The 281969-nt window shown below is 41.1% G+C and overlaps 2 protein-coding genes across 23 annotated transcripts; both read right to left on the reverse strand.

Moving 5' to 3' along the window:
* Positions 1–23572: 23572 nt before the first annotated feature.
* On the reverse strand, positions 23573–239146 carry Plch1 (phospholipase C, eta 1). 14 transcript variants are annotated; one of them, XM_063281799.1, is made up of 25 exons: positions 235847–235982; positions 209057–209175; positions 112689–112835; positions 110241–110486; positions 103261–103388; positions 99664–99834; positions 82220–82313; positions 80122–80325; positions 72093–72213; positions 67741–67912; positions 59965–60072; positions 50757–50918; positions 49159–49230; positions 47087–47181; positions 43101–43198; positions 39008–39187; positions 38804–38911; positions 37379–37503; positions 35495–35579; positions 31877–32023; positions 31459–31538; positions 29861–29920; positions 29080–29434; positions 27140–27162; positions 26650–26836 (listed from the first exon to the last, which is right to left on the reverse strand). In XM_063281799.1, the coding sequence occupies exons 2-25, from the start codon at positions 209133–209135 to the stop codon at positions 26798–26800; spliced, it is 3099 nt and encodes a 1032-aa protein (XP_063137869.1). In that variant the 5' UTR covers positions 209136–209175; positions 235847–235982; the 3' UTR covers positions 26650–26797. The 14 variants fall into 14 exon arrangements, with proteins under 14 accessions (XP_063137861.1, XP_063137862.1, XP_063137863.1 ...); XM_063281798.1 differs by having other exon boundaries at positions 26650–26839; XM_063281800.1 differs by having other exon boundaries at positions 26717–26836; positions 27140–27167.
* Positions 239147–247783: 8637 nt separating this feature from the next.
* Positions 247784–279033, reverse strand: C2h3orf33 (similar to human chromosome 3 open reading frame 33). Of its 9 annotated transcripts, XR_005500342.2 has the most exons (7): positions 278874–279032; positions 277374–277433; positions 275375–275522; positions 261142–261302; positions 256489–256981; positions 255847–256006; positions 247784–251801 (listed from the first exon to the last, which is right to left on the reverse strand). XR_005500342.2 is itself a non-coding variant. In XM_039102887.2 (5 exons), exons 1-5 carry the CDS (start codon positions 278985–278987, stop codon positions 251769–251771), a joined length of 516 nt encoding a protein of 171 aa, XP_038958815.1. In that variant the 5' UTR covers positions 278988–279032; the 3' UTR covers positions 247784–251768. The 9 variants fall into 9 exon arrangements, 7 of the variants coding, with proteins under 7 accessions (XP_038958815.1, XP_063138438.1, XP_038958816.1 ...); XR_010063643.1 differs by lacking the exon at positions 247784–251801 and having other exon boundaries at positions 255255–256006; positions 256238–256981; XM_039102887.2 differs by lacking the exons at positions 255847–256006; positions 256489–256981.
* Positions 279034–281969: the final 2936 nt, after the last annotated feature.

Genomic DNA, 281969 nt, shown 5'->3' on the forward strand with positions numbered 1-281969 from the left:
TTCTTCCTGCTTGTGTTTTAATTAACACCATTGTTACATGACTGAAACAGTATGTTTTCAGTTTCCATGAGGAAAGAGTCTGAGAGTGCCTCAAAACTGAATCTTCCTCTCAGCAGTTCTTTATGACCATATTGCATGTCATTTCATAAGTTATTTAGATTTCTTACATGTGCTAATTTATATTCTCAGTTATTGTTTAGTGTTGGATCACCTCTACTCTTTTGCTTTTGATATGATTGCTGTTACAATCGGGGGTGGGTCTTTTATAGTTTCTTTCATTTGCCTGTCTCAGAGAAGCAGGACAATTTTCATTTTAGGAGGAGGGGTGGCCATAAACACCCAAATGCTAAGGGAATCAGAGAATGATCTAGTTACAATGGTTCATTGCCAATGATGATTGGAAGAAATACTAGTTTCCCATTTGAGACTTGTGAGAATAAGGATATAATTGTTTTTATTTTCACTTGCCATTTTCACTAATTATTTGAGAATTTCATATAATGCACCCTGATCACATTGCCTTCCTCCCAGCTCTATCCTCCTACCCTTTTTTCCTTTCCCCTGAAAAAACCCACATCAAGTCCAATTTGTGTTACCCATATACTTACTGGAGCATGGTCAAACTCCCAATGGTCAGCCCTCAAAGAAAACTGAGTTCTTCCTCCCTCCATCAGAGGCTATCAACTGTGAAGTTATACTTCAATATTTAAGACTCTTAAATAGCTACTTGTATGGACTCTTTTTTTGTTTGTTCTTCTTTTTCCTTTCTTTTCTTTTTCCTTTTCTTCTTCTTCTTCTTCTTCTTCTTCTTCTTCTTCTTCTTCTTCTTCTTCTTCTTCTTCTTCTCCTTCTTCTTCTTCTTCCTCTTCTTTCTTTTTTTGGTAGGAATGATGGTGAAGGTTGTTGCAGAAGCCATCAATGTCTCTCATCTTAGTTACTAACTTGACAAAGAAGCTTCCCTGCCCACAGCAGCCAGCAATAGCAGGATCACAGACATTAATCTGATCCCACTGGTAGAAAGATCATAGACATCAACTTGTTCTCCAGAGGCTACATGGACTATGGACATCAGCATGGCCTACAGCAACAGCAGGGACCTGGAACACCAACATGGCTTCTGGCAGAAGCATGGACCACAGAAGTCTCCATGCCATAAAATGAACTGTTCATCATCTCAGACATCCTGCTATGCTCAGTGTGATGGTGATTCTGTGGCTGGGCAGCGTGTCCAGAAGCAGTACCCTAGCAAGCTCCAGGCATGCTGCACACTACCTGACAACAGGTCCCAGCTGCCCTCCTGGCACTTGTACAGCACCATTTTGTCTGTAGCCCTTGGGCAGCCCTGTAGCCCCCATGTTCCCCTACCCTATCCCAGCAAGGGGAGCAACACAAATGGTGTTGGCAGCAGCAGCTCCATGCCTCAGTTCTAGTAGCCAGAGATGGGTTGAGGCAGCTTATGGTGAACTGAGCCTTCTGGGGGCCAAGGACTGGGCCCACCTGGCAATGACATGTTCCTATATTTACTGCCCCCATCTTCCCATATTTCTAGTTCTCTCTGCCTCATGTGTTGCTCTATTGCCCCATCTTTCTCATCTCTCTGTCACACATTCACTTATTAAAGTGTCTTTGCGATCTGCAGTGTGTCACACAGTATATTACTTTGCTCAATCATCTTTACATGCAAATACTTAATTGCAATGAGTCGTTGAGCTGGCTCGAGCCTTCTGAAGCACCATAAGTACTGGAATACTGATGAGACTCAGCTCGGATATCTCACTGCTGCTCGAAGTCAGGGTGATGGTGCATCTGGGCAGCGTGATCATGAATCTCTCAACACAATTGTTTTATATGCCCTCTCTAGCCCCTGGCTCCTCAAGCTTTAGCTGAAGCAGATGGAAAAAAAAGCAGGGACATGCTGTTCATTCCTTCATTTTGTGGCTTTTTTAAGTCCTGTGTTTGATAGTTCACATATACAAGTGTTTTATGTTAATTCAATCTGGGAGTCACTGGCAACTGCAGCATCTGGCTTAGCTTCAGATCTCCATTTTACCTTTTCTTCATACTCTTCTGCTTTTTGTGTTGTAAAATCTTTTTTCTCTGCCCCATGTTTTTAAATTTTATTTTTTATTTCAAATGTTGTCCTTCTTCCCAGTTTCCCCTCCACAACCTCCCCATCTCATCGCCCCTCACCCCTGCTTCTATGAAGGTACTCCTGCCTCACTCTAGCATTCCCCCATGTTGGGGCATCGAGCCTTCACAGGACCAAGGGTCTCCCCTCCCATCAATGCCAGATAAGGCTATCCTCTGCTACATACATAGCTCAAGCTATGGATTCCCCCATGTGTATTCTTTGGTTAGTAGTTTAGTCCCTTCGAGCTCTGGGTGGGGGGTCTGTTTGGTTGATAATTGTTGTTCTTCCTATGGGTTGCCAACCCCTTCAGCTCCTTCAGTCCTTCCCCTAACTCCTCCATTGGGGACCCTGTACTCAGTTCAATGGTTAGCTGCCAGCATCCTATTCTGTATTGGTCAGGATCTAGCAGAACCTCTCAGAGGACAGCTATATCAGGCTCCTGTCAGCAAGCCCTTCTTGGCATCAGCAATAATGTCTAGAGATGGGATGGATCCCTAGGTGGGGTAGTCTCTGGATGGCTCTCTGCCCCATTTTTAAATCTTTCCCTTTGTAAATATCAAATGTTTTGTAGTATCAAATTTCTATGATTCGGTGAAGTTTACAGAATGAAGGGCACAAGCACATGTGCACATGCGTGTACTCTCACAATGTGTGTGCGTGCATGTGCATGCATACACCATCATTGGATGCCAAAGACCTTCATGGAAAACATTATGGTCCTTGCATATAACCTAAACATACCCTTCTGTGAACTTGAAATGGCCTCTGGGCTAACTGTTACCATCAGTACTCAAAAAGCTAATACTTTTTATTACTCAAAAAGCACAAGTGAACTGTTAGACAAAATTCTGTTTGAATATCTTATTTATTTTATGTATATGTGTATTTCCAACCCATTCAGGATTAGATTTACATATAATCTAAGTCCTGAAAGAATTAGAAATTCATGGAAACTTATATTTTCTAACACTCTTAGCAAGAGTTACTTAATATTGGGAAGTATAGGTAAACTGAGGCATGTTTGACAGGGTGATTATCTCTGTCCATACTTAGAGTTCCCACTGATCTATGATGAGAGCTTCTGGCAGCTGGCAAAAGCTCATTCTCTGATTTTGGGTTTGGCAGCTGAGAAGTTACAAGCACTAGACAGAGCAGGCTTGGTTACCTTTCTTTAGAGCTCAGGGGAGCTTTACAGTTACTGACAAACTGAGAGCAGGATGCTCCCAACCAGACCCCAGCTGACTGATGAGAAGGCCTTAGTACACTGCACTCCAGACAGTGGCTGTCATTCTCCTGGGCTATGTTTCTTGGCCATGGGTCAGAGTAGAAGTTGATGGAGGTTGGGATCTCTGGAATGGTCTGGAGAAACAGGGACCAGGGAAGGCTGCTGCTTCTGCTGCTTCTGCTGCTTCTGCTGCTTCTGCTGCTTCTGCTGCTTCTGCTGCTTCTGCTGCTTCTGCTGCTTCTGCTTCTTCTTCTTCTTCTTCTTCTTCTTCTTCTTCTTCTTCTTCTTCTTCTTCTTCTTCTTCTTCTTCTTCTTCTTCTCCTCCTCCTCCTCCTCCTCCTCCTCCTCCTTCTCCTCCTCCCCCTCCTCCCCCTCTTCCTCCTCCTCCTCATCTTTCTTCTTCTTCTTCTTCTTCTTCTTCTTCTTCTTCTTCTTCTTCTTCTTCTTCTTCTTCTTCTTCTTCTTCTTCTTCTTCTTCTTCATTGGTTATTTTATTTATTTACATTCAAATGTTATCCCCTTTCTCAGCTTCCCCTCCACAAACCCCCTAACCCATCCTCCCTCCCCCATGCTTCTATAAGGGAGCTCCCCCATCCACCCACCCACTCTTGCTTTACTGACCTAGCATTCTCCTGTGCTGGGGCATCCAGCCTTCACAGGTCTAAGGGCCTCCCCCAATTGAGGGCAGACAAGCCCATCTTCTGTTACATTTGCAGCTGGAGCTATGGGTCCCTCCACGTGTATTCTTTGATTGGTGGTTTAGTTCCTGAGAGCTCTGTGAGATAGAGACTGAAGGGAAGGCCATCTAGAGACTGCTCCACATGGGGATCCATCCCATATGTAGCTACCAAACCCAGACACTATTGCTGATGCCAAGAAGCACTTGCTGACAGGAGCCTGATACAGCTGTCTCCTGAGAGGCTCTACCAGAGCCTGTCCAATACAGATGTGGATTCATGCAGCCAACCATTCGTCTGAGCACAGCAACCCCAATGAAGGAGTTAGGGGAAGGACTGAAGGAACTGAAGGGGTTGGCAACTCCATAGGAAGAATAACATGGTAAAGGCTTCTCAGAGGAGCCACTATCCATTGTTTGGTTAGTGCAGACTGTGAATCCCAGAGGCAGGCAGAAACAAAGTGTGCTTTAATGCAACCTCCACTTCAGTAAAATAAAAGGAAAAAATTCCTCTCACTTCTGCTCCACTCACACTTCATAAGTTTCTCTCCTATCTATCATAATACTTTTAGGCTTTAGGTTTTGATTGCACTATAAACTTTTTCCCATTTGCTATGTCATAACTAATAGGGAGTCAATTAAAAGATTAATCATAGCCACCATCTTTTCTGTTTGTAAACTGTTATTAAAATAACCTATTTGATATATAGTGGAAGGTCATCTACTCTTTACTTATAAATTTAGAATCCAGAAGTCAAATTTTTGAAAAAAAATAGGCTAAGTTGTCCTTCATTTTTCAGGAAGGCAAACTTTTACCACCAAACTGGACTCACTTTCATATTTGTAGTCTACATGCATACATGTTCTGAAAAACTTTGTGTCCTGGAAACCTCTTTTAAATTATTCTGAATTTGAAAAGCCATGATTTTTATTTAATCAACCAAGTAGATAATCTGAGGTTGTTTTGATTTATGAAAATGAACATTCTTAGGAGTAGGATGCCATGGTTAAATACAACCATTCTGCCAGGTAGTATAGTTTAGAGTTCTACAAAGCAGGAATTCAGTGTGGCATGCTTCAGCAGTATGGCAGGCATACCACAATCTGTTGACTTGGAGCTCCTCTGCCACCCCTACATAGGTGATATGAATATATGTATTTTAACCCTTATATAAGCATGTGACAAAATCAAATTACTACTTTGTTATTATCACTTAAGAGAAATTTTTGTGTAGACGCTATAGTTATATGGAAACAACATGAGTTAAATTCTAACCTAAGAATACTGATTTCTGCCTATCTGGTGAAGGGTCTACCTCTTATCTTAGAAAGACAAACACTTACAGTCCTTAAAGGACACATTACTACAGCTCTGTGGACAAAAGGCGTACTAGATTAACTTGTCTGCTAAGAAAATAATCTTTTTATTGCTACCAGCAAAATAAATAAATAAATAAAAGTCCTCCAGCAAAATGTTTACCCTTGCAATTTCTATTCCTGTAAACATGTCAAATTATGACAAAATTCCTTTTAGTGAGCATGAGACTCAAAAAACACCTGTTACCTGACCTACAAAAGCTGTAAGAAATTGTAGTAGGCTACCACACCCTTCCAAAACATTAGCTTGGCTTCCTGTGGGAGTAAATAAAGAGCTGTTCTCCCATCTCTGCATGCACATTGCTTCTTTGCTGGTTGGGATTATGATAACTCCCTTACCTCTTTGAAGATTAAAGAACCTTATCTCTCATGAGTGAAGACAAAAATGCCCATGTGACCCAATTCTGGTAGTGGTGTATAATGGGAAATCTGGTGAGCGAGCCAGGGGAGAGAAGGAAGAAAGAAGGGCGGGGAGAGGAAAAGAAAGTCTTGTACCCAAAGCAACAGAGGGACCCCAATCTCCTCTTCTAGATTTTGGATACTGATTTAAGGGAAAGTGACACGGAAGGTGGTGTAGTCACTTTGTGACAAAGAGATGTTCCTGACAAATCTGAGATGCCAGATTGAGATGACAGTACAGGGTGGGAAGGGGTGATCCTCATCTTCCCCATCATAAGGATAACAGATAAAACTCCTGTAAATAAAAGACAGGTTAGCAAGGGAAAATCAAAGCACATTCATTTGATTTTAGTTTATGTGACACGGGGAAAAATACTTATTTTATGCTTAGGTTCAGTGAAACAGGTGCAGCCAACCATGAGGAATGTGACTGGACAAAAAGAATGCAATTTAATGCTAATAACCCAGCAAGGCCCTCCTGTCCAAATTCTTCTGGATTTTTTTGAGGGGCAGCAATTCTTCTCAGCTATGAGGCAGGACCCGTCAGAGACAGGGTCTTGTAACCTGTTATCAGGTAATGATGGGCACCATACATAACCTTCATTGTCCACTTGATAGTAGGTAGGCAAGGATGGGTGTCATACACAACCTTCATTGCCAGCGTGATGGTAGCTAGAGTCTCCAAAGAAATGATTCTCTTGGCAAGTCTGTGAGGCATTATGCAAACAAGTTAATTACAGTGTGAAGATCCACCCTAAATGCCAGCAGAACCATCCACAAGCTCGAGTACTGGACTAAGTGCATGCATACATGTCCTCTGCTTCCTATCTGTGACTGCAGTGTGACCAGCTGCCTTATGCTCTGCTGGAAGAGACTATGCTTGAACTACAAACCCAAATAAATCTTTCATCCTTTAAAATGCTTCTTGTCCGGTCTTTGACCAGAGCAACATGAAAAGTAATTGATACAGTAATTAATTCAGTAAGTAAGTAATCCAGTAGGCATGTCAGAGAATTTCCTTGGGGCCAAGGTTTAGAATGTTGAGGGATAATTATTATAATATTTTGTGACTGACTTTTGGGAAGGTTAGTTCTATATTTATAACTGTTTTCGAGAAGAGGAATTTTAGTTTCAGAGAAAGAATATTGACTCAGAGATGATTAGGAGCCAAAGATAGAACGGCAGGAGGGTAGAGAGGCCTTCAATCTAAGTCTGTTCCTGGAGTTTCTTAGGCTCCTTAATTCAGAGCACTAAGCATGGAAAGTTCTGTGCTTTGAGGCATATTTTCTTAGCTCTCAACCCTAGCGTCTGTGTCTTCAATAACTACTGAGCTACTGCAACCATGCTGGAAACACTGACCTTCAGGCTTTCAGGGTATTTACTACCTCTAGGTTACAATATTCTGTCCCTGGATAGGCAAAAGCATAGTATTTCATTCTCTGCAAAGTATGGCTACATGACTTAAAGCAAACAAAGGCTATGTTCAGCAAGAATTTTTACTGTTTTCCTCTGAAACAGTAATCACAGGAACTTGTGTCCACTGACTTTCATAAGTAAGAAACAAGATTCTGCTCTCGTTACTAAATAATGTAGCCCGTCAATGCTTGATTTGGTCTCTAGGATTTTAGCTCTTATGGCTTGATAGCTTCCTACTTGTAGCTGAAAGATACTGATTGATGCAGACCATGACAACTTGACATGCATGCAAGCAAGTGTTTTTGTAGAGTGAGAGCTGCCCTCCTCATGAAATGAGGATAATCTTTGCCTCCTCAGCCTCCATTCTCCTTGTTACCTTCAAAGTTTGCTCCAGAAAACACTGTCAGAGTCACCAAGATGGGTTAGCAGGTGGAAGACTCGCTGCCTAGCCTGACAACTGAGTTGCCTCTAAACACAGAGGCTGCTCACCCAAAACTCCCGTGATTCTTTTATGAAGACGTTTTGTCTGAGTGGGGTAGCACACTGATCTTACACAAAGCCAAGTGTCTTAGAGATAATGACCCAGAAGTCCTTTAAAAATCTTACGAAGAGATGTGGTTGGGAAACAGCCTAGCTTTCATACCTGTCTAATTTTGATGTATGTACTAGTCTGTCTACACTTAGCACTGTCATCTAGACTGGGAAACGCTTGGAGAAACACGTTGTTTTCCCTGTATGTCTTCCCCGAGGTCTTACTAAAGTTTCCAGATCGTCTCAGAATTCTATTTGTTGTGAAGCCACACCATGACCAAGACAACTCTTACAAAGGCAAACATTTAGTTGGGGCTGCCTTATTGTTTCAGAGGTTCAGTCCATTGTCTTCATGGTAGGAACATGGTATCGTTCAGGCAGGCATGGGGCTGGAAAACGAATTGAGCTTTCAACATCTGAAGGCAGCCAGAAGATTGTCCTCTGCAGATAGACAGGAGGAGGGCCTCTTCTGCACTGGAAGGAGCTTCAGCACAGGAGGAGACCTTGAAATCCACCCTCACAGTGACAGGCTTCTCTATCAAGGCTAAATCTTCTCCAATAAGGGCACACCTCCTAATAGTGCCATTTCCATTGGGTCAAGCATATTCAAACTTTCACAGAGCTGTTCACTCTTATTTACTCTTTTCTCCGGAGGAAATCCATTTGATCCTTTTTATTTGTTTTGTTTTGAGACAGGGTTTTTCTATGTAGTCCTAGCCATCCTGGAACTCACTATATAAACTAAGTGCATCATGAACTCATGGAGATCCTCCTGTCTCTGTCCCCTGAATACCTTGATTAAAGACATCTGCCACCACACTGGGTCATTTGATTCTGAATACTTGTTTAAGGAACTAGTTGCTATACCTCAAGCAACCTTTTCTCTCTCTCTCTCTCTCTCTCTCTCTCTCTCTCTCTCTCTCTCTCTCTCACTTTTTTTTTAAGGATCTGGTTATGTGTTGGTGTTCCTGCTTGGATGGAAAGGTATCTCTGGTACTCTGGAGCCCAGGAAGCACACAGCTCTGAGGAGAAGCCTCAGGAGAAGCATTGCGGCCCGGAAGGAGGATATCCCTGGCTGAACTTGAGTGCTACAGAGGAACAGCTCTGCTCTGTTGCTCCTGTTCTTGCAGCTCCCAAGTGAGGATATCCCCAGCTGAACTGGGGAGCTCAGGAGCCTCAGCCCTGCTCCACTTCTTCACAGCACATCTCATAGAAGAGAATTATTGGGGAAAACTGTAGGGAGCCGTATTGGCTTTGGGCCTGGCTGCTTTGTGACTGTATGGCTCAAAGTGGCTACGTGACTCTGGACTGTATGGCCACAGATACTCACCCCTAAGATGACTGCCATAAAGTCTTGAGATTGTTGGACAGAATCCTCTCCCATGAATTTACGGCACAAGAAGATAACAACCACGAACGCTTCAGCCCGAGCAAATACCAGATGTCTCCTGAGCAAACACGAGGTGTCTCCACCACATGACCTCTTCACCTCCTGCTATCAGAGTACCCTTGTCCCTCCTTCCTTTGTGTTTCACAAAGGTCACTCCCCCTACCTGAAAGCCTTAAAAGCTGTAACGCTCACCCCAATAAACGAGACCTTGACAACAGAACCTTGCTTGGTCTCCTTCTTTTCTCCCCCCACCTTGACACTCAGGTAGAGCCTCTTCTGGACCCTGAATAACTGAACCCACTGGACAGGTCAGAAAACAAATCCAGGGGCAGCTGCCTCTGTTCCCAGGAGAAAACAGCAGCAAACTGAACACAGGGCAGGGCTTATATAGGATTTCTTAGTGGGTGGAGCTACTCAGGATGACTTCGGATTGGTGGGCTCTTTGTGGCAAACTCAGATTGGTGGTATTTTGTTTAGACTGTTCACCTAAAATTAGCATAATCTGGGGAGTGTCCTATTGAGGAGCCGGAGATGACCTTTGTGACAGTTTCAGAGGCTAGAAATGCCTTTGACAGAGAAGTCTGGGGGATGGATAGGCTAGTAACTCATGTCTCATGGGGTTTATACAGACTTAAACTCTGAAGCAAAACAAAACAACTTTCCTCAAACTGTCAATTTATACTGGGGGATCAGATTACTGGTCCTAGTCCCTGTCTGACAGTGCCAGACCACGTAAAGCTCCTTGTCTGGGGGAGGAGGGATGGCTAGTTTTGAAGGTTGCTTTGGGTTGTGGCTTCTTTTGACATTGTTGCCACAGAGATGACTCTGGAGCTCACAAGACTGGCTTGAGTGGGACCTACCTCACCCTGAGTTCCCTGTCATCAGCAAGATCAATTGAGACCTCTCAGGCCTACTTCCTGGCTTCAGCATCTCAGTTTCTCTAGGCCACCGATAGGGTCCCAGGGCTGTGAAAGTTTAGCCTCAGCAGCTCTGGAGTCCTGAGGTGTTGCTGCCCGGAGTTGTAGTGAGACCAACAGCACAGACTGAAGTCCTACTGCCTCACTCAGGAACCAGAGCTAAAACTGGATTGAGGACGCCAGAGGAGGAAGGTCACCCAGGGGAGCTGAAGAGGAGGGCACAGGAATGGAGGGGGAGCTTCAGGGTGTACCTAGGTGCAAAACTTCAACCAACCTGGCCTGGCACAGCCAGACACTCTGCGGTCAGGTGGTGCAGCGCCAGGGCAGGAGCTGTGGCGAGGTATCTTCAAGTAAATCCAGTAGGTGACTGGTCAAGGGGGTGGGGTGTGTTGGTGGGGTGGTTACACTATGTAGTCCTCAACCCCCACGAAGGAAGCTTCGCTTTGAAATAGACCGGACCATTTTAGAAAACCACAACCAAGCCAAACATAGAGTCCTCAAACCTAGTCCGAATGAGTATATCTTAGAGTAGGTGTAGCCTTGTTGGAGGAAGTGCGTCACTGCGGAGGCAGGCTTTGAGGTCTCATATGCTCAGGATAAGCCTTGTGAGGCAGTCTACTGCTGTATGTAGAAAAATATGAAGAACTCTCAGCTCCTTCTCCAGCTCCATGTCTGCCTACATGCTGCCATGATGATATAATGGACTAAACCTCTTATTCTATAAGCTAGTCCCAATAAATATTTTCATTTATAAGTATTGCCATGATCACGGTGTCTTTTCACAGCAATAAAACCCTAAGACATCTCCACAGGAAAATTCTTGTCATACAACAATCATAGAAAATGAGCACATTATATTTAGAAATATATGTGTGTGTGTGTGTATATATATATATGTATACATATATATATATCAATAAATAGGCAATGAATTTAAAAGAGCAAGGCTAGGCAATGGGAGGGTTTGAAGGGAAAAATGAAAGGGGAAACTGATACAATTACATTATAATCTCAAAAAGAAAATGTACTGGCTTCAAAACTGCTAGTCTCCTGCTTCACCTTCCCAGCTGCTGGGATTATGAGCATACATATGTTCACTCTTGGTTTCTAAGAGGGCCTAATTTCTTTACAGCTGTCAATCAAGGTACACCACTTGCTTTGTCTTTGGTATTTGACTCTTGAAAGGAATCACACTGAGACTTTATAGAATTTTCTCATTAGCCCTTCCTTTCTGGATCGATGTAGACCCTTCTAATGGAAGGGTCTGAACCCTTCCATTAGAGGCTTTTCTGAACCAGATTTTTCAGTTGTTCACTGCATTCTGTGGGTTATCACACATCCATTCAATAAACTCATTTTGGAATGAGAAAACTAGAATTGCTTCCTGTGATTTGAAGTAAAAATAAAAGCAGTGAATATAGATGGTGTATTAATGCCTCGCTCAGCTAGCAAGGCTTGGTGATCAAAATGAACGAGTTATAAAAAAAAAAGATGAGCTTTAAGTGTTATGTATTTGTTATGCATAAAATCAGTCCATAGAAAGTACTTTAAAATATCAATAGTTTCCAATTTCTCCTTACCTTACTTTGAAATATCTTTTTTCTAAGTGGTGAGAATATCTTTAGGATGCGTCAACCTGAAGCCTAGGATCCATGTGGTTATTGACCTGAAGAACAAGTAACTAGTTGGTAAGAAAGGGTCACTGTGCTTAGTATTTTTAGATTTTTCTGGGTGTGTGTGGGGTGTCCTGTAATGGCCGTTAAATTATAATTACCCAGTGCAGTATCTTTAAGTAAACTTTTTAGAAATAAAATGATACAAGATTTCCATGAAAGGAAAGCTGTAATGTTGTAATCATGAAGATACCTTGCTTACTTATACTAACCTTATGTAAAAGAATATGACAATCCATGAAGAAAAATACAATTAAATTCAGACTCTCAGTACCAAACCTAGAACAGTTTGAGCAATACAACACATATGGTTATTAATCAAAATCCAGAAAATAGTTATTCATATCCATAATGATATAAATAATTAATAAATAAGATAATTGAATCCCAAATGAAGTATGGATGGAACTAAGTCATCATTCAGTGACAGAGTAATAATTGTCTCACTCAAGGATCATTAACAGGTGCTAAAATATATTAATGTCATGGAAAATAGAATATTTACATAGTCTCAACTATCTTATCACAAAATACTGACCAAATACTAGTATGTTATTACTGTTACAGTGGAGAACCATGGAAGACTGCCTTATAAAAGTGATTCATCTAAGTTAATATCATGTGCAATGAGATAAGAAGGCACTGTGTGCTTTCAGATTCAGGATGCTGAGGAAGTAGATGACAGATTTTATGTGTTGTTGACTGAACCATGGGGTGCTATCTTAGGGTTTTCATTGCCATGAAGAGACACCATGACCAAGGCAACTCTTATAAAGGACAACATTTAATTGGAACTGATTTACAGGTTCAGAGATTCATCCCATTGTTATCATGGTGACAGCATGGCAATGTCCAGGCAGATATGGCAGTGGAGGAACTGAGAATTCTACACCTTCATCCAAAGGAAGCTAGAAATAGACTGCCTTCCTGGAGAAGGGTCTCTAAGCTCAAGTCCACAATTGTACACCTTCTCCAACAAGGCCACTCCTCATAAGAGTGCCATTCCCTGGGCCAAGCATATTCAAACTGCCACAGGGGTCCAACGAGTTTATTAAGTCTTATCTATTGAGTGTTTCTGTGGTGGTTTAAAGGAGAATGTCCACATAGGTGCATATATTTGCATGGCTAGTCCCCAGTTAATGAATTGCTTGGAAAAATGAGAAGGTATGGAATTGTCAGAGAAAATATGGCCTTATTCAAAGAGACATAGCACTGGGGCATGGGTTTTGAGATTTCAAAAGCTCATGCCAGGCCCAATGTTCTGCTCTCTACCTGCTGCTTGTGGATCAGGATGTAAAGCTCTCAGCTACTGCTCCAGTGCCATGCTCCCTGCCACAATCACAGACTAACCCTATGAAACTGTAAGCCAGCCCCGATTAAATGCTTTCTTTATGAGAGTTGCCTAGGTCATGGTGTCTGTTTACAGCAATAGGAAGACAGTTTATTTGCAGATTTCTGGATAAGGTTAACACTTGCACTGACAGAATAAATAAAGCAGACAGTCCTTACCAATGTGGATGGCCTTCCATCTGTCAAAGTCTTAGGTGGAACAAAGGCTAAGAGAGAATTCTGCCTATCTTTGCTGTGGCTATAGTCATCTTCTGACTTGGCTCAAATTCACACTAGGACTAACATCATTAACTCATATGTATCTTAGGCCTTCAGACTCAGGCTAGAACAGTTACCACCAGCTCCTTATGGACAACTCAGCCTAATAACCACATAAGTCAATCATGTATAATGTATGTATGCATATATATATATATGTATATATATGTATATGTTTCTCTCTCCATCCCCCCTCCCTCTACACACACACACATACACACACACACACACACACACACACACACACACACACACACACAGAGCCGACTGGCCTGGCTATGGTTCTCTTGAGAAATGTGGCTAATAATTTTTAACCAAGTGTAATTGGTTCAGATGTTTCCTGGATTTTCTTGCCATCATATTTAAAGAGAATACTGATAGACTGTGCCACGTTCTGGTCATAGAGATATCATAAGTGTCACCACTGGATAGTCCTAGTCAAGCAGTGTAGGAAGCAAGGAGTTGGGTGATCACACCCATAATTTTGAACCGTTTGGAAGGTGATAAATACAGTGAAATTGTTTACTTGTTTCTTTTTTAAAAAGATTTTATTTATTTTATGTATGTGAGTACACTGTCAATCTCTTCAGACACACCAGAATAGGGCATCAATCTCATTACAGAAGGTTGTGAGCCACCATGTGGTTGCTGGGAATTGAACTCAGGACCTCTAGAAGAGCAGTCAGTGTTCTTAACTACCGAGCCATGTCTCCAGCCCTTGTTTACTCGTTTCTAATGTCACCAAGCACAGTGGGGAAAAAATAAAAGATCAGGGACACAAACTCCTACCTTGAGTGCCAGATGAATGATCTTAAGTCTAATATGTATGCCATGGGACAAATAGTCCAGAATATTGACAAATATTAATCCAGAATCTTTCATTCTATAATGAGTGCAGTTACAGTACAAACTGAATTCCAAAACTCATGGAAATGGAACTTAAAAGTTAGGGTATTAATTAGAAAGTAACTGGATTTTTAAAAAAAATCAGAATGCAGACATACAGGTGAAAGTGAGGATACTGAGCCACTGGAGAAGTACCTTTGCCAATGGGAAGCCCTCTGGACTCCAGTCGATGTGACATTGCATTATGTTTATGAGATTTTTGGCCCACAATGAACAGCTTGAATTTGACCATGAAGAAATAACTGAGGCAGTAGTTTTCAGAATTATCAAGGTCATGAAATGCAAGTAAAAGCTTCTAAATTTTCACAGAATAAGGAAAAGCAGGAAGACAAGTCAAGTAAGTACCACATGGAATTCTGTGTTAGAATCTGGTTTAGACAAAGAGCAATAGTGGGACAACTGATAAAATCTGAGAAGTAATAAGTGAGTTAACAGGATGGTTTCAGTCTTAGCTTTCTATCTCTGACTACTGTGCTACGATCATGTAGGATGTCAACATTTAGGGGAGACAGATGAAGGGGTACAGGAATTTGCTGTGCTTGTTTTAAACCATTATGCAATGAAAGCATTGAAAACAAGAGATAAGTTAAGAAGACTATTTACAGCAAATTATACAGGCTACAGGTTTTTGGTAGCATATACCTGTAATGCCAGCCATATGGATGCTGCGCCAGGAGAATGGTAAGCTTGAATCCAGTCCATGTAGCACAAGCAGCATAGCATGATCCTGTCAGTCACAAACCTGTGCTGAGATAGCAACTGAAAGTGGGAGATACATAGAAGAAGTAAATGTGGAAAATATTCTGGATACTGATTATGCCTTCTCTCATTACACTGTGTTCAGAGCGAGCCTTGCTTTGAAAAAAACTAAGCGTAAAGAAAAAGTGAGTTGTAAGAAAACAAATTGCAAGCCAGCGTGAAGAACAGTGTAAAATTATCATTTATTTCAAAACAACCTCAAGGTAAGGAAATGACTAAAGAGGAGGTTGGAAGTATTAAAAGAAAACATAAATGACACAAAACTTCCCACAAATGAGCCATTTTCCCCTGTTAATTTCTAATGATAAAGCATAATTATTATATTTGATACACATTCTATTTCTTCTAACAAGAATGATCTACCTGTAAAATTTAAGTAGGAATTTCTTTCTCTCCCTACAAACAGGAAAGGAAAGCTAAAGAAATTGTACGTAAATAGAAAATATCTACAGAAAAAAAATTGAGTTATACTTCGAAGGAAAGGAAACTGACTTTACATGCGTATACCAATTTCTCAAGAAGTTAGGGCTAGAATGTCACTTGTGCCCAGGCATTCATGGCCAGCCCAGGTAAAGCAGCAAGACTGACTCTTGAAACCAGGAAGAAACTGATGACTGGTTACACAGTAGCTAAGTGAAAAGAACCTTTTGTGGACCATAAAACAATAGTAATGATGATGGTGTGTAGGAGCAGAATTTGAGCATTCAGTATATGAAAACCAGCATTAAGAATTTCACAGGTGAATCTGTGTGATACTTACCACATATGAGGTAGTGGGCTATTTTCGTTGTATAGTTTGTGGGAAAATGAAAGTGTTAAAACACAATTTGAAGACAAGCAGTTTGGTGCAGAAGAGACGCTTTTAACCACAAGGTTGATACTGTGCCTCACATGTATAAGAAAATATGAATAAACAAACAAGGATTTTCCCCTTCTCCTGGGAGATGGTGCTTCTAATTTATAGGACTTTCACATCTTCATAAATGTAGTGCCTAAGGATTGAATGTTGCTGCCATGAGGAGGAAGAGTGCTAGGCAACGTGAAGCTCTCAGGGAGAAACTGGATATCAAGAGATGTGGAACATACATGCCCCTTGCCTCCTCACTGAAACTGAGTGTGGCTCCATGCAAACCAATGTTCTTAAAGACACTGCAGAATGATTGCTCCCTGCCACCTGCCACCACTTTGATCTTAGGAGGGACTCCATGGAAAATGCTTGGAAGGTGATCTATCAGGTAGAATTTGATACTCTGCTTCAGATTAGCCACCGAGAAGAGATTCTGTGGAAGATGGGGATGCAAATAAATACACCAAAGTATAAAGTTTAGATACTTTAAAACACCTCAGTTTCACAATCTGTGTTCAGAAAATATGGACACTGGCATTCAGAATTCACTGATATTAACTGAACACGCAGAATAGCATGTTAGAAACATTGGAAAAATTTATCCTGGAGAATAGAATTTGCAAATGCAAGTTGAATAGAGTTAACTAGAAAGTCTATAACAGCCAGAAAACGTGTGAATTGACCCTGAGTCAGGCTGTGGTCACTTGAAAGGCCTTTATTTCCTTATACTAAGGCCATAGAATCTTCTCAACTTCAACAGAGGCTCTCTCCAGTTCTGTTTGAAAATCATAGGCTATCTTTTATTTCCTACCTTTGATGGAGAGGTGTATGGACAAACAATGACATTCAATGATGTCAAATGGTACCCCCAAACCCTCTTAATAAGAAGCAGACAAGAATGAGAACCCTGAAAGCTGGAGAAGGTGCTTAGCAAGTGTTTTAGTCATTGTTCTATTGCCATGAAGGACACCGTGACCATGGCAATTCCTATAAAGAACAGAATTTAGTTTAGACTTGTTTGTAGGTTCAGAAGTTTAGTTCAATTAGTCTTCATGAAGAGAGCATGTTAGCATGCAAGCAACCATGGTGCTTGGTTACATTTCCTGGCAATTGTGATAATGTAGCTATAAACAACAAGTGTGTGAGTGTCTCTGTAGTATGTTAACACAGAGATTTTTGAAAATACACTCGATAGTAGTGTAATTGGGTCACATGCTAGTTCCCTATTTAGGTTTTTGTTACTATTGTTGAGGCATCTCCATGGTGACTGTCATAATTGTTGTAGCAATTTACACTCTCATCAGGATGAATGAATACAATGAGTCCACCGCCTGTGTCCATTTCCCTGGGGGACCCTTCACTAAAAAGGACATCAACAATGAAGATACGAGCAACAAAAGGAACTTATTGTTTAGTGTCTACACGAGCCAATGAATGGTAATGTATTAGCACTGGGATTCCTCATACTCATGGGGACATAGGAGTTCTAGCAAAGCAGAAGCTATTGACTACAATCACCACAGTGAACAGTCAAGGTGCCTTGTCCCTTGCTTATCACTTAAGGTGACTAAGAGACAATGCTTTCCCCAAAGATACTGCTAAGGTTTGACACACTGAACCAGGATTTTGCCTAATTTGAACCGTGAAAAATAACATCACTGATGAGAAGACTCCAATCACCACATTGAAAAACGCAACTTCCCATTACAAGATCTAAAGTAATTCACAAATCCAGAGCCCATTAATTGAAAGGGAAGCTTGGTCCAACAAGCCTGGTATATATTTCTCTACCATTTCTCTACCATTGCTCCACTTGCCATTAAGTATGCACTTTAAAGGAACTATCTAGAAGTTAGTCTGTTGTGTTTTGTGGGTCACACTACACATGAAGCAGTCAGAAGACAACCTTGGATATTGGCCCATGACCCTTTTGTGAAACTCCTCATACATCAGGATGACTGGTCCACAAGATTAGGGAAATTTTGCCTATGAGTTTCACCTCCCTGTTAGAATGCTGGGATCACAGACACATACACTACATATCTAGTCTTTGCATCGGTTCTGGGAATCTCCATGCATACATGGCAAGTGCTTTTTATGCTGAGTCACCCTCACCCCAAACCTTATGTCCCTGTTTGGTTTTCATACAGAAGCTCACTATGTAGCCTAGGCTGGCCCAGAGCCTGTAATTTTCCTGCCTCAGCCTCCTGAGTGATGAGTTCAGGACCCCTGCCTACTATCTAGAAGATAGTGAGAACAAGGTCACAGCTGACACAGTACTAGGGACCCCAAAGGATCACCATAACCCTCTAATTGGAAATTAACTCTAACATATTCCAGAGCATAAAAAAGTGTTAGGCTAAATAAAGTCTATCTCACAATGGATCCAATATATCAATCGGTCTACCCTGTGGTTATTTTTCTCATTTAGTTTCCCATACATAATAGGATAGATATATTTATATGGCTCTTGGTTTCCTGATACACAAAAAAATGATGTTATGATAGAAAAGTTTATTGTTAGCCTTTTAAAAAGTAATGCACTCTTCATCTACACCAAGGCAGTAAATCAGAAGCATTACTTCCTCCTAGGATACTCCAGAATTTAGTATCAAGAGAAACTCAAAAAAGTTCAGGGATATCAATTCCTTTCTCCCATGTCATTCATTTGTCTAACCTTTCCATATAAAATATATGGCTTCGGGTCTGTCTTAATTTAGAATTTTGCTATCAAAAGATACCATGACGAAGGCAACTCTTATAAAGGCAAATATTTAATTGGGGCTTGCTTAGTTTCAGATGTTTAGTCCATTATCTTCACGATTGGCTACGTGGTAGCATGCAAGCACACATGGTGCTGGAGGAGCCAAGGGTTCTGTATCTTGATCTGAAGGCAGCCAGGAGACTCTGATTCCACACTTGGCAGAGCTTGAGCACTAGAAGATCTTGTTGCCCAGCCCCACTGTGGAGTGACATACTTCCTTCAACAAGGCACATCTCCTAATAACTCCCCGTGGGCCAGGCATTCAAACACATGAGTCTATGGGGATCAAATCCATTCAAGCCACCACATGGTTGGTATCAATGAAGTACTGTGAACTCAACCAGAATACTCCAATACAACTTCTGTGCCAGATTAGAGCCTTATCGCAGCAAATAAACCCAGCAGCTGTCACTTAGCTTGTAGCTATTAATTTACCAAATTCTTTTGCCTGGCTCTTATCAGTTAAGAATATCAAGAGTAATATATCTTTACTTTTAAAAGGAGTGTAGTAATCCCCATTGCTGTGATGTCCAACAGTGTTGTTGTTGTTGTTGTTGTTGTTGTTGTTGTTGTTGTTGCTGCTGCTGCCTGGAAGAAGTCATTTGTAGTGAATACAGGCATCTTCAAGGTGCACGTTAGTTGTCTTCTATATCGACTGACATTTTTATAATTGGACTCAATACAGAGACTATGTCAAGTAGTCTCAAATGCCCAGATAAGACTGTCAGTAGGTAGGTAAGTAGTGCCTGATAATTAAGAGGATTGCAGCATCAGTGAAACTCACAGAGAGCTGTGGTCTCTATCATGCAGGGCCATGTCCTACAGAGTGGAGCCTGTAGCACTTCATGTACCTCTGCAACTATACCTGCCATGACAGATGTGGACCAATAGTAAATGGTTAAGCATAGGGTCTGGCAACTGGCTCAGCTGAGTAAGCACAATGCTTGCTATGTAAGTGTAAAGACCTCCATTCCCATTCCAAGGGCACATAGAAAGCTAACTACAGAGGTATGCGCCTATTGATTAAAAATAGTAGATTTACTGGGACTGGCTAGCCAGCCAGTCTGGCTAATGGGTGAGCCCTCGGTTCAGTGAAAGACCCTTTGTCAAACAATAAACTGTATTAGAAGAAGACATGCTGTGATGACCAATAGAACCCACTTCCCGGATGGTTCTTTCTTTCTCTAATTCCGTAGACTAGGGACCAAGCCTTTAATACGCAAGCTTGTAAGGAGCATACCCGATGGTTCTGTTAGAACTCATATACACCATGGATAAGGGACTGTGTCGAGCCATCAGATAACTAACTTAGGGGAGGAGGTAAAGCATTCAATGCAAGTGTGAGAAACTAAATAGGCGACAAGAGAAAAGCATCACCTATGGCTGTGACCGGCTGCAGCAGTGAGAATGACAGCTCAGTTTGCTCATCTTAAAGGATGAGACTGACCACTAAGCAGTGTGGAAGAACTGGCCATCTACCTCTTTCCTTGAAGGAGTGAAGGTCTCTTGTTCTTATATAAGATCTAGTACAAGGAAATCAGACTGACGAAAAGGGCACAATGAACCAGATCCAGGTATGATCACTCTAGCTCTTTTTACCCCATCCCTCTCAACATCAAGTGTTTGCATGGCTTTCGGTTAGTCAGCTGTCCCCACAGCTGTTGAGGCTAGACTACTGCAGCTGTGACTGTCATTGCCATCACTGAGCTGTCTCCATTTGCAGCACCAGCTGAGGTCCAGTCCAGTGCACCAAAGGGGCTCCAGCTCTTCGTGGATGCCTGGAGGGGCTGAGAAGCACCAGCTAGAATCATGCAAGTGAATGCCTCATAGGGTCTACTGAAAAGTGGATAAAGACATTGGGATATGAACTTCTCACCTTCCTTCCTGACTGTAAGTTCTTCTTAGGTGCAGCCTGTATGTGACTTCTTTAGAGACATCCTATACCCTCACAACTGGCTGATCACGTAACACTTTGGTTATCTTTTTTTTCCTTCCCTGACTAGCCCTGTTTTCTCCCTCATACTCACTTCCCTGGAAATGTTTCCTCAATCATGGGTTTGTAAGGTGGCTCAGAGGGTAAAGGTGATTTCTGTGTAAGCCAGGAAAGCTCTGTTGGATGTTTGAATCCCATAGGAGGAAGGGGAGAATTAATACACAACGTTGTCCTCTAACGTCTTCAAAGGCACTGTGGCTTGCACACAGAATTAAAATGGTTCTGATTCATACATAAAGAATGTATCTTTTCTCCCTATATCTTTAACTCCAGCACGTGTTGTCGCTAGTCGTAAAGAAATGAAGCAGCACCAACTCACTATATCACCTCAGCCATCTGGTGGCTCCTTAAAGAAAACCTTCACCCCTATAACAGGAGAGAGGCACCTGCCTGGAGTTGATTAAACCTACATGTTGATTAAAATTTCTTGAAAGGGCAATGTGTGAAGGGGAAGAGGACTGATGTAAGAAGAGATGGAATAGTCCTGCTCAGTTTCTTCATATGCCACTAAGACTTTAAGCTAATCACAAACGAGACTCGCTTCTCTGAGCCTATGAATGGGCATAACATCATCTCTTCACAAGTCTATTTTGACTACATAAGATGCTCCAAATGTAAAACTTCCTGTGCTGAAGAGTGCTGGATGATGTCAGCTACTTGACAGCAAGCATCTAAGTAGTCACTAAATTAAAAGGGGACAAAAAGATGGGCTGGATAGGAGCAGGAAAAGTAACCAACATGTAGAAAGATCAAGAGTGCAATCTTGTGAGAGTACAATCGGCAGATATCGGCATGCTATTTTCTTTCACATTTTACTTAAGCTTTTCATTCACCAATTTATCCAAAATTTACTGACTGCACATACATGCTGGGTTCTAAGTTAGAAAAAGGGCACAAGGTATGGTCACTGTCTTATGGCTAATGGGCAATGCAGAAGTGTGGACTTATCAAAATAGCACGGTGGAGTCTAAGTACATTGGAGGCTTGTAAAAATGGTCAAAATTCCATGTAAAGTTATAGAACCTTACTTTATTCAGATAAAGGATTTTAAGTGGAAAAGTTGCTCTATCAGAGTTACGTTAAGCAACTTTGCTTTTGTCCTCTGTGGATGTCTTAACTGTTACAAACAACTCTTCCAGCTACTTCACTGCTTGGGCTTGGAACATCAGTACAGTCTCTAAGGAAAAAACCACAAGGAAACTGAAATTCCACAGGGCTTGTCCTAAATCAGAGTTGCAGAGACTAGCAGCTCCCCACACATTCACCACTGCAAAGCCTGTTAACATCTTTGATTGAGACATCACTTGTATAATTTCCTTGGGACCGAGTCAGTTCCACATCTGTCCTTTGAACAGGAGAAATCTTAATGAGCGGGATCTGAACATCAAATGCTTTTTATTAAAATGAAGCTTTATTGCCTCTTGGTTAGTACAGAACTCTCAAATGACTATTGTGAAACTGCTTTCTCTTCTTTTCCTTGCTCTGTCTATTGGTAGAAGATTATAGTATGTGTATGACCCAAACCATGGACACCAACAGAACTCCTGTATTACCTAGCTCCTGTCTGTGAGCATTTACATTATGACTAGATACGTGATTTTTCTTTTTGCTTTTAGTTTTTGGAGTAAAGATTGCTTAAACCATGAAAAAGCAGCTAAAGTCTTGTTGTAGTGATTTAGTTTCTAAATCTCTGTGTTACATCAATGGTTTCTAAAATAAAAATGGTGACAGACGAACCAAAGTCTCAGGAGAGAACATTAGAGGCTCAAAGGCCCCAAGACAGGAAGACCTCAGGCTCCCTAAGAACATTTAAATGGGTGTTGGTTCCTTTCACCTTCTTATTCCTTCTTCCAACAAATTTCTAGGTTTATGAAAGACGACTCCCAGCATTGGAGAAAAGCTAAGAGTTGGGACTGAAAGAAGCAGGGACTGATGCCTAACGGCTCCCCTCCTCATGCCACATACACATGACAAACAGCATCTCACATACTTTCCCCCCTCACGACCTATTACAATCTCTACCACCAGACTAGTTGCCAAGAAAATCTCTCTCTCTCTCTCTCTCTCTCTCTCTCTCTCTCTCTCTCTCTCTCTCTCCCTCTCTCTCTCTTTCTTTCTTTCTTTCTTTCTTTCTTTCTTTCTTTCTTTCTTTCTTTCTTTCTTTCTTTCTTTCTTTCTTCTATTCCAAGTGCTGTTTCCCCTCCTGGTCTCCCCACTCACCATTCTTCACCCTATCTCCATCCTCTCTGCCTTTGAGAGGATGTTCTTCTCTCACCCACCACCCCCCCAACCCCCTAAACCTCCCATCCCCCTTCCATGTGGCATCAAGTCTCTAGAGGATTAGGTGCATCTTTCCCACTGGGGCCTGACAAGGCAGTCCTCTGTTGCATATGTCTTGGGGGCCACAGACCGCCATATATGCTGCCAAGAATATTTTTAAACTTGAAAATCCATACTAAATGCAGAAAATTATTCCATTTTATATATGTTTAAGGGTCTTGCCATTATAAGGACCTTCACTACAGTGATGGCCCTGGGTTGATGCTTCAGTGGTTAAGAGCAATCATTGCTCTTGCAAAGCAAACAGGCTCTACTCCCAGTGCCCACACAGGGCAGCTTACAACTGTTTGCAACGACCTCCTCACACACTAGGCACATACATGCTATACATACATGTAAGACATATGTGTGTATGTATATGTACACACACACAGCACATTTGTATATATAAATACCTAGATAAATTAAAGTCCAAAATGAGTATATTCTTCAAAATAATGAAAATATTTGGAGACATAAACTGCTATATAAAAGCATCCCTGACAATAAAAGTTCCCAATTTTGCTACAAGCACATAGAAAGGAAGTCAGAGCCAAGTTCTCTCAGTCTCTCATTCAACAGTTAACACACAAAACTCTGGCTGTGCTTTTGTTTCTGTTTTATAAACAAAAATCACCAAGTGTTCAAAAATCTCCTTTAATTATATTTTTATGAAGTCTGGGAAGAACATCATTGTAATTCATGGTACAAAAAGCAAATGACATCTGAACATGCAATAAAAAATGGATTCACAATGAAAATAATATATGTCAGTACTAAAATATAGTTACTTGGTTCCCTAAAGGGAAACGGTTTCTTTTAATTATCTAGCCACTTGGATTATGAGAAAATACTTTTTTTCTTGAGTGCTTTGGGGAAGTTTCTGTTTACACTACTTTGGGCTTTAAGTCTAATGTAAGTCTCTTGCTATCCTTTTGTTGTTGTCTTAAGACAGGGTCTTAGTATTTAGTTCTGACTGGCCTGGAGCTTACTATGTAGATCAGGCTAGCCTCGAACTTACCTGCCTCTGCTGGGATTAAAGTTGTGAGCCACCACACCCAGCTGAAAGTTTCTCATTCTGAAAGCCATTATTTTCAATCTATAATATTAGATAATCCAAAAGGATGACAGATAGCTTGGCAAATAGATTCTTGTTACATACAAAGCCTTTAGCAAAAAATATGTAACAAAATTTATTGCAAAACAAACTAATTTGTCCCTATATACAGAAGTTCACTTTCTTCCTCACGGCCTATTCTAAAAGGGACTTTGGGGGTTGGAGAGAGGCTGTCCATCTTTATGGAATTCCCACTTTGGTGGCATGTGGAACTCAGAAAGGGCAAGGTAACTACTTAAAACAATGGTCTTAAGTGGATTATAAAAGTGAATCTGTGTCTCTCAATTCAGAAGGAAAATGTAGCTCCCAACAAAGAAACCATCCCTTTATGGTTCTCAAAGTTTAAACTCAATCAGCTCAACACCTAGTGAGTAACGGCGACAGCCTCTGGGGCTGTGATCGGAGGACACGGGGAAAAACATTTCTGTGCAACATATGCACACTGTGACCCAAGCTGCTGAGAAGGTTCACATGGAGGTCATGCACACATTTTATACTGACACAGTTTACAATACCTCCGGGGAAAGGTCGTGGGTTCCGGGGACATGTCACAGAATCTATGTACAAATGCATGAGCAACAGGAGACCAAAATACAAGTTTAAAAGTACATTTGGAAATCATTTCCAAGCCCAGTATCATATTTACTGACAATGGAAAAAAAAACTAACATCTTAGAGAATATCATGTAAACAATGAAGATGTAGCTTTATATAGTTCAAAGCCTCAAAAGAAAATAAATTTCGGGTTTATCTTCACTGCTTGGCTCAGTCTGCAGAACTGAATTGTCTGAACAGAACTGGTCCATGTAGCCGTAGCGAAGGGCTGTGCATGCTCCCTCTGGGATGCCGCGACCTTCTAGGCCACTAGCTTTCATGTTCCTCAGGTAGCTTGCAATGTATGAGCCCGTGGAGTGACGGTTCACAGCCAGAGTAGGAGCTGGCGGTTTACTTCTAAGGACCACTCCTCCTCTGGGGTTCTGAGTCATAGCTTTTTGCTTGCCAGCTTCCTGCTTCTCCTTGGCACGACTAGCAATGTTGCGAACTCTGCTCTGACTTCTAGAGGACAACTTTCTGACTAAGGCCCTGGGACACTGATTGACATCCTGCTTTGAGTATAACCCTTGACAGCTGTCTTCTTGGTCAAAGGACACCAGCTTCCGGAGCTGTTCAGTTAGGGCATCTAGAGGCTCGAATGACTTTGTCTTCATAGTCACGCTCTTGTCTCTAATGCTGTTTGTCACGAAACTCCTACTAATACATTGGTATTTGCTTTCAAAATTGCAGGCAATGTCCTCTGATGTTAAGTCCCCCAGACTTTTGGATTTGCATGGGCTTGGCAGTTTCAAAGCAGCCAAAGGGGCATGTGTCGAGGGTGTGGGTGTAGGGACATGCATATCTGGAGCCCTAGGCTGCTGGGGCCCACAGATTTGGTTCGTTTTTGCATCTGAACTTGAGAAATGGTTATACACAAAGCCAGCACCCTGATAGGTTAGATGAGAAATACTCTGATTTTTGACACCTGGAATATTGTTGAATATTTCAGAAGGGAGGAGAGTCTCTTTACAGTAGCCATTGCTCAAGCCTTTCTGGATGTGTTCCACCGTCTCCTGGCTCTGCTGCAGTTTTAGTGGAGAAACAAGTTGACTCAGAGCTTCTTCCCCATAGTCACAGGCTGTTAGAGATAGGCTTTCAGAGTCTCCATCAATTTCCACAAGACTGCTCTCCTCAGAATTTATACAGAGAGCGGGGTCAGCTGTTGTATCTTCCATGGCCAACGGCATGGAGAGAGCAGGGCTGCTCATCACTTGCCTATGGTCCTCTCCGTGGGTGGGGCTTTGGGGAAACTGGCCAGGAAAAGCATCAGGGGAATCAGGCAGGTTGTCTTCCGTGACCCTTGTCTTGGCTTTATCAGAAGCGTCATCACCTGGCTTTGGTGTAGAGATGGGAGAGCCAATCACTCCACAGGCAACTGTGTTATTTGCCAGTTTGGTGGTTTCCGCACTAGAGGGCTTGTTCAACTCAGGAGATGAGCACAAGAAGGAGGCCTTGTGCTTCCCCTGGGAAAAGCCATTCTTGATGGGTGTTTGTAGGCCCAACGCGACTGGCAAAGCAACACCTTCTGATGTCCCACTGGTGCTAAGGAGACGAGAAACCACGGCAACGTTAGCCCGATGGTTGCTCTCTTCAAACTGGCCGATCAGTGCTGAGATGGAACTGCCCGACTCATTTGCATTTGTTAAAGTCACATCATTAATGAGATCGGAAATTTCAGTGTCCTGCAGAATGGCAGTTGAATGCAAATCAGGAATGTCAGAACAGAGTGCAGAGACATCGGAGAGAGAAAAGGACGTTGCAGCTCTGCCCTTGGCCTTGCTGCCTTCCAGATTCTCCACCTCCAGAGAACTTTGAGAAAGAACACTTTCGCTCTGCGTGCTTTTCCTTCCCACAAAGCCCTTGGCACGCTCCTGCTCCTTTTCATCAGTTCTCATTCCATGCAGATCTTGCAGTCCCTTGGTTGCGGGATCAAGTGCCAAATGCTTCCTTGGAGAGAGGAAGTTTTGGGGACTGCGGTTTTCCTGGCAATCATTTGTCATATGTGGTTTGATTCTCCCACTCTTTAAACCTAGTCCTCCACACTGTTCTGGGTTTGATACACTGGCTGTTGGCCCTTGGTTTTTGGCATCTTTGTGGAGGAGGGCACTGGAGGAGGAGGATAACTTTTTGTTGAAATTGGAAAAATGTGGGTCTTTTATAGTTGCTGGCCCCTTTCTTCCATCATCCTTGTCCTCTGCTAAAGAAAGCAAACAGCATTTTAGGTAAAGTGTATCACTTTATGTAGGCCCTGGGACAGTCATGTTTGTCTTGACACAGACAAATGGAGAATGTACATCTGTTTTACATTGTGACAGAATATAATTATGGATAAGCAGAAGTTTGCAACACAGTGTCTGTGTGATGGATAAATGGTAAATATATATTTACAGGAACTTCACTGAGCTTCCTTTTGGATGTCTATTACATCAGCTGAGGATGTAATATTCATTGTCCAGATAATGTCAATGAGTTACTATGCTTTCACGGTGAGGATTACCTTACGCTGCTTCTTATTCAGATCTGTACTACACAGAAGCATGGCAACAAAAAACAGAACAAGACAGCTCTGTTAAACAATGCGCTACGGTACCTGTAAACAAGACACTAGCAGCTTTCAAAGTTACACATGTATTAGCAACAGGCAAACCACAAAGATAGAATTTTTAAAAGACATTTTCGAAAACTGTTTATCTAACCAATTAATTTCTAACACAGTTGGAAGGTACAGTATGCACAAAACTATTCATAGCTATTGGCTTAAAGTGAAAGGATAATCAGTCATCAATTCCAAATCACTGCTGATATTTAATATTCTCTTGATAATATTTTTTTTACTTCGGCACAAAGATTTAAGTTGCATTCTTCCCCCTTCCCTTCCAAAGTGGTAGTAAGATATTAAATAAGGAAAATAGTAAACACAAATTCACAGCGATCTAGTCTACTGCCTTCTTTATGATGTGTATTGAGACAACACTCAACGTTCAATTATTTTTATCAGATTAATTGTCCTTTAACTCTTTCAAAGTCATAATATGTGGATAAAGAATTTTTCACAAAATACTTTCTCTTCACTAATATTTTATTCATCATCTAAAAAATTTAAGTTTCCCAAATTGTAAACCATTAAATACTCCATGACATCATTTTCAAAAGCAGCTACGTTTGTAGAGGCAGGTTACTTAGAACTCTGTATTCTGATTTTCTCCCAACTCCTGTTTTGGTAATGTATCTGGGCTGTCTGCAATGATTACGTACCATCCCATATTTGCTGTAAGTTTAATGCATGTGATGAGTTCTTATATCTTTTTAAATGTAGGAGAGCTCATGCTCTTGGCTTAGTGTCTCCTGCAGTTAGAAGACTAGTCAGTACAGATCCCGACTGAACATAACTTCACTTTGCTGAAAGGGCTTTTTAAAATAAATTTAAAGCCACATATATCCCCTCTTCTCTGACACTACGGTTAGCAGAATTTTGAACATTTCTCCAGTGCCAGTTAGACTCCGGGGCCATGCAAACTAGGAGATTTTCAAGCTTGACTTCTTCCCTTCTAATAAAGTATCCGAGAACTAGTTTTTCTTTTCTCACTGGTTCTGACAGTAAGAACCAATACAAGCAAAACAGCATCTGTAGAAAACAAGCCGCTGAAATTGTATCGTTAGGATAAAGACTAATTTTTCCAAAATGCAAAATACACTCTACTTGTTTGAGATTATTCCAGAGACAGTCAATAGACACGGTTTTGGAATAGAAAAAGGAGTCAGAGCAGCAAATTAAAGAGCTCTCTTTTGCTTTATAAAGTGTCATTGCTAATTATTACGTTGCTCAAATGAATCCATCATACTCCAAGCTAAGAAAAAAAAAAGATGGCTCCTAATTCCTAACCTTGGAGAGCCTACAAGCAAGCAATAGCCATGGGCATGCCTCCCCTGCCACTGTCCAGAGCAGGGAAGTGGGGTCACCGTGCCTCAATCACACCCTAAGAAAATCTAAGTAGGACAGATGATGACTAGCTTTTAACAGCGTCCGTTCACCATAACCATTTCCAAGCACAAAAGTTTTTATTAGTGAAAAGTAATGCAGCTGTATTAAGTGACAGAAGAGCCCACTCAGCCCTGAGCCAAACTCAGTACGATACCTTTTAAAGCCCCTTGTCCTTGTTTTAAATACGATACCACACAGAAAACAACACTATTTATATTTTGTAGGTTCCCCCTCCCTCTCAGATTGGCATGCTCTTCTAGGTCATTCTACCTGGTGTTCTCCTTCCCCACACATGGAAAATGTAAGGCCATTTTTCACTCCCTTACCCCAAAATTAAAATCTTCCTGCGTAGAATTAATATTATTTTTTCAGACATTTTAATTGCAGAATGGTAGCACTGTCATAATGGAAACAAGGGACAAAAATGCAGCTTAGAGAAACTGAAGGCACCTTACCCAGATAGTTTTCTTTTCCATCTGTGTTTTTTGCTGCTTCAGAGATAGGCAGTGACAAAGCCCCCAGAAGGTTCTTGTCAACAGGCATAGAGACAGGGCGCAGTTGCAGACTCCGTGTGGTCCTCCTCAGGACACCATCTTGATCTCTTGTAGCCTCACAGACAGAATCTTTTATCTCAACCATTTCTTGGAAGCCCACTTTGCTCTTTTTCCTGCCTTTGGCTGGAGCACTGGCTGTACGTCGCAGAATTCTATCTCCAATTGATCGCTTCCGAACATAATGGGAGTTATTTTCTGAAGAACCGTGCCTGGGATTCTTATTGAACAGTCCCTTCAAGCCTTGGAGCTGTCTGTTCTGAGGACACAAAAGGACCAACCACAAGTTAAGCCGACGCCATCATAAGAAAAACCAGTGTTTGAAATGAAAGCTCCATGAAGAATGATTATGAAGTGAAATTTTATAGCCACTGATTGAAGGATGTTTAAAATAAGAAAGTAGCTCACAGTGGGTCCATACATGCACACATCTCATCAACTTTATTATGGGAGGAAGGCAGTCTTTCAATTTCACGGCCAACCATTCCACAATGTTCCTACCCAAAGATGATAAAATGGTAGGGAAGTTTCCGCAGGTAACGAACGGACACGACTTCAGCAGCCTTGAAGCAGCAAATGTGTGTTTCATGGTAAGCAGAGGATGGGAAGATGTAAGGAGGCAAGCCACCACAGTTGTTTAAGAAGAATAAGTGATAGAGAGTGCAGGCCCATGCTGAGAAACTACCTTTGTAGCTCCTAGAAAGTGCAATATGGTATAACTGGGGTTGAGGATTAAAGGACTCCACTGCAGGCAAGAAAACAAAAACACAAGAGAACACAGTTTGGGCTCATTCAAATAGGGGTACCAGTAAACATAAAAGAAAGAGTGTGTACCTGTATAAATTCTTCCTCTCGCTTCTAATAATTTTCTTTTCTGTTCATTCCTTGTTCAATTCAATACCGCCACTTTATGGTATGAGCATTCCAACCCATACATACATTGAACATAATAAATGACTCAAAATTGGTCATTTATTTAGGAATGAAACAAAAATTATATAGAATACTTTATTTGTATTTTATTTCTGGGCTAAGTTCTAAAGAAATCCTGGTTTTCTGCTACCTTGATGAGAGTTAGAGATATATTATATAGCTAAGCTGGTCTTTTGAGAATCTAGGCATCGTCTTAAATCATTTATATATGCTTCTATTTAGGTTAACAGAAAGAGCCCAACAAGCTGCGTAAATAGGAACTCAAGTTTGAAAGGCCGTACCTTCAGCATATTCAGAAATAAAAACCATTAGTTCCCTTCTGCTGACTGATATAAGGCTAAACCTACCCTCCCCAGTCAAGTCCTAGTTGGTGGTCACAGTGATCCTGAAATTAGCCAACACTGCTCATTTACTCCATGCCAGGCAACGTTCAGAAAATAAGCTTATTTAAGCAGGTACTATTTTTACCTTACAGTTACACATGGAGAGCAAATTCAGAGAAAATGCCAATACTCTAGAGAAGCTCAAGGCAGCACAGACCATGGTACCAAGCAGTATGGGACAATGTGGGCACTGTTCTATTCTACAGCCCCTTCAAGCCACACCTAGTCCTGAAAATCCATAGTGGGGGCCCGAGTCTCTAGCACTTGGCATGACCAGAGGAGCATCTGCTGGTGTGCAAAGCACCATCTCCTTCTATAGTGAAGGGAGAAAGAGTTAGGCAGAACTAGACAGCTGTATGTGGTAAGTCTGTCTCCCTTCCTTCTGATTTCACTTTCCCTATCTCCTCCTTCCTCTCTCTTTCCACCTCCCCTATCTTCTTCTGTTCATCCTAACCTCCTTCTTTCTACCTCCTCTTTTCCTCTCTCGATTTCTTCTATGGATACTTTTAAATTCATTTACACTTTTTTTTTCGTGATTTTCAATTTACAGTTGTTCCATATGAATGCTTCCTGCCTAGACACGGTCAAGATCATAGCTAAATTAACATAGGCCATTCATCAAACCTCTGAGATACCGTATTTCCTTCTGTAGAAAGTGAGCCTTGTTTAGAATTACAATAAAACTCAAATTTTAAGGGTCTCATTCTTGTCATCAAAATGATTGCCCAAAAGTGTGACAGATTTCTCAATTCTATTAAATGGAGAGAGCACCCCTAGGAGGACGGAATGAACACACCCCTGAGTACACAGAGGAACAAAGGTGGACATGGCTGGAAGAAGACCTGAGCTCACTGAGCTCCTGACAGGCACCCACAAAGGAATACTTTGCCAAATGTACATTTCTTTTATGGAATCAGTAACTTTCTAGAGGTCCATATTGTTGTTGTATGCCTATGATCTTTCTCACCTTTCCAAAGATCTCATTGATTGTTATGTGAACGAAAATAGACGCTTCTGTGAGGCCTTCCAGGTAGACATGCCGGTAGCCTGCGGAAGCAAAGAGAGCTGGTTCCTTCGGTTGAATTTGTATTTGGCTTTCCAGAGAGAGCAAGAGAATTAAGTGTCTGTCTCAACTATCATCCTTCACATTTTATACAGCATGTTACAATACATCTGTCATAGAAGATACAATTTAATTTACATAATGCATTTGATAAATATCCTGCTTGCCCCAGGTCATGTATTAAATCTTCTAAAGAGAAAAGATTAACCTAGCATATGTTAGATCCTAGATACTCCTCCCCCACAGACAAGCAGACAGACAGACAGACAGACAGACAGACAGATTAGCCAATCTAGAGAATAAAAGGCTAGCTTGTACCTACCAGGCACGAGGCTGCTGAAGGTCACGGTCCGTTGTCCCACAAAGTCTCTTCCGATAGGATCATGATCCCACACAAGAAATCGAACCAAAGCTATTTCTGGCATGTGAACTGTAAAAGTTAGGGTTTCTTCCCACACAGGGTTAAATCCTTAGAGAAATGGGAAAAAGAAAAATTAGAAAAAGCAAAGGGCTTGGCTGGAAATTATTTAGCAGCAATGTCTGTAGAGCCGACAGTGAAAACTGCTTGCACTGTTTATTAAAGTCATGAAGACGCCTGAACTTCTCTAGGATGCCTTGCTGAAATAAAGCCTCTGAGTTTACCCCACTGCTAGAAAATAATTGGTAGGAAAATTGCCTGTAAATTATCACATCAAGTCTATTAATCTCTGAAGCCTCATTGTATCAGGAAGCTTCTTAATAGTCATTAAAATGTTTCAATAAGCTTAAAAGTTACAGTAATATTCTAACAATATTTTAGCAGAAATGTTACAGAAACTTGCCCCCGATAGGATCATATTTCTGAGCTACCAAAGGGTCTCCTCCTATTCATAAGGTGCCTTATAGCTTTCGATTCTCTGGAGTACATATAGTCCTATTTAATTCCTACAGAAACACTTTAAGAGTAGCAGGTCAAGGATTTGTGGGCTTCCTTTGTTTTGTTTTTTGAGACAGGGTTTAATTCAGTAGTCCAGGTTTGCTTTGAACTCACGATCCTCCTAGCTCCACCTCCCATCTACTGTGATTAGGCATAAGCCCTCACACCCAGCTTCTTTTTGTCTAAGTAAGAAAAGCATACATACCTTATCAAGATTCAAACTAACTTTTCAAATTTGTACAAGCAACACATGCTTATACTTTTAAAAGACCAAAAGTATATGTAACTCATTATACAGTTTGGAGAATTGCTGTTCAAAGAAGTGTGTCTAATGTCACTCAGTGAGCAAAAGGCCCAAATTAGACTAGGCACTGCACATTCTATGTGGCTTCCATGAAGCAAGAATTTTATTTCCACATGTATTGAAAATGAGCAAGAAGGCAAATGCCTTGGTTCAAAAAACTGCTAATGGTTTGCATGTTGTTTGTCCCCTAATAATTTTAAGTGGCAATCTTTGCACCCATTGTGACTATGTTATGGTGCAAAGCCAAGTGTAAGGTTGTGATTCTATGCCCAGAAAATGTTGATGATTCCTTACAGAATTGGTGAATTCTCACTAAAGCTGTTACAGAGCAAGCCTGTCTACCTCCAAGTTCCTCACGTTCCTCAGTTCCCATGTGATTTTTTTTTACACACAATCTTAATATGATATCACCTGCCATGTTTGGAATCAGTCAGGGTAACCCTAACAAAAGCCAGTGCCATGTTGGTTAGACTTTCTGTCTCCAAAATCATGGGCTATTTTTTTAAAAGCTATTTCCTTCATAATGACTCTACTCAAGTACCATTAAAATAATGGAAAATGCACTAAGGCTAAATACAAAAAAAAAGGCATTTATTTCTTGGTAAAATTTTCTTGGGCAAAATAATTACAAAATCTTGTAACAAGTCTATCACTCTGAAAGTTTCTTTTCTGAAAGAGGAAAGTAAGTTCTATCAAACACATGCACTCAGGAGGAGTCAACTACTTTGCTCTATAAAAAGCCTCAAGGTCATGAAAAAATGACAGACTGAACATCAGAGAGTCTCCTGGTGAACAAAGGAGATTTTCTTTTCTGTTGACTTTGTAATGAGCTCTCAGTGACTTCTGCAACTAAAAAAGGATAGAATGATTTCTTAAGCCCTGAGAAAATCCAACATATAGGAAGGACTTCTTAAAGAATGTTATATCCTAAGGCTGGAGAGATGGCTCAGAGGTTAAGAATACTGGTTGTTCTTCCAGAGGCCCTGAATTCAATTCCCAGTAACCATATGGTGGCTCACAACTATCTATAATGGGATCCGATGTCCTCTTCTGGTGTGCAAGTATATATGCAGGCAGAACTCTTCTTTTTTTTTTTTTTTTCCCGGAGCTGGGGACCGAACCCAGGGCCTTGCGCTTCCTAGGTAAGCGCTCTACCACTGAGCTAAATCCCCAGCCCCTTCTTTTCTTTTTTAAAAGAATGTTATTTCCTCACAGGTTTACCCTACTTTTGAACAACTAACATTTAGTCAAGGTCTCCCTATGAGCCACTGATTTCTCTAATGTTTTGATAACCATGACTTCCAATTATTTTAGAACATTCATTATTTTAAGAAAATATTATGAAATAATACCTGTCACATATAAAACACTCAAATATAATTTTATAAGATTATTCAAAAAATATGCTAGACTTAGGTAACGGTAATGTCTTCTTGTCACTGTTGAAATACCATATTTCAACAAATATGCTCTTCTAAACATTTGTTCCTGTCAGTGCAAACTGTAGATGCAACACACAACCTGGGGGCAGGGGTGGGGGGGCACACACTGCAGCACCCCTCCTCACAGGGCTGGGGGTGTGTGTACACTGCAGTGTACCTCCTCAGGGGTCACACTGCAACTGAAGCGCACCTCCTCCTTGGGGGTGCACACTGACTTACCATTGTCATCCACCACACGAGTTTGGTCCTTGCAACAGTCTACAGGAAGCCCAATAATTTCCTTTAAGAAATGAATGTGACAGAACATTCTGGCCCAATCTTAAGATATTTTTATGTTCATAGAGACAAACAAGGACAAGAACAAAAGCCAAGAGGAATTAATTAAACACATGGACTGCAGAAACGAAAGTTTTGAGGAGACTTATTTATGAGAACACACACATTATAAGTAATTCACTAGGAAATATTTCCATAGATGAGTTCTGAGCCCAGGTCTTTAAGATGTCATGCACACCTTTTATTATAAAGATAATAAGATATATAAAGATATGATCAAGACATTGATCATAATAATGTCATCAAAATAGATGTATCAATCCCAGTACATCAGTTGTTAAGTTCTGAGGCTTTTGTGCTTGTTGATATTTGATTTTTGTGTTTGTGTGTTTGTTTGGGCATAAAAATATCTAAAGATTTGGGCCAGAATGCCCTGGCACATTCATTACTTAAATATGGTGAGGGGCCAGCATTTCAGTGGTGGCGAGAAGGCATTACCTTTACGCAAGTCTAACGTATTTGTCCGGATAACCTTTCTTTCTTACTTGCAGAAGTCACTGAGAGCTCATTACAAAGTAAACAGAAAAGAGAAATCAATCCCCTTTGTTCACCAGGAGACTGATTTTCAGTCTGTCATCATTTCATGAACTTGAGGCTTTTTATAGAGCAAAGTGGTTGACTCCTCCTGAGTGCTTCGATAGCACTTACATTCCTTTTTCAGAGAGGAACCAGAAACTTAGAGAGCCTCTGACTTTTTATCAATGTGTTTAACATACATTCGGACGGCAGTTACAGCCCTCAGTCATCTTGCTCTTCTAAACATTTGTTCCTGTCAGTGCAAACTGTAGATGCAACACACAACCTGGGGGCAGGGGTGGGGGGGCACACACTGCAGCACCCCTCCTCACAGGGCTGGGGGTGTGTGTACACTGCAGTGTACCTCCTCAGGGGTCACACTGCAACTGAAGCGCACCTCCTCCTTGGGGGTGCACACTGACTTACCATTGTCATCCACCACACGAGTTTGGTCCTTGCAACAGTCTACAGGAAGCCCAATAATTTCAACTTCAACAAAAGGGTCAATGATCTGTATAAAAAGAGGAAGTGTCAGTGCCAGTGTTATGTGTACCCACGTATTAATTACTCAGAATAAACTAGCCAAATGCTCACATTTCAGTGACACTTGACTTTTACTACATGCTTACTAAATATATCATAGAGCCAGGTATGGCAGATTTACACATATGAGTGAAGGGTTAAAACATTAAATTAAGTCTCTTTGCCAATATTTGCTAATGCTACACAAATTTCCACTCAAAGAACCTACAATTTCAGTTCAGCGAGCATTCCCAACCAAAGTGAGAGGGTCAGCCATGCACAAAAGCTCAGAAAAGTCTCAATCACTATGGTCAAACACTAGAAGCAACTTAAACGTGTACCATGAGGAGGAGGGCTACTTTATACCGATGCCATAAAATCAACTTGATTTTAGAGGATTATTTTGTATCACAGAAGACTAAAGAAAAAGGAAAATAAAAAGTTGCATGTGATTCAGTTGAAAAAGAAAAAAAATAAGACAATTTAAGGATATTACGAAAAGATTGAATTATAGGTGTTATATGAGGCAATATTACATTTTGCTACAGTTTTATAGAAGAATGCTGTTGTTCTTAATCAACAAGCAATGAGGTAGTCACAAATAACTGCAAAGGGAAGCAAACATATATCCCCCAACAAACTTATAAGACATGTATATATGGGGGCACAGCACAGCATGTGTTATAAAATGCACTAATTGAATTAGTGAATAGAGGAGAAACGTTCATTGTATTATTCTTGTAACTTTATAGGGGCTAAGGACTTCTCAAAATGAAAAGCTTGAGAGATATAGGAAATGTATATTCCTTTCTTCAGACATAGAGTAAGCATAAACTTTCTGTTTTTACCAACTGACTATCCCTGTTGTTGAACACAGGTCAGAAAGTAAAAGCAGGAAACAGTAATGAGCCCATGGAAGATGGTGCAGCAGACATGGAGACAATGACCCTGTCTGATGCTTTCCTGTCTGAGAAGTAGGGCACTATGCTATCTGTTAATAAGTATAGAGAGGTTGGAGAGAGCCAATATGAAGAATGGGAATAGGCCAGGAAGGTGAAGTGTGTGTAAGACATAACCACATTGCAAATACTGCACATAGGTCAGATGAAGTATGCACAGTGGTATGAACATGCAGAGTTGTGTGGCCCCAACACACAATTCGGATGTGAAGTCGAGAAGGTTAGAGTGTAGAGAATGTGGAACAATGGGACAGCCCTGAGAGTAGCACATTGAGACACAGCTGACCATGGGGGGGGGGGGGGGGGACAAAAGGCTGCTGTATCTGCAACAAGGGGACATGACAGTGACATGTGGCCACAAAGCATGAAGCCAAGGAGCAGGCAGCAGTGAGGAAGGCTGCTAGACATGTGGGATTTAGAAGTATGCTTTTGGCCATGTTTCTGTCACTAATGGCCTTAGCCTTTGTTCTTTACATCCTGACTTTAGCATTGCACTAGGATCATGGCCTCAAGCCTACAAAACAGGCAATGTGTAGAGACAAGAACGCTGTGTGACTGACAGAAACCCAGCTTGGTCCTGATTACTGGAGGTCAGTGCTCACTTATAAACTCTCTCTCTCTCTCTCTCTCTCTCTCTCTCTCTCTCTCTCTCTTTCTCTCTCTCTCTCTCTCTCTCTCTCTCTCTCTCTCTCTCTCCTTTTCACTCTCTCATAAACATCTGTACCCCCAATACACAGAAGCACAATAACCCTAAAGACACTGAGATGATTGCATAAACACAATCTAATAATCTCGTACTTAACTAGTTGGGCGGTCAGGTGTAGCTTACCTCGCCTCGGTCTCCAAACATAGAGTCAGGGGGTTTGGGGAGTTGCTGTCCACTGATCACTTTCAGTATGAGCTGTTTTTTGGGGTTGGCAGGAAGTGGGTCACCAGACAAAGGGTTGAATGTTCCTAGGCCAAGTAAAAAAAGAGGTCAGTAACATAAGAACACATACCTACATATACACAGGCACACACATAACCATACAAGTACCCCCACACAGCTTAAATTTGTCAAACACAAGACCAACAGTGTCAGATAGAATGAAGAAATTCTCATGCAACCATCAATGCCACTTTCTGCAGCAGCAGCAGCAGCAGCAGCAGCAGCAGCAGCAGCAGCAGCAGCAGCAGCAGGCACTTCCAGAGTGTGGTTTCATTATTCTCTGTTCCCGAAAGCCAGGGGACAGGCTACTGTAAAGCACATGTCTGAATGCAACTGTGACGCAGATAATTTATCTGAATGCCTGTGGCATCAAGAAGAACAGTTGTATCAGATTCCAATAATTTACTAAGCTATCTTGGGTCTAGAGAAAAATACAAGGAACAGAAAGAAAACCTGAAATTAAGTAAAGAGAAACTTGATTGAAGTGGAAATTTCTAGTTCCTTTGGAGACTCAGTTGTATCATGTGATGCTTTTGTTGAAGTCTCGTGAGAAGGCATGCAGTGCTTTGCTGAGACAGACCCATGACAGGATGCTTTGCTGAAACTCGTGATGCTTGAGAGGGCAGGTGATGTTTGGAAAGGGTGTAAATGGAACCCCATAAACAGTGAGGGGATGCTCTTGCATTGCTGGGCTTTGTTGGGCTTCACTACCCATACAGTGCTTCGCTGGTTTTTGCTGGTTTTCACTTCATAGAGAGAAATGTGCCAAAGAACTTCTTGTGGTATTCTGGCTGATTCTTGCCACTTCTGCTGACTCTTGCCAATTTGGCAGAGCCTTGTGGTTTCTGCTGGATCAAGCCATTGCTACTGATTTGTGTTTGGTGTTTGCTATTGTACTGGACTGCTCGTATCCTGACAACAAATAGTGGAATCACCCCCAAAGAACTCTTCTCAACAGGTCCACAAACGCCTTTTCCTACTAACTTTCTTTCTCCCCTACCTCTGGTCAATGCGATAGAAGAGAGGTTGAAGCATTTAAGAATCCTAAATAAAATAGGTTTAGAAAAACCTAAGCCTACGCTTGATTTTCTAACTCAGTGGATAATGTCCTTGCCATGAAGCCTGATGACCTGAACCCATCCCTGGTACCCATAATGGTGGAAGGAGAAAAAAATGTGTCCTCTGACTTCTACTTACATACATATAAACATACATGCCAATAATAATAATAATAATAATAATAATAATAATAATAAAGTTAAACATGTACGTAGTGGAGCATCATCTGCTGTTTATCTCAGAAGCAACTGGAAAACTGGTACCTACCTTTGCACATTTGCTGGGGCTTGAGAATGTAGCCACAGTTGCCGTTTGCTTTGAATTTTGCTCGATTTATCTGCATCATTCGCCCTTCAGACTGGTAGTTCAGAGCCACTGTGAAAATTGAACGTTTGAGAGGATTAGAAACAACTGACAATTGGCGAGGTGGAGAGAGAAGGCAGAGAACCACTCCTCTCAGGTCATACACACCTAGCTGGCAGCCCGCATTCCAGTAGGGCAGAGGGTTGAAGTTACTGGAATCGATGCGGTAGGCAGAGGGGTAAATCCTCGTGAGCTGTTTTTGGTTGTAGATCATGAACTGCTCTGACTTCTGCTGAACCACTTGATGTGCTCTTGTTTCACTGAAGGACAACACATTCCCTGTGGTCCCTGGCAGTCAGAGAAATAGGGAATGTGGTAAATGCATCAAAGCCAACTCTCTCACAAGTTGGATAATGCCAGAGCCCACAGTCCAAAGAAGTGGGTCTAATCTGTTAAGTTCAAGACTTTGACATATTAAATCCACCAAAGACCATTCACAAATTAAACCACCCCAGACTCAGAATGGGTTCAGAGTGACTCACCTACTATGTGGCAAGTTATATGTAGAGCCACAGAAAGAAAGTGATGGGAAAAACAGAACTCAGAGGCACCCTGGCTGGTGGTAGCTCATGTACGCTGTCTGAACCCTCCCTAGGACAGGAGCCACTGTAACTGACTGAGACTCTGCTGCTTGTTGGAGCAAGAGGGTAAAGCATCTTTACCCATCAAGTTTTGCTGCAGCTGGCTAAAGACAGAAACTTTTAGGCCAAACTTAAATAGGTATGAACAAAATTTTAAACAAAATTTGCTATTTAAGAAACCACAATATAAGCAACTCCTAACCAAGAAAGACCCCAAGATTCCATTCTTAGGGCTCTGTTACCATTGCAAGCCATATAACAACTTCATTTGCTAAGGTGCCCCATTGTGAGATCCCATATTCTCCCAGAATTCAATTGTTTCATTGATTCATACCTGGTCGGTAGGAAGAGGCAGGATGAAAAGTCATTTTGTGCGTGATGTAAGCAATCTCTTTGGCAAAGACACAGATTGGCTGGGGAGCTGGCCCAGTGATTGCACACTTCCATGCAACTATGAGGACCTGAGTTCAGATACCTACAGCCCATACAAATGCTGAGTGAGTGTGACGGCCTGTCTGGATTCTAGCTTGAGAAGGGAGAGACAACGGAGCCCACAGTAATTTAATCAGCAAAGTAGCCTTAGTAATGGGCTCTGGGTTTGACTGAGAGACCCCACCTCAGTGAATGAAGCAGAAGAGCAAAGGAAGATGCTTCTAACGCAAACCTCAGGCCTCTCCATTCTTGGGACTTGGGGTTTCCTATGCATGCCCAGCAACACATGTACATACAAGCATGTACACATACATACACCCACATACACACATACAAGCAATACAGATGTATGAAAATGAAAAAGTATAAAAAGCATGTATGAAGTACATGTACTAGGTGACAACATTAGGGGTCTAAGGAAATGAAGGAAAAAAGGCATTTCAATTAAAAAACTTGAATTTTGAAGGCGATTTGATTATTCATGGAGCCAATCAAAACTTATTTGGAAGAGAGGCAGTCCCTGTGAAGTAGGCCTGTAAGGCCAGCAACTTGGGAGGCAAAGGGTAGATTCCAAGTTCAAGGATTTCCTGCACTAGCAACTGAGTTCAATATCATCCCAGGCAACCTAAATACTGTCCTAAAATCAGTACATATATGGCATACAAGGTCCTATTCTGATTCTCTAATACTATTAAATAAATAAATTTTTTAAAAAGTAATGTTTCAGAAACAAAGAAGACTGTCTATCCATCCAGACTTATAAAATACAAAATTGGACAGAGGTAAAGATGTATAGTGCTGGCACCTGTGTCTCTGCTTGGACTACAAAACACTGTCAGTCCAGAATCTCCGGATGAGGTTATGTCCGCAGCTAGACTTCATTCAGCCAATCCCTGTATTAATCTGAGAACCACAGGCGTCCTTGTTAGAAACCACTGCCTGCTAGTGGAGAGTCTGGAGATTTCTCTTATTCTCACAGATGGTATTCATTTAAATTTTGTAATAACAGTCATTGGTTTAAGAAGAAATCCAAACCCAGGTGGAAGAAAAGTCACGCAGAGTAAAACCTCAAACATTGAATATGCCCCATTTTGTCACTACCCACATCTTGAGCCATCTCTACAGTGCCACAGCTGCTATGATCCTGCACACTTTTACAAACCTCATATCCGGGGCTCGAAATGCTTACTCCCATGTCCACTGGACCTATAGCAAAAGGCCAGCTTGAATAAAGCGCAGGCTTGTACAGAGCCTCGTTCTCATTCAAACAAGGGGAGTGTCTGAATCCATGGAAACTAGGAATAGAATGTAGATTGCTGTGCTCAGACCATATGTCTTGCATGCTCATTAAAAATGTGGTTTGTCTGTTACCTATTGTCCTTGGGGGTACACTTCCTAGGTGTTAACAGCCAGCCATTGTGTCAGTGACACCCCACAACTGGAACTTGGATTAGTCAGAGCTCAGAAGAAGGAGATAGGAAGACTATAGTTCTGAACCTAGTGGTTTCTCTAGCATGGGCCCTTTCCTTGAAGATAATTATTAATATATATATATTATTGACAGAATGCATGAACAGAGTTTATACATCTCAACACTATAATTGAATGCATGCACAAGTTCTGATGGGGAATGCTTTGAATAGAGTCAAATGTACTTATAGACAATCCCAGTTGATGTGGAGCACCACTGTAATCAATATCTGAGTGATATTTTCTGACTCTCCACATAAGCAGATGCACCATGCTATCATTAAGATGAGCTTGCTTATTAAGCTCACATCAGTTAGTATTTTAATGGGTTTGAATTGTTTTGCATAATGATAAGCAACGTACTCATTAAGTATGGCTCATTTTGTGTCTTTAAAAAAGGAAAAACAAAACAAAACAAAAAATGATAGGTTTAAGAAGTAAACAGCACTCAATATTATGTTGCCAAAATTGCTAGCCTTGGTACTTATTAGTCAACATTGTCATTCGGTAAACCAGCTATACCTTCAACCCCAGTCCCTGTAATAATCTGACAGCCACAGGCAGCCATTATTAGAAAGCATCACTCGCTAGTTGAGAGAATGGAAGTTTTCTTATTCTCACACTGTTTATTTAAATTTTGTATAACGGTCATTGGTTTAAGAAGGAATCCAAACCCAGGTGGAAGAAAAGCCATCATTCAATGAATAGGAGATGTACTTATGGACTGTGGCTGATAAAAGAAGTGAGTGAAGAGTCCAAGGTCCATGAGGAGGAGCCTGTCCCACACTGTCTTTTTGCTGACACCACTGAGAGAGTGGACATTCTGATTTCCATTCCACTTCAACTAAAATTAGCATTGATTGAAGTACCACAGGACTGTGGTACCTCAATAAACACTTGGTAAAGGAATGAAATAGAAGACGAGGAAAGAAGAACTAGGAGACTCAAAGATGAGCATGCCTGAGGCTGGACCCTTTCAGCTTGATGGAGTTGAGGGAGTTGGAAACAGTGAGACGGGACTGGAGAGATGGCTGAGTTCAGAGCACTTGCCAAGGACCTGGGTTTGGTTCCCGGCATCCACATGGTGGCTAACAGTCACCTGTAACTTCACTTCCAAGGGATTTAATACACACTTCTGGACTCCAAGGCACCAAGCCTGCATGTGGTACATTATCTACATGTAGGCAAAACACTCATACACATATAATAAATCTTCTTTAAAAAAAGAAAAAAGGAAAATCTATGTGAACCAATGAACTATGTCTATACTTTTTATTAAAATGTCAGCCACTGAAATAAACCAATTTATACAAAGTCAAAATACTTAATGAGAAAATCCAATCCCTCCAGGGTAGCGTTGTAGCTAATTAATTTACTCTTTTTTCTGGTCATTCACATTTGAAATGGCTGGGCCATCTGTGACCTGGTTATGAAGGTGGGTCAGGTCGCCACAGTTCCAGTCCTGGAGTAAGACCTGGCTCTGATGCCTTTGCCTCTTCATAATAATAAAATCCTTTTCCACCCTGTAGGAAATTTCTGCAACCTCCAGGCAATCAGGCACCTACCAATAATCAACACAGGCCCACATGTGAGACTTCCTGTGAGCTTATGAGGTTATGCACTGTCCCAGACAGTCCCACAGACGAGGAATGACCTGATCAGTGAACACACAAACTAGCAATGACATAGTATGTGGACCAAGGTGAGAAATTCCTTACCATCATCCACAATATCCTGGGCTGCCACAGAGTTTGTGTACACCACCAAGTCCGAGAGCTCTCTGCAGAGTTTCATGGTTCTCCTTCGGCGGCCCAGCCTACAGAGCACACACTCAGGTTAGTGAGTCTAGAGATGGAAGGGCTGTGAGCTTCTAGTTACATCACCTTCTGTTTTAAAAGAATGAGTAGGTGACCCTTCCTGGGATTTAATGGAAGTGGGACGGGAACCAAGGTCTAACTCCTTATTCAGTACTTCCCCTACGTCTATAGCATTTGCTACTGCAATTTTATTCAGGCTCCATTGGAAATCAGCCTCTGTGAGTCCTCTTGTGAAAGGCATGGCTGCCCAGTTTGGGAGTCATCCCAGGAAACAGAGCTAGACTGAACCTGTATAGAAGCATGTGGGCCACAAAACCTAAATACCTAAGAGAAAATGAGCCAAATATTCCACAGTGGGTTTTTTATAGAAATGTAATTAGAAGTATTTTTAGATATTCTTTTACTGAAATATACATTGTATTCTGTGAAATATGTATTATGTGAAATATTCAGTTTTCCTAGGTAACTTTTAGGTTTTTCTCCCTCCAAAACATTCCTAGAATCTTAACTATATCTTTATAATCCAAACCCTACTCTTGAACCCAGTAAAATCACCACAGGCCACATCATTGCTGGCTCTCTCTCTCTGTCTCTCTCTCTGTCTCTCTCTCTGTCTCTCTCTCTGTCTCTCTCTCTGTCTCTCTCTCTGTCTCTCTCTCTGTCTCTCTGTCTCTGTCTCTGTCTCTGTCTCTCTCTCTCTCTCTCTCTCTCTCTCTCTCTCCAGGAAATTTAACTATCAAACTCATCAAAGCTCATCAACACTATTCGACAATAAGCACACAAGATGATGAACCGCATCATTACCAAATAGCAAATCACAAACAGGACAAGGAGGTCCACACGTCTTGTCTATTAGGATAGCTGTAACTAACAAAGCAGGTGCGTGAAAGCCTTATACACAACATATACATAGTGCAATTCCCTTGGCAGTTGGTCAAGAGAAGACTTCCATTGTTACTTAGCAATTCTCCATCAGTGTGAAATCCTGTACTTGCCCAACAGAGTAAAAGCTACTGAAAAGTTTTCCAACTACTGAATGAACACATAAAAGGTAGAATAGTCACATGGCTGGTAGTTGAGCAATAAAACTGAACAGAGTACACATACATGCTACAATGGAAGGGAAGCCTGAAAACACAAAACTGAAAGAAGCCAAATATTTTTAAATGTTCAAATATTGACAAGGATAAAGTCTACTCAGAGACAGGAGTATACTAGGGAGAGGAGAGGAGAGGAGAGGAGAGGAGAGGAGAGGAGAGGAGAGGAGAGGAGAGGAGAGGAGAGGAGAGGAGAGGAGAGTGACTGCTGTTAGATAAAGATTTTTCCCCTTGGGATGATGAAAATGTTTGAGAACTAGATATTAATGATAAAAACAACAAATCAGAGAGAAATCCTCACCTTGGTGGTGACATGACATATCCAATCAATCGGAGCACTATGGGCAAAACGTTTCATTTTGTCAAAGATACATGGATGCAGGCATGGATAATAACAGTTGAAAGAATGTTTGTGTATTCTTTATTATAGAATTAGGAGAACCTGTAGCCATTGGTGGACCTGTGAAAGGCTGATGATTATGAGGCTGTGTGAGATCATGCCTAAAATTCACAAGCAGAACCCCCCAAGACATGGGGGCATGGAGACATTCTAGATTGTCATCCCCTTCTACTTTTCACCCGGAGAGTGAATTGGATTAACCAAGTCCCAAGTCCCAAGGTGTCTATGTGAGATGCTCAGGTTCTCACAGACATTGTGGGAAAATTGCTAACTGTCTCAAGACCACTGATCTTGTGTAACACCTGTAATGGCATCTCATTGAATGCACGAAGAATAATGTGGCTTTTCAGTCACTTTCCCTTCCTTAGCTATGTGCCAGACACTTTAAAAATTGTTAGCAACGGTCTTCTGAAAGGTGTTCCTATCTCTCCTATGTCTTTACAGTAAAAGTAATATTCAAATTTTTTCTACATTTCTTAATTGCCCTTACTAGCCAGTGTATGATCATAATTTCTCTGTTCAGTAAAGAAACAAAGGGGTGTGTGTGTGTGTGTGTGTGTGTGTGTGTGTGTGTGTGTGTGTGTGTATGCTCTCGTGCCTGTCTGTCAGTATGTCCATCCACATCTACAGACCCACCCACTATATGGTTTATGTTCCTTTGTGACTCTGTCAGGGAGTCTGATCACACTATAGATCTAGGTTCTAAAAAAAGTCATCACGAAAACTGTTGGCAACAGCTTAAGAAGGGGGAGCAGTGTCTTTTTCACACCTAGTATCCCCCCTTTATTTTCAGATTGTGTGCTTAGTTTTTGTTTTAGTTCTAATTATTATTCCTCTGTCACATGAATAGCTGGCAAGGATTTTCTACAGAATCTCTTACTGAAGACACCATATACCCTGGTTGTAGGACAAAGAAAAATCAAAAAGGAACTGACTGGAAGCTTCCTTCCTGCTGAGTAGCTCCCATAGTGCTAGTAAATGCTCAGCAGGCCACTGTGAGAGAAGTGTCACTATTTTACCCAAGGAAGGAAGGACCACGTACTGGACAAGATGCTCACTGGTGCAGAAGTGGCTTTACTAAGTGTGGGTAACCAAGAGTGTCAGCTGTTTCCTAAGTGGGTTTGAAGACTACCATGAAAGGGAATATATGTTGGCACTATAAATATAATGAAAACAGGATAGCCGAGGAGGTCACAGACCTGACAGGGAAACTACCATTATTGTTCTGCTAACAGGACAAGTAGCCACATTGCTGACTATTCATGTTTCTAACTGTAGAATACTGCTGCTCCTGGGCTTGAGCAGAGAAGCTTCCTTATGTAATGGGCAGCAGTTAATAGAAAGACTTGCAACTCTAAGACCAGAGAATTAGTGACTGCTAAGTGTTCTGCTCCGAATAAAACATCTCTATCAGCCCCGTCCAAGGCTTAAGGAACATAATGGAAGGCAGGGAAGAAAGAATATGAGAATCAGAGGAGGAATGTCATGAAACACTGCCTTCTGGCTATGAGGTTGCCATTGGAATTATAAACACATAGCAGTTATGATTATCAGCATGAGACCCCCACTAGACCTTCAGCATTCCATCATGGATGAGGGAAGGGATCATGAGGTTCTACCGGCTCCTGAGGAGCAACTGGCAGTTAAATAGTTCTGGGAAGAACCCTTTGTTCAGTAGTGGACCGAGTGACAAGTCTCCCAAGATTTTGCAAATGATCCTGTACTCAAACTCATGTCAATAATTCTATTAATCTCAGTGGGTTTAAAAAAAAAAGATGTGAGAGTAGTAGGAGGCCATGTTGGGAGGAAGTGAGTGAGCAGGAGCCGGAAAGAGAAGAGAGAAGGCAATGATGGATAGATATTACCACAATACAGTGTATATTAGTATATAATTGTCAGTAATAATGAAGTAGTAGTTAATATATTTTACCGGTTCCTTAATGGTGTTGGAACCTGCCATGCTAATATCTAATTCCTTTAATGCTTTTGTGGCTTTAAGCTTTTTGTGATGGAAAACTTACCTTGTTTGGCATTAATGATGGTGAATGGAGGAGTGAAGAACTCAAGTCTGGCTCTAAGCACGCACTTGTAAGTAATCCTATTTTTCAACCCGTCTGCCAGGCCTCTGTACTTCTGCACAGGCCTCTTCTTCTCTGACGACGCCTTTCCCCTGACACCTACTGCAGCTAGCACTTGTTCTTACCTTCACCGCATTTGCCCCATATAGCACCTCTGTCTGCTTCTTCACATTTCCTTCCCATACCTTACCATGTATGTCCCATTCTCCAGGCACACACATACTAAACTAAACACACACAACTAAAAACAACCAGGGTAATGGAACGGAAGGCTGTGGGAGGCTGGCCATAAGCATGATGATGATTTCTTACCTGTACAGCTGGCCTCCCTCCTTGCCAGGATTCTGTAGTGTATCTTCCTCATCATCAGTACTATAGGATTTAGAACGTGATTTTGGAGTTTTCTGCTGGAAAAACAATCACAGAAAACTTACTAACTCACCACATTAGGCACATTTACAATATACAGAGACTGGACTGGATTTTTAAAGATACACACATGCTCACACACACGGACGCGTGCGCCCATGCGGACACACACACACACACACACACTCACACACACACACACACACACACAACACGGGTTGGATGGCATGGGGGCTGTGTATGCAGAAAGAATGACCAGCTACTTGTTCAACCACTAAATAAAAAACAAACAAACAAATCACATCTATAACATCCATAGAGGTCCTTATGCCAGCAATGCAAAATTTAGAATTTCATGCCCAGAAGCCAATTTCTAAGCCACATAAAATTGAGATCTTAGAAAAATTTTAGTTGTGTACTTTAAAGGTGTCCATATGAGAGAACGGAAATTAAAGTATCTATTTAAGTAATTATTAGGGAAAATGTCCTTTTGTATAGAAGCTTACTGTTGATAAGTGATAAAAGGCAAATTTGGTTCTTAAAACAGATTTGTATTAAGTTAAAAACAGAAGGAAAGCACATACTCAAATAGTCATCTAAATCAGATTGCTCCTTTTTGAGTTAGTGACTCATTTTCAGTTCTAATAATAAAGTAAAATTGCTACTCATAGAGCATGAGCCCTATATGAGCTCTAGAATTAATCTGCTGTCTCTGGACAGGGGTTTGAGGGGGACGTGGTTTCGTCTCCATACTGGAGACTGCTCATTATTTAGGTAGCCAAAAAAAAAAGCAACCAAACAAACACTGGAGACCCCAGCCATTGTGGGAAGCATTGGGAGCAAACATTTAGCTCTTACAAAGGCTATCCATCTGGAAAGTAGGCTTTGGACTTCTGAGGAGAATACTCTGAGTTGGTAATCTGGTAAGCCATCTTACTAGCCCAGTGACTGATTTCTTGTAAAACATTTTCACCTTTATTGATTGAGGTACCATATATATTTGTAAAAGTTTTGTACACAGTTTTAAGTGTACAAAAATCATGATTTCTACAATGTAGAACCACTCAAATAAGGAAGTGAAATCTTACCTACTCCCTGGAATCCTTCTGCTCTTCTCTCACTTTGGTCCTTACTTCCCCTCAAAGGTAACCACTGTCCTCAATCACTTCTACCCTATAGCATTTTTCATGTTTTGAATTATATATAGCATTAGTACGTTTTGAATTTCATACAAAGATGTTCAGAGTGCACGCAGCACTCTGGGCCTTACTTCTTTAGCTCAAATCATGTTTGGAAGATCAAATCATTGCACATAGAGATAACTGTGTCCTTTTCATGGCTGTTCAACAGTGCAAACGTGAATACACATTTTAACTCATCCTATAGTTAATGAGCATTTGGCCTGTTTCCTAGTTGTTCCATTACAAATGTATGTTCAACGGCTGCTCCCATCGTTGTCATACACCTAAGAGTGGAGCTGCTAGGGAGGAACACTGTGCCAGAGTGGTTTCTGTACCCCAGTAGAGTATGTACGTGTTGCACCATATCCTAACGCCTGGGTTCTGTGGTCTTTTTATGGTGATAGTCATAGTGTCCATGGAATCAAATAATAACTGCAATTTGCACTTCACAGATGCCTCCAAAGGGGAGTTTCTTTCCCTGCCATGTGTTACCTTCTTTTGTGATGGGTGCTTTTCAGCTTTTGACTTTGTTTTTTTTTTTTAGAAATATTTGCTGCCTGTCTTATTTATAGAAATTATTCAGGAATTCAGAATGTGGATCTTTTTGTTGGATATGTTTATTTCAAAGACTTCCAAAATGCACTTGAATTTTGATACTTTCGATTAATAGTAAATTTAACTATATTTTAAAGTTGTTTAAATTTCAAACTTTTCTCCTTCTGATGTCCTAAAGTCATCTTCAACCATTCCAAGGTCATCACAGTATGATGTTGCCCTACCCACAGGAGCTTCAAATTAACTTCATCACGCCCATTCACCATTCTTAGTCCATACCTTGTGTTTCCCAAAGTTGGCCATCAGGGATCGCCCATGGGACTTCTTTCCACTTTCCTTCACATCCAGGTTCTGCATAAATAAAGTAGAATGTAAAGGTCTCTATGACTCTTTGCTCTGCTTAGCTCTGGCAGATGGGGAGAACTCTCTCTTCTCTTTCCCTGTTTCATTTCTTCCTACTTCACACCTCGGATATCTCAAATATGGCTCTGTCTGATGCCAGAGGGAGACATTTTCATGAATGTCAGGACACAGCAGCTGTCTATGGCTTCCCAAAGCTGGAGTCAGGCTCTCAAAACAGCCAGCTGCGCCAGCCCCCCTCAGTTCCTATTTACCACATGCCTGAAATCAGAAAGTGGTATTTTGAACATCCTGTGTAGAGATAAATCATTTCCAGTTAAGAGGAGTTTTAATTTTGGAAAATAGCCAGAAGTAGGTATGAACCGCATCTACTAAATCCAGAAAAGCCTGGCAGTGAATGCTGCTGTTTGGGGTTTTAAAGTATTATAAATAAAACACAGTCATATCACTTTTATTCACTTAGGGAAATCACTGTGAAGCTTATCTGTGCACTGAAACCATTGCTCTGGTGCCAAGCATCAGGAAATAGAATTTTAGCCTTTGAAGACTTCTCACACGGGTGAATTTTCCAGGTAGAGATGGTGAGTGAATCACCTTTTGTGATAGCCCATGTATGGGGCTGGGCGAGAAATGCCCCTGTTGAAAGGATTAGGGTACTTTTTCAGTTGTTGTTCCTAAAATCCATTGTGTGGAAACCTGTAGACCTTACCCACCAAGGGCTCTGGCTAAGTGGAAAGAAATATGTGATTACAACAAGGGTGGGTGAGCAAGACCCAAAGAAGCTGCAAGAAGGGTCAGCTAAAGCCAAAGACGGAGATGACAAGTGTGATTCATGGGACAGCTGATAAAGAACTCAGGAGCCAGATGGTGGAAAAATCCATCCAAAAATTGATGAGGGGTAGGGCCTAGTGCTTACAGGGTTGTTGACTCAGCTTTGCCTAATTTATATGTGTGTGCTGCCTATGAAGACCTAGTAATACTGATCATTAACAGCTGAAACCCTATGAGTGAAGGTTGCTATATTGTTCATTGGTCATATGGTTGACACTACTCTCCCTAAGCTAGGAGAAATAGTACTGCCACCAAAGCCACTACCCTTCTCTTAGTCTCTGCTTTCTCATTTGATAAACAAAAGAATAATGAACCAATTAACCCATGAGTTCCTTGGTACTTCTCAGAGCCCATCTATTGGTAGGAGGACTATGTCACTTATTGTCCAAACTGGAATGATTTAAGAGTTAAATTGGGCACATTTAATAGGATGCCAGGCCAACAGTACGCAGCAGAGCTGTCTCATGCCATCTGAGATAGAAGCTGACTTGAGTTGGAATGACTATCCCCCTGGGAAGCAATAAGGTCCTGCATACATTCTCACTTATTCTGGACTAGGATTTTGTCTCTAAAACTTTATGAAGATACGTACAGAAGTTTGAGAAGCATTCCAGAAAGGAAAAATGCTCGGAAACCAAAGAAGAGGGTATGATTTGCTTTTCCTTGTTCAAGAGGAAATTGTCTACCTGCTTCAGGTGTGCATTTAAGCCTTCATGTGTAGCCTTGAGTAACGCCCTCACTGTGAAACTGTCTGGGTCTTCCTTGTCTCGAATCTGAGACTCCTTCAACAGTGAGTCCAGCTTTTTCCGTATGAAAGATTCTACCTGGTGCTCAGTGGTCCCGTTACTCTGCAAATAAGCAAATCATACAAAGAATCCCCTGAGAAACAGATTCACAATACTGAGTTTATAATCTCAGGATCTCTCAGTAACCTGTAAAAAATTAAGATGTTTGTTGTACAAGTTTGTTCCCCTTAAACACACACACACACACACACACACACACACACACACACACACACACAAACACACACAATCCTCCAAGATGATATCAAAAGCTCACCCTCCATCAGCTGCAGTTCATGTGGCTTCCCTGGTCCTCATGGCACATTCAACATTGCTCACACAAAGTTTTATTCTATTTCATTTCACTGATATAGAATCTGAAGCCTTGAGAAATTGCTTAAGTTTTACAGAGCTAGCCAGTAAGGCAAGAGTCTAAACCATTCCTCCCTAACACTTCAAGATCTCACCAGAAGGCAAGCCAGGGAAAACTTCTGGAAACTAAGCTTTCTAAACCTACCAAGTTACAATTGAGTAAAAACTGCCATTTTTTTAAAATGACTTCCTTCACTGAGAGGCAAAGAATGCTAAAAAGTTCCAAGGCTGCTGACAATTCTGAGACAAATTTTCTCTCTGGTTTCCAACTCCTTGATGTCATTAGAGGGCACATAATATTGACTGGTGCTGTGAACCATTATTATGATTACTTTTAAAATCACAACCAATTCCAAGGCTTTCAGAAGCAAAGCAATGCCAGCATCTCACATAGCTTTTAGATGATCAAGCACATCCTTCCCTGGAAGCCTCACGCAGCAGTGTCTAGCCTCTGTGTCTTTTCACAGACCAGTGGCCCCAGGCTCTGTGCACTACCTCTCTGCTCTTTAACTGCCTTTACCTCCCCTTTGTCCAGATCTGTTCCAGTTGACAAGCTGTTTATTCAACCAGTTCCAAAGAACATCCCACAGAAGCATTGGGGGTCTGGTACCATTCCAGAGGGACAAGTCCCACATTACTTATTACTAGGAGGCTGCTCTATCTGACCGCTGTGGAATAGATAGCGCTCTAATTCTGAATGTATTTCACAAAATCCTATTAGAACAAGGCAATATAAAGTCATAGGATTTTTTTTTAAAAAAAGAACACCTATGCCACCAGGGACTGCTACATTTCCCTGTACTTATATCACAGACATTAATGTGCTTAAGATATTCAATTAACAACGCATAACATCCATTATAGAATCAGACTTTGGAGGAGACAGAGAAATGAAAAAAAGCTTGCATTTGACCTCAGAAGCAAACACACACAGCTCACCAGGCACAGAGATGCTGGGAAGGACATATCGTTCCTGATGGATGTCAAAGGATGTTTTCGGGCACTGTGTATTCAAATGCTGATTTTTGTACCCAGAGGTCTGTTCGCAGTCTAAACTTTGGTCTTATCATTATTATGTAGCATCTTCTGACTGAGTATTCTGTAAACTTTGTTCTCCATCATTTTCTGATTGGTTAAATGATGAGCTAAACAGCCAATAGCTTGGCAGGAGAAGGGAGTCACCATTGGGACAGGGATGAAAAAGGAAGCCAGGGAGAGAATAAGATGGCAGATGATGGGCCATGTGACTAGGAAGTAGGCCAGGCCAGCATTGTCAGGTTAGAATAGCTCAAAATCTGCCCTGCTATAGTGCATGAAGCGTTTAATAAATATAAAAAGTCTCTACACTGTTATTTAGAGCAAGGGCAGGCATAGAAAGCCAAATTTGTAAAGCTGGGTGGTTGAGAAGGCCCCAGAGCACAAGTTGACCAGATAGGTAAGTGTTCAACAGTGAGGAAGAGAAGGACGCCCCTGTGATACACAGTCTGAACAAACGAGTCAATGGTGTACTAGGGCAGTTCTGAGGAGAGGGGAGGACTTTGGGGGCTGAAGGACTTGAAGGCCAGAAGAAGAGTCCCACATAAACAATGCTTTAGGAATAACCACAGTCTGGGAACATATACCAAAAGAGGACAGGGGTCTGCAGATGAAAATTCCAGACACACCAGTGGCCATGGCAGGCACTAAATAGTAGCCAGGCTACAGTTCTAAGGGATGGAATAAGGATCAGAGAGAGTTTTGAAGGAAATTCATTTTGATTGAAACAAACTTGTACTGAATTTCTGCCATAAACTAGGTGAAAATCACAGTAAGGACCAACACACAGTCACATTCCTTGGAGTCATAAAGAATTGCTCATACAGTATGAGTCAGGCATGTGGGTCCAGTGGAGCACAGGGGAGAGAAACCTCACCTGCTTTGGGAATTCAACTTCTTGGCATGAAAAAACATGAAACAAGATATTGTAAAAGAGGAAAACATTGGTTTCCTGTGATAGCTGTAACAAATAACTCCAACATAGTAACCGGAAACAACAAATTCATATTAACATACTCTGGAAGACACAAGTTTGGAGCAATGTAGGGCCACATCCCTTTGGAGCTCAATGTCCCTGTCCCTTGTCACTTTGAGCAGCTCCCTACATCCCCTGACTTGTGTGAGAGAAAGCATAGCAATAGGTAACCATGTCTTCACCTGTGTGTACCCATCTGTTGGTCTTCTCATCTTAAAACATTGCCACTGGATTTGGGCCCACTGAGTTACACCCAGGATATTCTCTTCTCAAGATCCTTAACTGAAGAGAGTTAGGATTTTGCCCTTGATTGGGCTTCAGCATACAGGAACTTTCTGGCTACGTATCTTTTATCCAGATCACTAAAGTTTTCTTCATTATCAGCAGCAAGTCTGCCTCACTTTCTTCCCATTTGTGTATTGACTGGAGTAGCACCTCGATTTCCTTCAACAACCTTTCCTCTGTATTTACAACTTGGCCAACTGCTTAGCATGGGAAGACTTGCTCTCAGTCTGTCTGTTTCTGTGTCTTTGTCCCTGAGATTCATCATTGCCACCTTTGATTTGGAGAGAGAGGCATACAACTCTTCCTTTTTCCTGAGCACTTGGGGGCTACCGGGAGGCCATGATTAACCTACTTTTGATAGTGCTGTGTATCAGGCGAAGGACAGCAAGCCCAGGCAGAAGAGAGTTGGGGAACAGGCAGTTAGTGAATAGTTCAGAATACACACATTAACAGGTTGGGTGAGTTTCTGATATCACTAAAACAATAAGAATACTAACATCAAATATCATGAATTGACACATATAATGATAACATAGCCATAAAGCTTAAAATACTGTGAAAATTACTGAAATGTGCCACAGAGACACCATGCGAGTCCATGCTTTGGGAAAAGCTGGGCTGATAAGCTTTTTTCACTGCAAAACTGCATGAAATTCACCTGTAAAAAATGGAGTATGTCAAATATAATAAATCGAGGCTCAAAATATAGACTGTCTGGAAAGCACAAGTATGACTCTGAACCAGAGTACCTTACAGAGCAATGTCCTTTAACAGCACATTATCCCAGCCACCTAAGGTAAGTACTAGGTCCTGGCAAGACCCACTCTAATGACACAGTCAAAGAAAAATCCAGAACTCAACCAAGCACAGCCCTATGACTGATGAGACTGGGCTAAGCCACAACACTTCTGAAGCAATGCAGCCCATTCTTTTTACACCATTGCAGAAAGAGATGAAATCTTGAGGTGAGTTGATGTTAAGTAGGCTCATATTTTAGATAACCACAATTCCTATTGTAAAACATGGGAAATAGTCTGAAATCCTCTGCAGAAAATGTTGAATAAGTTTCACTTAAGGCCACCAGTGAACCCAACAAAAGAGCTGTAACTCCTTGTATATTTGAATAAGTGCTCTTGAGCCTGGAGGGAAGGTTTGTAGAGACAGAAAGGGGAAGCTTGCAAATAAAAGCTTGCAAGAACACTTGGAATGCCTAGAGCCAGTCTCAGAGTGTTCCCATTCTCTTTCTTTCCTTGCTCAGGGCCTCACAGAAAGCTGGACACAGGAGGAGCTGAACTCTGGGCACGTCAGCAGAGCAGGACTAAAGCTACAAAGCCCAGGATGACCAGTGCTGGTGGAATAATGAACGGCTAACAGGAGAGCTATCATTATTCGCTTCACATCCTCTAATCCTGGGGATTTGCAGAAGGAATGAGAGACCTGCCTGGTGATCTTCCTTTCTTTCTCTGATTTTCATCACTACAAAATTTGCAGCCACAAGGAACAAAGAAATATGCAGCTGAGGTTTCATTACTGTATTATCATTCAGTCCTGGAACCCAGCAGCACCACTAAAAGAAAATTCAGGCAGATACCTGACCTCAGGACCTATCTGCCACTGTGCAGCTGTGGCAGAGACCAACACTGACAGCTATGTGTGCCTTGTTCTTTTCTTTCCCTGGGTCAGAAAAAGGATGCTGCAGTGACAAGAGGGAGAACAGTCATTTAATATGGTCAGGAATAGTTTCTCCCAGGGATATAACTAGGGTCCCAAAGTCAGTCTTCTGAGAGACCTAGGAATCCCCTTTATCCATCCATCCATCCATCCATCCGTCCATCCATCATCCATCCATCATCCATCCATCCATCCATCCATCCAACAACAACAACAACAACAACAACAACAACCAGCTTCTTATTGTCCCACAGCACTCCTTTTCTAAAGAGTCAGTTGGAAAGAAGAATTTGCCTCACACAAGACTAGAAAACAGCTGGAGAGAGCTTGAGCCAGAGAGTGCTGATGTCTCACTAAACATGGGAGTCGCTAGGACAGTGGGCAAGATTCCCAGGTGACACCCGGCCAGTATCAAAATCTTTGGGCTGGGACATAAGCACTAGCACCCCTGAAAGCCCCTTGCCATACCAATATGCATGTAAAATGGGGCCTTCTCTAAAAATAAAACCAGAAAACAAGATATCAGGCTATCTCAACATTCCCTAATGCCTGTTCTTCCAATGCCTGTTCTTCCGTTTAGTGCTGGACATTGGTAACACAAAGAAAGACATATCAGCTGCCCCTTCGACTGCCTTATAAGGCTTCATAGCCATTTCCTCGAAGCATGGGTTCAAGTACAGCTGCTTTTCAGCCATCTGAGTCTGCACTGACCTCCTCCTACCAGTTTCGTAACTTCCCATAAGACATGTTTTTCTTTTCACGGACATATCATATGAACAGAAAGAATTAGAATCATACAGGCACCCTTCTCTAGTCCTTGTAACTTGTTGCTAGCACATAACCATTTGCTATGGTAAACACAGGAGTAGCAAGATCTCAGAGCCCCAACAGGGGACTCATTCGTTGTGTGAATGCTGTTAGGTTGGAGACTAACAACAACGTTCATAAATCTTAAAATGCCTCAAAGGCAAGATGATGAAGTTGCAACTACAGTCATGGGGAAGGGGAGATGATTAAAATGTTCAGTGAGAGTCAGGGTGGATCGTGGTGTATAACAGAATACAATGGGTATTACATGTGACTGGAGCACTGGGGCTCAATTTGTGCTGAAAGGCTTGGTTTTGTGGGAAGAGCTTCACGCAAGAGATAGCTAATGTTTATGCTTAACAGCCTGTCTAAACACACATTCAGAGAGTTTTAAGAAAAATGCAAGTGAAAAACTCAACAGAAGAAGAAAAATAATCAATGAATGAAGTTGAAATTCAGGAGTGGGAAGTCTGCAAGACCCACGGGCACAGAGGGTCCCATAACTGTGAATAATAGTGAACTGGCTGTTGAATCAAATCTGCTCGATTATTGCACTGTGGCGGACAGGAAATTGCCCCTTGCATCTCTGAGCTGTGTGATTCTTGGGTCACTGAACACATTGGCTTTACCCTGTGGCTTACATAGTATGAGACAGATTTTCTCTATGGCTGAAGCTACAGAATAATACAAGGCAGACGCTTAGAGGAGTCAAGAACAGCAGAAAACATTTATTGAATAAGCAAAGAAAAAAAATGCAAGGGGCTTGAGCAGCTGACAGATTAGGAGAAAGCCTGTCTCCTGTTCAGCAGGTAACGTTGGGTGAGCCACTATACTTGCCCTATTCTTTGCCTTGCCTAGAACTTTTTCTCCTTATATTAACCTGACTAATTTTTTTCTAGATCTTTAGTTAGATATAACATCTAAGGAAACCCTTATGTAGACATCCCCTCTGAAAATTCAACACGTGCATGCACATACATGTACACACACCCACACAGCTTTTTTTCCTTAAGCACTTACATCTAACATACTATTTATTTCACTGATTTGCTTTGTTTCTTATCTGTCTCCTTCTTCTTTCATTAGTGTTTAAACCTCAGGAAGACAAGGACTTTCCACTATTTTATTCACCTGATAGCAACAATGGTAATGGCACATCTCCAACAGGAAATGCTCAGTAAAAATTGGTGACATCCATAAAATATCTTAATAAGCTCATAAAAGTTAACCTTCGGGGTCCATGAATTGTGCTCAAAGCTTTATGTGTTACAATGCTTTAGGGAGGTCTTATTAACATAACCATATACATTCAACATACAGCTGAGGTTGAGGGCTTCCTCTATAGGAATGGCTTTGTAAGTAACGGCTGATCCATACCAACACCCTACACTATACATTGTTTTGTAGAACAACCTGACTTGTAGAACTATGATCACATGTCTTTACTCTGCCATGTAGATATGATGCTGAGCTTCCTGTTGGCTACTGGAGTATAAACTGACTGGTTACAAAACTCTCAAATTCTAACTTTGGACATTCATTATTGTTCTCAAAAGAGCTCAAAGGGAGAGTACAAAGTTTGCATAAGAAATTTATATATTTCTACTAAAAATGTTGAGTGTGTGTGTGTGTGTTTACATGTGTGTTAGCATATTTTTTCCTCAATGTATAACATAGAGCCTCTGTAAAGCCTTGTAAATTGGGGTGCTCCCCAGCTGCACTCAGGTCAAATTAAAGGTCATGGTTATTTTTGTGGAACATAATTCTAAAGCATCTATTCACACCAAAGCCTAGAAAGCAGCCAGGAGATTTTGCGCATAAGCTAAGATCCCTGGAGTTTTCAGATGTAAATATTGATCTGTTTCCAAAGAACAAGAAAATTTCACAACCACAGATATTTAGTATATAAAGTTAAAAGTTTTGTCAAATATGATTGCCAGAGCCAATATCCCGCCTATTGCAGGAGGATCAGCAAGTTCAAGGCCAGCCTGGGCAACAAAGTGAGGCCGTGTCTCAAAATACAAAGTTAAAAGAAGGCTCAGTCAGAAAGAACTTAGCTAGGACCTGGATTCAACTCCAAGTAGCACAAAAAACCAGTCTCAGCAGGTTCTCAGAAAAACTGATACGGCCAAGAGGATCTAAGACCTAGATCAGATTCACTTGGATGCAGCAGCAGATACTGCATTGTTACAGTGACAGTAGTTAAAGACCCCACCTCCCATTTTCATAGAACAGCAGTCCCCACACAGGTGACATACAGGGGCTTCTGCTTCCTCTGTCACATGGTAGACTGTGCAGCTAGCAACTAGTGAGCTGGAGAATCAGAAAACCCTGGTTTACTGAATAAGATATTAAGTTAAATTATCCACAGCCAGAAGAAATCAGTTACACAGATAGCACACACCTTGAATTGCATAGAAGAAAAGCTTAACATAATAACTATGTTTTCGTTTATGAAACTAGGATTTTGTGACCTATTCGTTACGGTATTTAACTGAGTTAGTAAAAACAAGCAACAGGGAAGACATGAATTCAGTTCCCGAGTTTTGCCTTCTTTTCCACACTGAATCTCCTCTATTTCCCCACTTCAAAGTACTTTAAAGCCAAGAAAGAAATGTCCATGGAGACTTCAGCTGTCATTAAGCTTTTGTCTCCTTTGAAACTAATGTCAGTTCCCATTGTCACCTCTAAAGTGAAGCATCAGTTAGTGGAGCTCAGAAAAAAGTGTCTTATTGTAACAGCATAATCGTTAAATTCAGGGTAATGGTGTATATTAGATTATACAACGTATACTTGGAGACACAATAATGGTTCTGATCTCTAGGAAATATTACTTTTCTGCAGAAATGAAACTATACTGTAAGGTCTGCACTGTTTTGAGCTTGTCCTGTGGCACTGGATATCACGTGACTATTGATGGTAAAAGGGACAAAATTTCTTCAAACCTTACAATTCTGCAGGTTCAAATTGAACTCCCCTAGACCATATGGCAAAATGCACATGCAGACCCTTTATGTAAGCAAAGGACCAGATCCCAGGGGAGATGGCTAACTTCGAATGCCATTCTACTTAGGATGTGGCTGAGGGAACATCAGCCAAATGTCTCACTCTTGGAATGGCTTGGGAATTATATGGGTCAAGCTACATTCTCTTAGTGAGGAGTTAGACATTTTAAAAGCAGACCCAGGTATAGCTGGGGCCTGGAGCCAGTCTAAGGTACCACAATGGAAAGCCAGTATTTGGCAGGGGTCATGAGGGCCACCAATCATTTTTCTTAAGAAGACTTACCTTCAACCACAGTTTGACATCTAGCCTGATTAGACGGTGTGGCCATGTTGAAGAAACAATGTCACTGTGGTGGGCTTAGAGGTTTTAACTACTCAATCCAGGCCCAGTATTCCTCTCTTCCTGCTGACCCAGGTATAGAACTCTCAGCTACCTCTCTAGCACTATGTCTGACTGAATGTCACCTTGTTTCCTGCCATAATGTACTAAAACTCTGAACTATAAGCCAGTCCCAATTAAATCTTTCTCTTCTTAAGAGTTGCTATGGCATCAATGGGAGAAGAGGCCCTGGTTCTGTGAAGGCTCGATGCCCTAGTGTAGGGGAATGTCAGGGCAGTGAGGAGGGAGTGAGTGGGGGAGCATGGGGGAGCATGGGGGAAGAGGGATGGGTTAGGGGATTTGCTGAAGGGAGGGAAAGGGGATAACATTTGAAATGTAAATAAGATATCCAATAAAAAGACAAAAGGATTCATTGCTAAAATACCCCTCAGTTTTAAGGCATACAACTTCACCACTCATCTACCACAACTGCTGAGTGCCAGCACAGAGTAATTTTAAAATACCATCCTTTCCCGCTACAGACGCCATATGTGTGGAGAGTTTAACATACCACCATTGTGGCACCCTATTCTTCTACAGGATGTAAGGGATAGGAATGTTGGGGAGCCAGCAACTCACATAATGCAGCTTGAACTTGCATTCATCTTCAATTTCATCTGCACTGTCCTCATCGGACACTTCTCCTTCCTCTGCATCATCCCCAAGGTGATATGGCAACTTCTTGCCCTGAAATAGATCAAAATGTCCCATTTGAAGATGAAAATAAATTCACAACAGCCCAAAATAGAGGCAATCCAAGTGTCTGTTGGCAGATGAATGGACCCACAAAACATGCTCTTCTGTGGAATATTACTCAGCCATTAAAAAGAACAAATCCTGATACATATTATAAGATGGGTGAACCTTGAAGGCATTATTCGAGATGACACGAGCCATAGGCAAACCTAGCGTGACTCTACTCACACAAGGTATCCACACTGCAAAAACAGACACAGAACACAGAATGGTGACAGGGACAGGCATCATACAACAAACAGCTGCTGCTGAATAAATATGGAATTTTGTAGGGAGTTCCAGGTGAGCCTTGGCTGCAGAGGAAGACATGGGGCGGGGTGAAGGGAGAGAAGAAGGGAGGGAGATAATTAGCGAGGAAGCGAGGAAGCAGGAGGAGGGAAATAAAAGGAAAACAGAAAAGGAAAAAAAGAAAAGAAAAAAGGAGAATTCCAGAACACGGAGGTTGGGATTTCTGGCTGTTCTGTTGTTTTTAAGTTACCCAGACTAAGACTTTTTTTTGGTGGTCAGAAGACACTATGGCCTCTGAGAGCAGCCTGCTTTCCTCAGAATGTAGGGGAAAACTGTCCTTAGCAGTTGCTGACTGGTGCCCCTTTGCATCCAGCCCTTCTTTCACAGAACAACGATGCAGCTTAAACAACAGTCTTAGGACTACTAGGTAGGCCATTCTCGAGTCATTTCAGAAATCACAGACCTTGGATGTGGAAAATTCTCATAATGAAATGAGAAGGGATCTGAGTTACAACTTTACATTCATCCCCAATATCCCTGGGAGACTGGCTCTGGAACTCTTCTCAGACAGAAAATCCCAAAGATGCTCAAGTCCTTCCTACCAATTTGGTGTCTGTACACCATGGTGTACAACTTCTGGTTCATTTCAAATTACCTCTTGGCTATTTAATCATACATAATAACATAAGTGTTACGTAACCCAAGGGAAAGAAACCTGTGCAGGCTCAGTACAGACACAGGAGGTGGACTGTCTGAACCCAATACGACCTCAAAGATCTATAAAATCACTGGGGAGTAATTTGGAAGTAGATACAGTCAATTGTTAAGAACAAGCATCTAGGACTTCGGAGATGCTCAAAGGGTAAATAAACCACTTGCTTCACAAGCGTGAGGATGTGACTTTGGAGACTCAGAAACCGTGTAAAGCAGGGTGGTTGTAGCCTGTGTCTGTAATCTTAATGGCTTCTATAGCAAGAAGGGAGACAAGACAGGGGAATCCCAGGAAACCCATAGGTCTGACTCAAATAAGGTGGAAGGCAAGCACGGACATTTACAGCTGTCCTCAGACAACCTGTGCCCCTCTCCCTGCACCCCCACATATAAGTGTGTGCATACATGCACATGCAAACACACAAATGTGTTTTGCTGTTGTTTTGCTTTTTTAAGAGTAAGTACCTCTATGGGCTTTCCCCTCTCTTCTATATTTCCCAAGTTATATTCAGAAAAAGTTAAAAAAAAAAAAAAGCCAAGAGAAGGCAAGGTCTAGGGCCTGATAAGAGAGAGTTCTAAGGTAGGCTTCTGACTTGAGAGCAGAAAGGAATGTTAATAGGCCATTAAATTGGTCTCAGAATATGCTGTAGGGCAGAGATGGGCAGAACCAGGCTCTGAGGCAAGTGGCTGAGGCCGTTGCAGTGGGCAGCCTTCAAATGTTACCAGTGTCTCCTGTCTCTTATCTCTGTCCTTCTGTAATACTCTCTTCTGGAATGTGGGCTGGACCTAGTGACCACTTCTAAACATAACAGAGCAAAATGATAGGGTGTCTGTCCTTCCTGAACCTACCTTCTATCTTATTCTTCCACACCCATCCATCCTCCTGACCTCCACATCTCTCCTCTGTCTATCTCCATCCCACTGTACACACACATATGTGAGTTGTTCAGTGGAAAGAACCACATAGCAAAGGAGTAGGCATCTCTAGTTAAACAGTCTGCTAGAACATGGCCATCACTGCCACCAACTGACCCTAGAAATATAGCTTTCTCCTCCCAGTCCACCCCGGAGTACCTGGGTTTCCACCTGACTCCTTCACTGCAGCCTTTTAGAATGCTTTGAGCGGAAAACACAGCAGAGACTATGGGATGACACCTGCTACTTCAGGTTGCTAAATTTAGGTTCAATTTGATATGCAGCCACAGATGCCCAACATACAAATAGATTTGGGAGAGCCAGACCTAATCCAGTAAAAATGCCTTTTGCAAAACTAAGGAACAGAGATCATTGTTAACTTCATCATCCACATGGTAGCCTCGGCAACTGCTGGCAGAAAGGCCACCATTGGCTTCTTCCACCATCCCTCAGCAGATGGGCTCAGTTTGGACCTCTTGTTTCTTCTTCAATGCAAGAGGAAGGGACACCTGACTGGTAATTTGAAGGCAAGAAGCACCCAGCTTCTAGAAAGGTTGAAAAATCAAATATCTAACATTTTAAACTCAAAACAGAGATAAAAAGATTTTAAGTATGGATGAACTTGGCAACTGATTCTGCACAGGAATGTTTTGTTGCATTGTAAGAGGCCTCTCTTAGTGATGCCTTGCACCCTCCTATGCAGCCAAAGCCCCTGACACTGGGCTTTAGCATCGCGATAATTTCAAGGTGATTAGATAATCTACGTAATAAAAGTAAAATCTGCATTCAGATGAAGTGTTTAGGATTTAGAGACTTCAGACTTAAAGAATGGCATTTCTAAGACTGAAGTGGTCTTAGATTAGATTGTATTTGTGCCCTGATGTTTTAGACAGGGTCTTATAGATCCCAGGCTGGCCTTGAACTCACTTTGTAGTGGAGGATGGCCTTCAATTTCTGATCCTGCCACCTCCACTCCATAGTGTAGGAGTTACAGGCATACATCACCAAGCCCAGTGTAGGTGGTGCTGGGAATTAAATCCAGAGTTTACACACGATAGGCAAGCATTCCACTAGGAACAACACTCCCAGCTCCAATTTGTGTACTGTTAATGGCAGGCCTGCTCAGAACTACAATGTTCAAATACATATAAATACGATTTCAGGTATTGTCTATACAGAAAGCTCCCAGAAGATGAGTTCTTTTCCTTTAGAGAATATCTATAGAGCTACTCTGACGACATGGTGAGCAGTCACTTAAGCGGTAGGCTGATACACTCAGCAACCACAGACACAATGATTCCTGTATCTCTCATGCATTCATTACCAACCTAAATTACTCAGAGTCAACATTTTGTTGGGCACAATGACAGATACCAAAGTAGACCTGTGCACAGACATTTAAATACCCTGAAAGCAGCTTTCTCTTGTAAAATAGCCTCAAAACCAATCCATTAAAATAATGTTCAATGGAACAAAGCTAATAAATACAAAAGCACTCCCGAGTTAAGAACAGCTCTTCTCAAATGACGCTCAGGTTCCAGCTCCATGGAAGGAAGGGCACCATGGCAGGCGGCCATGAGGAGTGAAGGGGCACAGGCTTCATTTCCCCTTTGTTTCAGGGTGGCATGGGATGAAGGGATAAAAACAAAAGGTAGGCATCCTATAATATCCCCTAGCAGAGCTCATCATTCTCTTCCAAATGTATTTAAAAGAGGCTGCACACTGACTCCTGTATTTTTGGCCAGCGTTTACATATTCCTAGCTCACAAAGATACTTAATTCAGGCAGGAAGAAGAGCACCGCAGATCAACATTGCTGCTTTGGCTGTCTTTTTGAGACACAACCTTGCTCTCTGTAGCCCAGGCAGGTTTTGAACATCCAACCTTCCTGCCTCAGCCTCTCAAGTATTAGGATTACAAGCATGCAACACTGTGCCTGCCTAAAGGCATTGCTTGCCTTAACATGTTTTAGTAACAGAGTTACCCATGGGAAGAGCTAAAGAGTAAAATTAGGACCTTTCTGGATTGAACCTGCACAGGCCCAGTGAATGCTGCCCGTCTCTGTGAGGTGACATGTGCATCAGCCCTGCTGTGTCTGGAAGACAATTTGTGTACTGTTAATGGCAGTCTCTTTGGAGTCATCTATCACCTCTGACTCTTACAGTCTTTCCATCGCCTCTTCAACATGGATCCTTAGGCCCCGTGGGGAGAGGTGATGAACACATTCCATCTAAGGCTGAATGATCCAAACCTCTGTGCATTCTGTTCAAATATGGGTTTCTGTGTCAGTGTCCACCTATGCAAGAAGTTTCTCTGATGAACCAGGACCAAATGCTGAGAGGGAGAACTGGACACTGGCTCCCACCTCTCAGAAGTTATCTACAAGGAAACAAATTGTCCACCCTCTCCCCCCACCGCCAGTGGAGTCTTACTAGATGTATACTAACCACACTTGTGCATGGGTCCCATATTCAGGAGTAATTGGTCAGCACAAAGTGAACTCAAAGAATTTTGTAGACTTTCTGTTTAATATTGCTCTGTTCGGTTTTTTTATTTGTTTTTGTCTTTTTTGGCTTTTGCTTGTCTATTTTGTTTCCATTGTATGGTGCGTGTGTGTGGTATGTGCTATGTGTGTGTGGGTGTGTGTGTGTACTCACTGTGTGCACCAGGCTGGCCTTGAACTCACAGAGAGATTTGCCTACCTCTACCTCCAGAGTGTAGAGAATAAAAGTGTGCCGCCAGTGCCTTACCTTTTTATTTCCTAAGAAAGGGAGAATGGGTATAGAGCTGCACGGGTTAGAGATAGGAAAAATCTAGGAGGAGTTGGGAGTAGGTATTAGGGGTCACAGATACTGAACCGACAACCAGGAAGCCTTCATAGGACTGATCTATGGCCCCTGCATATTTATTACAGTTGTGGAGCTTGGTCTTCATGTGAGACTCCCAACAGTGGACAGCAAGGACTGTCTCTGACTCTTTTGCCATCTTTTGGGACCCCTTTCCTCCTCCTGAGCTGCCTTGTCCAGCCTTAATATGAGCAGAGGTGCCTAGTTTTACTGCAACTTGATATGCCATGTTTGGTGGATATCCATGGGAGGCCTGCTCTTTCCTGAAGAGAAAAGGAGGAGGGTCATCCGATAATAGGAGGGCAGAGGGGAGGTGGTAATGGTAGGGGAGGAACTAGGAGAAGAGGAAGAAGGGAAACTGAGGTCAAGACATAAAAATAATGATAATAATAATAGAATATGTTATGAAAAGTACAGTTATAAATATAAAAGCAAATGAAAACATAAAAGCAGATAAAGTAAGGTGAAATCTTGTGTGATGTAAACACTGTAGTCTGAGTACTCCTGTGAGCACTTTCTGGCCTGCAGACTACTTCAGTCATGCTCTAATCTTGGGTTAATTTGTTGTGGAATATGGAAACACTCCCGAATCCCTCTCAGCTCCACACTATCTGTGGCCCAGGGAAATAGTAACACTCCTGTGACCCCACCTGCAAAATGAGGAACCTCATGGGGCTGGAGGGATGGCTTAGCAGTTAAGAACATTGGCTGCTCTTCCAGAGGACCTGGGTTCGATTCCCAGCTGTCTGTAGCTCCACCTCCAAAGGACCCAGCACTCTCACATGGACATACATGTAAGCGAAACATCAGTGTGCACCAAACAAATAGATAACTCATTTAAAGGAATAGGAACCTGAGGGCACAGAATAACTGCTACTTTTAGCAACAGCAATTGGGGGTAAGCTGCTAAATATGTTATATTTAAAATACATTTTTAAATATATTTTATTATTTAAATATATTTTTATTTAATGCATCTGGGATATCAAAAGCAACTTTGTGTTCTTTTTCAGGAACACACACACACACACACACACACACACACACACACACACACACACTCCTTGTAGGTATAACGCTTTCTATTTGCCTAGTGGGTCAATGTGTTGACCTCCTGAATGGTAAGTAAGCTTTCCATGCCGCCTTTGGGATGGAGACTTTTTCTGCCAGAGCAGTGCTGCTTTTGCTTTGAATGGGAAAGTGCTGGAATACTTCAGGCAATCTTATTTTTTGTTTTACCTATTTATTTATTCGTTCCTTTTTTTTCCAGACAGAAGATAACACAGCTACCTTCAAAGTCACAGTCTTACTGCCTCTGCCTCCTGAGCGCTGGGATTACAGACAAGTCTTACCATGCACAGCTTTTCCCTGAACTTCTAAGAAACCTTACTGATACTGAACAGCTCTCTAATGCATCTGGGATAACCACAGCCCACACTGGTGCCGATCCTTCCAAAGACTGCCTCAGACCTCCCAGCTGTAGCATTCATTGAGGCGCCCTGGGACATTCTGTGCTATACAACCATGGTCTAGTGTTAGAGAAAGCATTCAGTAACTGCACACTGAATATCTGTCATAATCGCCACTATCCAAAAAGAAAAAGATAATTGAGACATGGCCTGGAACACACTGTTCAGACCAGACTGACCTCGAACTCACAGAAATCTGCCTACCTCTGCCTCGTGAGTGTATGCCACTGTGCCCAGTCAAAAGAAAAGATTATAATCAAACTGTCTGAGTCTACATCTAATTTCCTGACGGTGGGGTAAAGAAAATGGAGTATTTACAATATTACAAAGATAACACTTTAATGTTGGATGCAGAAACCAGTTTTTAGCACAGCAGTTACCTCTGGCCAGACTTGGGCAAGTTGACTTTAATATTACCTGTCATGTTATTAAGACCTCTTATTCAGCATGCATTTATAGGAGAGCCTGACAGCACCTCTCTGAGGATTCTATACTTATAATTTAATTGTTAGAAAAAGCAGGTTTGGGGGCTGGGGAATTTAGCTCAGTGGTAGAGCGCTTACCTAGGAAGCGCAAGGCCCTGGGTTCGGTCCCCAGCTCCGGGAAAAAAAAAAAGAAAAAAAGAAAAAGCAGGTTTGGACTGACTCTGAAGATTTCATTATCTTTCCTACAGTTTTACACTGTGGTGGACTCTTTCCCTGACTTTACCTGTCCTCTGCCATGAATATCCTTTTGAAGAAGACTGTCTACAGCTCTGTTCTTTGTCTAACCAAGATTTTATTCCAAAGAAAATGCTCACTGGAGATAAGCAAAATGACAAAGCCCAAGATCTCACGGAGCTGTCTCCCTGACCACCATTTGCATTAATGATATTCATTCACTGCAGCAAGTTTTCTCCCTCAGAACACCTGTGAGGAAGTGCCACTCGGCTCATCCCCTCTCCTCCTGAATCCACAAGTCCTGAGGGGCATTGTGTCTATGCCCATGTTTCTGTTTGAGGAGAGTGCTGCTCACACACATAACCAAGACCAATCAACCATGAAGACTTTTCCTCCTTTTGACAGACAGTTATTGGAGCTTGAAATAGAAGAAAAGAATCTGAACAGAATGCCTCATACGTGGAGTCAAAGAGCTTTCTCCTCTCTTGCACTCACATGCCCATGCACATCTCTCTGTGTGAATTCTCCCAGACTTCAAACAGCTTGCACAGCATGGACAGCCAGAAAAACAAATTCATAGCAGGCTGTCAGCGGTAACTTGCCTCTGAAGGTGTGTCTATATATTAACATAAGATGCGTGGACAGATACCCTTCACGCGTCTGGATTCTCATGATTCCCTTTTAAATGTTCTTTATGTTTTGCCAATAACGAGGAAGATGTAGTTGATCTTTACTATTTTAATATTTGGGCTGTAACTGCATAAGTAATTACCTTCACCAGGATTTTGCCTTTCAGACTCTGAGGGCTTGGAAGCTGCCTGCACTCTCCTGTGTCTACAGATGACAGGTCCAGTTTGTCCTGGAATATTCCTTTCAGGTACTGAGCAATCTTCCTCTGCTGCTGAATACTGCAGTGGTTCTCAATGGACAGTATAACGGGAAACCTGAGGAGACAGCAACAATACCAAGGGTGTTCAATGGCGCCAGCTCACAGCGATCTTGGAAACCTGGAAAGAGAAACTGTACTCATTGCATTCTTAAATTCTCGGCAACCAAATGAACAATACTAATAATGATTAAAATGATGCTAAAAGGAGACAGATGAAGCATGCACTGAAGAAAAGCTCTTTAAAGCAGATATACTTTGCCAGGCACACTAGCTATGCAGAATACTAGTTCTTGCAGGATGACTTAACTTAGTATCAAGCAAGAGTGAGTAATGTAATACGTGTGTGTGTGTGTGTGTGTGTGTGTGTGTGTGTGTGTGTGTGTGTATGTGTGTGTGTAGCCTAAGAAAAGAAAATCCATGAGGTTGATTTTTTTTCATATTTATTCACAAGTGTGAGCAAATCCAAGAGACTGCTGCCTATCATTAAAGGCAGTTGCTTACTCTAAAAATATACTAGTCTCAGCTTGAGAACTATGGGGAAAACTAAGGTAATACAGCTTTGGTTTAGTGGCATCAAGTGTCAGAAGTGCCAGGTCTCTGCCAGTAAAGGCAGCTGCTATCAAGCCTGATGACCTGGACCTGATCCCTGGCACCCACATGTGGAAGCAGAGAATGGACTCCTGCTGGTTGTCTTCCAACACCCACACGTGCAGTGTGGCATGTGAAGAGACCCCCCCCAACTTACCCACACACATAAATGTCTGAAAAAAAACAGCTATCCATTCTACAGCAACACACGTTTCAGTATAGAAAATGTAAGGTGGTTCCCCAAACCAACCACATGCTGAGAGGTTAGCCGCCAAAGCATGAAACAAACACCAAACCAAATCAAAACCAAAATCTCAGTTTTCTTTCACCTACCTATCTTTAGAAATAATATATGAAATCTTTTCAAAGTACACAAACCAATATTTGAATTACCTAATACATTAGTGTAAAGGAAAAACAAAAAAGATGTCTTTCAGCAAGCACAAACTCCACAAGAGGCCCATGACCTCTTGAAATTTACACTCGATGCTGAGGTCTCAGAGAGGTTCCTTCTACTGATGGTGTCTTGCCTTTCTGACTGTGGTCTGCCAGCTAGTTGGGCTCTCACATGGGTTTATCCAAGAGTGTCGGGAAGAGAAATTAACAAGTGAGTATCCCTGAGACACATGCAATCATGTAGGTTTCAACAAAAATAATTTCAAATTCTCAATTCCCATATAAAAAGCTCATGAGTGTCTGGTGTTGCCAAGCAGAAGGATGTTCTGAACAGGAGAGGGTATTGAGCCTCACCCACTAAGAAACATTGATCAATGTCGTAAGGCCTTTTGTGGTGGGCATGGTTTAGGGATTTTGCTAGCATCTGGTGAATGGAAGTTGGAGAGGCTACTAAATGCCCTACAATACACAAGATGGTTTCCTGCCACATATAATCTTGTCCCAAATGGTCACAGTGCCAGAGTTAAAAAGCCTTGCTAAAAAGAAGACATTAAAAATAGAAGAAAAATAAAAGGTCCAGAATTTGTTAATGCCATAAAAAAGTTATATAATATTCTCATTTAAAGTGTTTCCTATTTTTTCCATCTTTATTAAATTGGGTATTTCTTATTTACATTTCAAATGTTATTCCCTTTCCCGATTTCAAGTACAACATCCCCCATCCCCTCCCCTTCCCCTTCTATATGAGTGTTCCCCTCCCCATCTTCCCCCCATTACAGCCCTCCCCTAGCAATCCTGTTCACTGGGGGTCCAGCCTTGGCAGGACCAAGGGCTTCCCCTTTCCACTGGTGCTCTTACTAGGATATTCATTGCTACCTATGCAGTTGGAGCCCAGGGTCAGTCCATGTATAGTCTTTGGGTAGTGGCTTAGTCCCTGGAAGCTCTGGTTGGTTGGCATTGTTGTACCTATGGGGTCTCGAGCCCCTTCAAGCTCTTTCAGTCCTTTCTCTGATTCCTTCAACGGCGGTTTCATTCTCAGTTCAGTGGTTTGCTGCTGGCATTCGCCTCTGTATTTGCTGTATTCTGGCTGTGTCTCTCAGGAGAGATCTACATCAGGTTCCTGTCAGCCTGCACTTCTTTGTTTCATCCATCTTATCTAGTTTTGTGGCTGTATATGCATGGGCCACATGTGGGGCAGGCTCTGAATGGGCGTTCCTTCTGCCTCTGTTCTAAACTTTGCCTCCCTATTCCCTGCCAAGGGTATTCTTGTTCCCCTTTTAAAGAAGGAGTGAAGCATCTGCATTTTGGTCATCCTTCTTGAGTTTTATGTGTTCTGTGCATCTAGGGTAATTTGAACATTTGGGCTAATATCCATTTATCAATGAATGCATACCATGTGTGTTTTTCTATGATTGGGTTACCTCACAAGTGTTTCCTATTTTAAAGATGTATTTACCATTATTTTATGGGTTTGAGTGTTTCACCTGAATATGGGGTGCACTTCTGTTGCCCATAGAGACAAGGAGAGAGTGTCAGATGCCAGTGAATCTGGAATTAAAATTGGTTGGGAACCAAATGATATAGATTCTGGGAACCAAACCTAGGTCCTCTGCAGGGGTGCAGAGTGCTCTTAACCACCGATCAATCTCTCCAACCCCTATAGAGCATCTCTTCTAAAAGTATTTAAACATGAAGTCAGTATTGCAGGCACCAGATGATCCTCTGAGGTATGGGGTGGTACTATTTTATATAATGAGAAATACTGACAAGTAACACTCATAAAAATCAGGGTTTGGAAGGCTAAATTTACCACTAAATACTTCCATGTAAAAGATGCCAGAAACTAAATTTTCTATGCAGCAAGAATAGCTTATTTGAAGGGCATTTCAACCTCATGCTTAATTAACAAGCCCAAATATTAGAAAATTTAAAGGCTACTAGCTTCTAAAGTATTTTATGCAATCACAATTTTAGCTTGCTTCTTTAATTTAAAAATCCATTTTTGTATGCTCAGTACATTTATGGAACTGCTAAATAGAAATCAATGATTACTGAAGTACAGTTCCATGTTTTCAATAAGTTTACCATCACATATCTACATAAGAAGGCAAGTCACCAACCTTTTTTATTATGGTGTTATATGCCATGACAGATATATGTTCAGACAGTAAGTATAAAGAAAGGGGGAATTCGTCAGTTGTGGGTCAAGATACATTTCCCAGTGAGGCAATGCTACGTAATTTTGTTGTATAAAAATGAAGCAGGTGATTATCATGGTGGGAGGGGTATTTGGGGGAGATACTAGCACACATTAGGTTGGGAATTATAAAAGCTCCAGGCTCGTTGGATAAGGTTGAAGTGGAAGACAGTCATTGCTAACAGATGCTAGGTATCTTCGGAGCAATGACAGAAGAGGATGACACTGGAAGGGGAAGAAGGCACACATGAAGACATCTGGGTGCTGTAGATGCTTTAGAAAGAACACTAGGACAAGAATTACAGCAGCGGGGTTGGGGATTTAGTTCAGTGGTAGAGCGCTTGCCTAGGAAGCGCAAGGCCCTGGGTTCGGTCCCCAGCTCCAAAAAAAAGAAAAAAAAAATAATTACAGCAGCATTTGTGTTTCAGAATTAAGAGAACACAGTGAAGTCAAGGAAAGGATACATTCATGTGTTGGATGTCCTATGTACTCTGAAGTCTCTAATGTTCAGCGTTTTATTATATTATGCAGTATCATAAAACAGTTGTGGGGCGAGAGAGATGGCTCAGCAGATAAGAGCCCTGGGTGCTTTCCCAAAGGACTAGGGTTCAATTTTCAACACCTACAGGAAAGATGAGAATTGTCTATAATTACAGTCCCAGAAGATCTCAAGCCCTTTGTTACCTCCACAGGCACTGCATGAACATAACACACTGGCATACATTCAGATAAAACACTCACATGCGAAAAAAGAAAGTCTTGTAAGATCACAAACTATTATGTATAATAGCTTGTTTTCAAGCTTTATGAGTTTAGAAATTTAAAAGTCATTCTTCCAAAAGGTATTTTCAAAGAGGCAAGATGAGAGACAATGTGATTAAGAAATGAGTGGGTCACAAGAATCCATAAGTTGGAAGCCATTGTACTTGTTCCCAGTCATTACTGGGAGCTGGAAGAGAACCAGGACAGTGGGAATGAAGCTGGAGGGTGTAAGGAGGGTGTGGAACTCCCAGGCAAGGGACAGAGCATGGCTCCCAGGTGTTTCTATACTTACTCATTTTTAACAAATGCATGCTTGTTGATGGTCTCCACAACATCTTTGAAGAGAATTTTTGAAGTGAGAGTATAACCATGGTGGACCACTGGCTCTCCATCTGGGCCATCCCAACAGTCAACTGCCAAAAACAGAAGTTCACATCAACAACATAAGATGTCTGAAGTTCCTTAACATCTCGGGATGTACCAGAAACATTTATGATTACTAGAACTTATACATAGTATAATTCTGACAAAGATGTAAAGACAGATATTGAACATAACATCCTAGAATACTTTATGAGAATAAAGAGAGGAGATATAGGATTTGGAGGGTTTTTTTTGAGTGGTTATAGTTTATAAAAGTATCATGCTCACAAGTAGATCAACACATTTCAAAGTTTCTCTTGGCAATTTATCAAAATTAAACCAAATATACCTAAGAATATGATCTTTAAATCTTTTCTTTATTAACAAAAACATATTGAACTTCTCCATATAAATCTTTTTATCTGCAGGTTGCTTTTGGTCCCTGCAACAGATAGCAACTATGCCTGAGCCTGTTTTGAGATCAGACAACTGCAATATTGCCTTTAACCAAGGTCTCTGGCTAACGGCTAGTCACTCAACAGATTTCAGACTTGCTCAGCCCACAACTGTGTGAGCTGGCATCAAACTTCCAGAATTCGGCTTCCTCTGCTGTGAGAATTAAAGGGATGTACCATCATTCTCAGCCTGAAGTGGACATTTCTAATATCTTGTGGCATAGCAACTGTAGTGATCTCTTAGCTTCAGACCTTTCTCAAGTGTTAACGATATTGCCGGTGTTAACAACTGTTCTGTACAGTTGTTCAGTTGTACAGAAGTATAGCATGTGTAATTCTGTCTAGTGTCTAATAGTAGTGATAATGAATAATGATGTCACTGGTTCACTTTCTACTATACCATGCTTTTTTGAAAATCATTGTTTCAGAGTGTACTTTTATCAATTTATAAAAACATTTATTAGAAAGCAAAGGCTCTTTTTCCATAGGAATAGTTTCATACAGGTCACGTTTGCTGTGTCTCTTGATCACATTAAGAAGTGCACTTATTCACACCACTTAGGTTTGGGCAAGTACACTCTGATATTTGGCTAAATTGCCTGACACATTTGCTAGAATGTATCACTACCATCAGGCAGCCCATCACTGTGTGCAATTTCAACACCTCTTGCCCTGACCTACAATCCTATTTTTAAAGCAAAAGTGATATAGTAGATAATATATTAATATCTTTCAAAGGAATGATTCAAAATTTAAAAGGCATATCAATACATGATTTGTTCTTCACACCAACATATTTAACATCATCAGTCATGAAATAGTATACTTCTGCTAATATTTAAAACACAGGCAGACTATCCACAGCGGATATAGATAGTTTCTAATATTTTGTGTCTGAACTCATCAAGTTTCTGTTCATTGAGGATAACAACACACCAGAATAGCACTGAGGTTGGGACGGCCAGATTCAAGGCAAGATTCATGTAAAGGCTAACAGTGTGCTGGTGGTATTGGCAAAATCCAAACACTCTATCAATCCCTGTAAGACATAAGCCAGCCAGGCACCGCTGGCACTGATTTTCAACCAGATCACACAATGGAGGCCTCCACACACTCTGACAAAGAGTGAATCATTCTGAAGGCCAAGTGGCTAGTCCAAGAACTTTTGGAATAAGGGAATCTACAGATTTCCATCATGGTGGCTTTCAGGAAAAACAGAGAAAGCTGTAAGCCACTTTAACAGCATTATAGTCAGTCCATAATAACAAGTTTCCCCTATCATTAAGTAACTTAGGCTGGAAAGAAAGTGAATGAATGGCAGTATAGAAAAAGATCACAATCTGTTTGATTTTTCCAACAAACCCACTTAACCACAGTGGCTTGTCAGTCTCCCCCAGGACACCAAACATACCCTGAAGAACATCACATGCATCCAGTAATGGAGATAGAAAAGCAAATCATCAAAGTACAAGCTTGGAAGAAGACAGATCTGAAAGTCACAATACCACATAAAACAGTCCGTATATACATCATTCTCCATTTTAAACTTTCATCCCCAGAACAAGCTGTTTATGAAAACATCTGTGGGTCTAAGCATCTCTATCTATCACCTGTTACGTTCTATGGGACTGATGTTCTATAGGCCAGATGCAGGTGTGTAGATTGTTGTCTTCATGCAGGTGAGGGCATGGCAGGGCCTATGATTGGACAGTGAGAAAATGGGGCGGGGACAGAGTTTTAGTAAGAGGAGAGAGAGGAGAAAGAGAGGGGGAACCAAGATTGAGGCAGAGAAGGATGACCCAGATCCATGTGGCCTTAAATGGCCACAGGTGGTTAGGAATATTTCTTAAGGGATAGATTTTTATAGGTCAAGTTATCTTATCTAGGTGGGTGGTTTATATCACTATCAATTGGTTGTGAGTTTACTGTGTGGACGATTTGTGGAGTGTAAATTTATTGAGATAAAATTATGGAGATAAATCTGATTGCTAAATTATAAGCTTATTGAGGCATGATTTTAACAGGCTGGTGGGAGTTGTGACTGGAACCATTAGGGGGTGGATGCTGGGAAAGTGAGCAGAGTTTGGCTGCAGAGAGCCAGCAGGGAGAGGGCGACCACAGCATGGCACGTGGCTAGCAATAGGGGTGGAGAGACTGCCAGGGACAGAATAGCTGGGGTTACTGTGGCGTGGTGCCCTAGAACTGGCCACCGCTGAGATTATACCCCGCTAATGCCATATGGCTCGACGATGCTGGCTAGCGAGAGTGTGAGGATGTTTTTAATATTTACTGTGGCACAGGCATTTAAGAATAAAGCCATTTTCATCCAAGTCTAAGGCAGATGGGTGACTCTGGCACACAGACTTTGGTGTGTCCATGCCCAAGTTACAGATATGAACCAAGAACTTCATGTTACAGGGCACAAATTGTTGGGAAGCTGTAAGGGATCACGTGAGCAAATTTTAAGCCTTTAGAAACAAATACATATTGGATTACTAGGCTTAGTCATGAACAAAGCAAGCACTTCCTTTTAAAGCTAACCTTCCTCTTTTCAGTTCTAGGCTTCCAGTATGTCTCCTCATTCTCCTGTGGTCTGCTAGTCTTTATTTAGTCCTTCATAGGCTGTTCAGAAAGAGTAGCAGCTTCCTGGTTAATACTGGATCAACAGGGCTTGAATCGCCAACCTGCAAGCTATAGGAACTTCAGTCATTTACCTAAATCTGTGCTGACGTTTCCTCTTAGTAACTTACTCCATACCTCCCAGTGCTCTGGGGCTTAAATGAAAACAGGACCTGTCCACAACACAGAAGCAGACGCGTTTTTCTTACCACAGTTCATTGAAGTTCAAGGTGACAACCCAAGCTCCCAATATGAAAATGATAAAGTACGAAGCTGCCCAAGCTCATCAGGTAAGTATAAATGGTGTCTTTAGCAAAAACTTCCCAGAAAGAGTAATTGGACACTTACTCTTCAGTTACAGTTCATTTTAATGGGAAGAATTTCAAGTCAAATACCAGGAGAGGCATTTGCTGGCATAAGCTAGTAGTGAAAGACTTGGAAACACAGAACCGCACCACGAAGCCCAGTGTGGCTTGTAGTACACTGTCAAGGCTGAAGCAGAAAGAATGCAATGAACCTAAGGCCAGTCTGTCTACACAGTGAGTTCTTGAACAGCCTGGGCCACAGTGGAAGGCCCCTACCTCAATACCCACAAACAAAAAGGCAACGAATAAAACAACATCATCCTGTGCCGGGGCCCTACATATTCTCAGACTGTGTGAATATCTGGGCCACAGGTGACCTATAGTCTTGAAGGGTCTCTTTGGTGATTGCCAAACAGAAAGAAGGTAAAGAGAAAAGCATGGTGCTTAAAAGCTCCCACTCATCTGAAAGTGCTAATACAACTAAAACCATGCATCCCTTATCATAATTTGTCTTAGTGTAATGGCTTTCCTTTTTCATATCCAGCCATAGCTGGAGGATTAGAAGTTTGGGTTCAATATATGAAATCGAGTATGGGAACACAATCAGGTTCAAATAGTGTTTTTAAATGAGAATTTAAATGCCTACCCCCATAGGCTCATGAGTCTTGGCACATCGTTTGGTGGAACTGTTTGTGAAGGATTAGGAGGTGTGGACTTGTTTGAGGAGGGGAGTCACTGGGGTGGGGAATGCGCTTTGAGATTTTAAAATCTCATGCCACACCTAGTTGGCACCGCTCTGCCTGGTGACTGTGTCTCAAGACGGAAGCTGGCAGCTACTGCACTCAAATATCATGCCTTCCTGTCTACCTTCTGCCACGTTCCCTGACATGCTGGTCATGGACCCTAACTAACCCTCTGAAACCATACGTCCCAATACATTCCTCATTCTGTAAGTTGCTTCAATCTTGGTGTTGCAAGCAGGATATTGATCTCGGACAGATAAGCAAAAGAAGAGAAGACTTGCATCCAAGAGACAGGAAAAGTAAGAAACAGAACAAAGGAAGTCAGTGGCAAGCTGTAATGTCATCTAGAGGGGATAGCCACTTTATGAATCCACAGAATGCATTTGGCATTTAAATGAGAGGCCACCTTCAGTGTGACTTCAGTGAGGCTAGGTGCCCAGGGCATGCCTATACACATCACATCTGGAAATGTTTTGAGTGTTAAGTGATCAAGGAGCTGAATAATAGCCGAGAGCTTAACACCACCTCAAGACCTGTTACGTAGAAGTTTTCTTTCATGTTAGTACTTTGAGCATTTTTAGCATTCAGTTATTAAGTCATCTGACTTAAGTCTCATTGGTAATAGTCTGGAAACTGCCGCAAAAATATTGTTATAGAATAAAACATAAATCTACAAAACCACTTTGAAGATTGTTATTTTATATAAATAGTTGGTTTGCTTTTTAAGATTTATTTTTGTTTTATGCATATAGGTGTTTTGCCTGTACAGACATCTGTGTACCACATGTGTGTATGGTGCCCATGAAGCCAGAAGAGGGTATCAGATCCTTGGGAATTAGATTTGTGTAGGTTTGTGAGCTGCTATGTAGGTGTGGAGAATTGAACCCAGGCCCTGCTATAACTGAGCTTCACTGCTCCTGTGTCAAAGCGGTTGAGTTTTGCTGAGAACATAGGAGGAGGTAGGCATACAGATTTTGCATCACTAAAGATTGTTTATAAAATTAATTCCACCCTCCCTAACTTATCAGTTCCCATTTCCTGATGTTTTCAATGATTTGTTAATCTTCTTAGGCTCCCCAAACAATTTCCACGGGTTATACACAGGGGGAGGGTGACAGCCTTTCCTACATTAAAGTTCATATACTCTTCCTCTCATTGAAGACAACCAATATCATTTTCCTTTCTCTTAAGTCTCACCCCCAACACACAAGCACGCATGGGTGTGCACACCTCCACACACACAAACAACAACCACCCCACACACATATCATATCATAAGAAAGATATTCAGCTATTAGCTATTGCCTGATGGTGTAACTGCCATATCCATAGAGACTTATGAACCCTTCGTCTTTTCAGAATCATTCTATTTAGCATTTGGTCAGAGTGCTGAGAAAAGTGAGCATTACAGCCACGTAGTACCTCGAAGTGCACACAATGTAGTCAAACACTGATCGTGTGACAGACAGGCCTCTGGAACCAGTGTATGTTAAGAATGTCAAAGGGTTCAGAGGGTTTGTGTGTGAGAGAAACAATAGAGTGTTACTAATAGGCTGTTCTGGTGTAAGTTTGCAAGTGCAGGACACCGAAAGAAAGGCAGACAGTGGAAAACAAGAAATTTATCAGGAGCTATTCACAGTCTATGCTGGCAAGGAATCTGCCTGTGTCCTAAAACTTAAATGAAACTGGATCCAAAAATAATGGATTCATTTACTTGGCAAAGAAAATCTGAAGACGGTAACATTGAGAATGTACCACAGTTATCATTGTCCTTCACATTCGTCCAGATTTACAGTGAGACACAGGAGAACGTGGAGCGCAAAGATATGAAAGAAATGCAGTTCAGTGAGAAAGAGAGAGGAAAAAATGCTTTAAAAACTGCTAAAACTGAGTGCAGGGCAGGTGGGGACAAACTGGTTATAATTATTAAGGAAGTTAGTGCCTCTCGGCTGAGGCATAGTTCAAACGGTAGAGCACATTCTTAGCATCTTGAGACCCTGGGATCAAGCCCCAGCTATGAGGGGAGAGGCATTAAGAAAAACCCAGAGCTTTGCACTAGACAGTAACAGGTGATATGAGGGCAAGACACCCAGACATGGCACCGTCTGAAGCTCCAGAATGAAACCCATGTAAACTCGTTTGATAACCTTTTGTTTGACATGAGAGTTTCTTTAAAAAAAAAAAAGCCCCAGGACATCCTGCCTGAGCCAGGCCGTGGAAGGAAGTCTTTTCCCAGGCTCAGCCACAGAAGGACACAGAGGCCACTTCAGCGATGGTCCAACTGGGCCAGGCTACATTTCAAACAATAGCAGAACTTAGCACTAGTCACATAGCTGGTTTTGTGGGCATGCAAGACTCAAGAGTAAAGCTGTGGAGACTTGCACCAAGGTTCTAAACATCCTTGAGGTCAGGCAACGCGTAGCATGGTAGGATTCCCTAACTAGGGCTCCTGTGAGGGAGCCTAAGCTGCAATGATGATCAGAAATATTAAAAATACCAGGGATATAAGCTATTCACTGGGTAAAGCTACAGAGGATGATTGAGGAAAACAAGCTCAAGAGAGAAACCACAGAAGTAAAAGGCAACAGAGCTCACAGAAACGACTACTCAGTGTTGTTTACATCCAGATAAAGCCACCAAGAGCTCAAAATGCTGGACATAGTGGTGCAGGGTTGGTGTTCACCCTAGTGTTCCTTTGGTCAGATCTTTCAGGGCTAGGCCCCCATTTCTCCATTTTGGAATGGTTATGTTCTCTGTGCCACTGTGTTATTTTGAATTGACAGGAGGCTCCCAGTTCTGAGGTATCTGAGTCTCAGAAGAAACTGAACGTTAAATAGTGTTGATTATTAAGCCCTTGGAGACTCTTGGGAGACAAAACGCATTTTCTATTATGAGGTTAAAATACAGAGATGTAGCTGGGCATGGAGAACCCTCTTAAACATGGATAACACTGTCCATGAATGTGGAGCTCAGACAGAATAACAAAGGTGAGAATGAGATAGCCTGATGCCTAGCTAGTGCTCATCTCTCTCCACTTCCTGGCTGTGGATTCAGCATGAGTAGCCACCTTAACTCTCACTGCCTTGCCTTCCCCATAGATGTGATCTGGTCTATTCAAGCAGTAAGCCAAAATAATTCTCTTGGAGCAAAGATTCCTTCACTAGTCCCCCAAATCAAAATTTGAAACTGACCCAACTCTGTTTGATAACTTTTATTTTACCCCACACTCTACTGGCCTCGATGAACAAACCTATATCATGCCTGTTCCTCAAGCAATAGAAGTCTCTTACTAGCAGTTTTATGTACATGCTCCCTGATAATTTGCAAGCTCTTCAAAAAATAATATCACATCTTACTTATATCTCTTTCCTTATCACTGAAACTGACTAGCAATTTAATAAATATAGACCATGAAGTCTCTTATTATTATTATTATTATTTTGGTTCTTTTTTTCGGAGCTGGGGACCGAACCCAGGGCCTTGCGCTTCCTAGGCAAGCGCTCTACCACTGAGCTAAATCCCCAACCCCATGAAGTCTCTTAAAAATAAATAGCTCTCCTAAACTACTTTTGCTGTTGTTGTTTTTTAAATTATTTTAAAATATCTTTTCAGGAAGGTTATTTTTCTCAGATTTTTTTTTTGCATTTCAAGGTATGTTTCTCAAATGTTGGCACATTTTATTTCTCTGTCCCCTATGATTGAAAAACAAGAAAAGAGAGAATAATGACTTTATAATAGAGAAATATCTCTAATTAGTATAGAAAGAGCTTTTGAGCCTCTGTTATTCAAATGGCATATTAACCAATCACACTTGAGCTCAGACAAACTATACTTACCTTCCACGCATCGACATCCCTCTTGTAGCACCCGTGCATACATGTCCACTTTGGATTGAGAAAGGAGCTGGTCCCCAGTCAGGTATGTGTTATGAGAAGAAGCAATGTAGTAATTGCAGAGAGGCTGATCCATGTCTTGGTATACTTCATGGTGCAAAGGGTTAAATACATCACAAGCAGGGCTACGCATGAAGTTCGTGAAACCTTCAAAGGAGAGAGTGAAATGACACAGCTTTTACAGAGCACCTAAGTAACTGATGCCAACAGAGACAAAAAGGTCAAAGAATATTCATAATCAAATATCAGGACAATGCTCGTGACACCTGGGGCAATGAGAGATTTGCCTGTTGACAAATCAAAAAATATGACTTTGGGGGAGCAGCTATTTAAGAAAACTTAACCTGCATCCTTAAAATACATTTATTAACTATTAAACTCAAGTTATGCCTATGTAATGTGCCCTCAGAGATGATCAGTATCATATTATAGCCATATTAAACTTCAATCAACAAGCAGCTGGTAAGTTGTTACAATGTTCTGAACACCAGCACATGATAAAGTCTTAGGCCAAACTTTAAGTACCGACTCAATTCAGAGAGTGACTAATTATGAAACTTGTTTTGGAAAAAATACTTCCACATAAATAACTTTAAAATGATGCTTTGTTTGTATAGGAAATGGATGATTTTTCTGTAACTTTGCTTAAAGCCTAAGTAGCAGAGGCAGCCATCATTATGAAATTTATGAAGAAAAATATAAGTGACCAGAAGTGGTCATTATTACGGCAGGTTGTTTCATTTCTTTGAGAATCGTTTGGCAAAATCCAATCAGTCAATGTTCTCTGAGGCTTCATAGTTTCTTCCTGGTGACCTTTATGTTTATAACTAGAGACCACAATTAATCGCATCTTTTGGGGAAGCCTCAAGAAAAATATTCATATCTAGGCACAGTCTTAAGAGGCCCAAGTTAGTTTGTATCCTGTTTTTAAAATAGTTTTAATGATAGGAAATTTTAAATTACTCTTGTTCATTTTAATTCTCTTTCACCCCAGGAAATAAGTACTTGGCATTAAAGATTCCTTATCAAGACAGTTATGGTGATATGAGCCTGATTGCTACACACACACACACACACACACACACACACACACACGCATACACACACATGCATACACACATACTGGCACACACATGCACATATATATGCATGCACAGTATGCATACACACATGCACATGCACACACACATACACACTAATACACACATACACACACAAATGCATACACACACATGCACACACAAATGCATTCACACACATATGCACACACATGTACACAAACACTTGCACACACACACATACACATATGCACACACACACACACACACGCACACACACGCGCACACACATGCATGATGGGAGCAGGGAAATTCCAGAAGTTAACAGTCAATTGTGGCTTTGCATGTTCTTGGGGAAAATTGAGTTTTCCTGAAATCTGCATGAGAAATCCCATAGCCTATAATTTATATTTTAAAGGCACATAGCTTATACATACCATAGCTATATTTATAACATGTTTTTAATGTATAAATCTTAGGGGATAACTTTTTAGGGAATAATAATAAGTAGATTATTTAATTTCTTTTGGTCTTATTTCTCTTAGTTATTAAACAAAGTGGTAATATTGACAACACTTCTGTTTCTAATAGTTTCCTAAAACTCTACCAATTGGGAAAAACAAACCAATTCCTAACTCTTTGTCTTTTGAAAAAATGTTTATTTTCAAGTCTCTACTTTTGTAGATTAATCGTTTAGAGGCCAAATTTTCCTCCTGCAATCATCAATACATGACTACTTCCAAAATAATATTATCCATTTGAGCAAAGTCCAAATACTTCTTGGCATTTACTACACACAATGGTGCTGCAAAAATGAGAGAAAAGCAAAACTAGAGATCTGCTTTGCAGAAAAATATTTGCTTCCTGAACTTCATTTAATTGCCTAAAATTTTACGAATATTTCCCAATTTTGCTTCCTAAAAACAGTAATAAAATTTAAAGTAGCAGATAGGGGAGACAGAGAGATTAGGATCACTGGTTACCTTCTATACCGAGGACGTTTTTCACTTTGTTTTCTTCAGAAACTTCGAACTTCTTTATGACGTCCAGACAATAGTCCAGTGTGACATTACTCATCTAAAGAAAGCAGAATTGAAAGAAAGCACCTGCAACTTCATGAGCCATGTCCCTCTGTCTGCAGCACGATGTACGGACCAGCGCCCCCCACTTGATAGTTCAGAGGGCAGCAGGAAGCACTGTCTGGAGTCTTCAGGTTCCTTTTTCCTTTTATCTTTGGAGGATAATTATGATCTTACCCTGCCTAGGCATCCATCAGCTTTAGTTTGTGAACACACCCCTTCAACTCTTAGCCAAATGCTCTTTATGAAGGAATAGAAGAAAATTAATGCAAAACCATTGTTCAAAACCCACTCACAATATAGTAGCTATCGGCAAAATAAGTGAATTTTACATAAAAACTAAACTGTGATAATCACAAACATATGTGGAAAGAAGATTATGGTCTGTCAAAATAGGACGTCTTCTAAGTAGATTGAGCTGTGTGGGCATTCTTGAAGAGTCTTCTTCTGAGCAATCAGCTATGGAGATTCAGGAACAGGAAAGTGAGGAAAAACTGAACAAAGAAAAGCTAGCTGAGAGTGAGCATAACAAAGGACACAGCCACTAAGTGGCTTTCATTCAGATCAGCCAGTCCACAGAAACCAGGTGACTTCAAAAGCCACTCCCTTGGGCATTTCTACCAGCTGGGGCAGTACTGAGGGTCAGGGAATGCTGTGGGGGAACCTTCTGTAGCATCAACAAGGCAAGGCTGCACATGCTCTTATCCCAGTCAGCCTCAAGGCTGCTGCATGCATACATACACAAGAAGGGAGAGTAAACTCTTTAGAAATAATCTTTTTTTAAACAGCAACATAAAGGATGAGGGCAGGCTTGGAACTGTAGCTCAATCGAAGAGCACTTGCCTAACATTCAAAAATCTATGATCCCTAGAACACATACACAAAAAGGACATTAAAAAAAATCCATTTGCTCAGGATTCTAACAATGACCTTTTAAAATGCTGATAAGTAATGATGAGGGAAGCCAATCTTGCAAGCCAATATGAATACTAAAAACATTATATTTATTATATTATTGTTATATAGTATATTCATCAAAGATTCCACTGTCTTTTAGGTTCAATGGGCTTTTAGTAAAATCTAGAGTTTTTTTTATTAAATCATCTGTTTAATAGGACTTAAATAGAAATCTGGTTAAGTAAACAGAACTACAAAGCCCCCAAGGTACTCCAGAGACCTAGAAGGCTGTGAACAGCTTGTCTACTATGAGCTAGACAGATGTCCATATCTCATAATATAAAAAGAAGCACACTAGTAACTTTATGCACCATGGAAAGGCCTGAGTCCCCTTTGCAGTTATTCATGGCCTTTGTTCCATGGTTTACTCAGGTAAACCGCCAGCAGCCCATGAGATCTAGAGCAAGGTACTCACACCAAACTACACACTATTCTAGAGAAAAATTAAGGGGAGAAGAGCAGAGAATTCATTATCATAAGACCAAAACCAGAATTAGGTTTTATAGAAATCACACTTTAAAAATATTCACTATATTAATAAGCATATTAGTAAAGTCACCACAAAACTTTTCTTGAAATAACTTTCTGTCAACTACAGTTTGAAGTACTCCGTTAAGGACAGCTGAAGGTTGAGTGACTCCACTCTCATTCGGCCCCACGGCCTTCTCATGTAAGTACCATCTCGACAGCATGACACAATTTTACTCCTAGGCCTCTCTTTGCGATGCCTGCTAGACTTGCATATTTCTATCAAAGCAAGATAGCAATTACAATCACCTTTGTTTTTAAATGTGCACAGTGTACACAGGTGCCTGCTGTAGGAAGTGGACGAAGCCCCGAGCCTGTTAATGTGAGTCCTGAGTGGATTGTGTGCTGGCTGTTGAGAGAGGTACGTATTCTTAATCGCTAAGCCATCTCTCCAGCACCTACATTTGTCATCTACACATAATGCTTTCTACCTCAGCTTATAGATAACACAGTGGATGCAGAGAATAATTAAGGAGTATCACAAAAGTCCCAGAACTGTAAGAAGCAAGAACCAAGGTTCACATTTGGATCTCCTAGATTTTAAGTCTAAATGTTTTTCTTTCATGTAGATCTAATCAAGTGATGTTGTCTTCATTTCTACTAAATTATTTGAAAGCTGTTTGGTTTTTCAATATAGCTGAAATTTATGAATCGTTTGAAGCTGTTACAATTTTCAAACCAGTTATTGGATTCTGATTCGTTGCATGTTTAAGACTGGACTCATTCTTGTTCTGTTCACTACTGTATTTTAAAATCATCCAGAAAAGAAGTCCTCACATTAGAGGAAAACACACACAATGTAGAGGAGTTACAGGAAGCAGTAATCAGTTTGTAAAGGCACCCACATTCTGACCCTGCTTATCTTTAGACTTGGTCCTGTGGAGCTTGATGCCCCAGACAAGGAGGATGCTTAGAGGGGTGAGGTGGGAGTGGCTGGGTGGGGGAGCACCTCAAGGGCAAAGGGGAGGCAGAGGAGGTAGAGGGGTTTTTGGAGGGGAAACTGGGAAGGGGGATAATATTTGAATTTGAAATGTAAACCAATGAAATAATTAGTGTAAATAAATAAACAAATAAATAAGTCAAAAAAAAAAGAAAAGAAAAGAAAAAAGAAACACATTTCCAGGGAGAGAACCTTCCCAGAGTCAGCAGGGTAAATACAATATTTCTCATGGCCACAGCTGAAATAGAATTTGCAAATTTTAACATTGCTGAACTTATTTTTATCTGAATAACTCGGTCTACTATAGAGTAAGTCAAAGTTGTGGTATTAATGACTAAGTACAATTCTTTTTGATAAACCCAGACTCTTTCCTCCAGAGGCAACAAAGCTAATACTTACTGTTTGTTTTGGAAACAAATCATCACCTCCTTGTGTTTATGCTCCTTTCCATTTTATACATGTACCTGTTGACTTATTATGTTAAACGCTATGTAAGACCGTCATCTAACGTCATTTAATATAAGCTCTCTTGAGTCCCCAAGGCTTCCCACTTTGTCTATCATCCCACTGTGCATCTACCTAGCCCTATATAGAACTTACTAAATAATCTGGCCTTTACATTATTCCAACTATGCGAGCATTGCACACTGGTGGCTCTGCTGTGCAGTAAAATTTAATAGTCTGCCACAAATACTTCCCGTGATTCTAATGGCACCTTGGCATATTTTTCCCATAACAGAAAGGGAAGACGTGGCCCTGAGTTCCACTGTCCCCTTTAATAACAGTGCCTCTTCTAAGCTTGTCTGATTTAGAGCTCTGAGGTGCTTCGGCGCTGACTTCCGGAAGAGATGTCTAACAAAGTCAGATGGCTGCACTTTACCACTGTTCTGTACGTATTCAGTGACTTATCTTGCACACGCACCTTCTTTGACGGTTTATCGAGGCAGAAAACTCTAGGTTGGAATCACCACTCATGTGTTCCTCGGCTTCCAAGTGGTTTTGGGAAAGTCCTGATGTGGTGCTTATGCCAACCCTGCTTATTCATCCTGCTTTGGTTTAATTCAGTTAGCTTTATTTTTGTTTCGGTTTTTTTCACTTTAGATTTGCATCTGAGTGGTTCATCTTTCATCGTGTTGATGGTCCTCAACTGTCTTCTCTGGAGATTTGTCTCTTTTTAAGCTTATCACTTTTTATATTGCTTGATAATTTCCTCCCAGGTCCTCATCTGTTCTCCTCCCTCCGCTTCCTAAACCCTCTACTGTGCTTACCTCTCTGCTCTCAAACTTGAACTTGGAACTCCTTTATCCCCACTCAACCTTTTCTCATGGTGTCTCATTCTCAGGTTACGGCTATAACTGTCTCATTCTGATGACTTTACCAACCAGCTTCTGACATGTCCTTTTTCTGTGCTGCATCTATTCCACCTCTGCTAAGCTTCTTGTTTTGATTTGTTTGTTTACAGTTTTTTAATAGTACAGGATTTCCTCACTCACTGCTGGTTAACCTCAGCAGTCTTAGGGTTTGAGTGTAGAAGAAAAAAAGTCGAAAAGATTCACTCACAGAAGGGATAGATGACAAACAGCTCTAGAGAGGGCCCAGTAGAACACAGGTGAGAAGGGGAAGGGGATAAGCAGAGGGAGAATTTACTGGGGTAAAGGATAGGAAAAGAAGGGACCACAAATGACAGCAACGATGTTTAAAATTATTTAAGGACATTTAAAATCAAGTCAATATTTAGTTGGACAGAAGATCTGTATTCATGAGCACAGCTCATTCCTGGCTTTATTGCGAGACTCTTAGACCATGCTACTACTGTATTTGACTTCTGATATAAGTTACTTTCTTAGGATGGAACCCTCCCACACACAAACTTGGTTGTTACTTTAGGGCTATTATAACTATTATAGCCAACAAGCTACTGCCTTAAAGCAACACTTATTCTGCTGTGGTAATAAAACCAGAAGTCCAAAACCAAGATGTCAGCAGCATTAGCTTCCCTGGGGGCTCCAAGGGAGAACCTGTCAGCACCTCTCCTTGTAGCATAAAGTGGCGTTCATCTCTTGGCTTGAGGAATACTGGAGTCTCCACCTCCTCCAGAAGGCCTTCTTCCTGTGTACCTTTTTCCACTGTTATTTTATGAAAACTCTCACTTTGGGTTCTAATGTCTACCACAACACACAGACATTCAATTTAGCTCCAACACATTCACTGGTACTAAGAATCATCACTGAGATCTTTGGGTACGAATATTCAATTCACTATAACTGGTAATGCTACCATAAGTTAAATTTCTAATATTCTACCTGGTAAGGATGGACTTGGGTGAAACAAGAATCTATTTATTGGCCAGTATTTGATATCACAGAATATGTAATACCACCTGCAGCCAATAGTGCTATTTTCTATTGCAACTGAGCATATTTTATAAGGTGAAAAATCCCAGTGTTTATAAAAAACTTGTGTTTTAAAAAGATAATGGATCAGTGACACAGAGACCCAACTGCCTCAGGTTGTCCCATTGAAGAAGTTTCAAAACACAAATGCTATCAAGTTCTCTAACTGCACACTTTAGGTTGTCATCAATAATTTTTATTCATCCTAAAGAATGCTGAATGGCACAACTTTCCAAATTTTTCTGTATGTACTTAGCTATTTCTTTAAAATAAATGACTGCAGGTAAAATGGATCAAAGTTTGATAAATTCTGAAAAATTTCAGTCTTGTAAAAGTGCCATACTGAATAATTAGACCGTTTACAAGCTAAGTAGTTACTATGATCGTTAATGTTCACTAAATTAATGGGTCAAAATAATAAGCTTTTGGCTTACTTTTGCATTTTTGATGACTAGTAAGGGCAAACTGTTTATAGGTACACTTACCCATGAAAGCATTTTCCACACTATTGAAACTCAGTATTTCTTTTTTAGTGTGTTGCAAATCCTTCCCTATTTTGTGATTCAGTTAAATAGTGTTTGAAATAGGAGACTTTAAATTTTCTATACATTAAAATGTTCCAATGTGGTTTCTGTCCCCTGAAGTACAGTAATGTAGATAGATAGATAGATAGATAGATAGATAGATAGATAGATAGATAGATAGATAGAATCTTTCAAGCCCTACCCATGTGTAAATTAGCTTCAAGCTAATTTAGAAAATTAAACCAGATACAGATTCTCCAGGGCAGACTTCACACAGCACTGGCTTCCCCCCCCCTCCCCAATAAATTCCTGGCAGAACTTCAACAGGAGCAGAAGAGGTGAGGAAATGCACGCCCCTTAGCAAGCGATGTGCACCACTGCCCGTCCAATGGGTTGGAGTGAATCCACTAGCCTGAATGAAGTTAAGGCCACTAGAGGGTTGTATATTTTAATTTTAATTCTTCACTTTGCTGCACTTCTGAATATCTCAGTCACTTTCATCAAGATCAACCTTCCACTTGACATTGAGAGGCAAGAAAAGTAGGTACTGGATGCCCTTTATAAGAAAAGAAACCAAGGTCAAAAATCAAAACTAATGGGGATGAGCAGGTGAAGCACTACCTGGAGGTTAGGGGAACTCAAGCTGGATAGGCAGGATTCCTGCCGAAAGCCAACCAAGATGCTTAGACATCCGCAGGGCCTGGAGCAGGTGCCATGCTGAGGAACTTAGATGCTAAGGATGGCCCCAGGGCATTTTATTTGTGGAGCATCTATAATATAAGCATGAAGACACAGATTGATGACATCATTGCCCAAAGTTATTAATTTAATCCCCAGCTCCCTCTTTCTTCACAATGTCCAAAAGTGGAAATGGGAGGGAGCTCACAACCTCTCATCGCATGGATGAACTATTCTGAGGTCCAGCAAATTCAAATTTGAAGGGGACTGACTCACTGGAAGTAACAAAAGTTATCCAATCATTCAGGAAATCCTAAGGGTTTTAATGGTTCATAAACATTAGGGGACAAAAAGCACTTTATTATTATTATTATTATTATTATTATTATTATTAAATTTCATCATGGCAGATGTGAGAATGATGAGCCAAATGGGAACTAATACAGAAGAAAATTCCAGTTCTGTGTAAGTGATGACATTCACATTCAGGACTGGCTACCCTAACACACTGCACCTTGGAATGTAAAGAAATACCAAATGCAGGAAGGCGTCTCCTATCTACCTGCAGGCCTTTAAGCAGGTATGTACTCCTGGGAAGGACTCTGGATTTTTTCCAGGAGTGACAGTGTAATGCTCTCATTTAGAAGATGCCCTGCGTATACCTACAGAGAAGGAGCCAAAGACACAGAGATGACAGAAGATCTGAACAAGCAGCTCTTGCCAAGTTCTTCCTCTGCGCCTATTCAACTTCATGATCTCACAGCCCTTATCCGCCATTTATATTTGCCCAGTCTGCAAGTCTGTTCAGGAGTTGTTAGACCCGGTATTCAACATACACAGGCATTCCTACTTTCTGACATCCTCATTGCCTTACAGTGTCTCGTGGTGTTCTGAAAATTCATCGCAGAAATCTGTAGGGTTTTTTTTTTCCTTTTTAAAATAATTTTAAGATCTTCAAATTGTTCAAAAGGTAAAGAAAATTTTTATTCCCTATGGAATTGTAAAACCTCATGAGTACCTGCTCACTTGTAGTGCTACACAGGTTCCTTGGAAATGACAAATCTGTACAATAAAGTAAACACAACAATTTATCAAACAGTTAACATAGAAATGAACTAAAGTCAACGACTTCCATTTCCACACTAATCCTGCCAGGGCAGTATGGCTATCAAGAGAATTTTAAGACTCACAGACTTGTGAATGAGAGGCTGTGGTGGTTTGATTGAAAATATTGCTCTTCCCCCTTCCCGCTCACATGTTTGAATACTTGAGCCCCAGTTGGTGGAAATGTTTCAGAAGATTAGGAGGTATGGACTTGTTGAAGGAAGTCTGTTAATGGGGGCAGGCTTTGATGTTTCAAGTCTCCTTTTCAGTTTGCTCTCTCGACCTCCTGCTTGAGAGTCAAATGGTGAGCTCTCAGCTGTTCTTGCCTCTGTACCTTAGCTCATTCAGCATGGATTCTAATTCTCTGGAACCACATGCCCAATTATGGTCTTGGTGTTTTATCCTGGCAATAGAAAAGTATCTAATACAGAGGTGAATGTGATCTGAGTCAAAGAAGCAACATGTATGTCCAGATCTGATTAACTCTGTCCTACCAAATATACTCTAACAACAACAACAAACAAACAAACAAACAAACAAACAAACATAACAGCAACACTAATAAATTCCATTCACAACGAATAAAGTGCTAACTGGCTTGAATAGAGAATAGAAAAAGGAAACATCAGAAATCAGGTTGAATATATTTCACTTTAGAAAGAGATACCAAGAAAGGCATTGAAAGCAGTTGGTAGCTGAGTATAGCTGTCTTTGAAGTGAGAGCTAATGGATTGTGTTCAAGCTGGTTCTCTCACCACTGAAATGGGGTGGATCTCCCCAGTAATGGTCAAGGAACACGTCTGTCTGATGACTCCTTGTCAGTTTGTCTGTGTCTCTTCTTTATCTCTCTTACACATACACATACCCAAAATTAGCACAACAGCAAATTATGTGGGCAAGTTTTCTTTCTAATAGACGACTTTAAACAAAACTTAAAAAATGATGTAATTAAAAAGCAAAGCCATGATGACACTTCTGCAGCCCAATCCATTAGTGTGCAGCACTTAGATCCCTAACAAGCAAATACTTGAAAAATAGGCACGTCTACTGCAAAGAAGTGTCACTCAAGTAAACACTAAGGTGTCAGTCAGTCTGTAAGTCCATATCAACACAGAAATATCTAATGATTTACTTGCTGCTTTATTCATTGTAGGTGGAAAACAATCTTTTGTACAATATTATCAAGAAAGCTCAGGTCTAAGACTCAGTAATAAGTAAATTACAGAGAGAAAACACATGTGTGAACCGTTTGCCAGTTCCTTTTTGCTTTTCCTCATTCTCTCTAGAGCAAAAGGCTGAAGAATCTAATTAACCAATTCATCTGCCCATAAAATATAACTCAAAACTTGCATTTAGCTGTCATAAAAAATACCTGTCCAGCACCAAGGACAGAGAGCCGTTTCGCCACTTCCGAGCCTACAAGCAACACTAGCCCACACAGATGAAGGACATCAAACAAGTTTTGGGCCAGGACGAGGAAAACTGGGATCTTTTTGGTTTGAACAAGAGAAAATGGAAGGATGTTTCAAGGTTTAAAACACTGGAACAGAAATAAGTTCAACTCAGATACATAACCCCTCCCACACACAACTGAAAAAAAAATGTAGTTTTTTTTTTTTTTAAAGAAACCACTTCAAAACTTTAATTTAGGGTATATCACACTGGCTCTGTGGGTAAAGGTGCTTGCCATAGAAGCTTGTTGACTGACCAGAGTTCAACTTGACACAAGCTGAAGTCATCTAAGATTGAAGAACCTCAACTGAGAAAAGGCCTCCAGAAGATCTGGCTGTACGTAGGCAAGTCTGTAGTGCATTCTTTAAATTAGTGATTGATCGAGGAGGGCCCACCCACTGTGGGTAGGGAAACCCCTGGGCTGAGTCTAGGTTTTATTTTTTTTATTTTTTAAAAAATGGCAGGCTGAGCAAGCCACAAGGAGTAAACAGCACCACTCCATGACCTCTGCATCAATTTCTCCCTCCAGATTCCTGTTCTGCTTGCGTTTCCCACTCCAACTGCTTTTGATGACAATGACAATGATGAAGAAGAACGATTGTATGGAATTGTGAGTGAGATACACCCTTCCCTTTCCAAGTTGCTTTTTGGCCATGGTGTCTCATCACAGCAACAGTAACCCTAACTAAGATGTAGGGACACATGCACACCACAGTGCATAGGTGGTAGTCACAGGACAAGGTGTGGTAATAAGTTTTCTCCTTCCATCATGTGGGCTCTGGTGATTAAACTTGGGTCATGAGGGCTAGTAGCAAGCAACTTAACCTGTTGAACCAACCCACTTGACCACAAAAACACTCTTAAAAAGGATTATTGATGTGTATATGTGAGCCTCTGTGCACGTATGTGCCCATAAGTGTAAGTGCCCATGGAGGCTAGCCGAGGATTTTGGATACCCTGGGACTGATGTTATACTCAGTTGCAAGCCTTCTGATGTGGGGGCTAGGAACTGAACTCAGTTCCTCTGTAAGAGCAGGGCACTCCCTTAACAGCTAAGCATCCTCTCAGGCCCCTATTCAGGCATATCTTTTTTTAATTTTATGCATGTATGCTATGTGCATGTGAGTGCTGGAGCCCATGGGGACCACGGGTTTTGGATTCCCGAGAGCTGTATTACAGGTGGTGTGAGTCACCAGTGTAGGTGCTGAGAATCACGCTCTTCCTTTGGAAAAGCAGACAGTGTTCCTCATCAGATTCATCTCTCCAGCCCCTCAAAGAGATCATAAAGGAAGCAGCAATTCAGGAAAACAATACAAGAGCATTATTTAAAAAAAATCATAGTTTTATAAGCCTAAAAAGGAAAACCTTAAAAAAATATGTTGTTGGCTGAGTCAGTCTTCTGGGTGCTGTGAGAGGTGGTCAGAACGCCCGACATGCATCTAAAGAAATGAATTCGGCCAGAGACACCGCCGGACCCTGAAGGAAACAGACCAGATAAACAGTTCTCTGCACCCAAATCCCGTGGGAGGGAGAGCTAAACCTTCAGAGAGGCAGACAAGCCTGGGAAACCAGAAGAGACTGCTCCCTGCACACACATCTCGGACGCCAGAGGAAAAAGCCAAAGACCATCTGGAACCCTGGTGCACTGAAGCTCCCGGAAGGGGCGGCACAGGTCTTCCTGGTTGCTGCCGCTGCAGAGAGCCCCTGGGCAGCACCCCACGAGCGAACCTGAGCCTCGGGACCACAGGTAAGACCAAATTTTCTGCTGCAAGAAAGCTGCCTGGTGAACTCAAGACACAGGCCCACAGGAACAGCTGAAGACCTGTAGAGAGGAAAAACTACACGCCCGAAAGCAGAACACTCTGTCCCCATAACTGACTGAAAGAGAGGAAAACAGGTCTACAGCACTCCTGACACACAGGCTTATAGGACAGTCTAGCCACTGTCAGAAATAGCAGAACAAAGTAACACTAGAGATAATCTGATGGCGAGAGGCAAGCGCAGGAACCCAAGCAACAGAAACCAAGACTACATACCATCATCGGAGCCCAATTCTCCCACCAAAACAAACATGGAATATCCAAACACACCAGAAAAGCAAGATCTAGTTTCAAAATCATATTTGATCATGATGCTGGAGGACTTCAAGAAAGACATGAACACACTTAGGGAAGCACAGGAAAACATTAATAAACAAGTAAAAGCCTACAGAGAGGAATCGCAAAAATCGCTGAAAGAATTCCAGGAAAACACAATCAAACAGTTGAAGGAATTAAAAATGGAAATAGAAGCAATCAAGAAAGAACACATGGAAACAACCCTGGATATAGAAAACCAAAAGAAGAGACAAGGAGCTGTAGATACAAGCTTCACCAACAGAATACAAGAGATGGAAGAGAGAATCTCAGGAGCAGAAGATTCCATAGAAATCATTGACTCAACTGTCAAAGATAATGTAAAGCGGAAAAAGCTACTGGTCCAAAACATACAGGAAATCCAGGACTCAATGAGAAGATCAAACCTAAGGATAATAGGTATAGAAGAGAGTGAAGACTCCCAGCTCAAAGGACCAGTAAATATCTTCAACAAAATCATAGAAGAAAACTTCCCTAACCTAAAAAAAGAGATACCCTTAGACATACAAGAAGCCTACAGAACTCCAAACAGATTGGACCAGAAAAGAAACACCTCCCGTCACATAATTGTCAAAACACCAAACGCACAAAATAAAGAAAGAATATTAAAAGCAGTAAGGGAAAAAGGTCAAGTAACATATAAAGGGAGACCTATCAGAATCACACCAGACTTCTCACCAGAAACTATGAAGGCCAGAAGATCCTGGACTGATGTTATACAGACCCTAAGAGAACACAAATGCCAGCCCAGGTTACTGTATCCAGCAAAACTCTCAATTAACATTGATGGAGAAACCAAGATATTCCATGACAAAACCAAATTTACACAATATCTTTCTACAAATCCAGCACTACAAAGGATAATACATGGTAAAGCCCAACATAAGGAGGCAAGCTATACCCTAGAAGAAGCAAGAAACTAATCGTCTTGGCAACAAAACAAAGAGAATGAAAGCACACAAACATAACCTCACATCCAAATATGAATATAACGGGAAGCAATAATCACTATTCCTTAATATCTCTCAATATCAATGGCCTCAACTCCCCAATAAAAAGACATAGATTAACAAACTGGATACACAACGAGGACCCTGCATTCTGCTGCCTACAGGAAACACACCTCAGAGACAAAGACAGACACTACCTCAGAGTGAAAGGCTGGAAAACAACTTTCCAAGCAAATGGTCAGAAGAAGCAAGCTGGGGTAGCCATTCTAATATCAAATAAAATCAATTTCCACCTAAAAGTCATCAAAAAAGATAAGGAAGGACACTTCATATTCATCAAAGGAAAAATCAACCAAGATGAACTCTCAATCCTAAATATCTATGCCCCAAATACAAGGGCACCTACATACGTAAAAGAAACCTTACTAAAGCTCAAAACACACATTGCACCTCACACAATAATAGTGGGAGATTTCAACACCCCACTCTTATCAATGGACAGATCATGGAAACAGAAATTGAACAGTGATGTCGACAGACTAAGAGAAGTCATGAGCCAAATGGACTTAACGGATATTTTTAGAACATTCTATCCTAAAGCAAAAGGATATACCTTCTTCTCAGCTCCTCATGGTACTTTCTCCAAAATTGACCATATAATTGGTCAAAAAACGGGCCTCAACAGGTACAGAAAGATAGAAATAATCCCATGCGTGCTATCGGACCACCACGGCCTAAAACTGGTCTTCAATAACAATAAGGGAAGAATGCCCACATATACGTGGAAATTGAACAATGCTCTACTCAATGATAACCTGGTAAAGGAAGAAATAAAGAAAGAAATTAAAAACTTTTTAGAATTTAATGAAAATGAAGATACAACATACTCAAACTTATGGGACACAATGAAAGCTGTGCTAAGAGGAAAACTCATAGCGCTGAGTGCCTGCAGAAAGAAACAGGAAAGAGCATATGTCAGCAGCTTGACAGCACACCTAAAAGCTCTAGAACAAAAAGAAGCAAATACACCCAGGAGGAGTAGAAGGCAGGAAATAATCAAACTCAGAGCTGAAATCAACTAAGTAGAAACAAAAAGGACCATAGAAAGAATCAACAGAACCAAAAGTTGGTTCTTTGAGAAAATCAACAAGATAGATAAACCCTTAGCCAGACTAACGAGAGGACACAGAGAGTGTGTCCAAATTAACAAAATCAGAAATGAAAAGGGAGACATAACTACAGATTCGGAGGAAATTCAAGAAATCATCAGATCTTACTATAAAAACCTATATTCAACAAAATTTGAAAATCTTCAGGAAATGGACAATTTCCTAGACAGATACCAGGTATCGAGGTTAAATCAGGAACAGATAAACCAGTTAAACAACCCCATAACTCCTAAGGAAATAGAAGCAGTCATTAAAGGTCTCCCAACCAAAAAGAGCCCAGGTCCAGACGGGTTTAGTGCAGAATTCTATCAAACCTTCATAGAAGACCTCATACCAATATTATCCAAACAATTCCACAAAATTGAAACAGATGGAGCCCTACCGAATTCCTTCTACGAAGCCACAATTACTCTTATACCTAAACCACACAAAGACACAACAAAGAAAGAGAACTTCAGACCAATTTCCCTTATGAATATCGACGCAAAAATACTCAATAAAATTCTGGCAAACCGAATTCAAGAGCACATCAAAACAATCATCCACCATGATCAAGTAGGCTTTATCCCAGGCATGCAGGGATGGTTTAATATACGGAAAACCATCAACGTGATCCATCATATAAACAAACTGAAAGAACAGAACCACATGATCATTCCATTAGATGCTGAGAAAGCATTTGACAAAATTCAACACCCCTTCATGATAAAAGTCCTGGAAAGAATAGGAATTCAAGGCCCATACCTAAACATAGTAAAAGCCATATACAGCAAACCAGTTGCTAACATTAAACTAAATGGAGAGAAACTTGAAGCAATCCCACTAAAATCAGGTACTAGACAAGGCTGCCCACTCTCTCCCTACTTATTCAATATAGTTCTTGAAGTTCTAGCCAGAGCAATCAGACAACAAAAGGAGATCAAAGGGATACAGATCGGAAAAGAAGAGGTCAAAATATCACTATTTGCAGATGACATGATAGTATATTTAAGTGATCCCAAAAGTTCCACCAGAGAACTACTAAAGCTGATAAACAACTTCAGCAAAGTGGCTGGGTATAAAATTAACTCAAATAAATCAGTTGCCTTCCTCTATACAAAAGAGAAACAAGCCGAGAAAGAAATTAGGGAAACGACACCCTTCATAATAGACCCAAATAATATAAAGTACCTCGGTGTGACTTTAACCAAGCAAGTAAAAGATCTGTACAATAAGAACTTCAAGACACTGAGGAAAGAAATTGAAGAAGACCTCAGAAGATGGAAAGATCTCCCATGCTCATGGATTGGCAGGATTAATATAGTAAAAATGGCCATTTTACCAAAAGCAATCTACAGATTCAATGCAATCCCCATCAAAATACCAATCCAATTCTTCAAAGAGTTAGACAGAACAATTTGCAAATTCATCTGGAATAACAAAAAACCCAGGATAGCTAAAGCTATCCTCAACAATAAAAGGACTTCAGGGGGAATCACTATCCCTGAACTCAAGCAGTATTACAGAGCAATAGTGATAAAAACTGCATGGTATTGGTACAGAGACAGACAGATAGACCAATGGAATAGAATGGAAGACCCAGAAATGAACCCACACACCTATGGTCACTTGATTTTTGACAAAGGAGCCAAAACCATCCAATGGAAAAAAGATAGCATTTTCAGCAAATGGTGCTGGTTCAACTGGAGGGCAACATGTAGAAGAATGCAGATCGATCCATGCTTATCACCCTGTACAAAGCTTAAGTCCAAGTGGATCAAGGACCTCCACATCAAACCAGACACACTCAAACTAATAGAAGAAAAACTAGGGAAGCATCTGGAACACATGGGCACTGGAAAAAATTTCCTGAACAAAACACCAATGGCTCATGCTCTAAGATCAAGAATCGACAAATGGGATCTCATAAAACTGCAAAGCTTCTGTAAGGCAAAGGACACTGTGGTTAGGACAAAACGGCAACCAACAGATTGGGAAAAGATCTTTACCAATCCTACAACAGATAGAGGCCTTATATCCAAAATATACAAAGAACTCAAGAAGTTAGACCGCAGGGAAACAAATAACCCTATTAAAAAATGGGGTTCAGAGCTAAACAAAGAATTCACAGCTGAGGAATGCCGAATGGCTGAGAAACACCTAAAGAAATGTTCAACATCTTTAGTCATAAGGGAAATGCAAATCAAAACAACCCTGAGATTTCACCTCACACCAGTGCGATTGGCTAAGATCAAAAACTCAGGTGACAGCAGATGCTGGCGAGGATGTGGAGAAAGAGGAACACTCCTCCATTGTTGGTGGGATTGCAGACTGGTAAAACCATTCTGGAAATCAGTCTGGAGGTTCCTCAGAAAATTGGACATTGAACTGCCTGAGGATCCAGCTATACCTCTCTTGGGCATATACCCAAAAGATGCCTCAACATATAAAAGAGACACGTGCTGCACTATGTTCATCGCAGCCTTATTTATAATAGCCAGAAAATGGAAAGAACCCAGATGCCCTTCAACAGAGGAATGGATACAGAAAATGTGGTACATCTACACAATGGAATATTACTCAGCTATCAAAAACAACGAGTTTATGAAATTCGTAGGCAAATGGTTGGAACTGGAAAATATCATCCTGAGTGAGCTAACCCAATCACAGAAAGACATACATGGTATGCACTCATTGATAAGTGGCTATTAGCCCAAATGCTTGAATTACCCTAGATCCCTAGAACAAACGAAACTCAAGACGGATGATCAAAATGTGAATGCTTCACTCCTTCTTTAAATGAGGAAAAAGAATACCCTTGGCAGGGAAGGGAGAGGCAAAGATTAAAACAGAGACTGAAGGAACACCCATTCAGAGCCTGCCCCACATGTGGCCCATACATATACAGCCACCCAATTAGACAAGATGGATGAAGCAAAGAAGTGCAGACCGACAGGAGCCGGATGTAGATCGCTCCTGAGAGACACAGCCAGAATACAGCAAATATAGAGGCGAATGCCAGCAGCAAACCACTGAACTGAGAATAGGTCCCCTATTGAAGGAATCAGAGAAAGAACTGGAAGAGCTTGAAGGGGCTCGAGACCCCAAAAGTACAGCAATGCCAAGCAACCAGAGCTTCCAGGGACTAAGCCACTACCTAAAGACTATACATGGACTGACCCTGGACTCTGACCCCATAGGTAGCAATGAATATCCTAGTAAGAGCACCAGTGGAAGGGGAAGCCCTGGGTCCTGCTAAGACTGAACCCCCAGTGAACTAGTCTATGGGGGGAGGGCGGCAATGGGGGGAGGGTTGGGAGGGGAACACCCATAAGGAAGGGGAGGGGGGAGGGGGATGTTTGCCCGGAAACCGGGAAAGGGAATAACACTCGAAATGTATATAAGAAATACTCAAGTTAATAATAAAAAAAAAAATATGTTGTTTTGCTGTGTTTGTGGTATATGCCTATGTTCCCAGAGTTGAGAAACAGGAGTGACTGTGTGTGTGTGTATGTATGTATGTATGTATGTATGTATGTATGTATGTGTGTATGTATGTATGTATGTATGCATGAATGCTGTGGGGCAGGAGTAAACAGGAGTTCCAGGTGGCCTCAACCACATGAGAATCCTCTCTCAACAGGATCAAAAAATAGTGTGGTGCACTAATTCTCAGCACTCTGTCTACCTATCATAAACTCTGAAAATTATTAGTATCAAGAAATATCTCTTTATTTTGAGACACCTGAAGGTATATTTTGCACATTCCCAAAACTTAGCACAATGTCTTGAAAAATGTACTTTGTGTCCATATAAGGCAACGAGTTAACTTGAAATGTCACCTGCTGAGAGTTCTGTGATTCAGATTTATCCATAAAACCCCTTCATTTTTCCTCTGTACTGAGAAATAGAGTTTGAATAATTATAAGACAGCAATATAAAAGAGCATACTTGTTTATTTTAAAAAGCCTATTTTATATTAAAATTTAATGTTTTCCTTTAAGTCAATTTAATTCCTACTCTAGCCAAGGCCTACCCTAATTTACTAGCCTTTGCACATGACTTGATGCTAATTTCCAGTGTAAATTATCAGTGTCCACAGTGTGATCTAAGAATTCTGCTATAGTATAGAAAAACTAACTACCCTGTGAGTTTTATATCAATTCATATTTTGCTAATATTAATTTATACTAGCATAAATCAATACGAAGTTTAAATCTATTCCATTAATAGTAACTCCCAGTATAAACAAACATTACTAATGTATTTAAAATGAAATATGAGATAGCTTTCATTTCTTTGTAGGGAAATATGCAGAGCCAATTCCAAAATAGACAAGCTAAAATGATTTACGCTAAGTTTTGGGTTGCCGCTTTCCTTAAAAGCTGCTAGACAAATGTTTTAAATGATTCACTGGTATGATTTTTGATCAATTTTGCTATTTATTCATTGAACATATAGCTACACCCAGTACCCAAAAGATACCCACATCTCTCAAGTCCTTCTGAGCAAACAATGCACCCCACAGTCTAATCATACCTTTTGTTCCACCTTCAAGAACTGAGCTAGCTCCTCCACAGTAAGGTGGTCTTTCTTGTCACTGTAGCTCAAGAGCAGCAAATAGAGGTCTCGTCTCAATGACATCATTTTGTAAAAAACGCAGAACTCTTCAAATGTCAAGGTCCCCTGATTCTCATCTGTGTCCGCTTCCTGAACAACGTATAGGGGAGAAAGGTAAATTGAGAATAAAAAAGTAATATTCACTGTAGAATGGCCAACACTTAAATCACAAAAATACATCCTTAAGCACGCATAGAAGGATATAAAAGTTATAGGCAACGAAGAAAGTTTCAACAAATTATAGACAACTTTATACAGGCCAACTTCTCTGGCTATGATACATCTACAAATTAGCAGAAAACAATCTTTGAAGCGGAACACTAAAATAATGTTTCTAAGCAGAAAAGTAAAAACATCAAAGTGAACAACTCTAATTCAAGTTCCTAAGACACTGTGTTACCAACACAGCACAGCCACTCACAACCATTTGGAACTCCAGGTCCAGGGGATGCAATGCCCTCTCTGGCTGCCTTCAGTTCTGTATAGGTATGGTACCTTTACATGCATGCAGGCAAAACACAAATTAAAATAAACAAGTAAATAACAATGCTTACATCTCTTTGACAGCCCTGCTGAGAATCCCAGAATCAGAATAAAATTATAAACAAGCAAGCAGTAAACTGTCAAGAATACAGTTAAACCTTTAAAGTGGAACGTGAAGGCAAATGTGTTAGAAAATCTTGTTAGAAAACAAAACCTGGCATGAGACTGGCATAGATGGCTAGTTGGAGGCCTGCTTGGACTGCATAAAGAAAGTCTGTCTCAAAGATAAAACAAAACAAAACAAAACAAAACAAAACAAAACAAAACAAAACAACACTAGCAATCCAACTAAAAAGCTAAAAACCTAATTAAGCCAAAGAAAGCCAAGAAAACAAGAAACAAAATCAGAAAGCCTACCTTTAAAAGTAAGTGAGGAGATCAACAGCTGAGCTTTGGGTAAACAAGTCAAAAAGGTAACTTGAGCACAATACATGAGGGAGAAGAGGGGGGTGCTTTAATGCACAGCATAGACACTTGTTGTCTCTCCCTCGCTTCAGAACTGTAATAATTTAGGAGATGTCATTCTTCCCCCACAGTCATCTCTCTGATGCCTCATGGGTGGCCTCGGGCTTTGGACTCACTGCGGTACCACCCAGCTTTCCTCCCTAGGGAAAGTATGGAAGCTCACACAGAAAGATGCTTACTTTAAATTACTTGTGCGTAATCGTCACTGCACAGGAGCCGTTCAGCACGGATCGTGTGATAGGGTGAATTAGTCATTCAAATGCCAGGAAAGCATAATGAGCAAGCAGACCATTTACACGATCACCTTCATTTAAAGTGCACACCATCGTGATTGAACAACAGACAGGAAAGGAGAGGCATTTTAAAGCTGTTTTGGAAAAAACACTCAGCTGTTCAGTAGATTTAAATATAGCCTTAAAAGTCGAAATGCTCACGAAAATTTTCCTTACTGCTCATGCTTGCTTCAGTGGCACATAGGCTAGAACTGGGACAGCATAGAAGACTAACACGGCCTCCGAGCAAAGATGGCAAGCAGATTAGTGTGAAGTGTTTCAAAGGGTTAAGGAAATTTTTTGCTTAACGCTAACTTTAGGTTAAGAGCCCACAAAAAACATTTTTAAACCTTGGATACCTTCTCTATGATGCTGGTGGTTTCTCTTTGTCATTTCAAATGAGGGTGTAAAGTGGTTTGATATATGGGGCCTATAATGAAGTCTTTGCATCTAAGAAATTGAGTATACTGGCCACTTTACTATTACAACTTCAAATCAATGTGTTTTATGCTGCTGGGTGTGGTGACCTATACCCACCTTTCTCTCAGTATTCAGGAGGAAGACAAAGTCAACTCTACGTGAATTCAAGACCAGACTAGTAAATGGGTTCCAGGACGGCCAGAGCTATGTAGTAGAGACCCTGTCTTTAAGTGTGTGTGTGTGTGTGTGTGTGTGTGTGTGTGTGTGTGTGTGTGTGTGTGTGTATGTGTGTGTTAAAATATCCCAAACCCTGAAAAATAAAAAGTCTTAATACTCTTGGGTTCAAGAATTTCACATGAGTCTATTTAATGTGTGGCATCTTCTGAAGTTCTCATCCCTTTCTTTGCAGTCCTTGCTAGCCTCAGGAACCATGATGACTTACTTCACATATAGTGGCATACTTGTCCCATCACTTTTGGCTTAACACGTTTTAAAATGTAAGAGCACTGTCTCGCCACATATACAGTGAGTGGCCTTACTATCTGAGAGCCAGGGGCTGAGGCAGAAGGAGCTCTGCAAATTGAGCCAGCCTGTGCCAGAATGATATGGAAAGAGAAAAGAAGCTACTTAGGGGCACAAGGGTGTAAGTGTGGGATGGGGTAGGAGAGGAGAAGAGGATCTGCCCAACAAAGTAGGTATGCAGATGCCATAACAAAACCTGTAATAGTTGCTAATTTAAAACCATAACTGTTAAATAAATAAGATTGTCTAAAGTATTTACTCTGAGCCCATAAGACATAGGACATAAACATGAGTTTTCCCTGAATTTCAGTCCTTGCTTTTCCCCTTTTTTCAAGCATATTGTTCTCCACTACAATGGAACCAAATAGCCCGATATGCAACATCTCTAACAGGAGTATACTCTAAGCAGGATTATCTTAAGTGGCCAGAGAAGGGATCCGGCCTCTGTCTTTCAGTCACTATTGGAACACACGGTCCCTGTTGTTTATGCCCTAGCCACAGTAAGAGCAGAGCAGCAAGTGGTAAGAAAAAAAAGGCCTCAAGCATTAAACATTTTTCCTTTTTATGCTTATTATATGTCTAAGGTATTGACCTAGTCACATAAAATGAAAAGGTTTTATAAAACATGGATTGTGCATATGATTTATTTCCAAATAAATACCGTTTTGTAATTTATCTCCTCCTCATTACTAACTGTAATCTGACCTTTGCCCAACACTGCCCACTTCCAAGCACAATCCAGCTGCAAGCTGCAGAGTAAGTTCCAGTCCAGCACCTCCCTCACGGAGTGAGAGGAAAGAGTATCTTGTCTCACACACCGAGAGAGGGCTGAACTCTGACAGAAGCACTTCCGAGCCTCATGGGTTTTCAATCTCAAACGCTTCAGAAACAAAAGAGAGCTCTTGGGGCTTCTGACAGCGCTGTTTTTCTCCTGTTACTAGGTTTTCATTCTAACCCTCACAACAGCCTGTTGGTAGGAAAATGAAGATGAAGCATTTTCATCCTCTCAAAAGGACTTGATCAAGTTCATGCCACTGTTCAAGTGTCAGGAAATATGCTTATAATTAATTGCTCTTGAAAACAGCAACAGCAAACTATTCTAGGGGATGAAATGAGGTACTTAAGTTTATGAAGAATTTTCCCTTCATAAGACATAACGCCTTTCTTTATCAAGAAATAAAATAGCACAGAGCAGGTAAGACCAGCTCCTAACAAGACAGTAGATTTTAATGTGCTTAAGTACATCAGTAATTGCCGTGTTTTACAAAAGGACAAGAAAATTGTGAGCACATACCTGAAACATTTGCCTGACTTTTCTTCGAGGCAGATTGACATTTAGTTTATGCATCAGCTGGTGAATCTCTTCAATATTCAATAAGCCATCACCATTCTTATCAGCCTCCTCAAAGGTCTGCTTCACCCATGTGCAGAAAGGTCAAAGAAAAGTTTTCCTTAGAGTCAAAACTGCTCGCTCATTGAATGACACAATGACACTGAGGAGTCCCTGCAGTGCACAGGCTGCAAAGAGTGCCTGCTGATGACAACAGGAAAGGGCAAAGGGGAAAGGGGGCATGTGCAGGCATGGGTGGCACATGGGTCACAAAACCGGAGCTTTACTAGATGGCTGAAAGGTTTAATTCAAACACTCCAGCCAACCTTATCCAGACTAAGTGTTAAAACTACCGTTGGAAAGCACTGTGCTTCACCACCTCTAAGAAGGCTGCCCTGTGCTCTACTTACCCTGTATAGGACAGAACCTTTGCCCCAGTGACATTACTACACAAGTATTTCTATAGGACTTCACGTGCCATTCTTTTTCTCATGTCCCGACTTCATCTCCACGAGCAACCACGCTACCCTGAATTTTGTTCCTACACAAAGGGTTAGAGGTCTTCCACACCTTTGCTGTGTGTGTTGGAGACAGCATGAGCAGGCAGAGCCTGGCGTTAATGCTAACTCTTGGCTCACAGACCTCGCTATGAGGAAATTTCAAATTTAACAAATCTAGCCTCTGCCTTCTCCTATGCCCCCTCTCTTAGTATGCTTTTGTTTTTATCATCAGGATCTCAACTCTCTTTTCTGTGTCTTACTCTAATATTAAAACAAAAAAAGCAAAAACAAAAACAAACCCTAGACTATCTCATTGCTCCTCACTGTTGCTAGGAAAAAGAGAAAGATTTCAGTCAGAATAGGCAAGAGACTGAAGTGTCAACTCCACACTCTTACAAGCTGATCTAGAATCTCTACTGCCTGCACATGAGGCCTATTTCTACCCTGCATTGCTTCTTTAGCAGTAGATGTGGTAGTCCTTCCCCAACAATTACACACTTCTAATCACAGTCACTAAGCTCACACGTGGGACTCCAAGATGACAATGCAAAGCTGAGTTTAGATCCAAAGAAGTCATACTATGTGCATGGAGACTTACAAGATCCTCAGATACCATGTGCGTAGAGACTTACAAGATCCTCAAATAAATGAGAAAATTAAGTGGATGCATTGAAAAATACCAATTAACGTATAGCATTTTAATATAACATTTTAAAGGTTATGTATGCAAAGAATGTAAAATCGAGCTTCAATGTTTAAAGGATATTGGAAAAGAAAGGGATGAAAGCAATGAAATAGAGAAAGAAAGAAAGAAAGAAAGAAAGAAAGAAAGAAAGAAAGAAAGAAAGAGAGAGAGAAAGAAAGAGAAATAAAACAGAGGATTAGAGTCAGAGAAAAGCATGGGTTTAAATATCAAGAAATGGCAGGGCTGGAGAGAAGGTTCAGCACTTAAGAATGCTGGCTGCTCTTCCATTCATTCACCGGCACCCACAGGAGGCTCCTAACTATCTTAACTCCAGCTCCAAGGGCTCCAGTGTCCTTTCCTAGATACCACAGATCATAGGGACAGACACACACGCAGAAAGAAAAAGCCCATACACAAAATAAATAGAAATTACAATTGAAAAAAGAAAGCAATAAGTGGAGAACAGAAGTGACTCACAGCAGAGGGCCAGTGTGGATAATGTCACCTTAGCAAGCAGGCAACAGTTCTAAAAGATTGTTTTTCTCCCCAGCTCAAACTACCAACCAAGTTTCCAGTGATTACAAACCACCTTTACATTTCCTATGTGGGTCAAATTATGACTGGGGAAGGAAAAGTCTTAGAAAGTAAAAATTATATTATGTGATGAATGAATGAATGAATGCATGAATGAATGGATGCATGAATGAATGAATGCATGAATGAATGAATGAATGAATGCATGCATGAATGAATGAATGAATGCATGAATGAATGAATGCATGCATGCATGCATGAATGAATGAATGAATGAACACAAGGAAGCCATTAACTTACACAATGGATACACTGTGAAAACTTAACAACAGACAGAAGGTAAAATCCTTTCAGATACTTTATAACAAAATCAAGACAGAAGCCCAGCTCTTTGCTTCGTTTCTTATAAAGCTCAGGCAGGAGCTTACTGCATGTTTTACCTAGAGGCTAAAGGGAGAACAGAGAGAGACAAAAAAAAAATACGCAAAGAATTCAAAGGATGATCAGCTCCTACTAACGATTTTTTTTCTGTTTCCTGTACACACAGCACATACGTCTCCCCCTGGAGCTCCATCCTTTTTGATTGGACACTGTTCTGACCACAACATACTCAGCCATATGAGAAAGCAGTGAGTCATGTCCTACAGTGATCTACGAAACTCTTGGGAGGAGATAGGAACAGTCAGTCCTCAGCAGAAGCACATCCTGCAGATAAAAGCTCATTGGGATGGGGGCCGGGCTGCAAGGCTTTACACATATCCATTGCTGGCTTTGACAAGTGCTACAGAGGACAGGGATTGTCGAAGCACAAACAGAATGGAGTCAGAGCAAGAAAAAAACATCGGTCCCGAGTCTACTGATGACACAGCCCCATTACAGTGGGTCGCCAGTGTCACCTCTCAGTGCCCGTTTCTTCCTCTCCAGCATCAGGAAACACAACTAGATAACCATGAGCTCACCGGTAACTTTGACAACCTGTGAAAGGAAAACTCATTATTTCCAGTAAGGTTGCATGTAGAGAAACAGCTGAAAGGCTCCTGGATAAAGCTGTGCTTTGTAACCAAGATATCAGTGCCCAGAAAACCCCCGAACTGATGAATCACTACCGCACACAATATTATGAAGAACAAGTCATTCTACAATGGAAAAAAATCAGAAGAAAGAGGAAATAAATGCCATGGTTGGCGTTTTCCATAACAAAACCATAGGAGAATGCAATTACACCATATTCTTTCACATCACGGCTTCAGCAGGCAGACATTCTGGGAAATGGCTGACACTCAACCTTTTGCTCTTTGCAGACAGCTCATCTCAGGCACAGCTTTCTCCACTCATGGGGCAGCAGAACAAGACCTGCAGGAATGTGCACAGCTCTGGTCCAGTAACACTCTGCTCTCTGCTCGTGCACGGTGAAGCTCAAATGTTAAATAAAGTACATCATCTTTCTCTTAACGTTGCCAACCACTTCAACTCATGCTTAGCTCATAATCCTAGACAACTCAGGAGGTGAACAGCACTCCCCCGCATTCTAACTTATAGTACACATAAGGGGTCACCCTCAGGTGACAACTTCTTTCGCAGTGTCAGGACAAAGTGAGTGGAGAAAGAAACAGGGAACAGGCTGATGGAGTAAAAGGTGAGGTTATACACCGGCACCATTATCTCTGCATGAGGTAGGGTGCTGAGATCTCTGAGTTCATCTATCCAGAGGAAGCAGGAAGAAAGCTGCCAGCCTTCAACACTGCAGTAGCAAGCAGCCTATCAGGGGAGTGCTCACTGTGTGAATACGTCAATTCCTTTACTCTCCATAGTCTCCAATGATGCTCTCCATACCCTCCAGTGAGCAGGCACCAGCACTACGAGCACTGCCATCCTATAGACGCAGACTATGATACAAAAGGGCAGAATCCACCCAAATCTGCACAGTACATGGCTCAACCATGGGGCAAGAAGGACTCAGTTCACACCTTAGGTGGATGGACTTTCTCCTTTAGCCAGCTAAGATTCGTTATAATGATTGATTTGTGAATGTTTAAGTCCTAAGTGAAGTTTAATCTTGAGCATCCTATATTCTTTCTCCTCCATTAATTAAACATATGTCCAATCAAGAATGCCAATCTACAGCTGGAGATATGGCTCAATGGGCAAAGGTCCTTGCTGTCAACACTGGATGTCCAAGCCCTGGTACCCACATTGTAGGAGAGAAGTAACTCATTCGTTCGTGTTGTCCTCTGGCCACTATGAACGTCCACCTTAGTATGAACATACAGTGTCAAATATGCACTCCCAAACACAAGAAAATGTTTAAAATTGTAATGGCAAAATATTATTGTCCTACTTAAAACTTTGTCAATTCTGAAAAAACAGTGTCCTGGTTCAACCCACTTTTTACTGTTTTTCCTACTGTCTATTAATTTCTTCTTTACTCTTCCTTGCCATTCTGGTGCAAATACCAACTGTCTCTAAGCGTCTTGTAAAATAGCTCTCCTGGGCAGTTCAGGTGTGCTTCCTTCCCCGATGACCTGTTTCGAGAATATGAAATTTCTTAGGCACCACATTAATTCAAATGTAAATACTTTCAAGCAACAGAAAACAAAGCAAAACAATAACAACAACAACAACAACAACAACAACAACAGAACCCCACTGACTAATAAAGCAAGGAGAGGATCCTACCATCTGTATCTACCTCTTATCTGTCTACGTAAAGTAGAAGGACTCTGACCTGCAGGGTAAAGGCTCTGAGATTCTCAAGTGAGTTCTAATCAACAGGGCAGGCAAATCGCAGCTTCTGGAATTGAGTGTTTCCCCTCTGACCCTTGCTTTTCCTTGTGTCATATACAACTTTGATTATATTAATGTATCCAGGAATCATATGGTCTAGTGGTGGTCAGACACTAAGAGAAGAGCAGTGACTGTTGACTTAATCCAGCCATCCTCAGAGTGCATTGTTGAATGTCTCTGATTAAAGTTTCCAAGTTTCCCATCCTACCTGTGTGAGGCTGGGTTTTCTTTTGGTTATTAAGCTAAGTACAAAATGGACATGGAAACTCATATGCTTTCTTACATCTGATGTGTGAGGCAATGAAGCAGCAGGATCCTTCAAGTTTTTCCTGCTTTGCTCTGAAAAAATAGAATTTGCCATTCTACCAAAAAATTACTATGATTTTAAACAAATTGATTTTTTATTAGTGCTCTGATTTAGTTTCTAATATGACAAATATCAAAATATACACCTTGTGTTACCATAGCATCATGGCAGTCTTCAAGCAGGAATGGACCTACGATAGGAATTCTGCCCAATGATGGGAGTCATCTCTGGAAAGGGTTCTACACAGGCTTTCACCCCTTCTTCTTCTCTCTCTCATTGGTAAGGTAAAATACTGTTCCCTTGGGCAGGACTGTGTTTGGCACTGCCACCAGAAGATGCTATACCTCCTTTGACCAAGAGGTTGCCAACCAGTTGAGGGACCAAGCCTACATGTTAGGGATGTGGAGTTGGGTCACTGCTGACATTACTGAACCATTGAATTAGCCCTATCCTGGAACTGCCCATCTTAGGTCTCTGTCTCTCTCTCTCTCATGAGAAAGCACCTCTTTACTAAGAGTAACATGGTTTTTGATGCCTGTACCAGAAAGTGTTCCCATTGTTCAGTATTGCTGTTCACTTGGGTTTTTCTGGTTTCTTGTTTCACCAAATGTCAAACCAATAGACCATACCAAGGCAGAGGTGTTTTAAGTCATTAAAGACTCCCACCTGCTGTGAATAGAGATGAAAACCTATGGCTCATCACCTTAGCATTCATACTGTTGAAATCCCCTCCTGGGCGGATTGTGCCCTTTATTTCAACAATAGCCTGTGTGTAGCTCTATAGAATTAATGAGCATGAATTTCTCCTCACTTCCGTATATAAGGATGACCATGGTGGCTGATGGTGGGTGGTCATGATGGTTATTGTTAGTAGTGGTGGTTATTGTTAGTGGTGGTGGTGATGGTAGTGGTGGTGGTAGTGACAAGGAAGACAATGACACCAGGATGTGACATTTTCTCTTACAAAGACATGGACACATATACTTTAAGACCATTAAGGCATAAGGAAGGAAAACAGACCTGGACTAGCCAAATACCCTCACTTTAAAGCAAGGAAACTGAGGTCAGAAAGACCACAGAACATGATCAACTTTACCCAGCAGGAAGGTTCTACTCTGGTATCAGAAAAGAAAGTGGAAAGATTGTGAATCAGTGCTTTCCAGACATGGCAGGGCCATTACACATGTAAATTCGCAATGGCTATGACTGAATGCACAAGTCGTATACAAGATAAAGCCAGCCGAAATGCAAATACCAGTGCAGAAGGACACACAAAGGCCATCCTGAATTGAAGATCTACTGGCAAGTGATTGCTATGAGAGGAGAGAGAGTTAGATTTCTTCAAATGCAGCCCTAAGAAGTCACTCATGTGCCAGTGGATAGCCCTACATCAGAGTACTTAATAGCATCACCAAATGGGCTCGGTGGATTTAAAAAAGCATTCATGTTGTTTGTGGATGAAATAGGGAATGATAGAAGGAAAGATTTAATCAAAAATGTACTCATGTATGAAATTTTCAAACAGTAAATGTACAAAATATAGTGTTTATGTTTAAAAAGAAAGCGGGGAGTGGATCACATAAAGATCACTATATAGAGGGTAAATCTATATAGTGAAATCCCTTCCTCTGTAGTGTGGACCATTTGGAGCCCATGCTGTAATTTCAAAAGGAGAGAAAAGCTGAGAGGTGCTTGGCATAAATGACATAATTAGAACCCAAAAAGTATTTGTTAAATTAATCAAATTTGTGTCATGTCAGGATTTCTTATAGTTCAAATTAGTGCGCCACTAAAAAAATGTAATCATGTCCAGTAGGGACTTCTCTGACTGTAGAGCTACATTCATTTTCTTTAGAATTGTGCTACTGAGTTCACACATGTTTGTCTCCATGGTTTTAATTACTCATACCCTGGGAATGAGAGAAAAAAGGACGAGGACAGCTCAAGAGACAGAAAATCAGACAGCAAGGAGACATGCTTCATATGTCGCAATTATGTGAAGAAGCACTGTGCTTTCTAATCATCGCTTTGTAAACATACACACATGTAAATACACACACACACTCACATACACATATATACTTGAACACTTGGGCACATATAAGCAACTCAAACATGAAGGTCTATAAAGGATATTGGTCATGGGTCCTTTGCCTCTTGGCAAGGGAGTCTTCATCACTGATGCCAGCCATCAGATACTTGAGGCCCGTGATCCAGGTGCGTGCCTCCTCTGGGTTGGAGGTAATGAGGTCCAGGGACTCCATGTGGTTGCCATGGTAGATGGTAAAGCAGCAGCTGGGATCAAAGTTCCCCTCAGCCTGTCTGTGGAAAATTTCAGACTGCCTGCCCTCGGTGACTTTGTAGATGGAATCAATAAGTACTGTAAGGGAAGTGAGACATACAATTAAATGGCAGGTGGAGACATTTATAGGAAATAATTAAGAAACAAGAAATGTAGAATTATTAAAAACATTTTAAAAAAGAAAAAACATTGTCTGAAAGTAATGCTTTTAAGAACCAATGTGCAAAACTGGCTTCAAAAGAAATTTCCTAACGATTTACATTTTGGGGCATTCTTGACAATGTCTTCCCAAGGCAATCATTCTTATAGCATGCTGGGATTCATAGAAAAGAAACAGAAGTGCCTGTCAGGGCAAGAAGACTGGTAGAAAAAGGTGGCTAATAAATATTTCAAATTTATTTACATATTCATGTAGGGAAATGTGCACAAAACCTAGAATTAAATGGATTTTTTGACAAATATTTAAGGTGGTTAGAAAATAAATAGGAAGTAGATTAATGTGACTCACAGGGGAAATATTGAGACAGCTCGGCTTGGAAAAGTGGGAAGGAACAAGGTGTCTCCCAGGAGGAGGGGGCAGGATAGACAGAAACACTAGGCCCACTGCAAGGATTGGACCTAAAATGCTCAGGAGACAGAAGGGTGAGAGACGAAGTGAAGAGATAGACAAAGGCTAGGTCTCAGGGAGGCTGGGATAACAGGCAGAGAGTGACATTATTCAGGAAGTCTAGCAGAAAGTCATGCTGCTTATGTATTTTAAAGAAAGAATCTGAAATGTTTCATATCCGATTGGCTGCTCTCTACCCAATCCCTCATTCTGCCTCAAGGTCCAGGTTTCAGTTGTACTTTGGTATCAATTCATTCCCTTCGCGACTTACTGAGAAATCAGCTGATGTCCAGCCCAGGAAAAGTCCTAGCAGATCTAAACTATTGGGAGGAAGAAGAGGAGGAGGAGGAAGAGGAAAAGGAGAAAGAGAAAGGGAAGGAGAAGGAAGATAGAGGAGGAAGGTGAGGAGGGAGATGGGTCCCTATCTATTTTACATTTTATTGTGTATGTCAGAGGAGCTGAGCTTATGTTACTGTGGATTGCATTGTCAGCACCAGGGACAGAGCTGAGAGCATTGCTGGGAACAGAGTCAGAAACAAACCATCCCATGCTTGGTCCTGAGTTCCTTGTTAAAGAGGATAATATACTTATTTTTAATGTAAGATTATACTTTAAATAGAGTCTCTGTGTCTGATGAAGACAGAGGAGGCTAGTAAAATGAAGGTGGGTTAGAAGGCTCTGTGATAGGCTACCAGAAAGGCAGAGAGATTCTCAACCAATGACATTAATGTAAAACAGGAAGAAATGAGCTGAGAGCTACCACAGAGGATTCAACATGAACTCTGTGTTAAATCCAGGTGTCTATAATAGTTGCAGTGCCAGCATGTTTGATTAAGAGGTAACCCAGATACCAGACACAACATCATTGCTCTGTATATCTTGGAGAGTATGGAAAAATGGTATTGGAACAAATGGCCTGAATAAGGAAGAGCCCCAGTCACCCAATAGGAATAGGTAGCATCCAATCAGCAGCAGCTCAGACAGAACAAAAAGTCAGAAGATAAAAGTCAATTTTCTCCCTCCTGGAGCTCAGACACTTATCTTCTTGTGCCCAATGGAATCAAACCTTCGTGGTCTTGAGCCCTTGAAGTATGATATTTGAATGTACAGCACTGAGGAAGCTCAGGCTTTTACCTAGAGCTGAGGTCACATGATCTCCCCTCGTCATAGGCCCTGAGACGTGGGCTAAGCCATGCCACTGATTTCTGTCGTTGTCCTGTTGACAGTGGGCACATACGCCACAGCAGCGCTTAACCTCTATAAACACAGAAGTCATTTCCCCTAATAAATCTCATCTGCCTATGCCTACCCAAGTAGCTACCCATCGACTAGCTCTGCTTCTCTGGAGTCCATTTGGATTTATAGTTTTACAGGAAAAGTCTCAAGCTGTGAAACCTGATATCCCAATTTAAAGTAAAAACATGATGGATCTCCAATATAGGGGAAATATTAGCATTTTAGCGTTTATGGACAAGAAAGCCTTCATGGATTTCCATTCCCTGGGGACTCATTGCCATTTATTGTTTTATAATCAACAGACTCCAAAACATGTAATAGTATGACAGTTCTACAAATAGGAAGCTTCCACAAAGCCTGCTGCCCAGCAGCACCCATGTGTCCCCATACAAGACTATTCTGTCAACCAAAGCAAAGAATTCAAAGGTTGGTTTTACTTTTTGCCTTCTCACTCTTCCTAGAGGGTCGCCATCGAAGGCGGGTCCGGTGTTCATCCAGGTAAAAGAGGCGAACGAGACCTTTGGTGCCACGCTTCAGCTTGATCATCTGTGTCCCGGACTGCATTACACTCATGCATCTTTCAACTGCAAGAGATCAGAGCACATTCAGCTGTAGCAGCACACAGTGCAAGTGCATACTGGCATGCAGAAGAGTCAAAAGAAATACCGATCCATTCCAAGACCCCAAGGATCAGACAACACACTTGGCAGAGGTAACCTGAAAACAGACTTGTTAAGGAATGAATTGGTCAAGTTTAAACCGGTAAAAGTCTTTACAATAAAAGTAAATTTTTGGTGTTTTGGGACACGCAAGTCTCTGGCTGTGGCGTACGTTGTCCTGAACTTCTTGTGTAGTTCACTGTGGCCTTAACTCACAGAAACCTCTTGCCTCAGTCTCCTAAGTGCTAGGTTACACAAATGAGCCATCACACTAGGCTTGGATGGTAATTATGGTTGTTGCCAGCATTTTCTGTGCAAGGACCTCGTGCACATTAAGTGAACATAAAACCTTGCCTCTTTCAGAAATGAATTCTACTTCCTGATAAATAGCATATTGCTCTTGCACAAATCTATCTTTTGTTGGTTGTTTTTCTTTCTGTCTGCATAAGACTAATGAAGAATTGATAGAGTTATATTTCTAAAGATAGTTTTCAAGCATGAAATCTTGTAAGCTTTCATACAACCAACTATATAAACCACCCATTAAGATGCTCTAAAATGCAACCAAAAAAAAAAAAAAAAAAAAACCAAGATTACACAAGGCCAGTTGTTAAATGATGATTCCATGTGTGTTCATGCTATTTTATGTGTTTGGTAAGTTGAATACATGTTTTATGTAATCAATAAACAAGTTTTCACAAGCGTTGTTGAATGTAAGCTGCTGAGATTTTCCGTCTAGAGGAAGAATAACTTGCAAAGTTAATTTAGTTAATAGTCTAACCACTTACATCTACCTTCAATCTCTCATTTATACCCGGTGTGTATTGAGATCAATATTCCTGGAAATAGGCATCTGTTGATTTCCTCATTTCCCCAGGTACAGTAAAGCTGGCCTACTTTTTCTCTAGAGACACTCCACACTGATTTTGTGCATCTTTGGTGGCCTGTCAATCACCCGTCCATGGAACCAGCACCTAACTTAAGCTTAGAGCAAATGGACTTTTTCTGAAGGAACTCGAAGCTCAAGTGGATGAGTGAGTAAACTGGCTTGGGTCATTTTGACAACTGAGCTCTGCGGTATGAATCTGATTGGTCTCCCCAAGAGGTCACAGCTGTCATGTTTCTTGCACTAAAAATGGCAAAGGACTACATCATCTCCTGACTTCTGCAAGATTTTTCAAAATATTCCTTTTCATTTTATTAGCCAGAAATAGAGTACTTGACATATCTAGCTGAGTGTTTGCTTCGTCAAGCAGATGCCATGAGAAGTGAATTGTTTTAAATGACTAAACAAAACAAAAACAAAAAAGAAACAAAACAAAACAACAGCAATAACAAAAAACCCCTTCAGCAGCAATGTGAAGGTCAAGTGTGGGCTCATCCGTCTTTGGGGTGGAGAGCAGAGTGGGAGGAGAAGATGAGGAAAAAAAAGGAAAGAACGCACAGAAATTTAAACTGCAAGCCATAAAGCAAACCACAAAACTTGCGGTTGGGGTTCACAGAAATCAGTTAAGTCTACCTGCCATCAAGTGCCATCCATTGTAGCAATAAAAGCTAAAAAACTCTTTTGTTTTGTTTTGCTTTGCTTTGTTTGAATTTGCCAGAACAAATTTTATTTGCAGTGTTTATCTGGATATTGCACCTATTGTGTTTGGGTTTATGTTTTAGCCCTCAAGCAAAATTGTATTCTTCTCTGTAAGGAGCCAGTTCCGTTCAGGACCCACTATTGACACACACCCAAGTTGCAACATTAACATCATATCTGATATCTGAAGTTACACATAAATTTAAGTTAAACATTTTATAGAAATATTAAAAATTCAAGTCACACAGGGGTTGGGGATTTAGCTCAGTGGTAGAGCGCTTCCCTAGGAAGCACAAGGCCCTGGGTTCGGTCCCCAGCTCCGAAAAAAAGAACCAAAAAAAAAAATTCAAGTCACACAAAATTTAAAGCCTATTAAAAGTTTTGATAGTACTTCTGTACCCACCTGTGCGAGAACTAAGAAATGTAATGAACTCTGTACTGATAAAATAATAAACTTATTTAGAAGTTACCTAACTGTAGCAATCTAGCAGCCCAGAAATCTACTATTGTTTTATGATGAGGAGCAGCAGCAGCCGATTCTGCTGCGTCCCAAGGGTAGCCATCTTTGATGATTTGTTCAATAGTGTGCTGCAACAAACACCTTGCTGATTTGTACGCAATGGTTTTGTGATATTTTTCAGTATGTGTACTGTTCTGGCTGTGGTAATGCACCATAAAGTTAACTCACAGTGAAAAATGGTGAAACCTGCCAAAAGAAGGCTGCATTTCAGGTAGAAAAAAATATTTACAAATTGCTGGAACATGTAACATCAGCTTTTGATTTGGTAGAGTGGACATGTTCCAGCTTAACGACCTGGTGAAACTGCCTTAGCGTCGGGGATTTCAGAAAAGACAGGAAGATAGGTATTGGCTGAAAAAGTCACATTTTGGCTCACGTTCTGGAGGCTTTCTGTTAATTTGGTCAATTTGGTTAATTTGGCTTTCTGTTACTGTGGCAATGTGGAACGAAGGGGCCAGATGGTGGAAGGGAAGGTTCTGAGGCAACCTCTCGCTTTGGCGACAGGGAGAGTGGTATATCCATGGTGGGTAACGTTTCTAGCATGCCAGGGATCATAGACTGGGACTCCTGCATGTTACCTCAGTTCACATATTGACCACTTCACATCAGGAGTTAAACAGTCAGAAAAGTGAGGCTTTTCAAAGGATCAAAACAAGGCCATCAAGTCAAAAGAACCAATACAGCCTGAGAAGAGCCTCTCTGAGGGGTTCTCTAATGGCAGTGATGCTGATCACGGATTATGTCCACTCACACAGGCTTCCAGAGCAAACTCCTGTCCTGAACACAGGGCTGTCATGAGATATCTGTAGCACAGGAGGCAGAGGCTTTGGCTTCAACCATTCAAATTTCAGCAATATGGAACATTCGGGAAGTTATTTGGTAGTGTTATTCAGATCCATGGATAGGAACACCAATGGCATCTGCCCAAAAATGGATTGTAGCACAGCTCTGACACCCAGTACTTGTGTGACTTCAGTATGATGCTCCTATGCCCCAGGCTTTCTTCTCTATATGATGTATAATCCTAACATTTACCTCTCAAATTATGAACTAATCTGTGTGTGTAATACTGAAAACTGCCTGGCATATTATAAACACATAAGCAACTATCTTTAAAATCTTTGAACACAAAGGTCAAGTCAGAATTAAAACAGGAATGCTGTGCAAGCCATGGAAAAGTAGAGTGGGCTGGACTGGGGAGACAGTGGTCTCAGAGAGCATCAATGAAGACTAAGGGGCAAGAAAGTTAAAAGTATCAAACCTTCGGCAGAGTCACTCACTCAGAAGGCAAGCAGTAGATAAGGCTGTCTGCATGAGGCTGGGGTGGTGGTAGAATGAGATTTTTGATTCACAGGCAACAATCATCAGCTATTTCTGAGCAGATGATTAGCCAGACTCACATAATTCAGTTCAGAAGTCTGTCTCTTTGGAGATAGAAAATACATTGTTCAAACCAAAGTGAAATTTTAATTTAATGTATTTAATTACCGAACCATCCTCACACCTGACAGCGAGGACTGTGTGTGCATCTGAATCAGTGTCTACTGTCTTCATACCATTTATTTGCCATTGTTTAGGTAAGTTACACACGCATGCACGCACACATGCACACACATGCACCACGAAGAGGGGTGGAGAGAGCTCATGTGTTAAAGCCTTGGTTGTCAATCTCAAGCAATTACTGGGGTGTTGCTAGAGGAACCTCTGAGAGGAGGGGCCTAGCAGGTCATTGAGGACATGGCCCTAAAGAGGTCTGTAGGTCCCCATCTCTTCCTTTGCACTCCATGGATTACAATGTGTGCAGTTTCATCCTGCTGCGCATGCCTACCATGATATGCTGTCTTGCCCCAAACCCAAAACAAATGGACCAACCAAGCACGGGTTGAAATTCCTAAAACCCTAGTTAAGATAACTCCCACCTTTTGAGAAGCTTTGTCTCTGGCACTCACTACAGAAAATAAAGATAACACACTTCCCCTTTGTTCCTTCTCTCTCTCTGTCCTAAAAGGGGACTTCCACCTCCACACTTCAGCAGGAATGGCACAGGGGGTCAAGAGCAAATAGAGTCACTTTATTTCACAAATGTTCTCTTCCCGTTGACAAGTATCACCAAGATAACTTCAACATTTTGGAACAATTGAATTCAGTCACTCAGTAAGGCTATATCGGCACAATATATTGAATGTTCATCTAACTGCACATTTATTTACCTACTCAGCCTTGGGTATCACATGACCTAAGACTTCAAGTCGTCTGCTGCAGTGGACATACGCATGTGATTACAAGATATTTGGTCGTCAGAGTCTGAATAACGGAAAACCTAAATTGCTTGTGCATCTGCTTTCTGCTACCTCCCTGATTGTTTCCTATCACCAGAAAAGTGACTTGGTTAAAGTTAAGCAGACAGGAACAGTCCAGTCAAGTTTTAAGAGCCATGGATGGAGTCCACCTTTCTCAGCCCTTAAACCTGACGGCCATTTGCAGGCACAAAGCTAAGCAAATAAGGACACTAAGTCATTACTTGTAACACATTGTAGTTAGCAAAAGTAACCAATGATGAATACAAAATATTCTCCCAGTCTTATCAAAATTATTTGTGTCAACATAAGCCAATCTTCATGTTCTGCTTTTAGTAAAGATGGGTAGGACAGTTACCACCCTACATATGAATGGACAACATAAACCCCATTTGTCTCCATTTAAGGACCAGGCCTGATTTCGAAAAGAAGACCATAAGGCACCAGCTCCAGGAACAAATCATAAAGACCAGAAACAAGGTCCTAAACCCCCCCTCCCAAAGAACAGCCTGGGGATAACCACAAAAATGGGGAAATATCTCAGGATGGGCCATCTGTACTGGGCAGCCCTATGTCCTCCTATGGTTAAACATTTATGACAAGGAATGCAGACCATTGATCACCTGTGACCCTTAGAACCCATCAATGAAGTTTTAGATACCTAATTCTTCTAGAGAGTTCTCCCAGTGGAAGAGGAACCCCTCTGTCTGGGGTCCCCATTTTGGAGAATGGTTGGCTGCTGCTTGCGGTTGTTCCTGCAGAATAAATTCTCTTTGTGTTTGAATACTATCTGAATCGAGGGTCTTCCTTTAGTGACTTTCAGTCCCTTACACATAAAAGTCAGCCTCTACTCATGCTAGATTGGAAGAGAACTGAAAGTGGATTTAAGAGACTTCACACGGGCAGGAGACATAGCTAACAGGTTCAGAGCACTTGCAGCTTGCTCTTCCAAAAGACCTATATTTGGATCTCAGAACCCATGTCAGGCAGCTCATATGTGCCCATAACTCCAGTGCCAAGGGGTCTAATAGCCTTCTCTGGTCTCTGAAGGCACATGAACACATGTGGCTGGTACACACACACACACACACACACACACACACACACACACTCATGCACACACGCACAAATAAAAAATTAGATCTTAAAGAGAGAGGAAAGTAGAAGAAAGAGAAGTGAGGAGAGAGAGAGAGACAGAAAGTCAGAGAGAGACAGAGAGAGAGACAGAGAGAGACAGAGAGACAGAGAGACAGAGACAGAGACAGAGACAGAGAGACAGAGAAAGATTGAGCCACAAATGGCAGGGAAGCCAAAAGAACACAAAGCCTTTACTGGGGGTAAACAATGGCTGCAGCCCCAGGAGAGTTATGTCCTCTGCTGGAGATTCCCCACAAATGGTCACAAAACTCAGACTATAAACTGAGGGAGCTAACAATGTATGCAAAAATCTCTTTGATCCTACACAGTAGAGTTTTAAACAGTAGAGTTAGAAAACAAGTTTATTTGGCTACAATCCAGGAACATGCAAGGATATTGAATGAGAAATACCCAAGGCCCCTTGCACACTGTTTTTATCTGCTAAATCCATAAGCATAAACTTGCTCTTCCGGTTGAAATCAGAGTACTTAAGCCATTGGCACTCTGCTTTTGCATTTGTATCATAAAGCAGCTTTCCATGTTTCTACAGACTTTATAATTATCATCTTAATGACTGCCTACCAATTGCATAAATATTTAAAGAGCAGAACATATGAGTGGAGGACTGTCTTAACTTTATTACATAATTAAGAGTTTTGAAACTCTCACAAAGTCTCAGTTATAAAATGAAAAGCATAATAACCTTTTAAAGCATTAAATAAATCTTTGATGGAACAATTAGTTTAAAATACAGAAAATTTCCCTAAGGGTTTCCAAATCACAGAGCAGATGGTGTGTGTGTGTGTGTGTGTGTGTGTGTGTGTGTGTGTGTGTGTGTGTGTGTGTAAGTAAATAAATACTACTTCTATCCAGATGTGGCAATGCATGCCTATAAGTCCACCAATTAGGAGGTAGAGAAATTTTGAATTTGAGATCAGCTTGGGCCTTAGCACTCACAACAGAGCAGCTAAACACACAAACCCACGGTGATTATGAAACCATGCAAAGACTGCACAAGCTCAAGTCAGACAAAACCCCAAGAGAGGGGACTCCGAAGTCCCACCTCTAACTGAGGTGGGTATTTGGCATTTGGCATTTGGCAGCTATCAGGAAAGGGACAAATAATTTTCTTTCATGGTATGATATCTGGTATATTAACCACACAGACCGACACCCAAGCAGGCGGATACACACTGAACTCAATGGGTTAAGGAGGTGAACGGTGGATCCAGTAGGAGTTGGGGGAAGGTGATGAACACAATCAAAATTCACAGTATGAAATTCTCAAAGGATAAAAGTGTTCTTTAAAAGAATCCATTGTGGGGGCTGGGGATTTAGCTCAGTGGTAGAGCGCTTACCTAGGAAGCGCAAGGCCCTGGGTTCGGTCCCCAGCTCCGAAAAAAAAAAGAACCAAAAAAAAAAAAAAAAAAGAATCCATTGTGATCTGTGTTGAGGAGACATGCTAGAGAGCTGGGACAGGGAATTGTTAAAGAACGTGTCCAGTGGAATGATTGGAAAGGGTAAGATTAACAAAAATGAAGTATATGAAAGAGCTATGTGGGAACCTATGATCTTGTAACTAAAGGAAAAATATATAGTAGAGGAGACAGCGGGACACGTTATGAACAAACAGGGAGGGACAGTGAGAACTGAGGCAAAGAAAGAAAGGAACTCAGATTAACCAACTAAAGGATGTATAAAGAACCCTTATAAAAACACACTAGTTTTGTAAGCTAATTAAAAACATTTTTTAAAAGCAGTTTGAACAGTATTACCCCATATGGGTGAGTGATGCTGCTCTCAGAAGGCATGGGTTATTAAATGAAACTCTAAGTGCCAGGCACTGGTTACTTTCTACAAATTATTGGCCAGTGAGGGAGGGGGTAGGAGGTGTCCCAGAGGCATCAACACAACACTGAAGACACCACACATTTATGTTTTAGGATATAGAGAAATCAATTTGGAACTAGCCAGGAAACTCTCTCCTTGCTGGCTAGCTTTCATAATGCTACAAGACACTATGGAGGATACTGGTGGAGAGAAAGACATCACTGGTCTTACCTAGCACTTGACCCCCTATGCCTCAATTTGGATCTGCAATGCAAGATGGGAAGATGGTTCATGGAGGTAATCAACAGTTATCTTGGTTAGATATGAGTGCTACTACACAAAAGGGCAATATTGCTTGGCACTATAAAAATGATCAAAACACTTAGAGGGGCCATAGGCCTTAACTGGGGTGGAAGGGAGGGAAGGGGAGACTTCCTATTGTTGTTTTGCTAAATACTCAAGTTGTCAAACTGCCTTCTAGATATTTATGTTTGTATCCATAGATTTGTGCTGTTCTTAACCTTGGTCAGAGAAATTTATTATATTAGGTAGTCGTTAATGTAGAGACTCATAACTGGTCAAAGGGCTGAGAATAAAGACTCAGGGTGCTCAGCTGTAGATGGATTATCTATATCCAAGCACCCAGACCCTAAGGCTCAGAGAGCACAGCAGAAAGAATGTAGGAGCAAGAGCATGAGGAGGTGTGCAAAGAAATGTTGTCTTCTGCATGTGACACTCACAAACTCCTAGTGGTGGTGGTGACATAAGGCAATGCCATTTAAAACTCCCAACATGGATGACAGAGGGAACAAGAAAAACTGAGAAGCTGCTGGGAGCTGATGACTACTGAGACAAGAAGAGCTACTCTTTTAAGAGGGTCTGGTAGGTTGCCCGTGCCCCAGTGAGATCCTACACCCATGGCAGCTCTAATTGGTTTTGGTGAGTTAAAACAACACCAATGATGATGATGATGATGGTGACAATTTCTTAAAGGCATAAAGTTGGGAGAGAGATATGCTGATGGAGAAGTTCTCGGGGGAGGACTGGAGGGGAGACAAGAAGTTGAATAGATCGAGATGCATTGTATACATGTATGAAGTTATCAAATAATATATCTAAAATACTTTCAAAGTGCTTGTTTACAAGTATGGCGACCTAACTCTAATCTCACTTGAATGAATGAAGTGACTGCTGAAAGTTGCCTCTGAACTCCAGATGTACACTGGGCCAAAGATGCCCACATTCACCTATACCATCCTCATCACACAGTAGTAACAAGAAAATATTCACATATACAGCGTTAATATATTCATGAAAATGTATGATTAAGTGGAAGTTTTCAAAGAATTATCAGTAATTCTAAGAGCTCTATTGAGGTATGGCATTTGTGATAAAATTTGCCTGTTTTAAATATGTCATTCAGTGATTTTTATATATGCAGAATGTGCAGCTATCTAATAATTTTATTCTGCTTTTTTGAGACAAGCTCTCACCACATAATCCTGTCTGGACTGAAAATCACCACGGAGATCAGGCTGGCCTCAAACTGAAGGGATCTACCTGACTCTTCCTCCTAAGCACAACATACCTAGAAATAATTAATTTTAAAAAACATTTCTATCATCCCAAGAAGAAATCTCAGACCATTAGAGTCATTCCCCACTTTCATACACTAACAACCACCATCCTGACTTGTGACTCATTCTTCCCTGTACATTTTATACACAAGGACTTCAGTTTTACTGGTGCACAGCTTCTTTCCCATAGCATAATGTTTCCAATAGTGTTGTGCTTTGACTTGTTGTCCTTCTCCATGTCAACCCAGATCACACTAAAGTCTTTCAATGACAGGGAAAAATGACCCTGAACAGGAACTGCTGGATACATATCATGGACATAATAGAGCACTGTGCAAGTATAGGACTCATTATGAACTGGTATGAAGTAACCTCTAGGAGACAGGAAAAAGGAAACATGAAAAGAAGCAATGTATGTTAACTTTGTGTTAGAGAGGGGGGTGCGCTACAAAAAAAATAAAGTTAGCTAAGCTGAGCATTGTGGCACATGTCTGTAATCCTAGTACTTCGGAGGCAGATGCAAGAGGATTAACGTCATTCTCAGCTACATAAAGAAGCTAAGGCCATGGCATGAGACCCTATAACACACACACACACACACACACACACACACACACACACACACACGTGTGTGTGTGTGCATGGGGGCAGGAAGAAAGAATGTTCTGTATAGTTATGGTTGTATAGTATGCTCCCATTGTCAGAAGAGAGAAACACAAGCTTAAGCTAAATAAAAATGGCACCCCTTAGCTGTCTGTCAGCAAGGGACTCCATTAGGAAAGAAGTAGTCATCTGTTAATATCCTACATATGTAAAATTACAATTGAGTTAGCAAGGATACAAAGGTGAAAGAAAAGCAAATACATATCTATGCACACTCATAAAGTCTACACACATCTGCAGGTCTGTGCATCTGCCTGTTTTTGCACTTAAATTAATTTCCTATCTTTGTCCTTTGCCAAAAAGCAAAGCCATCTCTATTCCAGTAGTCACCTTGAGACAGATTTGAACACACAAGATCATGACCGAACCCTACTTTTATTCTGATAAGCTGACCATCACACTACATTAGCAGGCAATAGAAAATAAACAGTAACAGCAGAAATCTCTGACCTTTGCAAGGAGCCCCTTTTCAGTCAAAAAGAACATGAAAAAAATGAGTGAATTTCTTCCCAGGCTTCACAGATTGGAGTAAATCTCAGTCACTGAAAGAGATTGGCTGCTGAAAACAATATCATTTCCATGCAAAAAACAAAAACAAAACAAAAAACAAACAAACAAAAAACAAAAAAACCAATAATACAGGCAGTGGCCTAAATAGGAAAGAGAGGGACATTTCCTTAAATCATTGCAAGGGAAGTAGAAAGCTTATCTGTAGAATCCTCAACACAATCCAAAAGCCTATTCTGGTAGGGTAGGTGCCGGGCAGTACAGTTATCCAGCACTGCAGCTGCCCACAGAGAAAAGTGTCAGGAGAAGGGCAAGAAGGGCTCTTGTCCCAGGCCAGCCACTAACTGGCTTTGTGATTTTCCAGAAGGTCATGGAGTAGCCTTTCTTGAATCTAAAAGAGCATTTTCCTATAAAACAGCTGAGCTCTTTGTGTAAATGTTATTTTCTTTCAATCAAAGTTCCAGGGTTTCTGAAAAGCTTTTAGAATGATTACAGGGGGCCAAGGGGCTGCCATTTCACTGTCTTAGTAGAGATTGAATTTTCAAAATGAGGTTTATGTATGAAATATAATAGCTCTTCATAGGGAATGGCTTCATTTTGAGAGCTACCCCTTGTCATTCACAGGCCTTCAAAACAAACAACCTAGGAATATCTGAATTCACAACAACCATGGGGAGCTCAGCCCAAGGCAAGAGTTTTTCTACTGAATAGCAAACAGTGTGAAGTACATTGATCCCCATCCCACGCTCCATCCCCTTCCCTTGACCTACTCACTCCCATAGAGAAGATAAGATTGTTCTAAAGCTTAGTATAAACTAATTGATCATCAAAAATATTTCAGAAATTGTCTGCAAGCTTTATATGCACAATGCAAGTAGATAAATATATTTGAGATTTGGGTCAAAGAAAGAAATTAGTAAGTAAATCTTTAAATGGCATGACCTTTTTTGTTTACCTTTTTGTGGAATGAAAACATTCCACCTAACATTTTTCTTTTTAATTAGGTCTATTTCCTATACAATAATTGTTCTGTTCCAAGATTTTTAGCCCTGATAAGCAAATGAAATACAAATCAGAATGTATTACAATATAATTTTGTTAATTGTATTTAATGCTATTCCATGGGAAAAATAATACAAACTACAAAACATTACATTTAGTGCCATATAACATGTAAAGTTTTCTATTTGAATACAAGATCAGAAGTGACCCTCCAACATGGTTTTTAATAGACTTTATTTTTAAAAAGAAACACTGACTCTGTTCCATCATTGTTAGATGATACGATAATTTTCTGGATATTTGGGGACAAAATTCATATGTCACAATAAATGCTGGCCTTTGTGTATAAAGAGTATCGCCATCTAACAAGGCTTATTCATCATTCTTACACTTGCTATGTAAAAGACTCACAGAAAGACATTCTTCAATACATTAAGCATTAGCTGCAGCATATGCCAATCAAATCAGAATCTCTTGGGATAGGCCTGGGCATTTGATATGTTTACAGGTTGGGTTGAGCTTCCTAGAGGTGTGCTGTGCATCCAGTGCTATGTATTATCTCACTTATTCCTAATAAGACCACTATGATGTTAGTGGAGGTTCATAATTGCCATTCTGTTAGGAATAGAGGAAACAAATTCTAAGGAGTGAAGACCCTGCCTGATGCCAAAACGCCAATAAATGACCATGACAAAGGTTGGAATCAGATTCTATCCCACCACATAAAACATCCAATTTCAAGACCTATCTAGGCCTCTAGCTGGCTAGTGATTGGTCAGTTTTACCAGCAGTCATTATTCCAATATCCTGGAAGAAAGGTGGTTTATAAGGCCCAACTTTTACACATTAAGAAATGAGAGCTGAGGTAGTTCAAATGCTCTCCCAATAGGCTCATGTATCTGAATACTTTGTCCTCAGTTGGTGGCTCTAGATGGGAGGTTTAGGAGGTTTGGTCCTGCTGGGGAAATATGTCATTGGCAGCAGGCTTTGAGAATTAAGGACTCAAACCATCTCTAGATTGTTCTCTCTGTTTCATGCTTCTACAGTTCAAGATGTGATCTCTCCAGCTGCTACTCCAGTTGCTATACCTGCCACTTTCCTTCACTGATGGACACTTACCCCTTTGGAACCATAAGCCCAAATGAACTCTCCTATAAATTGTCGTACTCACGGTATTTTAGCATAGAAACAGAAACATAATTAATACAGTATTACTATTACTTCATAGAAATGACAAGATAAAGTATGCAAACATTACAGTAAAATTGGTGGTAGGGTGAGGGAAAAGAGTACTAATTAGTAAGGAGAGCTAGACATGATAGCCTTCTTACCAGTTTCCTAGAGGAATGTGAATGGAGGATAGTAAGCTTAAGATGAATCTGGGGCACATAGTAAAACTCTAACTTAGGAAAGAGAAGGCAGAATGAACTGAGGTAGGAGAGGATTATTATGACCCCCTGAGGACAGAGGATCTGAGCCTGACTTTTGAGGGACACACAGAATGCTTAGTGTCTTATCATCTCTGTTCTTTTGGCTCTCTGCATACTTTTTTCCTCCCAATTAGAGTGTGCCAATGGTGGCTCTGATAATTTTAAATTTATTAGGGGAACTCTGTCACCATATTTTAAAAATAATTTAGACCTAGAGGCGGAAAGCCTACGGCAAGTTAAGGTCCTAGAGTGGTAGCTCTTCTGGAAGACCCAAGTTTGATTCCCAGCACCCAGGTGGTTGTGTATACCCATCAGTAACTCCAGTTTCCACAGATCAAAAGCCCCCTTCTGGCCTCTGCAGGCAAAGAACCTCATGCAGGCAAAACACCCACACACATAAAAATGTAAAAAATGAGAAGACATTTGTTGAGAGTGCAGATGGATCCAAGGCTTTCTCAGAGGCCTTGTTGAAAAGACAAAGGGAGCAGAGTTCTTTATCCTAGTCCAGGGACAGACTTGGCAAGATCTAATCTGCAACTGGGACCAGGGTCTCTAAAAATTAAGGTTCTAGTTCCTGAAAATCCCTGAGAAGACAGGAGGTTTTTTTTGGTTCTTTTTTTTTTTTAAGACAGGAGTTTTTAGACCCAAGCCCACTGTTATTGGTCCCAGACACCATCGAGATATCCTGTGTTCTCCCTGTACAACAGTGTTTGATTAGCTTCCTGCTAATTGTATGGTAGCCCCATCATATGAGAGCTTTCCTCTGACTCTGGCCCTTGTACCCCTGCAAATAGTATATAAGATGTTGTACTTCTTAACGAGCTTGTTTGGCATAAGACATAACTTCCATAAGAACTCCTGAGCACACATGTTCTGTCTCCTTTATCTCTGATTCCCTGGCCCTTCCTCCTGAGGATCTTGTCCCTGAAAAAATGATCTGCTCCAGGTCACAGTTTAATTACAGAAAGGCATTAGACTTGGGCTAGGGAAATGGCTCAACTGCTTGTTGGATAAGCACGAGAATCTGAGTTCATATTTCTAGCATCTTCATTAAAACAAAACATATACCAGAGGCATTGGTATATACCCGTATACTTGTAACCCCACCATTGGGGAAACAAAGGCAAGAAGGCAAGACGATCTTAGAGGCTTACTGGCTAGCCTGGCTAGGTGAGCTCCAGGCTGACACAACCTGGGCACAAGTTAGGAGCCTTGTGTCAAACAAATAAGATGAGTGCAACATAGGCAAACATCTGACATTGACCTGAAACCTCAAAACATACACATGGGCATTACACCAGTACACACACACACACATGTATACACACATACATACACAAACACATACACACAAATACTCGACATATGCCATACATTCACACACAACATACACACACACACAAATGCTCAACATATGCCACATATACACACATAACATATATACCATACACACACACACACACACACACACACACACACACACCCCAAATAAACACTGAATAAAATTTAAAAAGTAGAAATTAAAACTTTTCCTAATTGAAAGCCAGTGTGGTGGTCTGAACAGGAATGGTGCCCACAGATTTGAATGGCTCATAGATTTGAATGCTAGCTCACCGGGGAGTCTCCATTAGAAGGTATGGCCTTGTTAGAGAGAGTATTTCACTAGTGGGTACACTCTGGGGTTTCAGAAACCCAAACCAGTCCCAGTGTCTCTGTCTGTCTCTCTGCTGCCTGAAATCTGTCTAGATAATTCTTAGCTACCTCTCCAGCAGCAAGTCTGACTGTGTGTCCCAAGCTTGTTCCCATGCTGATAACAGATGGAGCCTCTGAAACTGTAAGCAACCTCCGATTAAATGCTTTTCTTTATAAGAGTTGCCCTTCACACGGAGACTTTTCACAGCAATAGAACACTGGCTAAGACAGATGTTGGTGTCAGGGACTGGGGCATTGCTGTGATAGGCTTGACCATGTTTTTGTTTAGAGAAATACAGAACACTTGGGGACTTTGGACAAGAACAGCAACTGGACATTGTAAGTAAGGCCTAATGAGCCACCCTAGTAGAAGTATGGGAGTCCAGTGAACTAGATTGTTGGGGGGAGGGCGGCAAGGGGGGAGGATGGGGAGGGGAACACCCATAAAGAAGGGGAGGGGGAGGGGGATGTTTGCCCGGAAACCGGGAAAGGGAATAACACTCAAAATGTATATAAGAAATACTCAAGTTAATAAAAAAAAAAAAGTATTGGAGTCAGTGGTGCTGGGGTTGATTTGAACTGTGAGGGCCCAGGTCAAGAAGTCTCCAAGTAAGTAATTATTAGTTTGTGGCTTAAAGACCATTCTTGTGATTTTTTTTTTTTTTGTAAACAATGTGATTGCTTTTTGCCCTTATCCAAAAACTGTGCCTAAGGCTAAATCAAGGAGTTTTGGATTAATAGCCTTAGCAGAGAAGATTACAAGGCATCCTAGTATTGACTGTAGTGTGGTTATTAGTGGGCAGTCTTATGCAGATCTATAATGAAAAGGAGCAAGCTGAGCAAGGAAAAAAGGCAAAATGAAGCGTTTGAAAAGAAAACTAACACCAGGAAATAGAATGGAGCTAACTAAGTGCAGTGCACTGGGAGGTGAAGTTTGAAGAAAAGTTTTATGCTAAATGGAATTGAGGGAGTGGTGAGTGTGGGGCAAGACTCCACCCAGCTAAGCTTCCAACACATGAAAAGGAATTAAACAAGAGCTTAGGGTTGGGTGTGATGTAAACCTTTAACCACAGAACTCCACAGGCAGAAGCAGGTGTATCCCTGTGTTCTGAGTTCAAAACCAGCCATGTCTACAGAGTGAATTTGAGAACAGCTATCCTTGGGCAGTGAAAGAAAGAATCAAATCCAGAAAGCTGGTGAAAATGTATTTGAACAGGGAAGCCATGCTTCCAGCACCAGCAATCAGCAGAACCTGGCAGTTTCAGTCATGTGGTTCTGGCTTTAGAGTCAAGGATACAAAAAGGGCTTATGGAATCTCCCTCCAGAACTAGGGAAAGCACTGAAGCCAGGCACGAAGCAGGGGTTCATAAAGGCCCAGAGAGGTCACTGTATGAAGCTGTGAAGGTAAAGCATAGATTTGCTGTGGAGATCCCAAGATGTTGGAGATGCCAGAGCTATGGGACACCTGCCATGGAATAGTGTTTTCTGGGAGTGGAAATAGCTCAAAAGAAAGAAGTGTGTTGTAGACAACAAAGCTGAAAGGAGCCGGAGATCTGAAGAGAACTTTGACATCAGACATGGACACACAGAGTGTAGTATTTGCCCAACTGATTTTCAGATCTTCTGTACAGCTGCTAGCTAGGAGTGGGACCCTGTCCTCTACAGACACTGATGACCAACTGTCATGGTATCTGACTTTACCCACACCACATTCAATGTTTTCTTTGAAAATCAGAATTCATTTTTGGTATTCAAAGAGAATACCATATACACACGAAATAAAGATTAAGTATTTAAGGTCAGTATTATCTATTTCAAGTCCCTGAACTCAATTCAGCGCCTCTTGTGTTTGTTTATATTACATTTGAAATGGCATGCTTATGTGTGTTCCAGCAAATTCATACCCTCCCAAGTAGGTCCCAGTGATTAATTCGAGACCCTACTACTCCTTTGTCTATTATGGAACTATGCGACTGATCCTTTGGTGTCAAAAACAGGAACAAAAAAGCCCCAATAAACTCTTAACTGATTTCATGCAGTCTGAGATAATTTTGCTCCCAGATGTCTTAATAAAGTGGAATAACTGAAGATTGAAAAAGAATTCGCGCTGTCCCTGGGGGAACAAAGCCATCATGTTCTCCTGTTCCTACCCTTTATTGCGTTCAGACCAATGTCTCCTTAGAGCAGGGGGGATGTTGGTGGGGGGTGTTTCAGAGACAACCTGTTGTGCTGAAAGAAACAGGCCTGACACCTCCCATCCACAGCCATCAAGAAATCAAGTCCAGTGGCATTAAAAGCCGACATCTTTCTACAGCAGGGGAAAATGCATGGACGAATTCCCTCATAGTTTTCCTTTTAAAACAGGTCCTAGTCCAACATTTTGTGCTTAATGACAAGTGTTCTTACAAATTTAATGCCCCCAAAGAATCGTTGAGTAACTGAGAGTCTTTACTGCCTATTTGCAGCATTTTGATTGAAGATGTTAGTGTACTGTACTATGGGTCTTAAAATCATCTTTTTTAAAAAAAAATTAGTAGGATATTCTAAAAATGGCAGAGAAGGCAAAAATTACTGCAAGCTTCTTATGAGCAAAGTATGCAAATGCAATCAGGGCAGATGTTCTGTCAGGTTCTCTAAATAGGAAAACCCAGGCGAGGGCAACATTAAATCCCTTCCATCTACTAAGACATTTCTGGAGTTTCTCTGACTCCAAAAGTCATCACACATGCTAACACATGCAATGTTCACACGCATTTACATATACCCTGAGCAGCACAGGAATGGCCATCTAACAAGAATAAGCAGAGCTAGACACTAATAAAGATGGCAATAGGATGGGTGGGCTATGTCAAGTGAAATGAAGAACTGTGAGATAGATAGATAGATAGATAGATAGATAGATAGATAGATAGATAGATAGATAATCACATATAAGGGGAATGTTATGGTTTGGATATGAAGTACTCCCTCACCCCACACTAAAGAAAAGGGCACACATTAAAGGCTGGGCTCCCAATTGGTACCTCTATTTAGGAAAATTCTGAAAATTTCAGGGTATGAGCCCTAGGTGAAAGAGGGAGATCATTAGGGGTATGCCTTGCTAGCTCTGCTCTTGCCCCAATGCTTCCTGTTCACCATGAGGTAAAGCATCTTCTCTACAACATACTTCCCTGCCACAACTTTCTATCCAAGTTGCATGAGACTCTGCACTAAAACTGGTCTTAGACAGTGAGACCAAAGTAACTCTTCCCTTCTTACATTGCTTATGTCAACTGTTTCGGAGCAACAGCGAAGGTCCAACACAGAGAGTGTTAAAATGAATCCAGAGAGAACTGGGAGTATTTAATACAGAGGCAGCAAGACTGAAGAGCAACAGAAGAAAACCATCCAGTGGTGAAAAGGAGAACTACTGCATCAACAACACAAGAGCTCTTTAACCAAGCAAGTAAAAGATCTGTACAATAAGAAATTCAAGACACTGAGGAAAGAAATTGAAGAAGACCTCAGAAGATGGAAAGATCTCCCATGCTCATGGATTGGCAGGATTAATTTAGTAAAAATGGCCATTTTACCAAAAGCGATCTACAGATTCAATGCAATCCCCATCAAAATACCAATCCAGTTCTTCAAAGAGTTAGACAGAACAATTTGCAAATTCATCTGGAATAACAAAAAACCCAGGATAGCTAAAGCTATCCTCAACAATAAAAGGACTTCAGGGGGAATCACTATCCCTGAACTCAAGCAGTATTACAGAGCAATCGTGATAAAAACTGCATGGTATTGGTACAGAGACAGACAGATAGACCAATGGAATAGAATTGAAGACCCAGAAATGAACCCACACACCTATGGTCACTTGATTTTTGACAAAGGAGCCAAAACCATCCAATGGAAAAAAGATAGCATTTTCAGCAAATGGTGCTGGTTCAACTGGAGGTCAACATGTAGAAGAATGCAGATCGATCCATGCTTATCACCCTGTACAAAGCTTAAGTCCAAGTGGATCAAGGACCTCCACATCAAACCAGACACACTCAAACTAATAGAAGAAAAACTAGGGAAGCATCTGGAACACATGGGCACTGGAAAAAATTTCCTGAACAAAACACCAATGGCTTATGCTCTAAGATCAAGAATCGACAAATGGGATCTCATAAAACTGCAAAGCTTCTGTAAGGCAAAGGACACTGTGGTTAGGACAAAACGGCAACCAACAGATTGGGAAAAGATCTTTACCAATCCTACAACAGATAGAGGGCTTATATCCAAAATAGACAAAGAACTCAAGAAGTTAGACCGCAGGGAGACAAATAACCCTATTAAAAAATGGGGTTCAGAGCTAAACAAAGAATTCACAGCTGAGGAATGCCGAATGGCTGAGAAACACCTAAAGAAATGTTCAACATCTTTAGTCATAAGGGAAATGCAAATCAAAACAACCCTGAGATTTCACCTCACACCAGTGAGAATGGCTAAGATCAAAAACTCAGGTGACAGCAGATGCTGGCGAGGATGCGGAGAAAGAGGAACACTCCTCCATTGTTGGTGGGATTGCAGACTGGTACAACCATTCTGGAAATCAGTCTGGAGGTTCCTCAGAAAATTGGACATTGAACTGCCTGAGGATCCAGCTATACCTCTCTTGGGCATATACCCAAAAGATGCCTCAACATATAAAAAAGACACGTGCTCCACTATGTTCATCGCAGCCTTATTTATAATAGCCAGAAGCTGGAAAGAACCCAGATGCTCTTCAACAGAGGAATGGATACAGAAAATGTGGTACATCTACACAATGGAATATTATTCAGCTATCAAAAACAATGACTTTATGAAATTCGTAGGCAAATGGTTGGAACTGGAAAACATCATCCTGAGTGAGCTAACCCAATCACAGAAAGACATACATGGTATGCACTCATTGATAAGTGGCTATTAGCCCAAATGCTTGAATTACCCTAGATGCCTAGAACAAATGAAACTCAAGATGAATGATCAAAATGTGAATGCTTCACTCCTTCTTTAAAAGGGGAACAAGAATACCCTTGGCAGGGAAGAGAGAGGCAAAGATTAAAACAGAGACTGAAGGAACACCCATTCAGAGCCTGCCCCACATGTGGCCCATACATATACAGCCACCCAATTAGACAAGATGGATGAAGCAAAGAAGTGCAGACCGACAGGAGCCGGATGTAGATCGCTCCTGAGAGACACAGCCAGAATACAGCAAATACAGAGGCGAATGCCAGCAGCAAACCACTGAACTGAGAATAGGTCCCCTGTTGAAGGAATCAGAGAAAGAACTGGAAGAGCTTGAAGGGGCTCGAGACCCCAAAAGTACAACAATGCCAAGCAACCAGAGCTTCCAGGGACTAAGCCACTACCTAAATACTATACATGGACTGACCCTGGACTCTGACCCCATAGGTAGCAATGAATATCCTAGTAAGAGCACCAGTGGAAGGGGAAGCCCTGGGTCCTGCTAAGACTGAACCCCCAGTGAACTAGACTATGGGGGGAGGGCGGCAAGGGGGGGAGGGTTGGGAGGGGAACACCCATAAGGAAGGGGAGGGGGGAGGGGGATGTTTGCCCGGAAACTGGGAAAGGGAATAACACTTGAAATGTATATAAGAAATACTCAAGTTAATAAAAAAAATGGAAAAAAAAAAAAAACAACACAAGAGCTGCAAGCCAGGAAAAAGGGAGAAGCAGCATAGGAAAGCAGTGAACCCTAAGAGCACCTCAAATGCTCCTGACATCAGAAACAAACAAGAGAAGTGACCCTGGCTGTTCAGCAACATGGACAATGTCCACTTTAGCCACACACTTCCTTGCAGTACCACATCAGCATCTGTCCTCCTTGGTCCTGTTCCAGAGAAAGAACCCACCCATTTTCCTCAAGCAAACAAAACTGGAGCCCCAGGTGACGAAAATCAGCATGTTTAAGCACAGACAAAGATAGTGACAAATAAAAATGCATTGTGGGTTAAAACTTAAAGTAAAACATTATTTCACTCAGTATACAAATACTTTAGTGTTACTCAAAAAGGCACCACAAGGTCTGGGAAGATGGCTTAGCCATTCAGAGTGCGTACTGCTTTTGCAGAGGACCTGAGCCAGCTCCTGATCACCCACACGGAGGATCTCAGAATAGCCTATAACTCAAGTCAAGGGGAAACTCTATGCCTCTGGCTTTAACAAGCACCTTCCCACATGTGCACATACCTACACACAGACCTACACACGTACATGTAATTTTTAAAATGAAGTAAAAATCATTGTGGGTAAAGTTGGAGAACTGTTGAGAAAATTGAGATGGTGGGCAAAGGGGATGGCTGAGTGGGTAAAGTGCATACCTGGCAAATACCTGAGTTTGATCTCTAGAACCTATGTACAGATATGATCAATCCTGGACCTACCTTATAGACACACATATGCACACATGTACGCACACTTCAGTACATGCATCACCCATCACATCTACACACATGTGAACACACATCAGGCAGGAAAAGGCAATGGCATAATTCTAAATTTTCCAAAAAAAGGAAAACAAAGATAACTGAGGTGAACAAAAATGTTGGAAAACATGACTGAGGTATAGCTCAATGACAGAGTCTTGCTTAGCATACACCGAGCACTGGGGTTCAGTCCCAAACACTGTACGCACGCGCGCACACACACACACACACACACACACACACACACACACACGGAGAGAGAGAGAGAGAGAGAGAGAGAGAGAGAGAGAGAGAGAGAGAGAGAGAATGAGAATGTTAGGGATCATTTATAGCAGGATTCTATTTGAATTGTTTAATTCACTGACTTTAACATATGCTACATGCTGACAGAATTCAGGACATGTTGCCCCAGAATTCATCCAACAGTAAAAGCAGAAAGTGCCAGCTGACCTCCCCTGTCCTAGTCCCACATAGACAGCCATAAATAAATGACCTGTCCTTGCTCCAAAATGGGTCAAGCGACATTTTATTCCAGAGGTACCTTCCCTGGAGGAAAACAGCATCCTTCTGCATGAAGAAACAGGACTATCTAGAACAATCTGACCAACAGGCCTTGTTAAGTTCCTCCCTGCTGACCACAACAGAGCATGCCCTTTGTTCTCTAGTCACCTTTTACTGTGTCTTCCCATATAAAAAGACAGTTTCTAGTGGCTCTTGTCACATAAAACTTACACTAAATAGACCACTCACCTGCCCATGGGTCTTAGCCACAAACAGTGAGTAAGAACAGAAACTCTTTATGTCCCACGGTAAGCATAGTACTTCTTGAGAAAAATCTGAGAGCACTTTAAATCCCACCTTATTTTATATTGTAGGATAGGCAAGAAGAACGGAGGAGTATGGGGAAGAATAAATGACATTAAAGACCTTCAGAAAAATGCATATGAGAACCTATTACTGTAAATGCTTCCTAACACACACACACACACACACACACACACACACACACACACACACACTTAAATGTGCATGCAAGTTTAAATAGAAGTACCCTGTAATAGGACAGCAATGCCCCAGCTAGATATCAAAAGCTGACAAATAAAAGTCAATTGTCAGAAATGGGTAATTTCTTTGGTAGTTATTGGCCACTGAGGTCCTATAGACCCCCGTGCATTGCTCTAACTCTTAGTCACCCCTTAGAATTTGACAGTAAGGTTGTATTGCAGAAGATACCATATAGTTGAGTCATCAGCCATGATGAAATCCATTTGTTGCAGACCAGAACACTCCATCCCTACTGGAGAGCTTTGAGGACACTGGAAGGTGCTATACAGGCTAGGGAAGTGAAAAGTAATCACCAGTCATACACAACCTTGAGCCTTGTGGGCTATCCCAATGGATTAGCCTGCCAAGACAAGCCTACTGGTGCAGGAGTGACATGAACAGATCATGGGATTAACCAATCACTGTCTCACTGGAACTAGAAACCATGCCACAAGATGAAACCTACCCTTGCACTAAGAACATATGGGTGGACAGGACCTGGGCCCTTGGAAAGAGCCTACTAATACTATGCTACTAAATGAAAACAATATTAAACATATCCCTGATTAGTTATCATTATAGGCAGAGATCAAGACTGAATCTCTCAGCCTTCATCTGAAAAGTTTCTATTTTCAGTGATTAATCAGAGACCCACAACTAGCCAGAGCACAGAGAATGAGAGACTATAGCATGCTCAGCCCTAACAGAAACACATACACCACGCATACCACTCTCTGGTCTCAGGGATCATTTCAGTATAAGGGGTGCAAGAGCTAGAAGCTGTGGATGCCAGGGAAACATATTCCGGACACAGCAGCACAAAAGCTTATATAAACTTGCAGAGATGGCAATAATATGCATAAAACCTGTGTAAGGCCAAGGCAGGCCAAATGCCAACATGGAGAGGAGAGTAGGGCACACAATCTCACCCGCAGCTATGGAGCAAATGGCATTTGTCAGCTACTAGGAAATGGAGAGGCTTTTTCTCTTAGAGTATAACCTCTTATAAGTTGGACCGCACTCAAGTAGAAGACCACACATCCAGGAATACTTGGGCAACACAATATAACACAAACACATGCACACATGCATGTATATATGTGGTGACAATATATTATAAACATATTAAAGTGCACAAAGTTGGGTAGGTGGGGAAGGTGGGGTAGATCTGAGAAGAATTGGGGGAGGGCACGTTGTATAAAACTGTATAAATTACACACAAACACAGTCAATTTTCTTAAGGAATTTCATGTCTTTGCCCCAAAGCTATTTTTAAATTCCACAGATTTTCAACAGCAGCTTTATAAAAAATATTGCTACTCGTATGCAGTTCTGTCTGGTGCAAAGCTGTTAAAGTGGAAAGAACACCCAAAAATCAGGACTTGAAAGCCCTGTTGCTCAGTCACACTGTCCTCTGGTCCCCTTAGTCCAGTGGGAGCCAGTCCTTCACCTGACATGAACAGCAGCTATGGATAAGATGGGATAAGATGATGTAACTTAGGCAAAGGATTTTCATCCCCTCTCCATACACACTAGATCTCCAATGAACACTACTTTCCTTTTTCTCTGAGGATTAGAGCTCAGAAAATGCAGTAATTGCCTAGGTACAGTATTACAACCTTAATACCAGAACACAAGAAGTAGAGGCAGAAGGTGTTAAAGATCATGGGTGGTTACATGGCAAGCACATTCCCACCTCCCATTCAATTTTGTTGATGTAATTGCTGTGTGAAAGCATCAAGAAGTCTAAGACTTATCCCATCTCTTAAGCATGCCTTTCCTGGCATGCTATAGCCCTTTCATTTAATAGTTTAAGCCTCAAACAAACAAACGTCATACTTTCCTTTCCCCATCCTTCATAAGTCTGAAGTACACACAACTCAAGACTCCAATATGGCAACACCTTTTCCATGTTGGATCTACTGTGCTGTTTCATAAAATGTAGATCTTCCACATGTCTCAATGGAGAAACTATCAATCCCAAGCTTCTCAACAAAGGTCAGCACTTGAGTCCAGCCCCAGAACAGTGCATTTGTTGCTCTCTTCCCATGAAATGCTTTCTGGGCATAGGTGTGGAGGTCTATCTCATTTGACAGAGTTAACATTAAGTAGTTTAAATGGCAGAATGTCCATGCAAGTTGAAGGAACTACTGGTTATCTACTATTTATTAATCGCCATTTTCTTCTCTAGTTCAGGCATAAGATCAGAGATGTTTTCTTGTCTCATAATTTCCTGTACCAGACACATGGTTGAGACCTCATGCATTTTTGGTTATTGGCATAATGAATTTGCGGTTCCCAATAAGGAACTATGAAAAAAGAACCCCCCATTTCTTTCCAGTTGCTCTTAAAAAAATATGAAGAATACTTCATGAATAAAAGCTAGGGACTGATCTATCATCTTTAACATTTAAATCTAAGATTTGGCAAAGAATATAAATGATGAAAATAGGAGAACATTCGCTTAAATTTCAATCAATGTGTCCATTCTGCTATTAATACAGTCCTTGGTTTGGAAAAGGTTTTTATACCAGTAAGAGTACAATGGAGCCCTCAAACTGGCTGGAAAACAGTCAAAAGGACCTTCCAAAACTCTGAGGATTGAAACTTTTCAAGGCAGGTAGATTTCAGAGAAGTAGCCTTTGGATTGTCTCTGAGTCACAGCACACAGCACAGTGGAGGACCATTACCCAAACTTACTAGTTCTAATGAGTCATCTGCTCCTTGGACACCCACCATCCCTGTTGCTTTTACTCCAGCACTGTTGAGAATCACAGAGATGAGCCTCAAACATTACATATGCATGTTTGTCATTATTATAAGAGAAGTCAAAAAGACCAAAAGGCTTTGTATTAAAATTTTAACTATTGGGGGTTGACTATAGAATTAGAAATTGCAGGAATATAGTCCAAGAATGAAGCCACATGAGGAGGATTCTAAGTGCTTGTGAGAAAACTCCACGAAAACTAAATACGAGTCTTATGACCTCAGTTTCCACAGTCCATGGAATTACTCCTTGAATGTGCTTTTGTGGCCTTTCCAGGTGTATCAGATAGGAGTGAGTTCGTTTCAGCTGTTGTTAGTCCTGTCCCTATATGGAAAAACGTGTTTTTGACATGTGCGCCTTATCCTTGTGATATTCAGCTTGAAGTCATGAGAACTTTATGTGGATGACCTTTCTTAATCCTCATGGTATAAATTGAGGCTCTGAATAAAGTCAGCTATTACATGAGACTTTACCACATCATTTTTAGGCTCCACTCTCCCAGGTTCACACCACCATCTGGAGCAGTGACAGAAATGATTCATGCCCTGTATTTGCTTCTGACTTGGCTATATAGTCTTTTAATAAACAAGTAATGTTTTAATGTAAAATTTTATTTTATAAACTTCCTAAAATGAGACTTAAATCTGGTACGATAGGGAATATATATATATATATAGATAGATAGATAGATAGATAGATAGATAGATAGATAGATGTATATGTATATATATATATATATATATATATATATATATATATATATATATAGTGTTAGCACTTGAGAAGTCAAGGTCATACTCACCTATGTAAGTTCTAGGCAATGTGGCCTATATGAGACTTTTCTCAAAAACCAAAGAGCCATGTCAGGGTAGGGGTTGGGTATGGAGCGAGATTGACTTCATATGCAAACACCAAAATATTTCAGCAAGCTTAAGAAAAACTTTCGAATTTAAAATATTATTTAATTGCACACTAATAAATACTACTTCAAAATTTTCATCTTAGGGAAAATATTCCTGTCTTACTTGTAAAAGTCATTTACATAACCCTGAAATTCTGACCCAAATTTTTATTAAAATCAGATTGGTCCGCCTTTGGGTCACCTTTATCTGACTTAGAGTCAGAACATTAAATAATTCAGAAAGTAATTCTGGGAATTTTGATAAATTCTTAAAAAAACACAGTCACTCTGCAAAGCATCAATTACCAGCTGCAAGACTGTGATCTTCCCGTGACGTGCCAGCAGCCCCAGGCCGGCAGTGTTAGGGTCACTGCCACGCTCCAGCACGCTATGTGCAAACACACTGCGTCCAGAGGAGCAGGAGGTGATGTAACATCCAGGGGATAGACAAGCTCTACCAGGATTCTAGCTCTTCCTGCCTGGATCACCAGAACATTCCACACAGTAAGGAGCAACAGTCGAGCTCTTAGTCCACATGGTGGCTTCCCGAGGGATACATTCACAGGACAATTAGGTCTCTGTTATTTTGAATTGCTACAACTGCCTCATTACCCTAGTCACTGTTAAGCGCAGTAATCAGAGCTCTGTTTCCTCCAGTGGAGCAAAGGCAATTGAGACATCATAGCCTATCAGCATAATCCCAATCTGGATGTTTAAAATTCTTGTTAGCTCCGTCCCTTCTTAAATTCCAGAAACATCTGCTCTTTGCAAGGCAGTGTCATTTCTAATAGGAGAGGAAACTTCTGGTGACCGCACAGAATCACCTGTGGTCTTTATGACTCAGTTCACTACTGATCACTCCCAAGTCTATTCCTAGATGAACAGTGACCAGAAGGACCCCGTTTCCAAATACTCAAGGGCAGGATCAAAATCAATCAGCAAAGGTCAGTCTAACTGAAAAAACGTTCCAACTAGAGCAACCTTCCGGCAGTACTTGCAAGGTGAGGAGCCAAGGCTTCAAGCTCCAGCTGGGCTTGGCAGCATGACTCGTCCAGAGCAATGCCACAGTGGCCATCAGCTGCCAGAAGTAGACATGGCAACAAGTGCCTGAACTGAGGTATTTGCAGATGCTGATTACTCCAGCTTATCCAAGTGCCAAAAGTAGAATCCTCCCAAATCAACTGATTCTAGTCACAGATTCCAAGCCACTCTCCCCTACCCACACTGTACCCTGGACCACCCACCTGCCTCTCAACAAAAGGTCAAGTCTTCTCCACATCGGTCACTGTGCTGTTATCCAGAATGGGGAATTCGTCAGGAGGCTGAATCGAGCACCTATTAGCTCTGCAGCGACCATCATATCCGTGAACAAATCAGCTGCAAAGCAGCTTACATTGGGAGATTAGCTGCTTCCCAGTTCAAAACGCACTTTTAAAATACAGTTCTCTGCCATCTATCTATTCTGTATTCGGAAATGACCAGGCTTAAATCAATCTAATGATATCTCTATAAAGCCATGTCCATGAAGGCACATTTTTAAACACTCTAGCACAGTGATTTTTAAGGGCTTATAAATAAAAATCCTATACAAGATAATTCCTGACATTTTGTTGTTTTGTTTTTGTTTAAGACAGGGTCTTGCTCTGTAACCAAGGATGGCCCTGAATTCAGATACTCCCCCTGCTTCTGCCTCCAAGTACAGGGGTGTGTGCCACCATGCCTGTCTCAGATACCTATTTTTTTTCTCTCTCTTTTTTTTTCCGGATCTGGGGACTGAACCCAGGGCCTTTCTCTTGCTAGGCAAGCATTCTACCACTGAGCTAAATCTCCAACCCCTGAGATATCTATTTTTAATAGAAGACTAATCTCTTTATTCTTATTCTCTTTTTTGTTTGTTCATTTCTTGTGTGTGTATGTGTGTATGTGTGTATGTGTGTCTGTGTGTGTGTGTATGTGTGTGTCTGAGTGTCTGTGTGTCTGTAACTTGAGATTGAACTCAGTGCTCTCCCACCTCCACCCCCAGCTCTAATTGCTCACAGTCCAGGAAAAGCTTTATGAACATTCTATTCTGGTTTGTGGACCTGTAATACTGAGTGCTCATGGCAACTGTGTTATAGAAAAAAACAGATTTTTATATCAATAGAAGGCTCACTCACAACTTGTCAGATCCGAAGACTGCCCTCCAGTTGATATTACACTTGAGACACAAGAAACATCAAAACTCTTTCCTGAAAAACAAAACCCTGTTTCTCTGCACTGCTCACACTGCCGGCCAGGCTGGACGCTCTAAGACATGCTTTTCTTTCCCTCGCTGTGACGAGCTCTTGAGTTTCCTCTTATTCTTCACTTCTACTGAGGTCGCTGAAGGAAGAGAAGTGTCAGTGGAACACAGGAAGTCACCTTTGCTGAGAAGTGACTCCTACTGCAGCTCAGTGTTCAGGGTACACTTTCTCCAACACATTAGAGTCCAAACACACATCTGCCCTGTGAGGCCAAGCGTTCAGGGTGGACTGCGAGTTACAGGTACACACCTGGAATCCTAGCACTTGGGAGGCTGAAGCAAAAGGATTGCAGGCTGAAGATCAGCCTGAGCTACACAGTAAGACTATGTGTCAAAATTATCAAAATGTATGCAAATAAGTAAGTAAGTAAATAATATAATCATATTTGGATTTTGGTTTCAAATTGTCTATCTCATTATGCCTTGGTAATATGTTCCTTGAAATAGTTTAATTTGTTCACATTTCCTTCACTGTTTCACTTTTTCTCAACACTTATTATCTGCTGTTTGATGTGTATATGATGTATTTTATAATTATAATTCATAATTATATAATATTGTGTTTATAAGTACATATAATATACCATGCACACAGAGTCATCTAATCTCTTGTTTTTATTGTCTGTCTTTATGTTCCTTCAGTGAACTCTCTCTCAGAACACTCTCGCAGACACACCCAGAAATGTGTTGTACCAGTCTCCTTAGGCATTTCTTAGCCCAATCAGATTTACAGTCAAGATTAACGAGCACACCGTCCAACCAATAAACATGCAGCACGCTACACTAATCTCTTATGCTAGCTTGGTAAGTGAAGAGCAGATGTGCTCGACTGACTCAAGAACAAATGCCAAACACGAAGTAAGATGTCCAAGGTAGCACTGTTAAGTCCCCGCTCCAGCCACAGGCAAGTCAACAGTAACATCACCAGTCCTGCTGTGTGAGGCTCAGTGGAGAAAAAGCGAGGATGATGGGGCTACAGGTTACAAGGCCCAGCAGTGAGGAGTAGAGCTGGCTGGTGAACAGGACCAGGAAACAAGGACTCCTCAAGACACAAAGGATTGAGAATTACCATTAAGATAAGCCCTGACTGAGCTAGGCAACAAAGGCCAAAAGTAAATGTAACTCAAATAACTTCCAACCAATAAATACATTTCAAAACTGTAGACTAGAGCCTAGAGAGATAGTTAAGTCTAACGTGTTTGCCTTGTATGTATATGGACCTGCGCTCAAGCCCCAGAACCCACATAGAGAAAGCCAGGTGTGCTGGAGAGATGGCTAAGCAGTTAAGAGAGAGACGGGCACTGTACCATGCAATTGCATTCCCAGCATTAAAGGGTAGAGACAGGTAGATGCCTAGGGATCACTGACCAGCTGACCTTGTCTAGTTGATGATCTCCAGGCCCATAAGAGCCCCTGCTGCAAAACCTATAAAATGACACCAAGGTGGTCCCCTGGCCTCCACATGTAGCAGCACACACATGCATCGGTACACACACAAACATACACATAACTGGAGCGCTTGAGGCACAAATACGTGCCACGACATGAACAACTTTGAAAACACACTGAGTAAAAGAGGCCATACAAGGTGATATATAAAATTCAATTCACATGGAATTTCTACAATAGGGAATCCATTAAGACAGAAGGCAAATTAGAGGTCACCATGGCTTGAGGTGAGAGCTCTACATTCAGGAATCCCAAAACTCACTGGAGAAGAAGAAATGGTGAGAACGCATGTTTCTGTGGTGGTTGTGCAACATTGTGAATATGTGTAATGTTCACACGTGAAGATAGGTAATGTCATTGTGCTTATAAATTAAATGGGGGTGGAAATGTTAAGCTGTTATATTTAGACCACTACTCAAAAATTCACCAGTAACAGCAAGGGATGGCAGGAAGAAAGAGTGCTTAGATCAACACCTCGGACATAAGCCCTTAAAATGCTATTAATTAATAATTTAAAAAAATAAAATTCCAAGCTGGAGAAATAGTTCAACTTTTAAGATCATTTGCTGCTTTTCTAGAGGACCTAAGTTCAGTTCCCTAAACTCAATCCAGACAGCTCGCAACTGTCTGTGACTCCAGCTCCAGGGAATCTAATGCTTTCTTCTGGTACACACACACACACGAACAGAGAGAGAGAGAGAGAGAGAGAGAGAGAGAGAGAGAGAGATCGCCCCAGCTACATTACTAGCTATACTAGAATGGCTTTATTTGGCCCCTATCTGTTCTCTCCTTCCCATTTTCTTCTCATACACTCCAGTTCCTCTGATGTCTAGGAGGCATTCCCTAGGTATATAACATCTCAAATCCGTAGATTCCATATTCATCTGTCTGAGCATTTCCGTGAACTTTAAAAGCTGAGAACACAGTGCCCAGGAGGAAACAAAGCATGCAGCCCCCTAGTCAGAGCCTCCAGCAGTTATCGATAATCCAAATCCTGCAGTGATCTGGGCGGATTACATACACTGCACCTCCCTTCCACACTCAAACAAATGATTCAGATTTGACTCTACCTGCAACACGCCCAAAGTTAGAACTGTCCAACATCTCAAAACCAAACTCTTTACAACTGTAGAATACCTCGCTTTACAGCAAGTGTGGTTTCTTAAACAGTTGGCAAATGGTATAAAACAGCTTACCCCTTAGTAGGTTTCCTGTTTCTAGTGTAAAGCTAGCTGCCATTGATGAAAACCCACCATTTGGGTAGAATATTGCATGAGAAATTGATTTATAATCAACTGATTATGAATATTATTATTATTATTGAGTTTATTTAGAATCTGGATTCTAAAGTATTGTATATATTAATTGGAAGGTAAAGATGCTTTGAGGTACAACAAGGAGAAAGATTCTACACATGGCTTACACAAGAAAGAATTTCTTACACTACCAAATAGAAAGTTAGGAAGGCAGTCAGATGCTACTTGACTTTTGGCTTCTTTATGGGTTCCTATTTCTACCACTGCTCTCTGTCCTTTTCCCTTCCAACCCTTCACCACTAGCTAGGAGAGAAAGGCTAAGGAGGGAAAGAACATGTCAATATGGTTGGCCTACTTCCTGCTCATTCAGGGCATGGAGTTCCTTTGGCTAATTTTGATTTTTGTTGTCAGGATATCTGCAACCAGCAACCAACCTTCAACCAGCCAGCAGCCACTAGCAACGAACCAGCAACAGCAGAAGGATCAGCAGAGGCTGTAGGTCCTCTTGGGGCTCTAGTTCTCTCAAGAGTCCCCAGAATTCTAAACACCGCACACTTGCAAAACTGCCTGCCACTAGCAAAATCACACCCCTCCTAGAGCACAAAGCAAGTCATAGTCTGCTGCTGTGGACCATCTGAAGCAGCCCCATATTTCACATCTGGGATTAAAAACATATATATATCCCCATAACATTTCTATGTTTTCAAGGAAACCAAAATTCTCACTGCAGGTAGATGGTTACTCAATTCAACACTTTAAAAATTCATTAAAAACCCAGCTTTCCTTGGATATGGAGAGATGGCTCAGCAGTTAACAGAACCTATCGCACTTGCAGGGGTCCTAGGCTTGGTTTCCAGCAGTCACGTGGTGGCTCATGACCACCTGCAATTCTAGTTCCAGGGGATCAGATTGCTTCTTCTGCCCTGCATAGGCACAGCATATCCACGACACATATCCACATATGAAAGCAACACACATGTCAAATGAAAATAAATATTTATTTTTAAATCTCCATTCTTTGCCTTTCTACTGTGCTCACCCTAAGACTATGGTTGCCTGATTCGGGCATCTTAGACCCCATTCAGTTTACTGCCCGTGTATTAAAGGGAAGAAAACACCCCAAACACCAAAATTTCCTGTCCAATTGCCATTTAGGTCTCACTATATCAATCACTGTCAGGGAACTAAATAATGAATCTGATCATGATGTCAAGGAGTGAGCATATAACCCATGCTTCCCGGGAACAGGAGAAGCCCACTAGGGCTCTGTTTGGGAATGAGATGCAGCACCTGGTTTATTGTTATTAAGAAAATGTACTCGCGAAAGACCTATAAATCAAGATAAAGTTTGAGAAAGGTTTTTCAAATGGTTTTATTTTTCAACTCCAACTAAAGAAGTACATTTGTATCTCAAAGTATAATCCCAGGGTTTCTGTCAGCCTGTAAACTGTTCATGACACAGCTTAGGCCAGAGAAGTAGATTTCTCTTTCTGTGGTTAGAAGTGCCTTCCAACAATTTAGATTCTTTCCCAACGACTTGAAAGACCAATTTTATATGTGCTTGATTAAATAAAAATTGAGGGTCTTGTGTATAGCTTTAATCTCAGTAGTTGGGAGGCAAGGGCAGTCAGATCTCTGAGCTTGGGGTCACTCTGAACTACATAGTAAGATTCTGTCTTTTAAAAATAGAAAAAAAAGGAAAAGAAAATGAAGCTTGTATTTTTATGCCTTGATTCACTTTTAATAATCAACCTTAATTATATTATACTATATAATTATACTATATATTATACTTACTTATATTATATTATATAAAATATCAGTCTGTTTTAGACTAGAAATTTAAAACATCAAAACATTCACCAGAAGTAGATTAAAACTGCTAAGTCCTTTCCTTGATTAAGATGTTAAGATTCCTTAGGAGAAGCAAAATGTCACTTTGGTAAGGAGAACTTCCAGTGTCCACAGTTTATTCTTCAAATGAGAAAATGTTACTTGCGTACAACTAGCACTTTTACTCCAAAGGTATGGAAGATGTGTTTGGTGAGTAGTCTCACATGTCATCATTTTTGCTTTTCACATAACAGATCATACTAACCCCTATACTTCTCCACAGTAATAGCTAGGATATCTGCAGATCACATTACCTTTGCTGCAGTTACTGAATCTTACATTTTCCATGCATTTACTTCTAGGACTCCAGTGGATTTTACATAACCTTTCAAATCACTCACTTTAAAGACAACACTCCATCTTGAGGGAGCCACCAAACCGGGACCTTGAATGAGATTATTAATATATATATTCTTTCTTATGAAAGAGAGACTTCCCTGAGAGCACTGCCAAGCAGAAGGGTGGGGAACAAAAGGCTCGAAGGAAACAGTTTCCTATTAGAGCACTTGTCCAATCAAAACTTGATCTGAGCATTTGTTGGGAGATTTTATTGCTTCTCTTTATTTCACTTTTGTTACAGTTCAGCTCTCCAAGTGATCCTTAAGTACTCCATCCTAAGACTATAGTGGGGCTGGAGAGATGGCTCAGTGGTTAAGAACACATATACTTCTTGCATAGGACATGAGTTCAATTCCCAGGACTCACATCAGACAACTGTGGGTTCCAAGAACTCACAACCTACAACTGCCTGTAGTTCCAGCTCCAGGGGATCTAATGGCACTGACTGACCTCCTCATATGTAGACATACACATGTATAGATAAATAAACAAAAAATTAGAATATATTTTAATAAGAATAGTGTTAATATATGCTATACTTTACAGTAAAGAAAAATGTGTTTCATGTGTTCAGGACATATGTTCACCTAAAGGCCTCTCTGAAAGAGTCTCCTTTATACCCTCGCCCAACACAAGAGAGATCAATGACTTCACCCCTCCATAGTTCTCATCACTGAGCTTGAAATCCACAATGCCACATAAACCACCAATCGCTCATATCCTCCCCTCTGGCATCACTCCACACGAAGATCTGAATGTAAGAGGACAGAAAACAGAGACGAAACCCTTTCAGGCACTGCAACATACAACATGGGCATACAGCACATCTGGCTTTGCCCACAGAGCTTATCACTCCTTTTCCTGAAGCAGCCAGGTGGGACTCCATCTTGGATTTACACAATGACCTTTCTAGTTTTTCTTTCTGCGTAGGATTGCTTATGTGTGGAGTCCTGAACTTTGAGCCACCGCCAGTTCTAGAAACTATTTGGGCATGCTGCCATGCTCATAATCTTATGGCCTCCAGCTTCCCAGATTACTCAAAATCCGTCTCTTGTTATTGAATTAATGAAAAACACAATGTCATGCAACACTGCTGTTAGAAAATTTCCATTTTCCTAACATGTGTATCCTCCTAGTTACTCGCTTCTAACTAGAATCAATAAAACTGCTAAATACATCTCAGGTGTCTATAGAGCAGATGTCTAAAGTGGATGACTGCCTGCCATAATACGGAAGCAAAGTCTAGGAGAAGATAGTACTGAATAATGGATTTTCACCCTGGAAAAGCCAGTAACTGACACTTGAATATTTAACATAACGTTTTCTAAAAACACAAATTCAACTTTAAAACTATACATGATAGCTTACCGCGTGTATTTCATAATATTCTCAAATAACCTAAGCAATTAATAAATATTTATTAAACAAGTGAAGTGGGAAGTCTGTAGAATATATCACTGAGCTGAAAATTTCTTGGCTGCATTAAAGTTCCCATAAACGCATCTTTGTCACCAAATATGCTGTGAGTACAAGCCTATCGAAGACACCTGGGATCACAGAACCTAGGCAACAGGAAGGACCTGAGGTGAGGGCGACAGCAGCACGGGGATAATGAGCCAAGGATAGAGATCTACAGGAGCACTCTATGTACTCTGGTTTGCTATGGTGCTACTATGTTGCCCAAGGAACCATTTGTATTTAGCCCAGCTCATCTTGTGATGAAGGTGTTGAAGTGACGGAGAATTATGGAGAGGTGACCAGGTAACTGGAATCACCACCAATGAGAGAGAATAATGGGTGCTCCATCCCTGTCACTATGCGTTATTTATAAAAGAACAAGCCAGGCTCTCCCCTTCTCTAGCTGTCTTGGCCATCTTCTTCTGAGCAGACTCCTGCCTCTGTGAGGCCACCTACCAAGAAGCTCCTACAAGAAACCAAACTACAAGAGTTATTCTAAGTACCTAGCTCTGATATCTTTCTGTTATACCTTGCTTCTGGTACTTTGTTATAGCAACAGAAAATATAGTAAGGTGTTGTTTTCTTTTTCACCCCACTTTGCAAAGATAAAGGCTGCTCTCACAGTCAATGTTCACCTGCCCAGGTCATCCATGATGCTTGAACTAATTGCAGGGGCACATCTTACTCTTGCCCATCACATTAACTTTCCTATGAATGTATGTAGACCCTTAAAAATTGGTCTCTGTCTCTGACCATCAGTTGCAGGAAAGACATATAAAACAAGGAGCTATGAGTAGCCATTTCCAAGCCATCCAAAGCAAAGGAGGAAAGGGGCAGATGAGGGACAGCACAGGGTTCGGAGCTGGACTGCCTCAGCTCCTACTTCCAGCCTCTTTGAAGCCCGGGATTCTGGAGATGACTCATTATTAAAGCCATCTGAGTAATAAAATAGTAGGGTAGAGAAGAGCTCTAAATGGGAGAGGGAGAAAGTGTGATAGTCTGGACCTCTTTCAAGGACTCTGGGTGCCATAGAAGGGGGTGACCTGCAACGGCCCACAATGAGGTAATCATTGTTGCAATGGCAACTTAACTGAGTGAAGAATAGGATGAAGTGGAGGAGACTTCAACCAAAAGCCTGGTGTGATAACTCAGAGCTCGTGGTCCTGGGATGTGTCACTGTTAAGACAGAATGCTGGCCACCAGCATAACTGAAGCAGATGAGCTATTTCTTTTCCAAAAGGCATATTTTATACAGCATTTAAATAATACATGAACATTCTTTTTGCCACCATCAATGAGATATTAGAACTCTAGCCTAAAAAATAACAAAACTCCATGATTGTGCAATTAAATCAGTAAGACTAGACATGAGATTAAGCCGCTAACTCGTTCCCAGTAGTCAGCAGAGCCATAGCAGTGTACTGTCCTGGAGCATGGAGAATGGTAGTCTGCTGTTCTGTCCAACACTTGGAATATGATGGGTCCTGTCATGAATCTCTCAGCAAACAAGTGAATCCATGAGGTATCAACACTTCACTAATTCCAGAAAAGCTTTCTTTACTTGATCTAACCCCAAGGTCAAGAAGTAACATCACAAAATCTTTCTAAATCGTTGATGATTTGGATCTTTCTAAACTTCCAAGTATGGCTGAATAGGAAGCTAGAAGGAGAGGTACTGGTTAGGAGTTTAAAGAGACCACCAAGGCCGTACAATAAGAAATAACTTCAAGGGCTAGAGAGATGGCTCAGTGGTTAAGAGCACTGATTGCTCTTCCAGAGGTCTTGAGTTCAAATCCCAGCAACCACATGGCAGCTCACAACCACCTGTAATAAGATCTGATGCCCTCTTCTGGTGTGTCTGAAGACAGCTACAGCGTACTTATATATAATAAATAAATCTTTCAAAAAAAGAAAGAAAGAAAGAACTTCAATACAACTCTTAAATCACATATCTGACATGTTCCTTGGAAAACATGTTAAAAAAAACTGATATTCGATTTGGCAAAAGGCTCTGTGTATAATTTCAGCTTGATTCCTAGGACATAAACACACACTAAATGTAAGTCTGTTTTTCAAAACTTATTTTTAACCTAAAACAAAAACTACAAAACAAATGCCTTTAAATTACTTTACTGGCCCCGACATTTAGCCACTTGTTTTCTTAACTGATAATATTGACAATTCAAGTATGATGCATATTTTTCCTCAGACTTAAATGTTTATCCTAATATTTCTCTGTGTGTAACAGACTCAAATGTTCCCCAATACACTTGGTCTATTTTGTGTATGACTCAGGAAACTGACAAGGCCCTCACCAAAACTCAAGATTGGGATTCTTTGATTCTGCCAATTGAAAATGCATATTAAGCCCTCCAAAACTAGAAATAAGATGGGGAATGGAGGAAAGAGAGGAAAGGATGGGGAAAAAGGAGAAGAGAACCTTTTCATGTAATCATTAATTTATTAAATACTAGACCAGAAATGAATACTGTTTAAACCATCAATAATGCAAATTCACAGTTACCAATGTCTGAAGGTTGATATATATATATATATATATATATATATATATGTGTGTGTGTGTGTGTGTGTGTGTGTGTGTATACATATATATATATAAAACCATGGGTCAAGAGCAATTTTTGCCTATTTCAAGAGCAGTAAAGGCAGTAACAGTAATACAAATTCTAAAGCTACCAGTCATTAGTGTTCATTCACAATTCTCTTGTCATCATGCAGGGATGTTGGAAGTCTTTCAACACCCAGATGAGGCATTACTGCCACCATCACTATATTACCAGCCCATAAGTGGTGGTGCAAGACAGAGCGTATATTCTCTACTTCCCAAAGTAGGTGTTAGAGCAAAATCCACTCAAGATCATTTGTTGATTCATTCCACGTTTTCTGCACCATTGCCTTCATTGAAAGAATGCTAAAAGGCGCCTCTTCAATGCTGAATTTTATATCTTAACTTGACTGGGCCACAGGACAGCCATAAATCTAGTTGAAAATTCAGGTGAGGCACATTGCCTCCTCATGGTGGATGAGTGCTTTCAAATCTGTCCACACAGAACAAAGGAATGAATGAAATAAAAAATGTCATAAAGAAAGTCATTGTTTTTTACACTAAAAAAAATCATTTAAAACAAGATTTAAAAAAGAAGAAGAGCTGGAGGCAGACAGGTGACCTGGCGTGTGCTTGTGATCTCAACACTCAGGAGGCTGAGGGAGTTAGTTAGAGACCAGTTTGAGCTAAATTGTGAGACCCTGTCTCAAACAGACAAAAAGAAACAGCATATTTCCTATTAATTCTGTCCCTCTGGATCAGTGGCCTTCCTAATGCCTCTACCCTTTAATACAGTTCCTCATGTCATGATGACCCCCAACCATAAAACTACTTTTGTTGCTACTTCGTTACTGTAATTTTGCTACTGTTATGAATTGTAAATATCTGATATGCAGGATATCTGATATGCAACCCCCAAAGGGGGTCACAACCACAGGTTGAGAACCACTGCTCTAGACTAATAGGCAATATTTCTATTGGTTTCTAAATTCAACAGACAGAAAAAATTTAAAAACACAAACATACACACATATGCGTGGTCAAGACTTCCTGTGTCAACTGAAAGTTAATATACCAATCCAGTGGCACCTTGAGTTTTTCTGTGTCCCAATTAAAGGTCACAAGGATCCCCACCAGAGCCAGAACAAACCATCAGTGGATGCGAGAGAACAGTAGCTGGCCACAGCATTCTTTGTGTGCCATAACTCTGCTCTAAAAAGAATACTTATATGCTTAAGATCATCATACACTTACAGAGCAACAACTGGTCAAAATACTGACATGCTGATCAGCCAAACACAAGTAGCTGCTAAATTCATCATCCTTGGCAGAGGAATATTGCAAGTAAAAATAGTTAACAGAAATTTGAGAAGAGGGTATCAGAATATTCACCCAGGAGCATCAATTTTCTGTAATTTGTATAGTGGATATTTAGAGCAACTCAACCAGTTTTTAACTTCCTCCCTTTATTTTATCTCGATCCATTTTTATTTTCTGAAAATACAGCTCAAGGCTGATTGGTGTAAAGCCCTTAGATTGAAACTGAAGTTTCTTTAAATAAACTGTTGTCCATGCTAACTTCATTCCTCCCGTCGCCACACACGCACACTTTTTTTTAAAGTATTCAAACGTTTTAACTAAGTAGGAAATCAGAACTGGATGTAGAAAGCAGACCAAATGCCCTTATTCTCTGGGTCAAGGATATTTACTTTTTACTAAGCTTCAGGCGATAAGAACGAACTGCTGTGACAAGGAATCCCAGGAAGCAAACACCAAAGAGGACACATATAAACATCCTCCGTCCAAACTGTGGGCAGTGTGAGGCACTCAGGTAGAGACCTTTTCCTATACAAGAACCCTCTCCACAGTGTTTACATCTCTATGAACATAAAAGGGAAAGATGCCCCTGCTACAGTAGCTCCCATACTATGAAATCCCAGAAATCACCTCCTAAGAAGAGGGGGCCATTTTTATTTTGTTTTGCAATATGTTTTCTTTTTTCCCCTCCTTTAGATAAATTTTATTTTATGTGTACGGGTGTACATCTTGCATGTGTGTGTGATTTTATGTGTATGGGTGTACGTCCTGCATGTGTGTATACACATACCAACGGCATGCCTAGTACCTGTAGCGACCAGAGAGGGCAGTGGATTCCTGGAACTAGAATCACAGACGGCTGTAGTCAATTTCCCCAATACATACACTTTTGTAACAATGTGCTCCCTCAGTTAGAAGCCTGAAACCTTTAGAGTCTTGTGCCAAACTAACCTTTTTCTCTTTGTAAGTCAATTGCTTCAGGTATTTTATTAAAGTAACATAGAAGTCACTAACGTATGTATGTTCAATCACTACTTTCATATTGGAACAACAAAAAAAAATATATCCAAATAGTTCCTTTTCTACTGGCATAAATAAGCTCTTCCTTTTAATATTAAACCTGAACATGATACAGCAAAGTATGTCTATTACTCTAGCACTCAGAAAACAGAGGCAGGAGGTTCACTGAGAATTCAAAACCAGCTTGATATGGTCTACATAGTGGCTTTTAAGACAGACCTATAAGACACTGTCTCGTCTTTGTGTAAATGGGTGGGGAGCTGGCAAGACAGAGACAATCAGCAGCTAACAGTGCTTGCTGCTCTTCCAGATGACAGAATTTGGTTTCTAGCGTTCTTTAGGTTGTTTACAACCACCTAAAACTGGCTCCAGGGGACGTAACACCCTCTCCTGTCCTCTCAGGGGACCCACACAGAGACACACTAATAAATAAAAACAAATATTTAAAATCCAACCCAAGCCATTGTGACAATAGTAGGTCAGCAGGACTCCTGTGAATGATTCTGCCTGAGCATAAAGCTTGCCTGTGAAAAGCTGGCTTACACACAACAGCTTCGCTGGCTCTTGGAATTGGCCAACCTTAGAGACCATCTATCTTAGGGTTTCCATGGCTGTAAAGAGACACCATGACCAAGGCAACTCATAAAGAACAACATTTAATTGAGGCTGGCTTACAGTTTTGGAGATTCAGTCGATTATCATCATGGCAGGAAGAATGGCAGTGTCCAGAGAGACATGGTACTGGAGAAGGAATTGAGAGTTCTACATTTCGATCTCAGGGAAGCCAAAAGGAAACTGTCTCTTCTGCAGACAGCCAGGAGGAGGCACCCTTTCCACACTGGGCAGGAATTGAGAATAGGACCTCAAAGCCCAGCCCCACTGTGACACACATCCTCCAATAAGGCCACACCTACTCCAACATTGCCACACCTCCTAATAGCGCCACTTCCCATGGACCAAGCATATTCAAACCACCATACCATCTATTCATGCTCCAAATAAAAATTAAAAATAGAAAATAAAATAAATCATGAAAAATAAAAGAAATCATCATTTAAACATTGTTCTCCCACCTACATGAGCAAACTATCACCCACCAACCGTGGCCCAGCCAGTAACATGCTAGTCACCAAGTGCCTTCATTCTCCCTGCTGGACACTGCTTCTCCTGAAGCCTTCTTTCTCTGTCCACACTGCTCAGATCCCACATCTTACTTGATCGTCACTCTAGCCTGTTAAATGGCAGCCTAGACACTTGATGCCCTTCCTTACCTCCACCCTCCCCAACACACAGATTCCCAACATAGAATTCCAGTCTTTGCATTCTCATGCTCGAATCTTTTTAAAATGTTCAGCTTACCTTTTAGTGGTACATGAAATTGCACCTCCATGTTTGGAGTCACCTCAAAACTTTTGAGACAACTATCTCTCTAATACTAGCTTCCCTTTTATCTTGATCGCCCTTCACACAACCTGGAGAGTAAAGTCAACAAAGCTGGAGAACAAGGAACTAAGACAGAGATGTAAAGCCTTCAGCAGTACTGATCAAAGCCCTCCTTGCTAGCTAGCTCTATATTCCTTAATATGCTCTCCGTCTCTCTCCCTTCCTTCCCTCCCTCTTCCTCTCCCTCTGCCTCTCCCTCCCTCTCTCCCTCTATCTGTTGTAAATCTGTGATCCCCCTTGGCTTTTATGTTGCTAGGCTGATTTTTGATAAAATATCTCAGTGAAGCAATGAGTCCATCTACAGTGGCTTTAAAATATATCTACAAATTCTCTGACACCCTTCCTTGAGAAAAGTCCACCCCCACTTGGATGCAGGCCAACCTTGGTGACTCAATTCTAACAAACAGACATGTCAAGGGAACAAACAAATACTGATATAGAGACAAGATTCGAAGCTGCATGAAACTACCTATCGCCTTCATTCTTGATTTCTAGCTCTTCTCCCACAGAATCAAACAATTCTGTATAAATACTGTATCACCCAGGGCCAAACACATGGTGCTTTTCCTATTCAGTAGGCTGGGGATGTAAAAGCATAGCTAATAAAATATGCATGAAATCTTAACCTAAGAGTCAAAATACAAAATGAATGCACTCCCCTGGCATAAAAACAAGCATTTATCCTCCATTTAAAGGACTCCCTACATGCACCTTAACAGTTTCAGGATGAAAGACCTGTGCCTGCCTCACTCGACAGCACCTTAATAAAAATATTCCTGGGGACAAATCTATCAAGCCCACACACATTTCCTGAAGTTTGTTCTTCCAAATTAGGAAACTTTTACATAGATCAAAAGACACAAGTAACAGGAAATTACATTTTCTTTGCATGTCAACAAAACAGTCAATTTAGGAGAGCAGGCAGAACAAAGGACAGAGAGAGCTTAGGAACAGCCAGTGTGCAGAGGCCCCAGGTGAACACACCCAGACAGACTTTGCTGAGGAAAGATTTAACTAATGCCTGGCAAACACTTAAATCTATGCTGTACCCTCACTCAAAAACTATAATTTACTCAAAAACCTTTCAAACAATAAATACAAATTAAAAGTTCTTTAAAATCTGAGAAGAAATATTTTAGTGTACTTGAAGATAAGTGTCTACACGCACAGGAGCACACACCAAGGACTTCCCAGCATCACAATACACTGTCAAGACTATCTAACACTGACCAGTATGCTTCCCTTCCTCCCTTAGTTCCTGACACTATTACACATGAAAAAAAAAAGATAAGAGTTCTCCTCACAAACCTGGAACGTGAGAAAACATGGCTCTTAGAGGTAGTGGGGGGAAGGGGTATAATGTATATATGTTAAAATCTTCAGCTCTTGCTACAGCCAAGTCTTTCACAGCTCTGAAATTTCAGTATATCCAGTCGCAAGGAGAAACAGTGGAGTGGAATTGAAGATTTCTCAATGACCAGGTTCAGCTTCACCAACTTAGGTTCAAGACCAAAAAAAAAAAAAAAAAAAAGGAAATACCATCACCAAATGATGCTGATGGCTTTGCACAGAACTTGTGAGAATGCAACCCTGACTGGACAAGGCCACTGTCTGCATACTAGCTTCTGGTTTTGGTGTCCTCCCCAGCAGGCTTTTCCCCTTTAGAAAGGCCTCCCCACTGAGATGAATGCCAAGCTTCCAGTAGGGAGAAAGGCCTGCCCAGCTCACACCTGAATTTCCAAAGTGTCACTTATTCATAGACACAGCGAGTCTCTCTTTTTTTCAATGAAACAGTGAGTGCTTGCTCTCTATATGGGTTATTCCTGGGTGCTAAGATACAGCAATGAATGTGCAAGACAGAAGTCCTGTCTCTATTAGATAGGCATGAGTGATAGAAAAGAGCAAATTTGGCAATGGAATGTCGTAACATTTGTCATAGTGGCATCAAAATGTCCAGTAGGGCAGAAAGACAAAAGTAAATGACAATGGACCCCACACAGGTTTCTCTGTACAAGTGCCCTGATGTTTATGCTATGAAGCCAAAGAGCAAACAGCTGGGGAAACACAGGGTCTCACTTTCCCTTATCAGGCACCAACATAGCCCAAGTGTTGCAACTGGGCAGGAGGAAAGGGAGGGCCCAGTGAGCTAGGCAATTGGACTCCCTGAAGCCTTTAATCAGGGATTTTGCCTGAGTGCTTTTGTTTTGTTTTGTTTTGTTTTGTTTTGTTTTGTTGATATTGGATTGGCTAGTTGGTTGACTGGCATTTGAAATAGGATCTTGTCTTTCCCAGGTTAGCCTCAAACTCATTTGTAGCCAAGGATATCCCTGAACTTCTGATCTTCCTGCCTCTACATTTCAAGGGCAGGGACTACAGGTGTGGGACATCAACCCCAGTTTATGAGGTGCTGGGGATGACACCAGGCTTTCTAGAAATGCATGCTAGAAAATCATTCTGCCAACTGAACAACAGAATCAGCCCAAGGGTGGCCTTTTTTTGTGAAGATCTTCCTGGTTGTGGTGTAGGAGGGCAAGAGTTGGGCTAAGAGGACAGTTGGAGCCAGCAGCTCACAAGAAGAGATTCAACTAGAACAGACCTGTGGTACTCCTGAACTCATTCATTGTATCGTCTTTAACCTTAGAGATGCACGTGAAGTTACCTGAAGGATGACACCAGGAAGCCCCCAGTTGGCAGTTCAAGCTGTCCCTCCACTGTCCTCACCGACTGCATAATATCCTGATTAAACATAACTCAGGCCCCTGGCATGAGTCTGTTCTCAGGAGTATAGACAACCATCTCCACCCAGCATCTCCCATATGGAAGTATATGCCTCCAGTTCATGGAAGATTGAATGAGCATGAACACAAGCCCTCTGGAGGCTCAGAGTATCTTTTGGTTTTGTAAACAAGAGGCCCATACAGCTTATCACTTTAAAGTGGATAATGGTGAAATTGAACATCTGTTATCATTAAGAAAAGTCAGTTTAGGGACCAGGGGCTAAGGGTAAATTATTCATTGTTGAGGCATGAGTAATAAACTAAGACGGCAGTCCAGTCGAAGCAATACTGGCAATTTTGAAATTCTCTGTAAGTCAACATTTCCCTTGCTGGCTTGAAAGTGGTCTTAAGGTTAAAGTGTAGTACAGTGACTGTGCACAGTAGCGGACAATACTTTGCAGCTATAGAGGAAGATGCCAGGTAAGAAGTATATCTGGAAAGTAATCTGCCCTGGAATAAAAAGCAAAATGATAAGGATGATAATGATGATGGTAATGATGAAGAGGATGATGGCTATGATGATGGTGTTGATGATGGTGGTGGTGATAATGATTCTGATGATTAGAAAACTGAAGAAAGGAGGCTGCAGAGCGGAGGAGACCAACAACACTGCCCATCCCTGCCCACATCCCTGGCCCAAGAGGAAACTGTATAAGGCCTCTGGGTTCCCGTAGGGGAGGGCCCAGGAGCGGCAGGACCCCTGGGCCTGAGACACCGCCAGAACCTGAAGGAAACAAACCAGATAAACAGTTCTCTGCATCCAAATCCCGTGGGAGGGAAAGCTAAACCTTCAGAGAGGCAGACACGCCTGGGAAACCAGAAGAGACTGCACTCTGCAAACACATCTCGGACGCCAGAGGAAAACACCAAACGCCATCTGGAACCCTAGTGCACGGAAGCTCCCGGAAAGGGCGGCGCATATCTTCCTGGTTATTGCCGCCGCAGAGAGCTCGTGGGCAGCACCCCGAGAGCAAACTTGAGCCTCGGGACCACAGGTAAGACCAACTTTTCTGCTGCAAGTGACTTGCCTGGTGAACTCAAGACACAGGCCCACAGGAACAGCTGAAGACCTGTAGAGAGGAAAAACTACACGCCCGAAAGCAGAACACTCTGTCCCCATAACTGGCTGAAAGAAAACAGGAAAACAGGTCTACAGCACTCCTGACACACAGGCTTATAGGACAGTCTAGCCACTGTCAGAAATAGCAGAACAAAGTAACACTAGAGATAATCTGATGGCGAGAGGCAAGCACAGGAACCCAAGCAACAGAAACCAAGACTACATGGCATCATCGGAGGCCAATTCTCCCACCAAAATAAACATGGAATATCCAAACACATCAGAAAAGCAGGATCTAGTTTCAAAATCATATTTGATCATGATGCTGGAGGACTTCAAGAAAGACGTGAAGAAGTCCCTTAGAGAACAAGTAGAAGCCTACAGAGAGGAATCGCAAAAATGCCTGAAAGAATTCCAGGAAAACATAAATAAACAAGTAGAAATCCATAGAGAGGAGACACAAAAATCCCTGAAAGAATTCCAGGAAAATAAAATCAAACAGTTGAAGGACTTAAAAATGGAAAGAGAAGCAATCAAGAAAGAACACATGGAAACAACCCTGGATATAGAAAACCAAAAGAAGAGACAAGGAGCAGTAGATACAAGCTTCACCAACAGAATACAAGAGATGGAAGAGAGGATCTCGGGAGCAGAAGATTTCATAGAAATCATTGACTCAACTGTCAAAGATAATGTAAAGCAGAAAAAGCTACTGGTCCAAAACATACAGGAAATCCAGGACTCAATGAGAAGATCAAACCTAAGGATAATAGGTATAGAAGAGAGTGAAGACTCCCAGCTCAAAGGACCAGTAAATATCTTCAACAAAATCATAGAAGAAAACTTCCCTAACCTAAAAAAAGAGATACCCATAGGCATACAAGAAGCCTACAGAACTCCAAATAGATTGGACCAGAAAAGAAACACCTCCCGTCACATAATAGTCAAAACACCAAACGCACAAAATAAAGAAAGAATATTGAAAGCAGTAAGGGAAAAAGGTCAAGTAACATATAAAGGCAGACCTATCAGAATCACACCAGACTTTTCGCCAGAAACTATGAAGGCCAGAAGATCCTGGACAGATGTCATACAGACCCTAAGAGAACACAAAGCCAGCCCAGGTTACTGTATCCTGCAAAACTCTCAATTAACATAGATGGAGAAACCAAGATATTCCATGACAAAAACAAATTTCTACAAATCCAGCACTACAAAGGATAATAAAGGGTAAAGCCCAACATAAGGAGGCAAGCTATACCCCAGAAGAAGCAAGAAACTAATCGTCTTGGCAACAAAACAAAGAGAAGGAAAGCACACAAACATAACCTCACATCCAAATATGAATATAACAGGAAGCAATAATCACTATTCCTTAATATCTCTCAACATCAATGGCCTCAACTCCCTAATAAAAAGACATAGATTAACAAACTGGATACGCAACGAGGACCCTGCATTCTGCTGCCTACAGGAAACACACCTCAGAGACAAAGACAGACACTACCTCGGAGTGAAAGGCTAGAAAACAACTTTCCAAGCAAATGGTCAGAAGAAGCAAGCTGGAGTAGCAATTCTAATATCAAATAAAATCAATTTTCAATTAAAAGTCATCAAAAAAGTTAAGGAAGGACACTTCATATTCATCAAAGGAAAAATCCACCAAGATGAACTCTCAATCCTAAATATCTATGCCCCAAATACAAGGGCACCTACATATGTAAAAGAAACCTTACTAAAGCTCAAAACACACATTGCATCTCACACAATAATAGTGGGAGATTTCAACACCCCACTCTCATCAATGGACAGATCATGGAAACAGAAATTAAACAGAGACGTAGACAGACTAAGAGAAGTCATGAGCCAAATGGACTTAACGGATATTTATAGAACATTCTATCCTAAAGCAAAAGGATATACCTTCTTCTCAGCTCCTCATGGTACTTTCTCCAAAATTGACCATATAATTAGTCAAAAAACGGGCCTCAACAGGAACAGAAAGATAGAAATAATCCCATGCGTGCTATCAGATCACCACGGCCTAAAACTGCTCTTCAATAACAATAAGGGAAGAATGCCCACATATACGTGGAAATTGAACAATGCTCTACTCAATGATAACCTAGTCAAGGAAGAAATAAAGAAAGAAATTAAAAACTTTTTAGAATTTAATGAAAATGAAGGTACAACATACCCAAACTTATGGGACACAATGAAAGCTGTGCTAAGAGGAAAACTCATAGCGCTGTGTGCCTGCAGAAAGAAACAGGAAAGAGCATATGTCAGCAGCTTGACAGCACACCTAAAAGCTCTAGAGCAAAAAGAAGCAAATACACCCAGGAGGAGTAGAAGGCAGGAAATAATCAAACTCAGAGCTGAAATCAACCAAGTAGAAACAAAAAGGACCATAGAAAGAATCAACAGAACCAAAAGTTGGTTCTTTGAGAAAATCAACAAGATAGATAAACCCTTAGCCAGACTAACGAGAGGACCCAGAGAGTGTGTCCAAATTAACAAAATCAGAAATGAAAAGGGAGACATAACTACAGATTCAGAGGAAATTCAAAAAATCATCAGATCTTACTATAAAAGCCTATATTCAACAAAACTTGAAAATCTATAGGAAATGGACAATTTCCTAGACAAATACCAGGTATCGAAGTTAAATCAGGAACAGATAAACCAGTTAAACAACCCCATAACTCCTAAGGAAATAGAAGCAGTCATTAAAGGTCTCCCAACCAAAAAGAGCCCAGGTCCAGACGGGTTTAGTGCAGAATTCTATCAAACCTTCATAGAAGACCTCATACCAATATTATCCAAACTATTCCACAAAATTGAAACAAGTGGATCACTCCCAATTCCTTCTATGAAGCCACAATTACTCTTATACCTAAACCACACAAAGACACAACAAAGAAAGAGAACTTCAGACCAATTTCCCTTATGAATATCGACGCAAAAATACTCAATAAAATTCTGGCAAACCGAATCCAAGAGCACATCAAAACAATCATCCACCATGATCAAGTAGGATTCATCCCAGGCATGCAGGGATGGTTTAATATACGGAAAACCATGAACGTGATCCATTCTATAAACAAACTGAAAGAACAAAACCACAGGATCATTTCATTAGATGCTGAGAAAGCATTTGACAAAATTCAACACCCCTTCATGATGAATGTCCTGGAAAGAATAGGAATTCTAGGCCCATACCTAAACATAGTAAAAGCCATATACAGCAAACCAGTTGCTAACATTAAACTAAATGGAGAGAAACTTGAAGCAATCCCACTAAAATCAGGGACTAGACAAGGCTGCCCACTCTCTCCCTACTTATTCAATATAGTTCTTGAAGTTCTAGCCAGAGCAAACAGACAACAAAAGGAGGTCAAGGGGATACAGATCGGAAAAGAAGAAGTCAAAATATCACTATTTGCAGATGATATGATAGTATATTTAAGTGATCCCAAAAGTTCCACCAGAGAACTACTAAAGCTGATAAACAACTTCAGCAAAGTGGCTGGGTATAAATTAACTCAAATAAATCAGTAGCCTTCCTCTACACAAAAGAGAAACAAGCCGAGAAAGAAATTAGGGAAAGGACACCCTTCATAATAGACCCAAATAATATAAAGTACCGCGGTGTGACTTTAACCAAGCAAGTAAAAGATCTGTACAATAAGAACTTCAAGACACTGAAGAAAGAAATTGAAGAAGACCTCAGAAGATGGAAAGATCTCCCATGCTCATGGATTGGCAGGATTAATATAGTAAAAATGGCCATTTTACCAAAAGCAATCTACAGATTCAATGCAATCCCCATCAAAATACCAATCCAATTCTTCAAAGAGTTAGACAGAACAATTTGCAAATTCATCTGGAATAACAAAAAACCCAGGATAGCTAAAACTATCCTCAACAATAAAAGGACTTCAGGGGGAATCACTATCCCTGAACTCAAGCAGTATTACAAAGCAATAGTGATAAAAACTGCATGGTATTGGTACAGAGACAGACAGATAGACCAATGGAATAGAATTGAAGACCCAGAAATGAACCCACACACCTATGGTCACTTGATTTTTGACAAAGGAGCCAAAACCATCCAATGGAAAAAAAGATAGCATTTTCAGCAAATGGTGCTGGTTCAACTGGAGGTCAACATGTAGAAGAATGCAGATTGATCCATGCTTATCACCCTGTACAAAGCTTAAGTCCAAGTGGATCAAGGACCTCCACATCAAACCAGACACACTCAAACTAATAGAAGAAAAACTAAGGAAGCATCTGGAACACATGGGCACTGGAAAAAATTTCCTGAACAAAACACCAATGGCTTATGCTCCAAGATCAAGAATCGACAAATGGGATCTCATAAAACTGCAAAGCTTCTGTAAGGCAAAGGACACTGTGGTTAGGACAAATCGGCAACCAACAGATTGGGAAAAGATCTTTACCAATCCTACAACAGATAGAGGCCTTATATCCAAAATATACAAAGAACTCAAGAAGTTAGACCGCAGGGAGACAAATAACCCTGTTAAAAATGGGGTTCAGAGCTAAACAAAGAATTCACAGCTGAGGAATGCCGAATGGCTGAGAAACACCTAAAGAAATGTTCAACATCTTTAGTCATAAGGGAAATGCAAATCAAAACAACCCTGAGATTTCACCTCACACCAGTGAGAATGCCTAAGATCAAAAACTCAGGTGACAGCAGATGCTGGCGAGGATGCGGAGAAAGAGGAACACTCCTCCATTGTTGGTGGGATTGCAAACTGGTACAACCATTCTGGAAATCAGCCTGGAGGTTCCTCAGAAACTTGGACATTGAACTGCCTGAGGATCCAGCTATACCTCTCTTGGGCATATACCCAAAAGATGCCCCAACATATAAAAAAGACACATGCTCCACTATGTTCATCGCAGCCTTATTTATAATAGCCAGAAGCTGGAAAGAACCCCGATGCCCTTCAACAGAGGAATGGATACAGAAAATGTGGTACATCTACACAATGGAATATTACTCAGCTATCAAAAACAACGAGTTTATGAAATTCGTAGGCAAATGGTTGGAACTGGAAAATATCATCCTGAGTGAGCTAACCCAATCACAGAAAGACATACATGGTATGCCCTCACTGATAAGTGGCTTTTAGCCCAAATGCTTGAATTACCCTAGATGCCTAGAACAAATGAAACTCAAGACGGATGATCAAAATGTGAATGCTTCACTCCTTCTCTAAAAGGGGAACAAGAATACCCTTGGCAGGGAAGAGAGAGGCAAAGATTAAAACAGAGACTGAAGGAACACCCATTCAGAGCCTGCCCCACATGTGGCCCATACATATACAGCCATCCAATTAGACAAGATGGATGAAGCAAAGAAGTGCAGACAGACAGGAGCCGGATGTAGATCGCTCCTGAGAGACACAGCCAGAATACAGCAAATACAGAGGCGAATGCCAGCAGCAAACCACTGAACTGAGAATAGAACCCCCGTTGAAGGAATCAGAGAAAGAACTGGAAGAGCTTGAAGGGGCTCGAGACCCCATATGTACAACAATGCCAAGCAATCAGAGCTTCCAGGGACTAAGCCACTACCTAAAGACTATACATGGACTGACCCTGGACTCTGACCTCATAGGTAACAATGAATATCCTAGTAAGAGCACCAGTGGAAGGGGAAGCCCTGGGTCCTGCTAAGACTGAACCCCCAGTGAACTAGACTGTTGGGGGGAGGGCGGCAATGGGGGGAGGTTTGGGAGGGGAACACCCATAAGGAAGGGGAGGGGGAGGGGGATGTTTGCCCGGAAACCAAAGAATTATTATTAAGTATTAAATAAATTTTAAAAAAATCTAAACTTAATAAAACTTAAAGTTTAATAAGTTGTGAAAAAAAAGAAAACTGAAGAAAAGCTTCAGTGAAAAATATGTGAGATACTCCAGCCAAAACCACACAAAAATCAAACAAGAATGAAAGCTAGCATCAACACCAATTAGAAAAGAGTCTACTACTGTCATTTTACTAAAGCAGCATAATGCTTAACTGCATTCTAAATACTTAGCCTGATGCTCACAAAGAAATGCAGCCCTTACCCCTCATCAAAGAAGTTTCACTTTGCAACAGATAGGGACCATTACAGAACACAACTGATCAAAAGGCAGAGAGCAACAAATTACAGATACATCTATAACACAATCCCTGCACATAAGCCGCAAGGAGCATCACAGAAGAGGGGATGGAAAGTCTATTAAGAGCCAGAGGACCAGGCAATGGGCTGTGAGACTTTCTCTCCTAGAAATCTCAGGAAAGCTTCACACATAACACTTCAACAATATGGTTGCCTGAGCAAGACCGGAACAAGGACAACACCAACAGACGTGTTAATGTGGAACAGGATTTCTAAGGGGCCCCACCCCTAGAGAAGAACTACAGACAACTAAGGCAGGCTGAATGTGCAACTGTAACATCTGAAGAAAAAAGGCTTATAAATTTGAAGGGGATGGGGGGGGGCATGGGAGGGTTTATGTGCTTCTTCACATTAAAAATATTCTTCTTTATGATAGAGCTGATATGTGCATAAATGTGCATGGTGAAGGAAGGAAGGGAGGAAGGAAGGAAGGAAGGAAGGAAGGAAGGAAGGAAGGAAGGAAGGAAGGAAAGAAGGAAGGAAAGCAAATTAGTCAAACATAGTATATAACAATATAGGTTTGCATTTTGAAGGTACAGTGTAACTGCCTGTGCATAAAGTGAGGAAGATACAAACCAACGTATCAATTGTGAGCATTTATAAAGTATGGAGTCACAGGCAGGGGCTGGGAACATATGACTTTGTGAACTTTTAGATTTTATGCTTCTTCCTTTTATGTGTTCTAATAAGTATGCAGTATTATTATTTTTTAATAATCTCTTAACATAAAAAATATCTGAGCTTAATGTTACCAAGAAAAGACAGTACGAAGTAAACATATTCTATTTCTATTCCATTTGCTTCTAGGCTTTGTGTTTCAATAGGAAATTAGCATCACCAGCCTTTTATGAACATTAATATAAGGAGCCCCTGCCTCCTTTTACCAGTTTTATTTGGAGGTAGATTAGGTATCACAATTATTTTCTTTGAAGTTGTTCTCAGAGATGACATTCTTATCCTGAATAAAATAAAAGAAACCCTAAAACTCTTCTGGCTTTCATTTTTCAAATCCTAAGCTTTCTCTCCAGGAATCTCTAACAACATGTAAATTGTACCTCAGTGCCTTTGGAACCATGCGGTTAAGCAACCAGAACGAGCTTATTTATTTGACTTTCCTGGTGAGCACAGTGATCAATTAGAACAGTGTGCAGGAGGACAAAGCCAAGTCCAAGTCAGGCGTTAGGGTTTATTTGGCTTTTGACCTACCTTACATCTCCTCTCATTTTCCCTAGTACTTCAGGAAATTCAGAGCAGTAGGAAGCCAGTTAACTTTAATCATTCAAGGTGCTACCTCTGTCAAGCAGTTGTGCCACATAGACTACAAGGACTGTGTTAAACATCTCAGATCGGGGAGAGCTTGCTACTGATGTATTCGTCTTGTGCCATTTATCTGATGCACAAAAGAAGGTGGGATCATACACAGCTGGGCCCAGATTACTAGCACTGAGTTCTCCAGCATCATAAAAAGAAATCCACAGTGAAAGCAGGTTAGAATCCCCTCTCAGATTAGAAAAACAAACAAACAAACAAAAAAAAAAACAAAACAAAAAAATTCCATTCTGATTTTAGAGATCCTGGGTTTTTTGGGGTTTTTTGTTTGTTTGTTTGTTTTTTATCTATTTATTATATATTAGAGCAATGCAGCTGTCTTCAGACACACCAGAAGAGGACATCCAATCTCAATACAGATGGTTGTGAGCCACCACATGGTTACTGGAATTTGAACTCAGAACCTCTGGAAGAGGTGGTTAACCACTCTTAACCACTGAGCCATCTCTCTAGCCCAGAGATCCTGCTTAATGCACTAATATTTCACAAGTCTACTTTAAACACAGTCTTGTAATTTTAAGGTTATTAATTTGCTAAACTGTAGCTTTGGGCTCCATGTATCATTTATAGAATGTTCAGTGTAGGAAAGCGGCACATGTTTTGTCTTACTGAGATGGCTTCCCTGCTACTGCTCTGAGACCATTCTCCTTGCCCCTGAAGACAAAGGCACATCCCCCACTGTAACGTCCACTACACCTTGCCTCACTGCAGCTATAAACCATATGATTGATTTCATTCCTTGATTTCACAATCCAGCTCCCCATCTCCACTGACCCGTATTCCTGGGAATGCTGATTCAGAATTGGGTGATGCTTCGTGCTCTGGCTGTTTCATTACTACTTCATAGGAAATGGCTGCCCTCAGCTCACCCTCCTGCTTCAATGGTCCCATCCTAAACCTTTAATACTAGGCTTGCTGTTAACTGTCTTATGCAGTCAGTCTCCACTTCAACGTTCCCACTAGAATACTACCACCTCACTTTTTAGTTTTTCTTCTCCTTCCTCCAGTATCCTAATTACCCAACCCCACGGGGAAGATTCATGCTTTGCCTTTTTCTCTTTTTAACTGAATGTGTGTATGTGGTGTGTGTGTGTGTGTGTGTGTGTGTGTGTGTGTGTGTGTGTGTGTGTGTGTGTGTGTGTGTACATTTGCAAAAGGGCACCACAGTATACCTGAGGAGGTCAAAAGACAATTCTGAGTCAGTCCTCTCTTTCTTCCTGTGTGTTCCTGAAGTTAACTCGGGTCATCAGACTCGGCAGCCAGTGCCTCTCTCCCTGAGCATTAACGCAACGCTGGCATTGTTTAACTGTCCACAGCCTATGGCCCCCACTAGCGATGGCTCCACAATTGTACACATATACTCAACTTCAGCCCACTCTCCCTTACCCAGGGTCCTTCCTATTCTCCACATCTCTGCATCTGCACAAAACATAATTGATCAAGATTCAATTTGCATTTATCTTCACATTCTTCAAATGAGCACTCATTCCCCTTATCAATCCGGATATCCATGGTATCAGAAATAACTTCTATACACATTCTCTCCTCAAACCTCCACTATTCTTCCCACACAGACTACAATTCTGCTCCTGGTTTCAACTCCTGGTCAATGTATTCCTTGTGCACTTACCCCTTTTATCTTTACTTACACAGTCTACTTCCTGTCCTCCTACATCTGCTTATTTTCTTTTGACCATGTTATCCATAAAAGTCTTCAATTATGTTACCAAAAGTCCCTCTAAAATTTCTGAAGTTCTTTAAAAAAGTAAGTTGTAGCAGTAGATTATCTGTTGTCCTAGTGCCTCAGATAACTAAGGCAGAAAGATTTCTCAGAAAGAAGTTCAGGGCTGTTCCACACATAGCAATAGTGTGTTCATGCCTATGAACACTCAAGCTGGAATTACATAGCAAAACCTTGTCTCTTTAAAAATATTTTCATCTCTACAGCCTTCTCTTATGTAGAATCTACCCAGCAATGCTATAATGTCTTACAGAGAAAGTTCCTCAAAACCAACTGTCTGTCTCTCTGCACTCCTCTCCCTTTAACTCTCTCTTCAATCCATTCAGGTATCTACAGAAAGGTCACCCACTACCAAGATCATTAGGGAATCTTCATATATAAAATGTTCACCTTTTGATTCCAACTAAAATATTTAGCTTCAGTCATTTTATGTAGCAGAACCTTCCCCTAATGGATAAAAATGTCAAGGGACCAAACACAAGGAGAGAAGGAGGCGGGACTTCCTGGTTAGAAATAGGAAGAGGGGAGTCAGGAGAAAGGAACTTTCTTTTCAACTGGAGAGAATGTGGAGACACAATGTAGGATTTATAACTTCGAATAGCTTACAAAATGAGGATACTGGGTTCTGCACCCAGTGATTATGTTACCTGCTGATTCGAAAGTAAGATTGTGTGGTGTTTTCCTTCATGCGGAGAACCATCTGAGTTCCAGAGAAAGGTACAGCATTAGAGCATGGGTTTGTGAGAAGTGCACGCCAGCTAGTACTGGAAATTTGGAAGTGTTGATCCAGTCTGTCAGCAGCCAGCCACAGGGAAGAAAGAGAGTCTGCTGGGCTGAGAACAGGCTGGCCTGTCCGCCGGTCCCTTACCGGCACTAGCTTGGGATGGTTTTTAATATTTCATTGCAACAACTTTATGTTTCAGAATTTTTCTTTTATTGGATTAATCTTTCACTTTCAGAGTTGTCATAGAGTATGAGAGGCCTGAATGCCGATCTTTCTAAGTATCCACCAAAAAAAGGAACTGAAACCATCTTTAAAACGTACACAGGTATAAACTCGGCTCAAGAATACTAAACATTGGGGGTGAAGAGATGGCTTAGTGGATAAAAGCACATACTATTCTTCCAGAGGACACGAGTTTGATTCTCAGCATCCACATCCATTGGCTCACAACCATCTGTAACTCTAGCTGTATGGAAATCCTCTGACCTCTTTGGGCATTTTAATTACATGCACATCCCCATACTCCCATATACACATAATCAAAACAAAAGAATACTTTTCAAGAAACAGTACAATTTTCACTTCATATGCAAATAATAAAGTCTATAGCGGCAAAGCCAACTCCAGAAACAGGCTACATTCAGTGCAGGAGTAGTGGAAACTCAGGAATGGCAGAATACAAGTCTTTTCCAGAAAGAAAGTGTCGGGTTGGAGAGATGGCTCAGCCGTTAAAGGCTAGGCTCACAACCAAAAATATAAGAAAGTGTCACATCCAGAAGATTAGTCAACCAAGAGAGCTTACAAAAAGAAATCCAAGATAAAAGTCAAAACTAAGAGAAAAATGACAAAGTAAACTTGAAATTCATATTCAAGAAAAACCAATAATGTAGAAAAAAGGGATATTGGCAAACTAAGAATGAAATGAAAAAAAGAACACAAACAGAAATGGAGCATTGAAATAGAAGTTACATTTTAAATATCAAAAGATAACTTTCACAAATTCAAATACAGTGAAAATCTACATAAAGGGATAATTTTCTTTAAAAACATTTCCCTCTTTGACACCAATAAAGATTACCTGAAATATTTTTATAGGACAGAGAAATGGAGACTATTATCCTCCTAGATAAAAATGCTTCCCACTAATGTGTTTTTATGGGGGATCCAATCGCATCTTCAGGATAGATGAGCCCTCAGCTACTTCCGGGCCATTCGCATTGCTTCAGAGCCTAGAAAAGGCATAAACTGCCATCCTCTTCGTGAAGCCAATATAATTCTGGTACGCACTCTTGATTTCATAACAGAATAAAAAGGAAATCGTTTCACGCAAACCTTACTCATGAATGTTGCTGCTAGGTGTGTGTAAGTATATATTCCATGCACACAAATACAAATATTCACACTTGCCAGCAGCACACAGAATACCAGCACACTAACTAGTGCAGCTTCTACCAAACATAAAAATGTTTCTTTTCTAAGTAACCTGTTAACGCGATTCATTATGTACCAGACACATACAGAAAAGGGAAAGAGTGCGATGATCTCCAGAAATACTAAAAGGGTCGTTGAGATTTTAATACCATTGTGAGTCTTTAGTTCAATAAAATTGAAATTGGCCTGGGGCTGTAGCTCAGTGGCACAGTGCTTGCCTTTGCCAAAAGTTTCATCTGTACTACACAGGGAAAAATCAGAAAGAAAGAAATCAATGACTAGTTCTGGGTGGGTATACCCATGTGTACATATAAAACCCCCTGATACAAAGCTAGCATCTTACTTAACATAAAGAAGATGCAATGGAAGAGAAATATCTAATATGTGAAAACAATGGTGTACCTTTTAATACAATATTTCTTCTACGGCTGAAAGAATTATCTTTAAGTACACAGGAAAAAATGAACATAGAACAATATCGAGGAAATAAGCCTTCTGCTATGACGAACATGGAATTACCCATCTGACACAAAAATACTGAAGTACTGCATGGTCTAAATAAAACCAGAGTTTTAAGACTTAACATCTGTATTTCCTGAGAGAAGGAATTCAAATGACAGAGCCCCTTCGTTGCTTCAGCTTGATGCCTGAAGATACTTTCCAGACTAAAACAAAACAGGGGAATTTACAAAAAAGAAAACAAAACCACAGGAAGACATTCAGGGAATCTGAGTTCACAGAACAGGTTACTGAAGAAATGTGAACTGCCCACAAGAAACTCTTCAAGTGCACAGACTTTCTTCCTCTAGTCTTGAGTAGTGACTAGAAAGGGTATGTGAGAAAACTACTTAATACCGGGAAGGAACCATTCTAAGCTAGTACTAGAAACAGCCATAGTATAGGGATAACAATTTATTTAGGAAGTATTTACTGCGTCATAAAACTTGAAACTGCACTTACTGAGAAGGAGCTGACAGATGCTCCTCACTGCTCATTTAGTCCATAAGCTTCACCAGAAAAGGATGGATTATTCACTTAGCAAAAAATAGCACCTTAAAAATGAAATTGCATCTGGGCATGGTGGTATACACTTGCAATCCAGCAACTGGGAAGAGGAAGCCAGAAGAACCTAAGTTCAAGGTCATCCTCATATACTTTTGTAAGGTCAAAGCCAACTTGAGACCCCATTTCAAAAAGGAATGGAGGTAAAATTTCTATTAAAAAGGCTTGTTTCTGGGCCAGAGAGGTGGCTGAGTAGTTAAGAGCACTTGCAGAGGAACTGAGTTCAATTCCCAGCACCCACATCTACCTGTAACTCCAACTCAGGGAAACTAACTCTTCTTGCCTCCATTAACAAACACACCTGAGTAGCATACATTCACTTGGGCACATAAATAGTAAGCATTTTTAAAAATTTATTGCTATGATCCACTTCTATTAACCTTCAATCCAACTGCTCCAATTTATCCTGAGACAGTGTTCAAATAACCTTACTGATCAGTATTTCCTTTCATATCTGGAAAGAGGTAGTTACACGTTGAGCTGCACTATTCCTCCCTGGCTGACTGCCAAAACCCATCACAGTTCAATACTACGACTTCCCCTTCAGTTGTAATTAAGAAGTTAATCTTACTTTGAAAATATCATTACCCAACAGACTGTAAAACTAACTTAGCTACTGAAGACAAGTGAAAGCTCAAAGAATCAGTATCCTATTCAGAGACAAAGACAAAACTGTCTCCCTGCCTGTCACACCATTACCTAGCTGTCACATCACCAGCCATCAGTCGCTGGAAACCAAGCATCTCAGCGTTATTAAAGTGTCCAGAGCAATGGCTATGATAGCCACCAGGCACATTTCTATTCCCAGTTCATCATGGTAATGAGTGTTGTCTCAGTAACCAAAGAGCCATCTAACCTCAAGAGATTCACTTATAGCTCCTGACCACATACCAAAGAAGATATGTCCAGACCTTCCTGAGCCTCTTCAGCATCAATCAGTAAGAAAAAGGAACTTGGACTGAAGATATGGCTCAGCTGTTAACAATGTGCACTGTTTTTGCAGAGGACTTCAATTCCCAGTATCCACATAAGGTGGTTCACAACCACCTGTAACTCCGGCTTCACTGGAATTGCCATAGCCCCTGGTCTCCTGGGGTATCGGCACTCTTATGTGATACACAGAGAGACATGCACATATAAGCTTTTACATCAGAGATTGGAACTTCTGCTTCATTCAACACTAGTATAGCAAGTCCCCACTGTTCTTTCCCTGATTTAACTTGCAAAGTTTTGTAATTTAGACTCTCTACCTGTACTCACAAATGGGAAAGCCACACTAGAATCTTTAGCTGAAGGATCCACACCTGTATGATAAAGTTCACTGTAGGTGGCAGTTTTCTCTAAGAGACACATGAAGTCAGACATCCCCCAAACCAGCAAACCCAGCCAGAGACACTGAATTTCCAAAGTCTATAGCTTCCTTTGCCAACCCATTCTCTCACTGAGCTGACTCTCAGAGAAATTCTGAAGTACTGAGTGTGGCAGAAATGGAAGGTATCTGAGACTGAGATGACAACAGTATTGAGGTCAAGGCTCTCTCTCTGGCTAGCTAACTACAGTAGGTCCCGTGCAGCAAGGCTGGAAACACACAGTAGATCCAGCGCTAAACTGAAGAGTTGGAATTCACAGAGGAAGGGAGCTATTTCTACCTCTGATGAGGTTTAACTCTTCTTACTGTTCTAATATGGGAGAGATCTAACTGCAACTGTGTCTGAACTTTAGCTGACTTATTTCCACTTCTGTACAGTTGGAGATAATCCTACACATTTTTTCTTATCAGTCTCTTGAGTTTTGCCTCATCTTTTGTACATTTATGTTTTTGCATTTGTCAGGAGAAAATAAACAGGCCCCCTTTAGAAGGAATCCCTTGTTAGAAAAGAAATTGACAATTTTCCTTTCCTGTGTACCTTTGGATGAGTGACTTCCCTGGGGTGACTTCATAGGTAATTGAATTTCTTATGAAATTTACTGAATAAAAATGTCTGGTGTGCTCTGAAAAAGCATCCCACATAGCCAGATACTTGAATGCCAGTCTGATGCTTTCAAATATGATGTCAGATGGAGAACTGCCATATTGGAGAATAGTGACTATCACCCTCTGTCCTCTTTGTATCGTCCACAGTGGGGCACGTGGGATATCTTCAAACATTGTACCAGAAACACCGGTTAATCAAAATGTTCTACAACCATATAGGTCACACAGTACAATCTAGTTAATTCCTAGCTAAGGAGCTAAATGCCCTCAATTCAATAACTGCGTTCAGGCAGAGAGAGGCTGATTAGAGCCTCAGGTCAAGAGCTCCTCATTTTGGTACAGAAGCAGGTCCATCTTGGAATATGAGGAAGGCTTTGTTCATCCCATCATGAAGACGTAGTGCAGGTAAGAGGGAGTCTCGAAGGCTAGTCAGCAAAGGCAGCTTGCACTCAGGTTCTGAGCCTGGGTTCTAAGGTCTATCACTTGATTCCTCCAAAGCTAGTCCTTCATCTGCTACACCAAATCCCTTAGTGTCTGTTTCTTCTCACATCTGAAAAAGAACATTCTTTAAGGCAGAAAATTTAAAGGGAGGAGGGGTAGCACATCTGCATTTGCTATTAATAAACACATCTCCAGACCACCTAGACACAGAAGGGGAAAGAAGACGTGTGTCCAGCAAATTCACCACATTTGCCTTTTCTGACTTTTGTCTATTATTTGCCATCTCTTTCCAAAGCAAGAAAGACAACTTACAAAGATGGATCAAAACTGAGTGAAGATAAATATATTTAGGTTGAATTCCACTTTTGACATGTTCCATAACCAAGCCAAGGCCACTCAGGGATCAACCTGACAAAGAATCCACCAGGTGATTCCCAGACTCAGTACATCAGGCTCGATGGCCTGTGCTTTCACCTGGTAGTCATCTTGCCAGCACAGCTCAGGAGCCAGTCTTAAGAAGCAAGCACTTCTTCCTCCTTCCTGGGCTTCCCTCAATATGAGGCAGTGTGTGTATCTAAGGTTAACGAGATCTTAACAATCTGGTACTCTAGAAAGTCTTCTGCAAATGAGCACAAGCTGAAAGGAAAGCTCAACAGCTGCCCTGAACTGGCATTGCAGCCTTCTGCTTTCGTAGAAGGAAGACCTATGACCAGCACCATCCCTAGAAACTTCCTGAAGCTTCTGATTGGACAAGCTCACAATAGGGACAGGAATTGGAACAGAAGAAACTCCTTCTAGGATTTTAAAACTACATGTACAAGCCTAATCTACACATGTATTTGATCTTCCACCAAGAACTAAAATAAGGAGTTAACAGCAAAGGAGAAAGCCTTGCACCAATTCCCTTAGCCCCAACAAGAACACTGTTGATTATCTTCGCCTTCTGTGTTTATGTCTGCTTCGTCCACACATCTTTTCTTCTTCCAGTGGCTGACAGATATACCAAACCTTTGCTGCCAATAGAAAATCCCCAATGTTTTACCAAGAACAATCACTGAGCATAAACTCCACGTAGTTACTGTTGTAGACTTAGAAATACGAAGTGGAATTAAGAAGCATTCCTGCTCTGCCAGTTTCTCAGGGATAACAACACTCTAGGAAGAATATCTGACACACATCGTTCTCTCCTCCATACTTATAAAACCTAACTGCGCAAAACAAAAAGACAAGAAAAAAACTATCATAGTGTTTTCAAAACAGATCTGCTAAAACAGTGATTTAATCCTGTGATTTAATCCACTTAGACAACTGCCTCTCTGACTACATTTGGGTAACAAACGACGTGAATAGAAAAGCAAATCTTGACCCAGTTCTAGCAGCAGTTAATTGTTAAAATCTTTTTCATCTGTTCCTACCCCTACTCCCCGCCATGTGCTGGACAAAGGGGATGAGGCTACTGTTCCGATATTAATGACCATATAAGTACTATCTCCAGGGCTGGGGAGGTCATTCCAAGGGTAAAAATGTGTGCTGCAAAAGCTTGAAGACACACCTTTGGATTTCTAAGCAGCCATGTAAAACCCTAGGGAAGGAGGCCATCTCTGCAACTCTGGCACTAGGAAGTGGGGTCAAGAGAATCCTAAGGACTTTCTAGGCAGGCAATCTAGCAAGAGATAGTCTCAAAAAGTGAGGTGGAAAGTAATAGAGGAAGACTTTTTGTACCCACATGCACGTGCATACATAGCACAAATAGAACCTCCTAGCAAAACCATATCTCTGGAAAGTCAAGATATCTGCCCATCCCTTGGTATCTTCTCCCACTAAACTGTACCTGCCTTAATCAAGCAGGGGCTGGGGCTTATTTATCATTAGTGCCCAATATAATGATATAGGATACCTAACAGCTTCTGGTGAGTCAGCAGAGGTTAGCTCAGTAAACATCCCTTCTACCATCTGTCCTACCAGCTCTGCATGCTAAATCTTAATCTTGTACTGTTGTTCGATACCAGCTCTCAGTTTGCCCAACATTAGGGTAAGAATTATCAAGTTTTTACCATTACTGTTTTGACTCTTCTATGCTCAAACTAGTAAAATTCAACTGTGTGAATATAGAAGCAAAGAGTATTCAGACCATGCACTTGTAAGACAAAAGCATGGCTGGTTTTTACTCTGCATTTTACTCCTGCCGTTATCGCTACTTAATAGTCGCCAGCCATATGAGCTCAACAGTGATGCACCGTACGGCCTGAGAACTGTTCCAATTGCAAAGATAAGGCAGACCAACTGCTTGGGCTCAGAATGAATCTGGCAGAGCCAACACAGGAAAGGAATTTGGCTGTGATTGTTGAACTTGGATGACTGATTACCTTGGCCACTTGGCTATTCAGAGTGCAGAGAATTCACAGTGCTCACTCTCACCAGTGAGAGACATCATTTTATTGAAATTACCTCCCGACTGCATATTGTCTGACGTCCAGAAAGGTATTTCAGCCCTCCACTGGAGATCCCCCAAGCTGTATCTCAGACACTGCCCTAAAGATCAAGCCCATAAAATCTCACCCACTTGTGTCTAGTACAAAGACTTGCAAATGCGTTTTGTAAAGAACCAGAAAACCAATGTTCTAGGTGGGCCAGCCTATACAGTCCCTATGGCAATCAATCAACTGTAAATGCAGAACATAAATAGCCATAGAAAATATGCCCACATATACCCACAAGATGCCCCAACATATAAAGAAGACACGTGCTCCACTATGTTCATCGCAGCCTTATTTATAATAGCCAGAAGCTGGAAAGAACCCAGATGCCCTTCAACAGAGGAATGGATACAGAAAATGTGGTACATCTACACAATGGAATATTACTCAGCTATCAAAAACAATGACTTTAAGAAATTCGTAGGCAAATGGTTGGAACTGGAAAATATCATCCTAGGTGAGGTAACCCAATCACAGAAAAACACACATGGTATGCACTCATTGATAAGTGGCTATTAGCCCAAACGCTGGAATTACCCTAGATGCCTAGAACAAATGAAACTCAAGACGGATGATCAAAATGTGAATGCTTCACTCCTTCTTTAAAAGGGGAATAAGAATACCCGTGGCAGGGAATAGAGAGGCAAAGATTAAAACAGACACAGAAGGAACACCCATTCAGAGCCTGCCCCACATGTGGCCCACACATATACAGCCAACCAATTAGACAAGATAGATGAAGCAAAGAAGTGCAGGCCGACAGGAGCCGGATGTAGATCGCTCCTGAGAGACACAGCCAGAATACAGCAAATACAGAGGCGAATGCCAGCAGCAAACCACTGAACTGAGAATAGGACCCCCGTTGAAGGAATCAGAGAAAGAACTGGAAGAGCTTGAAGGAGCTCGAGACCCCATATGTACAACAATGCCAAGCAACCAGAGCTTCCAGGGACTAAGCCAGTACCTAAGGACTATACATGGACTGACCCTGGACTCTGACCTCATAGGTAGCAATGAATATCCTAGTAAGAGCACCAGTGGAAGGGGAAGCCCTGGGTCCTGCTAAGACTGAACCCCCAGTGAACTAGATTGTTGGGGGGAGGGCAGCAATGGGGGGAGGATGGGGAGGGGAACACCCATAAAGAAGGGGAGAGGGAGGGATTAGGGGGATGTTTGCCCGGAAACCGGGAAAGGGAATAACACTCGAAATGTATATAAGAAATACTCAAGTTAATAAAAAAAAAAAAGAAAAATATGCCCACTATTAAACATGACTGTGTTCCAATAAAACTTTTTATAAAATTGCCAGCTAGCCAAATTTGATTCACAAGACACTGTTAGCCAATGCCTGGTCAAAGTTATCAGTCAAGTAATTCTACAAATTGTAAAAAATACAGGATGACTGGATAGCTATGTGGTTAAGAACATTTGCTGCTCTTGTAGAGGACCTGGCTCCCTTTTCCAGCACCCAGACAGCAATTCAAAATCATCTACAATAACTCTGGTTTCAGATGATCAATGACCTTCTTCTGACCCTCAAAGGCACCAGGCACACCCATGAGGTACACATACAGATGTGCAGGCAAACACTAATATACAAAAAATCTTTAGAAATAAACATAAAGTAATGAAATGTGTAATCAGAGCTCCTTGAGTTCATGTAAAACTTCGCAGATTATGAAACTTGCTTATGTACACTGGCTCAAACTATACACTATTATATACTCAAACTGTGATGCACACTGGCTCACGCTTGTCCTTTGAAGCCAATAGATAAATGATGAAGTAATAAAGTTGTTTATCTGAGACTGAAACAAAGATCTGGGCTTCTGCCTTCAAGACAGAGAGTATAGAATGTTTGTAAAATTTGCTTTCTCATCCACAGGGTTCAAAGCCAGGCTAGATTTCTCAGGTATTTTCTCCAGTTGGGTGTAGTCAGGTATTTTAGTAATTTTTCTGTTGCTGCGAGAAAACATGACCAAGGCAAGTGATAAAAGAAAGCATTGATGGACTTATGGTTTCAGAGCCTCAGAGTCCATGATGGTGGAACAAATGCATCACAGCAGGAACAGCTAGAGAGCTCACATTTGGATCCACAAGCAAAAACCAGAGAGAGGCACAGTAGGAATAGCCCTCCTTTAACAGGGTTGCAGCTTCTCATTGTTTCCAAACAGTTTCACCAACCAGAGACTAAGTATTCAAACATAGGAACTGGGTGGTTGTAGCGGGGGCAGGGGGTGATTGTCCTTTAAACTATCACAGCATATGATTAGGTTCTAGACAGTAGAATTGGGCCTTGCTCATTAAAATTTCTTCATTTCAAATCTGCATGTGTGATCATCTATCGCATTTCCCTTTGCAGTGGCTGAAAAGGACATGCCTTTGGGCTATGCCTAACTAGGTCATATGAAGGCCTCAGTAGAGTCATAAAATAGTAGGAATCTGGGCCCCTGACTTACCATTTTGGAGAAACTACCCAACTCTGGAGCACCTGCACCAGAACATTAGCACAGTGAGATGCTGGTACCTGGCACATAGCCTTATCTAGAGCAGGGTTGCTTTGCTATGTCCAGTTCCAGTGCTGCTTTTGTGCAATCAGCAGAGCATAGGGAAAGGAGTTAACACAGCAAGCAAGAGAAAGGACTCGGAGACAACAGGAGATTAAAAATCGGATTGACATATGAACACGAGGTCCCTGGCTGGTGATTCTGTTCTGCAAAGTTGTAAAACCTTCAAGGAACAGAGCCTTGCTCGAGGAAGGGAGCTACTAGAGGCAAGCCTTGAGATTTTATAGCCAAACCCCACATCCTGTCCTCTCTCAGCTTTCTGACCACAGACACAATACAGCCAGCCAGCCTCACACTCCTGCAGCCATGGCTCCCTCACCATGGACTGTATTTCCTCAAAGTATAAGCCAAAATAAGCCTTTCCTCTCCTAAAATCCCCTCTTGTTAGCTGTTTGGTCAAAGGAGTGAGAAAAGTATCCTAATTCCCACACACTGAACTTAAGGAACAGTCCAGAAGACCACCTCTAGACTCTCAGCATCATGCTGGCCTAATCAGAGAAGCCCTGTGAACTAGGAAGAAACTGTTTTTGTGTGTGTGATGAATCTTTAAAAAATTTTAGTTTTAAGAATTAGCATATCCTAATTATGTGTATAAAGAAATATGAAGAAACATATCAGTATTAATACAATGTTGTACTACTATTATAATAAAGTTTTTGTTTTTTCTTTTTCCAATTTTATTGTTGTTTTGTTTTCTTTTGTGTTTGAGACAGGGTTTCTCTGTATAGTCCTGACTGTTCTGGAACTCACTCTGTAGACCAGGCTGGCCTTGAACTCACAGAGATCTGCCTGCCTCTGCCTGCCGAGAGTTAGGATTAAAGGCTGTACCACCACTGCTCTGTAATAGACTCTTCAGCTTACTACGTTATCATTTAAGCAAAATGGAATTTTCGTGTAATATTTTCCACTGAATTCAGCCATAGGCACTTTCATCAATAGGCATCTCTAGATCACCCTCAGTTTCTGCATCACTTTCCAAGTACAGATGTGCTGACACTGCTAAAAACCAGTTGTCAGTTAAGGCTACTTTTCCTGCTATCGCAAAACTCATTTAAATAAACATTCTCAAATATATCTGCCTGGAAGTGTGCAATTTCTCTTTTACAAGAGAAATTGGCTGAATCTAGAACTACTGGACAAAAGGCCTACCTATCAAACTGCTGTCCAGAAGGATGATTCGAATCCGGATTAGCAGAGTGTACAAGTGCCCACTTACTCATATCTTTGTTGACATCGTCACTCTTTAAAACTCTCTTGACAACCTGATAAAGCAACATAACGCATTTCTCATCTCCGTGTTCAGCTGGAACATAGGGTCCCACACACACTAAGGAAGGGTTCTACCTCTGAGCTGCATCTTCTGCCTTCCTTTCATTTTGAAAGCACAGTGGTGAAAGTCCACCACCTTGAAGATGCTCAATTCTATCTGAAAGTGAATTGAAAACTATCTTTTAGTCTGCTCCCCTTACATCTTTAAATGAACATGTTCTAGGTTTAACCTATGGCAGATCTTGAACATATTATCTTTATCAAGTTTACCTATATTTAATTTATACAATTAGGCTAAGTGATGAGACGCAGAGTAACTGGAGGATTTCAAAGACTTCCCGTGAGAGCAGTTGGCACCAATGATTAGACATTGACTTTCCTGCCTGGGAACTGAGCTTTGTGGAATGAGACAGGATTATCAGAACTGAGGGAGTAATCTGTTTCTGTGTCTGTATCCTAAGTAATATCCTGTGTGCTAATGAAATTACCCTAAGCCTTTCATCTACTGCTTCCTTACCCACCTCTCTCACATGCTTGATTTATTTCTGGTTTGGGTTACACCATAGGTAGGAAAATGAGTGAGTATATGAGGAGGCTGAGCAAAGTCACACAAGTAGAAACCTGATGTTGGTTGTCAAAACTAAAAGAAGAGATGGAATACTGACAGCTCTGCAAATGCAGAGGACAGATGCTAAAAGCAAGAGCCTACGTTGCTGGAGGAAAGAGGTGGTATTTCCTGACTGACTATGCGCTGAGCACTAGGCAAGGAAGAGTGCTCACCTGAGCCCCTGGGTTCTAACACACACACACACACACACACACACACACACACACACACACACACCACAAAAGGTCCTATCACCAAGTAAATACAAAGAGAACGTCAGTCAGGATAACACTATAGCAACAGTTATTAACTCAGGAAATTTCTTCAGATTGTTGCTGCGTGATTAGAATAAGGATCAAATTGAATGTTTGGTCCCAGTTAGTGATACTATTTGAGAAGGACTAGGAGGCGTGGGCCTGTTGGAGTAGATGTGGTCTTCTTTGAAGAGATGTGTCACTGGGAGTGGGCTTAGAAGATCCAGTTAGTGTCTATCTTTATGTGTCTGTGTGTGTGTGCCTGTCTCTGTCTCTCTGCCCCCCCTCTCTCCCCAACCCCCTGTCTGCCCTGTAAATCAGAATGTAAAGCCCTAAACTACCATTCCACTACCCTGACTGTCTGATGCCCACCACAGTGATTGTGAACTAACCCTCTAAAACTGTAAGCAAGCCCCTAATTAAGTGATTTCTTTTATAAGAGTTCCTTGGTCATGGTGTTTCTTCACAGTAATAAAACAGTAACTAGACAGTTGTTCTCTGTGAACTTCAGGCCTTCTGCCTAGCCTACCAATATTTGCCTCACTTTGCTTTTGTTATCAATTATACACAACTTAAGAACAACAGCAGGTTCCAAGATCTTAAAGTTAACTCAGGTCAAAGCCTGGGTGGCACCGACTACTGAGTACCAGTTTTATAAACCAAATGTAGCTAAGTTTAACTTCTATGACAAAATAATATGGATTGTAAAAAATTGGTGAAAAAGCAAAAACAAAAAATAAAAATTTCCATGTAAGAGATCACAAAACAAGAATACGAATGCCCAGAAAGCAGAAAGAAACATGGGCATGGAAAGATGGGGTGGCTTCAGTCTGCATTTCTCACATTCTTCCTTTACCCTCTTCTGCATCGTTTGCTTTCACTCACTGCTTCTTTGAGAAGCAAGCATTTAAGAATTTTTGCAAATAAGAGAGTATGAAAGGAGTTGAGAATGTCTGCAAACTAGGACACACTAAAAGAAGAAGAGGTGGCCAATCATTTTGAAAATTAAGAGGTAAATATATATGAGCCATGACTTCTTTCCTGAACACCCACTGAACTTAACCCTTACTCTGCATCCTTGGACTGCCTCCCCTTGTTTTCCTATCTCACGGAGTAGAACTTCAGATCTTTGGAATGAAATAATGAATTTAAAAAGACACATGAGAATTGATGACTTTAGAGAAAAAGGTTCAAAGGGAAATCAAGTGAATACATGGCAAAAATCCTCCCCTTACAGCTCCCCTCACCATGGTTCTTTGCTTCTCTACTGATTTCTAAATCTACATTTTAGTGGGGATGAGACAGGCCTTGCTTACATGGTCTCTCCAGTTTTATCTTTGTACATCTCCCTGGAAAAACAGACAATGCATCAATCTTAAAGAAAAACAGCAAGCAACAGGTCACTGGATTAGGCAAAAACTTCATGTCCCACACATCTATAACCATGACATAGTCTTTAAACAGATCAGTAGAAGCAATCATTTGCCATTCTTCAGAGCGACAGCTGAGGTAACTCTAGCTCACTCCAGGTAGCTCCTGTTCCCTTGACTTGTAATTAGAGACGTAATGGATCATTCGTCAAAGCCTCAACAACTAGGGTTCATGGCCTTGATACACCCAGACCAATTTCTTAGGTTGACTACAGGATCCTTTTTCCTGCCTCTGCTCTTCTCAGTCCTTTCAAATCTTATTTCCTGAAGTACTTCTTCAATATCACCTATTTAGTCCAAAGTTTATCACCCTCCTCTTTTGTCCCTTAAAGACACCCAACATCCTCAGAGAAATACGGAAAAACCTCATACCTGTCTTCCACTTTATTCATTCTTATCCCACTGTTTCCTCAAACAGTGGCTATCTCTATGCGACCTATTTGCTTCCTGTGCCCCATTCATTAACAAATGTATGTTTACGAAGGAATGTCAAGGAATCCTATGGCAATGTGGAGGAAGGCATCCATAAAAAGAACTGCAGTGTCATTACTGACACAGCGGAGAGCTGTTTTTCATGGTACCTCCTAGGCCATCCATATAAAGATGAAGCTAAAATCTTCTTCCCAATCAGAAGAATCCAAGCTTTATACGTTCATGAGAAGTGGCTGCTAATGCTCTTGGTGGAAAACAGAAGGCTTGTGTAGTCTGATAAGTCGGGGAAAGAGCAAACAAGGTTTTCCCATGAAGCAAGTTCCCTGACCCATGTCAGAATGCACCTGCTGTTGAGTAAGGGGTATTCTTGTTTTTAACCAAAAAGAACTGGAGAGAGAATGCATAAGACTGACTGTTCAAAGAGGCATTGTGTGTGCCAATCTAAGTCTTCTTAACTTGGGTGTTTTTTTATTTGTGTGTGTGTTTGTTTGTTTGTTTTCCTGAAACATGGTCTCTGTATGTAGCTCAGGCTATCCTAGCTGATCTCACTTTGGAGACTGGGCTGACCTTGAACTCACAGAGCTCTGCTTACCTCTCTGCCTCCCAAGTGCTAGGATTAAAGGCATATGTCACTATGCCCAGATAAACTTGGTTATTCTTTTAAGAAAATTAAAAATGGACAGATACTACTGAACCTTAGAGGTTGGAGCCCAAAATAGCTAGAAGGATCTGAAAGCTTTTCAGTTTCTCTAAAGAAGATTATATCCTTCAACGTGTTGTCAGAAAGCCCTTAAACAAAGAAGGTAAGACGCCCAGGACCAAAGCACCTAAGATCCAGCATCTGATTTCTCCACTCTCCTGCGACACAAATGCCAGTGCGCCGCTCTGAAAAAGCAATGCACTAAAGCAAACAAACAAACAAGTAGGAGACTGAAGAATGTGCTACACTTTTGCCTAAGAGAATGAAGGAAGCCAAAGAAAAAGATTTGGGAAAAGATTGTTTAGAGTCTGTCTTCACTGAGAACTTCTGAGTCCAGTCGAAATAAGTCTTTAAGAAGGACAAATAAATCAGGAACCTTGAACTTCCAAAAGTCAAAGGAGTGGGGAGGTTTTAAAAAGAAGGCTGTCAGTGGCACCCACATGTTCATGGGTCCAGCTACAAACAAAGCAGTAACCTCCCTACAACAGAGGAAAGGAAACTAAATCCAGGCTCCAAAGCCAAGCAACAGGATTAAAGTGCCAGCTCCACCAATTACAGTATTGCCTAGGGCAACTTCAAGTTTGCCCGGTGTGTGCCCGCAAGTCAGATCTGTCATCTCCGAAACAAAGATAACAATTGCGCGTACTTCACAGAGGTACCGTGAAGAGTGCTAATTATCAACATACTTAGTTTTGTATGTAATGAATTTTATTTATCATTTGTTATAGGATTCTCCAAAATCTGTTCTTTTCCTTACAGGCCATTCTCTAAGGCAGGATCCTTAAGTAATTTAGCTAATTACTTTGCTCTGTGGGCATTTATATAGCCATAAGGTGTATGCAAATGATACGGTGACGTAAACTGTGTTTCTTGAAATTACTCTTAAAAAATCAACCTGTGATCAAAACACAGAAAATCAACTTTGCACACAAAAGAATGAGAAACACAGAGATGTTGGGAGGATTTTAAAGAGGCAAAGAGGATGCTATGGCCATTAGGTGAGTTATGTAAAGGATCCTAGTTGGCAGAGCAGGAGACAGAGTGTAAGGGAGGGTCTGGGGAAGCAGCAGCAGACACGTAGTGTTAAGTGAAGTATTAAAGGGACAGAAAGGCAACCAGTGAGGTGACAGAACAGGTGTGGTTGCCAGTGAAGTAACAGAAGTAGTATGGTGGTCAGTGAAGGGGTATGGCGGTCAATGAAGTGACAGAAGAGGTGTGATGATGAGTGAAGGGGTGTGATGGTGAGTGAAGGGGTGTGATGGTGAGTGAAGAGGTGTGATGGTGAGTGAAGGGGTGTGGCGACAAGTGAAAGGGTGTATCAGCCAGTTAAGTAGCAGAAGGGGTTGTGGAAGCAGTGCAAATGAGCAAATGCCTCATCTATCACAGAAAAATGTCTAAAAGAAAGGATAAAATCAAAAGCAGCAACTTGGCAAGTATATCATTTAGACATAGGAAAGTAACACTAAAGCCCCGTGAAAGGGTGACTTACAGACGTTTCTTATAGGAAGTCGTAAAAGCAGCTGGGGGACCCTGCATTCTGTTATTTGTTCTGTATTTGTGTTTAAAGTTTTCAACCTTTTTGTTATTAAAATATAATTTATTGGAGCTGGAGAGACAGCTCAGTGATTAGGAGCACTGGCTGCTCTTCCAGAGGTTCTGAGTTCAATTCTCAGCAATCACATAGTGGCTCACACCCAACTCCAACTGTTGTCCCTCGAGATCCCTATTCTAGTTGCAGACAAAACATCGATATATATATATATATATATATATATATAATAAATGAATAAAATGACATTCAAAAACTCTACTTGAAATACCAACTAGAAACCATTAAAATAAAAGAAACAATAGATTTGGATGACCTACCTCTTAAAAGCACTAAATCTTGTCTTAAGGAAAAAAAAAACTTAGCCACACGTGGTGACTCACACGTATAATCTCAACTCTCAAGAGAGCTGCCATGAGTCTGAGACTAGGCTGATCTACATGGAGAGTTCTAGGCTAGCCAGAGAAGGAAAGAAAAGGAGGAGAGAGGGGGGGGGAGAGAGAGAGAGAGAGAGAGAGAGAGAGAGAGAGAGAGAGAGAGAAAGAGAGAGAGAGAGAGACAAAGACAGAGACAGAGACAGAGACACAGAGAGACAGAGAGAGAGATTCAGACACAGGCACAGATACAAAGACACAGAGACACAGAGACACAGAGTGAGGACCTAACCACAATGAATTCTAAAATCTGCAATTTCCAAAATATAAATTTCCTGAAAGGGAAACTACAATGTCCACAGGCTATTCCTCCTCTTCAGTTAATTATAAATTCAATTCAATAAGAAAAAATCCCAACTGAATTACATATGGAGCTGGATAAGCAGTTCTAAAATTAAAATTCAGCTAGAATAGAAAAGCACATGAAAAGAGATTAAAAAATGTTTTGTTTGTTTACTAAGGGCAAACAAGAAGAGGGCCAGAGAGATGGCTGAGTGGTAAAAAAAAATCTGCCGATCCAGAACCAATGTAAAATGTTGGGTATGAAAAAGCAGGGGGTGCAAACAAAGAACCACAGAAACCTTGGGTCAGCCAGCCTGGGGTTCACAGTTGAAAAGCACCAGGAGTGATTCTGCCTCTAAAAGAAAGTGGATCCACTGTTCACAGTTGTCCTTTGCTCACCATAAGCACTAAGGCTCAAAAGCATACCTGTGCACACATACAAATTGTACACATAGATTTACATAGATATGCACAGAGCAAGCAAGAAGAATGTGTCCCCGGAGATGGCTCAGAAATAGACTAATAGATTTATAGAACAGACTAATAAAAAATGACAGCATGCAAGCAGCGTCTTCAGTGAATAAGGAAATGGCCACATGGCCATATTCCATAAACTACCAAGAAATGGCACTGATCTCCTGGCTCTAGTGTTATTTGGGAGGGATTTTTTTTTACAATCAATAGAATTAACACTCAAACCAAAATACAACAACCTGATAAAGTGTTATCTTGACTGCTTAGGGAAATTATTTTTTTCCCACTATCATCACTGTAAACGGACACAGAAACTCACAATTAGGTAGAATTCTCTTTAACAGAAAGATGCATCATGAACTTAGAACAAAGTGGTAACTGTCTAACCACTACTCTGTGAGTAGTGCTATCCCCGGGCTAGTTAATGATCTTGGGTTCCATAGTAAAGCAGTCTATGCAAGCTTGAGAGAGCAAGCCAGTAAGCAGCACTCTGCCATGGCCTCTGCATCTGCTCCTGCCTCCAGGTTCTGGCCCTGTTTGAGTTTCTGTCTTGACTTCCTTCAGTGATGGACCACAACGCTGAAGTGTAAGCTAAATAAACCATTTCCTCCCTAATTTGCTTTGGTCATGACGTTTGATCACAGTGACAGTAATCTCAATTAAGACCAGCTCTAAATTGCTTCTGGAATTCTTTCTAGAACTAGAATCTACTCAGGTATCTTTATTCTAATGCCTGACCTTGCCTACTCCTTAAGCTCCCATCCTTGCCTTCCACCTGCTCTAATCTTGCTTACTGTATTCCTCCTTACTCTTTATTAAACCTCAGTCAACATCATCCCCAAAAGTCTCATGTTGACTTTTCCGCACTCAAGTTCCTGAGAAAGGTCCCACTCTGTCACAGGGCTATGAGTATGCTTGTGTTCTAGATCAGGAGTTCCTGTAAGCAGCAAATAATCTCATTCACGTTCATACCCCTAATGAGTGCCTTCACAAGAACCCCCATGTCACTATTGATTGCATGAATTCACCATTAGCAGATAACAGTTCTACAATACAACAAATAATGTTTAAGGGGAAAATGGAAGGATTCGATGGCTCAGCAGGAAGAGTGTAACAACGTCACTTCAATCCCTGGATCCCACAAAGTGGCAGGTAAGAGCCAACTCCTGAAAGCTGCCCTCTAGAATCACATGTGTACCTGCACTTACAGACACAGACAAACACATACTAATAATAATACTAATAAGTAGTTTTTTAAGAAGAATTTTCTAAGATGTTCCACTTTCTTCTCCCTGAATAGCAGTTTTGGGGTAGGAGCTTAAATGATGTTAACTTAAGTGGCCTCACAAATATCATAAAAATTTGCATATCCTAAAAGTCAATAGTTGATCAAGTGAAAAGGGCAGGTCCAGCTGTGATAGAAATTGGGCAGCTCACTTCTAGCTGCAGATTTGCTCAGTGTGTTTACAAGAGAAAGATGTGTAGCCTCCATGTTTGTTTTATCTGTTTATAAAAGAGTAACACTGCTATGGTTTCTTATGGGTGCAGAAAGCTAGGACTTGTTCCTACACTGACATCTGCCCTTCCGTGGGCATGGTACTTGGAGTGCATACTGTTGGCCTGCAGAATACTGAGCTACGGGGGAAAGTACCAGATGGTACTCAAGTTCTAGGTCAGAGTGCTTTTCATTGGCACCCCCAGGACAAAGAGTTTCCTTTCTATTAAAATAGATGAAATGTACATTATCCTTCATCTCTCTGTCTCTCTGTCTCTGTCTCTCTGTCTCTGTCTCTGTCTCTGTCTCTCTGTCTCTCTGTCTCTCTGTCTCTCTGTCTCTCTCTCTCTCTCTCTCTCTCTCACACACACACACACACACACACACACATACATGTCTATGTGTGTGCCACAGTACATGAGTGGAAGTCAAAGGACAACTTCTAGGACTTGTTTCTCTCCTTCCACCATTGGGAGGAGGTCAAACGCAGGTTGTCAAGCTCAGCAGCAGGCTCCTTTGCCAAATGAACCACCTCATCTCACCCGTTGCCCATTTTCCTAATTTTTAATTATATTGTCTTCCACATCTACAGTCCTTTTCCACTTTCCAAGTATTTTTAGAGTTGTTGCACCCTAATCCACTTTACTGTTCTGCAGCGGTAAGGGGCGCTCTGATATCTTGTTAGAAAAGTCTAAATTCACAGACAGAAGCTGAACACGCCTCAGATGCGCTTTATTTCTGATTTAACATTACAGTGGAGCCCTACCTTCTCTCTGCACCATTTTAAAAATCACTGAGATGACTTTCCAGCTTGGAGATTTAGTACTTTAAACCAAAATCCGAAACTAATATAACAATAGTTTTCTAGACATGCTACAAATACAAATATATTTACCCAAATATACAAACATAAAATAAATATGCTTATAAACACAAATGTACAACTATGCATTTCACACTTAATAAGAGAGCCTAAGAACTGGAGCTCTTCCACCAAAATTTAGGGTCTCTTTGATGTTTCCACCTGTGAGTGAACATCTCTCAACTTTGTAACCCAGTCAACTAAAGCCACTTGCTCTGATGTCACTGTTTTCAAAAGCAACTTAGATTTCACGAGAATTCAGACTCTATCAATGTTACATACTCTGCATAACTTAAGATGTCCTTGTTAAGGCTGCTCTGGGATTTATAAGAAATAGTTCTTCAAAAGTGGCCTCGCTACCAACAGAGAAATTTTTGAAACAGGATAGATTCAGTGAAGGTTTTTTTTTATTATTATTTTTATCTTTTACCTAACAGAGACAAATCATTAAAATAAGTTTAACAAAAATCTTAATTTAAAAAAAATTAGTAAGATTGTCTATATGTGAGAATATTTATCCCAAAATGACCCTTAGATTAGCTTGCAAAGTTTATATAACTGGAAACGATAACCCAAAATCTGTGATGTTTAAGAACTAGAGTTTACGTGGACTTCAATCTTAGAGATCACAGCATGTGGTGGGAGGAGCAGAAGTCACTCTCATTACCGCCAGGGCAGTAAGAAAGTATGGAATCTTAACAGCATGTTACGCAAAGCCTGTCACTCATGCCCTCTGCACACAAGAGAGTCACTGAACACATGAATGCACAACTTTACATGGGAATCACAGCAACGACTGGAGCATCAAGTAAACCAAGCCCCACTCTATTTCTGAATCCCTTTTCAGATTTGAAAAAGTCAGGTTATACTAAGGAATCCACGATGGTGCGATTTATCTTTTTGAATAAAAAGCAAGCACCAGGGCTGGCGGTATGAGCACAGCATGCTAAGGTGACTCCCATAGGCCAGCAGCAACCTCCAGACAGGCTCCCAAATGGAACACTGGCTCGGTCGGCAAAGTTACATCTGAGTTACGCACCTCAATAATCTGGATGACACATGAATATCAACTTGAAGATGGCTTAGAAGACGTTTCTTGGCATGTCACTTGTTCTGTCTGAGCAGACGGTAGCACTTCTTTCAATATAAGAACAATCTCTGTATATTTCAAACGTCTGACTCCTACTTTAGAATTTTTCCCTCAAGCTCCTGGGGCTGACAGGTTCTCCAAACACAATATTTGGATTCTGCCTCCATTTTATCTATGCTGAGCACTCGTGCCCCTTCAGTTTAAAAAGCTGAATGTTTTCTCTAGCCTGACTATCTTTCATTGACACATATTAGAAATCACCTCCCTATATTACTGTAGAAAGTTGAAATATAACTATTCATCATAATTCAAACTGAACAGTACTTGACAATTCTTAAATCAAAACCAACAGTTTGTATCAAACACATGAAATGTTTAACATGTCTGTGTCCTTGATTTATAGTTCTTGACAACAACCCAAGACTACAGATTATTTTCTCACAGCCCATTTTATGATAATGATGCATTTTCAGTTTGACAGCAAGCACATCTACCGTTGCACAAATACACATTTACAAGGAAAAACCACCCCGACCCAATCAAAAACACCTTTTCAATTAAGATTAAAATATGCATCTCAAAGATGTCAATCAGCAATTCAAATAAATCTTTAACTAAATGGGAAATAAAATAAGAAATGCTTGCCACCTCTTACCAGAGCTATTAACTTACCTTAAAATTAGTAGCATGAGTCTTACCTTTTTCTGGACTTAAGTTTTTATATACTTCAAGGTCTGCCATTAAATTTAATATTGCAACACATTATTGGCCAAAGCAATAAAATGTTTGTCTAAGGCAAAGCCTGTTTCTGATACACATCTCCAAGAGGGGAGAAGGCAAAGAAATCCTTAGCAGCCCCGAGCACTTGGCTCATGCTGCCTCTGATGGCACGATGACATCTTCACAGTCCAGGTTTTACAATAGAGAGACAGGAAATCCATGAGATGATGGTAGAACTTTGTCCTAAAGTGCACAGCGCAGCCAGAGAAGCACACGGGAAGCATCTGCTCTGCCTGCCGCTACTGTGGGAATGCAGGCGCTGTAGCTACTTAGGCTATGAGACGTGCATGCTTAGTGAGTGCAGTGTTTAATGCCCTTAAGGCATTATGCACATTTAATGTCTGGGAACTGTAGGTCTTTATCCATCAAAGAAACTCTCCTCACCTACGGAGGTCACTGGGAGATAGTGATTACCAGAGGAGTGACGCAGGCTGAATGCAGAAAAGGAACATGCATACACAGAGACACATAGAGGCACACACACAGACTACATGCATGCTCTTGGGAGCAAACACCACTCTCTCAGAACCAAACACTCCCATTAAGAAATAATCTGCATACCATCTTCTGCACCATAGGCCACTTTTGTTCCCATCTGGGCAAGTGCACAGTTATTCAAATTGTAATGGCTTTTTGCCTTAGTCCACACAACCATAGCAATGGTCACAGAAATGACTGGAATTTTTCCAGCCTAGAAGGAAAGAGGCTAGGCTCAAAGCATTTATTCAGTGGAAGCTATGTCCCTGCCTTTTGTGGGGGCTGGGGGGGAATCCCAAGGTAAATAGTACAGGTCAGAAGAAATCAGGTTTTAATGAACAATCTATTATTACAGTATAATTTTCCCTGGAATGTGTGTGTGTGTGTGTGTGTGTGTGTGTATGTGTGTGTGAGTATGTGTGTTTATGTGTGTATGTGTGTATGTGTTTGTGTATGTGTGTGTGTGAGTGTGTGTGTATGTGTGTGTATGAGTGTGTGTGTGTGTATGTGTTTGTGTACGTGTGTGTGAGTGAGTGTGTGAGTGTGTGTGTATGTATGAGTGTGTGTGTATATGTGTATGTGTGTGTATGTGTTTGTGTATGTGTGAGTGTGTGTGGGTATGTGTGTGTGTGGTGTGTGTGTGTGTGTGAAAGTTTAATCTTTGGATACATAGCTAGACATATTTGCATATTTGCACAATGTTTTCAAACACTGAATTGGGTCTCTCTACCCTGAGTTTTAATCCTATTACTCTCGGAATTCTTGCTAATGCCATCTTTCCTTCCTAACTCCAATCCACCTTACCCACCTGTGTCCCCTGCAGCCCCATGTCCAGTTTGTACAGGACAAAGCCAATCCCTGCTCCATTCCCATTAAGGCCATCCAGTCCAGACTACTACACCAGTGCCTCTAACACCACAACTCTAAGGGTTGATGATTATAAATGTCACTACCGTCTATTCTTAAATGCTCTTAAGAGTCTCATTGGAAGGTGAAAAGTATTTGGGTGCTCATAATCAGAATTCCCTTCTTGCAAGACTCAATCTAATATACATCCATATACACTATTATACAAAATAGCAGCGAAGATTTCAGCGGTCTTGGTCTATGTATCCTGCCCCCAACTTGCTGTGTGAACCAGAAAATTACTTAAGCTCTTGGCTTCTTAATTTGTGCAACTGGTGGGCTAATACATCCTACTTCAAAATGTTCCAGTGAGAATTTATTCATAAAGACTTTAGAATAGTAAGATTATCATCATTATCATTCTACTTGAAATTCCATGCAGAAAAGCAACAGACTTCAGTGTTTAAACTAACCACAACTTTGAACACTGGATGCATCCCAAAGCTTGAGATGTCTCAGACACAATCATGCTTCTTGACTAATTAAAATATTGAGCATTCACAAGTCCATCTTACACAAAAGCCAAGCAAAGACCTGAAAGGGTGCATATTTCCTCCCAACACTGCTGTACACACACTGAGAAAAACTAAAAGCAGGGCCTGTTAGACGACTGTTCTTCATCACTGTACTAATCTAAGCATACCTTCTAATGGCAGAGCACACCCTATATACACATCGTTCATCCCCATCAAAGAAACCAGTTTGGACTTCCCCCACACTAAACAGCTGACTTGCACCAATAGACAGTAACTACAACACATTTCAAAGTACCTAAATCTCTACACAGGCTGAGTATTACCCGTATTTAATTCTGCGACATTCTGCTGGACAGAGATAAACCACTCTTCAGCCCAGCCCTCTTTGAAGTGACATCTCATTGATGATTTATTGATCTCCCCTTCAAGACTCTTGGCTTTAAAATAAGATGTCTTCATTGTTCTCTGAAATGTTTATTGACTGTTGCACTTTAAAATTTATAGGTTAGTATAAAAATTTACAGGCTCCTTGTGGGCACTGATCAAGGTGCCAATCAATATAATTCAAGGTAAAACTCAGCCCAAGCAAACCAGGAAAGCAACTGGGACCTAAGGCAGGATTTTGCTCACAGGTTCTGGATGATACCCAAAATTCACATTTAGTGAGAACACAAAATGCACATAAAATGAATTGCATTTGGTGGTGTCTCAAGAGAGGTGAAAATTCTATTTGCATTCAGACATTTCAAACTCATATGGAGATATAAATAAATAGCCAGAATTTGTAAATCAACAACCACTGCTTAGGTATCTCCCATCCATTCTTATGAGTGTAAATTAGCTAGAGACAGGTAGGCACATGGGAATCTCTAATGGCTGCCGACAGTGACAGAAATTAAAATAAACCTTCCCTAAGAGCTAAAACTTTAATTAGATTCTCAAAACATCAGGAGGCAGATTTTTAAACTTGCCCCAACAGCAGTTGAGATGCAACTTTCCCCTGAATGCAGAAGCCCCTTTTCCTCCTAGTGTCTGGTAATGTTTATCCAGGACACTGCATATACAGACTGACTGCAAGAGGTATACAAGCATAGTATCTGTCATGAAGGAAAGAAAGGCAAAAGACACTAGGTTGTCATTGCTGTGACACAAAAACACCTTAAAGGGCAGAAACATGTCATGGTCATCTGACTCCACTGTTTCCAATCCTGCAACAAGAGAGAAACATGTAGAAGGATATATAGCAGAGAGAAAGCTGCTCACCTCCTGACAGCCCAGAAGGAAAAAGAAAGGTCTAGAATAAGCTGTATGCTTCAGTGGAAGTCTCCAATACTTAGTTCCTGATACTAGACCCCGTCCCCTTACATAGGTGATGTGAGTGGCATCATGATCTAATCACCTCACAGAAACTTTTGCTGGGACCTGGAAAATTCATAACAAACCTTAACAATCTCCATCAATGCAGCTTTTCTGCATACAAGGGGCATGGAAACACCCCAGAAGCTGAATGTGTTACATATACTTTAATCCTAGCTTTAATCAGGGGGCAAAAGGGCAGCCAGATCTCTTGTGAGGTTGAGGCCAGCCTGGTCTCCACAGCAATTATAGGCCATCCAGGGCTACATGGTGAGACACAGTCTCAAAAAACTAACCAAGAAATGAGACAAAGCCAACCAGATTCACTGAATACAATATCAACATACACCAAAGTTTCTTTAAGTCTCACCAAGGCACTCAGCACCAAGACCTAGCTAGGAAGGTCCAAGTTCTGAGGCCGCTTCAGAATATTTGGGTCACCACAGCCCCAGCAAACTTGAGGGCCTTCTGCTGACCTTAGACTTCTAAGACTACAAAGCTCTATGCTGACTTAGAGGGTCAAACTTTACAAAGGACTGGAAGGGTGACTCTTTTCAAAAACCTTGTCCATGACACCTTGAAAAAGTGCTATCACAACAAAACGTGAGCTTTAAAGGAAGGGTTTAGTGAAGAATCACACAGGCCACTTCCCTGTGTTTGAGGTAGCAGGGATGAAACAGATTTTAAAAGATGTTAATTAAGGAGTACCAGAAGGGAGTCTTTGCAAGCAGAGGAGGATTAGAACTGCCCAGCCATTAAACTAGTCAAGGCATACTAAAATTAACTCTGTGTGTGTGTGTGTGTGTGTGTGTGTGTGTGTGTGTGTGTGTGTGTGTGTGTGTGTGTGTGTACACATGCGCACATGAGTCTTTCATTCACTAATCCAGATAGCTCTCAGGCAGGTGCGGGCATGAGACCCATCAGGCGCACAGAGCAGTTAACTAATTACCACTACACTCTGCAAGAAAAAACAAAGAAAGAAACCATACTGACCCTTTTGTAATAATTTTCAGTATGCCACAGGGCTCCTAGTTCCAGTGCAGCACCTAAATTGTACCTAACCTAAACTGCCCTTCCGAGAAGAAAACAAGCCTACCTCTCCATTGCTGAAATGGTGACTGATCCAGCAGCTTCGCCACTGCGTTTTTACACATTTCAATGTTTGTGGCTGCACGTCTCCTCCAGGTCACAGCACTTCACCTGACTTTATTTTCTCAGAACTGTCTTGATTGATTTTCTCTTCTTTCTAATGACACCATGACAGGAAGGTAAGACACAGCAGCAATAAAAACTATGCAGGATAGTGACTACTCTGTTGACCTATGCCCCCGACAACTCAGAAGAGTGATCGGGACCAGAAAGTCCCAAGATACCAAAAATCCACCAAAACTCAGATCCAGATATTTTTCCTTGGTTTTCAGGAAGATTCTTGGCATAAAGAAGGTTCTAGACTCCAAAGGATGAAAACAGGTCTCAACGGTGAGGATCTTTCCAGCTTGTAGAGGAAATAAGAGAAGGACCATAGGTCAGTCCTTTCTCCATAAATCCAACAGAAGAGGAGAGGGAGCTATAGCGTTTGAATCAAACTGACTCATTTATTGAAGTTTCCAAGCAAATTTCTAACTCATATCTCAGCCCAGGAGTTTTTAATAGAGACCTGTGGTACCACAAAGGGACAGAGAAACCCCTGGGCAGCACTAAATCAGCAACAACTGAGCAGCATGAAACCGTTAATGGGTATGGACTTGTTGGAATTGATGGCAAAGCCAGAGCATATGAAATTGGAAAGAATTCAGTCCCACCAAGTAGCTCAACAATGTAAGTCAAGTTATTTTATATCGCCATAAGCTTCAGTTTCCATATCCAAAACAGTGCCTACAATAACACATGTAAAGTTCCTAGCTTAGTATGTAGTACGCATGCAGAACTGCATACATAATCTACCGTTCCATTCTAAAACAAAAACATGGTTCCTCCCACACCTAGAACACAACTTCAAGATGGCAACAGGAGAATGGGACCCAGGCCACATTCATATAAGGCTTTTCCCAATCTTAAGAACATGGTAGGATTTAGAAAGTTTAACTTTACTCCATATTTGGAGTTTTTTCTTCTATATAAACAGGCAAGTCAAAAACTAAAATCTTGGATGAGCAAGATTGAGGTTTATCAGGAAAAGGCACTTGTCTACCAGCAATACAAGCCTGATAATCTGAGTTCAATCCCTGATACCCATACAAAAGTGGAAAGAGAGACACACACTCACACAAATACACACATACGCATGCATACACATGCAAGAACACACACTTAAAAAATAGGTAATAACTATTTTCCTCAGCTTGGTGGTTTACACACATAGTACTAGCATTCAGAATGCTGAGGTAAGAGGACTGCTATGAGCTATAGGCCAGCCGGGGCTACATAATACAAAATATTTCACAAACAAAAACAAAACCTTTCAAAACAAAAAATTAAATTATATATGTGGTGTTTTCCTTCCCCTGTATATGTTTTCTTCGAGCAGTTTAAAAATAAAAATCTTTGGTTTGGGAGGGATAACTCATCAACTAAAAGCATTTACTGCTCTTAGGGAACTGAGTTCAGTTCCTAGGACCAACATTAGGCAGCTCACAACTATCTGTAACTCTAGCTCCAGGGGATCTAACCTTGTCTTTTGGCTTCCACAGTCACCTACACACATATGTGTGTAACACAGAGATGTGCAATACACATAAATAAACACAAATAAACCATTTAGGTGAAGAAATTTTCAAAAATCAAAGGATTTATTGGCGATAACTTTAGGTACATTTGAACCTGGGTTCAATTCCCTGCACATACATATCTGTGACTCCAGTCCCAGCAGCACCACATAGTACAAACTCATGCAGGCAAAACACCCATACACATAAAATAAACAATAAAATGAAAAAAGATTGCTTTTTAAGACACCAAGAAATACTTTCTGAAGCAATAAAGTGATCGATGACAGGAGTAGCTTTGAGGTATAGATTGATGACTAATATTAAAGTTAAAACATCAAAAGTATTTTAATTTTCTGCTTCATTTGTTTTCTGCATTGATAGTCAACTAGCACAAAATGGTTACAAAAGCTAATTTTGTTAAAGACCTTGAAGAAAAGAGAAAAATATTGCATTTTCATGAATACTAATGATTATAAAATAGAAAACCAATAACATTTACCCCTTCAGATTAATATAATTTAGAAATAATTTAGCATTATGATACATGCAGAACTTATTCTCTAGCCAAGAAAGAACTATAAGTTGCTAGTATCAGAGACATGATGACTACAGTTGGTGAATATTAAGTATCTGCACAGAATTATATAATTTAAGGGAAATAGCAGAGGGAGAAGGAATTAGAAATATAACAAGACCAAAATAGGAGACATAAAAGCATTATTTCACAGACGGATTCACAAGGCTCAAGGAAAAACAAATTCCAACAAAAGAGATTGACCCTAGCTGTTTGTCCCTGAAAAAGCAGCCATCTGTCCCTGACCGACATAACTCAGGAGGATCCGAACACTCGCCCTCACAGACACAGAAAGGACCTGATTCAAAGAGCCATCTTCAGAAGTTGTGCATCTGTAGTTTTACAGAGCAGTGACTTTGAAATGCTTATCCTAAGACATAGATTGTTCTAGGGATCCCTTGAATTCATAGTCAACACTCCAAATTGTAAAATAGCAGAGAATGAAATCATTATAGATCTGAGTGCTGAGTGGATAATGTTACCCCACTTGTAAAATTCAGAGCCCTGCTCCATGCCGTTTGTTATCATTTCTTAGCAAAGACACAAGACTGAGGGCTGTTGAGCGTTGCTAGGTAAGGACGGCCCATAGCATTGAATTCTACTACAGTGAAGGATAAGTCAGAGCCAGTGCTCAGACCCACAGGCCTAGAATGAACAAGACTCCTTGCTCACCTGGCCATCTGCAGATCATCTAAAACAGTTTGATGTTAAGTGTATGTGTGTGTGTATGTGTGTGTGTGTGTGTGTGTGTGTGTGTGTGTGTGTGTGTGTGTGTGTGTCTATATTCTAGTTCTATAAAGAAGTCATTTCCAGAGCTTCCAGGGACTAAGCCACTACCTAAGGACTATACATGGACTGACCCTGGATTCTGACCTCATAGGTAGCAATGAATATTCTAATAAGATCACCAGTGGAAGGGGAAGCCCTTGGTCCTGCTAAGACTGAACCCCCAGTGAACTAGATTGTTGGGGGGAGGGCGGCAATGGGGGAAGGATGGGGAGGGGAACACCCATAAAGGAGGGGAGGGGGAGGGATTAGGGGGATGTTTGCCCAGAAACCGGGAAAGGGAATAACACTTGAAATGTATATAAGAAATACTCAAGTTAATAAAAAAAAAAAGTCATTTCTAAGAGTCTGAAAATGCAAAGGCCTGCACAATTCATCCTACTGAAAACCCACCACGTAGCCTACCATAATACTTAGCTTGGATCATGAAGGCCAGGTGGATTGGGATGGCAGCTTGTTGGCTTTTAGAATTAACTGAATCCTACTAGATTGAATGATACTCACCACATACCCTTACCCCCAGTGACCTGGAGCCAATCTCATCAACGGAGATTGTCACTGGAGTTTGATAGCCTGGGTTCAGTAGGTAGATAAAATTCTGGAGTCTGCTATCTGCTATTCATTGCTAGGGAGCCAGAGAGAGCTGAAGTGCAATGCTGAAGGACGGTCTTCTGCCTGCAACCATCTAAATACTGTGGTTGCTTCCCACTTTCCAGTACTTAAGAGGCAGCCCTAGCTAAAATATCAGCCACTTTAGTGGAAAAACTGGGAATCTCATGAGGGTAAGTGAATCTGCCCAACACATAGACTGCATGGCTAATAGGTAAAGCCAAAGGAGGCCTCTGGTAGACAACGAAGAGAAACAAAAGTAAAGGCAGCGCTAAGAGGCATCACCCAGAATCAGCCCTACCATAAACCATGTGAAAGACAAGAGTCAGCAGGACCCAAAGACAGCCTTGCCCCACAGTCTCAACAGATTCCAGGTTTCAAGGACCTTGGAAAAAGTTGAATATTTCATCTTTCCTTTTTGCTCCATGTCTGTCCCCTTTTTTTCTTTTTGCTACACTTTTAGCATTATTGTTACTTTATCGTCATCTTTAACTTTTCGTGTTTTTATTTTTATTCTCTTTCACATTCTTATCAAATTATGTTTATCCAGTTTGGGTATTATTGCAGGATCATTTCTTTGCTTTCCTTTCTCCCACTCCCATTTTTACTTTTTCTTTCTACCATACATTTTATGACTTGATCTTTTAGTTTTTATTTCTCTTCTGGCATTTATGCAGTTTTGATTTTGCTCATTTGGGGGCATTTTCTGACCTCTTGTTCACTCTCTTTTTTACCATAACCTTCCTGACTCCCCTTCTTTACCCTTAGCCCCATTCCTACTCCTCTCCCCTACTTTCCTCCTTTTCCTGGTCCCCTTTACGTCAATATTTCCATATTTATTCCAAGTAAATTTTTAACTTTGCAGCACATTCTGTATCTGCACTGTTGTTTTCTGTTTCCTGATCATTGGTGATATGAGTAGGCTTTAACTGATTTTAAGCCTGTTTCTGTATCTTACGCAGTTTGACATTGCTGTTATCACAACTCTTTGTTTTCCTGAATGAGGGTTCAGGACTGAACCCTCAAGAATGAGCACTTTGATAAGAAGATCCCAGAATACAATCCAGAGAGATGTCTAAATGCATGTGTAATTCATAACACAGACACACATAACATACAAAAGGCAGTGCAAGAAGATTCTCCCAAAAGACCATAACTCTTCAACTACAACGTTCAAACAGGAACAACACTGGATGAAGAGTTCAAAAGTTTACTAATAAAAATAATCAACAGGAGGCAGATGAATGGCTCAGTCAATAAAGGTCCTTGCTATTCAAACTTGGTCATCTAAGAACCCAGAACCCATGTAAAGGTGGAAGGAAGGCACCTACTCCAAAGGGCTTTCCTTGGTTCTCCACATATATAGCATGGCATGCTCACCTGCAAGTGTACACACACACACACACACACACACACACACACACAAATAATAATAATAATAATAATAATAATAATAATAATAATACTATGGGATAGATGATGGCTCGGTGATTAAGAGCACTTGTTGCTCTTCCAGAGGACCCAAATTTGGTTCCCACCACCTATATAGCAACCCACAACTGTCTGTAACTCCAGTTCTAAAAAAGATGAGGCCCTCTTCTGGCCACAAAGGGCACCAGGCCTGGATGTGGTACACAGAAATATATATGCAAGCAAAACACCCATACATATAAGATAAAAATAAATAAACCTTAAAACATAAAAATTTTAATGATGAATGACCTGGGGAATGGTTGATGAGCAAAGTGCTTGCCACAGACCATGAAGACCAGTTCAGACCTGTAGATCACATGTAAATGCCGAAAGAGTATGGTAACTTTCTGCAATCCTAGAGCTCAGGAGTCAGAGACAGGTCATCTCAGACAAACGCTGCTCAGCTAGACAAGCTAGAATTGGTGGTTTCCAGGTTCAATGAGAGACCTTGCCTTCGGAAATAAAGTGGAAATCAATGAGAGACAGCCAACATCTACTACAAACATATCCATACCTACAGCCGTACAATGATCAATTACCACAAAGAGAATATGGACAGATGCATTCAATCCCAGACATAGATAGGGATATCAACAAAACAGAGAAGAAACTCAGAGAGATGAACAATGAAACCAGCAACATAGATTAAACAGTAATATAAAAGAAAAATCAACAAGGACTTTGAGATTAAAAAACAAAATTGGGGTTGGGGATTTAGCTCAGTGGTAGAGCGCTTGCCTAGCAAGCGCAAGGCCCTGGGTTCGGTCCCCAGCTTCAAAAAAAAAAAAAAAGAAAGAAAAAAAACCAAAAAACAAAATTAAAGTCAATGCATGAAATGAAAAGCACAGTCAAAACCTTCCACGGGTTCAACCAAGCCAAAGAGGATACCAGGGATCAAGAACAAGACTGAGGAATATTAAAGTACCAGTAAAGAAAAAAAAAAAAAAAAAAAAAAAACAAGTACGGTATCACATGTCTTTAATCTTCTCATTTCCAGAAAAAAGCAAGATCCATTTCAAGTGTGAGGTCAACCTAGTCTACATAGCAAGTTTCAGGCCAGACCCTGAAATCTCATTTGCAGCGAAGAGACTAGGGAGTGCTGAGCCTGGTAGCACATCCCTTTACTCCCAACACTCTGGAGACAGAGTCAGGGGAATCTCTCTGATTTCAAAGCTGTCCTGGCCTATATAGAAAGCTCCAGGGCAGCCAGGGCTACATAGAGAAACTGTCTTAAAAAAAATAGTAAATAAACAAACAGACACCTCTATTGAGATAATATACATTGATAGCCTTAGGCCTGACTTATGCAGCCTAGAACTGAATGAGCTATCCCCTAGGATAACCTGCGGATTCTGAAGGTGTCCTCATTCCCACCTACCCAACTATACCACATATTAGCAATAGCAGAACCTCTAAGCTAGAGGAACAAGGAACCTTTTTGGTTTTGTTTTTTGCTTTTTGCTTTTTCGTTTTTGCTTCCCCAGGTGATTCCAGACCATGACCCTGACTAGCCAAAGCATTAATTACAAATCTCTTCGGCTGAAAAAAAGCTTCTGCTTTGCTAAAACAACCTGGGAAACCTGGCAATGGCACCATTCCAAACAACTGCCATTGGCTAATAGACGCTGATGTTCAATTTCAAGTTGGCACCGGAAAGTAGGACACGAAACAATATGTCCTTTTAGTTGGACATAAGCCACTATCCTTTATAAAAAAAATGAAGAGCTCTGACATGTCATTCTCGTACCAAACAAAACAAAGTTTACCAAACGAAACAAAGTTTTCATAAATTCTACAAGTATTCCACCCAGATAGGGTCTATTTCTTAAATTGATCCTGCTGACCGGAAGTCGAGACTGTGCTCTCAACGTTGCTCGGGATTCTGAGATGACAGGCACAGGTGGGAAGATTTTTCTTGTTCCTACGGCTAACATAACAGTGCATTATCTTAACTATTGAAGAAGCCCTATGCTGCTCAATGACTCTCTGCATGTTCACCAGGCCTTCTTTGTGCTGACACTGAGAAGCCCGTGCCCTTGTCTTGGTAAGGTCTGTTCCGTGCTGCCTGCAGTCAGAACTACCCCACAGACAAGCTCATTTAACACTCACACTGCAGAGAATTTTAATGGCATGCAAAATACCCCTGTTAAGCGCCTTTACTAACAGTACCATTTTAATGAGAGAAAATTCTAGTTTCAGAATTGAATGAAGTGCATACCTATATTACCAACATGGGAGCTCTAGGAAGTATTATTATTAAATGAATTTGAACAGCCCAAGAGTTCTCACAGAAATAAATTTGCCTAAGTTCGTTTGGAGCCACTGAACGTTTGCAAATAATAAGGTATACTAGGATTCTGAGAAGAGACTTTCTCCTTCTGTGTCAGGAGAATGGCTTATTGGTTTCCCCTGGGTTTCACTTGGCAAAATTCTGAGTGAAGAAAAGTTGGGCTACAGTTACAGAACCAGTATTCTATGGCATAAAGATAAAAACTAAACTCAACATAGTTCATAAATATGATCAGAAGAGCAGATGGTGTTAAATAAAATGAAATTCTATTTTCATTTTGTATTTTGTTGGGACTAGAGGTTGGATCCCTGGCATCCACCTAGAAGATGGTGGAGGTAGCAGGCAGCCATAAATGCCAGCATTTGGGATTCCCCAAAGGCAAGCTGGCTTCCAGACAAGTGAGTGGCTAGAGACTATATGTCGCTAAAGTGGGGAGCAATCAACAGAGGCACCTCATGTCAACTGCTAGTACACATACACATACATGCATGCCCACACACATGCATACTACACACACATAAACATGAAAGAGAAAAGGATGGAAGGATGGAAGGAGAGAGAAGGAGAGAGGAGAGAAGGAAAGAGAGAGAGAGAGAGAGAGAGAGAAAGGAAGAAAGAAAGAAAGAAGCAAACAAAGACACCTGGCTAGAGGAAGAAGGGGCTGTGTAGGCAAGAACAAAGAGCAATGAAGACGAAGCACATGAAGGGAGGGACAGAGTTGCTAAGACAGGGAGATCAGGACAGGGGAAGCTCTCAAGACTTGGTGCATCCCGGGGTTGGAGTACATCATCTTGATCATCAGGTAAGCGCTGGGCAGATCAGTATGCAGGCCAGGAGAAGGACTCAGCTTGGCATGCACTCGCCGTAATGTGATCAGCATATACATGAGAACTATAGTTATGAACATAGACTAAATACTTCCCATTTGGGGCTTTAAATGAAGACAATCTGGATAGCCCTTTGAACCCCACAGCTCACATTTGGTAATTAATACAAACATGTTTGCTGAAAGGAATGAGCCCTAATACAAACACATCACATTCCTGTTGAGATGTCTTTTCATTTTCACATTATAAAGGGACAAACTGCAGTTTTCCATCTTTGTTTTGAGAGATGAGAGATAAGAGACTTCCATGATTACAAATGCAATCGCTAACAATTATTACTGTGACCTAAGGAAAAACTCCAGATTGTTTGTGTAGCTAAATTAAATAACTATGGTACTCTAGAAAGACCCAGAGTCCACTGGTGAAGAGACGTCTCATCTTTCTATCAATCTCTGCATATATTAGGCACAGAGTATGAAAGACAATTGGGAAAATGAAAGAGCAGAGGAAAATTAATTATAATTATGGAAATGCAGCTTAAAGAATAAAGGCTTAATTGTGTAGCACAGGTCTAAAGGGAAATAATTCTCACTTAGTAACCACTTAACATGTGAGAAGACTGTAAGTCTGGAGAAGTCGACTTACTAAACGCACTATTTCTTCCTTCTAATTGAGTAATTAGGAAATTGGGGTTCCCACGTGTAGATGGATGAAAGGATCACAGCTCTTTTCTGTTTTGATGACCTCCAAAAGGCTATGGGCTTCAAAGGGGAAAAAATGGATAATCTAATGGAAAGGACCAACCAAGGATCTTTCTTGAAGATGACAGACTTATTTGACATAATTAAAAGTGAACTCTGCACCTTCTCTCCCACCCAGGCTGCCCACACATCCAGACCTTTGGTTTGCCATTTTGCTAGGCACTCAGCAGGGACTTTTCATCCCCTGTATTACTACACAATGTGACTGTCCTTGTCAAAGAAAGCTCAACCGGGAAATCACAGGGCTTCGGTTTCCCAGCCAAAAGCTTTCACTGAATTAGATTCCTGAAAAAAAAATAAAAGAGGCTGAATCACCTCAACATAAATTTTTTATAGACAGATCATTGCCTGGCTCTGATCAATGCAGGTACACAACAGTACAAGAAACAGACACAGTAAATAATGCCAGTGTTTAGGGACATGAAGTCACCCTAATCTAAAACACTAAAAGACAATCACAAGCTGCCAGAAGATATGAAAGAGCCATTCAAAATGAGACCCTTGTCCTGGGTGTCCAGGGTGGCAGAGATGGTGTGCTGAAGAGCATGTCTCACTCATGAGTCAGTCAGGGGAAGTGCTATAGAAGGATGACTTAGGGACACCTTATGGATAGGTTGATAGGGATAGCAGTCACTTAAAAGTAAAAGGAGAGGTCTGCAGAGAGGAAAACATCACCCCATAGCCCACCTATCTCTTACAACCCTGGAAGACTCAAGTGAGGAAACATGGGGATATAAGAATGGACAGATCCAAGTTGTCCTAGTACCTCAGAGGCAAGAGAAGCCAAGTGCTAGAAATGGAATTGGCAACAGAGAAGAGATAAAAGTAGAAGGGAGACTATGGGTTCTCTAATTCATGGACCCTTGGTGACAGAGGAGCTGAAAGTGGAACTAAATATTCAGACCTGGTGTTCCTGATCACTCAGTACCAATCAAATGCAAGCAGATATCAGGTACAATTTGAAAGACCTCAGCTCCCCTATCTCTTGTACATGAACCAAACTGGAGGACCAAGACCTCATATTCTGAGGAGAGAGGCAAAGACAAATGAATCTGCCTTCCTTCAGCCATCAACAGTCAAACCAGAGCTTAAAGTGGACCTGTTAAACACATTTCAAATTAACATTTTAAAATGAGTTGGACCCTCAACCAAAAGTAGCTGTGATGGTTTGTATATGCTTGCCCCAGGCGGTCGCACTGTTGGGAGGTGTGGCCTTGTGGGTGTCCTAGCTGCCTGAGAGTCAGTATTCTGATAGCAGCTTTCAGATGAAGATGTAGAACTCTCAGCTCCTCCTACACCATGCCTGACTGGACGCTGCCACAATTCCACCTTAATAATGGACTAAACCTCTGAACCTGTAACCCAGCCCCAATTAAATGTTGTCCTTAGAAGAGTTGCCTTGGTCATGGTGTCTGTTCATGGCAGTAAAACCATAAGACAGTAGCCAAAAAGTAAGAGGCTGCCTGTGATGGTATGATGGGGCAAAGCACACTGGGAAAACAGGAGCCCAATTCACATGAATGCTATGCAAAGTTACGAATGCTCAATAACCCAGTTACAATAGAACATGGGTTGTGGAGAAAAGCAAAACTGAAAGAATGAACTTTAAAAATTTTAAGTATATATGTATACTGAAAATTTTGTGTATCTCTAAACTATCATGAATGTTCTTGAAAAGATTATAGAACAAGTATATTTTGTGCTCATTTAAAAGTGTTACCTTTGCCTTTTAAATTTTTTGGTAATTTTATACATTTGCATAATGAGTTTTAGTCTTCTCACCCTCCACTCTCCTCCCTCAATCCTCTCCCTCTCTCTTCTTCTCAACTCTTACTTTCATGTCTTCTTTTGGTTTGTGGTCCACACTTTAATTAGTATTTCCTGCCTCAGCAAGTGTGTGAGATTACTACAAAGTAAGGGCAATTTATAAGTGGTTACACTATGGAAGAACTTGACACTCCGTTCTCTAACAAGCATTACCTAAAGCAGTCCTTCTAGGAGCAATGGAATCTCATGAGCCTCTTCCCCACCCACGACGGATTGCTGATAGACCCAACCTTGAGTGGGTGTTGAGCAGATACCCACAGCTACAGTGAGTTCATGAATGCAGGGCTATTATGTCAGAGCTAGTAAACAATACCTATGCTGCACATCTCCTCATCTTCTGTCTCTCATAGTCGCTCCACCTCTTCTGCAAGGCTCGAGGTGATGCACTCGTCCTATTTAGGACTCAGCACTTCCGCTGTCAATCACTTAGTATCTTGGCCAGTTAATGTCAGTCACTTAGTGTCTTGAGCCCGGTCACAGCTCTGTTCCTCCATTAGAGTTTACAGAGGCAGTTCATTCTCCAGTCCCATATCTGTGTTTTCATTGGAAGCTAGGGAACAGCTTCAGCTCACCCTACATCTACTAGGCAAAGGAGTCAAAGTACATGTGACCCCAAAGTCAGTCTCCACGAGGTTCTTGTTTTTCTCTACGGATCTTCCTTATTTACGCGATGTCCAAGGTCAATGCAGTAGACCACATCAGTCCAGCTCTGTAATATAAATTTACTTCCTGTTTCTATTTGGTTTCTGTTCTGAAACATGTACTTATTAATACTTGTTAAGTTTAGCCTTGCTATTTTTGTATTATTTAAACCTACTGATGTTACTGATAATTCTTTTTACTTTTGGGGAGGGAAGTCATATAATATATTTTGATCATATTCTTTCTCCTTTCCTAATTCTTCCTAGATCCTCCCCACCTCCCTAACCATGTTTTCTGTAAAAGAAAAAAAAATCAATATAAAAACAGAAAGAGCTCACTCTCTTTCTCTTTCCTCTCCCTCCCCCCTCCCTTCCCTATTTTCCTCCCCATGCTCTAAATAAACTCTATTCCATACTAAAAAGAGAAAGAAAAAACAGAAAGATATACTAAAACAAATCATAAAACACACAAACAATAGAGTCCTTTTGACTATGGAGTCTGCCTTGAGATATGGTTGGGATATCATGTGTAACTCTACTGAAAAAACTGATTTTCCCTTTCCAACTAGGTACCAATTGTAAACAGCATCTGGTGAGACTTAAGACTTTGTATCTGTCTCCCCTCGCACATTCTCCATGCTGGGATTTTGTCTGGCTTAAATGTTTGCCGTCGGTCTCTGAATTTGCACCTGTATTAATCCCATCATGTCTGGAAAACACTATTTCTTTGTAAACACCTATGGTGAACCTTAGGGGGAAGAAACCAGTACAAATAAATGGAGTTGCATAGTTCACAGAAGTTAAGCTTGATGCTGCTCTTCTAGAGGACCAGAGTTCTCTTCTAAGCACCCATCTCGGGTGGCTCTCAAGAGCCCTCCACGCCAGCTGCAGGGGATCCAATGCCTCTAAGAAGACTCATATCACACAGTCATACTCTCACACACAGTCATTTCTCACATAGAAATGAGGACAAAGAGAAAGGGTAAACACAAAAAATTTAGGATTCCTAACAGAGTTTCTCTTATAATTGAACATAAAACTAATCAGCTTTTCCCATTCCTGCACCAACAGTGTTACAAAGACGAAGGAACAGAGTTCTCATTCGGTTTCTGTTGTGTGATAAACACCATGCCCAAGAGCAACTTTGGGTCAGAAGGGTTTCTTTTGGCTCATACTTCCAATGGTACAATCCACCACAGAGGGAAGCCAAGGCAGGAACTCAATACGGGAGCCTTGGAAGCCGAAACCATGAATCGGAAAACCATGTGGAAACCATGTGGAAAACTGGCCTGCTCAGCTACTTGACATATGCTTGTCCAGGATCGGGACAGCCTAGAGTAGGCTGCACCCTCCCATATCATACAAAAAAAAAAAAAAGCCCTACAGACAGGCCCACAAGCCAGTCTAATGAAAGTAACCTCACTTGAGGTTTCCTCTTCCCAAGGTGACTCCAGTTTGTGTCAAGTTGATAAAAGTTCATCAGCAAACTGATAACAATTCAGAGCAAAGCAAGTTGTTGAATTAAATAGTCTCTATGATTTGGCCTGCAATTATTCTAAATCAACTCCAATGAGAATATTTTGCCATTCTAACCAGAAAATGTGTGTAGGGTGGGCTTTATGAAGACAGATGTTACATTTCCAACTTTTATTCAGAATCTTCATGTGCAAAGGCCCCATTTTAATGTAGTTATTACCTCCTGGGCACACTGCTCAAGTCTTTGTGGAAAAATAAATGTTAAGACATTTGCTCATTCAAATGGGCATATATCAAAAGGCTATCATATGTGTGGAACAATCCTTTCCAGTTTGTGATATAAAGGGTTTTCTCTTTTTATCATAGTTTACCTGGTTATATAAGAACTGTCAGCAACATAAAGAAGTCAAATTGGTAAGTAAAAGTTGATTAGGAAGCATACCTGCTCTAGAAGCCCCTCCCTCCAAATAAACATTTCTTCACCGCATGTTCTCTCTCTCTCTCTCTCTCTCTCTCTCTCTCTCTCTCTCTCTCTCTCTCTCTCCCCTCCCCCCCCTCTCAATACTATGTATGGAATCCCAAAATATTATTCTTAGCCCTCTCTGACGATGAAACAGACCGGCATGCTCACTGAATTCACTGTCCCTACCTCAATAATTTCACTGTTCCTACCTCACAGGTGCTGAGTCCTGACACAGACCCACACACTTGGTAAGTTCACTGCTCCTACCTTAGCCAAGTGCTGAGTTCCCTCAGACTAACGAACAGGATATCTTTCAGTCCTCAATCACTAAATCTCTTCAGGCAAAGAAACCCAGTATGATGACTGGCCGTATCTGAAATCAACTCTTAAAGCTCCTAGTTGCATTACAAATGAACAGTATCATGGTTCTAACCGGCTTTGAGTCTCTTAATCTTGAGAGGATTTAATATCTCTAAACCCTTTGAGAAGTAATTCTTGAACTGTGAAAAGTAGTTGATTCACATTTCAAGTGCGACACTGCCCCCTTGTGTAGCTTGTGTTTGGTGAAAAGTCATTCACAAAAATGTAAAAATTGTTAACTCTCAGAAATAGTTCGAAGGCATCTAAGATACTAGGAAAAAACTTTGAAATCTATGAAGACCAGTATGCTTATTTCACACTCCCTTTATCAGGAAACAAACCAACATGCTCACTGAATTCACTGCCCCCACCTCAGTAAGTTCACAGTTCTTGTCACGGGAAAATTGCATGCCTGACAGACTGTTTAATTTGTTCAAGCTCATCCACCACTGGCTAGTCACAGAGCAAGGACTCTTGAATGGTATTCCGACTTCTCAAGGCCCAGGGGTATAGCTGAGTGGTAGAGTACTTGCCGAGAACTCATCTCTCAGGATGGAATGATAGACAGACTAGGACAGAAACACTGGGATTGTGGCGTCCTGAAGATCAGAGTTTGAATACCAAATCTCCACTCAAACCTTCTAGCTTTAGTTCCTTTATCCAAAAACTGGGATGAACAATTACAAAGACTCCCAAAGGGCTCTAGAGAGCAGTGCTCACTATTAGGCCCTGGACATAGTGTTCCTCGTGACAATTAACTGCCATTGTCAGCTTGACTCTTCAGACTCACCTAGGAGACATACCTTCCGGTGTGTCTGTGAGAAAAACTTCCAGAGAGTTTACTGGGGAGGAAAGCTTCACCCTAACAGTGGATTTTGAAGCTCCAGAATGAATAAAATGGGGGAAAGGAGAAAAGGAGCTGGGCACAAGCACTCATCTCTACTTCTTGATGTAGAAGTAGTGTGACTAGTGTCCTCATGCTCTGGCCTCCATAGTTAAAACACTTGACACCATGCTTCCCCCAGAGATGGGCTGTGCCTTCAAGCTGTGAGGCAAAACAATCCCTTCCTTGAAATACAAGAAAAATGACTGCTATAAACCAAAATATAGTAACATGCTAACTGAAATATAACTATAAAAACATATCAGAACCTTATTCGAGTCATAACTGTAGTTTTAGCTATCTGGATGAAGACATTTACAATAAGGAAAATGGCAATAAACTGCAGCATTTCAACAGTACAGTAACACTCTGTCTCCTGAGACAAATAAGTCTAAACAGAAAACACTGTACAACTGAAAACATGAGTGTGTGCATGAAGCACCCAACAGCACTCTTGGGTGAGCTTCAGAGGAAAGCAACTGCTGAAGCCAGACTTAAGTTTAAAGGAATGATACACATTAAATCGGTCACCAAAATGAAGGATGAACCCCAAAGTCAAAAGCTGAGGATAAATGGGAGTGTGTTTAATGAAACATCACCCCTCTCATGAAACCTCTCTCTACCTCCCTCTGTATCTCCTGGGCAATTCCAAATTCCAGTGACCCAGAAAGTATTGGCTCACAATATAAATTACTCCCATGGCGATCCTGATAACGGAATGGACAAAGCTTATGAGATACTAAACAAGAAACTATCGCCTGGGTTAAAGGCAATGGTTTAAGATAATTACTATTTGTCATGAAAATGACTAGTATTGATCACTCTCTGTTCAGCTACGGTAATCCACCCACCAGATATTCTGAAATGTAGCAAGGTTCTCTGTTCTGTTTTCTTGTGGTCTGATACACCAGTGAAGTCTTGAAACCCCAAAGGACACCAATGTAAGTGAGTGGACTTCCTTTTAATGAGTTACTAGAGCAGATGGACATCAGCACACTTTAACATTTGAATTTAGAAAGCACACACCTTTTTGGTAAGAAGCACTGAACAGTGAGCTTCAAATATTGACTGAACACTTCGTATAAGCCCCGCCCCCCAAAGAGTTCCAAACATTGGAAAGGTACATTAGTGGAGTCAACATGAGAAGAAAGGCTGAGAGGCAGGAAGGAAGTACACCACTGCTGTTGAGGAAGTTCTCACCGCTGAAAACCTCGGGTCACGGTCTAATGGAATTTTAAGATAATTAACCATGAGCAAGTAATCTCAAGCTCTTGGCTCAACCCCACAATTAGACCATACTTGCATCCAGAACAGTACAATAAAAGGACTTTCAAAAGCAGAGTCCCAGCTACATAAATACAAGAGCTCACCATGAAACACACGGTTGTCTACTAGAAAATGCCTGCGGTACTGCACACAGTTCCTCTTCTCGCCGTTCCAGTAGCTCATTGCCGGAGGATCTCTGGCACAGCATCAAAATGAAGTTACCCTGTCAGGAGAGACAGAATGAGACAGGAATGAAGAAAGCGGCAGCCACACGCTCACACAGGCAGCACAATGGCCCGTGTTGCCTGGCATTAGGGACAACACACGGAGCTACAATTTGGACCAAGACTCCTCTAGCCCATAACAAATTTCCCACAAAAGTTCCAAGAACCTGAATGCTATTTTTTTCCCATGCTAAAACAGTAACTTTTTCCAACAGCACCATTCTGGACTCGGTTACTGCTTTCTGCTGAGGAAATAAAGCTACCATTAAGCATGTTTCAGGACTGGTTTTTGTGCTCCAGGCTGCACTTGGATTTCATCAGGACCAAACCAGTCAATCCTGATAGATTTCCATAGGTTTCACTAGCAGGTGAGCTCTCATTCTCAACTCCTGAATTTTCTGTTGGGTGGGTTATGTAACCAACTCACAAAATGTTAGAAATTATTGCAAAGTTCAAGTGGGTGCAGATAGGCCAAACCATAACAAAGTGTGTTTGCCTTCTGTTCCTTCATTGCAGCTATTTATTTAGGGGCCCTAATCCTTGGATCCATCCAGGCTTACAGATGTAACCAGAGCTGGCCAGGCCTCCAGCACAATGCTCTCACAGAACCCCCAGAGACTCCTGTCTCTGCAGAGACCAAACACTTGAAAAGCAGAGATCTGAGCTGATGAATTAAACTGCAAATCCAGTGTGCGTGACCCTGGACAAGGCCCCCTTTGTTCACAAGATTTGCCTAGTGACTTTTCAGAATTCCAGCCTCCTTTCTGGTCACATAACAAAGTTAGAAAACAATAACAGCAGCAGAATAAAAGGGGGGAAAAAAGCAAGGCTGGCAAGAAGGAAAACCCACAGGTGGGAAACAGTTTTGTCATCTGCCCTATTGTAACAGTCTAGAGGTTTGTAAATGTACCCCAGGACCGAGCAAGTGGCTTGGTGAAAAAGGTAAGTCATCACAGTGTTGTCTGTCACTGGGACAGCTAGTGGAGGCTCCAGGAGCTTTGGTAAGTTTCTCCTTAAGCTTCCACACAGGGGACCTTATCTAAGTTCAGCCTACTTGCTGCTCCACTCAAGCCTGATGCCCTCCCCCTCATTTTACTTCATCCCTGCCAGCTTAGAATGATGTTGTCCCCCAGAGCCAACATTTCATGCTATAAAGATGCCCCTTTCCCAAGTATTTTTAGATATAGAAATAATGCAGTGTGACTTATAAGTGAAACATGTGCTTAAAAGAGTGTAGTACCCTGAATTTAATAACCAGCCACACAGGTACGTTAGTACAAAACAACTAAACATGATATTTTTTTTTCAAAACTGCAGAACTGAAATCCACCCGGTTTCTTTCCTGTTTTAGTATCCTTTTTCCTCATTGCATATCTCTCCTAGAATAATTAACTTTAATATTCACCATTCCAGCATTTTACCTAAATACCTAATATTGAAGTCCTCTATATTATTGAGGGCACTACCTTTTCCAAGAAAATATTTTTTAATAATTAACAGTAGTATCCCTGACTTACAAAAGGTGTTCATGTCACTTATAGTACAAAGGTGCTAATGTACATGGAATTAAAAAGAAGACCATCCCCAATGGAGAGATAAAGACTCCAACCCACCCACAAAACTTTTGACCCAAAATGGAGCAGAGATGGAGGGAGTGGCCAACCAATGGCTGAACCAACTTGACACCCATCCCATGGGCAAGCACCAATCCCTGGCACCTTTACTCTTGTAGACAGAAGCCTAGCACGGCTGTCTTCTGAGAGGCTCCACCGAGCTGCTGACTGAAACAGATGATGAGACCCACAGCCAAACACCGAATGAAGCTTGGAGAATTTTATGGAAGAGTTGTGGGAAGGATTATGGACCCCAGAGGGGATGGGAACGCTACAGGAAGACAGAGTCAACTAATCTGAACCCTTGGGGGCTCCAGGGACTAAACCACCAACCAAAGAGCCTATGCGGGCTGGACCTAGGCCCCCTGCACATATGTAGCAGATATGCATGCCACTTGTCTTCATGTGGGTCCTCCAACAACTGGCTGTCCCTAAAGCCTGCCTGTGGATTTCGTTTCACTAACAGGAAGGGCTGCCTTGTCTGGCCTCAGGGGGAGAGGATTTGCCTAGCTCTGAAGAGACTTGATGTGCCAGAGTGGGGGAGATACGGAGCGGTGGGGGAGGGGCAGGGGTTCCACCCTCTCGGGGAAGAAAGAAAGAGGGGTGGGAGGGAGCTTGTGTGAAGCGGGCACTTGGAGGAGGAGGGGCAGTGATGGGGACGTAAAGCGAATTAAAAAAAAAAAGACCCTATCTATATTCATGCTTATTTTCCCTTGCTAATTCAATTTTGTGGTTTTATTTGTTATTATCAGATTTTGCACACTATGCTCATTGCTGATTCAAGGAAGAAGGTTGTAAAAGAGTAAGGAAACCCTAAGATGTTTATAGTGAGCAAAGCAGGTCCTCATGCAGCCTTCTCATCCACTCCCTATTAATCTTCTGAGACAGGTACTGTTATCTCCTTCTACCACCCCAAAGAAGAGAACATGCTATTAGACTGATTTGTTTATGCTGCCAGGAAAAGGCAGAAACGCAACCTTCAATTCTATCTTCAGATTCCAAACGCAAGTTTCTAACCTCCATAGGCCATAAGGGACAAGGCAGTTACACAATGTGAAGGTTTCAAACACGTCCTGTAGCCAGGAAGAGATTCTCTGCCTGTAATCTCAGCACTTGAATGTTGAGTCTGGAGGATACTGTGTTCGAGGTCAGCCTAGGGGTACATAATGAAATCCTATGCAAAATAATAAATTAAAACAAACAAACAAAAAAAAAACAAACTGTGTGCCTATGTGGGCCTATGTATATGGGATATGTCCTACAAATTCACAATGATTACAGCTAATATACTGACTAATTCAGTGACTCTGTTCTAACAATAAAATCAGCTGAAACTGATGCTAAATCTTTCAACATAAAATTTGAAATGCTCTAGCCTGTTTCTTTTTTGCTGTGATTAAACACTGGCCAAAAACAACTTGTGGAAGAAAGGTTTTATTTTATTTGAGCTTACACTCTATTTAGTCATGGAGAGAAACCAATGCAGAAAGCGGGAGACAGGAACTTAAGCAGAGACCACAGAAGAATGTTCCTTACTGGCTTGCTTCTGCTCAGCTAGAGAGCCTTATTAAAAAAAGCTCAGGGCCTATGGGTGACACTACCTACCTACACAGGCTAGGCCCTACATCAATTAACAATCAAGAAAATGCCAGTCTGATAAAGGCAGTTCCTTGGTTGAGGTTCCCAGGTATGTCAAAGTAACAACCAAGATCAGCCTCAAAATAAATAAAAAAACAAACAAACAAACACCTTTTACTCGATTCCTTCTGCCTTCAGCACAGAGAATTTAGCCACAAATTGCGATGGAGCCCTGGTTGAAGTATTCCAGTCTCAGACATATGCTGTGACCTTAACATCTACATTCCCCAAGTTCATCTGTAGAAATCTTTGATGGTGATTTCAGGAGGGGAAGCATTGGAGTTCTACCCTCTGAAGGGCTCTAGCAGGCCCAAGCATGGCAAACAGTCTACCAATAGGTTTCGCCTTTTACCCTTCTCCTTACAAAAGAAACATTAGATTACATTCCTAAAACTAGTCCCCAAGGCTAGCTTTACATTCCTTTATTGGGCCACTGACTCAACCCTGAAACAAAACACCCAAGGTCCAACACTCAAAAATTTTTATTTGGATAATATGTCCAATCAGGACTTACCAAATCACCCTAGCACCAACTTCCCCTTTTTCCTCCTTAAAATCCACTCGTGAAAAAAAATCTGCTTTCCTGCTTGCTGCTGCTGCGATTATTGCTGCCCCTGCTTGCTATCTGTCTTTGTCTTTGCAGCCTCCACTGCTTGACCATCCAGGACAATATGTCTCCTTTGTGCTGAGAATTTGGTATCTAGGGATGTCCTGTATCAATGGGGGTGGAGAGTACAACCCCCTTCCACCCTCCCTGGGATTCATGCCTTTTATATAAGAGGTAACCTCCTGTATACACCATGTGATGATACGGCAAGAAGTCTGTAGTCTGGGGCTGGAAGACTCCCGAGACACCAAATCTAACTTGATCCTGGAATCCCTAGGCTCCAGAACTGTAAACTGTAAGAAATGAGTTTCTATGATTTGTAAGCTACCTTGTCAGTGGCTATTCTGTTATAATGACTCAATTGGGTTGACAGTATGAGAATAAATGAACAGGCAGTGAATCCTGTAAAGTGCTTGCTGTCCAAACATGAGGTCCTGAGTTCAATCCCCAGAACCCACATTAAAACAAATGCAAATCAGGTTTGGTGGCAGGACACTTGTAATCACAGGGCTGAGGAGGCAGAGACAGGAGGATACTGGGATTTACTGGCCAGCTAGCCTAATGAGTTTCAGGTCAGTAAGAGACCCTGGTTCAGAAAAACAAGGGAGACACACCTGAGGAACTCTTGAGGTTGTGTAAGCATATGCAAATGTGTGTACATGTGCACATGCATGTACATACACACACACACACACACACAAACGTTAGCTCCAGCTAGATTTACAACAGGCAGGGCTATTACTCACTAAAGGAAGGCAACTGAAAGGGATGTCAAACACCATCTAAGTCAAACTTCTTATGAAACCAAAAAGAAATCAAGACACAGAGAACATGTGTAACCTGCAAGGTAACACTATTAGCTATTCGAAATGGCTGAAACCCACCTTCAGCAGCCCAGAACTCTTCTGAATGCTCTATGGCCCTATTTGCATGAGCACAATGAAATTAACTTGGGTTGTACCTACCAAAAGTCAAGATACTTATAAAATGAGTGGCTTATTTTTCATCTTACTTTAGATCTTACATCCAAAGGAGTCTACGTAATGTCCATATTCTACCTAGAACTCTATATAAGCACATTTGCATATCATAGACTATGTAAATTCATTTTACATGTATGAGAATTTTGTCTGCATGTATGCCTGTGTACTACATGTGTGTCTGGTGTTTTCAGAGGACAAAAGAGAATATTGGATTCATAGATGGTTGTGTGTTGCCATGGGAATGCTAGGAATCAAATCCAGGTCCTCTGGAAGAGCAGCCAGTATTCTTAACCACTGAGCCATGTCTCTATGTCCCCATGATGATTAATTTTGTTATTATTACATTTGTTTGTTTATTTATTTATTTATTTATTTTTAGTGTTTATTTGTATGAATGCATGCATGCCAGTGGACACATGTGGAGGTCAGAGGACAAGTACCAGAAGTTGGTTCTCTCCTTCTTTCCACAATGTGGGTACTGGAACTCCAGTCATCAAGCTTGGGAGCAAATACACTTACCCAAAGAGACATCTCACCAGAATGCGTAACTTCTGAACCTTATAGTGATTCACAAAATTACGACTCAAGGGAGCATCAGAAACAACCAGCAGTTATTAAAGACAGTTCTGCTTCAAAGCAAGGTTAATGTGGGATTTGGGGGTTGCTTTTGTTTTGCTTTGAATTTTTATGAGACAGACGCACTATAGAGTCCAGGCTGACTTCAAACTCACTACCTTAGCTTTATTTCTCTTGCTGTGAGAAAACCCTGACCAAAAGCAACTTAGAGGGGAGAGGGCTTATTTTAGGCCACGGCTCCAAGTTAGAGCTCAGTATTTTGGGGAATTCAAGAGGACAGGAACTTGAAACTGCTGGTCACATAACATCCACACAACAAAAGCAGAGAAATGAATGCTGAGTGCTCACTTAGTTTTTTCTATTATTTTTAAGTAGTTGAGGGTCTACAACCAGAGATACTGGTGATCGATGCCCAATTTCAGGCTGGGCCTCTGATATTAATTAAAGCCATCAAGAAAAGTCCCCGACAGACATACCCACATATGTAGACATAATCTAGATCCAACTAGCTTGATCTAGGCAAATCCCTCACTGAAGCTCTTTCCCACCGATTACAGGGCGTGTCACATTACCAAAACTAGCACATTCACAATCCACTTATCTCTGCCTTCCAAGAGCTAGGATTACAGGTGTGTGGCTCCATACCTAAATATATTTCTTTATTTTTGCCATTTTTATTTCTATTTTCATGACCAAAACTATCGAATGTAAAGAGAGTCAGAAAACAGCCTAACACCAATACCAAATACATGTATGAAATGCAAAGTTTGGCACTTTTAGATAAGAAAAAAAAGTATGTAGAATAACAACCACTTGTCAGACATTTCAAATTCTATAAATAAAAGAAAACAGCCTTCCACACCTTATCTACATAATTCAGCCTGTCTGAGAAGTTGCAGGCAAGTAGATATTCCTTACTACCTGTGTTTCCCTCTGAGAAATTTCTCCCACTTTATGTAAGAGATATAGATGCTTTGGGCTTGGTTTAGGTGCTATGTGGACTGTTTTAGACCTCTGAATCAGGTAGGTCTAATATATGTATAAGATCAAAAACAAAAACAAAAAAAAAACAAAAAAGTCCGTTTCCTGTTAGAGTTGAAGTTGCATAAACACGAGCCTCAAGATCTAGGACTTGGAGTCACTACCTTTGAATACACGGAGAAAGTAGGCTTGAGTATGAATCTCACACCTAGAGAAACCTACGACCTGTTGACATCGAGCACGCCTGAAGCTAATCGACCCCCGAACCCTTGTGTTAAATGAGCTTTGTATCTGCTTGCTGGTTTGCTTAAGTTTGTTTAATGGAAGTGAGTTATCTTCTATTTGCATCCAGAGACCTAACGAATGAAATATGTCAGCATAGAACAATGTGGAGAGCCCATCTGGTAGTCATGAGCTCTGCCTGGTCTCAACTGTGACTCAACTGGATCTCTTTGGGTTCAAATATAAGAGTATTTTTATTTGAGCTTGGGAAACACAGCAACAACACAAATATGCTCCATCCATGCCTTATTGAAATGTGTCCCTACGCTATTTGTAGGTATACTTAAGCAAAGCAAAACCAAATGCCTTATCTTTCACTTTAGAAGTTTTTTAACTATCTTTAAATGTCTGGCAAATCTACAATGCTGTTTTAACACATTTTATGAAACAGTACAAACATGTTCCAGGCACATAAATAGCTTATTTAGGCAAAGAACCATAGCTCACAAGCTTATAAAAGAGGATTGTGGAGTGAGGAAGAGTAGACATGTTTTTAAAAATTATGGGTAGAAAAGATAGCTCAACACATAATGTACCTGCTGCTAAATCTGATGATCTAAGAGTAGCGAAAAATCTCTCGTGGACTGTACGGATGCAACATCTATCAATTAAAGCTGATTGGCATTGAAGGAATCTTAGAAAGGACTGAAAGAGCTTGAAGAGGCTTGAGACCCCATATGAACAACAATGCCAAGCAACCAGAGCTTCCAGGGACTAAGCCACTATCCAAAGACTATACATGGAGTGACCCTGGGCTCCAACCTCATAGGTAGCAATGAATAACCTAGTAAGAGCACCAGTGGAAGGGGAAGCCCTTGGTCCTGCCAAGACTGAACCCCCAGTGAACGTGATTGTTGGGGAAAGGCGGTAATGGGGGGAGGATGGGGAGGGGAACACACAGAGAGAAGGGGAGGGGAACAGGTTAGGGGGATGTTGGCCCAGAAACCGGGAAAGGGAATAACATTTGAAATATAAATATGAAATACCCAATTTAATAAAGATTTTTAAAAAAAAAGCTGATTGGCTTGTAGCTGAGGCAGGAAATAGAAGGTGGGACATCCAATGGGCAGAGAGGATTCTAGCATAGAGCCAGGCACAGGAATAGAACTGGGCCCCAGGAACAAAAAGGAGGACACACAGGGACTTGCCTCGTGGCAGAACTTAAATTAGAATAAATGGGACAGTAAATTATGACCCTATTAGGGAATAGCCAAATCTTATGCTTTTGTATTTGTACATATAAATTGAGTATCAGAGTTGTTATTCCAGGAACTTGGGTCTGGGAGGAAAACAGCACTTAGTATACCTAAGTTCAATCCCGAGAACCCACGAGCTGGCCATGGCAGTCAAGTACCCACCAAGACACATGAGGATGATGATGGTGGTGGTGGTGGTGGTGGTGGTGGTGGTGATAGTGATGATGTTAGTTAATAATGATGATAGTAATGAAATAAAATGTATTTTTATATTTTTAAGATTTATTTATTTTATGTGTAAGAGTGCTTTACCTGCATGAATGTAGATATGTGCAGCAAGTGTTTGTCTAATGAGAGTGGAGGCCAGAAGAGGGTATTGGATCCCCTGGAACTAAAATTTTGGATGGTTGTGAGCTGCCATGTGGGGACTGGGACTCAAGCCAGCTTCTCTAGAACAGTAACTAGAGCTCTTAACCACTGTGCCAAAATCTATTTTCTCAAGTGGATGGACTTACCTCCTCCACTCTGACTAGCATCCCTTCCCCCTTCGCTCCTGTAATTCCCACGACCAAAGCCATTGGCTTCTGGCATCACTCTCCCATAAAAACACTTTCCATCCATCCCTCTACATTATTTGCCGATCATCCCCATGATTTCTACAATATTCCCCCTTTGTATCAATTGTTTATTTTTTTAATGGTCCTCCCAATATCCCTGTGAGTCACACATTTTTTTTTGAGCCTGAGTTCCAAAATAATGAGAACCAGTGAAGTGTAAACCTACATTTTCTGATCCTGGGCCCCCACCCCGTCCCAGACACCCAGCGTTATTTCTCGCTGACACTTTTAGAAAGAGCTTAGGGTCTCCTTACTGATGACACACAAGACACAGACTCTTCCAATACAACTCCTGTTGTCCCCATGTCACCCTGTGTCACTGTAGACCAAGAAGAAAGGGAGGGAAATGGCTGTATACAATGCTACTTATTGTTTAAATGCATATTTATGCCTCTAGACAAAGGGTCTCTAGAGCATATGGAATGGAGACAAGCAAAGTGTGAGCTCTTTCCAGATCAGATGATGAAATGCTGTTTCAAAATGAAATCTGAGTGAGTGTGGTCTACAAAGGCAAGTTTACTAGCCAGGCCTCATTGTAAAAAATTATTTTACTGGCTCATGCCTTCAAATTGCTAACAACAGGACACAAGGCTCTAAGGCAGTAATTAAAATGCAGTGCCTACACCTGCTCTTTTGTGGAAAGAAGTAACTAGCTAGTTCCTGGACAGTCACATAAAGAATCCCACCTCAAAAGACAAAAGGCCAGAGTGAGAGTGCAAGTGTGACCAGGTCCTGCCCCTATAGGTCTGGTGTCTCCACAAGCTTGTTCTGAATATAAGGGGTGGGGGGAGAAATGCAAAGAAGGAGGGAGGGAGAAAGGGAGGGGGAATGAGGGAGGAAGAGAAGGAAGAAGGGAGGGAGAGAGGGAGGGCGGTACAGAGGGAGGAAGGGACAGAGGGAGGGAAGGAGGGGAGACCCAGTGGGCATAGCCATAAATAAGATGCTCTCTGGAGCCCTTCACTCAACATTAGGCAAATCCTCCCTAGTCTCTCAAGCCATTCATCTCTAATTATAAATTTAAATAACCTTGAAAGCCCACAGAATTCTGATGGGAAGGTGCCGGCTGCCCTTCTCATCAAGCCTTGCTGGGAGATAAAAGGCAAAGTTAATAGTCTCTGACAGTAATGTTCACACAGCAACAAGCATCCAATAGGAAGGCCTGAGAAGGAGTCTTTAAACTCAGTCCAGCACTCCACAGCCTGACCCTTGATGCTTGAGGACTGCTGCGCCCAGGTATGGCCAAAAATCTGAGGATTCAAATGAAATTCAGTGAAAAGTTAAGATTTAAAGGAAGCTTGCCCCTCTTCCATTTCTGATTTAATTTTAAGGTAATCAGGATAACGCAGAGGTGTGGGAGTGGGCAGGGTACAGGTCTGCCGCTGGGATTCCCAAGCCACCCAGCAGGTGTCCTTCCCAATTGGAAATCCACTCCTTTACTTCTCTCTGGTTTCCAAGCACCACCAAGTAGGTTGTTCAAAAGCTCTGCAAATAGCTTAATTCCACAGCCCCTCCCCTCCCGGCTAGGTAAACAATGGGAAATAAATAAAAGGACACTTAGTTCATTTTCTTAAGGCATTACTAAGTCCCATGTTTCTGCTGTGCTTTCTTTAAAGCAATCATGGGCTTAAGATACTCTGACCTAGCTGAGCAATGAGATACACCTCACCCTCCTAGGACATGAGCTTGCTACAAATGAAAGAACTGGTTTAAAAGAGAACTAGTTGACTGGAAAGATAGCCCTGTAGCGGAAGGTGCTTTTACCATGCACAGCTGGTAGCACAGTCCTCAAGCCACGTGAAGACACAAGGAGAAAACCAACTTCACGAAGCTTTCCTCTGAGCTCATCTGTACACACATACACACATATGTGCGCACACTCGTGTACACACATAGATAAATAAATATAGGAAGTATAGCTCGAAGCAGTCAATAGCTTTTGTTTCAATAATTCATATTCATAGTCAAGAGGAATAGACAAATATATTTTCTCACAGTAGTGAGTGAACCCTGGGCCTTGTGCATCCCAGGCAAGCAATCCACACTGAGTTACATCCCAGATCACTGTAACTTTTTTTTTAAGTTTGAGAATTCCTGGGCTGGAGAGGTGGCTCAGTGGTTAAGAGCACTGACTGCCCGTCCAGAGGCCCTGAGTTCAAATCCCAGCAAACACATGGTGGCTCATAATCATCTATAATGAGATCTGATGCCCTTTTTTGGTGTGTCTGAAGATAGCTACAGTGTACTTATGTATAATAAATAAATCTTTTTTTAAAAGAAAACATCTTTATTTTTTTCAAAAGTAGAGTACAGGCAGAAACAATAAAAATAACTACTAATTAATAACTGTGGTATAACTAGTTCAAACAATACCACAGATCACAGAATTCTGATGTCCACAGTTTGGGGGCTTTTCTGACTACTGTTGTCATTGTGAAATGACTTATCCCATATTATATTGGAGCATTGTCAATATCTACTACAACAAGTTTTATGACACAGAAAAATAAGAACATTTAAATATACTGAAGTGTTACCCAATTGCCAAGTGGACATTATCAATTATGTTTGCAAAGAACTTGGAAGTTTATAGAAAAATGTTCATAAAATAATGTTATGTGCAAAAACCTAAGATACAAGACTGCATTAATTATGTAATACAGTATTTCATAGAATAATGGTAATCATGCTAGAAAGTGCTTCAATTTCTACTGCAAGTTATTTATAAATAGCCCTTACAATATTAAGCATGGTCTATTCTGATTTCTTTAAGATGTTGCACAACCTGATATTAAGCACCATATGTCACTGCCTCTAATAATATGATCCTCGAATATTTCTATTAATCCATTAATGTGAATTTCCTAGCTTCAATTTCCAATCTAGTCAGAGTATATCATTTTATTATACCTTAGTGAATTTGCACTGTTCACATGATGCTTGATAATGATTTTTACATGTGTGTTCCTAAGGAAGATTGGCCTGTAATCTTTCTATTCCATATTACCATCTTCTCTTGATTACGTTTCTCACTTCATCTAACCCGCACTAGCCAGGAAGCCATCTATTCTTTGGTGAAGTTTAACATGCAATTTTCCAAGTCTAAATAACCAATATCTTTAATAGAACATACTGACCGCGTTTGCTCTTCAAGCCTACACCACTATTTCTTACTGAAGCTGCTGCGTTGTTTCTCCCCTTCTTCAATCTCCATTCCTTCCCTTTATCCCGACTTTCCATAATATGTTTCTTCTGACTCTCTTATGGGGTTACATAAGGCCATTTTCATGCAAGTGTGTAATGCACGTTGAATTTGTCCACTATACCCGACTACCCTTCCATTCCTCCTCTCTCCCCTCCCTCTTCCATTAGCCTTCATTATTCCCCTACATAGACTCACTTCCACTTTCTTGCTATCTGTACATATATGACTTTACACACCTAGGAAGTCTGAGGCTGACCAATGAAAGTCCTTTTGAGACTGAAATCACTTAAGATTCTCTCCAGTTGCACCAGTGGTCCTACACTCCTCTCTTCCTCTGTTCTCTGTCATTTCTGAGTACTTCTCTTGGGCATCATTTCCATCTGCTTGATGTGAACCTCCCCTCGTGATGATCTGTGGAACACATTCTAGATTTCTGTAAGCCTGAAAGGCCTGTATTTGGTCCTTGTTTTTAAGAATATTCTGAATGGGAACATGATCTTAAGCTGACAGTTTATTTCTGCGTGCAAGCTCAGTCAGTGTTTTCCTGCCTTTCGAATCAATGCCAATGTTATGTCTCAGGATAATTTCCCAAGCCTTTGCAAATAGACTGCCCCATCTCCCTCATTCTGCATAAAATCCCCTTCACCTTTTAAGTTCTGCAGTGTAATTACGTCTTGTCTATTTTTTCTTCACTTAGTCTGATTAGGTTTCATTACTTCAGGAATCTCATTCATTATCTCTCTTTCTCTTTAAATACTGTTTTTCAATCTTCTTATTCTCAAATGTTAATTAAAATTTTCTCCAGATTCAGTGGCCAATTCCCTGTTCCACTTGGATCTCTCTGTTGTTAAACCCACTGACTTACATTACTCTCATTTGGAGTTTTATTGTGCTTTTATTCTAGTCAGCACGGTTGGTCGTTCTCGTCTCTTGTCCTCAGCTCAGCAGTGGGGCTGGGGGTCTAGGAGAAGTTCCTTGCCTTCTAACTTCAGGATAAGAATTCTCTATAGTTAGAGGTAAAAGAATCATCAAAAAAGAGGAAAAACTTACCTTCTACAATACCAGAGGCACTTCATACAAACAAAAATTCATCTAGGGATTTTTCTGACCGTGTAATTAGTGTGATGTACACTTAAAGCAGAGCTACCTTACGATCCCAAATTCTCAGTCCCAGGTATCACATAGCAGCCCTGACTGGACCAGCACTCAACTTGTAGCCCACAGCTCTCTCAAACGTATTGCATATTCCCTTCAGCTCCAGAGTGATCAAACTATGAGTATATGGCTCCATATCTACCAAGAAACTTTGTTTGTTTGTGAGGGTTTTTTGTTTTTTTGGAGGGTGGGGTGTTACTCTTTTTGCAACTTCATTCATGGATAATGTATTTTAATCATGCTCACTCCATTCCCCTCTTATCTTCCCTTCTATTCCCACTACACCCTGTCTTCTTCCCAACAAGTTCTTCTCCATCCCTCCTTCCCTTCCTCTCCCAACCATGGATGCGTGTGTGCGTGTGTGTGTGTGTGTGTGTGTGTGTGTGTGTGTGTGTGTGTGTGTGAAAGAGAGAGAGAGAGAGAGAGCATGTGCACTCCATTGAGTTAAATAGGGTTGCCTGCATAAACATGAGTGTCATGGTGTGAGAGGCATTTACTGGAGCAAATTGACAAGGGCAAGTGGCAGAGCAGTAAAGGAAATGATTTCCCCTCCCTCCACAGCCACTAATTGTCAATGAGTCACCGGAGAGTTATGAGACTCCATGAGGCTCTCCTGAATTCATGCTGGAATTTTGGTGGACCTCCATCTTGTAGCAACAAAGCATTTAATGATTTCCTTATACGGTTATAAATTTTGAAAGAAAATAAGTGGGTTTTGTTTGTGGGTTTGTTTTCCAGAGCACTCTAATTTCCTTTCCTAAAACAAGAACAATCTTTTGAAGTTAACAATTTTATAACTAGAGGGGCCTTTCTTATGTTTCTAATCTCATCTTTTTGTCTCCTGCAGCCATGACAACTAAAGTTGAAATAATTTGCTGAATTCATTTGGAAAGCATTATTTTTAAATATTTGCTATGTATTTATTTATGTGTGACAACTTGCAGGGCCCACCATGTGGGCTTCCCAGAATGAATGATGTTGCTGGTCTTGGTGGCAGGTGCCTTTACCTTGCAGTACAATCTCTTTGGCCCTATTTGGTAACTATCTTCAATACAAAAGTCAACTTCAGTATTTAATTGACTCCTCTTAGCTTTTGTCTGAGTTTTTATTAATTTTTTTACTGATTCACTGAACTTAAGAAAATAATCTATTTTACCTAGTATTATAAAATTACTTCTATGTGTAACAGTATCATAGAAAATATTTTACAAATATTGTTTATTTAGTCTTTACAACTATCCCAAAGTCAGACATATCTATTATGCATGTCTTAAAGTTAGAAAAACTAAAACACAGAAATATTTTAAGTCATCTAAGGTTAAAACAACAGTGCTGGGATTTAATCCTAAAATATATAACTTCAAACATTTCACTCCTAAGCTCTAACTAAATAAAAGGGGGCAAGGATAGGTGGGGAGGAAGAGAGAAAATATGTGAAAGAGAGCACTGTTAGTCCTGCAGGGTCACTGGGGAAATTCCTAGATTATCAGTCCATCCCCCTCATATCAGGCATGGATCTGATTTTAAAAGAGGGTACACAAAGTGACTTAGTTCTAAGTCTTCACAGCAAAACAAAGCAAAGGTCACTAGTAATTAGATTTTGAATTATCAGTACACATTAGTCTTGAACTTTAGCCCAATATTAGCATATTCAATCACATACGCTAAAGTCCCTAATAACACACAAATCCTGTACTGACCATCCAAAGATTCCTTGATTCACACTAATTGTCTCTAAACCAATCATTTGAGGGCTGAAGATGGGTTCGGTGGGTAAGAGTATGTGCTTTGCCAGCATAAGAACCTGTTTGGATCCCAACACCAATGTAAAAGGCCAGGCATGACCATACCTGTCTGTTCCCCAACAAGTGGTAGTAGTAGGACAAGCAGGAGGGGCCCTGCAACTTGTTGGCTATCAGCCTTGTTCCAGGTTTAGGAGTGACTTTGTCTTAAGAGATGAAGATGAAGGATAGCAGAGCAGGACACTCATTGTCTTCCTCTGGCTTCCACTGTAGATGAATTTTAATCCAGAAACATGGCTGCTCTGGCAAGGGATCACACCCAAAGAACTTTCAGGTCTGTGTGATCTGACTGGAACGTCACACATTTAATCCCTCTGGCTAGAATACAGACACACCTTTAGTATACACCTTTAATCCCTAACAGTGAAGATAGAATTTCCTGGTAGAAGGAAGCATCCATGTTTGAAAGTTATATCTAATTGAGGAACAGACCAAGTGATGAATCAGAGAAAGATTTGACAGAATGAATCAGCGATAGGACAGCATAACTCTCACAAGAATGGCACAGGAAAGAGAGGCTACTTAATAGCATCGAGGGAGAAAAATGGTGGTATGTAGTATATGTGTATAAGTTTTACAGAGACAGGTTGTACACAGAACAAGCTAAACAGACGTGAAGACAAAATGAGCAAGAAGCAGAACATATTGCCCGAGTTAGTTTCAGGGCAATCAGAGCAATTCAGTCAGAAACCAAGAGAAGCCATATTGAATCAGTCAGCTTGGAGAGGAGTTTGGGTCAGAATGGCTGAGTTGAACCAGCCATCCAAAGTTCACAAAGAGCTAGAAAGTGTGAGCTTATTCAGCAGTAAGTCTCCAAGACAACAATGACATCAGGTGAAGAAAGGTTACTTTTACACTCCGTAAGTGCACATGTGCATAAACCTCACATACCTTCACTGACGCATAAAATGAATAAACCAGTGATTTCCAACTTATTCTTGCATACATAAGGGGACCTAATGTTTAATCTCAAAAAAGGATATCCACCCCCACTGAGAGGACAGATGCCTTGGATTCCTCCACTTCATCTTGCCTTCTTGTCTCCAACTACCCACTCATAGGTAAGTAAATGAAGCTTATCATCAGGGAGAGCTAGATTCTCCTTGTAACCTGTATCACTATCTTCCAGCATGAAATAAGGAATTCAGCTCCAGCAAAAGAATGCCTTGCTGTAGAAATAAAGCCTCCAGTCAAACTGTCTGTTCTCCTTCCAAACTATGTAGTATTATAAGTGGAAGAGGCACTTCTATTTGTGCCCCAAAATATGAGTGTTTGGTAACCTTCTTTATTTTTGACTATCAGCTTTGGTTTGACAGACAAACCACATGCAAACCATAATTAGCATTAATATGCTTATTGAGTACAATATATATAATAATGAATATATAAAGAAATTAGCTGATAGGGGTGTGGTTCAGCAGGGCAGTGCTTGTGTGCTGTGCACAAAACCTTGGGTTAAACCTCCAACATAGCAAAAAAGAAAAAAATCTTTTACAATATAATTTTTTTTAATTTATCAAGCAACCCATAGTTAATAGGAGAAAAGCAAGACTTGTCTACACAATTTTAGCTATCAGATTATTGAAAAACTGAAGTTTCATGAAGTATTGAAGCAGCACTTGGGTGACTATGGAGAGATCATCACATGTGACACATTTCCCATGGCAATAAAACTTGTTCAGACTATAGAGGCCAGTTTACCAATCCTTACCCACGTTAGAAAGGTACTGTCTCAGTTAGAGGTACTATGGCTCTGATGGAACCATAAAAAGCAACTTAGAGAGAAAAGATTTATTTGGCTTACATATGCATTGAGGGAAGCCGAGATGGGAACTAAAAATGGAAAAAACCTGGAGGTGGGTAGCAGATGTGGATGTGAGGGGAGGGCAGCTGCTTACTACTTTGCTCCCATAGCACGCACAGCCTACTTTCCCAGTAACCTCAGCCCATGGGAAGGCATCACCCACAATGGAATTGGCCTTCCCCCATCAATCACTAAGAAAATGCCCTACAGCCTGAACTTATGGAGGCATTTTCTCAACTGAGATTCCTTCCTCTGGCTTGGGTCAAGTTGATATAAAACTAGCCAGAATGTGTATTCACTCAGCAATACTGTTTCTAAATATCTTATAACCATTTCTAGGTTTGTTCAAAACTGCAAATACCTTGTTATTTTGCTGTATTCCTTTGAGTAAGATTGAAAGCAACCTAATTACCAATTAATACAGTTAAATTACAGTTCATCCATAAACTGGAAAACATCTGGCCATTAAGGAGATAGCAAGATAGTGCAGTAGGGGCCATGGAGATGGTTCAGTTAGTTAAAGGCATACCAAGCAAACAAGCCTGGGTTCAGAGCTCCAGGACCATTGTAAAAGCACTGGGTGTGGTGGCACAGCATCTGTAACATTAGTACTTAAAGGAAGCACATGGATCCCTGGAGCCCATGTAGCCACTAGTGAATGAATTATAGGTTCAAGGAGAAGACTTGTCTCAAAAAACTAACGTGGAGAGTAATAGAAGACACTAGGTGTCAACCTCTAGCCTCTACACACATACACACACACACACACACATACACACATACACACAATTTTAAATAAAATTAATTTTGCAGGCATAGTGCCATATGCCTTTAATCTCAGCACTAAGGAGGCAGAAGCAAGAGGATCTGTGTGAGTTCGAGGCCAGCTTGGTATCACAGTAAGTTTCAGGATTCTATAGAGATACTCTGTCTGGGGGGGAAAAAAACTAAATAAATAAATAAATAAATAAATAAATAAATAAACAAAATCATAAAAAGTACAACTATTAAAAATATAACCAATGACAATTCATTAAAGAATATATAATATAAAAAATATAATATGAAAAAGATATAGTCTGATCCAAAAATACAGAAACTGATGGTGAGTGTAAATGTTGGATTTGTTTATTTCAGGCTGTTGTTGTTTGGTTTTTGGTTTTGGCTCTGGTCAGGTGTTTTGAGATAGAGCCTCAAGTAGCCAATGCTGGCCTCAAACTAGCCCAGCATAACTGTGGCCTCCTGATCCAGCTGTCCTCGCCTCTCAGATGACAGAATCACAGGCATGCTCGACCATGTGAGCTTTTAATGAGATCAAAGTTAAGTGATTGTCTCTTAGAACAGCCTATTATAACTGTAAGATGTTTTATATAAGGGTCATTGTAAAAGAAAAGTGTTTAGACAAATGCAGAAAACATAAAAAAAAAAATCAAAGCATACTAAGAAAATCATTTAAGCTCAAAGGATGTTTAATGTAGCATGAAAGGAAGAAAGAATGAAGGATCCACAAAATAACCAGAAACAAATAACAAAGGGACAGCATTGCAGTCCTTCATCATCAGTAATTACTGTAATGTCAAGGACTTTTCCAATCACAGAGAAAAGTGAAGGACCAGGAGAGTCGAAGTTTGGTGGGAGTGCTAAGCAACACTCCCCTGGACGTGACAGTCTCTGTCCTCAGGAACTCACTACCACCATGGCTATCTACACACACTGGACATCTTCACTTCATCATGCTTGGGCAGGAGTTATAAGGCCCCAGTCCTCACTGTGGGTCTATGAACAGTTAATGGATTCAAGGGAGGTGGGGATCATTTTCTTCAGTGGTGGAACCACTGATAAGTTTCTCCTATATGTAACTGCTCCAGTACATAGCTCCCAACCCACACGCATACAGGCTCACGTAGGTAAACGCACTGGTTCCAAAAACAAAGCCCATCAAAGCGTTAGGGGGCTTATTGGAAAGAATGGTTTCAGTGAGAGAGAGTGACAGACAGCATGAAAATGACCAAAATCCACTGAGATAGCTCAGTGGATAAAGGCATTTGCTGCCAAGCTCTATGCCTCACATAGCGGGCGAGAAAACTGACTTTGCAGGTTTCCTCTGTCCTACACACTCTTCTTCCTTACATCACACACACTGAGTAACTGCTTCAAATTAAGGAATAGTTCTTTCAATAAGAAGGCAGTATATAAATTAATATGGGATAATGAACAAAATATGTAGAAAGTGTGATACACAAAAATGGGGCTGGGCATATAGCCCAGTGGCAGAGTGCTTGCCTATCGTGTGTGAGATCTTGGGTGCAGTCTTCAGCAACGCTAAAAAAAGAAAGAAAGAAAGAAAGAAAGAAAGAAAGAAAGAAAGAAAGAAAGAAAGAAAGAAAGGAAATATGTGTCTGTTATGTTACCATTTGATTTTTTTTTCTTGAAACAGAATCTCCCAGTATAGCCCAGAGTGGCATTAAAGTCACAGTCCTCTGGCTTCACCTCTCAAGTGCCAGGAGGAATACAAGCACGGCAGCGTGTCCAGTTCATCTGCACACAAAGGGATATAAAAGGGATATAAAATATATAATGCTGGGCTCGGGAGATGGTACAGAGGGTAAAACCATTTGTTGTTCTTGCAGAGGACCCAATTTCAATCCCCAGCAACCACACGCTGGTTTAAAACGACAAAGGAAATCAATGCACTCTATTGACCTCCGAGGGCACCAGGCACAGGCACAGATATTGTGTATATAAGTACACAAAAGTAAAACATTAGTGCACATCAAATAAAATAACCAAATCTAAAGGTAAGTGAATTAATTATATCTTTGGAAAAAATACAAAATAAACAAATGATGTTATTGCTCTGTGAAGGAACCAGCTAAAGGGTTAAGAGACAGAGTTACAAGGCAGAAATTTTTACTAAAACATCCTATTATTTTTCTTTTAGAGCTGAGTATTGTGGTAAGGCCTGAAAGCCCAGCACTCAGGAAGCCAAGGTAGGAGGCTCATGAGATCAAGGGCCTTCCTGAGCTACACTGGGAAGACACTGTCAAAAATATATTTATATATATAACCTGTTTCCATGAGAATGTGCAATCTACTCAAAATTAAAACACTGTTCTTTCCCAGAGAATGAAAATTAGCATAGCAACAAGAATTCTGTGAGGAAAAGGATACTGAAACAAATCTGACATGAGAATGTCCAAGACTGCTCAGAACGGTTTCTGCCTTTGATTCAAACTTGGACACTGAATAATAGATGTCACGTTTCTCTCTTCTGACAAATTCAAGAGAGGCAAGCCCACAGTTCATGCTTACTTTCTTCTAACACTGTGTCTTAATGATTCACTCGGTAAACAGCAAATGCTTCCAGATTACAAGCTATCTAAATCAAGAAAAGCTGTGGTTCAAAATAAAGCACTTGTATACAATTATTTTTTCTTGTTTTGCTTTTGAAAAGATTTTTCTGTGACACTCATTCAGGCACTGCTCAGGAAAATAGAGGGATGTGGGAAAAGACATGGTGGGTAAGATAAAGAAATTGAAGAGGAGGAGGAGGAGGAGGAGGAGGAGGACAAGGAGGAGAAGGAGGATGAGGAGGAAGAGGAGGAGGAAGAAGAAGAAGAAGAGAACACTTTTTTTTAATTTAGAGAATACTTTATTAGTTTTTGTAATCAAACCCACGTATATAAGACCTTACATATTTAATACAGTGTGTTACCCCTGTACAAATGGAAAAAACTTAAGTTCAACATTTCTAGACCAATATGGCTGTTAATTTCTGTACAGTGCCAACTCAACACAGTAAACGGGGATACTTTTTTCCAAAGTTGACAGCACAGCTAAAGTTAAGAGAACACTTTTTAACCTTTCTGTACAAACATTGGTTGCCTGCAGTCCACTGAGTTTGACTTCAGCCAATAGGCAGGCTTTGTGAGAAAAGAATATATACATATATAAACTTGGCAGTATCAAAAGCTTAAAGTACACTAATTTTAAAAAATTAGTAAATATGGCCAGTATGGTAATGTGTACCTGCAATCTATATCCTCCCAAGACTGGGGCAGAAGGATTGCCACAAATTGAGATCTGCCTGTGCTACCACATAGTGAGGCATCCAGGTCTACATAAAAGTCGTCGTCTCAAAAACAAACAAAATTACTGAATATTATTTTTGATGAGATTTTCAAAAAGAATAAGAATTTTTCACTTTTTTTTAAAAGAAATTGCTTCCCCAGCCTCTTAAATCTACTAAAGACTAGGAAGAAACCAAGGGTTTTTTTTTTTAAGTCAAAAGCTTTAAAAATTCAAAAGTCACAAAAAGGTTTACTATGAGTAGCTTTCTCCTACCCTCTGTCACTCAGTAAGCTATTCTACAGTCTATCTATGTATATTTTATATGCATATAAGAAAAGACATTTTCCCTCTACCCACACTTTTCACCATCGAATATTATATAAAACCATCAACTTTAAATTGAAATAAAAATCAGATTATTTTAATAATACTAACGCCTTATATGAACATATTACCATTGTCTACAAACATATCTCATATTTTCTTTTCAGTACCTCCCATCCCACTGACAGTTAAGGCAGAACTGTTGGCAAATCAACGCAGACAGTCCAGAGAACTGAATTGTACACGATAACCAGTAAATGAACTCACTCGCTTCTGTTCCTGGATTCTGGTCCCTGACAACCCTTCCACGTTTCACCAAGGGTGATTTTTTGCAGAGGTTTTTATTAGCGCTCCGCGGAGATCTGTTCTTCTATCCTGGGGCCCCTTTATTACATCCAAGAGGCGGGAAGAAGGAAGTGGGAAGCTGAATTTGAATGTTTGATTCTTGTAGACTAGCAACCGGAAATAAAGACTGGTGAAAAGAAATCACGCGGTCTGTCATTAGTTAATCAGTAACTCACTTACACCAGCCCTAGCTAGACCTTCCAGACTTCCAGGGTAATTTGACAGGTGACTAGCTGGACAGGTTAGTTAAGTTCCTTGGGGAAGACACGGCCACAGAGAAAAGAATCAAAGAAAATAATTCAAGGTAGGCATGGAAATGTGCAATCCCAGTTTTCAGGAGGTAGGAGGATCAGGAGTCCAAAGCGATCTACAACTAAACCTTGAGTTCAAGATCAGTCTGGAGTACTTGATGCCGGAGGAGATGAAGGGCTGGGAACTAACTAGAACCAGACAATACGGAGGAAAACAGAGGGAAGGACTGTATGCTGCGCTATCAAAGACACTAGACTCCTACCTCTACTACGGACTTAGGTTCGAGGCCCAGTCCAGCTACAACCCAGCCCCAGTGGGCTGTGAGGGCTTGAGCATTCTTGAGCCTCAGTTTTTCAAGGATAAAGACACTTTAAAGTGTACTGACTGCAATCAGGTTCATGCAATCGGATCACACTTATCCAGCACTCCAGCAGACGCTTTAGGACTGCCAGAACTCTAGCTTAACCACATTAAAAATTAAAAAAACGATCCCAAACTTGAAAAGCATTTTAATAAAACCTCATCACTCCATCCCTGCAACAAGTTTCAAAATACATTTCAAGAAAAAGAGGTAGGTGAAGGTAATCTAACGTAAAACCAAGATTTCTGTTTTGTCAGAAAAGAGACCTTAGGCTGGTGAATGGTCCTCTCAGATCTAACACAAGAAGGCAACAGACCGGAAGTGATAGTGGGCTGCTTTGGTGTGTACCGAGCTCTGGAGAAAAGAAGCTAACCATTGCTCACTTCTGAACAAATAGCCAACACGGTTTATAAACAAAGTCTTAAATTTTTTTGGAACCAGACCCAAATGTATAACCTCCTAACCTCCAGAATGAAGCTTCTCGACTCACTGCAGAGCAGGAACACTTCTACATGTCAATACTTTGCATGAAGTGTGGGACTTAAAAATAAAATCAACTCTGTTTTGCATAAATGTGTTCTTGCAGTCCTGAACACTGAGGTAGACAAACCTAGGCTCAAATTCCAAATCTCTTCTCAACCTATGTGCAACATAGGCAAGAAAGTAACCTCTCTAAGTCTCATCAGCATTGTGGGATAACTGTAACCTCCTTGGATCAAAATGGGTTGTAAAGAGACATAAAATATAAGCCTAGTTCATTTCTTCCAGAACTCTTACCAGACAAGAATCTACTAGATTACAGACTAGCAATCTCCAATTGCTAAGGGACTCTTTTCATCTACATAAATAAAACATGTCTTTTCATTATGTGTGTGTGTGTGTCTGTGTGTGTGTGTGTGTGTGTGTGTGTATGTTTGGAACCAAAGATATTATCAGAACATATGCATGGTCAGTTCTACTCACTGTCAGATTAAAAAACCTATTCAATGGCTACTGTTTCACCATTTTGCTTCTGCAATTAAACTGACTTCAAATAACTCTATTAACAGCAGGTCCACAAGTAAGGGTTTGATGTATGCTTCTCTAGATTTCCGAAACGGCGAGATCAGAAATCAATAGCTCTGTGCTTTCATCCCCGGTCTGCCATTTGTTAGCTTTAGGAATTTAAAATCACTTAGTAGCTTTAATCCTTGGCTTCCTCATGTGTGCAACACATATGGTAGAGTCATCTTTCTCTGCTCTGTACGGCCTGCAAGACCCAAGCACTTGCTGTATCCAAAATGCAGAGCTGGAAAGGACGTTTTTAACTTTAGCATAAACATTTTTTTATGTTGCCCCTCTTTATCCATCCTGTCCTCTACTTTGAAGCACAGAAGACAGAAACTTTGATGATAATAGCAAAAAGCTGTGTAAACTTCTTCATGGGCTTCCTAAAGTGCCCTTCCAATTTGGCACACCCTATCACAGCAATACTGGATTTCTCCCTAAACAAAACTGGTCACGGGTGTCAAAGACAAGCAAGTAAGCGCCTGCTGAACTGTGTCTAAATGATTTTCCTTGTGACCACAGTTAGCCTGGAATAAGCCCCTGCCAGGGAGAAGAGAGAACACACTTTGCAGGCAGGGAAGGCATTGTTCAAAGTAATGAGTTCTGCACCACTTGGTCCACAATTCACAGCTGAGTCTGGTTTTACTAGACAAAGGGCCATAACCAAATGGGCATGCTCCTCAGCGCGTCTCTGACCTTATAATCTGTACTGAACCCGTGAAGTGGTGGAGAAAAAAGGGGCCAGAATCCTCTCTACCCTCTGTCCTAGAAATGGCAAGAAGAAATATTTGTCAACCATGGTCAAGATTTTGATAGAGTTCTTATAGTGGACATAGGGACTTCATTAGTCTGGACTCAATAAATGTTACCTATTTTAAAAGTTAAAACGTTCCAGTGTATTCCCTTCATCCATTCTTAATTTTGCATCCATGTTTTTTTTTTTCTCCTCAGAGAAGTAACAGTCACAATCTTTCAAGCATGAAGCCCAACTCTTCTTGGAAGGAAGCTAGCAGCAGGTTCACTGTGTCAGGACACAGGGAGCCAGAACAAAGGAGTGCTGAAGTACTCAAGTAGCTTCCCCTGGGAAACATGAGCTGAAGGCTTCTGGGTTTCTCACTAAGCACTACACTTGCCAAGATTACAAGTTTGAGGGCTGTGTCAATGTTAGGTACACATGTGCACATAATAGACTTAACTAAATTGCCAGAAGTAAAAAAAAAGAAAAAAGAAAAAAGAAAAGAAAAGAAACAAACAAAAAAACCTACAACCACTTTTTAATAACAAGTAAGTTAACCATTTATTTGACTCTAGACATCTAATCAGGGTCAGGTTGACTATTCTCTTAAGAATACCAAAGCCTTCAGTTTAGGTGCAGTCAATGGTAGCATGCCTGTATATCATAAGTGAGAAGCTGAGTCTGGTCCCCAGCACTAGGGGACAAAAGAAAAGACACCAAAGGTGGTACTGCCACCCCAAAAACCAGAAGCTGCATTAGAATTATTCTACAACCCAGGACTCTTAATTCATTGAGGCCAAGAAACTGAATTTATTCATCTTGCTTTACATATAAATTCTCAATATGTGTTGACTAAATTAATAAATTAAATATAAAACACCTTAAGAATTTTCACAAAGCCTGATATAAACTGCTTTCCTAGTATGCAAAAGTGGGGCTTTGGGTTCAATCCCTAGCAACACACACACACACATACACACACACACACACACACACACACACGTATGTATGTACATAGTACTTTATGTTAAGGAATCCTAACACAAAACACCTTTATCATACAGAGTTTTTATAACTCTATCTCTTATAATTATGTAAAAGACTAATTTTCAAAATAAATTTACTTGAAGTCAATGAAGTGGAAACTATGTCACACAGAAGCAAGGATAATACATTTTATTACAAGCCACTATAAATCTGTCTCTGCCTCCCAACCTTCCCTCCCTTTGTTTCCTTCCCAGCCTTCCTCCAGGCACTCCCAATCTCATTATCCCAGGATCTGCTAAAACTGCAGTTTATCTTCCGGAAGCAGCAGAAACACACATCACGGAGAATTAGGGAATCTGGGACAGTTACAGGCCACTGAATAGGGTCACGAAGGACTTGAACATGAAAATTTCAAGAGAAAAGAGGCTTTGGTTTGTTGTTTTTAATATTAGAGCTACACAGATTGCAGGATGTTGACACTGACCAGAAAAAGGATGGGGGAGAAAACTTTACATGGATGTTATTTACAGACTATGTGAAAAGTAGCGTGTTGCTGTCATTGACTGCAGCTTGTTGTTAGCACTAGAGGAAATCATCTTAAAGTTTCTGGTACAACTAAGCACTTGATATTCTGGAATGCATAGTGTTCAAAACCAGGATGTAGAATCCTTTAAGTTACTTCACTTGTTATTATAAGCCCTACTTGGTCCCGAGAAACACAACTCCATTTAAAACTTATTAACAGTTATCTGAATTCTAATCAGTTTATTTATATAGCAAGTAGCTCTCAGTCGTACTGCGAAATAGGGATGCAGTCTGAGAAAACATAGTAACAAGAAGTTATAGCACCCACTAGGAAACTCTGAAGATTTGTACTTTTGCCAAATGCTCCCCTGGGAGTAAACGATGAAACTTAAAAAACGGGAAGAGTTTTTTCAAGACACAATTTTAAGCCGTCAACAGACAGCTTAAGAAGACTAGTCTGCAATAACGCGTCTTAAAACATTCGTTTTCTAAACAAGATCATAACGCCACCAGTAAGCAACCATCATCTTAAAAAGCAACATCTGCTGACAGAGAAAGCCCTTGTTTCCCTTCACCGATATTTTACACACTAGCTCACTTGGAGAGCATCAGGTTTTGTGAAGTATAAACCGGCTGTATGCAGAGAACGCAGGCGCTACCGGGTTGTCTGCACACTGTGGAAACCCAAGCTGAATAAATTAAAAAAAAAAAGCACAAGGAAATAAAGTCTTATTCGTCTCTTCTTTTTCACAGGATAAAAGGAGGAAACCTGAATGCTCCAATGAGCAGTTTCTCAGCATTATTTTTCTTCCATGATCAAAATGATGACGCAGGAGAGAGAAAAGTTATATATTTTCTACTTCATGCAATTGGCTATCACTTCAGTGCTAAGCTCTTGAAAAGAAAAATAAGATCGTAAATTGATTCCAAGCTACAAACAAATAAAAAGTCTAGAGAAAGACTTGGGCTCCACAGTGAAGCAATGCAAAAGAGCTTTGCTTTTCAAGTGGCGTCTCCGACCCGGTACTGTTGCCATGGTATCCCGCGCAGGCGCAGAGAACGCCTTCACAGCCTGGGCGTCGCTCTGGTAACCCTTGATTTGTCCCAGGAAAGGGCAGTTGGAGTAAATCCTTCTCGCGCCTAATGCCCTGAGTTTTTTGGAATCGTGAGACTCGCACGGGCAACTGAGGACTCGCTTCTAGGGAGGCAGAATTGCTCTCCTGGCGGCCAGAGGATCCGGGAGCTCTTGTGGGACCATCCCGCCGCGATGCCGGACCCTCCTGGCGGCTGGACCTCTGCCACCAACCAGGGCAAGGAAGGCGAGAGGTTAGGTCTTGCTCAGGCACAAAAGCTCACGCGCTCCAATCAAGAGCCCACAAGCTACTGCGGTCTACTTCCTCGCCCGGGGCAAGCTGGCACACAGCACAGCCCCCTGTGCTCCGGGCTGGGACTGCCCGGAAAGAATTCAGCCACCTGCTCGCGCCACGCCGGAGCAGCAGTCCGGTCTCCTCTTCATGCTCCCGTCCCTCTTTCTGTCCCCCACCCCCACCCCTCGAAAGCACTGACCTGCTCAGTACTGATTATCCCGCGGATGAAGGATCCTCGGAGTTTTTGTCACCGGCGCAACCTCCCAAATGCTTGGATGATCTGCGAGTGTCCCGGTGTGATTCCAACCCCAATTCCTCCAAGACAGGCCCCCTAGATGGGCACCACTACACACCAGCCAGCAGAACCCAACGAGGAGCTCGGAGTAAAGACCTGCGCTGCCGCCACAACCTGCTTTCTCATTCAAATCCTCACGCTCACATTGGAGCCCCCTCCCTCTTAACCCTCAGCTCAGGGCAAATCCGGAACTGGAGCGCGCGCGAATGGACTGGAGCGCTTGTAGCCTAGATGAACCGGAGCCAAGTATTGGACATGGACCCCTTGTCCTATATCCTGCTGAAGATGCTCCTGCTAGGCACAGGCCAGAAACCTGAGAATAAAGCTCTTCTGTCCTTTCTCGTAGCAAATCTCCAAGAATCCCAAGACCGAAGACACCCTTAGTCGATTATCAGTTTAGGTGCCTGGCTGGTTAAAGAAGTTGCCAGAACAAAGTTGGAGGGTTCAGGGGAAGCGAACTGTGTAATGTTCTTACAAGAGTTTGAACAGCTTCGAAAGTAAAACCTTTCTTTCCTTCCCTCTCCCCCTTTCCCCTTTCCAATAAATATAGCATCTGTTATTTTCAACTATCCATTTTAAGTAAACTACAAATCAAATTGAGGAACAGGGAATGCAGGTTATAGGATGCTTTGTTATCCCTCTGTCTCTTCCAAATACCACTCGTTGGCATTAATCAACAAGCCAGTTAATTGTCAGTTTACCCGCTAGCGGGCTGGAGAAGCTAATGTGCGGTTAAAGATCGCACCGGCGGCAGAGGGACGTTTGCACTCACAAGTATTCCAAAGTTGACTAAAGATGAGATCTGAGCTCACTGACGGCGGAAAAGGAGTAGCGTGCTGCGGAGAGATCCGGTTTCGAGATTCCAGGACTTGCTTTTATCAGCCTTCATTCAACCTGTCCTATTGTTAGTTCAAAGCCTGACTGGCAGGAGGAACTGAGGACAAGACGCTCCGCGCACCTTTCAAAGTAAAACTTTCCTGCGGTAAGAAAGTCAGGAGCTCTGGCATGGCAGCATGAAGTTGGCAGGGGTTGTCTGGGCCTGGTGACAACATAAACAAAAGTCTTTTTTTTTCCCCTGAGTGAATTTGTTCAGGAAGTAATAAAGGAGAGCCTGAGATTGGAGGGATCACGAGTCCTCTTGACTGACGGTTGGGGGTGGGAGGAGGGATGCTCGGTGACCTCTCAGCGCAGATATAGTATTTCACCTTTTCATCCGTCTTAGCCGATACCATAGAAACAACCCATTTGTATTATTCAGCTCAACAGAGCCAATTACAATGTGACAGCAAAGCATCATGGGCAAAAAGAAACTTTATCCTGAAAGCTATCCTGGACTCTCAGAAAAAAAGAAAACAAGCCACCAGAATAGCTACAAACTGCAAGGAAGAATTCAGTTTAGAAAAGGAAATGCAAGGTCTTTTAACTTTGGAAGGGAAAATATTTAATTGCCTAATTTTTCTTTCTCTCTTTACCGACCCCCCCCCCTTTTTTCCCCTTTAACCAGATTACAAACATCTAATTTGCAAGAAATTAAGTAGAGTTGAGGATATAAATGTGAAGTATGCTTTGAGGACCTGAAATCGCCAGCACCAAATAAATAAATAAATAAATAAATAGTAAATAAAGGGGGAAAGAATAAAGTTAGACAAGCATTGTCTGCCTCGAAAATGCTTTTCTCTGTGTAGAAAAGGCCTGTTTAGAGTTTCACTTTAGTGGTAATCACCATGGTGAATAGAAAAAAAAAGAGGCAAGATAATTAAGCTCCCCATCAGTCATGGTTATCCATCCTCTAGCCTCCTGTGTTTGTCTTTCTGGGACTGAAAGATCACAGATGCACGGGTTAAAATAAACTCAGACACGAGCTTCTTGACAACAGGCTGTGTATGCTATGCATTCTTGGTTTTGATGCTGTCTATTTCTGTAACACTGACGTTTAAAAATTTGAAACCATGCAACATTCCAAATACATAAAAACAAGAACGAGAACATGTAATACCTCCCTTCCTTCTTTTAGAAATATTTTATTGTCTCATTTGTATCGGTGTTTTGCCTGCTGCTGGATAACAGTTCTTTTCCAGGGGAATTGAACTATTCCATCCTTAGGAAACTCCTAGAGCAAGAAGGTAAACAACTCAGGAAGTCCCTGAAACTAACCAGATTCATTAGCTCTCTACTTATCTGAGTAAGTAATAAAAGTTGAGAGTCCCTCTCAGAGGAAATGAAGCTCAGACGAAAGAAAGACTCTCAGAGGAGAAAGGCTACAGAGACTCTGAGACCACAACAGCTATCTGGAAGAAACAGAAACTAGAGCTGCCTGCACTATGTTTAGACCAACTGAGGCACCCGGAAAGGACACTCTCCAGCCTGTTGAGCTGCCTGCAGGCTGTGCAGTGTGTTCCAGGTTCCCAGCTTTGTGAGCTGTCTCCAGTGCTGGGGTGGGTTTTGGTGATGCAGCTGTACGTGACTCATTTCTGCTTCTGCAAATAGTTCATCATCCTTATTCCTATAAGTAACCCAAATAAAACTTACCAATTTGGACTTTGGCGTTATCTGTACTTGTAGTTGTCACGGGCTTCCCATTTGGGATGAATAGATGTATGTATTGTATCTCTCCAAGAAAAGTATTGTCACACAACACCTGAATGTATGTCTTTTGGACCAAGTGCATCTCTGACGCTCTCTGAGGCTGGAAGAGTGTGTTGGATCCCCTGGTACTGGAATTACAAATGTTTATGGGTGCCGGGGATCAAATGGAAGTCCCCTAGAAAAGCAACCAGTGCTCCAGCCCCTCTTTCTGACTTCTAAAATAAACACTTAAGCTAGAACCCCATCTTCTGGTCCAACTCACTACCACCCTCTCTCTAAGTATTAATGAGTTAATGAGTTCATACACAAGCATGTATGTTTTGAAATTCATGCATTCGTGTGTATGTGTGAGTGTGTGTGTATGTGTGTGTGTGCTTTCATTTTGTTTTTTTTTTTAGACAGGGTTTCCTACAGCCCAGGCTAGCCTCAAACTCATTTTGTAGTAGAGGCTGTTCTTGAAGTTCTGATCCCCCCACCCCTCGTAATTTCCCCCAAAGGCTGGGATCATGGGTGTCTTTTAATGCAACTTTTCCAAAGTATTTTTTAAAAGCACTATGAACCAAAGAAAATGAAGTTCCATGCCTGTGATCCTAGCACTTAGGAAGCATAAGACCTGTCCTGAACTCAAGGCTAGCCTGATATACATAGTGTAATCCAAGACAGAGGGGTTACAGAGTGGCATTGAGACAGAGATAGAGACAGACAGAGATACAGAGACAGACAAAGTGATAGATATCATTGGTTAAAACAAGAAAATGTCATTACTTTGGTAACTTTGTGAAAGAAGGGGTGAGTTATGTTTCCTGGCTGTGACAAAGGGAGAGAATAATGACAAACTGATTAAACAGTGAGGAGTGAACAGCCTCTTTGACTGCATAGCTTCTTCCATGGTACCAGAGTCAACAGAAAAACAAAACAAATAGTACTTCCAATACCCGCTCCTCCCTGCTAAAAAGGAACTATAGAGAAAGAGCTCTACATTAGAACTCCTTTTACACCATGCCCTTTGTGGTGAAGTACCTTCCTAGCTAATCATCTCATGTGATGCAAGCAAGAATCTTTTACAGTAAGTCTTTCGCACTTTCCCAAGATGAAGGAATTTCTGCAGAGAATCTGGAGGTGAATCCCCCTGCTTCCCCAAACTAAAGGACCTCACCCCTACAACAGTCACAGAAAGCCATGTCCAGGGTCCTTAAATTCTTCAAAGTGGTAAAGGGACAATGAAAATGTTCATTTTTTTCTTCAGTCTCTTAGACTGGCAGAAGGCATCTTTCTTCCCTCTTCTCCTTCTAAGCTTTGGATTCTAAGGGATGCCTCTCATTAATTATGCTGGCACATTTCTGCCAGGCCTCCCTTTTAAATAACTGCCAGATTCCTACATATCACTGCTGGCTGATATGTACACTGACAATCAGGATCACACAAAATCCTATAAGCAGTGTCTGACACACTGAAGGTGATTAATGTGCCTTGTACTAAGCCCGTTTGCCTGTGTATTGCAAAGGATTTTAAAAGAAAACTATGCTATTAATAAGTGTGTGTCAGAAGGAGATTTTCCCAGCTGAGCAAAAAAAAGAAAAAAAAACCAGTATTTTTGATGCAGGGAACAGGGAGGTAGAAAAGAGCTCTATTTAAAGTACTCCATTTAACCAGCAATAATACAGAGTTATATCTGGGAGCAGGAGATAAACAACACCTCTATTTTAATTAGTGCACCAGGAAGTCAGAGAATCTGACTTAGGGGGCTTAACACAGAGGGGTCAGTTTCTTTTCAACACCTATTTCTCAAGAGCCTGCCAGGCCAAGACCAGCCCTAGGTCATCAGTCTTAGCTAAAGTATATATAGATAGTACATCGGAAGAGATGAGTAGTACTTGTCCTTATGGCCTGACTTCCTGTATTGTCCAAAAATTTTAAGAACAAATAATAAAATCTTGCATCAAATTACTAAGCATGAGAGATGTTTCCCCATATGTGGTCAACTATCATGTGAAACTCAAGATGGGGAGACACATGAGCAAGAAAGCTCACATGTGAGAGTTGGGTCTTGTGGTTTTCACTATTTATGGAAGGAGTTTTGACACATTTACAAAAGTAAAGTAGTATATTGAAGACTGTGTATTAGTTACTCAGTATAAACTATCAGATTTTGACATCTAGGATATAGTGGTTTGAATATGCCTCGCCCAGGGAGTGGCACTATTAGGAGGTTGTTAGAGTACGTGAGGTCTTGCTGGAGGAAGTGTGTCACTATAGTGGTGGGCAATGAGACCCTCCTCCTAACCATATGGGAGTCAACTTCTTCTAGCAGCCTTCAGATGAAGATGTAAAACTCTCAGTTCCTCCTGCACTGTGCCTGCCTGGGTGCTGCCATGCTCCTGCCTTGATGATAATGGACTGAACCTCTGAACCTGTAAGTCAGCACCAATTAAATGTTGTCCTTATATGAGTTGCCTTGGTCATGGGGTCTGTTGACGGCAGTAAGTCCTAACTAAGACAGCAGTTGGGGAGAGGGTCTGAAATGAGTAAATTCATGCATTTACATGCTTTTATAGAACTGTGATCTTCATTATGGACAGAAATGCATGTCTTCACAGTAACTAAATAAGACCAATGTATCTGAAGCCCTTTAGCAAAATGCCATCGTATTAGTCAGGGCTCTGTAGAGTCTATCTATCTATCTATCTATCTATCTATCTATCTATCTATCTATCTATCTACCTACCTACCTATCTATCTATCTGTGTCTATGGAATTGAGAATTTATTAGAATGACTTACAGGCTATAGTCCTGCTAGTTCAACAATGGCTGCCTATTTAACAGAAGGTCCAATAATTCAGTTGTTGTGCAGCCCATGAGGCTGGATATCTCAGCTGGTCTTCAGTATATACTGAAATCCAGAAGAACAAAGGTCTAATGCCAGTAAAGTAATGGACTTGCTGTGGATGTAAGGGCAAGCAGACAAAAGTCAAAAAAAAAAAAAAAACCAAAAACATTGTTCTTCCATGTACTTATATATCTACTACCAGCAGAAGGCACAGCCCAGATTAGAAGTAGGCTTTCCGCAGGAACCCAAGCAACAGAAACCAAGACTACATGGCACCATCGGAGCCCAATTCTCCCATCAAAACAAACATGGAATATCCAAACACACCAGAAAAGCAAGATCTAGTTTCAAAATCATTTTTGATCATGATGCTGGAGGACTTCAAGAAAGACATGAAGAACTCCCTTAGAGAACAAGTAGAAACCTACAGAGAGGAATCGCAAAAATGTCTGAAAGAATTGCAAAAATCCCTGAAAGAATTCCAGGAAAACATAAATAAACAAGTAGAAGCCCATAGAGAGGAGACACAAAAATCCCTGAAAGAATTCCAGGAAAACACAATCAAACAGTTGAAGGAATTAAAAATGGAAATAGAAGCAATCAAGAAAGAACACATGGAAACAACCCTGGATATAGAAAACCAAAAGAAGAGACAAGGAGCTGTAGATACAAGCTTCACCAACAGAATACAAGAGATGGAAGAGAGAATCTCAGGAGCAGAAGATTCCATAGAAATCATTGACTCAACTGTCAAAGATAATGTAAAGCAGAAAAAGCTACTGGTCCAAAACATACAGGAAATCCAGGACTCAATGAGAAGATCAAACCTAAGGATAATAGGTATAGAAGAGAGTGAAGACTCCCAGCTCAAAGGACCAGTAAATATCTTCAACAAAATCATAGAAGAAAACTTCCCTAACCTAAAAAAAGAGATACCCATAGGCATACAAGAAGCCTACAGAACTCCAAATAGATTGGACCAGAAAAGAAACACCTCCCGTCACATAATTGTCAAAACACCAAACGCACAAAATAAAGAAAGAATATTAAAAGCAGTAAGGGAAAAAGGTCAAGTAACATATAAAGGGAGACCTATCAGAATCACACCAGACTTCTCGCCAGAAACTATGAAGGCCAGAAGATCCTGGACTGATGTCATACAGACCCTAAGAGAACACAAATGCCAGCCCAGGTTACTGTATCCAGCAAAACTCTCAATTAACATTGATAGAGAAACCAAGATATTCCATGACAAAACCAAATTTACACAATATCTTTCTACAAATCCAGCACTACAAAGGATAATAAATGGTAAAGCCCAACATAAGGAGGCAAGCTATACCCTAGAAGAAGCAAGAAACTAATCGTCTTGGCAACAAAATAAAGAGAATGAAAGCACACAAACATAACCTCACATCCAAATATGAATATAAAGGGAAACAATAATCACTATTCCTTAATATCTCTCAACATCAATGGCCTCAACTCCCCAATAAAAAGACATAGATTAACAAACTGGATACGCAACGAGGACCCTGCATTCTGCTGCCTACAGGAAACACACCTCAGAGACAAAGACAGACACTACCTCAGAGTGAAAGGCTGGAAAACAACTTTCCAAGCAAATGGTCAGAAGAAGCAAGCTGGAGTAGCCATTCTAATATCAAATAAAATCAATTTCCAACTAAAAGTCACCAAAAAAGATAAGGAAGGACACTTCATAGTCATCAAAGGAAAAATCCACCAAGATGAACTCTCAATCCTAAATATCTATGCCCCAAATACAAGGGCACCTACATACGTAAAAGAAACCTTACTAAAGCTCAAAACACACATTGCACCTCACACAATAATAGTGGGAGATTTCAACACCCCACTCTCATCAATGGACAGATCATGGAAACAGAAATTAAACAGTGATGTCGACAGACTAAGAGAAGTCATGAGCCAAATGGACTTAACGGATATTTATAGAACATTCTATCCTAAAGCAAAAGGATATACCTTCTTCTCAGCTCCTCATGGTACTTTCTCCAAAATTGACCATATAATTGGTCAAAAAACAGGCCTCAACAGGTACAGAAAGATAGAAATAATCCCATGCGTGCTATCGGACCACCACGGCCGAAAACTGCTCTTCAATAACAATAAGGGAAGAATGCCCACATATACGTGGAAATTGAACAATGCTCTACTCAATGATAACCTGGTCAAGGAAGAAATAAAGAAAGAAATTAAAAACTTTTTAGAATTTAATGAAAATGAAGATACAACATACCCAAACTTATGGGACACAATGAAAGCTGTGCTAAGAGGAAAACTCATAGCGCTGAGTGCCTGCAGAAAGAAACAGGAAAGAGCATATGTCAGCAGCTTGACAGCACACCTAAAAGCTCTAGAACAAAAAGAAGCAAATACACCCAGGAGGAGTAGAAGGCAGGAAATAATCAAACTCAGAGCTGAAATCAACCAAGTAGAAACAAAAAGGACCATAGAAAGAATCAACAGAACCAAAAGTTGGTTCTTTGAGAAAATCAACAAGATAGATAAACCCTTAGCCAGACTAACGAGAGGACACAGAGAGTGTGTCCAAATTAACAAAATCAGAAATGAAAAGGGAGACATAACTACAGATTCAGAGGAAATTCAAAAAATCATCAGATCTTACTATAAAAACCTATATTCAACAAAATTTGAAAATCTTCAGGAAATGGACAATTTCCTAGACAGATACCAGGTATCGAGGTTAAATCAGGAACAGATAAACCAGTTAAACAACCCCATAACTCCTAAGGAAATAGAAGCAGTCATTAAAGGTCTCCCAACCAAAAAGAGCCCAGGTCCAGACGGGTTTAGTGCAGAATTCTATCAAACCTTCATAGAAGACCTCATACCAATATTATCCAAACTATTCCACAAAATTGAAACAGATGGAGCCCTACCGAATTCCTTCTACGAAGCCACAATTACTCTTATACCTAAACCACACAAAGACACAACAAAGAAAGAGAACTTCAGACCAATTTCCCTTATGAATATCGACGCAAAAATACTCAATAAAATTCTGGCAAACCGAATTCAAGAGCACATCAAAACAATCATCCACCATGATCAAGTAGGCTTCATCCCAGGCATGCAGGGATGGTTTAATATACGGAAAACCATCAACGTGATCCATTATATAAACAAACTGAAAGAACAGAACCACATGATCATTTCATTAGATGCTGAGAAAGCATTTGACAAAATTCAACACCCCTTCATGATAAAAGTCCTGGAAAGAATAGGAATTCAAGGCCCATACCTAAACATAGTAAAAGCCATATACAGCAAACCAGTTGCTAACATTAAACTAAATGGAGAGAAACTTGAAGCAATCCCACTAAAATCAGGGACTAGACAAGGCTGCCCACTCTCTCCCTACTTATTCAATATAGTTCTTGAAGTTCTAGCCAGAGTAATCAGACAACAAAAGGAGATCAAAGGGATACAGATCGGAAAAGAAGAGGTCAAAATATCACTATTTGCAGATGACATGATAGTATATTTAAGTGATCCCAAAAGTTCCACCAGAGAACTACTAAAGCTGATAAACAACTTCAGCAAAGTGGCTGGGTATAAAATTAACTCAAATAAATCAGTTGCCTTCCTCTATACAAAAGAGAAACAAGCCGAGAAAGAAATTAGGGAAACGACACCCTTCATAATAGACCCAAATAATATAAAGTACCTCGGTGTGACTTTAACCAAGCAAGTAAAAGATCTGTACAATAAGAACTTCAAGACACTGAGGAAAGAAATTGAAGAAGACCTCAGAAGATGGAAAGATCTCCCATGCTCATGGATTGGCAGGATTAATATAGTAAAAATGGCCATTTTACCAAAAGCAATCTACAGATTCAATGCAATCCCCATCAAAATACCAATCCAATTCTTCAAAGAGTTAGACAGAACAATTTGCAAATTCATCTGGAATAACAAAAAACCCAGGATAGCTAAAGCTATCCTCAACAATAAAAGGACTTCAGGGGGAATCACTATCCCTGAACTCAAGCAGTATTACAGAGCAATAGTGATAAAAACTGCATGGTATTGGTACAGAGACAGACAGATAGACCAATGGAATAGAATTGAAGACCCAGAAATGAACCCACACACCTATGGTCACTTGATTTTTGACAAAGGAGCCAAAACCATCCAATGGAAAAAAGATAGCATTTTCAGCAAACGGTGCTGGTTCAACTGGAGGGCAACATGTAGAAGAATGCAGATCGATCCATGCTTATCACCCTGTACAAAGCTTAAGTCCAAGTGGATCAAGGACCTCCACATCAAACCAGACACACTCAAACTAATAGAAGAAAAACTAGGGAAGCATCTGGAACACATAGGCACTGGAAAAAATTTCCTGAACAAAACACCAATGGCTTATGCTCTAAGATCAAGAATCGACAAATGGGATCTCATAAAACTGCAAAGCTTCTGTAAGGCAAAGGACACTGTGGTTAGGACAAATCGGCAACCAACAGATTGGGAAAAGATCTTTACCAATCCTACAACAGATAGAGGCCTTATATCCAAAATATACAAAGAACTCAAGAAGTTAGACCGCAGGGAAACAAATAACCCTATTAAAAAATGGGGTTCAGAGCTAAACAAAGAATTCACAGCTGAGGAATGCCGAATGGCTGAGAAACACCTAAAGAAATGTTCAACATCTTTAGTCATAAGGGAAATGCAAATCAAAACAACCCTGAGATTTCACCTCACACCAGTGAGAATGGCTAAGATCAAAAACTCAGGTGACAGCAGATGCTGGCGAGGATGTGGAGAAAGAGGAACACTCCTCCATTGTTGGTGGGATTGCAGACTGGTAAAACCATTCTGGAAATCAGTGTGGAGGTTCCTCAGAAAATTGGACATTGAACTGCCTGATGATCCAGCTATACCTCTCTTGGGCATATACCCAAAAGATGCCTCAACATATAAAAGAGACACGTGCTCCACTATGTTCATCGCAGCCTTATTTATAATAGCCAGAAAATGGAAAGAACCCAGATGCCCTTCAACAGAGGAATGGATACAGAAAATGTGGTACATCTACACAATGGAATATTACTCAGCCATCAAAAACAACGAGTTTATGAAATTCGTAGGCAAATGGTTGGAACTGGAAAATATCATCCTGAGTGAGCTAACCCAATCACAGAAAGACATACATGGTATGCACTCATTGATAAGTGGCTATTAGCCCAAATGCTTGAATTACCCTAGATCCCTAGAACAAACGAAACTCAAGACGGATGATCAAAATGTGAATGCTTCACTCCTTCTTTAAATGAGCAAAAAGAATACCCTTGGCAGGGAAGGGAGAGGCAAAGATTAAAACAGAGACTGAAGGAACACCCATTCAGAGCCTGCCCCACATGTGGCCCATACACATACAGCCACCCAATTAGACAAGATGGATGAAGCAAAGAAGTGCAGACCGACAGGAGCCGGATGTAGATCGCTCCTGAGAGACACAGCCAGAATACAGCAAATACAGAGGCGAATGCCAGCAGCAAACCACTGAACTGAGAATAGGACCCCCATTGAAGGAATCAGAGAATGAACTGGAAGAGCTTGAAGGGGCTCGAGACCCCAAAAGTACAACAATACCAAGCAACCAGAGCTTCCAGGGACTAAGCCACTACCTAAAGACTATACATGGACTGACCCTGGACTCTGACCCCATAGGTAGCAATGAATATCCTAGTAAGAGCACCAGTGGAAGGGGAAGCCCTGGGTCCTGCTAAGACTGAACCCCCAGTGAACTAGTCTATGGGGGGAGGGCGGCAATGGGGGGAGGGTTGGGAGGGGAACACCCATAAGGAAGGGGAGGGGGGAGGGCGATGTTTGCCCGGAAACCGGGAAAGGGAATAACACTCAAAATGTATATAAGAAATACTCAAGTTAATAAAAAAAAAAAAGAAAATTAAAAAAAAAGAAATACTCAAGTTAATAAAAAAAAAAAACATTGAAAATATAAAAAAAGAAGAAGAAGTAGGCTTTCCCAGCTCAACAGAATTGAATTAAAGGTATGTTTCCCCATCTCACAGATACAGTTTAGAAATACATTTTCCTACTTCAAATTAAGCAAAAGTCTCTCACAGTTGTACCCTTCCTTTGGGAATTTAAGTTAATTCCAGATGTAGTTGACAACCAAGAATAGTCGTCACTACTAGGTACAAAATAAGCTCTCAAAGATACTAGAACTCCATTTACTGCGATCATATATAGAAATGCATTTGCTATGTAAGAGGAAGCGTGTTTTCAAGGCTCAACTCTTCCTGTTCTTGCCTGCACTTGTAGTATCTTGAAACATCTGTTCTTTAAATGGGATGTTCATATTCCTTCTACAACAAGACAATAGAATTATTTTCCCTTTTTATATGGCAATGTCCAAATTATTTTATTATTCATATGCAAATATGCATTTCACATTTTAAATATGAAGAAAAGACAGGAGATTCATTATACTCTTTGACTCTTGTGAATTGTGAAAATGCCTTTGAAGAACAAGGAAGGAAAAACACAAAACAGAAGTTTTCCACACCAACATGGCAGTTGTTCGATGTGGGTGGCAGAAACCAAATTTGTGTCTGCTAAAAGAATAGGAAGTGTTATTAATTAACTCATGAGTCACCAGCACACCACAGGGGCATGTGCAGGTCAGAGAGCAACTTTCAGGAGTCTTTTCCCTGTTTCCACAGTGGTTCTACAGATTGAACTCAAGGTCTTAGAGAATCTCCCCGTCTATCCCTGGATGGATGGTCTCAACTCCCTCTGTAGATGTGATGAGCCTCTAGTTTAGAGGGATCATGTTGTCTCCACAGTAGTGGAATTAAAGACTTGTGCCTGGACTGGGGCCTGACCCTCTAGCTTCATTTTCTTGTCTTGGTAAAACAGTGTGTCCTATGACTACTGGAAAAAGACAAAATAGTAGGTTTTGCTGAAAGTAAGTTCAATTGAACTCCAACTTTTCTTAAATTCAGCTATACTTTTCATAAGATTCTAGTAAAAATATATGCTAAAAAAGTGAACTCTCCTTTCCCCTCTTCTTTTCCCCCTCCTCCTGGAAGGACTGGAGTATTTTACAGGAAACAAAAGTGTCTGAGAAGAACAGAACCCTTTCTGCAAGGGACCTCAGAAAGGTCCTCTGGGCTTTTTGTTTTCAGAAAGCCCTCCCACAGAGGCAGTCTCTGCTCTTGGGGCTAGACAAGATGTCTAGAGGAGGTACAGTATTCAGAATAACAAATGTTGAAACTTTGTAACTACATATTCTGTCATGGAATACACTGTGTCAATTCTGTGGTACCTTGATTACAGATAGCAATGAAAAACTGAAATAAATGTTGAAAGACAATGAAGAAAGTACTAAAACAGAATGGAAATGTAAAGTTTTGAAAAGCTATGGGAAGCAGTTGATGTAACACAAGGAAACCCTTTCTATTTCCCTTACATTTGGAATTCAAGGAGGGTGTGCCTTTTATTAACCAACACCTCTTTTGCTTTGTTTCCTTAACCAAAAAAGCAAATGGTCAGATTTTCCCACACAAACATAGTAAAGGTGAAAGTGCTGTTTAAAAAAGAGAGAAAGAAAGAAGAAACCATGTGTCAGTTTTATTTATTTACATTAGTTCCCCCCCCCCCCGCCTTATTTTCTGGTTTGAAAGCAGAAACCCAGGGCCTCAAACATGCTGGGGAAGAAGTGAAGTAAATGATAGTTTAAACTCACCATGGTTTTCCTTAAATGACCACTTAAAGAAAACTTTCAGACCATTTAAGGAAAACCAATCTTCAATCTTCAGTGTTTAGCATCATGGAATTTAAAGAGGAGACTTACATAAGAAAAATAGGTTCCTCGGGGCTACTGACATGACTCAGCAGTTAAGAGTGAGGGCTGGAGTCTTAGGAACCAAGTTTGTTCTCAGCACCCATATCCAGTGGTTCACAACTATTTTAACTCAAGCACTGGAGGATCCATACTTTCTTCTGGTCTCCACAGGTACCTTTGAGACTCAAGTGCACAGATTCATTCAGAGAGAGAGAGAGAGAGAGAGAGAGAGAGAGAGAGAGAGAGATAGAGATAGTAGAGAGTTAAAAATGAATTAAAAAATAAAAAGAGCCCAGATACAGTGGCATGTGCTTTTAATCCTAGAACTCTGGAGGCAGAGTAAGGTGGCTCTCTGTGAGTTCAAGGCCAGTTTTGTCTACATAGTGACTTCCAAGCCAGCTATGGCTACTCAGCAGTGAGACCTGTCTCAAAAACAACAAACATAAAAGAAAAAGAGATTCTAACCAAAAAAGAAAAAAAAGGTTCATTTCATACTTTCATTCATGAATTTGGGGGAGAAGGTGCTTGGGATAAAACTGAGGCTTTATTAGGAAAACGAGGTTCATTTTTTTCCTCCAGAATAAACATACTATCTTCTGCCCCTGATATTCTCTCTTCTATCTCTTTTATTTTGTTGGTGATGCTTGCATCTATGACTCCTGATCTCTTTCCTAGCATTTCTATCTCCAGTTTTGTCCCCCTTTGAATTTGTTTATTGTTTCTATTTGCATTTTTAGATCCTGGATGGTTTTGTTCAATTCCTTAACCTGTTTGATTATCTTTTCCTGTAATTCTTTAAGGGATTTTTGTGTTTCCTCTTTAAGGTTTTCTACCTGTTTACCTGTGTTGTCTTGTATTTCTTTAAGGGAGTTATTTATGTTTGTCTTAAAGTCCTCTAACATCATCATGAGATGTGATTTTAAATCAGAATCTTGCTTTTCTGCTGTGTTCGGGTATCCTGGACTTGCTGTGGTGGGAGAACTGGGTTCTGAAGATGCCAAGTGGCTTTGGTTTCTGTTGGTTATGTTCTTGCACTTTCCTCTCACCATCTGGTTATCTCTGGTGTTAGCTGGTCTTGCTGTCTTTGACAGTGGCTTGGCCCTTCTGCACTCTCAGGTGTGTCAGCACTCCTGGAAGTTGAGCTCTCTCCCAGTAGGACACAGGCACAGAGGGCTGTGGCTCAGGTTCAGCTCCAGGTGCAGATGTTAACTGGAAGGATCCTGTCCCAGACTGCTCCTTGGCTCCTGGATCCTGAGGTTTCCAGGTGGGTGTCTCAGAACAGAAGTGTTGGTTCCACCTGTGCTCTCCAGTGTGTCAGCACTTCTGGGAGACCATTTCTCTCCCAGCGGTATTTGAGCATCAGGGGTTGTGGCTCAGGGTCAGCTCAGGGCACAGACAGACCTTTGTCTTTTTGTTTTAAGACAGTCTTGATAAAGCAGGATAGACAGACTCAGGTTCAATTGTCGAAGACAAAGTTGCTCTTTGCCCCAGAGTCTGGCTGAACCTGTTCATCAGCTGACAAGAAAGAATTTCAATAAGCAATTAACTGTTTAAGGCCTTGGTGCCTTCCCATATGAAAACCTCACAAAAACTTGCCTTGTGCAACACAATTGGCTTCCAGTTTTACCTATGGAGATACAATTCTAAGGCACCTCTGGGGCCACCCTATAATCTCATTTATTTAAAAAGGATAGAATATGGGGTGGGGTGTTCTTAGCAACCTTTGAGATATAACCCATTAGTCACCAGAATAGTATATATGTCAATGCTAAGGCATTCTCCCTTGAAGAGTCCATGCTCACACTTGGGAGCATCTCATTCCCTGTGTATCTCTATGTGCTTTAAGTTGTAATCCACATGATAGAAGGACAGAATGGACTCCCACAGGTTGTCCTGTAGCCTCCACATATAATAGTATGTTCTTGTTCTCTCTCTCTCTCTCTCTCTCTCTCTCTCTCTCTCTCTCTCTTCCTCTCTTCCTCCCTCTCTCTCTAATGTGTATGCACACAAACACACATACTGGATAGCTTTTTTTTTTTTTGGTTCTTTTTTTTTTTTCAGAGCTGGGGACCGAACCCAGGGCCTTGAGCTTCCTAGGCAAGCGCTCTACCACTGAGCTAAATCCCCAACCCCACTGGATAGCTTTCTAACAGAAAAGGAAAAGATCATCTGGGTGTCCTATGGGAATATGCATCTAGTAGCCCAGAACTGGCAGTTCTGGATCATGTATACATGTACATTTTGTGTTCTTGGGTGTTTCTCTTTTACTTTGATCACCATTAATCATAATAAAGTTGATGCTGTTGTCAATATTTCACAGGCAAGAAGTAAAATATTGGGCCTGGTGGTGCATGCCTGTAATCTTCTATTCAGGAGTGGAGACAGGAAACTCAGAAGTCCAAAGTCATTCGAAGAAATATACCAAGTTCTAGGCCAGCCGGGGATACATGATCTGCTGTCTCAACAAGCCAGCAAACAGTTGGACACGGTGATCTGTTCCTGGTTTCTGGCAACTGAAGCAGGTTAGGTTCGGTCAGCCACTGGTCCTCAGTATGCTGGATGATAGCTGGGCAATGAGGAAAGACAGACAGATGAGATTTATCTGATGCAGTCACGTTTGGCACAATAGATAAAGGAGTCTAATGACCCAAGTCCGTCCAGAGCACTGACAAGAACTTTCTTTCTTCTTTAGTTATTTTTGAGACAGGGTCTCTCTACATAACCCCAACTATCCAGGAACTTACCTAGTAGGCCAGGCTGGCCTTGAACTCAAAGATATGCCTGTCTCTGCTTCTGCTAGGATTAAACCCAGCAGAAGCTTTGGTTTAAATTAAGGACAAGAGATATGTATAATTAATGATCCTGGTCAAGGTGTGGTCGCACTGGTTATTGCCTCAGTTATGTTCAGGGTGGTCCAGAGTGGATGTTGCGGATTGAGAGAACAAAGTGGACTTTGGGAGATTGTGTCTGCTTCTGGGTCAGCATACGGAAGCATAATTGCCATTGAGTGTGTGTGTGGGCAGGGGGAGTCTTTGCCATGAGGTTTTTCTCTACTTGGAATCCACGGTAACTACAGATTTAGAACAATGACTTATCTCTGTCCCCTCTGCCTTAAAGGTGGATGAGATAGGTTGGACAAACACTCCTTGAATGATTACTGTAATGACTTGAACAGTTAAGCAGACGACCCAACCTAAAAGAGACAGGCATGAGATAAAGGCGCAAATCAGGCTTTCACAGAGTTTCATGTTGTCTGTGGGTCCAAGTGAACAGGCAATGGTTTTACCAAAAGCAACTATCTATAAATGAATGCTTGGCCACAGCTTCAGGGGCTGCCTCCCTCAAGGCATCTGTGGGACCGTACCAGTGGACGGTGCAAGCATGTGGGGAGTCCAACAGACTGTTCACAGAAACCGTGTACAAGGAAGCCAGAACAACAGGTGTCAAATCACCCTCTTTTCCAACATATTTGCTTTGTCATAGAAAAATAAGCATTAGAAGCTGTGCTTCCAAAAAGAATAGTAGGATTGGGAGTGCAGAGTTGGCTCAGCAGTTAAAAGCACACACTGTTCTTGCAGAGTTTGGGTCACAGCACCCACATCCGGCAGCTCACCACTCCCTATAATTCCATCTCCAGGAGAATCTGATGCCTCCACAAACACCGCACACATGTACATGCCCACAGACAGACACATATAAACATAATTTAAAATAGTAATAATAAATATTAATAAATGGTAGTAATATTGATCTTGAATGTTTAATACTTTGTAAAAATGTCCTAACATCCTAGGAGTGATATGCCTATTTAATTTGTTTCAGAATGAATATCTCTGGACCTTCTAACAGGAAATGTAAGCCAGAGGAGGCCAGAGATTCATACTCCTGTTTCTGCACTTTTTTTATTTTGCTGTTGGTTTGTTTTTAATTTCTTTCATCTTAAAATATTGAGTGTATCTAGGTACAATATTTCAAAATGTCATGTTTTGCGTCGTGGCAGAAGCAACTAGTACAAAGGAAACAGCTTTGTCCAGCAATCTGGGCTAATTGGGACCTTTTCCAAATAGGTGTTTTATAGCTAGCTCCAGAGACAAACATCCAAGGTGTCTGAGGTTATCCAGTATATCTTGGCTTTTGTACTATCAAATGAACTGGTGTGTTAGCACAGACCAGTGATAAAGCCAATAAAGTAGATCTGTGGATCCAAAAGAAAACTGCCAGCCAATGAAATTTCTCCTCCAGAGACCACAAGACCTTCAAGGTGTTACTACTAGGTAAAGAACAAGAAGTCAGCCAATGGAGTCCATTTAGGGATGTTCCTGCTCATTGTTCTATAAGTTCCCTGTATCAAGAGGAGATTACACTACGTGAAGTACCTGAAGAGCCTGCTCTTCCCATGTCATACTCGGAAAGACAACAATGTAGTAGCTAAAACGTCAGATGCCACTGAATTATATGTGCCAAAATGGAAAAGACTAGAATGTAAGAAATTAAATGTTAAAAGCAAGACAAACCCTATTGAGATATTAAGAGCAGGAAACAAAAACTAAAATATAGCTTTCTACTAAAAAAAAAAAAAAAAAAAAAGGAAGGATGCAAAACTACATCCACCATCACCATCTACACATACAGACTCTTCTGAATCTCAGGGAACTCAACAAAAATAAATAGTGCTTAATGTCTACAGACTCGAACCCTCTTCTTAGGTTTTAACAAGGAGTCAGTTAGCTGCTAACGCTAAGTACACAGCCTAGACTCTGTGGTGGTTTGAATGAGAATGAGCCCCCCAGGCTTATATGTTTGAATACCTTGTCCACAGTTGGTTAAAGTCTTTGGAAACTATTAGGAGGTGTGGCTTTGTTGGAGGAGGTGTGCCACTGTGGGTGGGCTCTGAGGTTTCAAAAACCCTTGCCATTCCCACTTAGCTCTTTGCCTTGTGATTGTGGGGAAAACGTAAGCTCTCAGCTACTGCTCCAGGACTATGAAGGTCTGCCTGCTGCCATGTCCCCACTGTGATGGGCATGGACTCTAACCACTTAGAACATGAGACCCAGATTAAATGTTTTTTTTATAAGTTACCTTGGTCATAGTATATTGTCAATGTTGAGGTCTGTGTCCCCAGCATAATTGTAGCCATTTTGTTCAATATCCTCCAGCTATTTCATACCTTTGCTGTAATATGCCTGCCAGTCATTGACATTGAAAAAGAACTTGACTTCAGCAGGGTCTTGCTAGCATATACCCTGTTATGTTTTGTATGTTATGAGGCTTGATAATCTTAAAAAATCCCACAGCTATAAGCTTCAGGTAGGATCCACCAAAGTAAAGGTCAATACGCACTGTTACAGCTAAAGTGGCTTAGTCAGGGCTGACCTCTCAGCACTTTCAGCACTTGTGTATGAGCTCATTGTGGTTTTTGCACTTTTAGCCTTTATAAGCTGACATAAAAAATGTTCAGGGTCGTAGCCTCAGCCCCAAAATTCTAAGCTACGGCCCTCTAATCAATCAGGCTTAAGGTATGTGTTCAATAAACTATCCCTGTCTAAGATCCGCATTTGCGTGGTTTGTGGGGTGACTCTTAGACCCCAACAGTACAAGGTAACAGAAAAGTTACCAAGACAGTCTCCTATAGTATGCATTCTATCTGAAGCCAATTCTCCGGGCCTTCTAGGTCTGACTTTTCTTAGTATCACAATTTGTTTCTGTTTTTGTTTTTGTTTTTGTTTTTGTTTTGTTTTGTTTTTTAATTCTTCTTGGCTGGGCATGGTAGCTCTTAGGAGGCAGAGGCAAAGGTAGGTAGATCTCTCTCTATGAGTTCAAAGCTACCTTGGTCTACATAGTGAGTTCCAGGCCAGTGAGGGCCATGCAATGAGACTCTATCAAGACCACAAAACAAACAAAAAATAAAAGACAAAACAAAACAAAAAACCCCTTTTGCATAGATTTTCAACGATGTTAGCCACTTTAGCTGGCAGTACAAACCTCGAATAGTGTGGTCTAAAAATGAGGCAGACTAAAATCTCATGCAATAGCCAATTTTATTCAGAGCCTCAGACAATTTATACTCTGGGGGTTAAGAAAAGTCACCTGAGTAAAGTTTACAATCACAAGGACATGTGGCAAAAACATGTTTTTCCAAAGAGGCATATAAACAAGTAACGCTATCCAGTTGTAATGAATACTCTGGAGTGAGCTCACTCCTATCTGCAATACCTGGGAAGGGCACGAAAGCACATTTTATACACAATTTTGTGTTTTTGAAGAAACTTAGGTCACAAGACTCTTGTTTTCTTGGAGTTTTCTCACAAGCATTCAGAATTTCCCTCGAAGGACTCCATTGTTAGACCAAGTCGAAACAGTAAGCAAACTACTGTTGGGCTTGTGAAAGAGGCTTACTTTGTCAGGAAGATTTTAATGCATACCTTAAAGTGGTTTGGGGGTGTTTTTGCTTTCATTATTTCTGATTTTTAGATAAAGTCTCATACTAATTAGCTCAAACTGGTTTTGAATTCAGTATGAACCAGGGATAACCTTGAATTCTTCTCCTCCAGTCTGTACTTACCAAGTGCTGGGATTACAGGTGGTGCCACCACACCCAACTTGAAACTAACCTTACTGTCAAAGCAGTTTACTCTCTTGGGTACTTAGGAGTTGGAAGGCAGGGTAGTTCAAGAATTGGTGAGTTCAGGGGCTCCGTGATGTCCTAAAGATCCTTCCTTTCTGTCCTCTGGGTTGTCCTTCTCATCTTTGTCTTAAGGGCAATCCTCTTATCTAAGAACAGAATGAAATTAGCTGCATTTATTATGAGGAATGGTGGCTGTACCTCTTGGATCAGTGGTCCTAATTCAGGAGTAACTGGAAAGATGCTTGAAGAAAAAGAGTGACCTCAGAAAGAAAATTTTTTAAAAAAAATTCCTTTATTATAAAGTTGATAAAATTGAAAAACAAATGTTAAATATGGGCTGCCCCAAACCACTAATAGAAGTCAATACTTAAACTTACTCTTCAGACATTACCACTGTAGGGTTGGTAATAAAACTCAGTAATGGTGTGCTGCAGACCAGAGTGCCTGAGACCCTGAGTTCAATTCATGGCACTAGGGGGCAGGGAGGAAAAGATAAAGGCAAAACATAAGTTCTACAATATGTACATCCTTCTACCGGGTAACATTCACAGTGTGCCATTCTTTCATTGATGCTGATGTTAACAATGGCTATAATGTGTAAGTACCAGGAGACGGGGATTATGATCACCTGAGGTAATTCCCATTTTGAGTCAAATGAAAAGTGCTCTCACAGCTCCAGGGCACTCTTCAGGGAGAGCCACTCCAGACTTCATGGAGGTTCATCCTTTCCTCCGAAAGTGTAAGCGGCTCACGAATTCTCTGAGTTTCAGAACTAAAGAGTAGTTGCCCATGTTGTCCTTCCAGCTTCCGTAAGCCCTGCGAAACCTGTCGTAATGACCCTCTTTGGTGGCGCTGAGACCCGGTCCGGCTGTTTTTAAATCATTGTCCTTTGTCCATCTCTCCCTCCAGGAATCTTTCAATTTTCTAAAATAACTTTCTTTTTCAGACTCTTCCTTCCAGATTCCTTCTCCTTTCTTTAAGGCTGTCAATTCAGCTTTAAGCAACTTTCTGTGAATTTTCCAGTGGGTTTTTGAGTCGTAATTTAGCCCTTTAACAAGAACGGTTTTGCCCAAGCCTCTTCTCAAAATCTCCTCATTCAGATTCACATTAAAATATCCACCCTTGAATAAAAGAGGAGGAAACTGATTACTTAGGAAGTGACTATTATTATTATTATATCCATACTATCTGATTTACCTTAAAATGCAGCAATTTTATTTTTCTAGAGACAGCAAGAAAAGAAAAAAGAGAAAACAAAACAAAACCACCACCAAACACTACAAAAAATAATACCACCCCAAAAACACATAACACAAAGGTCACATGTTTGTAATCCTAGCATTTGTAAGGCTGAGGCAGGAGGATTACTTATTTACTCAAGTCCAAATTGAACTACAAAAAAGAGATGCTGTCTTGAACAAAGCAGTACCAACAATAAAACAGGATGTGGAGGTGCCCAGCATCCATGCAAAAAGCTAGGCATGGCAGTTTAGGCTCATAATCCCAGTGCTGGGAGGCAGAGACAGGCAAATCCCTGGATGTCACTGGCCCGCCAGCTGTTAGGGGAGTAGGTGATCTCTGGGTTCAGAAAGAGAAAATAAAGGAGCAGGGTAATGAGGAAAACACCTGACATCAAACTCTGGCCTCCACATATGCACACACAAGAGTGCACACCTGTGAACACATATGAACCTCCCCTACTTTTATCCTCTTGTAGTAATTGTCGTCTCTAAGGCTTACTGCCTCAGTCTGCTAACCTAGGCCTAGTCCTGGAAGCTTCTAGTCTCTGTACAATCTTATCTAGGCCTACACACATACTTATACACCACCACCACCACCACCACCAACAACAACAACAACAACAACAACAACAACAACAACAACAAAAAGGTTGAAGACCTTAAATCAGCTATTTTTTTTTCTTTTTTTCGGAGCTGGGGACTGAACCCAGGGCCTTGCGCTTGCTAGGCAAGCGCTCTACCACTGAGCTAAATCCCCAACCCCTAAGTCAGCTATTTTTAAATTGAAAGATTTGATTTCTTTTTTTAAAGATTTCTTTATTCATTTTATGTATATGAGTACACCATCACTGTCTTCAGACACACCAAACGATGGCATCAGATCCCATTATGGACGGTTGTGAGCCACCATGTGGTTTCTGGGAATTGAACCCATGACCTCTGGAAGAGACCTCTGCATGGCTCTCTTAGTCTCTGAGCCATCATCTCTCCAGCCCAAGATTTAATTTTTTGATATAATACATTCATGCAAGCCTTGTTCAAAGTCAACTGATTCTCATTGATCTCTAATGCAAAGAAGCATAGAAATGACGAAATATAAAAGCTATTGGAGCTGGAGAGATGGCTCAGTGGTTAAGAGCACTGACTGCTCTTCCAAAAGTTCTGAGTTCAATTCCCAGCCACCACACGGTGGTTCACAACCATCTGTAATGGGATCTGATGCCCTCTTCTGGTGTGTCTGAAGAAAGCTAGCTACAGTGTATTCATAACCATAAAATAAACAAATAAATCTTAAAAACAAAACGGTTACTTTTTTTTAAAAAAAAAGTGCTATTAACTCTCTTGGCTATGTAGAGAGAAAATGAAGCACAAGATTTGCACAATGAGAGCCATAGCAAAATAAAGTAGACTAAAAACTAACAGGTGAACAAGTTGCAATGAACTGAACAGCATTAAATAATAACCTAAACGTCACAGGGGTCCGGGGCTCTGATAGATAGGTTTTTTTTTTTTTTTTAATGTGTAAGGGTGTTTTTCCCTCTTGTATGCCTGTGCATCCATTTCATGCCTAGTGCCTGCAGAAGCCAGAAGAAGGCATGAGATCCCTTGAAACTAGAGTTAAACCTCTACTTGAGGACTGCGACCTCTGAAACAATAGCCATCATTCTTAACTGTGGAGCAATTTCTCCAACCCCAGGTATGTACATTTTAAAAATACCTACGCCACATAATTTTTGAATTTTTACCTTAAATGTATCATTTCTGTAATCTCCTACTTATAATCAAATCAATAAATGACCCTCCCCCAATTAAAGTAACTTTTATCCTCTTGTAGTGATTGTTGTCTCTAAGGCTTACTGCCTCAGTCTGCTAACCTAACCCTAGCCCTGGAAGTTTCTAGTCTGTATCTCCAGCTCCAGGAAATCCAACACCCTCTTCTGGTGTCTACACACACATGTGCGTACACACATGTAGACACACTATTATATATAAAAATAAATCCTAAGAAAGCAAAACATAACAAAACCAAGTGCTTCCTTCACAATCATGTGAACTGAAGTTAGATCCTAGCACCCATGTGACAGGCCAGTATTCTGCACATACTTATAACTCTAACACAGAAGGATTCTATGCTCTCTTGCAGTAGGATCATCCATGTGTATGCCAGCACACACACACACACACACACACACACACACACTCTCACACTCACACTCATGTGCACATAATCTCAAGCAGACAGATACACAAACACATAGTCACACGTGAACACATACACAAGGAAATCACAAGTAATGTGAAGTTAATTCTATAATGTTGAAGTTGGCTTAAACATAAAAATATTTTCTAAGATTCTACAAACTAAGTAATCCTTAGGAAAAGAAAAAGACTTTAATACAAAATTAAAAAGAAAACATTATTTCTCTACACACAGTAAATTTGGGTTCATGACGACAAAAGAGTTATGCTCGGTTTATCATATTTGTCCCAGTTTTAAACATTTTATAAGCTCATTTCCTTGAGCCAAACCAAACAACTAAATTTCAGTCTCACACACTAGCAGAATTCAAGCAGGAGAAGTAACTGAATCCCACCATGTGCACAGCATGGTTGCTTACGGGAAACAATGTAAGGATGTGGAATGAAGGTGGGCTTTTGAGCCAGGAAGAACTCTCTCTTTGCCTAGTCTGGGCAAGACAATCATCACCCCTTAGAGTCCTAACTGTAATGGAGACCGGCAACCCCACAGGATAGTTTCGGTACACATGAAGTAACATGTGCATGGCATTGACTTTTACAGCTTGTGTGTGTGAGCACACAGGATGTTGGAGCGGATGGAGCAGTATTTACCTGTGAAAACATCCTTGTTCTTTGTAGAAGACTTTGTTCCAGTTGCCCAGATACACTTCTGAAATGACTTCTATTAACAACTGCTATTACAATTCATGCATATGTAAATAAACAAATGATCCTTTACCTAGCAATTGCCAAAATCATTAATAATTTTAAAGTTTTTCTCCTTTCTGTATAACTTTCTTTTTGTATCATTCTCATTCATTCATTCATTCATTCATTCATTCATTCATTCATTTGAGACAGGGTTTCTCTGTGTAGCTCCATCTGTTCTGAGACTTGCTCTGTAGATCAGACTGGCCTCTAACTCACAGAGATCCACCTGCCTCTGCCTCCAGAGTGCTGGGATTAAAGTTCTGCATCACCCCCACCTGGCTACTTTTACTTTCTTATGTATACACGTATTTGCTTGCATGTGTGCCCTCATAGATCAGAAAAGGACATCGGATCCCTGAAACTTCAGTCACAGACCTTCGTAAGTTGCCATGTGGGTGTTGGGAGCTAAGCCTAAGTTTTCTACAAAGGTAGGAGGTGTTCTTAACCAATAAGCCTTCCCTCCAGATCTATCTTTTTAGTTATTTAATTTAGAAAATATTTATTTTTTAGTGCTTTTATTTATGTATGTGTGTGCATGCCCTTGTGGGGCCTGAGGAGTTTGATCCTGAGGAGTTGGAGTTACACATGCTTGTCAGCTGCTTGATGTGGGTGCTGGGATCAAAGTCACGTCCTCTACAAAAACAATATGAGCTCGTAAGCACTTGAACCATCTTTTCAACCATCCCCAGGCCCTAGTTTTTAATTTTTAATATTAAGTGCATATTTGTGTGTCAATGCACATGAGTACAGTTCCCACAGAGGCCAGAAGAGGGAACTGGATCTTCCGGAACTAGTCTTACCAGTGGTTGTGAGCTGCCTAGAGTGGGTGTCAGGAATCGAACCCAAGTCCTCTGGAAGTCCAGCAAGAGCTCTTAATTGCTTTAGCCACCTTTCCAGCCCCTTTAGGAATTCTATCTGACTAAAATAAATATCCATAAATTTATACAATGAAATTTATATATGAAACCCCTTGCTCTCTACATACAACCATGATTAGCAGTTTGATAAGTTCATTATAGATTCAACAAGTTAATTAAATGTTTACTTATGTTAAGAATAAATATGCCCAGCAGTTTCTTCTCACTACTTACCTTGTTCACTAAGAGGTAGCAAAAGAGTTCTGAATTCTCCTTTCCAAGGAGCTGGAACCACAGGAGCTGGGAAGGTCTCAGTTCTTTCTGTAGCCACACCTTACCGGCTTCAGTGAGTTCTACTCCAGCCAATTTAACCAACAAAACTCCACACGGCTCTTCTAAGAAAGTAATGTAGAAAGCAATTTAGCTTCAAGGGCAGGGTACAAAGCAAATTCCAAAGTCATTTCCCTCCAAGTCCATGAAACATAGAACAATGCATTGTAGTTATCTATAAATACTTAAGCTTTAAATTTAGGACCACTTATTTTTATAAAGTTCTTTTAAAAAATAATACAAGTATAGCCAGCCTTTAATCCCAATACTCAGGAAGCTGAGGCTCCTGGAGCTTTGTGAGTTTGAGGCCAGCTTGGTCTACATAAGGAGTTCAAGACCAGGCAGGTCTTCCTGAACGAAGAAAGAAAAAACAACCAACAACAACACAATCCCACGATCAAACAAAAGTCCTCATACAAGTATAGAACAGAGTAATTCTAAAACCTGTTTGATTATGATCCAGCCCACTTCACCTTTTGTAACCTCCCAGAGCTGTTTATTCACATATATGAACAATGCAGCTTAGTGATATGGTTACTGATACAAGTAGAACTGTGCAGTCTTGGCTGTTCTGGAACTAGCTTTGTAGACCAGGCTGGCCTTGAACTCATAGAGATCTGCCTGCCTCTGCCTGCTGAGTGGTGGGATTAAGGGCATGAGCCAACATCACCCAGCTATTAACTACGTCTTAAGGAGACCCGATTCCCATCTAAACAACAACTGGCTACATCAGCACTATGTCCTTCTGAAAGGAGGTAGTTTTTTGATTATGTGTATCCGTGTGAATTTATGCTGCATGCATGTGTGAGGGAGGTCGTGGAAGCCAGAGGAAGCATTAGATCCCTGTAGCCAGAGTTACAGGCTGCTGCGAGCCTTTCAATATGGCTCCCAGGAACCAAACTCAGGTCCTCTGCCATAGCAGGACACTCTCTCAACCACTGAGCCATAGCCCAAATAAAAATAAAAACCATTTTGCACAACAGACTTCCAAACAAGACTTCACCAATTCATAATCAAGACAATATAATATGAAGATATATATGTATATATGTGTATATACATATAGAATTACTCAAATCCTTGAAAATACTTTACCAACTTAACTTTAATAATTATTTAATTTATTAACTAATTATATTTTCAGGAGACAGGCTCACTCTGTGTTGCCCTGACTGGCCTAATACTCGTCTAGGCTCAAGTGACCTACCTGACCGTGGAACTCTAAATGCAAACCACTGTGACTAGCTTGGGATATCACTGCAGAAAATGATGTTTATAACTTTACACAAAGGGATAAAAAATAATATCTTAGGAAGGAAGGAAGGAGAGAAGGAAGGAAGGGAGGAAGAAAGGAAGGAAGGAAAGAAGGAAGGGCTGGTGAGATGGCTCAGTAGGTGCTATAGTTTGAATATAAGTGTCCTATATAGGTTCCTGATTTCAGCACTTAGTTTCCAATTATTAGTGCTATCTGGGAAGGTACTGGAACTTCTGTGAGACAGAGACTTACTGGAGGAAGTACATCACTGTGTGGGCCTTGAGGTGTTATAGCCTGGTCCAACTTCCTGGGTTCTCTATTTCCTGAGTGCTGACACAAGGTGACCAGTCAGCTCACGTTCTGGTCATCATGTGATACTTGACAAAGGAAAGTGTGTGGTTGGCTTAGTGTTTTTGAACAAGGAGAGTGCAGACGATAAAGCAGCCGTTAGAGATCAGTGTGGTAAAAAGAACCTCGCTGCTCTGCCCTGAGACAGTAAGACAGGTTCTCGAAGGGCAAGAACACAATGATCCTTGAAAATGCAAATTCGTTTAAAAGGAAAAAGCCTAAGCTCAGAAGGCAAAAGAGATTCCCAGCCTCTGGAAAGCAACCACAGAAATGTTTTCTCAGGGTCAGTAAAGGGTACAGAGACAACTGTGGTTCAAGGGGGCTGGCCTATGTCTTGATGTGGCTACAGAATGTGGCAGCACTATTCCCTCCCCCACGGCACTATTGGTTTTCAAGGAATAAATGATGAGAGAGTCATGAAGAATGGATGATGCCAGATACTGTGTGGCAAGGTTAGAGATATAGCAGAAAGGCCCCGGCAGGCTGCTGTGCAGGAGAAACCTCAGTTGAAACGGAGACCATAGGAGCATTAAGATACTAGGACCATAAGTTATCCGACAGGGAGGGCTGCAGTCTTGGAGTAGACCTAGCCTAAGTCTAAGGCAGAAGCTGTATCTGCTGCAGGTGACACGGTTGGAAGAATAGGACTTTTGAACCTAGTTGATTATAATGCATGCCCCAGATGGTGGACATGGAGCTGTAGAATTTGGTGTTTTCCTTTCATTCCTGCTAGAGTTTGGTTTTGCTTCCGTATTGTTTTTTTATACTTTAGTTCTTCCTCTCAAATAGGGATGCTTACTTTGTGTTATTGTATGTTAGAATAATGTATTTGTAAATATGAGTGTGCTTTGAGGCAGGGCATGTGCCTCTGGCTAGCTTGGAACTCACTAGGTTGGACTTGAACTCACAGAGATTACCTGTCTCTACCTCCTGAGTGCTTGGATTAAAGACATGTGCTCCCAAGACAAGCTGGTAATTTTTGTTTTTTTTTAAAAGATTTATTTATTTATTAATTTTAGGTATATGAGTACACTGCAGCTGTCTTCAGACACACCAGAAGAGGTCATCAGATCTCATTACAGATGGCTGTGGGCCACCATGTGGTTGCTGGGATTTGAACTCAGGACCTCTGGAAGAGCAGTCAGTGCTCCTAATCACTGAGCCATCTCTCCAGCCCTGGTTTTTGTTTTTTACAGGTCACATTTAATAGATGACTTTTGTTTTAGAAGAGATTTTGGACTTTGAATTTCTGAACTATATTGAAACTATTAAAGACTGTAAGAACATTAGAAGTTAGAATAAATGCATTTTGCATCATGAAGCAGACACAAGCCTGTAAGGCCAGTGGTGGGATGCTCTGGTTTGATATGAAATGTCTCTCATAGGCTCATGTGTTTGAAGACTTGGTGCCCAGTAGACAACTTTAGAACCTTTAGGAACTAGAGACTTGCTGGAAGAGTATACCACTGGGGTGGGCCTTCAGGTTTGTTTGTTTGTTTGCTTGTTTTTGAGACAAGTTTTCTCTATATAGTCCTGGCTATCCTGAAACTTGATATGTAGACAAGGCTGGCCTCGAACTCACAGAGATCTACCTACTTCTGTCTACTGAGTGTTGGGATTAAAGGCCTGCATCCACCACGACCAATGGGGCTTTGACCTTTTAAAGCTGGGTTTCACTTTCCATATTCTCTTGCTTTTTGACAGTCAATGCAACGTGGCTAGCTGGCAAGAATCATACTTTGACTGCCATTGCCTTTCCCACATTGATGAACTATATCCTGTGGGAACTGTAATCAAAAACAAACCTTTCTCCTTTAAGTTTCTTTGGTCAGGTATTTTTGTTTCAAGAACATGTAAAGCAACCAAGGCAGCAAGTAACAGCACTTGCTGTGAGTCTCACAACCCGAGTTGTGAAACAGTGAAACAAGAGACCCAACTCCTGGAAGTTATCCTCTGATCTCTACAACTATGCTGTGGCACCCCCACCCCCACCGCACACACACTCTTTAATAAGAAATTATATACTTAAAATATAGAGAGAGTTTACAAAGAAATTTAAAAAAATCTAAGGTTAATTTCACCTATTTCTAGGTGAAAAAATTTTGACTAAAAAGATGTCTTAAGGGCAAGTGAGATGGGTCAAGGTGCTTGCAGTCAAGCCTGACCTAAGTTAGAGTACCAAGACCCATATGGTAGAAAGAAAAGATTGTGGGCTTTCTTTTGGCCTCCACACCTATACTGTGGTACATACCCTCCCCCCCAATACACACACACACACACACACACACACACACACACACACACACAAACATACACCAAAGAAAAAGATTGAAAGTGTAGTTTTTGAAACATTTTTAGACGAGTCCCACTGTGTTACTCTGACCAGCCGAGACCTCTCTATGTAGAGTAGGCTGGCCTCAAACTTAAAGAGGCTTTGAGTTCCTGACTGCTAACATTTAAAGCAGCCACCACTACACCTAGCAATGTGGTTTTGTTGTTTGTTTATTTGTTTGTTTTGCAATAAAAGATGTTTTAAAACTCAATTATGCTGATAACAAAAAACCCTTTCCTTCAGATTTGGGTTTCTTAAAACCTGTTCCCTGAGTTTCAGGCGAAAAAGCATCAGTGAGCAGGTAATTTGTGTCCTTAGCAAAAAAATTCAATACAAGTAATATGTAACTAGATTAGGATAGAACATAGAACACAGATTAGTTGGTGTTCTGGGGTTAAGGTAGTCTATGCCTGTAATCCCAACACTCACGAGGCAGAGACAGATGTATTAACAGTTCAAGGCCAGCCGGGGCTATACTGCAAGATTTTACCTCAAAATATATAAACAAGTTTTAAAAATTAGATGACTATAAGCCATTGGTATACCATTGATCAATTATACCATTGGTATAAATTCTGAGGGCTCTTATAATGTTTGAAGTTGCCAGTACCACCAGTCTTCCACTAAAAGCTTCTACGGTCTGTGAGACCAAAGACTAGGTAACCAAAAACTTGAGGTGGATGGTCTGAATCTAACTCAACACTATCAACTTTAGTATTAGTGTCTCAAATTTTCACATAATAAAGCCACTGGGGTTTTTTTTAAATGAGGAAATTTCTTATTGAACACTCAAAGTATGAAACAGTCAATAAGAATAAAGTCATTATGATTTAATAAACCACCCATAACAAATACATGAGTAGGAGAATGTCTATAGATTTTCACCAAAACCTTTGAATATTTTTGGAAATGTAAATGTTCCTTTCAAAAGCCTGTGGTTTTTAGCTAGGCATTGTCTACAACCTGCAGAAGCAAGACTGTCACAAGTAGGGGTTGGGGATTTAGCTCAGTGGTAGAGAGCTTGCCTAGCAAGCACAAGGCCCTGGGTTCGGTCCCCAGCTCCAAAAAAAAAAAAGACTGTCACAAGTTTCAGGCCACCTTGGTACACATAATGAGTTCTAGGCCAGCCAGGTCCATATAGTAAGAACCCCCAGTGAACTAGACTGTGGGGGGGAGGGCGGCAATGGGGGGAGGGTTGGGAGGGGAACACCCATAAGGAAAGGGAGGGGGGAGGGGGATGTTTGCCCGGATACCGGGAAAGGGAATAACACTCGAAATGTATATAAGAAATACTCAAGTTAATAAAAAAAAAAAAAAAAAAAAAAAGGCCTGGTTGCTGCCGCTGCAGAGAGCCCCTGGGCAGCACCCCACGAGCGAACTTGAGCCTCGGGACCACAGGTAAGACCAAATTTTCTGCTGCAAGAAAGCTGCCTGGTGAGCTTGGGACACACGGAAGCAGAATTTCTCTAGAACCGGGCACGTTCTGTGTTTACCGGAAGTCCCACACCCGCGGATCCCGGCCCGCAGCAGCTCTCTGCTCCCAGACCCGGTGAGAGAGAGACCCAACCGCCTGGTCAGGTGGGCACTCCTGAGGCTGCAGAGCGGAAGAGACCACCAACACTGCTCACCCCTGCCCACATCCCTGGCCCAAGAGGAAACTGTATAAGGCCTCTGGGCTCCCGTGGGGGAGGGCCCAGGAGCGGCAGGACCCCTGCCACAGACACCGCCGGACCCTGAAGGAAACAGACCGGATAAACAGTTCTCTGCACCCAAATCCCGTGGGAGGGAGAGCTAAACCTTCAGAGAGGCAGACAGGCCTGGGAAACCAGAAGAGACTGCTCCCTGCACACACATCTCGGACGCCAGAGGAAAAAGCCAAAGACCATCTGGAACCCTGGTGCACTGAAGCTCCCGGAAGGGGCGGCACAGGTCTTCCTGGTTGCTGCCGCTGCAGAGAGCCCCTGGACAGCACCCCACGAGCAAACCTGAGCCTCGGGACCACAGGTAAGACCAAATTTTCTGCTGCAAGAAAGCTGCCTGGTGAACTCAAGACACAGGCCCACAGGAACAGCTGAAGACCTGTAGAGAGGAAAAACTACACGCCCGAAAGCAGAACACTCTGTCCCCATAACTGACTGAAAGAGAGGAAAACAGGTCTACAGCACTCCTGACACACAGGCTTATAGGACAGTCTAGCCACTGTCAGAAATAGCAGAACAAAGTAACACTAGAGATAATCTGATGGCGAGAGGCAAGCACAGGAACCCAAGCAACAGAAACCAAGACTACATGCCATCATCGGAGCCCAATTCTCCCACCAAAACAAACATGGAATATCCAAACACACCAGAAAAGCAAGATCTAGTTTCAAAATCATATTTGATCATGATGCTGGAGGACTTCAGGAAAGACCTGAACACACTTAGGGAAGCACAGGAAAACATTAATAAACAAGTAAAAGCCTACAGAGAGGAATCGCAAAAATCCCTGAAAGAATTCCAGGAAAAAACAATCAAACAGTTGAAGGAATTAAAAATGGAAATAGAAGCAATCAAGAAAGAACACATGGAAACAACCCTGGATATAGAAAACCAAAAGAAGAGACAAGGAGCTGTAGATACAAGCTTCACCAACAGAATACAAGAGATGGAAGAGAGAATCTCAGGAGCAGAAGATTCCATAGAAATCATTGACTCAACTGTCAAAGATAATGTAAAGCAGAAAAAGCTACTGGTCCAAAACATACAGGAAATCCAGGACTCAATGAGAAGATCAAACCTAAGGATAATAGGTATAGAAGAGAGTGAAGACTCCCAGCTCAAAGGACCAGTAAATATCTTCAACAAAATCATAGAAGAAAACTTCCCTAACCTAAAAAAAGAGATACCCATAGGCATACAGGAAGCCTACAGAACTCCAAATAGATTGGACCAGAAAAGAAACACCTCCCGTCACATAATTGTCAAAACACCAAACGCACAAAATAAAGAAAGAATATTAAAAGCAGTAAGGGAAAAAGGTCAAGTAACATATAAAGGGAGACCTATCAGAATCACACCAGACTTCTCGCCAGAAACTATGAAGGCCAGAAGATCCTGGACTGATGTTATACAGACCCTAAGAGAACACAAATGCCAGCCCAGATTACTGTATCCAGCAAAACTCTCAATTAACATTGATGGAGAAACCAAGATATTCCATGACAAAACCAAATTTACACAATATCTTTCTACAAATCCAGCACTACAAAGGATAATAAATGGTAAAGCCCAACATAAGGAGGCAAGCTATACCCTAGAAGAAGCAAGAAACTAATCGTCTTGGCAACAAAACAAAGAGAATGAAAGCACACAAACATAACCTCACATCAAATATGAATATAACGGGAAGCAATAATCACTATTCCTTAATATCTCTCAATATCAATGGCCTCAACTCCCCAATAAAAAGACATAGATTAACAAACTGGATACGCAACGAGGACCCTGCATTCTGCTGCCTACAGGAAACACACCTCAGAGACAAAGACAGACACTACCTCAGAGTGAAAGGCTGGAAAACAACTTTCCAAGCAAATGGTCAGAAGAAGCAAGCTGGAGTAGCCATTCTAATATCAAATAAAATCAATTTCCAACTAAAAGTCATCAAAAAAGATAAGGAAGGACACTTCATATTCATCAAAGGAAAAATCAACCAAGATGAACTCTCAATCCTAAATATCTATGCCCCAAATACAAGGGCACCTACATATGTAAAAGAAACCTTACTAAAGCTCAAAACACACATTGCACCTCACACAATAATAGTGGGAGATTTCAACACCCCACTCTCATCAATGGACAGATCATGGAAACAGAAATTAAACAGTGATGTAGACAGACTAAGAGAAGTCATGAGCCAAATGGACTTAACGGATATTTATAGAACATTCTATCCTAAAGCAAAAGGATATACCTTCTTCTCAGCTCCTCATGGTACTTTCTCCAAAATTGACCATATAATTGGTCAAAAAACGGGCCTCAACAGGTACAGAAAGATAGAAATAATCCCATGCGTGCTATCGGACCACCACGGCCTAAAACTGCTCTTCAATAACAATAAGGGAAGAATGCCCACATATACGTGGAAATTGAACAATGCTCTACTCAATGATAACCTGGTCAAGGAAGAAATAAAGAAAGAAATTAAAAACTTTTTAGAATTTAATGAAAATGAAGATACAACATACTCAAACTTATGGGACACAATGAAAGCTGTGCTAAGAGGAAAACTCATAGCGCTGAGTGCCTGCAGAAAGAAACAGGAAAGAGCATATGTCAGCAGCTTGACAGCACACCTAAAAGCTCTAGAACAAAAAGAAGCAAATACACCCAGGAGGAGCAGAAGGCAGGAAATAATCAAACTCAGAGCTGAAATCAACCAAGTAGAAACAAAAAGGACCATAGAAAGAATCAACAGTACCAAAAGTTGGTTCTTTGAGAAAATCAACAAGATAGATAAACCCTTAGCCAGACTAACGAGAGGACACAGAGAGTGTGTCCAAATTAACAAAATCAGAAATGAAAAGGGAGACATAACTACAGATTCGGAGGAAATTCAAAAAATCATCAGATCTTACTATAAAAACCTATATTCAACAAAATTTGAAAATCTTCAGGAAATGGACAATTTCCTAGACAGATACCAGGTATCGAGGTTAAATCAGGAACAGATAAACCAGTTAAACAACCCCATAACTCCTAAGGAAATAGAAGCAGTCATTAAAGGTCTCCCAACCAAAAAGAGCCCAGGTCCAGACGGGTTTAGTGCAGAATTCTATCAAACCTTCATAGAAGACCTCATACCAATATTATCCAAACTATTCCACAAAATTGAAACAGATGGAGCCCTACCGAATTCCTTCTACGAAGCCACAATTACTCTTATACCTAAACCACACAAAGACACAACAAAGAAAGAGAACTTCAGACCAATTTCCCTTATGAATATCGACGCAAAAATACTCAATAAAATTCTGGCAAACCGAATTCAAGAGCACATCAAAACAATCATCCACCATGATCAAGTAGGCTTCATCCCAGGCATGCAGGGATGGTTTAATATACGGAAAACCATCAACGTGATCCATTATATAAACAAACTGAAAGAACAGAACCACATGATCATTTCATTAGATGCTGAGAAAGCATTTGACAAAATTCAACACCCCTTCATGATAAAAGTCCTGGAAAGAATAGGAATTCAAGGCCCATACCTAAACATAGTAAAAGCCATATACAGCAAACCAGTTGCTAACATTAAACTAAATGGAGAGAAACTTGAAGCAATCCCACTAAAATCAGGGACTAGACAAGGCTGCCCACTCTCTCCCTACTTATTCAATATAGTTCTTGAAGTTCTAGCCAGAGCAATCAGACAACAAAAGGAGATCAAAGGGATACAGATCGGAAAAGAAGAGGTCAAAATATCACTATTTGCAGATGACATGATAGTATATTTAAGTGATCCCAAAAGTTCCACCAGAGAACTACTAAAGCTGATAAACAACTTCAGCAAAGTGGCTGGGTATAAAATTAACTCAAATAAATCAGTTGCCTTCCTCTATACAAAAGAGAAACAAGCCGAGAAAGAAATTAGGGAAACGACACCCTTCATAATAGACCCAAATAATATAAAGTACCTCGGTGTGACTTTAACCAAGCAAGTAAAAGATCTGTACAATAAGAACTTCAAGACACTGAGGAAAGAAATTGAAGAAGACCTCAGAAGATGGAAAGATCTCCCATGCTCATGGATTGGCAGGATTAATATGGTAAAAATGGCCATTTTACCAAAAGCAATCTACAGATTCAATGCAATCCCCATCAAAATACCAATCCAATTCTTCAAAGAGTTAGACAGAACAATTTGCAAATTCATCTGGAATAACAAAAAACCCAGGATAGCTAAAGCTATCCTCAACAATAAAAGGACTTCAGGGGGAATCACTATCCCTGAACTCAAGCAGTATTACAGAGCAATAGTGATAAAAACTGCATGGTATTGGTACAGAGACAGACAGATAGACCAATGGAATAGAATTGAAGACCAAGAAATGAACCCACACACCTATGGTCACTTGATTTTTGACAAAGGAGCCAAAACCATCCAATGGAAAAAAGATAGTATTTTCAGCAAATGGTGCTGGTTCAACTGGAGGGCAACATGTAGAAGAATGCAGATCGATCCATCCTTATCACCCTGTACAAAGCTTAAGTCCAAGTGGATCAAGGACCTCCACATCAAACCAGACACACTCAAACTAATAGAAGAAAAACTAGGGAAGCATCTGGAACACATGGGCACTGGAAAAAATTTCCTGAACAAAACACCAGTGGCTTATGCTCTAAGATCAAGAATCGACAAATGGGATCTCATAAAACTGCAAAGCTTCTGTAAGGCAAAGGACACTGTGGTTAGGACAAAACGGCAACCAACAGATTGGGAAAAGATCTTTACCAATCCTACAACAGATAGAGGCCTTATTTCCAAAATATACAAAGAACTCAAGAAGTTAGACCGCAGGGAAACAAATAACCCTATTAAAAAATGGGGTTCAGAGCTAAACAAAGAATTCACAGCTGAGGAATGCCGAATGGCTGAGAAACACCTAAAGAAATGTTCAACATCTTTAGTCATAAGGGAAATGCAAATCAAAACAACCCTGAGATTTCACCTCACACCAGTGCGATTGGCTAAGATCAAAAACTCAGGTGACAGCAGATGCTGGCGAGGATGTGGAGAAAGAGGAACACTCCTCCATTGTTGGTGGGATTGCAGACTGGTAAAACCATTCTGGAAATCAGTCTGGAGGTTCCTCAGAAAATTGGACATTGAACTGCCTGATGATCCAGCTATACCTCTCTTGGGCATATACCCAAAAGATGCCTCAACATATAAAAGAGACACGTGCTCCACTATGTTCATCACAGCCTTATTTATAATAGCCAGAAGCTGGAAAGAACCCAGATGCCCTTCAACAGAGGAATGGATACAGAAAATGTGGTACATCTACACAATGGAATATTACTCAGCTATCAAAAACAACGAGTTTATGAAATTCGTAGGCAAATGGTTGGAACTGGAAAATATCATCCTGAGTGAGCTAACCCAATCACAGAAAGACATACATGGTATGCACTCATTGATAAGTGGCTATTAGCCCAAATGCTTGAATTACCCTAGATCCCTAGAACAAACGAAACTCAAGACGGATGATCAAAATGTGAATGCTTCACTCCTTCTTTAAATGAGCAAAAAGAATACCCTTGGCAGGGAAGGGAGAGGCAAAGATTAAAACAGAGACTGAAGGAACACCCATTCAGAGCCTGTCCCACATTTGGCCCATACATATACAGCCACCCAATTGGACTAGATGGATGAAGCAAAGAAGTGCAGACCGACAGGAGCCGGATGTAGATCGCTCCTGAGAGACACAGCCAGAATACAGCAAATACAGAGGCGAATGCCAGCAGCAAACCACTGAACTGAGAATAGGACCCCCATTGAAGGAATCAGAGAATGAACTGGAAGAGCTTGAAGGGGCTCGAGACCCCAAAAGTACAACAATACCAAGCAACCAGAGCTTCCAGGGACTAAGCCACTACCTAAAGACTATACATGGACTGACCCTGGACTCTGACCCCATAGGTAGCAATGAATATCCTAGTAAGAGCACCAGTGGAAGGGGAAGCCCTGGGTCCTGCTAAGACTGAACCCACAGTGAACTAGTCTATGGGGGGAGGGCGGCAATGGGGGGAGGGTTGGGAGGGGAACACCCATAAGGAAGGGGAGGGGGGAGGGCGATGTTTGCCCGGAAACCGGGAAAGGGAATAACACTCGAAATGTATATAAGAAATACTCAAGTTAATAAAAAAAAAAAAAAAAAAAAAAGAACTTGTCTCAAAATAATAGCAAAAAAAAAACCCCCAAAAAACAAAAAAACAACAAAAACAAAAAACCCACACTATTTCTATATTTCTATATTTAAAATTATCATATTTATTTATTGTGTGTGTGAGCAGGTACATTCATTGCCACAGCACACATGCAGACATGATACGACAACATGTGGCAGTCAATTCTTTCTTTTGTCATGTGACCTCACATATTAAACTCAGGTCTTCAGTATGGTGGCAAATATCTTTACATACTAAGTTAACTCGCCAGCCCTCAAATATCTGTCTGGGTTTTTTAGTTATTACCTTCATCTACTTATTTGTGTGTGTGTGTGTGTGTGTGTGTGCACATGGAAGTCAGAATAACATGTGATGCTATTTCTCTCCTGCCATGTGGGTCCTTGAGATTGCACTCAACTAGAAAGGCTTACAAGGCAGCACCTTAACCTGCTGAGCCATGTTGCATAGCCATGATTTTTAATTCCTAATTATTTTTATATTTGCTTCTGTGATATGAATCTTTTTGTCCTTCTAGTTCTTCAATAAACCTTTTTACATTTTTAAGATTTATGTGTATGAATGTTTTGTCTGCATGTGTGTATGTGCTCCCATCCTTAGAGGTCAGAAGAGGGAATTGGATCCCCTGGAACTAGTGTCAAAGATGGTTGTGAGCCATCATGACCATGGCTGAGATGTTCTAAGTCATCTCTCTAGTCTCCTTAATAAATCCTGCATGACAGTGATAGCTGTGTTCTAACATGATAGTTTTGATAGCCACTTTATGGTATAATAGTCTTTATAGCTGTTATAACTTAATAATGGATGACAGATATGTTAAAAATATAATAACCATGATAGCTGTCATACACACTATCCATGATAGCTGTTATACACACTAGCCATGATGGCTGTTACACATTAACCATAATAGCTCTCATACACATTAGCCATGATGGCTGTATACACACTAGCCATGATGGCTGCTACACATTAACCATGATAGCTCTCATACACATTAGCCATGATGGCTGTATACACACTAGCCGTGATGGCTGTTATGACCTACTAGTCATTATAGCCATGTTATGACAAAATAGTGCTGGGAATTGAACCCGGGTCTTCAGGAAGAGCAACAAGTACCCTAAATCACTAAGTTTTCCTACAGTCCCCTTCAATAAATCTTGCATAGAAACATCTTTAAAAGTCCAATCCACATTGAATGGGATGATACAGAGATGCTAGAAGGTAGCAGAAAGAGCATTAACATGTTCTAGTAGAGTGGGCTAAGAGTGCTCTGTCAAAAAGATAGTATGTGGCTTTTAAAGTTGAACACAGAATCAGGGAAAGGAGAAAGTATGTCGAATGAGGGCAAAAATTTGGACAACTGGAAAACCAGAGAATGACACAGAATGGCACGCTCTCAGTGATAAATACCATCTCCAAGGAGTCTGCTTCATCGCCAAACTCTTGTTGTTCTTCTGTTGTTTGTCTTGAAATAGGGTCACCCTACATATCCCTGTAGTCATGAGACTGCATCTACAGGAGAAATGTGTATGTGCCTGGGTTCTTTAATATGAAACAGAGTTAAATGTAATAAGTAAAAAAAAAAAACAAAAAAAACCAAAAAAACCCAAAAAACAAAAAAAAAAAAAAACCCAAAAAACAGTGTGGCTCCTACTACGCATCTAGTCTCCTCTGGATCCTTTAAACCTTTCTTCGCTATGCTTCAGTTACTGGAGGCTCATTCCCTCATGCTCTTCCAGGCTCGCCCACTCAAGTGGTCAGGCCTCTGGTTATATAACAACTCCTCAATGAGACCTTCTCTGAGTACTGTATATGGGTATATTTCTTTAACCCCATCAGACCTGAATAATTATGTGTCCTAGGACTCCATCTTCAGTGACATTAGGACAGATTTTCACATGGATGTTATCCATCTTCCTCCAAGATTGTAAGATACAAGAGTTAGAAGGGCTGCGCTCGTTTAACTCAGCATCACACACAGTTATTTTAGGTCCTAGGCCAGAACAGACTGTCATCATTTCTGGGATGAGCAGCTGACGGCCTAAATGAAAGACTGAGCGTCAACTAAAACAAGGGAGAGAACTCTAGAGTCAAATTAAATAATTTCTGGTAAATCAGACTTCCATAGCCTCTGGAAAGCAGTCAGAATTAGAATGCTACTTTATAAATAGCATCTAGCTATTGAATACCACAGTAATCACTACGGTCATTAATCGGTTATAACAATTATTGTTTACTTACGTTTCCATGAAGATATGAAAGGTAAAGTAATAGGTACATGTTCAATTTCTAGACCACACTCAGTTATCCGCTGTAATCGGCCACGTAGTTTAACTTTCTTTCTTATAAATTCTACTGGAATATCTGAGGAGGTTGTAAATTTTGACGTCTGTTGGTTTACAAAGAAGAAGAAGAAGATGTAATTTTCACTTAAAATGAAAATAAAATGTGAAGATATCAAAGCATTTAATAAGAAGACAGAGCCGTTGAAAAGTTTTAACTCGGTTCTTAACTTGACATTAACATCTTAATATTTAATAAAGTGTTTATAGGGTCTGGAGAGCTGGCTCAGCAGTTACAGGCACTTGATGCTCTTGCCCTGGATGTGGGTTCAGTTTCCAGCATCAACTTCCTGGTACTCTCTTCTGGCATCTGGTGCACAGAAACTCACACATGCACACACACACACATACGAATAGTAAATAAGTTTAAAAACGTATATAGAGACTTAAAGCTTACTACTCACTACTTCTTCTTTTCTATGTCAAGCTACTATATAAAAGATGGCGACTATAAATCCCAAGCAAAGTTGTGTCATGTTAATGACTCCTAACTGGCAAGGCATGTTTTAATGTTTAACAATCATTTAGGAGACAAAGCAAATCCTGTTGACAAAGGCCAACATTGAAATTTTATTTCCTCAGCAACTTCTTGGAACCCAGGGTTAGTAGTTATTTAATGCGACAGGCAGCACAGCACAGCGCATATCACGGCTAGTTCAGAACTTTACACGACACTAGATTTGTTTATTTTTCCAGGAAATAATGCTATAGAGTATTTTCTCTGCAAGGGAGAAGAGCTTTATACAAATGTTGGGGAAATTTCTAGTCGTCTATCAACCAGAATTTTTAAAAATTTCTGTTTAGTGGTGTGTGTGTGTGTGTGTGTGTGTGTGTGCGCGCGCACGCTTCATTGTACGTGTGGACATCAGAGGACAACTTTGTGGAGCATGTTCTCTTCTTCCACCTTCACATGGGTTCTGGGACCAAACTCTGGTCTCCAAGGTTTGTACAAGAGCCTTTATCCACTGAGCTATCTTGAAGCTCCAGGACTCACTTTTAATTGGGATTCAGAAGGACCACTCTGGATTTTGTGTGTGTGTGGGAGGGGTACATAAAATACTTATGTGTATTTTGATTTCAGATATTCATCAACATGAATGTCATAATGATAACCCACATTCTTGAGATGTGGTCTCTCTCTCTCCATATATCTATATATTTATATATCTATATCTATCTATCTATGGAGATAATATATCATTTTATATATAATAGGTATTATATATATATATATATATATATATATATATATATATATATATATATATTTAGGCAAAGTCTCAAAAGACCATTCCAAGTTAAATTGGAAAGTTGTAACCTTTCAAATTCTATAATCTGACCGTTTAGGTTTGATAACTTAGTAACAGCCACAGCAGAACTTGCATTTCTATCTACATATAATAGTTTATTAACAAAACAGCTGAGAAACAGTTTTGACTAAAAGACAAGATTTCATTTGTACCAACAACTCCCTATCCAGAGCAGACAAACCCTAGTTTGTGTGGTTTTGGTTTTGGTTTTGAGACAAGGTCTCCCTCAGTCCATGCCAGGCAGATCTGGAGCTCAACAGCAGTTCAGGCTGGTCATGAACTTGCAGCAATGCTGCCTCAGCTCTCCAAGTTCAGTGACTTTACTATTTTATAACAAACTAAATCCTTTATGGAATCATTTTTTAGGTCTTAAAAATATGGGTATGTAAATAGCCTGTAGAATTAAGTAAGCAAAATTCTGCACATTTTCTACAGCCCTAAAATAAATTCTCTGTTCTAAATCTTAACCAAGATCTTAAAGTACATTTGCTATTCTAAAATACAATTTAAAAATCTTCTAGGATGAATCCAAGCGGCCTGGAATGAGACCAAGCCGATTGTCTGTTGCCTGAACCATTGATGACTCACCAGCCGAACGCTCCTTATTAGTAACACTATCCCAGCTATGGCCATTCCAGTGCTGATGTTCTACAGGAAGAGATTTAACGATTAATTCTCACCAATTATCGTTTACAATAGTCAGTGTACTAACTTAAAAGGACGGAGACTGTCCTCGTGACCACTAACAGTTCAAATAACACAGATGCTTCAAATGGTGGCTCGACTCTTCCAAACGCCCCCTGCCCCCACTGCCTCTGTCCTGTCCTTCAGCTCTTGCAGTATTCTTCCTTAGCAATCTGGCATGCATAGGGACTGGAGTGAGTGATTGTGCCTTGTACTCACACATGGCCTAGCATTTCTAACTTTTCATCCATGGTGAATTATGTACTTGGTAGGAAACCTTAGAATACAGCATCATGGCAAACATTGGGTAAGCGTGTGTGTAAATGGTTGGACATTAATATTAGTATAGTGAGTAATAATACATGTATTTATTTGGCACTGATTACTACTAAAGGGCAGATACTAGACTGCTCAGAGGATGGCGCCACAATGGCATGTCAGCAGGCATGGCCTTGGACCTCATGCTGCCTTGTTGCAAAGCATTGCAAAATTCAACTTCCTCCAATTCTTAGCAAAATGGTTAAAAGTTGTTGTTCCTTCTAAATGCATTGTGCTTCTGGCTTTTGGCTACCCATCTTTCCCAGTGATCTGTCACCCTGTTTGCCTCAGATTTTGCTTCTGCCACCTTCTACTCCCCCAGAGAATCCCCTAGGCCTCATTTCCAGAACATCTTCTGTAACTTTCTGCAGTTGTTTCAAGATGCCGGTCAAGACCAGGGCTTTACACACTCTGCCAGGTAATGCAGCTCACTCTCAGTTTCACGTCCAGTTGTGATTTCCCTTGAATACTAAACTATGCTCTGCCGCTTCAAACAACTGTGCTTTGAGTCTCCACGTTTGCAAGCCCAAGAGCTCTGCAGCTTTTCCCAATAAATCATTTACTGCAAGTCCATATCAGGAACCATCACCAACATCAACCCAGGGGCAGCTCCCACCTAGCGTACATCACCACCACAGGAACCTTAGCAGTCTTTTCTTTAGAATTAGCCTGAACACTTATTAGCCTACGTGCCCCCTTTTGGTTAAATTTCAGTGTCTTTTGTTTCGCTTTAAAACAAAACACGACTGGTGACAGTTCAGTGGTAAGCACTTCAGAGCTTACCGAAGTTTGAACCTCAGCCTTGAGAAAACCCATCAAGGTTCTGCCAAGGCCTCCCCTCTGCTCTTACTGCGTTTCCAGCAGGCCAATACTGAAAGAGGAGCTACTCCTAGACCAGCCCCATGGTGTCCCCAGCCTTGGGCCAGCCTCCAGGCCTGATTGCCGCCGCCAGGGCGGCAAAAGAGGCGTTGTCGCCTCCCTGGCCATTCCCCTGTGGCCGGGCTGTCCTTCCGCTCCAGCGGGTCCTCTACGAGGCCTGCCGCGATCACCGCGCTCAGGCTAGCCCACCCTGCCGGGCCGTGGCACCTGGACAAGACGCAGATGGTTGTCCGCCCACTGCGACATCCGCGTTACCACGTTGGCCTCCCCTCGGTCGCGGTCGGAAGCCTGCGACCCGAGGCTCGCGGGCAGCGGCGCCATGTTCCGGCGTCCAGCGGGTTCCCCCTGGTGGGCAGCAGGGGGCGCTGAGCTGCGCTCCGGGTCCCCGCCTCTCCTGGGCGTTTGCAACCTTGCCTACGTGTGTCCTCTGATTGGCACCATGCCAGCCAGAGCAACAGAACAACACTGACTCAACACAACACAAAAAATGCCGTGAAATATAAAGAATTAGGAAATCTGTGTAAATATACACGATCTTCTTAGTCTTGCTACTTTTTCTATAAGCTTGTTTTTATTATGTTTCTGTTTATATTTTTGAGACAGGGTTTCTCTGTGTTATTCCTGGCTGCCCTGTAACTTGCTCAGCAGACAGGCTGGCTCGACCTCAGAGATCCACTTTCTATATTTTATGGTGCTGGAGAGCAAACCCAGATCCTTCTACACATTGGGCAGATTGTGTTCCAACCTTTGTTTCTCTAGAAACAGGGTTTATGTAGCACAGGCTGGCCTCAGCGTACTAGTCTTTCACCTCAACTTCTTCGATACAGATGCCACTGCTGTGTTTGTGTGCCCTGACTTTCTAAATATTTTTAATGCCAAGAATAATAAAGGAATGAGAGATGGAGATATACTTATTCAGCCAAAATGTGCATCGTGAAATAACTTTAACTTTGGTCCAAAGAGAGATCTGGCCTTTCCCATTGTGTCGGGTAACTCTAAAATATCTTACCTGATAAAATTATCTTTTACTGAGGCTTTTGCGCCTGTAAGAAAATCTAACATCCCACTTATGGTGGAGGCTTTGAGTCTGACCTCAGCTTGACCTCCAGAGGGGCTAGAGACTGGCAGTGTACTATAGTAAAAACCTCTACACACAGGTGTGGGGAAGCATTCCTGGTTTCATTGTCCCATGCTTTCTCACACATGGTTTTCTGAGAGGAGTCAGTGTTATTCATGACATCATGAGTGAAGATGCTTTTAAAACAAATTGCCACACCTGAGGGTGTCCTTGGACATTCCCAAACTCTACAATTGGTGTTAGAAGTATTAAAAGTTGTTTAGCTCTGCATGGTTCGCTATATTGTCATCTCTATTTAGAAGTAATGTTTAAAATGTTACAGGAGGGCTTTCTTTTTTTTTTTTTTAATTAACTTGAGTATTTCTTATATACATTTCGAGTGTTATTCCCTTTCCCGGTTTCCGGGCAAACATCCCCCTCCCCCCTCCCCTTCCTTATGGGTGTTCCCCTCCCAACCCTTCCCCCATTGCCGCCCTCCCCCCAACAGTCTAGTTCACTGGGGGTTCAGTCTTAGCAGGACCCAGGGCTTCCCCTTCCACTGGTGCTCTTACTAGGATATTCATTGCTACCTATGGGGTCAGAGTCCAGGGTCAGTCCATGTATAGTCTTTAGGTAGTGGCTTAGTCCCTGGAAGCTCTGGTTGCTTGGCATTGTTGTACATATGGGGTCTCGAGCCCCTTCAAGCTCTTCCAGTTCTTTCTCTGATTCCTTCAACGGGGGTCCTATTCTCAGTTCAGTGGTTTGCTGCTGGCATTCGCCTCTGTATTTGCTGTATTCTGGCTGTGTCTCTCAGGAGCGATCTACATCCGGCTCCTGTTGGTCTGCACTTCTTTGCTTCATCCATCTTGTCTAATTGGGTGGTTGTATATGTATGGGCCACATGTGGGGCAGGCTCTGAATGGGTGTTCCTTCAGTCTCTGTTTTAATCTTTGCCTCTCTCTTCCCTGCCAAGGGTATTCTTGTTCCCCTTTTAAAGAAGGAGTGAAGCATTCACATTTTGATCATCCGTCTTGAGTTTCATTTGTTCTAGGCATCTAGGGTAATTCAAGCATTTGGGCTAATAGCCACTTATCAACAGGAGGGCTTTCTTAACATGTGAAGCCCTAGGCTAGATCCCTAGCATTGCAAAAACATAACATAAAAAATGAAAAAGTACAAAAAACTTACCTTAGAGAAATCAAATATATAATGTTGTGAATTAGCCTTCTCATACCCCACAGTTTTATGAATGACAGTGGCACCCACTTGCAAAGCCTATGTTTTTCCTTGCTTACATGATGTGCACACCCAGGTACATTTTCAAAAGCACCAGATAGGAAAGGAAGATAATATATTGTTGTAAATGGATAACAGTAAAATAGTCCATTAAAGACTTGAAGTAGCTAATTATGCTTTCATATCTACAAGACTAAGTCATCATGGGTAAGTCCCTCCTGAGTTCCAAGAACTGCTAGGAAAGTTCTACCTCGGGCCTTGTCTTTTCAGCACATCTTGCTATCCTTACACCCCACCCTAATTTCCCCAAACCTCCCCACCCCCACCACCTCACCCCAGATCAGGGATCAGTCCCAGGATGCCTTTCTGCCTCTGCAGGCTTCTCCTACCACTCACCCACATGTCCCTGTCCCTACTTCTTTACTTTCAATTTACTTACATCAAAACTCAGAATCTGACTTTTAAAAATCCTTGTAAAAATTTTCAATCATGGTGTCTGTGTGGATGTGTTCCTTAGAGGAGACACTCGAAAAGGTCAGGGATTCCACTGGGGCTACAGGTAGGCACCTGGTATCGGTCCTGGGAACTGATTTTAGGCTCTCTACAAGTACAGCACATGTTTTTAACTACTTCAGCTCCCCTGGTTTTGACCTCTTCTTTATTGGGGGGTCTGGAAATTGCCACACGAACTATCCATACACCAATTTTGGTTAAGGAAAAGGAGTTTATTGAACATGTATCATATTACTGGACCACAAGAAAGAAAAATCGAATTGCGGCAGTAGTCTGTCCTCAGGGTTTTATAGGAGAACCCAGTTTCAAACATTGAAAGGGCAAGGAGGTGAGCGGTTGGCTCACTAGGCAAATTGTCATCAGCCAACCTTTAAGCTGATTGGTCCTGAGTAAGGTAAGGGGGTGGGGGATGGGTGGTGAACAGGGGAATTTCAGAACACTGAGATAACAGAGTATGAGTATTACAATAATAACTTCTTGGCTTATAATAACTTAAT

Source organism: Rattus norvegicus, chromosome 2 (assembly GCF_036323735.1).
Source record: "Rattus norvegicus strain BN/NHsdMcwi chromosome 2, GRCr8, whole genome shotgun sequence".
Classification (NCBI taxonomy): Eukaryota; Metazoa; Chordata; class Mammalia; order Rodentia; family Muridae; genus Rattus; species Rattus norvegicus.

Excerpts from the sequence above, each read along its gene's own strand:
- Plch1 (XM_063281791.1), bottom strand. The coding sequence starts at position 209,135 with ATGAGCTACTGGAACGGCGAGAAGAGGAACTGTGTGCAGTACCGCAGG. Across the intron at positions 103,389-110,240 it reads GCAAAGGACCCATGACCAAT|GGGTGAAGCAGACCTTTGAG; the intron begins ATCCTTTATAGA and ends CTTTCTGCACAT. Across the intron at positions 49,231-50,756 it reads TAAATGCACACCTGAAGCAG|AACCTGGATGTGAAGGAAAG; the intron begins GTAGACAATTTC and ends TTATTTATGCAG.
- C2h3orf33 (NM_001399811.1), bottom strand. The coding sequence starts at position 278,987 with ATGGCGCCGCTGCCCGCGAGCCTCGGGTCGCAGGCTTCCGACCGCGAC. Across the intron at positions 277,434-278,873 it reads ACCATCTGCGTCTTGTCCAG|AACATCAGCACTGGAATGGC; the intron begins GTGCCACGGCCC and ends CTCTTCCTGTAG. Across the intron at positions 261,303-275,374 it reads TTTCATATCTTCATGGAAAC|AAGAGCCGTGTGGAGTTTTG; the intron begins GTAAGTAAACAA and ends TTACTTTCTTAG.